General features: G+C 38.1%; 8 protein-coding genes across 15 annotated transcripts; 5 read left to right on the forward strand and 3 right to left on the reverse strand.

Moving 5' to 3' along the window:
• The first annotated feature begins 7,456 nt into the window (after positions 1 to 7,456).
• On the forward strand, positions 7,457 to 48,605 carry LOC105387236 (ABC transporter G family member 20). Of its 3 annotated transcripts, XM_048630588.1 has the most exons (18): positions 24,395 to 24,479; positions 28,303 to 28,486; positions 28,940 to 29,099; positions 31,502 to 31,671; positions 32,017 to 32,109; positions 39,845 to 39,935; positions 40,819 to 40,957; positions 42,056 to 42,159; positions 42,458 to 42,561; positions 42,974 to 43,010; positions 43,426 to 43,510; positions 44,372 to 44,496; positions 45,011 to 45,185; positions 45,595 to 45,698; positions 46,622 to 46,704; positions 47,185 to 47,338; positions 47,771 to 47,969; positions 48,361 to 48,605. In XM_048630588.1, exons 1-18 carry the CDS (start codon positions 24,449 to 24,451, stop codon positions 48,573 to 48,575), a joined length of 2,253 nt encoding a protein of 750 aa, XP_048486545.1. In that variant the 5' UTR covers positions 24,395 to 24,448; the 3' UTR covers positions 48,576 to 48,605. The 3 variants fall into 3 exon arrangements, with proteins under 3 accessions (XP_048486546.1, XP_048486545.1, XP_048486543.1); XM_048630589.1 differs by lacking the exons at positions 24,395 to 24,479; positions 43,426 to 43,510 and adding an exon at positions 7,457 to 7,687 and having other exon boundaries at positions 42,974 to 43,095; XM_048630586.1 differs by lacking the exon at positions 43,426 to 43,510 and having other exon boundaries at positions 24,434 to 24,479; positions 42,974 to 43,095.
• A 5,639-nt stretch (positions 48,606 to 54,244) lies between these two features.
• On the reverse strand, positions 54,245 to 97,880 carry LOC105387238 (protein phosphatase PP2A 55 kDa regulatory subunit). Of its 4 annotated transcripts, XM_048630648.1 has the most exons (12): positions 97,656 to 97,880; positions 74,344 to 74,501; positions 68,973 to 69,127; positions 61,425 to 61,625; positions 60,796 to 60,932; positions 58,788 to 58,962; positions 58,507 to 58,570; positions 57,943 to 58,090; positions 57,264 to 57,342; positions 56,038 to 56,165; positions 55,373 to 55,502; positions 54,245 to 54,448 (listed from the first exon to the last, which is right to left on the reverse strand). In XM_048630648.1, the coding sequence occupies exons 2-12, from the start codon at positions 74,477 to 74,479 to the stop codon at positions 54,323 to 54,325; spliced, it is 1,479 nt and encodes a 492-aa protein (XP_048486605.1). In that variant the 5' UTR covers positions 74,480 to 74,501; positions 97,656 to 97,880; the 3' UTR covers positions 54,245 to 54,322. The 4 variants fall into 4 exon arrangements, with proteins under 4 accessions (XP_048486605.1, XP_048486607.1, XP_048486608.1 ...); XM_048630650.1 differs by lacking the exons at positions 74,344 to 74,501; positions 97,656 to 97,880 and adding an exon at positions 71,640 to 71,936; XM_048630651.1 differs by lacking the exons at positions 74,344 to 74,501; positions 97,656 to 97,880 and adding an exon at positions 71,737 to 71,935.
• On the forward strand, positions 73,891 to 75,181 carry LOC105387237 (cytochrome b-c1 complex subunit 6, mitochondrial). Its single transcript, XM_048630652.1, has 3 exons — positions 73,891 to 74,243; positions 74,751 to 74,796; positions 75,008 to 75,181. Exons 1-3 carry the CDS (start codon positions 74,214 to 74,216, stop codon positions 75,166 to 75,168), a joined length of 237 nt encoding a protein of 78 aa, XP_048486609.1. The 5' UTR covers positions 73,891 to 74,213; the 3' UTR covers positions 75,169 to 75,181.
• Positions 97,881 to 98,212: 332 nt separating the features above from the next.
• LOC105387252 (transcriptional regulator ATRX homolog) lies at positions 98,213 to 103,555 on the reverse strand. The gene is made up of 6 exons (XM_048630484.1): positions 103,396 to 103,555; positions 102,827 to 103,020; positions 101,745 to 102,083; positions 101,080 to 101,499; positions 99,814 to 100,995; positions 98,213 to 99,471 (listed from the first exon to the last, which is right to left on the reverse strand). Exons 2-6 carry the CDS (start codon positions 103,007 to 103,009, stop codon positions 99,238 to 99,240), a joined length of 2,358 nt encoding a protein of 785 aa, XP_048486441.1. The 5' UTR covers positions 103,010 to 103,020; positions 103,396 to 103,555; the 3' UTR covers positions 98,213 to 99,237.
• A 336-nt stretch (positions 103,556 to 103,891) lies between these two features.
• LOC105387785 (disintegrin and metalloproteinase domain-containing protein 19) lies at positions 103,892 to 169,591 on the forward strand. The gene is made up of 18 exons (XM_048630510.1): positions 103,892 to 104,182; positions 146,122 to 146,216; positions 146,661 to 146,816; positions 147,517 to 147,646; positions 147,994 to 148,154; positions 148,478 to 148,648; positions 149,086 to 149,255; positions 149,671 to 149,837; positions 150,366 to 150,501; positions 151,024 to 151,213; positions 151,905 to 152,045; positions 160,113 to 160,231; positions 160,536 to 160,702; positions 161,702 to 161,799; positions 162,379 to 162,493; positions 163,043 to 163,138; positions 163,766 to 163,895; positions 165,154 to 169,591. The coding sequence occupies exons 1-18, from the start codon at positions 104,053 to 104,055 to the stop codon at positions 167,534 to 167,536; spliced, it is 4,755 nt and encodes a 1,584-aa protein (XP_048486467.1). The 5' UTR covers positions 103,892 to 104,052; the 3' UTR covers positions 167,537 to 169,591.
• Positions 169,592 to 174,797: 5,206 nt separating this feature from the next.
• On the forward strand, positions 174,798 to 175,699 carry LOC105387773 (probable small nuclear ribonucleoprotein Sm D2). Its single transcript, XM_011558556.3, has 3 exons — positions 174,798 to 174,954; positions 175,037 to 175,289; positions 175,491 to 175,699. Coding segments are annotated over exons 1-3 (360 nt in total). The 5' UTR covers positions 174,798 to 174,952; the 3' UTR covers positions 175,596 to 175,699.
• A 1,260-nt stretch (positions 175,700 to 176,959) lies between these two features.
• Positions 176,960 to 226,181, reverse strand: LOC105387254 (glycerol-3-phosphate acyltransferase 1, mitochondrial). Its single transcript, XM_048630712.1, has 16 exons — positions 225,402 to 226,181; positions 206,250 to 206,397; positions 201,735 to 201,848; positions 189,959 to 190,126; positions 186,989 to 187,170; positions 186,306 to 186,542; positions 184,645 to 184,737; positions 184,254 to 184,348; positions 183,294 to 183,529; positions 182,698 to 182,908; positions 182,129 to 182,313; positions 181,021 to 181,156; positions 180,441 to 180,643; positions 179,806 to 179,942; positions 179,285 to 179,430; positions 176,960 to 178,662 (listed from the first exon to the last, which is right to left on the reverse strand). Exons 1-16 carry the CDS (start codon positions 225,509 to 225,511, stop codon positions 178,463 to 178,465), a joined length of 2,601 nt encoding a protein of 866 aa, XP_048486669.1. The 5' UTR covers positions 225,512 to 226,181; the 3' UTR covers positions 176,960 to 178,462.
• On the forward strand, positions 208,842 to 215,531 carry LOC105387014. Of its 3 annotated transcripts, XM_048630710.1 has the most exons (3): positions 208,844 to 210,196; positions 210,504 to 211,188; positions 211,742 to 215,531. In XM_048630710.1, exons 2-3 carry the CDS (start codon positions 211,112 to 211,114, stop codon positions 215,445 to 215,447), a joined length of 3,783 nt encoding a protein of 1,260 aa, XP_048486667.1. In that variant the 5' UTR covers positions 208,844 to 210,196; positions 210,504 to 211,111; the 3' UTR covers positions 215,448 to 215,531. The 3 variants fall into 3 exon arrangements, with proteins under 3 accessions (XP_048486666.1, XP_048486668.1, XP_048486667.1); XM_048630709.1 differs by having other exon boundaries at positions 208,842 to 211,188; XM_048630711.1 differs by having other exon boundaries at positions 208,843 to 211,192.
• Positions 226,182 to 233,462: the final 7,281 nt, after the last annotated feature.

Raw genomic sequence — 233,462 nt, forward strand, 5'->3', positions numbered from 1 at the left:
AAGTACCTACTGAGTTTTTGCTTTTTAGCAATTTCTCATTGAAAATTGTTTATGTAAACAACGAGTTGTAAGTGTTACAAAAACTTTTTGTAACACTTACAACTCGGTAGAGTAAACAAAATCAAAATTCTATAAAATATTATTTTAACTGACTTTGATTTGCAGAACCAGCAACGGAAGAGATTTCATAATAGGTACATCCAGTCGATCAGTAAATCTATTTAGCGTTGCGGTGACAAATAATAGAGTTGAACTAGGGTTTGTCACTGTGGTGAAATTATTAGCCAGTCCGAACAGCTATCAGTCGCTGGCTGTCCAGTGGCGCTAGACTTATACATAGTATTAAAAAAGGGTACGACCACTTTTGCAACACTCTTGCCATGTAGCACGGGGCGCTTTTAAGACGTGACATAACATCTCACTCTTGAGGTCGCGCGATGTGAATGAGCGCGATGCAAAACTCTTGTCACGTCTTAAATGCGCCCCGTACTAGCCCTTGTGTATACGATAAAGCAGATTTATACTTACGTCACTCGGCGAGTACATGAATGTGAACGCAGCATATGAAGAGTTTTTGGGTGCGTACTCAGATTCTTCAATAGCTACTTAAGTCCTCGTTCTACTCCTCAAGCACTTAGGATTTGATTGCTTCTCCTCAATGAGCCCTTTGCACCAAAAGTTATGATGTTTAATTTATACTGAAGTTCCACCAAGAAGGGGTCTTTATTGACACCATTTTAAATGATAATAGAAATCTGTATTATCGTACTTTTAAAAACTGTTAATTAATAACCCATTTGTGTTCCTTGCATGTTCCTTCAGGTTCCTTGCTTGTATTTTTTTATATACAGCATTCAGAATCACAGAACCAAGTTTTTTTTTTTCAAACGGAAACGCAGTGCGTAATTGTTACACAGACCATAATCGTTAAATCTTTACGACAAATTAACCCCTTTACGGCAAATTAACAAAGGTTGTTTTCTTGCAAAATAAATGAGGGTCCAGCCATAACTCCTAATTAGGTCACTGCAAAGAGGTCTTAAGCTTAAGGATATTCCATCTCATTCGCGGAGCTTCTGACCGTCCAAAGAGGTGCTTTAAAAAGTGGATATTTTGTTGAAAAAGCTTTTCGTCAGATTTCACAAGCGAAACACGCGCCTGGTCTCCCTCTTTCGTTCAATTAATTTGTAAAAGGAACGACATCATGTTTTCCTCTCAATTTGTTGGAAGTAATGTTACGTGCCTGTTTTTCCGATGTGATCTAGCCTTTGTCGAAAAAATGATACTAGAAAGTGGTTCAGAGTAAAAGTGTGCCACGAGTTTCAGCTTGTAAACTAATTTTCGTGAAAAGTTTCCATCGAATATTTGTTGTCAGTATCGACCGAACCATCGTAAGAGAGCTAGCTATATTACATGGAAATATTGGAAATGTCTAGGAAAACTCTTCACGTGATTGATATATCACCCTTTCACTGTCACAGTACATTACATAATAATGATATGACAATAACAGTTTCATTTTAGTAAACAGCCCGATTTTATTGTGACCCAGTGAAACATTTTATAAATCAGAAATTCTCAGCTGATTTAGAACAGATACTTCGCATAAAATACTTGGAAATGATAATTCAGCTATCTATCTGTAGTCTTTCATTGTATACATTCATTGTTTCATTGTGTATTATATACCTTTAGGTACCCAGTTGCCGATTTGAGTATTTGATATAATGTATAGTATCATGGTATTTCTGGTGACTTCTGATAGCTACGTAAAGGTTTATTTATTAATTTAAATAATGAACCCCAGCAGTTAACATAACAGACATAACAGTAAATTTTACATTATAAGTAGGAAGACACCTTTATCAATACCATTTAGCTTATCACAATCACTGCATCATCATCACCGCTGGGGCACGGGTCTCCTTCCAATGAAGGAAGGGGTTAGGCCTAGTCCACCATGCTGGCCTAGTGCGGGTGGGTGGACAATCACTGCAACTACTAGCTACTACTAGATTTTCAATTATAGAGGGACCCTCCAGGGCGTTGTCTTGTGTAAACAGGGCCACTGCGGCAGCAGCTCTGCGGCTTATGAAGCGTGTGAGGAAATTCATTGCAAAGTTATCACTTTTAGTGGTAGGAAATCCTCAACCACCCACCTTAAAAGACTTCTGTCATAACTCCATATATATTGCTATAATTTTTTTTGGTACTTGACGTACTTCTATAAAAGCTCGTATAAGCGCTGTTTTCTGTTGATACTGACACGACACCAACCACCGGTTCGAGCTTGTTACACCTACCGAGTAGAGTGGCGAGACAGCATCCTCGGCTGATTATCGACCAATGAACGGCTAGCAATTCACTGAGTGCTCAGCCGAAGACATGTACTGTCTCGGCCACTCTACTCGTAGGTGTAATCAGGGTAATACCGTAATATACGCCAAAAAATGCAGTTGCGTTTACGCGCGTCAGGTTTTCTGAAACCACTCTTCAAAGTGCGGCTTGAGAATGAAAAACCTGGGCAACACTACAACAAACGAATACATAAAAAAAGTAAATACATTTTCAAACCCACATTCTTACATACAATCGCTGCACGAGAATGGCTAATGAAATACTATGAATATCTCAGTAGTAGTTAGTAGTTTCGTATTCGTGAAGTCAGAATGGTTCAAATGTAAACATTTTGTGAATATACTGTAGAATTGCGGGAAGCCGACTTACAGCGAATGTTATCTTGAATCTAGGGTTGCCTTTAGATTCAACGTTGGTTATTGTATCGCTGCTATTCTGGCAAATTCATAAGTACATGATTTTATTAATTAATATTCATACTCATAATAATATTCAATGTAAGTAAAAAAAATGGAAATATTAAAAATCTGTTTTTTTCAGATACTTAAGTAGTATTTATAAATTAGATTTAAAGTAAGATCTAGTCTAGTCACTTAAATTTAAGCATAATTTTGTTATTACTTTTGTAAATACCAAAGCTAATTTAATACGAAATAAAATATTGTTTAGACAATGCTGGCTGTTAATGTGATAAATGAATTAAGTATATTCAATAAATTATGAGAGTAAACAGTGTTTTGTGTTTCTTTGCGATACTTAGATATTTATAACAGATGCTAGAAAAATCTTGGATCTTTGGGGTTGCAAAAGTCGTATGTTAAGCTGAAAGGGCTTGATTAAGGGGGTCATTCTGAACAACTTTTCGCACCAGTTTTTCAGCTCACTAGCAAGCTGAAAAGGTCATTATATAAAACATAAATAAATTATTAAAGTACCAAGGTACACTAAATATTTCACGCTTCGACATCATTTCAATAAATCCTAAAATAAATACAATAAGTGTACCTAAATTATAAATGATATAATATCCGACGGTCTAAATAATTACCTATGTACTATGTATCTAAATGCAGTCGTCTCGCAAATAGGCATCCACTAAATATTCTAATCGTTAAAATCGAATGACAGTTTCAAAATTCAACTCTATCGCAAACGATTATGTTGCAAAATCTGCTGAAAACTATTTAACGAAATCTGGCTAAAGCTAATTTAGTTAGAGCACTTTCAGCTATCCAATTTAATTATCAATTTAGTTCATTAATGCAAATATCCACTCGAAATAATAAATAGGAACGATGTGGTGAAATCCTTACTGGGCCCATATCGGTAAAGGTAATTGAAGTAAGTATTTGATGAAACTAAGTAAGAGCATAGCACTCATTTAAAAACGGCACTACGACTCGTAACATATCAAGAGAGTACAAATTGACCCCCTTATTCATAGAAAAGTTACAAGACGTTTCAACTAATAAACTGTTTTGTCCCTCTCTGTCAAAGAACAAACTGTTCTTTGTCGGAGAGGGACAAAACAGTTTATTACTTAAAACGTTCTGTAACTTCTCTATGAATAAGGGGGTGAATGTATAGTGAAGGCTCACTTGCGAATCACTTCCGACTGCCCCTTCAAGGATTACAGTCCAGTATATGTAGAATAGAATAGAATAGAATACTCTTTATTTTGCACCATTAGAAAACATTACAATTTCACAACTTATATAAAATAGTATAAACCCGTGCCCTAGCAGTGGGGACGTGATGGGTCGTGATGATGTAAACTGGCGTTCCTCTCGGAAAGGTGCAAAAGCGGTATTAAGAACACCTAATATTTTATAAATTTAGCAGTATGGGTGTACACTGGATATACAAAATCTCTTTACTATACATCCAAGACTTCAAGGCCCTAGAAAAATCAATCATATGATTAGATTTTTAAAAAAAATGCATCCATAAGGAGTACTCGTTTGGATATTTTATGAAATTGAAAAAACTGCCACCTGTTGGAAATTGCTAGAACTAAATGTACAAAGTGGCTTTGAAAAAGCGTCTAAAGGAGGCTTAAATAGACAAAAAGAAGCTTTGTGGCGAACGTAGCGATGTAATAGAGTGTGAAATTATCTACAGATGGCACTGTAGGTCAGAACTATTCATAACTGAATTCTGAAAAACAGTTCAACATAAAGAGGTACGGTCTGCTTCAGCTATAGTTCCGCTGGTCTTCAACTCTTCAGACCTTGTCAAATTCTCACACTATTCATTGATCAAACATTCAAATACTTACAATTTGTAAAGAAGGTTAGTTTGACAAGGTACAGGTAGTAAAAAGCATTAGTAGCTAGGAAGTTAGCTATTCCAGAAAAACTAGACATTATCATGAACACCTTGTACCTTTAAATCTGGTTTGATATTTTGAGAACCCATTAAACCTGGTTTGATAAATTATTGTTCTACTTGTTTTGTCACTGTCTCACTGTCGATGTGTCGTAACAGGCGAAAAGTTTTCCTGTAAAAAAAATACCTACCATTTTCAAAACCGCAAAAAAAAAGTTAAATTGCTGGGTTAACCCCGTACCGACGTTAATGCTTAGTTGAATGCTCCCTCAGTAATTTCGATCCCTTTTTCTTACGTCAAGAACCCAAACAGGTTACCTACATGACGTATTTATTTGGTTTTCCCCACGAGGATCAAAGGACTCAAAATGCCTCAGTCATTGGCTTCTCTGTTTCCTTGAAATAACCCACTAGCTATCAGTTTCATTAACTCTACCTACACTTTCATACGATTTTGACAGGTTGTAACTTAATAATTAGCCGAGTCCGCGTTGTTCTATGTTTTAATGTGACAAAATAGTATGAAATTAGTACTACTCATCGGTAGGTAGAGTTATTGAAACTGGCAGTACTTTATTAAGTGCTTAGGTACTTATCATTGAACCATTAAACATTTACAATTCATTTATTTTATGCTAATAATCGTAAATTGAACCCAACGATTAAAACAAATTATATATAACTAGCTGATCTCGCGCGCTTCGCTTCGCCTTAAAAAGTTTTCCCGTGGGAATTCCGGGATAAAAAGTAGCCTATGTTCTTTCCCAGGGTCTAGACCGTATGTATACCAAATTTCATCCAAATCCGTTCAGTAGTTTTGGCGTGAAAGAGTAACAGACAGACAGACAGACAGACAGACACAGTTACTTTCGCATTTATAATATTAGTTAGGATATCGTTATCAGCAACGCATCTTTTATTGCTCTACAGCTTTAAAATCAAAATAAAAAATGTAGTGTTTATTGTTACAAACTTTGTACTAAACTTAATGGTCTACTATCAATACTCTTGCTATAAAGCTTACAGAGATCAAAACACTCTATTACAATTACAATACTCTTTATTTTCACGAAAATTTAAAAATGAAAATTTGCTGAAGTATATCTCAGACAATCCAGAAATATTTGTATGAAAGAGTAAAAAAATAGGATTTCAGGTATAGCTGTGGTGTTAGAGAAGTATAATACACTACATTAACGAAATAAATAAATAAAGCAATAAAATAAATTATTATACCTACAGTAAAATTCTTATTAATAATTATATGTAAATTGATAATCTATTTTAAAGCATTTGTGCTTAAATAACAGTACCTATTTTATCGATACAATAGGGAATATGCAGTTGATTCAAATAAATGTATATCAATAATAATTTTTAATAAACTTTGTTATTTCAAAATTATGCCTCCATCAATATGTTTGATTATAATTTATTTTTGAGCAAGTAAATAATTGTAATAAGAATATAAAAAAATACATGCGTATTCCCTATTGGTAATCCATTTCCGTTTTCATGACGTATATAATTATGTAGATAGATGCATCTACAGATGCGTTTTCTATGTGTTGGATTGTACGTGTAATTAATTTTTCTTGTATGACCGCTTATGATTTTTTTGAGTGCTTCATTATTATTTTTAATGTAATTTGTCTAGTTTTTCCTGTTTCTGAAAACATCACGATCTTATCTTATAGGTGAAAAACGTCACTAGGACCAATAGCTGCCCTAACTTGTTATGTAAAGTAATTATGACTGACGTAATTATGTATGTGGGTAGGACCCTAAATCATAATAATGGGCAATTTAAGTATATTTTTTTCCTTTTCATTTGTTTATTAAATTTGTCTGTAGGTACTAAATACAATAAGGAATTTATTAAGAAGGTACAGTAAATAAAATGTGTACGTCAAATAGTATACGTCTCTCTGAAATGCATTGATGTGCGTAATGACGCCATCATCACTAGGCCAGGAGTCTGCTAACTTTTATAGATATCAATAACATGGCAATTGCAGTAATAGCTCAGTCGGGTAAGCAAGCGCCCGCTTCTCACGCCAGAGATGCGAGTTCGAATCCCGGCGCTGAAATGTACCAATGAGTATACCATCGCTCTTACGGTGAAAGAAAACATCGTTGCTGTCACTGTCTAATACAAACACTCAGACGCGACATCATCAGAATTATTCCCCAGATAACTTTTATCTGACTATTGAAAAATCAGCCCTTATTATTATTATTATTATCATCATAAATAAGTTAATAACATAGATCCATTGCTGAAATAGGTCATAAAATTATGGATCAAACACAAAACTTAAGTTTTTATTTCTTTCGATTGTTTGCGAAATGCTTTGACGTCTGTGTAAAAGAGATATCAATGTGCTAGAGTGTGCTAAAATTTTATAACTTCAATTAACAAAGGAGCATTATAATTATTATGTATGTGATCTCTTCCTCAATTAAATTTCATTTTCCATACTGGAATTGTTTAAATAAATATAATTTTATTTTTCCACTCTATTGTATTAATGGATTTTGATTATAAAAATGTACGTAACCGACGTATTTCGGTTACACCTACATTCATTTAATTACTAATTACACATCAGCAGTGCAACTTCCTGGCCTGATCTATTAACGTCAGCACTTTGCATAGACAAGATCCAACTCATTATTTTCATGAGATACATTTAATAACAATCTGCGATATCGCGTGCCGCCTCTCAAGGTTCGTAGCTCTTCACTGATGCCGAGAGAGAGCGATCCGCGGCGCGACCCAACAGTTTCGAATCAAACGTCAGCGCGACGACTCTGGAACTCGGACATCGTTCCATATTTGAAATTTGACGTCTCGTCTCCCGCGCGCGTTCCAACTTCAAAATCCGATCGATAACTTTTTAAAGTTTTCTTTTCTGTGATTAAGTTAATGTAAACTTTTTACGGTGTGCCAGTGAACTTTGGTGCGAAAGTAAAAGGAGGTGAAACGTCTTTTTTACTGGTGAGTGCTATGATATTTTTGTTCGTTTTTTATTTTACCGTGATTTTTAACTATTGAGGTCGAGATGTTATTCAATTTATTATTTACTAATGTCACGTACCTAGTGAAAGACGGCCACATTTGGCCAGTGAACCGGTAACATCAACTAGCTCATTAAAAGCAAATCAATGGTGTCATAGACCATAGATTAAAAATAAACCATTCGAGTAACTAATTCCTCATTTCCCGTTACTAAAAGACCACAGTAACTAAAGTAGGTAGCAGACAGCTGATACATTATTGAGCAACACAAAAAGTAAAGATTATATCATTCATAAAAAACACGCTCATACCACTCCATTGACCTACTGCGGAGAAAAGAATAAAATCAGCATAATTACATTACTACTGACTAGACAAACTGTAGCCATTATGTAAAACTTATGTACTTGCCTAATTAAATTAGGTTTAGGAATAATTATCCTAAAGACCTGACCTTACCGTAATGAAAAGCAAAGTAAAATGAGGTAACTTTATGATTATAGGTAGGTTCCCTTTAAAAGCCCGAGCTTGACTTTTCTCTCCACCGTATTCAAATTTTCTTTTTAAAACATTTCCAGTAGGAATTACAGGATAAAAGGATATAAGTAATATTTATAACATCTATTGTGCCAAAAAAATTCAAGTTTTATCACAAATAAACTTACGGAAAGTGCATGGCATACATACCTACCTAATTTCGTACGTGAAATCGATTTAACAAAGTAGGAAGATAATAAGTGTGTAAAATACTAGTAATATTGTAGAGCGGCTGTAGCAGTGATAGCAATAAGCCAATGATTTAACTATTTGATTCATTGTCATTGATGTTAAGAAAACAATAGGTAGATCGTTCTTTCCCGTCATTTAAGTCTGTTAAAGTCACGCAAATAGTGCATAGAACCATAACATAAGTCCTCTGCTTATTGAAACACGTATGTTTTAAAGCAAAAATTGATTGAAAAATTGACGGGTATATCCGTTAAATCTCTAAAGGCCTCTACACAACAAAGCCGCTGACCCGGCGGCATAGCCCGGCGGCCTAGTGCCGGCGGGTTAACATAGTACAAAATGAGGCCGGCGGCTTTGGTGTGTAGAGGCCTTAATGTGGTTCAGCCGTTTTAGATCTACGCTAGCACAGATACATGCACAATTACACAGTCACTTATTATACCCCTTGTTTTTCATGGGGGGTTAATAAAAATTATTAACGATTTTTGTAAAAAAAAAAAGTTTGACCTGCCTTATCGCGGTCAATGGAATTTCTGTTACTCATGCCTGTATAAGGAAAAACATTGTGAAAGAAAAGAGAGGCGAACTTGAAACACTTCCGAACAAAACTTTGACTAAGAACGTTCAAGGTGTAAGTGAATATTTATAACAGCGATTTTTAGCATTTAGAATAATTATTGTATTAATATTATTTTCATTCTTAAGTACTTAATATTGTTTTTTTTTTTTAATTTTATGCTACACTTAATTCTATATACACTTATAATTTTATAAAATTTTATACAATAAAATTAAATAAAGGTGCTTTAATCGCTGATAACAACGATAACTTTCTATTAATAGGTACCATCGATATCTTCATTAAACATCGTTTTATGTCTGAATCCCAAAATAATACTTACTCATCTTGAAACTCAAGTGTCACTGTTCCTTTCACAAAAACACACACAAAAGATTCAAGTACTTAAGTACTTCACAATAAAACCCCATTTATCATGAGAACATTTGCCTCATCGGCATATTCTGAAACATAAGCAGAGTAACTGAACGTGCTAATATAATGACTGAACAAAACAAAAGACTGCATTGAACAAAACACTGTCGGCCTTAAACAAGAACCTAAGGTTAGTGCCGGTTGAATTTTGACCACGAGGGGCTATCTTGTGGGGAAATCTGCGCAGGAGTAGATTGTATCCTTGATGTACACTCACGGGTAATGAAAAAGTTCAAGTGAGAAAAGCACCTAGTTAATTACAAGTTAACGAAAAAAAGTAACTTAATGGCTCCTTCTGTAATATTTTTGTACATTTAACGGTGCATCAGAATATTACCAACTAAAAACATAAATGTATTGTTCAAATTTCCTATTAGTGTATAAAATAGGGGTCATTTGGTGTCTGCATTTTGTAAGTGGAACTGTTTCTTTGCACGTGGGTGTAGTTTCTGTGCCTGCACAAATACAGACTGCACGGAGCACTCTCTATTTCATTAGTTATTGGTTCTATTGGTAAATAAAATTAGACACAGCTGGATAACTGGATATAGTTCAGTAGGACTTTTATCCTGTTTCAGTGGCAATCATCGCTGAATCAGCATAATTTAAATCTGTCTTACGCCCACTTATAATTGTGTTTGGAGGCTTAGGAATATTATTTTGTGACAGAATTTCGTTCCAGGTCAATAAGATAAGCTTATAATTAGCCGTACCTAACTTACTAATTATTTATTCGAAAAATAGCTACATCTATATACCAAAGAGTTTTGGTACCAAGCTATGTGTGACAATAATTACACGCCTCAAAGCCAAGCGTTGCAAAACTGGCATCTATGTTAAAGAGTTTAATAGCCAGCTGTATCTTCACTTCCAGCTTATAAAGTGCTGGTTAACGGTTGCGTACCACTTGTCAAGGCCACCACGGGCTGCTGTTTCAGTGACATGAGACGTGACGCGCATCCAAGGTTAATTTCACTTGGGACACGGCTAGCATCGTAAGTAAAAGATGGTTCAATGTTATAGGTGCATGCAATCATATACAATGTATTGTATGATAGTGGATACAGTCCGTTCTATCGATGGTTGTTTCTATAAATTCTATTATTTGATTCTATTGCAATGCAATGAAAAATGAGCACATTCTTTCAATATTGTATTTAATTTGTATAAGATATTGTATGGTTATCAAACTATGACTGAGTGATGTATCAACTCTGTAGGTTCTTTATAATTATCCATGTGGCGCACCGTGGCGTGGGCAGTCCATGACTGATCCTAATGTGACACACTATTCTTTTCACCACTGTGATAAACCCGTGGACCAGCTATATGGTGCTTACATAGAGAATCGGGTTACCTGTATCTACCTGTACCGGTAACCCAAATATGCGAAAGCGCTCATGACATTTAAAAATCCGGGAAATGCTCCGTGAGTGAGCGCTTTCGCATAATCAGGTTACCGGTACAGGTAGATACCGGTAACCCGATTCTCTATGTAAGCACCCATAGCGTTTGTCACCGACACGCTGAAGAAGAACTGTGATATTTAGTTCTATAAATTATACATATCTAATTATATACGTAAAATTCTTCAAGTTATGTCCCTCCATCACAAGATGAAAGAGAAGCTAAATACTAAATGTACCAAAGGCGTTACCGAAGTTAAGTAACACATTTCCGTTTCCAAAATAAATACCAAAGCCACTTGTGGCCAAACCTGTTTCATTTATGCAACTGCACGTTGAGACTCTTGAGACAGTATTAAATAATGGTGACCGTTCCGTTCGCAATCTTTTTAACTCAACACTTCTTCGGTATGTTATTATATAGCACTTCAATGTATAGTTTTTCTATGAAATATGTCATTTAATAGTGTTTAAATCCAAATGACAAGCTTTTCTTCTTCTTCTTCAATCCCGCTACTCCTCCGAGTCTGGGGCTGACACCAGCCGCTTCCATCCTTCTCTGTCGTGGGCCAGCAGGTTGAGCTCTGGCCACGACTTCCCTTTCTCATGCTATTGACATCTATACAATTTTGCAGACTTGCAAAATTGTATTTCAGAAAAATACCTCAAGTGCAATATCGGTCACCTTCAAAATTCATCAACCAAATGAGTAAAGCCTACTTGGCAATCCCCCATTACACGCACAATACCTTTTACCGATCCTTATGTAGAACTTTTCGCAATGTTGTATCTATTGTTTGCCAAACACAGTCGACTATTGAACCCTCCATTGATAGACGATGAGTCCAGAACATTCTCTGGGGACTAGTCAGAGGTCTGCATCGTGATTAAGAATAATTTTAATCATTGTGGAGATTAGACCATAGGAATATGTTTTAAGTACATATAATAATATATAACTCAGCAAGGTGATTTTGGAAGAAATTCATCGTACATCTGCTCTGCTCATCACTGAATCATATAAATTTAATATTAAAATGATGATATTTGTTTTAACACAGATATTTGTATGGCAATACTCCCGCCCCTTATTACATTGGGACTAACATAACATTGGCGAAAAGTGGGTACAGCAATGCACCTCTGCCTACCCCGCAAGGGAGTACATTAGTACAAGGTGTGTGTTAGTTTTTTTTTATCCTACCCATGTTTGAACATTCCCATTCATCGATGAGCCTGCGATAGTTTTTAATAAATCCCAAAGTGACAAATTAGGAATACAATTTATTTCATGACCAAAACAAAACTGTATCCATTATCCATATTTTTAAGGACTTGTATTACAATTTTAGACAGTCATTCTGCTACATAAACCGGGCTCTATATGGTAGTCATTAGAGGTAGCGATGGCGTGGCAGAGCTCCTATAACTAATGTAAGGCCCGAGTGACCCCGAGTCAATAGAACATCGTGAGCAAATAATGAGACAGCTAAAGATATTAGTGAAAATGAGCCAAAAGTACAACTTATTTGTAACTTCTTTGTGTTTTTTGTCTTTTGACGTGGATCTTTTGACACGGAACGAGGACACATTGTATGTAATTTATCTACTTTTGTCTTGTTTTTTATTTCAATTGAAACCTGTGCTATTTATACAGCGGACCGCTTTGCTCAGCTAACAAAGGCATTACGCTAGTTTATTTTTCCAAGGAACAGGACAGTGATTACATTATGTGATCCTCAAGTGACTGTATCGCATGCAAATAAGAAGTCAATATTTGCTGTAACAAGTTGTTTTCAACGTGAGACCAAGTGTCTCACAAAAAGTGGTTTGCTAATGTGGAAAATTTCTCGGGATATACACTGCGAGCAATGAAAAAGTTCCAGTGACAATAGCACCATATTACTCCTAAACGGAAAAAAACTAGCTTAACGACGATGTCTGCAATATTTAAGTACATTTACCAAAATATTACCAACACAAAATTTAAATATTATGATCAAATCCTAACTAATATTATAAATGCGAAAGTAACTGTGTCTGTCTGTCTGTCTGTCTGTTACTCTTTCACGCCAAAACTACTGAACGAATTTGAATGAAATTTGGTATACATATGGTATAGACCCTGGGAAAGAACATAGGCTACTTTTTATCCCGGAATTCCCACGGGAAAACTTTTTAAAGCGAAGCGAAGCTCGCGGGAACAGCTAGTTCTAATATAAATGTTTAAACATTTTCCATTGCTCGTGAGTGTAATAGGTTGGGTGATGGGATACGATTTTTTTACCGGGAATTATGCCGGCGCGGCGTTTTGTGGCAGTGGCGTGTGGCCCGTGTGTGAGGACCCTAAAAGGCCCACCCTGTACAAGTGTACACTGTACAGGGTGTTGCAATAGTGGTATATAAGCTGAGTCACCCCCTTTGGTCTTAATGGACGACCGAATGGCGTAGTGGTTAGTGACCCTGACTACTGAGCCGAAGGTCCCGGGTTCGATTCCCGGCTGGGGCAGATATTTGTTTATACACAGATATTTGTTCTCGGGTCTTGGGTGCTGATATTTATATTTAGTATCTATCTATCTATGTATTTGTGTAGATATATCAGCTGTCCGACACCCATAACACAGGTTCTGCCTAGCTTGGGGTCGGATGGCCGTGTGTGAGATGTCCCCACATATTATTATTATTATAATATACCACTTTTGCAACACTTAGCATTTATCGAAATATCCGGAGAAAAAGCTCAACTTTTAATAGTTCAAGTTCAACTAAACATTCCGATAATACAAAGTAAAACTACTAAGCTATTCTATCCACACATGTTGGCTTCCTCCAATGTTCCTGTGTATCATGGATATTACATACATGTGCTATTCATATATTATGCATTGCGTGGCGGTGACTAAGTGTAAGTACATAAACTAGTGCAAATAAATGCCTTCGATACTTTAACAACACCGGAGATTTGTCATATACTCATTAGGTATAAATAACCTACTTGAGAACAATTAAAATTTTATGATGAAATAGTAAATAATACTGTCTCAATATATTACTTTTATTTTAGTTTTATTGCATTCCAAACACGTGTCGATTGCGTTTGTTTTAAAAAGAATGTAAGTATATGAAATAAAATTAATGTATGACATTAATTAACTATTACCTATGTGGTAAAATTTATATGGCTAATTACTTCCTATCTCTAATAGTTATCTTGTGGAATTGCCACTGGACTAATTAACCATACTGGCACCATATTTGCATTTTTATTTTATTTTCTTGTTAGTATAAATCATGTTATGCGTTATACAGGGTGTTGCAAATAAGTATACTAAGTCGAAAGGGGGTGACTCAGGACGTCAATATTAACATTATTAACTTTTGTACCCCTACCGACTTACAACACTTATTTTCTGAAAACATTTGTAGTACGTAACACGGCCACTTGAGAAAAAGATCTGTAGAGTTTTCCATTAAGCATTATACCCTTTGTTTATGGAGAGGTATTCTAGATCTGACATAGCTAGTAGGTAATCTAACTAATAGTTATAGGTAACTGCGAGAGAATAATTATTTTAAACCATAATTATTACATTACCCTACCCTAAGCTATGACCAAAATTACCATTTTGCTTTCCGTAGACTTCCCAGGCATCCAAGAATATCCTTACTACTCGAAATGATATCAACATTTATATTATTCATATTTAATTACGCAAAGGGTCACTACCGAAACGGGCCTTCGAGAGATCGCTTTTAGCGATATGACACGACGCATCGAAACTGACTTTGTAAACTATAATGAGTATCCTGAATCAAAATTATCTTTTAACTTTATAAACTTAAATAATACCACAGAATCACTAACTAGTTCTCACGATTAACGAACAGATAGTACCTACATAAGTACTAAGGATGAAATGACCAAGGAAGCGACAGATTTCCATCGAACAGGAAACAAACACTCGATCCGACATTACGTGGTGTGATTGTAGCTACCTTAGATTAAGAATATACGAACTAAATGTCGTGACAAATAACACCCCACTTCTACCACTCAGCTCTTATTTTGAATTAGTTCGGTTGGAAGATTTGTGACTTTATTCATTGGTACAATGGGTTGTCATTAGGTTTAACTGACGGGAAACAAAATGCGGGAAGTTTTTTGCTTTATTTTTGTATCTGACACACCATCTAGTTCGTATATCGTTAATCAAAGGCTGCCACAGAACAAATAACGGTGTGCACTGGGCAGACCCGGCGTATCCATGGTTCAATAGACCACAAACATGCCATAATGCTGTTTGTGCTATGTAATGTCAACAATACCTATTGGTATTGCGTGGTGTGTATATTGTACTCCACTCCACCCTACAAAATGGGCTGAAAAATATTGAATCCATAATACATATCTAGGAGTTGATACAGTATCAGCTGATTCATTTTGCTAACTGGTGTAATAATATATTTTGCAGTGATTACAAGGTTTTCGAACCTCCGTTTACGTTGCGTATCGTCAACTGTCACTGCCAAAATGTAGGGCTGTTCTTCTGTTCTTTTTCCATATGATTGTGTAGTATCGAAAATAGTATAGTATTGCCAAGTTAGCTCGTGAAGGGCCCTTTGATAAGTGATAACTATAACAATCAATACTGATACTGCTTTGAAGAGATATAAAAAGGCTCTCACGTAGGTCTACTACTCTATTGGTCATAATTAAAAATCATGACCTCATTTAGAATATTTTTAGTCCAAATGCCTTAATCACACCGTTTGTCTAATGATATTTGAAATGATACATTTATATACCTACCTATGTATGTAGGTACCATCTGATAGCCGCAGTTAGGCATGCTAGGTAGGACCTAGGTTCCAATTGTTCGATTGTAGATCGAAGTTGATAGAAGTAGTAAAACAGTCGTGTGATTGTATCATCCATGCCATTGTGCTAAACACAATAGAAAAAATATGCGTTTACTCAACATCCACTGCATACAATTATTGTAAACATTTAATTAAGAACTCATGTAATTTATGAATCTATTTTTTCTCGTTGTTATGAAAATAATAAACTTGATCGTTGAATAATTTTCCACGTAACAGGAAGTCGTATCAAAAGATGAACTTTAATGTAGTTTACATGTAAGTACTGCCGAATGGCGTAGTGGTTAGTGACCTGACTACTGAGCCGATGGTCCCGGGTTCGATTCCCGGCTGGGGCAGATATTTGTTTAAACACAGATATTTGTTCTCGGGTCTTGGATGTGCCCGTAAAATGGCAATATGCCCGCCCCCTATTACATTGGGACTGACATAACACTCTGGCGAAAAGTGGGTGCAGCAATGCACCTCTGCCTACCCCGCAATGGAGTACATTAGTACAAGGCGTGAGTGCGTGTGTGTATGTAAGTACTACCAACTTTACTTTTTCAGCAAAACAATACGACAAAAGGTCAAGAACCCGCTATTCGACGTGATGCATACAACATTGAGGCTGGATCTGTTTCTGTATTCTGTCACAGTTCACACTAACCTATGTATTTGAGGATCTCACTAATCTTTTAACACTTAAATAAATTACAAAAGGTTTGTTTATGCATGGTTCCTGGCGTTCCTGCTACTTCATTCTTAGCGGTAGTGTACCTATCAAGCCTTATTAAAGCAAAACGTGGGGTTTAGGCTCTTCGCAAACCGACCAACGACCACAGGCTCTGTAGCCAGACCACGACTTCTCATGTGCGGCCTTTGTATGAAAAACATAACCTAACCAACATTAAAAATCCCCGACGTTCAATACAAAGTCGCATAAGTTAGGAACGGTTAAGCCGATTTTGATAAAATATGGCTATGAACACGCGCGGTAACAGTAACAGTACACAAAAAAATCAAAAATCAGCCAACAGTTCGAGAGCTACGCTACACAGACAGATACACACACACACAGATATATACAATAAAATCCTCTTTATTTGCACCAAAAAACGGAAACAATACAAAATAAGAACAGTACAAAAAGGCGGCCTTATTGGTTATAGCAATCTCTACCAGACAACCTTTGCATATGTCGCAGGCATCTGGTTTAATCTCCTGTTTGATTGAACCGCTAGCCCGTTCATTGGATGACGCTACTCAGTTGAATGACTAAAGAACAACTCGTCAAGTGGTTGACTGTAACGTCCAACGTCTTGACTGAACGTTATTCAGCGAAGTCGTTAAATGGGATTTAGTATAGCAACTTTGTAATGTCTGGTTAGGATGAACATGACCAGACAAGAGTCAACAAAAAGACTATGTTACAAAGCTCTCATCTTACAAATTAACTAAACAATAACAATAAACGTACCTTGATATTGTTGTTCATAATTATCCAGTTTCAGGACATTTTTTTCTTTGAAACTATCCGCCGGCGGTGTAATAATAGGTACATCCATGTTGTCACACTATTTTAACATAAATAACGCACTTTAAAGCTAATTTATTTGCAAAAAATAACAATACAAGTGCTTTTTGTGTCAGCTGTTCGCTGTTAGACGCCATATTTGTTTTATTCACCACCTGACTGATTTTAAGTCCGCTAACTAGTTGGACGTTTTGTGACGCTTGTACAATCAACGTTCGGCCTAGTCATACAACTGAATAGCGTCATCCAATGAACGGGCTAGCGGTTCAATCAAACTGGAGATTAAACCAGATGCCTGCGACACATATATGCAGGCAAGTTGAACTTATAAAACCCCTCTTTTTTGTCGGGTCACCAGCGGCTGTCGTCGGTGTATCGTTGGAGCTGAGCCTTGGTATTTTCGCAATGAATCCGTCATGCACGCCAATCACAAACATTTATAAGATTATGTTGCACTTTCTCTCACACACAGATAGATTATTATTGGCAATCAGTTGTAGGTGCAGCGGTGTTGAGATGATATTAGGTATGATTTATACAAAGACAGAGCTACTACTACCACTCATACCACAGACAACTTTTGGATGGACGATATAATATGAATATATTTTTACTTTAATTATTGGAGTAACTTCTTTCTGATTCACCTGCCAGCGGCGGGACCGAAAAACATATATTATTATACTGATCAGGGGTCATGACCGGAGATGCTCCTCACACCTCGTGCAGTCTGTCCCTTAGTTTACAGACAATCTTCCTCATGAGGGTCATCGCCTCCCCGCCCGCTGCACCCGGCGTCAAACCCCACGAAAGTGCCTATATACCTTACGCAAGACTCTAAATTGTTCCTGTTTTTCAGCACTGTAGGATTACCACCACCGAACATTAGCACTTGTCAAATCTTACGTAACTTGAGTGGATCTCGGGATGTGTGACAGGCGAGCGACGCTGTTTATGGGTTGTTATACCTTTTTTCACGAGGAAAGACATCTGACAGGACCCTTATTACATTCGAATAAGGTTAGTTATTGTTTGTATCAGATGTCTTTCCCCGTGAAACAAGGTATAATTGCGAATGAGTCAGTGGTGGTACGGTAGCAGCCTGCACATTTGATGCCCTTTTTGCGAACTTGTTTTGACAAACATTCAATAAAATTGCTTTATCCTATGAAAATTTTGAAATAAGAATGAATTCGATAAGAACTAACTTCCTTTAACGACGAGTAAAAAAACAATCTTAGTACTTATTTTAAGACAGAAAAAACTTTTCTGGTAATAAAGTTACATAACATGAAGGATTTATTGTCTATCTTGTACGGGTAATTAAATTAATTATAAACTATTCACAGTAATCTTCAACTTCTTGTAAATTCTTCAAAAACATCATTTAACTAATTACGTTATGGTATAGCTCAATGTAAAAATCACGAAAAAAAAACTAATAAATGAACAGAATTTACAACAAATTTATCTGTTTTCAAAGAATATTGCTAAAATATTTGTGTGTAAATTTACAGTATACAGTATAAGTTTAACCTGTCTACCAATCCATAACTATGTTTGTTTCGTTGACAAATTGCAGAGGTTTACATAGTACGGTAACCAGTAAACTTATCAAACGTTTAAAGACAATCTGTTTTCTTCTAGTTGATGAGGGGATCTGACTTTCTTCTACCCGTCTCTACATCTAGATAGATAGATAGACAGATAGAATATTCTTTATTTGTACACACACATAAAATTAACTTACATAACTTAAATACTAACACATATGTACAAAAATGGCGGTCTTATCGCTTAAAGCGATTTTTTCAAGAAAACCTTAGGGTGGAAGGATATTATGATCAAAGAGTTCTTTAGTACACTTGACTCATGTGTACTAAAGAATTCTAAAGGAATAATCTGGGGGCACGGCAGTGCCCCCACCAAGTCGAGCAAAAAAGCGGCACGGCCGTACCATCCTTTTCTCGAAGCAATTCAGGCCATTTTCGACCCCCTGTAACTTCGTTGTGGATAAAACTAGAAGACTGAATTTTCAGTAACCATGCAGGCATTGTAATGACACGGTATATTTCAAATTTCATTCAATTTGAACCAGTAGTTTAAGAATTATAACGCGTCAAAGTTTCTTAATTTTGTCACTGACTCACTCACTCACTCACCGATCATAAAAAATCTAAGGCACTTCTAGCAGACCTAGAAGCTTCAAATTTGGAATAAAAGTAGTGTTTGGTGTATGAATCAAGGAAAAACAAAAATATTTGGGGGCACGGTAGTGCACCAGCCAAATCGAGTAAAATTTTTCAATTTTGGTCCAGTTTTCTAGGTAGGTACATAAATGCTTATATAATTTCATATTCACATATCAGTAAATATAGGCGCACGATAGTGCCCCTGCAAAATCGAGCAAAAAATTCCCGTCATGCAAATTAAATCCGCAAAGGATGGATTACCTACCTACGGACAAAGCACATCAGGCTACCAGTGTACCACTTATAGTCAAATTTTCTTAATGTACAATGAACTTTGTGTATTGGAAACTAAGGTTGAAATTTAATTAGGGAAATTTGATGCAGTACGAAGTATCAACATTACTTTTATTCATTATGTACATTACGTAGCCAAAAATAAAGTTTCTTGAATCTTACCTCAAGTTTGCGATTTATGTAGGTAGGTACCTACCAAACTAAGTTAACGGACCTACGTACCTAGAAGGTACCGAAAAGAAAAAAAAGTAGAACTGTCTACAAAGTATAAAAGAAATGAGATCCCATCAAAAACAATACTTGTCAAAACTCAACTCAACTCTCAATCTTAAAAATCTTTAATGTTTTTTATAAATATATTGACTTGGTCATCGCACTAAATAATTTAATTAACACGTGTTTTCATGCGATGGCCGAGTCAATATATTTATATAAAACATTAAAGATTTTTAAGATTGAGATGCGTGCGTGGATAAGACTTGGTAATACATGGATCTCACAACTTTTTACCGTAGAACAACTGAGTTACGTACGAGACTTGGTTTTTTTGACAAGTATTGTTTTTGATGGGATTCTACTATTCATCTCACAAACACGTGTTTCTTAATTTATCGGACGTGTATTTTTTCTGCGGTAAATATGCAATGTGTTGTGGCGCTCCTTGGGAGAGGCCTATGTCCAGCAGTGGATGATTATTGGCTGATGATGATGATGATGAAATATGCAATATCACACCACGGAAAAAAATCTTCAACAATCTTCAAAGCTCGCAGGTAAAATAATGAGTAAAATTATCACTATTCCATATTATTATTTCGACAAGCAATAAATTGAAAAACATATCAATATCATTCATTTTGTCTATAAATATTTAAGATGCAAATAATTATACCTACTCAAAATACCACACATGTTTTACGGCTCCTTTTCGGTTGCATTTCGTAAATATAATCCATCATAATTCGTCGTGCCGTGGCTCAGTCAGGCGACGGAACATTGACCTCAATATGACGGTAACTGTACCGGCGAGCACGCAGGGTGCCTACCAAATGACAAATTAAGCAAGTGCACACTCGGTGTGATCCCTAAGGTTGCCTGTAAGAGATCGCTCTCAGCGATAAGGCCGCTATTTTGCATTGTTTCTAGTCTATAAGTATATTTTTGTATGTCTGGTTTATGTGTTGTTCAATAAAGTACTTAATAATATTCTATTCTATGCCTTACGGTGTAGGCAGAGGTGCATTGTTGCACAAACTTCTCGGTGGTGTAATTTTGGTCAGGATTTGAACTTGAGACCGGCGAAATGCAACGTTTCTAACTTCGCCTTCTTTTTTATGAATTAAGGTGATCGTCCTCCGAAAACGGGCCCACGCTCAACGAAATCATGTAGGTATGTAGGTTCCTTTGTTTTTCCTAAATAAGTGCTGAATCACGTTTTGTAAATTCAGTAATGGCATTTTAAGAAGTATATTTATAAAACAAACAATACAGTGGATATTGCCCATAAATTACAATTGTATTTAAATCCTAACTAATATTTTAAATGCGAAAGTAACTGTGTCTGTCTGTCTGTCTGTTACTCTTTCGCGTTCACGCCATAACTACTGAAAGGATCTCAATGAAATTTGGTATACATATGGTCTAGACCCTGAGAAAGAACATAGGCTACTTTTTATCTCGGAATTCCCATGGGAAAACTTTTTAAGGTGAAGCGAACTTCGCGGGAACAGCTAGTACTATATATATATGTATATGTATATATTATACCAATTTTATATAGGGGTAAGTTTCGACGAGGTTATACCTAATATATAACATGCCAATTAGATCGTTTTATCAAGGTTGCTTTATGTTATTTTGTCTTTTTAGCAAAGCACTCTAGGTGCGCCAAAGTATTTAGGTCCCTAATCTTAGAATGGCTAAATACCTAGCGGCTAAATACACAGTTGGTCAGATATTTTAAATGTTCTTAAAACAAGTCCGAGGACATCGGGTTATTAACGCATTTTGTATCAAAAATAGCTGAATTTATTCTCAGACGTGCATTCAAAAACCTTGAATAAATTTAATGTGCACGTGTAGAAAATATTTTAATTCAGTTTTTTTAGAAAATTAAAAACTTAAATTTATAAATTTAGATTTCAAATGTCGCTTTTAAGTAATGGGATAGGTATTTTGGTATTTGCACGCTTTTAAAAATAAAATAAACAGGTTGGTACAATACGGTCCAAAAATTTCGTAGTATCTGAAATTGGCTGCGATTACACTTGGTGCTTTGTCAAACTAACCAACTGGCAATCTTTGAAAGAATGAATAGGTGATTTGTTAGTTTTGCAAGGTACAAAAGTGCTTTCGCTGCCAACTTCTTAACTACCAAGTTATTTGAACCGAACTGTACCTACTTAAGTACCAAATTAAAATTTAATTATATTCTTGGATACTTATATTAATTCCAACTCACTTCGCAGAGTAGACGAAAATTCCTGTCAAGGTGAGCCTGATGCATGCAGGTACCTATTTAAATAGTACATAAGCATACTGCAAGTTTAAAAAAAAAACTTCAGCTGAGTGTGTCTGTATTGCTTTGCTTTAGATGGAATTAAAACATGTAATTGTTTGAAATATCTAAAATACTATATTATATGTGTATTATTATTTAAATTTTAAATAATAATTTGTGCAGGTTTTAAATTTTAAAACCTGCACAAATTGCCAAAGTAATGGTTTCTCTAGACACAGGTGTTGATACCATTTAATTGCAATCGTAAGTTTTTCATGGGAGTGTACCTAGTACCTACCGGAAAAATTCAAACTATTACATTCAGCCACTAGCCTATGTTCAAAACTAAAATCGACTTAACACACGTTCGCACGGGACATTATTATTTTCAAATCTGGCAGTCATGGATTTTCCTTGAAGTACAACCTACTAAAGGCAAAAGTTTGTGAATATGTGTGTGTTTGTTACTTCTTCACGTCAAAACGGCTCAACCGATTTTAATGAAATTTGCCATGGAGTTAGCTGACACCCTGCATTAACACATAAACTACTTTTTATCGCTGAATTCCCACGGGAAAACTTCTCAAGGCAAAGCGAAGCTCGCGGGAACCGCTAGTATACTATACATCCCACTCAGAGGTAACCGCAATCTTGCGGTCTATGTATAGGCTCCAGAGCCAAACCGATTAGCAGATATTATGCATAACTATTGTTGATTTATCTAACGATTGATATGTTTGACCTGCCTCGTATGGTATGGTGGTTATGTCAAACCTTTGGCCTATAGGTTTATGGCCAATAGTCGAGTCTTATGAGCTGTGCGTGAGGGGCTACCCACTTACAACCAGTTCAAAAACCTCCCTTCCATGTCACGATAGGCAGAAGGCCTGAAGGCCTAGCACGGGGCACAAGATGCTTACATCAAGACGTGACAAAAGTCTCCCGTCGCACTCGCTCTGGAAGCCGCGCGATGTGACCCAAAACTTTTATCACGTCTTGGCGTGCGCGCCTTGCGTCCCGTGCAAGGCGTTCTGTAAGACTTATGAGCATCAATCGACAATCCACGCACCTTCCAAACTCCAAAACGATTACGGCAAGATTCCTTTTGTCCACCGCCGCCGTCCGGTAACCCGATCTGACGTAACAGCGAAGGTTGCCGCGCTCCGGTCATCTCATAGTGTAACGTAACACATTGCGTCAACAATTGAGAGGAGGCCTGTGCGCGCTGGTGTCGACATATTGATTGAGAGTCAAGTGCGGAAGCGGAAAAATGCGAAGATGTAACGCAAGATTGGAGTGATCTGTGCATCAGCCAAGGCGGAAGAATCGGTTTACATACAGTTTTAAGTATTCTAGCATCTAGAAGCCGTTAAAATTATGCATAGCGTTTAACACTAGATGCGATATGCTAATGCATTTTGATTATGAAAAAATATGATTTAAATACATAATTAGAGTTTATAAAAAATACAAAGCTATTAAATTAATGCAAGAAGGTAATAAAACCAGATTTTCCTTCTGCTCGAAGTGCAAACCAATTGATTGCCGGAAGGTTATTGCCGCGGATTACCATTGCAGCAACCATTCATAAGCCCCTCTCCTCTCAACCTTTCGACGATCGACTCGCAAAAATGACGGCATCATCGGTGGCGGTGGTCCGACACCATCGCACGCACACACGCGCAGGAAACCTCGTGTGTGTACACGGTAGCTGTGTATGTGTGCGTAGTTCACTGGGCCACACGACTGGGCCACCGCTAACTGGTTGCTCACTCACACAGGTGCATTGACCCCCATTTGGGTTTTTGGGCGGTTTTGCACGAAATTCTTGTAGCAAATGGGTTGGTGTAAAGTGTAAAGTTGGATTGATATGAAATGCTAAGAAATAGACCTTAGAAAGGAAAAACAAGTGTCCGTTTATAAAAGTAGTTCAACATCAACATTCCATCAACCTGAATCATTTTAATATTATGTTTCTATGTGTTCGTTTTTTATATTAAAAGGAATTATACTAAGATGTTCTTAAATGTCTGAATTTTCTTATATTCAGTTATCAATCAAAATTAATTCAGGAAACCTCAGAATATAATTATGTACGAGTAATAACTTTTCGCTTAAATCTAATAGAAAATGAGGGTAAGTAGGAAAATACCTGCATCGGGAATTAGGGACTGTCATCTGTATATGTATTTATTAACCAGTCGTAGTTTTAACCGCTAGGAACAATGTTGTCTGTGTGTTTTGTGGAAAAAAAGGGTAAGTAAATAATCTAAGCATGTATTTTTACAACAATATAGCTATCATCGATTTCACTCCGAAACAGAGTTAAGTGTATATTTGTTTCGGATAAAGTTTATTATTATTATCTTTTACCGTTTTTTTATATTTATTTGCCAAATTCTAATTTTTTTCTCAGCATCTGTTTTTTTTGTTACATATATATGTACTTATTAGATATGTGAATATAGGCAGGTATAACACAATAGAACTTGATTAAATTATAATTATTAATGCCTAACTAAAACCAACTAATATAAAATTAAAATGATTAGATATTGATTTAAAGATGTTAAATATTCTTTTGCAAATTCTTAGGTACTATAAAAGTTGCACACCCGTTAACTTTCTCTCAATCCGTTAATCTAAATCTAAACGTCATCTAGTTAGGGTCTAGCCACACTAAGCCGTATTCATAACGATATTGTCGTATCTTGACCCCATTAGATTGGTATCGTTCATATTTGTAGTTTTACTGATCGATCATACGTGTATGCTATAGTAACTGTTATGACTATGATAGTGCTAGTGTCTTTAATCACCGAAACGAATGAGGCACTTTTTTTTCATTTTTATCTTATTATGACCTAATAATGGTTTGTACAATAAACGAATCCTAAGTTTCATACGTTTTTTCATACGCATCAGAAGTTTCATAACAAAATTATTTATTTTGATAATTATGGCCAAACGAACGTACCTGTAAGTGAAGTCAGCTTTATTTGAAGAGATTATTTAATCAACGGTGACCCAGAAAAGGGAAGTGTCCTAATATCTATTCGGTGCATGTATGTGTGTAGTCCTCACAAACTGTTTATCCGCAAGTACCGTAGTACCATAGAACTTGAAGCATAACCGGTTTTGCCCTTTCTATTAACTAACTGACTAGTTTACGGTTTACCAGACACGAACTCAGGGAATGTTCCAAAATATCACCTGACCTGCTGATTACCTATATATGCCTATTTATTCCTATATGGCATGAAAATCGTGTATCTATAGTTATCAAAATATATTATATTATATATTATATTGTTAATTTCTTCCGGTTGTCGTATAATATGTATATTATAAAGGCCTTGGCACAACAGTAAGTCTGACGGTTGTGCCAAGAGTCTCTGCTTCGATACCTGGGGCATCGATGGGGAGAGCATCATGAGATATGTTGGTAATGATAGGAGTCAAATGTGTGTGAAATAAATAATACGTTTACAAACACACAGCAAAACGGTGTTTATTAGCAATGCTCCCTGTGCCACCCACACCTCAGGCATGTAATATGAGGGACAGTATGCTGAAATTCGGTTCGAAGTGGGATAGATTTGTATAAACCAAAATACGAAGTGTTATACCTAATAATATGTTTAACGTTTAAATAAAATAAAAATAAATACTTTTTGTTAATACCTCAGTCCGGCCCTGTCTTAACCATGATCTACCCTACGAGCTCGTCTCTAGTCTGTGGTGCAGCCAGCCGCATCAGAAACAATATCATTATGTGATCACAGATGATCAAAAAGATCCTCCACCGTTTTAGAGGTCATCAGTAGGTATACTTGGTTTACTGAGGAAGTTTAGGTACGGTGTAAAATGTTATAAAGGATAAATAACTAAGTTGATTGAATAGATAAATTTGATGTCGCTGTATCGAGATGCCAACCAAAGGATTTGTAAAATATACAAAATTTCCGCACGAAGGCGGATTTATTACCAAATATCAATTTCTTCCAGTCAACCATTTGTATGTGGAATGTGGTTATCTGAAAGTGGTTTTCGAAGATTCTAAATTGGATGCATCGTTTTTCGCACTTACGTAGGTAATCCATTTTAACGACGTATCTTAATAATTACAGCTAAGACAATAATGTAATTTAATCGTTTTCAATGTTGAATAATTAAGACGAAATGTAAACACAATTCTTAATTACCGATATCACGGTTTCATTTCCGTATTATAAACATTTAGTAATTTATTTTCGAGTCTTACGCACAATATGGTAACAGCCATTTAAAAATCATATTGATGATTTCAAAGTTTATTACCAAAATTAATACTTACCTGAATCATTTACATTTCTTGTGTCAGCATTATTATTTACATCTTTATAAAATTAGACGGTTTTATTATAAAAATAAGGATGGAAGAATTCTGTAAAAAAAATTAAAATGTTTTTAAATTGTAACGTTGTTAGAAAACAAACAACAACATTGGTTAGAAAAATTATAATTATCATCAGACAGACACTCTCTTACGCTAAATAAAGGAGTCTACACACCAAACCCGCCGACACAGCCCGGCGGCTTGGTGTCGGCGACCCAAACCCGCCAACCCGCCAACATGTGTCATGGGGCTGTGTCGGTGAGTGTCGGCGGCAAGAAATCAGTACAACTTTTTTAGTACTTGCACGCGCGGGTACGAGTCGCCGACATGATTCTTGAAACAAAGTCGCCGACACCAAGCCGCCGGGCTGTGTCGGCGGGTCGGCGGGTTTGGTGTGTAGAGTCCTTAAGGCTGACAAGCCGACAACGTTTTCCGGTGGTCTCACACCTAGTTATTATCCGCGGTGCAGCTGCTAATTGAAATGTCATAGTTTTGCTAAATCATGGGCCATGATTGATTGGTAAGCTAGCTGTGCTCTAGCCAATAGTGACTATCACTTATTTAAGGTAAGCGTCCATCAATCGATATCGTACGCAACGGACGCATCGCATTCCGTATTCTTTGTATAGAAATTCACACAAGTTGCATGGCATTGCCGACGCCGTTTCTCCATACATTCATGACAATCGTTTGGTCCGATACGTACTTATATTACTAAACTTACGGCTATTTATCGAAAGAAGGTTGTTATAAGTTTGAGGTTTTTTCGTGTGTGTCAAGCCACCGAAATGAAGTGGCATAAAGTCTAAAGTCTACATTATAAGGAGATGTTTTGAGTTTTGTAAACATTACATTTTCATATTCGCAAATAACTTGTGGTTGGACGAACTGTGCAAACATTGATATTCGAGATGGGTCATGGAACTGAAAGCAAATACTTAACATTAATATTGAAAAAACTATGTAATGATATCACTAATGCCGATTACATGACATGGCATAAAATTCTGTTTTTCATAAAAAATATTTTTTATGCGCGTCAATTATTTTGGTATTTTATCGATGAAGGTACCTACTTGTGTATTAAGTAATATTAAATAGTTTTATTGCAGGCAAAACTAAACTTAAATGTTTTCGCACCATACGTTTATGGCGCATAGTCATAAATTTACACAAAGGACCAAATCATCTTTAAGCAGTTTAGTGCCTCGTAAACTACAGATTTCACGGTTTTCGTTTTACCTTCATCTTCATATTTTATTTGATTTTTGCCGGGAGGCTTCACATACGAGTACATAGCACTACTTATACAGATAAATAATTTTTAGTTGTGCACCTAAGCCGAGAAATAAGGATATTTTCAGTTTATGTAGTCCATCTCTGGCCATATATTTAGTTCGTTTCGTAGTTCGGAAACTCATATTTATTTAATGACCACTTGACTACGTTTGGCTGACCATAATCTCTTTTCGAAAGCTCATCTTCCACTTCCACCAATCATCAGAAAACCCAAAAAACATAACCTATGTCACTCAGTTCTATGGCATAGATATATCAATCCAACTATCATCGTCATCATAACCCATCGCATCCCCAGAGCTGGGGCACGGGTCTCATTCCAATGAAGCCTTCCTGTTTCAGGCCTAAATCAACCATCAGAAACCCCACCCCAAAAGCTAACCATTCCTGACTTGTCCACAGAACCACGTGACCATGTCAAGATAACCTCAACCCCGCATTTGCGAGCGCAAACACCCAAGATGGAGGAGCGCCGGCCCGCAGCCGTGTTGGTGGAACGAGCGTACAAATACTATGGACGCCTCAACAAGCCCGACTACAAGTCTGTCCTGTGCCATCTCGACATGACTGTGGACAGAGGAAGCATGTAAGCCATCATCTGATAATAAAATCTCTGTATACATCCATAGCAACAATCGATAAGAAGAAAATACAAATACTTAAGTTTATATTAGCTGATTGCCATTTCCCAGCCAGATTTTGAAGCCACGATGTCATTAGATTTCTTCCATGGATCTGCATCTAGACCACACTTCTTCTATGAAGCCCCTCAAGCGACCACTACCGATTGGTGGTAGCTCCAATTTCAGTACTCATTTGCAAATTTAGTGATCTGACCTAGACTTATCTTCCTCGATATGATCCCTCAAGTCTACTTTAGGTCTACTGGCTTTCTGGCGTGAGATTGTGTGGCTTAATAGCTAGATACCCCATAGGTATTTCACGCATAATGACCCTCCTTAGAGGCTAAATGCGGAAAATTTGCTCGCCACAATACATAAATGATCCCACAGATCCTCATTCCTTCTTCCATCCCCAGTTACGGCCTCCTCGGCGCGTCAGGGTGCGGTAAGACGACCCTGCTGTCCTGCATCGTGGGGCGCCGGAAACTGGACAGCGGAGACATCTGGGTCCTCGGCGGGAGACCAGGGGAGAAGGGCAGTGGCGTCCCTGGACCCAATATTGGGTATATGCCTCAGGTATTTTTATATCATTTATTGAACTCTTTATTGCACAAATATTATAAAATTAAAGAACAAGGGGAGCATATGTATTATAACCTATAATATAAGGAGATAAGAAAGGAGAATCCTCGAAGTAAGTATCAATTGCTACCGTACCACCACTACACATTAGAAATTAACAATCCTGCAGCATTAGTTATCTGTATAAACTTGCGTAATTTGTTTTCTTCAGTTCTCTGAAAGATGTTTGGTTAAGTAAGCGTTGCTCTTGAAGGTCGGTGGTGGTAAGACAGCTGTACTTAGTTTCAAAGTTTGTCACCGACACCCTAAAAAGATAAAATATAATTAACTATAAGTGGTTTTCACTCTAATGTTCATTCTATTCTTGGACCATTCAATTAAAACTATGAAATAGAATCCTTTGACTTATTTATGCACCAACATAATCGTTATTATTTTTACAAACGTCAGAGGCAATTTTTTTTATTATTAGACATTGCTATTAGTAGGTATTGTATTAATTAATTATATATTCTTAACTCTAATTACGTAGTAAATTATGAGTTCATTGTTTATGCATGACGCATGCATTTTTAATAAGACGATCTCTTTAAGGCATTACATTTTATTAACATGGAAATATACACTTCTCAGGCTCTATAGGTGTCATATACATATTATATTGTTAATTTTTTACCCGACTGCCGAAGGAGGAGGATAATGTTTTTCGATTATATGTTTGTATGTATGTATGTATGTCTGTTTCTTTATTCCCTCCTGTAGCCTAGACGGCTTGATAGATTTTTATGTATGAGGTATCGTTAGAAGCGTATTGATTGCGCGATGGTTATAGACTATGTGACGTTATATTAAAATGTATAAAACGCCCTCTAGAGGACATAAAGTGATGATCGAATAAATATAAATTTTCCAACTATGCCGTGTGGGGTATCAAATGAAAGGGCTTGATTAGCACATTACAAAGATATACATAGCCAACTTGACCGCCACACAAGGTACACCTATCTAAGTCACATTCAGCTAAATGGTGAACCCTCTGCTGGTCCCCGCCTGCGATACTTTCCATTAACATTGGGGCTTGTTTTCATCTTTTTAGCGTGCAGTCGGGTTTTTTGTTTGTTTATAATTATATTTTTTTATTCTTCAATATTATAATTTAACATAATGATCAGATATTGGGTAAGAATAAACCCAAAGGCGAACCATAGACAAACCGCAAGGGTATTCAAGCGCAAAACCCCCCTTTTTGCTGCCCCGTAGTCTCGTTAAAACTAGTAGCAAATGATCACGTTGCAATACAAACTAGCCTACTTGTTGCACCGCACTGATGCAATGCTAAAGCGGAGATCAAACCCATAATACTACTTAATAACGGAGTTTTTTTTATCGTCCATTGTTACTGGCACGCAAGGAGTATGTTACCAGCGGAGTTATCCCGCCTCTTTGCATGATTGCTTGTGGAAAACAACTGTGACTTCAGTGTTCGATTTATGAAAATGTTCTTTAAAAAAAGTAAAATGTTGTACTAGGCTAGGCACAGATTAGAGAGCCTATGTACTATGTACTACTAGTACTTACGGTACTTAAGCACCCGGTTGCAGCGCAAATGTAGAAGACACTTATAAATCTTATAAATTATCATTTTTCAATCGAAAGTTTTGTACAAATTGTCTATACCTAGTTTTATTTTCGAAATAACTTTTAGATTTTTGTCGCAACTCGAATTTAAACGATAGTCAAATATGAAATTTAAATTAATACATTATTTTTCTGTCTAGGATCGAATGTTAAAGTATATGATATATTCGTGATTAACTACTTAACTACAGATGTTTACGGTGGTTGGGTGTTCTTTTCATCGGGTCAAGATTACAATTTAAAATTGACGGCACTTAAATCGTCATCAGTGAAAATATGTTGGTCAACAACTTAAATATGATAGGGAATTGAATGGTACCTGCAGAAAAATGTGAACTTGAAAATTGTTCCACAGATTTATTAAATAATACAAGTTTGAAATGATGCCACATTAAGAAAGGCATTTGAAAGCTGATGTTGTGTAGGTATTACAATACGTTTATATTAAGATAAGAGGAGAGATACAGAATAAGATACGCAGACTTGAAAATTACAAAACATGTGACCGATCCCACAACCCAACCTAAAACCCTTGGGTTGGCTGTATCTACGCTTCGGTATGAAGGCCAGTAAGACTCATTGAAAATTTTTGAACTTTACATTACTTTACAAACTACTGAACCATACAAACTACTGAAATACAAATTATTGAACCTTACAAAATCTAACTTAACTAACCTAAAACCCCACAAATTAACCTAAAAACCCCATAAACTAACCTAAAAACCCCACGAACTAACCTAAACCTCCCTCCGCAGGAAATAGCGCTTGTAGGCGAGTTCACAGTCCGCGACGCCATCTTCTACTTCGGTCGCATCTACGGCATGAAGGCCGCCAAGATGCAGGAGCGGTTCGACTTCCTCACCTCCCTGCTGGAGCTCAGCGATGGCGGGAAGCTGGTCAAGCACCTGAGTGGGGGGCAGCAGAGGTCAGTCATAGAAATATATCAGCGCTTTGTGTTGTTATTTTTTCTCTTGGTATATTCTTAAGGCGAATAAAATATTTCCTACTTCGTTACTGTTACAGACAATATATAACAGTATGTTATTATAAAGTACCTTATAATTTAAAAAAAAAACACCTTTTTCAAATTCTGTAAAATTTCATTTCAAACTTAGTTCTTTTTTGTACTAACTATAGGAGATACCTAGCTAAATATATTTTCATCAAAAACAACCACAAAGGTACCTAAAGCTCCACGAACTTACCTAAAACCCCACGAACTTACCTAAAACCCCATGAACTTACCTAACCCCATCACTAACGTCCACAGGCGGGTGTCGCTGGCGGCGGCGCTGGTGCACGAGCCCGAGCTGCTGATCCTGGACGAGCCCTGCGTCGGGCTGGACCCCGTGCTGCGGGAACGGTATGACAGTTGACACTCTATCTATTTATGATCATGATGAGAGTAATGAGGGGTCAAGTGCAGATACGATCGTGCGGTTTTTTTACGCACGCACACGCGTAGTGGCGTTTTGTGGATCAATTTCAAATTCATTTCATTTATTCACACTATGTCACAACATACACGTATGAAATTTTACAAAACATTGATTTGTACTGGACTAAACTACCTACATAACATAAACACAGTTAATAAATTGTAACATTATTAAAATAATAATACATAGATTTTTTTTTTCACAATTGTGTGGGTAGATGCATAATAAATTTCTGAATTACAGTTACAGGCGGTTCATACTACTAGAGCTACTATGAACCGCCTGTAACTGTAAAGCTGCTGTTAGTGTGAATTGGCCGGGCGATTCATTGAACTCATTTCGCTTTCGGAGCTATGTGCTTCGGCAGGGTTACATTACATATACAATGGCTCATGCTTTTTACACGATAAAAAATAATAACTACTTAGGTATATTGAAATATTTATTAAAGTCAAGACTCTTAATTAAAGTTCTCTCCCACAAGTCACTAAGTACTTGTAACTACAATATTCAAAGTGGTAAATTTAGCGAGAACACTGTTTTTTTTTCTTTACAAAACATGTAAAATAATGATTTAATTGCTCGAATGTCCACTTACTATGTAAGTAATGACATAAATTACCCAACTGAGTAAATAAGAAACGTGTTGACTCAAGTAAGCCGCTTTTTTAATTAAACAAAAAACTTTATACAAATATTGCATAAAATCCAGGCTTTTTTACCTTGACATCAAACCAAAGTCACCTTAAATCAATATAAGCTCAGTTCATTATTTTTTTGAACTTGAAAAATTTAAAAATTAAATAAGTAATAAAAATGTTTACAAAGTACTTATACTCAAAACTTTGCCAATTCTATTGACCAAGGTTAAATTCAGAAGCAACAATATTTGCCCAGCTATTCAATCTTAAATATTAATAAAATTATCATCAATTTGTACTTGCAATCAAAGGCACACTTAACATTTTAGCACTAACTAAGTATTAATGATGTGATGAATTTATCACACAAACAATGTGCAATGATGACATTATTTCATTTATTACCATCAATAAAAATAATACTTTAAACATTATTAAAGTAAATAAATAGCATGGTCAAATAAGCGTCACTCATCAAAAAATTGTACGTCTATATGGAATCTAGATACTTTTTATGTAGGTACTCATACTTACCCATCTCTCTGCAGTCTCAGGCATACTAGACGAAATCTAGATTTGATTCTGTTTAGATTCAGTTTATTATACATATGCTATTAATAAAAAACACTTGACGATCATGTCAGATGGTATCTAACTAAAAACAGTCATTTCATAATTTTATTAAAGTACTGTGACAAGCGCTAGTCCAGCAGTGTTTGTCATCGACATGCTAATAAAAATAAGATCTTTGCGAATATAATAACTAATAGCTATAAATTTTACACCTATTAATTCATTAACCAATACCTAGTACGCTCACAAATGAAAGACATTCATTTCTTAAATCCAATGATTCTGCTTGATAACGCAAGATAAACATGCGATGGTTGCTGGAGCGAGGAATGTTTTAACAGCCGGTTAAGAAATATGTATACTGAGCTATTGCGGTATCTTAACTCTAGTGGCGTGATACTTAATCAGTGACACACTTACATACGGGGTTGAAATAAATAACTCCCTAAAAATTTAAACAATTAACGGAATATTATAATTCAACCATTTTCCTCAAGAATCATACTGTAGGTTTTTTTTTAAACTTTTTTCATATCTCCCATGCAAGCATGTTACTATGCCTAAAACCCTTCCTTAATTATATTGGAAGGAGACTCGTGCCTTAGTAATATGGAAGTGATTGGTCGTGAATGCTCAACATAAGTCAAAGTCAAAGTCAAAGTCAAAATTTTTTATTCATCGTACAAATATAAAATTTTCTGATGAACGTCAATTTTTACAAATTACTCTCCGTTCGGATAAGGGGGGGCTCTTTCTGTCTAAGGAGAAGAACGGAGGCAAGAAACTCCTGAGCCATCTTTTCAAAAAAAGACTTAAAACTAGTTGGTATACAATACATATAAGCTTAATTATTACTATTATTATAATATGAGCAGAGCTAACTACTTATCACAGCCATGCATTAACGTCCTCTAAGTAATCATCAATTCTATAATAAGCTTTTTTACTGAGTTTCTCTTTAATGTAACACTTAAACTTATTCTCTGGCATTTGAGCAACTTCTGCTGGAAGCTTATTATAAAATCTAATACAGTACCCTAAAAACGATTTATTAACTTTCGCCAGACGCATCGCTGGAAAAGCCAGCTTATGCTTGTTCCTAGTATTAATGTCATGATTACTGCCAATTGTATCAAAAGTTGAAATATTCTTTCGTACATACATTAAATTGGAAAAAATGAACTGACATGGAACTGTAAGAATGTTAATTTCTTTAAATAGTTCTCTCAATGAATCCCTGGAACCAAGTTTGTATATAGAGCGGATGGCTCTTTTCTGCAATACAAATATAGTCTCAATATCAGCGGCTCTACCCCAAAGCAAAATTCCATACGACAATAAGCTGTGGAAATAACTAAAGTAAACTAATCTGGCGGTTTCAACGTCGGTCAGTTGTCTAATTTTCCGTACAGCAAAAGCTGCCGAGCTCAACCTTCCAGCCAATTTGGCAATGTGAGGTCCCCATTGTAACTTTGAATCTATAGTCATACCAAGAAAGACAGTATCATTAACTAGGTCCAATTTATTCCCATCTAGAATAATGTTAGTATCGCATTGTCTAACATTCGGCAGTGTAAATTTAATACATTTCGTTTTCTTAGAATTCAATAAAAGATTATTTACGGTAAACCAATCGTGTATGTCAGATAGAATAGAATTAATTTCATAAAAAATATTTTCACTTCTTTTAACTTTAAAAAGCAAAGAAGTATCGTCAGCAAATAAAACTATATTAGTCAATTTTTCAACCATAAAAGGCAAGTCATTAATATAAATGAGGAATAAAAATGGTCCTAGAATAGATCCTTGAGGGACGCCTATCTTTACATGAGCCCCCTGTGATTTAGTATTATTAATATCGACCCTTTGTTGCCTCTTGTCTAAATATGAAGCTATCAAATCTAAAGCCTTTCCTCCTATTCCATAGTATCTCAGTTTCGAAATTAAAGTCTGATGGTCCACACAATCAAACGCCTTCGACAGATCACAGAAGACTCCAATAGCATCGTGATGGTCTTCCCAGGCGTCAAATATGTGCTTAATTAACGCAGTACCGGCATCGGTTGTTGATTTGCCTTTTGTAAAACCATACTGCTGGCTATGAAACAGTCGAGCTTCATTGAAATGCAAAAGCATCTGACTGAGTATGATCCTCTCAAATATTTTACTCAAAACTGGAAGAACCGAGACAGGCCTGAAATTTGCAGGGTCCTCCATATCCCCACTCTTGAACAGAGGTATAATTTTACTCAATTTCATAAGATCTGGGAACACACCTTCAGCGATACATTTATTAAAAATGTTAGCCAAAATTGGGGCGATTTTATTAATAATAGAAAGAACAAATTTAACTGTCATTCCCCACAAGTCTTCAGTTTTCTTCATATTTAAGGACTTAAATGTTTTTATAATAGTTAATGTATTTATATATCTGAATTTAAATTCCTTATCGGTTGAAGGTGCGTTCTCTTTCATCAGGGTTTCAGCTAATGTAGCTGAAGAATCTAGGTTGCAAGTAGTCTCTAAAGGAATGTTCGTAAAAAACTCTTCAAAAACTCTCGCCACCTCGTCATTTGATGTTATTATGTCATTGCCTACCTTTAAAGATAAATTAGTCTCGCGTGTTCGATTCTTCCCCGTTTCGTTATTAATAATATTCCAAATGGCCTTAGATTTGTTAGCCGAGTCTTTAATCTTGTTATTAATAAAAATTGTCTTCGCACAGTGACAGACACATTTGTACATTTTGCTATATTTCTTCACATAAGATTGAAAGTCAGGGCGGAGTATGAATGTTTTCATCTCATACAGATCATATAATGTCGCCCTGCTTTTGCGAATACCATCTGTAGCCCAGTCACAAAATTTAATTTTATTGTCTATCAAAACTTCCTTCGTTTCAAAATTACTCTCAAACTCATCAGCTATTATCTTAAATAAGTTAGTATACATCTCATTAGAATTGCAATCTACTTTAACCCTCGGAAGTTTTTCGTCTAGTTTCTTCAAGTAATTGTCAATTTTCTTTGTAGTAATCGGTCTGCATCTAACCTTAGTTTTATTTGTCTTGTCAGTGTTTACTAAGGTAATGGTCTGCCCACTGTGGTCTGACCTCAGACAATTTATCACACTACTGTCTTTAAACTCACAGTTACAGAATATGTTATCTAGACAAGTGGCCGACGTGGATGTAATCCTAGTTGGTTCCAGAAAGACATTAAAAAGATTAAATGATTTAAAAAGTAACAGTAATTTCGACATATTAGGAGAGTCACCTAATAGGTCAACATTAAAGTCACCACACACTATTACTTCCTTTTTACTATTGGAAGCCAACCTTAGAACATCCTCCATGACAGTCTCAAAGGTAATGAAATCACCAGTAGGTGGCCTGTAGGTACATACTATTATATACTTGTTTAGCTCTGCACATGAAATTTCTATATGGTGTTTAACAGAAAGAGATACTATGTCCTTTCGTTCTTTACATTTACAATTTTCTTTAAGAAATATAAGTGACCCGCCATGCTCGTTGCACTTTCTGTTAAAACAGCTTATAAGTTTGTAATTTTTCAATTGGAACATCATTTTATTCTCGTCTAACCAATGTTCTGTGATACATAAACAATCAATGTTAAATTTTTCCGAAAATAGTTCTATTTCTAACAATTTAGAAGAAAGACTCTGAATATTCTGATGTACCACTTTAAATTCATTCTTAAATGTCTTGTCCTTTAATAGTTTTGAGCCGAGAGAGCAGTGAACTGAATCAATCTTTATATCAACGCTATGATGCTCTCCCGTTGTCTGAGAATCTAATTTAAATCTACTGTACTATTACTACATATTATCAGTATTACTACTGACGATGTCAATAGGGACACAAGTTTTCTTCGTTATAATGCTTATAACTGAGTTAATAAGATGAGCTACTTCTGTAGCTAGACGTCGTTTCTGATTTGAGGACAAAAATAAACTGTCCCAAGTCAACTTAAAATTATCTACGTATAAATTGGTATCAAAGAAATTGATACAATCAGATTTACAACATGCATTGTACATTGTTTTATTTAGGCTACATGTCATATAATTGCATTTGTCAGGCAGTGTGCATGAGTAAGGAAATGCACAAACAAATACATGTTTTGTAGGAAGGCCTTCTAATATAGCAAAACTTCTATGTATGTCAGACTTTGACACCCCTAAACTATTTCCCACCATAATAAATATAGTTGTTTTGTCAGTGTGTGACCTCTCTGAAATTAATTCAACTATTTGTCCGAATGTAAGTTCTGGGTAACAATAATTAACAACTTTTCCATTTACATGATTACCCAACATGTGCCCGAAATCCTTGCCAAGCCTATCGGAATATACAACTGTGCTGTAATCCTCGCTTGAATTGCTACTACTTGTAGTAAGCCTTGTCAAGGTAGTGGGTGACATCTTAGGTAACTGCTTATTACCTACTATTCTACTAGCTGCCTGAGAATAGGTGGGTTTCCTATGTAATTTCTTAGTGGAGGCCTGAAAAACATCTGCTGCCGCCGATCCGCTCTGGATGACCTCTGAGGATGGCGCGGCCGTCGGGAGGCTGGTGGTGGCCGCCAGGAGTCTGGTGGTGGCCCTCGGGAGAATGGTGGTGGTCCCCGAGAGTCCGGTGGTGGTCCCCGAGAGACCAGTGGTGAGTCCAGTGGTGGCCAACGGGATGCTGGTGGTGGCCGCCAGGAGTCTGGTGGTGGCCCTCGGGAGACCAGTGGTGAGTTCAGTGGTGGCCAACGGGATGCTATTTGTGGCCTCCGAGGTGGTGGTGGTGGCCTCCGGAGATGCGGTGGAGGCTTCAGCAGGTGAAGACTTCTCCGGCAGCATCTCAACCCGAACTAAGCCCACACTTCTCAGCACCAGCAGCTGGTTTTCATACTCCACAGTTCTCTGGTCTAGGGCAGACTTCAATGTGGCCAGCCTAGACTGTAGCATAGCCATGTTGAACTCGCACTCTTGGTTGTTGTCTGCGAGTTTCTGGTTGTAGTCCGACATCTCTTCTTCATATTTATTTACCAGTAGTTGTAGTCTCCCTCTATCCTTTTTCAATGGAAGGTACGTCTTATGCTTTTTCAATGCTCGCTCAGACTTCCTAATATATTTATTTATTTTAATATATTTTTTAAGCCTGTTTGCACCTTTGATATTGATTGATTTGCTTGGAGTGGTGAGGTCTATTGTTGGCATAGGGGTGTGATGTAGGGTAACTAATTCATCGTACAGTGCCATTGTCTTATTTGTTTCTTCGCTTGCATGTGCTTCATTTATTTGCTGGATTTCTGTGTGTGCTTCAGCCAGTTGATGCTCCAGGCTGCAGATCTTTGTCAAGGCAGCTTCATATAAATCCTGACACTCTGTGTTTGATCTCAGTACAATCTCCAGCTCATCACATTTGCCTTGTAAGTCTTGGTATTGGATGTCCATTTCAGCGATGACATTCTTTAGGTCGGTGTTCTTTTTCAAAAGGGAATCAAATTCCTTTTCGTTGTCCTCCCGCTCTGCCATCAGTTGGCTTGAGAGGTCACGAGACGCCTTGAGATCCTCCAAAGCTGTCCTCAGCTGGATCTCCAGGTCACGGCTCTGCACCTTCCGGGTCATCATCCTCGACATCTCTGAAAACCAACCGGGGTTACCCGTTAGTATCTTGATAGGTAGAACCGAGAAGATGATTATCCAAGACACAAAATAACCCTCTTTAGGTATAACTTGATCAAACCAGATACCAATAGGTTATAATAATTATTAAGTAATATATTGTAAGTCTATGTAAAAATGATCAAAAGGTAACTTATTTGTTAGTTATCATAAACAATGTAGTCATGAACACAAACTATAGGTGGGGAGGGAGTAATATGCATAATATGTTACTTAAATGAATAGGTACTCAGTGGTATTATTGACTTAGAATTATGTAAACTTTAAGCCAAAAAACAATCACTTGATCATTATTCAATGAAGTACTAATACTAATAGCAATTAAGTAGGTGGAGACTATGATATAGTAAGAATAGGGAATAAGGGATACAAAAGCTAATAGAAAGTTTGAAAATTAGAAATGAAAACAACAAAGTTTGAAAATGACAAAGTCTAAAAGTGGGTTAAGGAAGTGTGAAAAACATTTCACGTATGCAGCAAACTAATGAATAATGATTAAATAATTTAGTGTTTATGATTTTAAATGAGTAATACTAGTAAAAATATGTAATTTTAACAATACTCCCCTGATAGATATCCGTTGGCAAATTCGAACTTTGACAGGTGCCGTTGCTTCAAATATCCGAGTCCCGTAAGTGTTTTATTTCAGCGTTTGAAGGCTTGTCTTCATTTGCACAGCTGTATAACACTATATTCTTTAAGTTAACACTAAAACACATTTATAAAACATAAAACATTATATTTTCAGGATCTGGGAGTTCCTAGCCGGCCTGGCGAGGGGTGGCACTACCGTCATCATCACCACACACTACATAGACGAAACGAAACAAGCACACAAGGTATAACCATAGATTATTACTATACGTTACGTTACAATATCTTAGAAAAATATTTAGTGTTAATATTTAGGAAAGACGTGGGTTGACTGCCAGAAAATGTTTTTAGCATTAAATAATTAAATAAAGAAATAAAAAGAAAGATAAGTGGTAGCTTTTCCTTAACTAGGAGCTTTTAGACTTTATCAGATTAGAGAAGTACTGTGTTCCTTGGTCACAGATAATGGTATAACATCGAATCGTGATCAAGTTTCCTTATCCATAAATTCGTCGTAACGAAAATTATCTGAACTTTTTTTGAAGGAAGCAGTTTTAAATATTTGAAACTGTTTTATACAATTTGCATACCCGTGCCTAACAAGTTTGCGTCACGCAATTTTGATTTAATCAAAAAAGTACCAGTTTTGTTCTATAAAACAAAAAAAAGCGAGAACATAATTTAAAAAATGTTGACCTACGCGTATGTACAACGTAATTTATTATCTCATAAAATTTATGGTTTACATTTTACATAATGTGGAATATCCGGTTTTTAACATAACAGGTACAGGTATTACTACTGAGAGGTTACTAACTACTCCATATCCTGACCTCATCAACCCTAGTCTAGTTTGTCACCATCATGATAAGAAGAATGTCTATGGCATTTTATTCTTTCTTCGTCCGTTTCCCGGCTGGGGCAGATATTTGCACTTGGCTCTTGGGTGTTGATATTTATACATAATATTATGTATCTATCTATGTATTTGTGTAGATATATCAGCTGTCCGATACACATTACAGGCTCTGCCTAGTTTGGGGTCGGGTGGTCGTGCGTGAGTTGACCTTACATATTATATTATACTCGTAGCACCATAACCTTCCTATTACACCCTCCCCTCCTCAGATCGGCCTCCTCCGCGACGGGCAGCTCTTAGCCGAGCAGTCTCCGGAACAGCTGCTGCGGCAGTTCAGTTGTGATACGCTGGAAGACGCCTTTCTGAAGCTGGCGTTGAGGCAACACGAGTATGCGCCTAAGAGGAATAGTAAGTAGCCTAGCCTAGTTACTAATCATAACGCGAAAGTTTGTGAGCATGGAGGTTTTGTTACGGGCTACTTTTTATCGTGGATTTTGAACGGGAAAGTTTTTTAAATCTAGTTATAAGCTGCTGCAGCATTTCAGTTGTGATACTCTGGAACACGCCTTCCTCAAGCTGGCTTTGAGGCATCACGAGTATGCGCCTAAGAGGAATAGTGAGTATTATACTACAATTGCAGTTGCTGCGAGCCGCTGGACTTAGCTGGAGCGAGGCCAAAATACAGTCGAAAATAGGCGGAAGTACCGGACGTTAGTAGAAACCCTCTGCACCTCTGGGGTGCCATAGGACTGCAACAACAATACTACAATTCGGCGATAGAAAGGAACCAAATTATGCGGCGTTAGGCAATGCATAATATACTTATATAGTGCACCATCGATCACAAAAGTCTTCGTCCGTCTTCCCTTCTAGCATGAAGGCTTAGTAGAGGCCGGTATCTACCAACGCCGTAGGTCACGTCTATCCCGACATGATCCTGACCGAATGACCATAATAATGCTTCGTAAGGGTTTAAAAACTTAACAACTTTTTAGCATAATTATAGCCTTGATGGGGACACGTGAGTCACGTGTGCACATAAAAAAAATAAAAGTCAACAACCTTCCTACATCAATGTAAAGAACATTGCCAAAACCTGTTTTAAGATATTTTTCTTTTAAAATATTTTTTTGTAAATAATTAAGTAATTATTATTTACTATTTTTCGTAATCATTATTCATAAAACATGCTTATGGGTAGTCAAGTTTTTCCTTTAAAATATAAACTGGTTTTTTTAATGGCTTACTATGTTAAATATTTTACCCCCCGTCACCACCGTCGCTTTTTTATTATAGCTGGGCCTCGTCCCCCCCCCCCCGTCTTTCACCCCGCAAAGAGGGTCGCGCACAAAGTTGTCGAGCTATATTGAATTTTTGTATTTGAATATATTATTATTTATGTTATGAATATGAAAAAAATCTCATTTTCGAATGTTACGGCTTACCACTTTTGCATCACTCTGTATGTGTATAACTCAATGTATTTCATTATTGTCTCCTCCACAGCGTTGAAGGGTTCCCCTGACGTGATCCCGGAGACCAGCGTGTCCCGGCAGGAGTCCAGATTCCCCTCGCGAGAGGACTTCAGTGGAGTCACCAGCAGTACTGACGTGAGTAAAATATATTATAATATGTGGGGACATCTAACACACGGTCATCCGATCCCAAACTGTGTAATATGAGTATCGGACAGCTGATACATCTACCAGATGCATAGGTAGATAGATACATATTTATACCCAAGACCTGACTACAAATACCTGTCTTTAAACAATTCATATCTGCCCCGGCCGGGGATAGAACCCGGCACCTTCGGAATTGCAGTCAGAGTCACTAATCCCTACACATTTTTTCGACAAATAATGTATTTTTAAAATATTGTCATTTATATATTATGTTTTTGTCTAGGTACTGACAAAACAAGAAAAACCAAAGAAAATTAAAGGAAAGACGAGAGCGCGGTACAAGGCTGTATTTATTAAAAATATACAACAGTTTGGCAGAAATCCTGCGTAAGTATACGTTGCTCATGATATATTTTATGATTTTTTTATTAAGATTATGTTTTGAATATCTAACGATGCTGATTTTTATACAAAGTATTTTTATCACAATACATAGCTTAAAGTTGCGATTGGAAGTTGACTACATGAATTTGCAGCAGGCGATGCGACGTTGGTTGAAAAGTCCCTTTGATTTAAACAGGATTTATCAGCTAGTGATACTCGATGACAAGTTAGCGCCGTCGTTTACTGCAACCTTATTCATCGATGTACCTGTGAATACATTTACCATGCTCAACGCTCTCGCTACTCAATACTCAGTACTCAGTACTCAGTACTCAGTACTCAGTACTCAGTACTCAGTACTCAGTACTCAGTACTCAGTACTCAATACTCAAAACTCAATACTCAATCATTCCAGGGGTCTCCTATTCGCGGTGCTGTTCCCCATCGTGCAGGCGGTGGCGTTCTTCCTGGCGGTGGGGCACGACCCGCGCGACCTGCACGTCGCCGTCGTCAACCATGAGGCCGGCTTCTCGCCCTGTGAGTGTAGTCCATAACATAATATGCGGTTATAATAGGCTATATACGAGTTAGTAAAAGCCGAAAGAAACTAATTTTGCTCTACAAACGAACGTTCTAGAATCTTCGTGCACGCTAAGCGACTAGCTAGGCGCCAAGCGCGCAATGCGGCCGTTCACGAAGATTCTAGAACGTTCGTTTGACTGAGCTACTCGCTTGGTAACTCACTCGGCGCTAAGCAAACCTCCTGCCTTTGCGGACGTAGCCTAAGGATTGTTACTTGCAAATGTGTCGTGGTACGGTAAGTCCACTGGCGTAGGATTGCCACTGGCGGTGTTTCCCATCGTGCAGGCGGTGGCGTTCTTCCTGGCGGTGGGGCACGACCCGCGCGACCTGCACGTCGCCGTCGTCAACCACGAGGCCGGCTTCTCGCCTTGTAAGTGTAGTCTATAACGTTATTTAGGTATAAAAGCTGTTAAAATAGGCTATACAGGATTTTGTAAAAGCCGAAAGCAACAAATTTTGCTCTACAAACGAACGTTCTAGAATCTTCGTGAACGGCCGCATTGATACACGCTAAGCGACTAGCTAGGCGCCAAGCGCGTAATGCGGCCGTCTACGAAGATTCTAGATCTGAGCTACTCGTTTGTTGACTCGCTAGGTGCTAAGCAAACCTCCTGCCTGTGCGGACGTAGCCTAAGGATTGTTAGTTGCTAATATGTCGTGGTACGGTAAGTCCACTGGCGTAGGGTTGTGTCTGTGGTGGTAAGTCCACTGGCGTAGGGTTGCCACTGGCGGTGCTGTTCCCCATCGTGCAGGCGGTGGCGTTCTTCCTGGCGGTGGGGCACGACCCGCGCGACCTGCACGTCGCCGTCGTCAACCACGAGGCCGGCTTCTCGCCCTGTGAGTGTAGCTTTTATACAGCGGGTGGCCTAAAAGAATACCTATAGTAAGTCCTCACGTCAATAATCAGGATTGGCCAACGGGTTACTGGACTCATCTGTATATTTTTGTTTATATTTGGTGCGGAATTCTAAGGAAAAAGTTCTTTGCCGTTCCTTGGGAGATCTACACTAGACAAAATTTAGAGCTGGTCTGGCTTGTCATCGCGGATATTCGATTTTGATTGAATTCGGTTGAAAAATATTATTAGAACTTTCTTTTTGAGCACGCGTTGATGTCTTTTATATGAAAAGAAACTATATCTTGTCGAAAGAGATATTTTTGTTTTCTAAAGTTGTGTTTTTGTTCGGATTTTTTTCTTTCTAACTCATTTTATGTTTTATTTTCTTTTCAGGGGGCCTAGCAGCATGTAAAAATAGTAGTTTACAACAAATAACGAAGACAGAAAACGACAATTGTGAGCTTAGTATGTTAAGTTGCTGGTTTGTGGAGGAAATGGAGAAACACGATATTTATCAAGTAAGTTACGAGATAAAGAAAAATATAATCCTTAATACCTATATACTTTTGTTTAATAAATGTGCTCATATCTCACTACTGTCGAAAGATTTGGTTTACATCTTGTATTTTATGGAATATTCGAGTGACATCACCATAGTCATCAATTCTATAAGACGAATTTCTTAATCAATCTTATACCCGACATATAAGCTGTTTTATTATATACAAACCAGCCGACGATCAGTACACTGATACAATTCCATCCTGTTTACTATGTTAACATTAACTGCAGCACTATAATTGCTTATACTCGTGTGTAAAGAAAGAGATCCACTTACAAAATGCCTACTACAAAAGACCCTTTATTTACGTTTTAAGTTGGTAATATTCTGATGCGCCGTTAAATGTAGGTACTTCTATATTGCAGACGGCGTCATAAAGCTAGTCTTTTTCGTTTAGGAGTAATTTGGCCCTATTCTCACTGTAACTTTTTCATTGTTCGTATAAAAATAAAACGATAATTTATCTCCAGATAGCGTACGACTCGCCGGAAGCGGCCCGTGCGTCCGTGCACGCGGGCCGGCTGTACGGCGCGCTGGTGCTGCCGCACAACTTCAGCTCGGCGCTGGCGGTGCGGGTGCGGGAGGGAGATGTTGATGACGATACGGTCCGCGACAGCACGATTAGTGTTTGGATCGATCAGACTAGTAAGTATTATCGCGTATTTTGAATATGTAATTTGAGTAAATTATAGTTTTCAAAGTTATGTAGTAGAAGTCTCATTAGCTCAACTCCCGCTGCTATAGATAAATGTCACTATATCCCAAGTCCCGATAAATACGGCATTATACGATATCTAATTTGATAAAGAAGCCGTGCAACACGGTGAGGTTTTAACCTTTTTCCCGCATATTACATCTAAAAGCTAGCAAGTTGGGAATTTTATATCCAAAAAATATCTTGCATATCTACGAGCGAATTGGACCTATTCTTATTTAGTTATTGCAACTGTGTATTTAGGTGTGTATACATAAGTTTATGGTACCTGGGTAGTGGGTATCAAGACTAACAGGGTGGACTCAAAGCATTCCTAACAACGCTAATGTCTGTCCTCAGATCACCAAATATCCCACTTCATGAAGCGGAAGCTGCACAAGACGTGGGAGACCTTCACGGCGCGGGCCATGCGCGCCTGCGGGCGCCCCGAGAACATGGTCCGAGTGAGTACAACGTGGATAGGGAGTTGTATAGGGTGGAGTTTTATCAGTGGACTTGTTGTTGAGCAGTCGGTTCTTTCTTGAGTGACTGCAGTTAAGAGTGGAGTTGGTTTATGAAAGTTGCTTAGTAGATCGGGTACATTGAGCTGCCGACGGCAAGTTGACCCTGAGTATGCGGTTTGACCTTAACTGATCTGAAACATTTGGAGAAACCATTTCATATATTATTGCACTTTATCAGCTTATGTTATGACATGACTCATATTTATTTACAATATCTACTTATGTATTCAATTATATTTTAATGCTTTATTATTATAATTATTATATTTTCAGATGCTCATGGCTGCCATCTAATACTCATACCTACACATACAAGACTTCTGTGACTTTGTTATTTATATTATTTGTATGAATAAAATATTTATCTTTCAGATACCTCTGCTTTCAAATCGTTAGGTATTATCACCTTCACGTAACACAAGGTTTGATTAGATGTGTAATTATTTATTTATTCCAAATTTATCGAAGTACCTACCTATTTACTAACCAATTACTTATGCTTTGTTATTCATATCATTCTTTTGCAAATCTTACTTATAATTACCATGACAAATACCTACTTACCTACTTCAAATTACCTCAAGACTAAACTTTGTTGAACGCAATATTGACTAGACCACTGACTATAAGTTTATAAACAAACCAATGCAGTTAGTTATAAACACATTTATGTATACTTATGTATAAGGTGTAGTGTACTCAATAAGAACTCATGTAACCGGAAGTCAAAGCCGTAGAGCAAAAATCTCTCTGAAACATAACCTGCACCGGCCGGGAATCGAACCCAAAACCTCCGGCACAATAATCGCTAACCGCAATACCTTCCAATCTTCTAACATTGCAATTCCGTTACGTTTCGCCAGATCCCAGTGAACTTCGCTGACCCCGTGTATGGCAGTATGGACGCACAGTTTGTGGACTTCATGGCTCCTGGCATCATGATCACGTGAGTACCTACTGAGCCTATGCAATCACCATCACACACAGGTCTCTTCCAAAGAGTGCCACAAAACTGGGCCTTCTTTGTCCAGTCGTCACGGTAATACCTGTTTTGGTAGCAGTCGTAGTGCCTAGTCAGAGGCCTTGGGGAGCTTGAAAACATCTGACCACTTACCCGATAACTCTCTCAGAACGTGCTGCTTACTAGTCTTGGGGTCCACCAATCCACACTAGGCCCGCGAGGTGGACTAGGCTAGGCCTAAACCCTTCCTTCATTGGAAGGATAACCGTGCCCCAGCAGTGGGGACGTGATGGGTTGTGACGATGATGATGATGATGATGATGATGAAGGAATATATCTTCCATGCAGTGGACAAAACCTAGTCTTCGAACTTACTTATCCAAGCATAGCTTTTCTTATACAGACACTTTTGATCCCTTCCGTTTTTATCATACAATTCTTACATCGTATTCTTACCACCCGCAGCATAATCTTCTTCATGTCTGCCCTGGTGACGTCCACGATCATGATCTCGGACCGCTCGGAGGGCGTCTGGGAGCGCAGCGCGGTCGCCGGCGTGCGCCCGCAGGAGATGCTTAACGTGCATATCGTGTTGCAGGCCAGCGTTATATTTATACAGGTTAGTTTTGATAAGTAAGGTGGGGACTTGCGAAAGGTTGGATTGCATCCAGTGGCGTGCTTTGGGAGAGGCCTACGTCCAGCATTGGACTGCTATAGGCTAATGATTATGATGATGATGAATGATGAATTTAATAGAACATGAAAATGTGCTATTGATGGATGGCTTTTGTTCTGAGACCGCTACACGGGTTCGTGATCGACGTCGATAAACTCGTTTAATGCGCGTTTTACCAATCGCAGCGCCGTATTTATGACCAATAGCGATATAGTGACGATTATCTACGTAGATAACGAACACGTGCAGCGGCAGCTCGTATTTCAAGTTATGATGGTTTGGCGAAAGTTATTGATATTCAGTGAGTCGTTACATCGTATGACGTATCGCTAGTTGCAAAAGTCTTTATTTTGTTACTTAAACCTCTCTCCGCAGACGTTGGAGCTGATAATCCTGGGCTTCTTCGGCTACGACCTGCCGGCGAAGGGGTCTCTCTTCAACGCGGGAACCCTGCTCTTCCTGCAGGGCATCAGTGGCATGTGCTACGGGTTCCTGCTGTCTATCTGCTGTACGAGTTTTACGCTTGCGTTCTTCATTGTGACTGGCAGCTTCTATCCGATGATCTTGCTTTGTGGTGAGTTGGTTTTTGTTTCAATGACTAGGTACTGTTATTTTACGTCAGAGGGCTGATTTAGCCTGAAATTTTATTAGGACTTAGGCGAGTTAGGGTATGTTTATTGGGGATATTTGTCCAGTATGACATAGAAAAGCGTTTGTTTTCCTCATTAAAATAAAAATGTTATGTACATACCTTCTTTCGATGAAGACATACAAAGTTAACAAAAGAAGAAATATGGGTAGGTACTTACATACAAAAAGAACTGGAAGACTTAGGTTCCTATTACACATCGTAATTTTAACAGCATTAACGTATTTCTAATAACCTTTTTGAACACTAGTTATTTTTTAGAAAAATAAAATGTTTTTTTTTTACTTAAACGTTACTAAACTTTATTTCCCCCCAGGTATCCTCTGGCCCGTGGAAGGCATGTACCAAGGCGTCAGGGCACTCGCCCTCACCCTCCCCTTCACAATCCCCATCAAGTCGCTCCGAGACATCATGGAGAAGGGAGCCACCATGGCGGACCCGATCGTCTACCAGGGCTACCTGGTCACCCTGGCCTGGATATCCTTCACACTGGCCATTTGTTACTTGAGACTGCGGTATCAGAAACTCTAGCTAGAGGGACGGATGGTTGCTTGATGGACGGAATACCTAGGTACGAAGTTCCGAAACGTTGACAGACAATATGTTAAGGGCCTCTTTCACAAAGTCTGGATAATGTATTGTATTGTAAAATAAAGACATGCTGTCACTAGTTTTCTGTAATTATGTTTTCTAAATGTCTAAATTATCTAGACATTGTGAAACAGGCCCTAAATGCTTGATTCAACGAGATAGAGCCGTGGTTAGCGTAGCGCTCCGAAACTTTGTTATTTCGTAATGCTAGTGACCCTCCTGAACAGGTAATGATTGGAAAAGAAGCTGAATTTTGCGGTAACTATTAATAATGATGATTAGGTTAAATAGAAGACTCGAGATTCAGCTATCGTCATCGTATAGCTAACAAAGAGAAATTAATCTATTGGATTTATCCATCAGAAATAAAAAAAATAAAAGGGCCGATATAAGGTTCAGCGTTCAACAAAATGCCTGTCTGTTGCCAGAATTTTAGTAGGTAGGTATAGTGAAATTTTAATGAAATTATGGAAAAGAATATAGGTATTTGTGGTTGCGATGCATGGTGTAAATATTCCGATATTAATTTAACGGGTATACATATACGGGGACATAATCATCTTCTGCCTGTAAATAGGCTATCTACTTTCAAAACAAATAAAATAGTTTTTAATAAATTGGATGCCTTCTACTACTAAGGTAAGGCCTCCTTGCTAACGGTATGTATAAGTGTATAACGATTAACGATATTCATGTCTTGTGTAATCAGGTTGTTGCAAAAGGGGTATACTAAGACACTAATTCAAATATTACAAAACATTCATGAATTCTTGAAACAAGAACTTATTTATATACCTATTTTACGTCCTAGAGACCTTCTAGACTGGCAGTGAGTATATTCTAAAAGCTCAATGTTGGTCAAGTACCTATGTAAAACTACTTTTAAGTCTGTAAATAACATTGTTTTACATTTTATGATAGGTAATTTTACCTCAACTTAGCTGTCAGTTAACTTTGAGATATAATGCACCCAGTGATCAAATGAAAGAACAGCCTATGTAGGTATCCAAGTATTTTTTTATAACTTGTGCCTAAAGTAAATTATATGGACATTTTATGTTAAATTATAAATGTAGGAACATTTCTTTGGAGTGTTCGGGTGACTCTATCTCAAGTTCAACTAACATTTTGAGTTCGGTAGGTATTACGTTTCTGGGTTAGTGCTATATTTATGTTATAAAATATACAATACTGTATACAAAACGTGGAAAATATGATATTTTTTATGCATTTTATCTAAAATACTGGTAGATCGATGTAGCCAAACAAAGTATAAAATTGATATTGGTGACGATTTTTTATATGTTAGTAGGTATAGGTAGGTAAGGTAAGTGTAATAAAATAATGAAATATCTCTCTATATTTTTATGAACGAGTATTTTTATATTAAAGTAAATGATCACATGACCAAACAAGAAATTTAAGATATGCCGTAGTTTGTAAGGGTTCTTTGTGATACATAAACTTTAAAAAAGTGATTTGTGGGTATTTATGAATTAAATCTTAAAATAACTCCGTTATTTTACTCCTCCGCCCTACCTATTCGCTCTAATCAGACCATATTAAAAAATAAATGAAACCACAGTGTGTTCAGATATAAAAATTTATATTATAGGAAATATTTTGGATATCAACAACACTCCTCCGGTGCAAAATCGCCTAAGTCTCTTGCCTTACTCAATTACATGGCACAATACCTAAATTAGATAACAAAATTGTACAATAATCGCCATTTGTTAAGCTGATATACTTCCGCACTTAAATTTGGGAGAAAATCTAGTTCTCTATGGTAACAAGATCCCGTGCCAATGGCGATCACTGCACAATGCACTCTTAATATTATGATACAATTTTCCGTACACATCACATAAGTTTCCATCGAACTTCAGTAACTACAAATGCCATTTTCGCCAAAAGAATATTGTATACAAAATTGGAACATACATTGAGCCCTAGGCGTCGAAGCCTAACTGTGTCACAACAATAGCAGCCTGCCTCCCAAAATCTTATCGTGCTTATCAAACGAGGTACATTAAAAAACAAATTTACACGCACTTAGTCAATATTGTTGGGCTAGTGTTAATTTTACAACATAAGCGATATATCGCGAGTGGTGGAAAAGACTTAGGCCGCATCCACACCGGCAGCAATTAAAAGTTCGTTGTACACTAACAATGCCGCTCGAGGTAACCGCCGCTTATTAAAAAAAGACTCGCCCTATCCCACCTTCGCGCCTTCAAACTCCTGGACTTATTGCAACTATCACATTTTCAAGCATGTTGATCCCTCGATGCAGAAAAGAAAACTGTATTTTTTTTACTTTTTTTTTCATTTATCTGTCTGCGCGTTCACAGTTTTTGCCTAACTATAAACTAAACTTAAATTAGTCAGACACGCTATCCCTTGCTCGCTCGCACACATGCTGTCACGCTCGCACTCCGTACACACACACGTCTTTGCTTTTATTCTACAAGAGTTCACGTATTATACACTGATATCTCGATTGGGGACAGTCAATTCCTTTTTAACGTATTGCTTCATTTAAAAGCGATATTTTAATGATAGCGAAGGCATTTAATATGATTATCACAAACTTTAGTTTACGTTTCTTTAACCGATCTAAGTGAGTTATGGCGATGCGACATAACAGTGGACATATAAATTACACATACGGAATTGACTCGATCCCTTACGCAAAAATAAATGAAATTATGAAAATGCTTTATACAAAATCGCTTAACATCAAAAAATGTTACAGGTAATGACATATCAACACACAGGCACGTTAGTGCCTGCATGCGCATCCAACTAGAATACAACCCTTGTTTCATTAAAACTGTTGTTCAACTATTGTATAACCAGCTTACGGCATAAAACAACCGAACCGTCGGCCGATTCTAATAAAAAAGAGAGAAGTAATTAACAAACAAAAGAAATTTCAAAACAAATTCATTTTCAAAACATTGTGAAACATAATTTTCAATACTTTACTACACAATCTAAGTACAAATATATATAAATCTGTACATCAATGTTGTGACAAAATATTTTATACTTTCAATGTTCAGGCCCCCTTTCAATCGTTATATATTTACATTTTCATTAACACTGGTTTAATTTAAGCTTTTCTTATACACAAACTCTCAACTAAAATCACAATTAAATGGAATTTAAAAACATAAGTAACTGTTCTATGCCCAATTCATCCCGTTCTTTAGGATATCTCACAATATAAGGTAAACAATTATTGGGTCGATCAGCTTTGTCGGGCCTAGGTCAAGATCACAATTTAACATACAACGAGAAACCAAGGAGACTACGTTCACAGCTAACATTTCAACACATGAATCCATCTTAAAACAATCACAATGATAAAAATACATAATAAATAAAGAATGATAACAAATGAAAAAAAACTACGCGTATACCTAAGGCACATGCCTGAACTGAAACTCTGGCCAATCGTTTCCTTAAAAATAACAAATTGAATTGATTTTCCATTTATGTACGTATTTTTTTACATTCACGGTGGAAACTTGATTGGGCTGTCAGTATTTACTTGGGACACGTGTTCAAATAAATGACATATATATTATTATGAACTCCGAAAGAGATTTCGGGAGTGTTACGGTTTTTTTAGTGATTATGTAGCAGGTAACCTCTTTACATAAATACAGTTTGCCCGTACATTCCTACATTTCCTAGTAATTTATCATAACCATCATGAATTCAAAGGTCTGTGTTTATACTTGCACAAACAAATTACAAAGTTGATACTTTAAGAATTAAATTGAGATCAAAAGTTTTTAGCTATTTCACGTGTTTCCAAATAAAAATACGACACCACTAGCTAATAAATGTTTATGCTATATTTCACCTCCACACCAACAAAAGGAAATGGAATAAGTTAAAGCATTTGTGAAGTAGGCACCAAGACTCGAGAGTTTAGAATGCCAAGTAATAAAGTGCGTATCTAAGCATAAACTTTCAAAGAACAAATTAACATCTGATAGCAAATCAGTATCTGCTATTTCAGATGCTCAGATGTTTAGGCAGTTTTGTTTTGTTTGTAAATGAGACCTGAGTTAGGTTATCTGTGTGTTCCATTCTTTTTGTTGGTATCGAGTATTTTAGTAACATTTCAGTACACCTAACTAATCTCATTTTCATACGTCAAGGTCAAGCGGAACCTTAAAGGTTTTTTTTTATTAAAACAATAAATACTTAATTATCGCTTAGAACCTTAGTATGAAAAGCGTATAAATTATATTCCGAGTACAAATTACAACATTGAAAGGTCGAACTGTGTGATCATAGCTTAACGGAAAATTTCATGGAAGCTAAGTTATACATATTTACTGTTACACAATTATGCTGTATCTGATTCGAGGTTTTTTTTTTACGGAAGCAGTGACTTCATGACCAAATTGTGTTTTACTTGTGATGTGAAATGTCAGACTTTTACTTACAAGCTATTTTCGACCTCGGTAATGGTCCGGAATCGTTTTGAATGCTTGCTACATCTTCAATTAGTGGAACAGCCTCCCAGCTTAGCTAGATTGAGGCTTCAAATAATACATACTAAGTATACCTACAAATACTCAAGTTTAGGAAACACTGCACGCGTCAATAATTAAGATATGTAATTACAAATACAATCACACAGTTTGATACATTCGTTAAGTTTTAACAATACTGTGATGGTAGCTGTCATTAGTACGGCAGCATTTTATCGCTACATTAATAACATACATTCATTTTCGCAAACGATACAGTCTTATTTTGTTAATCTACCTCCCCAGCCAATTGATGGTACAAGACAAGACCAAAGTCAGGGTAACACCGAAGTTAGAAAATTGCATTGTCACGGTGTCAAGTCCACATGCCCAGTCTAGTGACAGCTACCATACACCACACCTAAACTCGCTTTAAGTTGGCCGTGATTCTGTTATCTATTCGATTATAACTCAGTATACAATGCAACGCTAAACGTATGTAGGCCTAGTACGGGTTTAAATAGTTTGCAAAAACTATGTAAGTTTACGTTTTCGCGAATACATCGTAGCGCCCCTAGCGGATAATGTATGTACTTAACTTTGGACAGAAAGTGTATGCAGATGACAATAGTGAACGTAAACCTATTTCGTTTTTGTAAACTACAAAACCTGTATTAGGGTACTGTTAATCAGGTGACTTGTGAGTCTTGTGACTAAGGATACACCACATGTTATAGCGACTCAAGTTAGACAGAAATGAAATCTAAACCGGATCGCTACAACACATGGCGGTTAGGGCATATATCTTTAAACGATCCAAGCCATATCTGTCATGAGAAAATTAAACTTACAACAATGGTAGGCCTTGACAAGCGGCTTGGAGAAACAAGCTGTTAGCACAACCATGGGCGCGTCACTAACACAATCTCACAGTTTAACCATCTTTACAGCTGCCTTATGAACACAGTTTTATTTTAATCGAGCGCAAACGATTCGCCACAGGACACATGGCCTGTCAGCTACCGAAAGCTTGATATCTTACTAACCAAAAACGATTTTTAACTGCATCAAATATCACGGTAATCAACATTATCCATTCACCAACTTCATCAATTAAACTGTGTGACAATGCGTGTAGCGCCAGGGCTGTCCAACGGCCACTTACAGCGAGGGGCGGCGCGGCGGGGCGGGCTAGAACTTGTCCTGCAGTATGAACAGGTTGTTGGTGGCCGCCACCGCGATGATGCTCTCGTGCGGGTGCCACGCCGTGTGCAGGATCTTCTTGTTGAAGTCGAGGCAGTCCACGCTTATCTCGTCCTGGAAATAGAGGAGGGGCTGAGTCAGAAGTGGGGCAAAATGGAAAGACGTCGCGAGATAAGTTTGTACATTTTACTATACTATAGAGCGGTTTAGAGCGGTGGTAGCTCAGTCGGGTAAGCGCCCGCTTCTCACGCCAGAGATGCGGGTTCGAATCCCGGCGCTGACATGTACCAATGAGTTCTTTTCTGAATTTAAGTACAATGTATACCAACGCTCTTACGGTGAAGGAAAACATCGTGAGGAAACCTGCATATCTAGATTTAGCACATCTAGATATGTGAACCCACCAACCCGCAGTGGACCAGCGTGGTGGGAAATGGTCCAAGCTTAGGAAGGCAGTTTAGACCTTGGGGATATGCACAACGGTTCCATTCGAGAGAGCCAGGTGCAGGTACTTACACCCCCACAGAGAATAGAATAGAATAGAATACTATACTATACCATAAAATAATCATCAGATGTGGCTTGGCTCCCGTTCAGTTGATCCATTCTCGGCTGTAGATTTGCACTCAAGTGATAGGTCGCAATTAGATATTTTACGCACTTACATACTCATGTAGTATCAAGATGTGTAGTATTTGTCACGTTACGTAAGTGACCACGTAACTAAAATAGCAGCCATGTATGTGCATGTAGAATTTTTAAAAGAATGATTAGAGAGGATTCGAAGCGTGTCCTTGACAGCATATATAAAGTTTTGACACATTCCATCCTCTCTTCATCCCGATCCCGTCCAAGAAGACCTATGAACCGTCTTCTTGAGTACATATTGACGAAAAACGAACTAACGGGAGCTGTTTCACTTTTAATACAACGAGATCGAATCGCGGCTCGTGTAGCTTCCCTCCGATACTTAAGTTCTTCGTCATACAGAGTGACCCCGGTGCATGAATGCTACTACAGTGTAGTATAACAACATACCTTCTTCCTCTTGGCGGTGGTGGCGACGCGGCGCGCGCGCAGCGGCTGGCGGGGCCGCGCGGCCGCCTCGCGCGACGCCTCCAGCGTCAGCTCCGAGCGCCGCCCGCCGCCCGACGCGCGCTCGAATAGTCTGCGGGTAGAGACAAATTATAAATTAAAATAACAAGAGGAGACAGATGAGCTACGAATGCCGCATCACAGGGGTTGAATGTCGTTTTCAACTGGCGGTCGCTAATGAAAAGGCGTTCGCGTCGACTTTCTATTCAAATATGGCATCATCTATCTAAGCGTAGGGAAGGCATATGCACAAGAATTTAAGGCAAATAGAAGTGTTAGAATCTATGTAAAAAGGAGCACAGCTTTCGGGGCTGTCGTATGTGTCGTTTTCTGTTTATCAGAGCTACGATCGTAGCCTGTTTCTTGTGTTGTAAATATTAGGTTAGCCAGCTGTTGACCCCCTTTCATCTCTTATCTGAATGCCATATAGGTTCCCTAAGAACGGTTTCAGAATAGTGTATTTATGGTTTGCCTATGCTCTTTTTCACCGTATACGGCCCACAAAATAGGTTGACTACTCCCAAATATCATTCATCGTTTCCTCACAAGTTTTAATCTAAATGCCACAAGGGTTAGTGTTTCCGTAGACATCGGTAGTTAGTGCTCACCTAAAGAAGCCGTTGTAGGAGCCGGTCATGAGGCGCTGGTCGTCGCCGCTCCAGCAGCACTCGAACTTGTCGAAGATGCAGTCGTTCTCGTACAGCGAGCACAGCTTCGAGCGCAGGTACTCGTGCACCTGAAGGATTTAAACAGTATAATTAATACACTTTACACTAATTATTAATTTAAGGCTAATCGGCTATTGCAGTGGCCAACTGGGCAGCAATCATGTAAATTGGTCCCATCAAAGAAGATGACTATCTGCTACAAATATCGCGCGCATGGAATGCGGTAAATGCATTTGAGGGCTGGCTGATATAATTTTACCCTAAACTACTACTAATGGGGTGCCGCGGATAATATTCGATGGGCTTTTCAGCAATGAATATCAAGTAAATGCTGGGTGGAAAAGCTTACGTCATCAGTATTCTTGAACACAGTTGATTAGAATTATTATCAGTAATCTACCGCGACCTCAAAGACCTGAATATCGTTATCCTGACAGCAACGAGACAGATAAATCTTTAGAAAGGTACCGTAAAGGCTCGTTTACGCCGACGCAACAACGTGCAACAGTGCCGCATGCTACATATTGTGGCATGCGGCACCTTGTGGCATGCTACAAATAGAAAGCATTTGCGGCATATGTGGCATACGGCAGCCTATTTTACGCCGAGGCAACATCGTGCCTGGATAATTTCCAAAGCATCGTGCTGTTTTAAGGAGTGACTGGTCTTCTAGTTCGATCGAGGGGATATATACACCATAGAATATGGCTGATCAAGTAACTTTAGCAGTAGCTTATTTAGCACTGCTAAGCCATGTAGCTATACAACGGAAGAAAAAATGTTGGTGGAAAAGAAGATGACTTCAGAATGTCTCAGTCTCAGTCTTCAGACGATGGTGCCTTATTTAAAATTTTTACTATCCAATACTAATTTTAACTGAAAACTGTTTTGACGCACGAAAAATGTCGCATGGAATCCATTGTGCCCGGATACAAGTTACGACAGTCTGCCACATGACGCAAGGTGTTGTCGTGCCGCTCGGTTCTTGCCACAATGTGCGACATTTTTTACTTTGTAGCATGCAGCCTTGTGGCATGCCTCAATGCCGCACAGTGTTGCCCCGGTGTAATATAGCCTTAACGACAGTGATTGTCAGGCCGCGGTATAATAATTAGGTCTGACTATGATACATATCGATAAGAAATCACATAAAAATTTATACTTACTGGATATGTCTCTACTGGTTTCGTTTCCATTCTTAGATCCCATACTTTTAATCCTAAATAATCCCGGGACATCATATATCTGAAATAGAGAACAAAAAAAGAGAGTTAGATAAATGGATTTATCAAATTAGACAGACTTTGCAAAAACATGTTTACGTAGTTACTTGACTGTGATATTATTTAGGTAGACACAATAAAACTCCTTATTTAAAGCAGTAAAGGTACCAATGGATTAGGGATAGGGGATCCTAGGGGATTAACTGCACCTCTGTTGGATTGGGCCCTAGAATGGAGTAGTAAGTCATGGTCGCTCAGGCAGGGCAAACTTGTGTCTGGTTGTTTTTTATCTACAATTCAACACCCTACTTATTTGTGAATGTATATCAGCTCACTCCGCCTGTTCTTCTCCGAATACAAAAGGCCCTTTCTGAACGGAGAGTAGATTATAAAATATAGAATTTCATCAACAAAAAAAAATATTTGTATGATGACTGATGAAAAAAACTTTAAAATTTGAATCTAATCAAGCCAACAACACTCCATAGTCTCCATACCCTCCCGCTCGCTGTGAAGATATCCGATGCCAATATAACGGGCTCTGCATAGTTTGGGATCGGATGGCTGTGCGTGAGATGTCTTCACGTATTACATTATTATTATTATAAGAAGTGCCACGTACCGTCCCGAGTTGCTCAGCTTCACGTCGCTGATGGAGCTGATGATCTCGGAGAAGAAGGACCGTGCGTGCGGGTCCTCCGGCTCCTCGAACAGCTTCGCGTGCCGGTCGCACAGCGCCGCCGCGCGCATGTCGCATAGCCTTATTGTACCTGGGGATAGGGGGTGGAAATTTTAATGACATGTTAAGGTGGTTTGTGCGGTCCCAGGGTGGCTTGCACGAAACATTTAAACGTATTTAAATCTATTGCTTTGACAGTATACTGACTGAGCAGGACATCAATAGATTTAAATGCGTTTAAATGTTTCGTGCAAGTCACCCAAGAACTTAACCTTATTGTACCTGGGAAAAGGGGGAGAATTGAATAACTAGTTGATTCATGGTACGTAGATGGATTCCAAAGTGTGATGACACGGTGAAAAAAAGTGTGGAAAACTCTCCAAACGGCTGGGCATAAGACATTGTGCCAGTAGCTCAAACTGGTTGGACAAGGAAGATCAAACAGGCGGAAGAGTGTAAGTAAGTACAGCAAAATTTTAAAATCAAACTGAATTGTTGTTTACTTACCCTTACTACTAGAATATACAAAGAGATTGCATTCAGTCGGGTGGAACTCTGCCGCGGTTATAACCTGAAAATTAATAAAAACACAACTGTTAATAATTTATTCTGTATGATAATTAATAGACCTATAACAAGCTTCTAAGTGATCGCATAGGATGATAATACGATATAGCCACAGGATAACGTTATGTCGTGAATTGAGAGATGATTTCGAGTGAGCGAAAATTGCCCCCCAATCGCCACTATTATCACCTCTAACCCAATACACATAAGCACCAAGTTACCTCGGTGAGTTCCTCCATGTTAGCGGGCTTGATGTCCACGATGTTGAAGCTCTGGTCGGTGATCTCGAGGTGCCACAGGTTGATGCGCAGATCGTCCGCCGACAGATACGTCTCCTGGTCCGAGTTTAGCGAGATCGAGTTTATGTGGTACGTGTGCGCGTTGGCGAATATCCGTCTGGGGAAGAGGAGGACGTTGAGAATTAATTATTGGTTGTATAAATCTTTAGCAGGTTTCATTTTGATTATAACAAATGTTAAGTCGCTTATGGCTCTTTCACAAGGGGACAGGGAATTGAGGCAGAGCAGAGGGCAGGACAGTAGTGGCTTCTGTTTGACAGCACACACTATTCTATTCTATTCTCTGTGGGGGTGTAAGTACCTGCACCTGGCTCTCACGAATGGAACCTTTGTGCATATCCCCTTGGTCTAAACTGCGTTCCTAAGCTTGGACCATTTCCCACCACGCTGGTCCAATGCGGATTGGTGGGTTCACATATCTAGATTGATGTGCTAAATCTAGATATGCAGGTTTCCTCACGATGTTTTCCTTCACCGTAAGAGCGATGGTATACATTGTCCATAAATTCAAAGAACTCATTGGTACATGTCAGTGCCGGGATTCGAACCCGCATCTCTGGCGTGAGAAGCGGGCGCTCACCCGACTGAGCTACCACCGCTCTCAGCACACACTATGACAGAACAACATTGCCAACAGTAACCAAGGTCTACATTTCGAGGCCAACAGTTAGGCCTGCTTCAAATACTCTTTGCTCGTACGAAGGGGCCATAAGTGCACCTCCTGTGGGTTGGCTGGTAGAAAATGCTCTTAGCATTAAGCCCACGTTTTGTACATGTATTTTTTATATTTTTGTGCAATAAAGAAATAGGAATTAAATAGTATAGAGTCCGCACAATAACTGCAACTGACAACTGAATAAAATTTCCTTTGCCAATACAATGTCGTCAGACGGGACAGGCAGAGTTACATTGCACCAACTTTACCTCAGTGGCGTAATCAAATACAAAAACATTACCACATTTCATTAAAATTCTCAAAAAGCATACTTATCAATCATCATCGTTGTCATCATGCAACATTATTATCAACATCAATAAATATTAATGAAATCTGAGACCTATTTATCAAAAGTAAACAAGCCTCACTTGTTTATTAATAAAAGCCGGCAGTGGAGGCGTGAACTCACCTATCTGTGTGTTGATAATGAAACAAATAGATAACAGAATGCAATATTGAAATTAAATAAACTCCATATCAAAATATTTGGATGTGGACAGTTTGTTTTGAATAGTTTTGATAGAGAAAGCTTTGTAAAACTATGCTGAATAGTTTTTCTCTCTCTAGAAGCCTCAAGACTCGTCAAAATAATCATAATTTACATTGTTAAACTATTGTCTTCTTATCTACAAATAGGTGGTGAAAGGAATAGCCATCAGATTAGCGTCTGAATGCCTAGGGTGCGCCAGACGTTCATACATTAAACATCTAGACCACTATTGTATCATTTTTCCATATCAAAACTCCGTATCGCTTATCATGATCGCTAGTTTGACGTAATATTTCACAGAATATTTGCAGATAGTACGCGCCGAAGCTACGATATGGGGAAATGAGCTGCTTACGATCTGCTGTTTTGGATACACTGATAATGTGAGTCTAATAAATCAGTTCAGCAGGTCTCACAGAGCATAGATAACTCAAATGCTCTAACAACAAAGCATCAATTACAATGAAGATGCCATCTGTTCCATCACTAACAAAGCATAACCCATCAATAAAGCCTAATTTACCTGGGAGAAGCCTCCACCATCAGCTCGGCAGGCCTGACAGTGAGCACCCTCAGCTGCGTCACTCGCGACGGTGAAGGACCCGTCACGAGTGACTCAATCTATGAGTGAGTGTTACCTACCCCCTTCTGCCCTCTCCCGTGTAGTTAGTAACAAAGCATAACCCTCCCAACCACTCTTAACAAAAAAACATCATTTTTACCTGGGAGAAGCCTCCACCATCAGCTCAGCGGGCCTGACGGTAGGCACCCTCAGCTGCGTGACTCGCGCCGGGTCCCTCAGTCTGCCGCCTTCTTCGCGCGTGTTGTAGCCGCACACTCGCTTGTCACGCTCCGACACCTGGAATGGGGGGGTTTGTGGGTTATTCTCGTGTTTCCTTTGATATATCTTTAAATAAATGAGATACAGTTTTAAAGGTACCTGAAAAGGGTCTTCTACGCATTAATCAGGACTATAATGGGTAAATAGTTATACTGTATCGATACTGATGCTTTTAATAAGCTCTGATACATCGTGATTAGTCCTACAGTAATCATCCACTGCTGGACAAATGCCTCTATCAAGGAGCACCATAACACTGCTTTCTTACCGGCTACTTATCTAAGGTCGTCGGTCCAGCGGGCGGAAAGTTTTATGTTTTCTAGCATACTAAGTGGCGCCTTTAGCGGAAAATATCATGGAAACTATTGGCAGATAGGTTAATATTTTCAGGTTACAGAAGAAAACATTAACTTTTTTCGTTCTCTGACTCCCTTCGGGGATTACAGTCGTGGGTATAATTATGCATGTGTATGTAAAACCTATATTAGCGACACAAAGGTCCCAACATACCTTCCAAAGTTTGATAGTCTTGTCATTGGTCGACAGCAGAAAGTGCGACTGGTTCTTCCGCTTCAGCCACCGTATCTTGTTGATCTTCTCCTCAATCTCGAGCGACTTGAGGTAGTCGAACTCGGGCTCGTGCGACTGGAACGTCGAGTACACGTTGTACTCGCCCTTCTTCGGCACGCACTGCTTGGAGGCTGGGTCCCTCTGGTGGCGAAAGTTTGGAACTTATTAGTATGGGTTATAAATCGGGAACGGTGATAAGTTTATAAGGAAGCTTTTGTCCAGCGGTGGGACACTACATAAAAAAGTAAACTTAGGCACGCATTTGGCGCAGGAGGCGGCTCAAGATAGGGAAGCGTGGCGAAGAATGTCTGTAGCCCTAAGCTCCACAGGGGAGTAACAGGACTATAAGTAAGTAGGCACGCATTTGCAATTCAAATTGACAAATTGTTGCTAATAATATAATTATGGACTAATAGGTATTAAATAATTAATAAGTTGGTATTATATTATATTGCTTCTACGTCGGGTACCTCTGATGGTAGAAATGGGAAACTTGTTATTATAGGATAAATAGTGGCAGTAGTAGTAGCAGTAATTGAACTTTGCGCGTCTAAAGGGTGATGGAAAACTTGATAATATATAATGTGTTAAATTTCTTGGGCACGCATTGGTTAGAAGACGAATCTTTCTAACGGGGAAAGTGGGCAAACTTATTACTTTGGGTTAGATAGCGGGAAAGGAGGAGTAGTAACTAAACTTTAGGCGCCTTTGGTGTGCACGAAAGGGAATCCTGGTAGTGGTAATTTTGGCGTCTTTGTGTGAAAAGGTAATTTCTCTGAGGTCGATATTATTTATTCGTTCAAACACACCGTCGCATTTAGTTTAACAGTAGTCACTACTGCTTATGGACTATTTATAACATTTATCTGAACAAATCTTCCTCATTTTGTTATTCAAAGAATGGGCTACGCTGGGTTACGTCATGTTGCGAACAAAATGTCTTATCTTTTCACATGTATATTTGTATTAGATAGATAGTTATGATTCTATACTATATATGATAGTGATGATTCTGACGAGTGTTCATTTAACAGAAGACTATTTTTTATGCTACCTAATATGTAATTTAACTTATTATTAACAACCCTTATCATGATACAACATCATACATGGTATATGTAGGACAAAATTGCAGAATTGTGTATGCCTGTCCTACATTAAATTTATCTAGTAACGTTAGGTCCAATGAATTGAAGAAAATAATATTTATTTCATACACAAGCTCTGTTAAGGTGTTGTCTCTTTCTCTGACACGAACTGTGTAAGCTCTCTAATTTTAATTAAAAAGTGCTATAAAATGTCGCTCAAAACACTCGAAACACTAATTCGCGAGCTCCAAAAGTCAGTGGTCACTCTCACAAATAAAGTGTGCGTAATCGAATCCAAAATAGACGAGAAATTAACATCTAAAGTTACGCCTAAAGTAGTGGATTTATCAAAGGCTACACCAACTACCCTCAACGTGCAGGCGGCTCCGACAGCGGACGCAGCGGCTGCAGCGCGCCCCGTACGGCAGGCGCGAGCGAAAGCATACAGCGCTATCACCGCTGGTAATACCCGGCCTCAAACGGTCAAAAAATCCAGTGACGCAGCGAAGACACCCGAGGTGAGCCGACCGACGCCGACGGTACCCGACACCTTCATACCCAGTGTATCTAAGGTTGCGGCCCCAAAAGCGGCGACAACACCGAGTCTTCAATCTACTCCAACGACATCCAAGATCGAAAATGATGATTATGATAATTCTTGGAAAAAGGTCATTCACAAGCGTAAGAAGAACCCTCGCATGTCAGTTATGGTTGGAACCGGAATGCTGGATGCTGGACTACTAAATAACTGCTAAATAACTGCTGAACCGTGGAAAAAATCAGACACATGCAAGCCTGGTCCTTTAAACCAGAGACGACTGAGGAAGCCCTCATGACCTACCTCAAGAAAATCGAAAAATGTGAAGAGTATACTGTAGAAAAAAGAAATATACTAACAAAGAAACACGCTTGCTTCGTAATTGGAATGCCCGACAGCATTTATGGCAAATTTCAATCGCCATCTGTGTGGCCCCAGCACGTACGATTCACGGATTGGTTTCCCGCCCCACCCCGCGGCGATCGCCGTCGGGGACAAGACGACAACACCCGAAGCAGCGAGCGATCCCCACTCGGCGCCGCCGCCGGCCGCAGCCGCAGTAGTGGCCCGCCAGGCCCGGCCGCGCGCGCAGCCGCCGCCGCCGTCTCCTAGTATGCTCAACAACTATTGCGTAAGCTCGAATGTTTTAACCATAAGTAACCAAAATGTGCGATCTTTAGATAAAAAGACTCAGAGACTCGAGGTTTTGCTGCAGTGTGAACTAAAATGTGATGTCCTAGCGTTAACGGAACACTGGTTAACCAAGGACAAACTGCACTGTATCGGAACATCGTTTAATAACTATAATTTAATGTCAAGTTACTGTCGACCTTACGACGATTCCCATGGAGGATCTTGTTTGTTTGTAAACAATAGCACTAAGGCCGTAGAGAATAAGAATCTTACCGAATTGTCTGTAGAAAGATACTGTGAGATTTCTGCAATAGATTTAATTGACTTTAGTGTAACTATAATTTGTGTGTATAGAACCGGTTTAGTCGACGCTCATACATTTTTAACGCACTTGGAACGCTTGTTAGACAAAACAAATGAGTTGGGGTTGAGCTGCGTCATTGTAGGTGACTTCAATGTTGACGTGATAGGTCCTCCTTGTAGTGAACAGAAAAGGTTGATGGACATCCTCTCCATCCATAGCTACAGGAATGAGGTAAGCTTTCCAACCAGGGTCACAGCGACAACATCGACATGCCTCGACCACCTGTACTGCAACCTGCCGGCCGGCGCGGTGCGCGCGGAGCCCGTGGCCACTCTGCTGAGCGACCACCTCGCCGTGCGCGCCGCCCTGTGTCTGCCGCCGCCCGCCCGCCCGAGCCCACGCCTGCTTCGACAAATGACTCAAAACAACCGAGCCAGCTTCGTTGCATCGATCGCTTCTGTAGACTGGTCTGCAATATGGACCAAGAACTTGGCGAGCCCTGATGACCTAGCCACGTCAGTAATGTCAGTAATACGAAATAAAATTGAAGCATGCTTCCCGCTAAAACAATTTGTTTCACGGAAAGAGCAAAGTTGGATCACACAAGAAGTGTTAGATCTAAAGACGCTCATTTTTGATCTTACCGAGCTGGAGAGCACTTCAACCCACTCTCTCCAACATTTAATTTCAGATCTCAATGACAAATACACTAAAGTACTGCTGAGACAGAAGTCAGCCTACTACTCAAACATTTTACATAGTAGTAGCAACACCTGTAAGGCAGTATGGAAAGTAGTAAATAGAGAGAGGGGGAAGAGTACATTCGCTAGAGTAGACTTTACTGACGTGGTCAAAAGCTCGAATGGAGAGGTATTTAAATCCTCGAAGGAAGCGGTCGATGCGGTGAACACACGCTTTGTGTCGGCGGCCGCGTCGTGCGGAGCGCCCAGCGCCGACCAGCCGGCCGCGCGCCTCGCGCTCGCCGCCGCGCGCGCCCCGCCCGACCGCTCGCTGCGATTCCGCCGCTTCACCGCTGCCGAGGTCTATCGAATTATCATCACTCGTATCCCGAAGAAACCTACCAAAGATGTATACGATATATCGATGGACCTTCTGCACACAGCGGCGGGAGCCCTCGCTGGCGTGCTGGCCGAACTGTACAATGAGTGTCTGAAGCATGGTATTTATCCCACTACTTTTAAAATGAGCAAAATAGCTCCTATTTTCAAGGGTAAGGGCGGCAAAGAAAATATTGACGGGTACCGTCCAGTGTCCGTTATACCGGCAGCGGCGAAGGTATTCGAGAATGGTTTGAGCTCCCGCCTGGTGGAGTTCCTGGAGTCCACGGCGGCGCTGTCCGAGCGGCAGTACGCGTACCGCGCGGGCCGCTCCACCACCGCCATGGCGCGCGAGCTGCTGCGCCGAGTCGTGGGAGCGAGGGAGAACAAGTTGCAGGTTGCTGTCGTATTCTGCGACCTGTCCAAGGCCTTCGACGTAGCCAACCACGACGTACTCGCTACCAAAATGAATTACTATGGCATTAGTGGACCTTCTCTCGCCCTACTGACTAATTCCATGCGCCAGAGGTCGCAAGTCGTAGTGGGCGAAGGAGGTTCTATTAGGTCTGATCCGCTGACTACAACGATGGGGGTAGCCCAAGGTTCCTCGCTGTCGAATATTATGTTTTCGCTCCTCCTGAACGACCTGCCCCAAAGCATCGATACTGCGCACATGCTAATGTACGCGGACGATGTGGCGGGAGTAGTCGTCGCTCCCAACATCGAGCAACTGGAGCAGCGTTTAAACGAGACGGCTACAAAACTCGCTCAGTGGTTTGGAATGAACGGAATGGTTTTGAACATCAGCAAGACCCAGTTCATACATTTCAACCTTGCTGGCCAACCACCGAGAGCCATCTCGGTACGAGCGGGTGATGCAGTCGTCGAACAAACCAAAGCCGCCACCTTCTTGGGTTTTATACTCGACAGAGGGTTGACCTGGGATGCTCACATCGATAAAGTTTGCGGAAAGTTGGGCAGCGCATGTTTCGCGCTGAACCGCCTGGCGCGCACCGTGCCCGCCGAGGTGGTCCGCACCTGCTACTTCGCCACCGTGCACTCGCTGCTGCAGTACGGCGCCGAGCTCTGGGGGCGCGCCGCCGACTGGGAGCGCGCCTTTAGAATGCAGAAGCGGGCCGTCAGAGCCATCGCACGCGTGTCGCAGGACACCTCCGCGAGGCCGTACTTTAAGTCGCTAGGCATCATGACGCTGCCCTCCATAGTGATTTACCAGGTAGCGATGTACGTCCGAGACAACTACGACTCCTACCAAACCCACGGCGACGTGCACCATCGCAATACGCGCCGGGCCAACAAACTGATGGCCCTGGGCCGCGGGCTGGCCAAGTCTGGGAAGCTCACCCATGTCATGGGACCCGCGGTGTATAATAAGCTGCCTATTGCCATCACGGAAGCACCTAGCCATGATCGGTTCAAGTCCGCACTAAAACGCTGGCTTGTCAAGCAAGCGTTCTATAGATTTGACGAATTTATCAATTGAATGTTCGACCTAGTTAATCTTTTATTCAATTTAAATTAATTTTATTAACTTATTTATACATTGTGTAATAATGATTATTTTTATAATCTTATAATTATATTGTGACATTATATCTACTAAAGGTAATTAATTATTGGTAATTGTAAATTATTATTATATTATTATTATTATATTATTATGTATTTAAATTTTGACATGTAATCGTAATATTATGAATAAATGACTTATGACTTATGACTTATGTTACATGAGTGCTTTTCTAATCATTTATGTAGTCTCTTTTTCTGACTGTATCAATCAAATGGTGCTTTAAATTGACCAAATGGTTTATTGAAACTAGAACTTTAAATTTTAAAAATTCATTATTCTATTCATTGAAATAATAACTCATTATTTTACGTAGTTGTAGGCGTTTTAAAAAATACTCCATATTTCTGATAAGATATAATAGACCCGATTTAAACATTAGCACTTGAACTATATTTTGCCAAGTCATTGTTGATGAAAAGGTTCAGTTGGATAATAAATATCATCACAACACTCTGTGTATTGGAACAGTTCAGTATTCTGAAAATCTTCAGCACTTGTGTAGTCCCATCTTAGTTACATTGGTATCATTAATAACAATTACGAATAAATTAACAATAAATTAACGAATAAACCATGAATTAGAATTGCTGCCTTCAGAATCGACATCAATGTACCTACACTACAATTAATACTTTACAGAACATCACATGTTTTAGATATTAAGGTATGTGTATAATTGGTATGTTTTTGGTAATAAACTAAGCTTATTTATTAATAATGTCGTCGGCCATCACGTCAGTAACATACTACAACTACATGAATGGAAAACATTAGCTACACATGAAGGACAATTTTGTCTATTGCAAGATGTCTGGAAGCGATTAGTTACATAGTTATAGATATAGAAGCAACATAATGTCTACAAACATTTCCACAGTAATCTATTGTTGTTGGCATTTGCTGTATTTATCGGGAAGAAGTTACTGTCAGCCTCATAAAATTTGTTTATTTACATTGCATGTTTAATTTACATACAAAAATACCACATTCACAGCTTTCAATTAGGTCTCCTAGGTTAGGTATCCTATTTTGCCTTGTGTTTCCATTTGTGTTTAACCCTTAATTCACTTCGTGAAATTTACTAACGTAATTCACTTGTATGAGTCCCTGGGACTCATATATTTTGTAAGCGTGGGTTACTCAAATAAAACATATTTTTTTCAAAAAATATGTAATAATTTTATTCAGTACTTATTAATGCACTAGAAAAAAGCAACGAAACTGGACAGACTTCTGAGATCCTCTCCAAAATTAAAGAAACTAATTTTATGAGTCAAAAAAACAGAGGTATTTTAAAACTTCTACAAAAATATCAAATATTCGTAACAAACATGTTTTTACGTTTTTTTGACTCTTAAAGACATACTAACCAAAAATAAAAAAAACAAAAATGTATGCTCTAATACAAAAATAAAAAACGTGCAATGGGTTTTGCCACTGCTTACAGGCAACGTCAGCATACCTTTTTTGAGCAGGCCAAACATATGGGTTTTATACATTTGGTACATAGAAATGCAGTTTATGTTCTCTTTTTGTAATGGAACAGACAGCAGTACTTTTTTTCATTACATGTCTTCAGTTTCAGGGTGGCTCGCATCTTCAGGAATGTCTTTTTTCATGATAGATGAAATCGAGCAGCAAACTTTGTGTGGCAGACGAGTTCTGTGCAGGCGTGTCCTTAGATTCATTAATATTAACTTGTTTTCGATTCATTTTGCCAATCCATAAAAATATATCTTATAAGCATATAAAAATATATGACTTATATCAATAATAACGACAAATAAGCAACATTCGAAAATTAAATTTAAGAAAATAAATGTAGCATAATTCACTTTTATGAGTCCGTGGGACTCACTCGACGCAATAACTCACTAAATACGCATCGCCGGCGCACGTCCTCTCGCCACCGCGGAGCCCGTGACCCTTCAGGAAGGTACTGAGACGGGGGGGAAACTAGCCGCTCAAATGTTACAATTATTGAAATTTGAAATTTTGATGTGAGTCCCAGGGACTCAGGAAATGAATTAAGGGTTAAATAGGTAAAGCACTTATCAGCCGACATTCGTTGCAGCTGTGGGTACCAATCCATAGCCACTACCGACTACCTCTATCATATCGTCAGTCTAGCAAGCTGGAGGACGTCCCACTTCACAACACTCGAAAACTCGTCTACCCCAACGGTTATCTCGTCTTTAGCATATAAAGGCATATTTGAAATGAGTAAACTCAAAAACTACTGTTGCCAATGTATTGTATTGTATTTTATAACCAACCTGAAATATAACAACTCGGCCACCCTTGTCCCCGGTAGCGAGCAGCTCCCCGTCATGGTTGAACTCCACACAGGAGATCAGGTCCGCCTCGGTCACATCATCCTCGAGAGTGCCCTTCACTTGGCTGAGACACCACGTCGTCTCACCACCATTGCCTGGAATGTTCAAGTTTAGTTTAACATTTGGTGTGGTGCAAAAGGGTGTTGAATATTGTGGTTGGTTCTGGGCCAATGGAATCATCTAACATTAATAAGTATTTTGGCATTTTGCACTCAGTAGTAATACTGAGTGCAAATAGGTAGTACAGTAGTAGTGAATCAGGGATCTTATTATGTAAATTTAATGAAGTTTCTGTAAAAAAATATTTTAACAAATTCCTATATTTCTTGCTCAAATATTACACTTGTTATGTTATTGTATTAGTCAAATAAGTTTAAAACTGTAGAAGCCTGTTAGTCAAATGGCTTGAAATTCATTCCATCAATTAGTCTCAATGAACTCAGTGAAAATGATTGCTCATATTGCGCAAATAAGTGTTGTTGACTATTGAAATGTTATACAGTACATCTTAAAATAATGTAAGTACCTACCTACCCAAAATTGGTTTAGAAGAAAATATTCAAGAAGCTTAAAACTGAGATAATATTTGGGATGCAATAAAGGAATCTATACTACAAATATCTTCATGATTAGTGAAATCAAAGTATCCATGCAAGTATCCTACAACTACAGATAGGCTAGGCGAGTATTGCTGGTAGAAAATTGATTGAAAAAAATATATATATAGAAAGATAATGTGGATAATTTATACATAACGGCATGTACATACAATCACATAGCGAGTTCCAATGTACTCTACAGGAGTGATGTCTCCAATGGGCAAAGTTATTCTGTATCCGAATGTGATGGTTTGTGTACCATGGCGACTCTTTCTTCTTTAGCATCGCAAAACTTTAATAGCACATCAGATTTATAGCAACTTTCTTCTTATAACACTGCACCCACATGGCTTAGTTATAGCAAAAAAGACAACATATTTGTGCCACACGTAAACACCAAATGCTGTACCAGAGTAGCGTAAAACCTGTTTCCAATGGAGAAGTGTAACAAGATACACTTGTATAGAAATGGAGGTTTACGTCAAGAGTAATTTAACTCCTTTTATCCCTTCGTGAAGAACAAAAGGTGGTTTTAAACAAACAGTGTAGAAGTATTTGTCACTGTGTATTGTCTGTTAGTGAAATAGATATGTTGTAGGACCTACACAGTGCATGGTTTGACCACCAGTGTGTCTTCAACTTTGGCAAACCTTTTCATAAGAATCATAGGGCATGTTGAGGTTTCATTGGCCACTGAAACTTTAAGAATAAAAACATTTACAAGTCTTATGTGGTGTTTAGAACAAAAATTCTATTAATATTGCTTTTTATGAGACAAAATATGTATATGGATTGAGTGAGAGTGAGACTGTCCAATTTGAAAAAAAAACACCACTGCAATAAATTGTTGAGGATCACAGAAAAGTAGACCTTGCCTTGATACTCATTGTTGGCTATTGTATAAAGCCTGGGAGACTCAATTATTGAGGCAGAAGTGAAATCAGAGGCATAGAACACACACATCGGCTAAGTTTGAATAAAAACCTCTATAAAAGGGTGATGTTCTGAGTTATTTGTGTGTCTCTTTAATGCCAAAGAAGTATGACCCAAAATGTGTTTTCCAATCAACAAGCTTATTTCGTAACATTTTGGGCATTGACTTGTAAACATTGCTTATGATCCTTAAATACTAAGATGTAACTGGTACAGCAAATACTAACTATAACCATGTAAATGTAAATGATCTATTTAGTACATATAAAATAAACAGGAAAGTAGGTACAGACAGTCGATGTAATGCTATGCTTAATTTGGACTAAATCCAACTCGACACATTTTAAGCATACTAATGATTGGAAGTCCTTGTTTACAACATCAGTCATAGTCATATGAGATTAATTTGTACGGACTTATTTGAGATTCAACCATATGGGTATATTTATTCAGAATGCCTATTGTAACACAATGCTATGATTAGTAAATAGTAATATGTAGCAGCTACATATTAGAATTTATCAGGGTGCATTTTATTTTCAGTGCATTTTAATATGGGTGAGCTCACAATGGACTAACACTTTGTTGATTTGTGTGATAAATACTATTTGAAACTTAAATAATAATAAAAAACATTTAGCATAATCATCACTGTAAATAACCTCAAAGTATTTGTATTATTTGGTAGTCGTTGTGTTTAGGTTTAATGTTTAATAATAAGAGAAACCGTTTCATCTAAAGCCGAGATACGAGTAGAATTTATCACCCTGACCTTCAAAATTAACAATTTGTAATCATCTGATCCTGGACAAACATTATGTAGCTTGTCAACTAATTCTAGCAAGGCCGCCAGGTTTCTACGCAAATAACTTGGCTACAGATCGTTGCGGGCACATTCTTTGTAGTCAGTGTAAGTTATTCTCAGTGTAAAAGACAAAATAGTGAGCAGAAGGTTAAAAGAACGATCGGCAGGGAAGGTGAAAGAATAACGAAACACTCCAAAACCAAACTACCGGCACAATAATGTAAACATTAGAATAGAAAACCACACAAATCACAAGAACATTGCATTTACCGTCGGAGTTCGACCGATAAAACATCTTCTAGTTTATTGCGATTCCCAATCCGAAGATTTCGCCCTTGACTAGCGGGCGCTAAAAGTCACCACTTACCGGCCATGACAAAGCCCAGCACTAAAACTTTAAAAAGTTCAATAGTTTAATTACACAAACACCTGATAGTTTTGCTAAAACATCACACAGATTTGCTGATTAAAACGGATTTTAAAATCATTTCCACATATAATCGGAAAAAAAGCAATGGCGGCCAGAAACAACAACTACTGCATAGTGCAGTGTTGCCAGCTAAATACACACAAAAACTACCATCAATCAATATTATTTTACTAGTAAATAAACAAGCATTTATTTTTTAATGATATTGATGATATTTAACATTTAACAATGACTGATATTTATTTAAATTAATTTGTGTAATTTTACTATAGGCAATTTTGTTATTTAAAAGCTAATGCGATTTGCAATAAATTTTACTAGGTAAAGTATTAAGTAACTTTATTTTTAATGATGACGCCGATGATGGAAATGCCTTGTCAGAGTATTATAATAATATAATTTTATGCAGGGTTATTGGTAAGTAGACCGGATCCTTACGAGGTGATAGTAGAGCATTAGTAGAGGTGGGTTAGGGTTTCGTTTTTCCCGACCTTTTTCTGTTCCCGGGAAACGGGAATTTTTTTCAAGTTTTCCCGGGAATTCCCGGGAAACGGGAATTTATTTTTTATGCTTGGTTTTGCTATTTTCGGGTATTAAAAGTCTATAAAAACACTTACAATTAAATCAAATATACTTTTATCACTTGTATAGGTAGAAAAAAGCAACAGTCCAATAAATAAAATTAACAAAATTATAATGATTTGATTTACATGCCAAATCATTTGTTTTTCTTAATTGTAAATGGGAACTAGGTTTTTGTCATGAACTTGTATCAGAAAATTAATGGATCGACCGCAACAAAATATTTTTATCCTCAAATAAATAAAAAGTGTTCTCTGGTATGAATTAGCAAATAATATCAATACAAAAATCTAAAATAATGGATATATTGCAGGCGTGCAGAAAAAAAATGTGACAGACGTCACACTAGCGTTAGCTTTTACATACTCTTTGGTCACATATGTAAAAGCCGATCACTGTTTGGTTTTAGGTTGGCGGTAGGGCCAACAGATAAATAAAGATGAAAATATTGAATCAGGAAGAGGTGAAAAAGGTGATCTTATTTATTTATTAGCACAACAGAAAAATCTTAAATATATTTAACATTTTGACACGAATCCTATAAGGTTTATCTACATCACTCATCATTTATCTTTGCAATGCAGCTGCGCGAAAACAATAACACGTATGATTTTCCAATAATTTACAACAAAACCGAGTTTCTGATCGTAGACGACAAGCCTGCCGATATTATTTTTTTGTTTAAGGTAGGAGAAACAGATAAATAAAGATGAAAATATAGCGTAGAATCGATTAAAAATCCAACCCGGGAATTCGCGGGAATGCTATTTTTTTCCCGATTTCGGGAAGGATAAATTTCCCGGGTATTCCCGGGAACGGGAATTCACGGGTACACGGGAACAAAACCCTAAGGTGGGTACACACTATTTTTACCATGAAGTACCCTAGTCTAAAGTTGACCCGTTTCGAAATACGTTTACAGTTTTTTTCAAAAAATTCATTTTCATATCAAATAATAAAAAAATTAAAGAGCTATTAGAGGATTATTACCTACTTAATAACTTTTAACGGACAATATCATTTCAAAAACTGAAGTGTGAATGCGAAGGATATATAAATTAAGGAATAACTTTCTATAATATTTTTTTGATTGGGATTTATGTTTTGTTTTTGGTTAATTTGTCACTAAGTTGATTTTAACTATCACCGGTTTCCAAGTACTTACCAAAAAGTTACAGAATACAGGGGCCGGTCTTGTTCTTATGATCCATGCTGGTATGCAGAGTAAACTTGAAAGATCCCACGACTTACTTGTAATTTTCACACAGTCATCGGGTCGAACAAGGAGTGCATGAGCAATAAGAAAAAGCAGCGTTAGTTTTCTACCATAGTAGTATTTTTTACCTATTAATGGCAACATTCAGAAATTAAACGTCAAACAGGCCAAATAAAAGCGCGAATTTCATTGGACGTTAGTGCTGCCATCTAGTAAATTATAGCATAACCACATGAATAACACCCGGTTTTTAAAGTTTAAAAACTAAAGTCAGTTTGTGACTGACAATAAAGACGGGCCTCGCTTTTTGGGGTTACTTATAACTTTTGCTTATTATTATTAAATATGTTTCTCTCGAACTGGAAGTGTGGGTGCTGAGGTTTACTATTATAAACTATATATCGCGTTGATCTATGAAATTTCCAACTAGTATTTCCTATCGACGCGACGCTGATCTTCAGAATGACCACAATATTATTATTCTGAGTTTAAAATAAATGTTATCATCCATGCTTTGTTGGTTCTGTTTGTTCACAAACAAAGTGTTTCTTTTTCACAATCCATCACAAGTTTCATGACTTTCATTCAGGTTCACTGATTTTTAATTTATTCAAAAATGGCCGAAGATAAAGTGATGTTTGATCCGGTAGGTTTCAGTATGTTACCCGAAATTTCAGTAGAACTCATGTCGTAGTCTTTTTTTAAATCGAATTTTATTATTTACCTACCTACTAGTGGTTACCTACCCTTATTCCCATGGTCGAAAATGATGCTCAACTTCTGAAGACTGTTCTGCCTGGCCTCCGCAAACAGCTTCCTCTTATTCTTGGGCGACGACTGTGTAGCCAGAGGCGAGACTACCATGGTAGTGGTGGTAGCCATGTTACCTCACCATAGCAGGGATCTGGGGACAAAGATATACTGAAAATAAACTTAATGTTTCTTCGGTAACTCTTACTCGGAGTTGCTGAAGAACCGATCTTCTTCTTCTTTAATTGTCATCGTGGTGAAAGGATTAGCATAATGTCACTGTCTACCCAGGGTGCGTTGCGTTGGACGTGTAGGTATATGTGCCTAGAGTTGATATGTCACTCAGGAAGGCACCTTTAGTTAGAATTCGAATATTTTCGTTATATTATATTTTCTTCGTCAGGATTCAGAGGATCAATTGGAAAAGGAGCGAGCAGTGTGCCTTGAAAGTAAGTAGGTAACTAGTTAGGTACTACACCTACGTACCTAATTATCCTATAAGCAGTTATTGTAAACTATTTTCCTCGAAATTATGATTAATATTCACGCGATACCGCGCATGTCTTGCCGATTCAAATACCTTTCTTCCCCTCCCCTTCATTTATACCCTTTTACCCATACCCTTCGGACCTTCCCTTATAAACCCCTATTTTCCCCTAGAGGACTGCCACGTCCACAAGTTCTTCCTGAAGCTGCAGGAGTGTGAGAAGCGAGTGAAGAGCAGGACGAATACCGCGGAGACCTGCGCCGAGGAGACCTCCGATCTCATGGAAGCTGTCGACCACTGCGTCGGCGCCACCGCTTTCAAGCAATTACAATAGTTCCTCAAGTGAATGCCTGAGTTTTTACTTACATAGCTTTAGCACAAGAAGTATCTATACCTAGTTACTCTTCCTTGATGAATTTTACTAAGTACGTTTAATGCGGCAAGTAAGAGTAGAGCGGTTAGTGCAGCAGACAAGCGCTGCCGCTGCTTCGGCGGCGCTGTTTTCAATTACAATAAATTGTCAAGTGAATGCCTGAGTTTTCCTCTGACGAAATAGAAGGTACGTTTAATGCAACTAGGTAGATAGAGTCGTGGTAAGTGCAGCTCAGTACAAACAATATCAGTCTATAGCAGCAGCACTTCTACTGAAGACCTAAGCGCTAAAATAGACTGAAACGAATTTTAACACCTAATAGGTTCCTTTCTTATCATGCGGTCTGTGCACTTGGTAACTAACATTAATTCAACAGATTCGTAGTTAGCGCTTCCAAAAATAATTTTCTTGAAGCTAGAGTAGTGATCTCCAGACCTCCAGGGCCTCCTGGCGATTGGAATTATACTATAGTAATCTAGTAATGTAATAGTCTATAGAGATCGTATAATCTACATTCTACAGGATAAGATGAGCCTGCATGAGTTTTCTTTATCTTTTCACTATGAACTCGTTAACTAAATCCTAGCGATTGGCTGGAGCGGGCGTATTTGAATCTGAATTTAAACAATAATAGGTAGGTGTAAAACTACCTTTATATAAAACGCAAGTTTAAAAACTAAAAACCAGACATAGTTACTTAGGTACTTTTACAAACAGTGAGTGGCCGCGAAGTCGCTCACGGTATAGGTACTATAAACTTCTACTGATAATGTCTCTGACTTCACAAACTGCACCTATCTACTTTTCGTTAAAGACCTTGTTTATTAGGTACCTTACGTTCTGAATAGGGACGGGGTCCACATGTTGGTGTCTTATTCAAGGGAACTCAGAGATTCAGAAGCGATTTTAGGGCAAAGCTCTGCGGGAAAACTCGTCATCGAGCTTTCATATGTACTTAGATCCTACTAGTTACTCCCATTTTCATACATACATCTATTCATTATGCTCACGACTACGTCAATTTAATTGAATAGGTTTAAAACGCTGAGTAGTTCTGAATACGGTGCCAACTGCAAGAGAACGTCCGGTAAATAGCAGGTATAGGTAGAACCTACACAATAAAGTTTATCGAGCACATAAACTTGCAACTTTGTTAACAGTGGACAGCGAGCTTTCTACACAATTTGTTAATTAAATGCGGACATACTCTACTTATTAGTTAGTAAGTAAGTACACTGAATTTACAATCAAATTACCTTATGTCGTTATTAATAAATAAGGAAAAACGGTATTAGAAATACTTTAGGAGACCGTGCAAAAAAAAACATAAAACCGGGTGTGAAGCAATTTTTTACGTGGAATAACCTGAAATAAATCACTTCTGTAATTACTTAAGTATAAATTAAGTATAATATTCTGTAGGTACACACTGCTTTAAGATCTTCAGCTTAAAATTATTATACAAATCTACAAGAACTTCTGATAAGAAATCTCGCTTAATGACTATGAAGCTCTGCCCATCATCACATAAATCGCCAGGATCCAGGCTTTCCTCAAAATCAATAGCATCACAATGTCTAGTGGAAAGGTAGCATAAGGGCGATCCAGCGGACTGGATGGCGTCCCACGATACGTTTGCGGCTTCACCGTCTCGTCTACTACCAACTGTATTGAAGTTGGTCGAGACTTACACGAATGACAAAACATATCATAATAATACAAAATGAAATTGGACAGATACTTAGAATCGTGACGCGTGTAACGAGACGAGGTCACAAACTGGCGGACCTTGACGCATCTGGCTCAGATCTTGATAAATCCACACGATCTCATAAGTTCACATGACGCTTGAGTGTCTCTTATGCGTCGACTTTTAAAAACCATATAAGTAGGTATTATTAATTATTATACCATGAAAAAAACGTTCCCACTCGTACGTGGGTCGGCGTCGTCGCGTCGTAACTTTGACGTCAATCGATGACATCGATGTACGTCTTTGTCTTCAACCTTTCATCTTTCTTTCATCCAATCATCAGGGGTGGGTGAGTAGTTAGTCAGGACGATACTTTTGGCTCTAGCTCGGCGGTGCCAAACATTAGTTATGGCCTAGAGTTAAAAAAAAAAATTAAAAAATTAAAAAGTCTTTATTGACACCATACTTAAAATAAATCAAAAATGTAAGCTGAGAAACTTGAAAACATAAAATTTAAACATCTAAAACATAAAACAAAAATATTAAAACTTTTAAGAACTTAAAATTTGTACTTAACTTAAAAATCGTCGCAGTCGTAGAACAGTGACGGATCTGATTTTTTTCGATTTTCGGATTATTGCAGATTCTTCTTTAAAATTTCATTATTTACCTATACAACAAAAGTTTTTTTAAAAATCTTTTATAATAAGCGAAATACAGAGTCGAACACTGACGGTTTTGATTTTTTCGCGTAGAACATGTGCGCTTGTGCCGTCCCGTCGATGTTCCGCGGTGACCCTCGCCCCCCGCGACCCGCTCCCGCGCGACGGTTTGTTTGTTCTGTCAGTGTTCTATGTAGGAGCACATGGAACACGTAATGAGTACTTAAAATGTTTTTTGCTATAATTATTATTTAAAAAGTTCTGTTTTCCAAGTAAATATTTTTTTAATACCTCTCCCATAGAACAAAGACGGTCTCTTAAATCCGTCGTTATACTTGGAACTTTGTTTTAAAAAAATAAAAGCCCTAGTTTTCGCTAAAATCATTGAGAAGTTAGTTATAATTAGGTACGGTGTATTAAAAAAACAATATTGTTTGTTTGTTAAATTTAGTGACGGTATTTCAAATGCGACTATGTTCTTTGTCCTAACTATTGGTGTTTTGTATATACCGTCATTGTTCTATGGATAAGTGGTAGACGTGTGTAGATAACCGTCGTTATTCTTTGGAATTATTTTAGGATACGTCGTTGTTCTTTCATAATATTACGTATTTTCAATGGAAAATAAATAAATTTATGATTTTTCAGTATATTTTTGCTAATTTATTATGTTTTTAAAACTATGTGCTAAAAAACAATGTAAAATTATGTACTTAAGTACTTTTTTTGTTCATTAACTCTACTGCCAGAGGCAGGTGACGATGGGAGCACGGTACCATGCGGGTAGGTTTGGAATTATGTTTTTCCAGCCATTTGCATGAGTTACCAAACATACAAACCAAGTCAGCCGCAGAATCCACATCAAACATTAAATTTCTGTATTAACAACTACCGTTACATCAACTGCAAAGGGAAAGTCCCAGCATCAACCGAACACTGGCGACTGTCAAACAGCTGAGGACAATGACCATCGCGAAGCAGCCCGAGAGGATCCCCACACGGCCACGGACAAGATGACAGCAATTTCCTTCATTGACTGACCACAATCAGTAAATTCTCTAGTTCTAGGGGTGAATAGCATCGCGGGGGAGTCAACGTGATCGGACAGCAGCGTGAATTTACTGTTTGTGGGCAGTAAATAATTAAGGAAACTGGTATCATCCCATCCGCAGCCATGCAAGGATCATCCCGAACTGCTTGGGGACGATAACCCTCCGCAGCCGTTCCACAACCACCAGCACTCGATTGATACTGGGGCTTTTCCTCTTAAAAATAGGTGAGCCCACTTTATTCACGTATTAATTTCAGGAAAAATTCCCCTTAAATTCTGTAATTCTCACATTATACTTACTTCTCCATAAAAAGGGTGAGAAATCCGACCTCGGAAACTATAGACCCGTTAGCTTGACATCACACATGTATAAATAATTCACAATCGCATCCGTTCTCTGCTGAACTAACATCAACCACCAGAACAAGCCAGTTTCTGACCTAGTTATTCTACCACGAACCCTCTATACACGTTCAATCAGATTGAAAAGTTCATAAAGCTTAACACACCACTTTACCATGTATTTATTGACTATAGATACAAAAGGTTTCGACAGTATCTACCATCAAGCAATACTTTCCGCCCTTAACACCACAAAATTCATCCAACCTACATCGAACTCGTTGGTACTATCTACATAAACAGCTCAGCCAACGTGAAATTGGAAAACCTGGTACTGGTCCAACGTTTCCGATTGAAAAGGGTGTCATACAAGGCGACCCTTGCTGTACACGCTTTACTATTTTCCTCAAAGAGGTCTTCAAGAAGTTGACACAGTCCTGGGAGGACAAGGACATCAATTTCGCAAGTAAAAAATAGTCAAACCTCAGTTTTGCGAACGATATTGCCCTATTCTCCCACTCAACGCCCGAGCTCCAACAAATGTTGCGAGAGCTATCCACGGCAAGCCTTGAAGTTGGACTAAAGGTGAACCGTTCGAAGACAACAGACATGACCAACAGCACGAAACGTAGGGTTGAGGTAGATAGGCAGAAAATACAATATGTCAATGAGTAATTTATTTGGGCGAGATAGCGTCCTTCGTCCTGGGTGCTAAGACCGCCAAACTGAAGTGAGACTGGGCGGCGCACGTCTGTCGTATGCAGCCGGATAGGTAGGGTAAAAATGCTACCAAATGGGTAGCCGATAACGGCCGCCGGCACAGGGGCAGACCCAGAAGAAGATAACCGGATGACCTAGACGTGTTTAGTAGGAACTGGAATGAGGAGGCCATGAACAGGGATAGCTGGAAGACCCAGGAAGAGACATTTGCCCAGCAAAGGGTCACAAATGTCACAATTGAGTTGGGAAACTCCGTCACATATTCTCTTCGGCCATCCCTGATCAGAGAAGAAGACTTTTATCATTAGAGCCTGAAGAAAAAAGTCTTCTTCAACCAGTTCATCTTGCTAGTGATGACGTATGGGGCAGATAGGTGGGCACTGATGTTAGTACTGGTCCACCGATTTAAAGTCGCTCAGCGTGCTATGCTTGGGGTCTCTCTGATGGATCGTATCAGAAATGAGGGTATCCGTCAGAGGACTAAGGTTACCGACATAGCTGTCAAAATGTGCAAGCTGAAGTGGCAGTGGGCTGGCTATATCTGCCGAAGAACCGATAACCGTTGGGGTCGACGAATTCTCGAGTCACAAATAAGGACAACCGTAGGCTGGTAGCCAGTAGTGGCTGGATGAGGAAGCCCGAGGACCGAGTGTTGTGGAGCTCCTTGGGAGAGGCCTATGTGTAGCATTGGATGATTATTGACTGATGCTTGGACACAATGGGGTCTTCAAAAAACATTTTATAAAATAATTGTATTTTGTAAAAAAAATTAGACCTAAACAAAAAATAATATAGCGCAATCAACACTCTCCTATAGTGCCACAATCTTATCTGTTCCGGTGGTCAAAATGTGTACTAACGAGACGTCATTGTCAAACTTCATTTCATACTCTGTGCGTTATTTGAGTTGTCAATTTCTGCGAAGAGGCTGACGCTATGTTATTTAATTTGTTTTGTGATTTTCTGGGTGAAATAATGCCAAAAGCGCTGAAAAGTGATGCAAGAAAAGTAATACTAGATATATTGGCTTTTATGCAGGAAGAATAACGTATTCAGGCGCCTTTAATTCCGTTTGAAAAATTGGAAGAACGAGTTGCAGCGGCTACAGGTTAGTGTTGCCAAATATGACGAATAATTTTACCCATATACTGACATGTAATTTTATTAATATTTTCCCGAGAGACCCGTAAAGTATATAATCTTTATTTTTCTTTGATTACAGGTGTGAATGAAGCTGCGTACCTATACCTTAGGCAGTATACCAAGAAGAATTTCTCGCACCTGCAGCGATTTTAGACGAAATAATGATGATTAATGACATCTTCTTCTTCCCCTACGAGTATCAAGGGTTGGCTGGAAGAAATGGATTTTTAGCAATTAGCCTCTGTACATTGTCTGAATTTCTTTTAATTTTATGCTCTTGTTTCTTGTTACTTTAGAAAATAAAGTAGGTACCTAAATAAATAAATAATAATTAAGTACTTAATAGTTTTTTTTAAGTGTATCTATCTCGTTATTCCCACGACCCACAGATATTACCTATATCATTGTAAAATCTAGATTTAAATGTCTTATATCAGAACATAATCAGAACTAATTTTGTTTCTGTTCGCAGTGGACAATTTTTTTATACAACGAATGTCGTTTGATATATTATATCCTCTTTCATTTACTATTGACCCTATATTTTGATTTATCTATACTTCTGAATGTACCTAATTATAGCAGGAATGCATTGTCGTTTAAACCACGGCAAAATTTAATCGATGGCATCACTGGATTCGATCACAGCGATCCGTCACCGGAACAGATAAGATTGTGGCACTATAAATAGGTTATTTAAAGATCCGTCTTTGAATTTTTCCATATATTCCCTAAAATAACGACGAAAAGTATAATACGCCATTAGATACGCAATAAAAGTCCGTAAAAAAACGACGTATCATATAATGCGACATAGTAGGATACATAGAACAATGACCTATCTGATTTTTCAGGAAACCTAGACTTATTACAGACTAATTATACAGGCTATATTGGAAAAGTCCATTCGTATAATAATGTGACCAAATTTCAAATGAATTGCTTCAGCCGTTTTCATTTTATCGAACAAAACGTTGTTTAAAAACTTTAACTGGCTCTCCTGTAAAGTTGCTGTTTTGCAGATCCGTCATTGTTCTACGACTGCGACGAAATTAAATAGTATTTAAAAAAATATATCAAAAAACTTAAGAATTTTGAGTAATTCACAAATAGTAGTAATAGAAATAATTGAAATAATAATATTGGTGATGTTTTTCCTATGAATGTGTCAGTGACCCTCACACTAGGCTAGGCCTGTATCGTGAGTAGTCTGATAAGTAGTTTATTTCTAAAGTATTTACCAATGCTTGACAGGTGGCTCATTAATTAAAAATAATTATACGGGTATGATATATACATTAAGTAAAATGAATATACTACTATTGATATATAAAAGTAAAATAAATATGATAAAGATAGTGAAAAAATATAATAACGTAATAAAAAATAAATATAAACTTGTTAGCATTGTTTTTTTGTTAATGCGAGAGTTTATTTAATAATGCACAATATAGCTTCTGTATCATTAGATTATTAGTTAGTTGCGGTGAAAGGATCATCCAGTCGGAATAGAATATAATAGAATAGAATATTGCTTTATTGAACACCAGATAAATCAGACATACAAAAAACATACTTACTTATACATAGACTAGAACTAATGTACAATAGGCGGCTTACAGGCAACCTTATACAGGGTGTCCCAAAAGTCAACGTCATCCCTTAAAGGGCTGATAGGTCAGCTCATGAGAGGCCAGAATATCACAATATGACCTTAGTAAAAACTCGATAATTTTCGAGATATTGACACTTTTATAAATTTGCTGAAAATCGACACCTTGGATCAGTTTTTTGCGTGCCGCCGGTACAAAAATCCATATTGTTAGAATTTGTTTGGTGTTGTATCACCCTGTATAGCCCTGCTATTGATCGCAGTCAAAAAAAATATCGAGTAATGCTGTATGTTTAAAAAAAACACGGTTTTCAAAGTCATAAAAGGTAATCGTATTTTTTTATAAACAACTTTGACTCTACATACTGTAAAAAAAATATACCACGCAAACCTGGCACCTTATTTGAAAAGATTGCTCATTTAATGCAGTTTCCAAAATGGTATGAAACGTTGCTACTGTTTCAATTAACAAAAAAGTTATTGCTATTTTAGTACAAAACGTCCTCGATGTAAAAATGTTTGAAGGAAATTTATATGACTGAATTTATTAAGGGTAAGTCATGTTGGAATGAGTAAAAGTAAAATAGGTGATGGGGTCAGCCGTGGCAACATAGATGGCGCAAAAATAGCTAAGAAAATACTTACCGAACTCTTATAAAACATATTTTGCGTTTTTTACACCTTATTTAAAATAAAACAAACATTTATTGACTTTTATTTTTATTTCTCAAAATTATATCACCACATTCTTATATTAAGTACATAATCAGCAAAAAATAATACTCATTAATGATCATAATCATAATTTTGAGAGTTTGGTTTTGTTTAACAATAACTTCAAAATAAATAACAAGTAATTAGGGGTAATGTTAATGACAAACTGATCTGTCCCTTTTTTGGATACTGTGGGTGTACAATGTACATGTGTAAGCGTTTTACTTGTACAATATCACACATTAGCACTACTCAGGAATATACGTTACCATGCGCTACATTTATGGGGAATGTGGAGTTGCTATAGTCCACTTTTTTCGAGAAAGATACTCAAAATGCGTTTTTTTTATAAACTGTGACAACGTTGTCTCTTTTCCCACTCCCAGCCACACCACCTATTTTACTTTTACTCATTCCAACATGACTTACCCTTAATAAATTCAGTCAGATAAATTTCCTTCTAAACAATTTTACATCGAGGTCGTTTTGTACTAAAATAGCAATAACTTTTTTGTTAATTGAAACAATAGCAACGTTTCATACCATTTTGGAAACTGCATTAAATGAGCAATCTTTTCAAATAAGGTGCCAGGTTTGCGTGGTATATTTTTTTTACAGTATGTAGAGTCAAAGTAATAAGGAAAACGTAAACGGGGCCGCCCAAAAACAACCTGGCGACGTTATTATTATTATTAAATTCTTTATTGCACAAAGTAAATTGGTACAAAGGCGAACTTAATGCTAGCAGCATTTTCTACCAGTTAACCTTTGGTGATGTTGAAAAAGTGATTGGTAGTGCTTAATGCTTTGAGGAAAGAAGATGGTTTATATTGAGTAATTAACCGAAATATTAATATCTTAATATATACCTATCTATACAATATAAATATACACATGATACCTAAATAAATACATTACATACATACATAAATACATACATAAAATTACTATCATCATCATCATCACACAGATAGGGATCAGTTAGGCAGAATGTTCTGCTCTTGGAGGTAGTGGAGACGAACTTTAGATTTAAAAAGATCTATAGACTTAGTTTGTCTTATATCCAGTGGTAACTTGTTCCACAAGCGAACCGCTGTCACAGTGAAAGAATCAGAATACCCTGCCGCATTATGCTCTGGGGTACGAAAGAGAAGATTGCGACTTGACCGTTGAGGACGGTCAGAAAAGTCGAAGAACGTGAAGCGTTCTGTTAGGTAGGATGGGGCACAAGCATTGTAGACTATACTATGAACAAGAGATAGAATATGAGCATTCCTTCGGTGACGGATATTGAGCCACTTGAGTTTGTTACGAAAATCAGAGACATGATCATACTTACGCAGGCCAAAAATATAGCGAATGCATAAGTTGAGCAGACGGTCGAGTTTATCAAGTAGCTCTTCGGTGAGATCGGGATAGCACACATCTGCATAATCAATAATTGGGAGCAACAATGAGTTGACTAGCGTAACTTTGGTCGAGTACGGCAGGAAGTTCTGAAGGCGTTTAAGTCCATGCATGGATGCATAGATCTTACGGCTGACCTCAGAAACCTGCAGCTCCCAAGACAAATTGCTCTGTATGTGGAGACCAAGATTTTTTACATTGTCACAGTATGACAAGCTAATTCCATCGAACACAACGGGTGGTAACGGTCCAAGTCTGGCCAGGTGAAACCTGCTGCCCACAAACATAACTTGCGTCTTTGAGGGATTAACAAGAAGACCATAATGAGCTGTCCAAGTTTTGACTGCTTCAAGATCGGCACTCATCTTGTTAATTGCCTCTAGGACGTCATCGGGACCACATGGAACATACAACTGAAGGTCATCAGCGTACAGGTGGTAAGAGCTATACTTAAGGACGGATACAAGGGTGTTGATGAATACGGAAAATAGGATAGGGGAAAGGACACCACCCTGCGGAACGCCGGCTGTAACATCACACCAATCCGATTCAACGTTATCCGTACGGATGCGTTGTCGGCGACCACACAGATATGAAGTGAACCACTCGGCTACTAAACCAGATATATTGAGAGACCGGAGTATGGACAAGAGGATGTCATGATCCACGCAGTTGAACGCGTTGCTAAAATCAAGCAGTGTCAGGAGAGTTAATTGGCGATCGTCCACGGCCTTACGAAGGTCATCTGTTATTTTTATTAGGGCAGAGCAGGTACTGTGGGATGGACGAAATCCCGACTGATAAGGATTTAGGAGATTATTACATGAGAGGAAATTTGAGAACTGTCGCATCACCACACGTTCAAGGACCTTAGAAAGAAATGGTAGAATGGATATAGGCCGGTAATGCTTGAACTCAACAGGATCTGAAATTTTGGGAACGGGAACCATGAAGGCATATTTCCAAAGGAGAGGAAACGTGCCTGAGGATAAGGAAAAGTTAATGATATAGGTAATAGGAGATAGGATGGATTGGAGAATGGGGAGCAGCATATCACGACCAATGCTGTCATTACCTACCGCCTTGCTTGGGATGGAGAGAATAATCTTTTTTATATCTGATTCAGTAGCCGGTGAGAAGTAGAATGCACTTGATGCTGCTACAGGGAGAGCTTGAATGCGATTTATCGTCAGAGCTTTGGTGCAAGGATCAAGGGTATGGGGAGGGGATGAGAAATGACGATTAAGGCCTTCCTTGTCGACAGACAGTGGTACGTCACTCCTGCACTTACCGAAACCCAAAGAATGGAGAAATTGCCAAAGGTTTTTTGACGAACAATTTTCGACACACGAGTGTATATGGCGACGCTTTGCATTGCGTATCATCGTATTGCATCGGTTACGTGCACGTTTGAAGTGGTTCCAGTTAGTCTCCGATGGATCTTTTTTATGTTTGCGTCGCAGTGCATCTCGATGTGCCATCTGTCTGCGTATCTCAGCTGTCAGCCAAGGGGCTGGGGGCCGCTTCATGCGGACTGGATGGAGAGGCGCATGACGATCGAGTAGGTCGGTGACGAGGCTATTAAAGCACTTGACCATATCATCGATACTATCCATGCCCTCTATTTGTGACCAGTCCGTGTTAGCTGCGTCTTTAGCCAATTTTTCCTGGTCCATTCTCGCAAAGCTACGCTGAAATATAATTTTAGGTTTGGGTTTGGGGACTTTAAGTTTATATGAAGCAAAGATCAGGTCATGGTGAGAAAATCCAGAAGCAGTAAACTGACCGTGGGATGCAATCCGTTCCTTGTTTGATGTGATTATGTGATCTATGAGGGTATGGGAGTCATTGACATGGTGAGTGGGATCTAATTTAGGGATGTGGAGATTGAGAGAAGTAGTCAATGAGAGGAGCTTACGGGAACGGACATTATGTTGCAGAAGGCAGGTGTTAAAATCACCCATCAGCACTGCATGTTCGTATTCTGGCAGATGTGTGTCCAGCAATTGTTCAAGCGCGTCAAAGTAGTCGGAGTTGGGAGGAGCATACACAACACCCAACATAAACTTCACCGTATTGAAGTCAAGTTCAAGAAGAATAAACTCCATGCCTTTGTTGTACTTAGGGGGAGAGGTGGCTAATATTCGGTACTTAATATCGGCACGAAGATATATGGCGACCCCACCACAACCCTTCTCAAGTCGGTCGTTTCTTATAAGAATGTACCCAGGCAAAGAGAAAGAGGTTGTTGGTAGTGAGGGCTTGAGGAACGATTCGGACACTAGACACGCGTGAATGCAATTGCTGGTAAATGTTGAAAGAAGTTCAGAATAATGTGAAGGAATGCTTTGAGCGTTAATGTGACAGAGATTCAGATTCTTGGGGAATGGTGAGAAGGCGTTGTGAAGCAGATCACTTAGATGAACACAATCATCACTAGATACATCTGAGAGCGAGTCTAACGAGTAAAACAAGTCAGAATTTATCGACAGATCCATAAATTACAACACCTATCTAAATCAATTGACGGTATGATGATAATAGTATAGATAATAAATAAAATAAATATTCAATATAATATATAACTAATAAGAAAATAGATATGAACCAATAATACAATCTAATGGTTAAATACACTAATTTCGTTCTCTATTAATCAATTAAAATTCCAATCAATTCATCCACATCCACTGCCGGCCCACTGTAAAAAATAAATAAATAGAAAAGTAAATTTAAAAAATGGTTACACAGCTGATTATACCAATAGTTATCACTCAGAACATAAATTACAGAGAACGGAACGTTACATGACCAGAGCAATATTAATATTTTGTGTAATGGCAACATTATAACAATATGTCAAAGTCACAATTTCTGTCAGCTGTCAAGCGGAAATCGATTTCAATTCAACAGATAATTTCAAATGTGGGTAAGGTGAGCCTAATGTCGGAAAAAAGTAAAGTATTACACAAATCTAATTAGCCAAACGAAAATGAAGTGATAGGCGATAGAAAACATTAGATTTAACAATGTGAATAGGAACTAGAGTGCTGTGGCAAAGATTTACAATGAAATCACTGATGAGTGATACTTGTTTGCTACTGTACTTATTACTACAAAAGTTGTAATGAATTGGGCCAATGATTCTGCACTGTTGACGTTCTGTGGAGAATGAGGCAAAAGTTGTGGGAATGAAGTGGGAGGATCTCGCAGCCGCTGCCCAAGATCGAGACAGATGGAGAAATCTACTCAAGGCCCTTTGTCCCTGCTGAGGGACGTCAGGATGGATGTATGTATGTATGTAGAGTCAAAGTTGTTTATAAAAAAATACGATTACCTTTTATGACTTTGAAAACCGTGTTTTTTTTAAACATACAGCATTACTCGATATTTTTTTTGACTGCGATCAATAGCAGGGCTATACAGGGTGATACAACACCAAACAAATTCTAACAATATGGATTTTTGTACCGGCGGCACGCAAAAAACTGATCCAAGGTGTCGATTTTCAGCAAATTTATAAAAGTGTCAATATCTCGAAAATTACCGTGTTTTTACTAAGGTCATATTGTGATATTCTGGCCTCTCATGAGCTGACCTATCAGCCCTTTAAGGGATGACGTTGACTTTTGGGACACCCTGTATGTTGCGGAAACAAAGTGACAAATTAGAGGGCGGTGTACCAATAATAACAAAATAATAATAATATAACTAACTATATACCTACTTATAATAGCCTAATATAAACTTATAATACTGTAATACAAATACATACGAATAACGTCAGTCGCAGACTGGTCAGGGTTTGTTCTCGGGTCTTGAACGTTAAAATGTCTGGGTTTTGCCACATCTTCATACCTTCGGCCCAGTATGCCGAGGAAGCTCCAACCTTGGAGGATGTCCTAAAGTGGTTTTTTTACAGGCTGTGTTTAAATAGTACCTATTTTAATTAGGTAGTTTACATTAGGTACAACTGTACAAGACAAGGTGAGGAAACTTTACACGAGACATGTTGATAAACGACATAGTTACTGATAAACTTTGTTGACGATTGCTACGTTTTCCTGACTAGTCGTTCAAGGTTTTAATATAACCGGGTGCCCACATTATAAAACCCCGATAATTTATGAGATTACTTCATTAGTATAGGTAAACCTACATACATTCAAATATTCTACAAAGGGTGTTGCAAAATGTTAGACGGTATACATATATACTTACCTACCTAGTTAGCCAACCTAAAATTAAAGAAATTTTGAAACGTTAAATTTTTCAGGAGCATGTCCTATTTTTCAATCAGTCTACTTAGGTATACATAAGACTCGTGAGATCCCTTATTTGAGGAAGTTCCATGTACTAAATAATGCAAGTCCATTCCCATTAATTCTAATAAATAGGGTCAATTTAAAATGTATCATGTCAGTCTATTAAGATCAATTTTATTAATAGCAGCATTAATTTGTTTGTAATGTGTCTCGTTAACTCGTTATACTGTAGGTAAGTACATACTGTATATACCTACCTAGTGCCTTCCCAACATGGTAAAAAATCCAGACATGTTTTAAATTATTAGCTTTTCCATAGTAAAAAGTGACGTGTCACGTGACCATCAAAGTTTGTACGAAGAACCTTTTTTTTTCGATTTTTCAAAAGTCCTATACTTACAACAAAAGTGGTTCATCATGACATCCAGAGTCAGCTTCTTTCGGCTTAGTATCTAAGTAGGTAAGTTATAACTACCACTTTTACAACAACCTGTATAGTTTACTTTAAATATGGACACCCGGTCTGATACAAACCGACATGGGTAGCAAGAAGGTAGCGAGGAAGTAAAAACAGCAATATACAAACACAGCTAAGATTCACAATATACCTAATTATAAAAATAAATAAAAAACTTTAATATCTAACTACCTACCTACATTTATAAACTCAAGAAAAACATAGGAAAGACTTTATTTTCTAGGTCATATCACAGCTGTGGATACAGATACAGGATTGTACTATACCATATCACGGTCATGGCATGGCCTCACATGACATGGCACCGCTAAGTGCTAGGTATACTACTAAAATTAGTTCCTATAGTTAAATAATAACGTACGGTCATCTGAATGGTCACTCTATATTGACGAAAAACGAACGAACGAGAGCTATCGTGCAAAATTTAATACAACGAGATAGAGTCGTGGCTCGCGCAGCAGTCCTCCGAAACGTAGTTTTTCGTCTATATAGAGTGACCCCTCCTGGCGTCTGTGTTCTACTCTGTATACTCGAATCGCTCGTGTCTTTTAAGTTGAGGCAATTATGAATCATCCTGTACTTAGCAGTTGACGTCAAGGGTCACGCTAAGGTGCACGTTTTTGAGATGACCATTCATTATAATCAGAGTCACTAACAATCAGGTTTTCAGACCGATGGGGCAGAGAAATTCTCCAGTAAAGACAAGCAAATGGAGTGAATTGAATCGACTAATTAGGTATTATATTCTTTGTAGGTGTGTTAGTGGCTGGCTTTTCCGAATAAGAAATCTGTGCGTTAACGTGTAAACTGGCTTCTTAGCTTTGATTTATGCTTCTAAAGAATGTATGACTATTATTAAATAGCTATCGTTTGATGAGGGTGTAGTGGCTCCCCTCGTCTTTTATTGGCTAATCAAGGTTTGGAGTTGCTAGAATTCCGTGGAACACAAGAGGAGGCTGAGGAAGCATTCTAATGAGAGTGACATTTTGTTATCTTCAACTACAGTGCTTAGGTACCTACTGCGAGTAGACCTAGATATATGAAATGTATCTACCAAACGAATATTAAAGTTAGTACTAAGTAAGTACCTACATTGCCTACTGCCACCGTCATTTCCTATAAGTCTACTCTGATTTATTCCACGAATAAGGAAGTTGACTAATAGCCAAGAAAATGACCACCGTTGAAGGCAAGATGCAACAAATTACAAACATAGTAATAAATATAAGTTATATTTACTTCATCGTCAGCCAATAATCTTTCACTGCTGCTGCTGGCTGACCTAATCATAACCTTAATGGCTTAATCATAGCCTTCTTCAGGCAGAGCCACCACAAAGGTACTTACTTTAAACTTGCGGGTGGTAGGTAGACTAGACAGATGGATATGTATACAGCGTACAGCCCTTTACTGAGAAGCTACCTAGTCCTTTTGGCCATAACTCGACAGACACTATACCTACATAGCTTCAGTAAGCAGACTACAGTCTGACATCAGGTAGTTATGTACGGTAGCTCAGTCGGGTAAGCGCCCGCTTCTCACGCCAGAGATGCGGGTTCGAATCCCGGCGGCGCTGTCATGTACCAATGAGTTCTTTTAACTTAAGTATAATGTATACCATCGCTCTTATGGTGAAGGAAAACATCGTGAGGAAACTTGCATATAGATCTAGCATATCTAGATAATGTGAACCCACCAACCCGCAGTGGAACAGCGTGGTGGGAAATGGTCCAAGCTTAGGAAGGCAGTTTAGACCTAGGGGATATCCACAAAGGTTCCACTTGAGGGAGCCAGGTGCAGGTACTTACACCCCCACAGAGAATAGAATGGAGCAGTTATGTACAGTCAAAAACTGATAAGTATAGTTAATATTATACATATCCATTAAATGCCTCAAAATGCATGTTTTTTAGGCAGATGGGTATATAGGTACAGGCTGTATCAAAGTAAGTATAAAACCTATTTCGCCATTAATCTAAAAGACTCAAAGTCGGCGAGCTCCGTTTAAACAATTATACGTGGTTAACAACAATTTATTTTAGACAATGGCCGCTGGATACCGGATCAAAACAGATCGATCTGAATGTCAACTGGTGGTCATTAACCAATTGTCTCTCAATCAGGCGCGGATCCAGACCTCAAAATAGGTGATGGGCAAGTCAAAAAAACTGATTTTGCCTCGCCTTGAGGTACTGATAGCTGTTTTTGTCTTTGTTGTTGTTGTAGTGATGATAATTATGATGGTGTCACACAGTGCATTTTTTTTAAATAATTAAAAACTGTAAAACAAGTGCTTACTTACAGTTTTTGAATTTTTTTACAGACAAAACTCTGTGTTCAAGGAAAAATTACAATACAACGTAAACAACTAGCCTAAATTCGCATTTAAATGTGGTTGACTTTATTGGCAAAATAGTTTTTTAAGATACTTACCTACAGCTATTTCAAAGAAACGCATTTTTTTGATAAAACCTACCGATTTCCACAGTTTTGACCCAAATACCTACAGAAGGCAAAAGTTTATAAATAAGTTTGGATGTATGTTTGTAAACCGATGTAGATAACTGACATCCCGAACTTAACCCCTTACTGCATGGATTTTTGTTTTGGTTAAAAAAAATATATTTTATAATCTATACTATCCAAAAAGCCTACAAAAAATAGCAAAAAAATCCAGGTCATGTAATTATGAAAAAATTTACTGAAAACTAAAAATGACAAATATGGCATTGTATGCAGTTTTGGGTTCATTCCAAATATGTCATTGTATGCATTCGAATACGAAATTATGTAGGTACCTAACTACTTATATATTGTGGAATAATTAAATAGAGTGGTAATTAAAAATGCCTCACACCCTTATTTTATAATATTAGGATCATGATTACATAATTTAGGAATGTACAATAGTTTTTTTCTGTATCATAATTAATTTCATACCTGAACATTCTAAAGATTCTACATCTTATATGCCGTCATGAGTGTTTAAAATATGCATTTAATTATTTTTCACATTATTATTCATACATTATAAGAAAAAAGCAAGATTATTGTTACCAAGCAAAAAATAAAATATTGTACACACATTCCAAAGAAATATTCAAAAAGTTCTACCAATGCATGCAATGCCATTTTTGACTTGGAAATATTTATCCCCTTTCTGCATACAATCCCATATTTGCCGATTTTTTTTTTGGCTAAACTGCATTCTATCCCATATTTGGCCACTACATTCGATAGCTAAAATATTTGAAATCTTTCATTCCAATTCAATTTTATTTAGCTTGATGTCTTCTCAATAGATGAATCTTGTATGTGAAATAGGTAACATGTCAATTTATGAAAGAACACCATACAAAAATCCTCTGTAAACTGAAGCAACTTTCTTCTTCTCAACCCCTATGAAAAAAACTGACATAACTTTTTGTTTTTTGGCGCTGGACCTGTTTTTTTTATAAACGTCAAACCACGTTATCTGAGATTTATTTAAGTCACGCCACAGATTAAAATATTCTATAAAATTTAAATGAGGGGCCATAAACTTTCAATGCCAAATATGGCATCGTATACAGTAAGGGGATAAATTCAGGCTACTTTTTATTGCGGAATTTCCAAGAGAAAACTTTTTTAGACCCACTTAGCTACGGAACCCTTTCACGTGCGTGTCCGACACGCTTTTAGCCGGTTTTTAGGGTTCCGTAGCCAAAATGGCAAAAACGGAACCCTTATAGTTTCGTCATGTCCGTCTGTCCGTCTGTCCGTCTGTCCGTCTGTCACAGCCGATTTACTCGGAAACTATAAGTACTACAGTGATGAAATTTGATGGGAATATGTGTTGTATGAACCGCTACAAAAATATGACACTAAATAGTAAAAAAAAGAATTGGGGGTGGGGCCCCCCATACATGTAACTGAGGGATGAAATTTTTTTTTTCGATGTACATACCCGTGTGGGGTATCAATGGAAAGGTCTTTTAAAATGATATAAAGTTTTCTAAAAAACATTTTTCTTAAAGTGAACGGTTTTTGAGATATCAGCTCTCAAAGTCGTAAAAAGTATGTCCCCCCCCCTCTATTTTTATAACTACGGGGTATAAAATTCTAAAAAAAATAGAGGTGATGCATGCTAATTAACTCTTTCAACGATTTTTGGTTTGATCAAAGTATCTCTTATAGTTTTTGAGATAGGTTGATTTAACTGTAATATTATATTTGCTGCTACGGAACCCTTTGTGCGCGAGCCCGACTCGCACTTGGCCGGTTTTTAAAATACTTATATTGTTCACCTTCACATAGTGTACAATATGTACATAATCTAGGTTTTTTTGACTAAAAAACAGCAAAAATTTACATTTACTTGAATTACTTTGAAAATAGCCCCATTTTGATAGTATTTTTATATTTATTAAAAAGTATTTGAAATAAGCTAAACAATGATACCAATACAATTGCTGTTTTTTTTGTCAAAAAAACTTGCTTGTAACTTATTTTATGTAACTTTTTAGCAGTTGTGCATATTTTTATTGGATAGAGATGACTTTTTGCGGATAAAATCATTTTATTTCATGTCCGTTTAAATCTCGAGATATGATTTTTTATGAAAACTAAGTATCTAAAACTTTAAAATGGCCACCATTTCTAGAATATTGAAATTTGACCGCACATATGGGGGTGTTTTCTCGATGAAATCACTCGTAGAATACACCCTTAAAGTTTGTCGGGTTCGAAAAACAACACATTGTATACAACTATTTATTTATTTTTTAAACTCTGGTTGTTCCGCCATAACCCAAGGCGCCATCATTTAAAAAAGTGCCGCAATTTTTTTTAATTATAATTATGTGAAGGATTCTTTTTTATCCTAACCTTTAACTAAATTGTTAATAAATTAACACAACTCGTATAATTTTGTTATTATTTTTTCCACAAACCCACTCCAGGGCTCAAAATTGGGGAAATATTAAAAAAAAACGGAAATTCCGGTCGTTTTTTCAAAAAAAGGGTGTCTTTTAAATAACGAAACTACCTATTGACTAATCGAGATGAAACTAGTCTCGTTGTGCCCATACGTAAATAGTGACTTTGGCCGTAAGCCGTAACATAGACTCTTGAAGACATGACTCAAAATGTTATGGCTTTCCAGGAAATCATCTCATCATAACTATAAAAAAAGCCATTTGATAAAATAACTAAATTATAAAATCCCGTGGTTTGATATGGCAAAGTCATTTAGGTGATGGGCATGCCCACCTTGCCTATATGGGTGGATCCGCGCCTGCTCTCAATCATTCGTTGTGGCTCATGGTACACGACAATGTTGGCCACACGCATGCAGTCTTTATTGCAAATATACCTAAACGTAAATGAAGATACCATGTGGGAAATTGGAGGCTCTACAATAAGAAGTAAAAGATCCTCCCCTAGTGCCTTACTGTCAACTGTATTTACCTCACCTCTCTGCCACACCCCAGGGGTGCCACTCTACCTACGAGTATATAGTATATACTCGTAGGTAGAGTGGCACCCTTGTAAACTTAGTATTAGGTATATACTATATACCTAATACTAAGTTTCGGAGCCCGAACCACGACTCTACAGGGTGTTGCAAAATTGGTATACTAAGCCGGAACCTACATGTGCAGCATGGTATATCTAAGCCCAAAACTGAAATCAGAATTTGGAAATTCGCGAAAAAAAAATTAATTTTCTATAGTAAAAAGTTACGTGACCAACAAAGTTTCTATGGAAAGAGAAATATTTTTTTCGCGAATTTTCAAATTCTGATTTTCAGTTTTGGGCTTAGATATACCATGCTGCACATGTAGGTTTCGGCTTAGTATACCCTTTTTGCAACACCCTGTATATAGTTGTGGTTCGTGGTGCCGATTGCACGACAGCTCTCGTTCGTTCGTTTTTCGTCTTATACATAGAGTAACCCTCTAGGTCAGTCAGCTACTGAAACTTTTCTGACTGGGTTGGTAATACTTTCACCAGGGTGACAAATGCTGTACTTATGTAAAAGTGTTCAGCTCTACATAGTGTTTTACGACATATCACACGGAAGGCCTTTTAATACGAAGCGAAGCTCGAGGGGAAATCATAGCTCGATTTTTTAAAGTAAAGACACACACAAACCCAGAATAGCAAGGTACAGCTAGTAGGTATTTCGAAAGTAACTAATATACTTAATTGAAAATATATGATAGCATTATTGAGGCTTCAGCAAGCACTGTATCTAGGTATATCCTACCTAACAACCTAACTGAATTACGGTATAATACGGTTCATTAACCATGAAACAATGATGTGCATTGTTTTGTTCGTGTTCAACAGCGGAACGCTAATAATATAAGTAGGTACCAAATGTACCGATCTTGGAGACTAACTAAACTGAATACCTATGTACACCTTAGGTGTTTTATTCTCCTTGGTGGATCCTCTGATCAGCTAACAACATGGTGTTGCAAATTGGTTGGGCAAGCCGAAGAGGGGTAAGTAACTCAGCTTTTGGTCTCATTTTAAACAACTTTAGTCCTACTGGTACAGCTTTTGACAATTCTATGGTTGGTTATATTCAGTAGTGGGACAGAAACAAAATGTAGGAAAAACACGAAGCGATTACCTAGGCTTACATAATCAAACCCTATATTCGGTAAGTATAAGCAAACGGAGCATAAACCTTCAACAAACTACCTCTTTAGAGCACGCAACTTATGTTTCCCAGTGTGTGGTCCCAGATTCGATACCCGATAGGTACCAGACTTGCTGACCTTATAACCACCCTACGGGGGTCTACCTAGCGAGACATTTATTGGAAGAGTAGGTACCATAATTACGCGTAACATCTACATTATTTGACCCTAGCGTCCCTAGCTTTGACTTCAATATTGTTACGGGCACCAAACATTTTTTTAGGTAAACCGACCTTACCGTGGTCCACTTATGGACCTCGTATCGTGAGTATAGTAAGTTAAGTTATATCAATAGGTAGGTAAGTACAGTATATGTAAGTAAGTCGTACTTCCACTGACAATGACACGTTTACCTCAAGGCAGTTATCACATGTGTTCGTACGGTTTGTCCGTATGTAGTATGTACAACATTATTATACCTATAGTCTACATAATATATTGCCTCCTAACGACAAGGAAAGTCGTATAAAAAACCGGAAACTGACGATTTCCTTTGACAAATAATAAAATTCCCAAAAAGATACACAATGTAATCCATCTAATAAAGGGTTTAGACTTTAGACGACCGGGTGGCACAGGAAGTGGGTAAGTAGTTGTGCTGAAAGTCCCGGGTTCGATTCCCGGCCGGTGCAGATATTTTTGTTCTCAGTCTTGGTTGTGCCAGATTGGGTCTAAATTCGACACTGGCGGTTAGAGAAAAAGAGCTTTTAAAACTTGTAGGTACAGATGGGAGATGGGTAGAAGATGGTTCATTATCTGGCTACCCATAGGGTATCCTAGTTTGGGAGCCAGGAACCCATTTCTAAACCAAATAGGCAAATAAATGTCTTCATTTCATTTCATTAAAATTAAGAATGTACATACGTGTTTTTTTCTGCAAATTTTGAAGATCTCTCCCTACTCTACTCTACATCTCGATGGCTGTGTACTTAACACATAGAATGCCGACTACGCAATATTGCTTAGCGTAGGTACGAGTGATACGAGGTACCATCGGCACTCAAAGAGGGTTTTAAGAGTTTCTTAAAACTCAGTGATATTTTTCAGATTGTAATTTGAAGTGTTCATCAACATTGCATGTCTAACAGAATCCGTGGCATCCAAAACACGCAACCGCTAGCCAGTAACTAGCTACCACACTTATACAATATTATTCAAACTCATATATAATAACAGGAAATATGGCATACATTTTTGAAGTCTAGGTGCCTATTTCTTAGAGCATGACCGAACTGGAATGTGAATACCTAGGTACCTACTCTAAAAAAGCAAGCCACCATTTTTCACGCCAAATATGGTGTGAAAAATTGCGAATTATTCTTCTTAGAAGTTACCTAGTTAAAGTGTACAATATAAAAATACATCAATAGGGTTCATTATACCCAATAACTAACATACAAAGGGTGACGTTTTATTAGTGAACTTCCAGAAGGCATCAGATGAATGTCCGTTATGTCCGGAAGTGGCGGAAACCGGATGCTATTCCTGGATCGGGTACGTTCGTAACACGTCATTTGCAAAAACGCATGATAGGAAAGTTAGATAGATAGATGTTTGCACGTACTTAATTAATGATTTATAAAACGGGCTCCTTGTGAAAAATATTTATAAAAGACTCCAATATAATGCACGCATACTTATGTAGGGGGGAAATCAATAAGCTACTCACCTGCAGAATTTTAACAGACACGGTCTTCTAAATGATTTCAAAGTCCAGTTCACACAAAATTCACCAAATTCTTTTACAACTCTTACATACCTTAAAATAAGAATGCAGTATTTTTTTGGCACTATCACGTTTACATATTAATATTTTTTACCGGAGTTTGAACATTGCCACGACCAATCGCCGCAAGAAATAAAAACACAGTAACGTATAAACTTCATTATAGGATATGTTTGTTTGTTTACATCGCTTCGCTTGTAGAGTGGCCTTTATAGAATTTCATCCCTTACTGGCACATAGTAAAGAGCGAGAAAAATAGACTGCGTAATCAGTTTTATACGTTTCATTGAGACGAACTTGAGGAAGGATTAATGGATTTATTATTACATTTCGGAGGTCATCGATAAAATGCATGGAAACGCCATCTATGTTGCATGTTATGAACTAATAGTGAGAGAGACTGATAGTGAGATGGAACAGATAAGATAGTTGACGGTTAAGTTTACCCGTAAGCACTGATGAAATTCAACACTAGGTATGTACAACAATAAAAATACTAGTTACAAAACGTATACAAAGTTTATTACTATTGGAATGCTTATTATAATATTATATTCTAATACAAACTCCTATCAATGTTAAGGCACCATCAACAGTCTTTATTAACGCACTTAAAACAGAGATTTGGTAACAGTAACAAAGTACATTCTACTTACATACTTGGTAAACAAAACAGCATAATAATAACTAATATAACGGTTCATTCACACAGCCTCCACTCTAACTCTTTTTTCGGAATAACACTTATAATAGTAGGTAGGTATACTTCGTATACAGTGAGTCGGAGTGTGTGACCGAAATGTTATGTAAGTAATTCTAAATTATCGATTAATATAGTTTGATTTATAACTTTCAGATACAATGGCTTGACGATTAATACTTAGATAAAACCATCATAAAAAGAAACTTGTAAAAATTTTCGTGAATATCTAGGAGGTCAAAATATAGTTGCGATACTTACGATGACTAAAGTTTGGCACATTAGAAAAAATATTTGATTACTAATCATAAGTTTTTTTATAAACACATTAACTTCATGAAATAAACACAAAATTGAAAACTTATAAGGACTTATTTAAAGGCACAGTTTTCTAGTACACTTTGGCACAGTGCCTAATATTACCTCTTTTTGGACTTTTTGTTACCGTTCGATCACTGAAAAGTAAAATAATTTGTATGGCGCTGATGTAGTACAACGTATATACCGATAGGTGGCGCCACACAAACTCTTCTTGCTTTTCACTGTTCGAACGGTTGGCCTTACTAGAGCTAGAAAAACAGTTCTAAAGTCTGTTTTTTAATCTCAGATTCTAAATTGACAGCAGGGCTACAACGAAAATCGAACGAACGAATGAACAAGAATTTTCACGCAATCGGCACAACAAATATGCAGCGATAACCACGACTCTATCTCGTTATATTAGGCTTACCGATTGCATGACAGCGTTCGTTCGTTCGATTTTCGTAGTAGCCCTGCTGTCAATTTAGTATCTGAGATTAAAAAACAGACTTTACGAATTGAGTTCTAGAACTGTTTAAAATGTGCGCCTACCATGAGCCGCATCAGAAACTCGTATTCAGCCGTCTGTCTCTGCTCAGCCGCCCTCTGCTTCCTGATGGCAGGCATGTGTTGTTCCCACGCGTACTCACATGACTCCCGGTTGCTCTTGTGTGGGTAGCTCTTCAAGTGCTCTTGTAAGTCATCCCAGCCGGCCTCGGTCTCGTTGCAGAAGCCGCAGTGGTAGATCTCGTCTCTTACCTGGGAATTAAAGTGAGGTTTGGATAAAAGATTCGAATAAGTTATGATCTTTCTTCTTTCACTTATGGTTGGAATTAGGAAGGCTGGGGTAAGGAGTGTCATTTGGGGATGCATATGTCCAGCAGCAAAATACTTAATGACTTGTGATGATAATGGTAATAATGGGTCTCATTGTTTTTTTTTTTTTCAAATCATGCGAAGAGGATCCTATAATGGGTATCTGACTGCCTTATCCTTTCAACATAATGACAAAAATGATACAGTTATAGTTTTTGTCGCGCTAAGAAGTTACCTATTGCTAACGCAAAACGCGAAAAGCTTCAAAATTTACAGTCTACATACCTCCCGGATAAACTCCGAATCTATAGTATAGAGGACCGGAGTTTCCTGCATAACTTTCTGATGCATCTTGGTCTTGTGGTGCTCTTCAGCGTCATTCACGGTTTCATCGCACGCCAGGCACTCGATCACCCCGTCCATCTGAGTCAGAAACATGAAACTGCTCACGTTCACACAAATATCATCATTGATCACCGCATCATGTCTAAACATGTTCTCTACAATCGTGCAAGTTTCAACAAAATATTTCATAGGCTTTGTCCTGTATAGGGGAGACTCCGGTCTCTCAACTTCGGGCTTTTTCTGCAAGGTTTGGTGGCCCGTGCCATTGACATGTTGTTTCATGCTCTTCAGTGATAGTGGCACTTTCAGCTGGCATGGCGTGCAGAAGGCCATGTTGCTAGACTGGATCAATCTCAGTTGGTTATCTTCAGCGAATTTCTCAGTTTCTTCATCAATCATGACCTCAGTCTTAACAGCACTTTTAGCTGGAGCCGTCTTTTTGCAGTCACTTTTGTTGAATGCAGGGTATTTTTCACCAGTTGAAGCAGCCACTTTGTTCTTATGATCAGCTATATGCTTCTCGATATCTTCGAATATGAACTTGACAGTTTGGGAGCAATCACTGCAGTAAGCTTTGTCATTGATCAAGTCTATCTGGACATTTTTCTTTTGGAATTCTGCTGCAGAGGCACTGATTTTGGTCCTGTTCTTTTCTGCTTCCCTATTAGCCGGTGATATTGTGTTCTTGTCCTCAGATCTGCTGTACTTGGCTCTCATCTTTTGAGCTCGTTCATTCTGCAATGTCAACAGCCTCTTATGGTGCAGGCTGTTGACGTGGAAAGATTCCTGACACGAGGCCACATCAAGATCACAGAGCAGACAGTGAACCTGAAAATCATTGGTTACTTGCATGTAGTTGGAGATCCCTAGTATGTCACAAATATCAGACACATACTCTTTTTTTATTTTTCTCTTGCCTTTTTGGGGGACTTTTTTCGAACTTGCATCTTCTGATTTAGTTTCTGCAACTTCTTTTGTTTTTTTCTTTTCTTCTTCCTTTTTCCTTTCCGCTTCCTTTTTCTTTTCTTCTTCCTTTTTCATTTCTTCCTCCCTTTTCCTTGCTTGTTCTTTTTTCAATTCTTCTTCCTTTTTCTTTGCCTCCTCCCTTTTTCTTTCTGCTTCCTTTTTCTTTTCTTCTTCTTTTTTCTTTTCTTCTTCCTTTTTCTTTTCTTCTTCCTTTCTTTCCTCCTCCCTTTTCCTTTCTGCTTCAGTTTTCTTTTCTGCCTCCTTTTTCATTTCCTCCTGCCTTTTCCTTTCTAATTCCTTTTTATTCTCGTCCTGCCTTTTCTTTTCTTCTTCCTTGTTCTTTTCCTCCTCCTTTTTATTTTCGTCTTCCTTTTTCTGTTCGTCAGCCCTTTTCTTTTCTTCTTCCTCTTTTTTATCTTGTGCTTTTTTTTCACCTTGATCAATTTGGATATTAGATTCTTTATAAGTTTTACTTGATGTTTCAAGTTTAGGACTCTCCATTTGGTTGGCGACGATAACGTTCTTATTGAAGAAGGCTCGCTTCGCCTTACGACACTCGAGATAAATTTTAGAATGCTCTGGTTTATCAAAGTGAGTCATCATTTCACTTGTTGGGATGACTGTGTTACATGTTAAGCATTGGTATGTTGAATCATCTACCTGGAAAATTAAAAAAAACAATAGTTATTAAGTATACTATAGTTATAAGTACCTATTGTGTACAATAAAGCATAGTTCTTCTAGTGTTTTTCCATACATAATAATTAGATACTACTTATTAATTTAATTTACTAATTATGTAGATACTTAATTCATTGTAGGTACCAAACCTAACTTACTAAATAAAACTAACCGTCTCTTTGGTTTTCGTCATAAATGTTAAAAATACATGCTACAAAACTTACTTTGCGTGATATGTTGTCAGCACCAATTTGCACTTTAGCCTGAATCAATTTGAGGATATGCTCGGTTTCATTCTTATGAATATCGGCATCGTCAAATTCCACGTCACAAATCATACAAGTGTTATCAATAAATCCATTCCACGTAAATTCATCTATGAGGACATCATCAAAGGCTATAACTGCATTTTTAACCCACTTGAGGAAAGCTGATCTTTTGATGTCACCGTCTGAGTCATCCATTTTGTTAAACAAATGCTTCTCATCTTTAATGTGCAAATTAATTTTGGCCATTGTAGACACAAGCATGTTGCAGAATTGGCAGTAGTATCCTTTTTTGACCTGAAAGCAAAGTAGTGTTAAATTATATTACACCCCCATAAATAAAGTAACAGTTAGTTAGTGTTACATTATGTGGGAGTAGAGGACCTAAAATTTTAGAGCATAAACGGAACCCTAAACATGGTACCTAAGTACCTGTAAAGTTTAGACTAAATTGTTAGTGCCCAGCAGTAATCTCAGTATATCTGCTTTTTTATCAAATTCCTAAGTGCAATTTTTATCAATAGATATGCATACCCGTAAAGACTTCTTGGCTCTTATATGAAAAGCTGAATATGGAAAATTTATAAGTGTTTACTGAAACACTGAAAGTAAATGCCAATCAATTGTTAAATCTATTCTATTCTCTGTGGGGGTGTAAGTACCTGCACCTGGCTCTCTCGAGTGGAACCTTTGTGCATATCCCCAAGGTCTAAACTGCCTTACTAAGCTTGGACCATTTCCCACCACGCTGGTCCACTGCGGGTTGGTGGGTTCACATATCTAGATGTGCTAGATCTAGATATATGCAGGTTTCCTCACGATGTTTTCCTTCACCGTAAGAGCGATGGTATACATTGTACTTAAGTTAAAAGAACTAATTGGTACATGTCAGCCCCGGGATTCGAACCCGCATCTCTTGATTGAGAAGCAGACGCTCACCCGACTGAGCAACCACCGCTCGGTTACATCTATCTATACTGCATTTCACTCAGAGGTTCACAACCCAGCCATCCCTCAATCATCATTCAACATAAGCTTACCTTCCTAATGTGATCGCTGCTACAGCTCTCAACATACAAGGTCTTCTCCAGGTTACTCCTGTGCACCGGCTTGGTGATGTGAGCTTCCACCTCGTGGTCGTGCTTCAGCAACTCCTCGCAGACCAGGCAGAAGTAGTCGATGCAGCCATGCATCACTGCATTCTTGTGTATCTCCGGTAACATGGTGCTGGGTTCTGTGTGATTGGAGAAAAGGGAGTTGTATAATCTGTTTTTTTGGTGTTCATGCAGAATTAATTAGCAAATTGATAATAATTATGATTCACGTAAGTATAGATAATGATTTGTATTCCTTTGTGTGGCCAATACATAGATAGGTAACTATCGTATCACTACGTATACGTAGACATTTTATTTTGTTATCAAACCAGACGAACTGAGACAACTGTTACAGCTCAGTGCAACTAAATTCTCATTATTTTCAAAACAAAAACTCGAGTTTACAAATTACTTAGAAAATCCTGACTTGTAAATAGATAATTATATTTCTGTGCTTATAGTTGAAAAACAAGAAAGTATTGAACAGGGATACCACAAAAGTTAGATTATACCTATACTTAAGCCAGCGTAACCACCCGGTTCCAAATTATCACTTTACAAAATAATTAAAACTGCAGTTTCCAAGTTTTTCAATATTCGTAAACTTTAACTTGAATGAAATTGAAATGACAGTTATGACAGGTACACTCAAATGAAGTATGGTATGAATGAGGGGGAATTCCCTCCCCTTCTCCTCCCTTCCCTTTCCCTCCCCTCTTCCGACCAGAGATTACTTAGACCAACCATAAACAAAAAACGGTTTTTGGTTTCGGAGAGGTCACTATTATTTGAGTGATTTCGATTATTTTAGAAATACGGGTATTATACTATGAGAAGTAAAGCCAACTTTCAGTTTCAGCTGCTCAAGCAACAGAAGGGCTAGTGCAAGGAACATTACTTCTCTGACGAGAAGGTGTGAGTGTAGAAGAGTCATTAAAACACGCAACACGCGACCACAGAGTAGCGATTGGCGTGGTTGGCTGTCAAAACTGCTCCCCCCCCCCTCATTTAGTTATTCTGTGTCTGTGTCACAAACCAACAGCCGTCGAAGTGGTTGCGTGCAGTGTTTTTGTTTATTTATAATTTTCAAACTTTATCGTCATTAGTTTACTTAAACACAAGATGTAGATTTTCCTCGTTCTTTATTAAGTGTTACGGTGTATAATAATATGTCTCAAATAGCTGTAATGCGTGCTAAAATGCCGTATATTCGTGCAAGTGTTTGGTGTGTGCCTTGTGTGGTGTACTTTATCATTTTCGTTGCCCTGACAAAGGACAGCGTTGCAGCGCATCAATTAAGTAAGTTTTGCTTTTATTTATGAATGTTGTTATTATTTATACTAGAAAACCTCATCAAATCGCACCATAGTTTCTTATATTTTTGGACTTAATTTAAATTTAATTTAATTTTCTACCTTGTACATAGTTCCTTATTATTTATTGCATTAACTTATTTGGTAGGTACGTATCTTATTGAATTCATATTTTTTATGCTTAGTATACCTGAAACAAAAAGTATGTTTATATTGGTTTGTTATATTATGTGACAGTCTTTCAGGGTAGTCCAACATCAAATTGGTTTGTGGGTCAATCAACAATCACCATCCAAAATACTTAAAGTCATATGTTCAGATGAATCCATGAGAAATAATGAGTTTTATAAAATATCTTTGGTACCTTCTACTGCACCCTCTGAAAGTGAAAAATGAAAAATATTTATTTGCCATAAGTAGGTTTACATTTTGGTTCCTGGCTCCCAAACTAGGATACCCTGTGCTATGGGTAGCCAGGCATCTTTCGTGTCATCATCTCTCTTCAACATCCTGATGTAGGTATTATAAATATTAAATATGTACCTATGTATATTTATTACTTTAAATGCACCAGTTTATATTATTCTACACATAATATGGCCTTGCCATTGTACTTTTAACATTAATAAGAATGAAAGGAGTTGTGTTGTTGTTGAGATACAGAAATTTCTATTTATTTAAATATTATGATCCATCTACACTACAGGCTGCAGACAGATTAAATAAGTTTCTTATTAGATGCTATCAAGTAAGTCAAGAGTAGGAGGCTTAAGGGCTCCCCACATCCGGGACATAGGAAATCCCTTACTAAATCAAATCATTATCATTTATTGCTACACACACAAAAAATATACAGAAATATAGGCATAAAGTAACTTATCTAATGGTATTCTATTATTCTATGCACTTGTATGGCTAAATGAGCTACTACAATTGCCTACTTATGATCACTCTTTGAGAACTCATTTACCGCACCAGCCATCAGTTCTACAGCTTATATGGCCCGCCTACTGCCTCTGCAGCTTGCAGAATGTAAGAGCTATGTAGGTTATATTTTATTAGCTGAGTAAAATGATCTGTTTGTAGTTTACATGCTCATTTATCAAATTCTATGTAACATTTAAGTGTTTATCTGTAACTATAAATTGGTCACTTAGCACAGCTATTCAATATTCAAAATGCTGAAAGCATTACGTAACGTAAAATATATAGAGCAAAAAATCGCCTGTTGTAGACATACTTTTGCTGTAAAATTTAATAGAATGCCATGTACAATAAATTCAGGCAGCCTAGTATCCCACCATTACTGAAGCATAATAGTTATCATGATGTAGTCCATGGCTATAAGTCTATAGTCCTGAAAACAACACATCATTAGTCATCATGAAATTGGTGATAATTTCGCGCATCCCATCCTACCCAGCGATGCACATTTTTTTAATTACGCTCGACGTTTTGGCAGTAAAAGCGCTCTATCGGCGGATATCCGGCGTCCGTTGGCGGCGCGAATGACCTCCATAGAGGCTGGACATGTTACTGTGACTGGCCAGTTAGAAATTATACATTTAAAACTATTTGTTTCTTTCGAATTTCGAACGCAAGACAAGGGAAACTCTCGAACTATCTATACCCATACTATATCTTTATTATTTCAGGTGTAAAAAGCCCATATCATATCATAATTACACTTACATTTATAAAATTAAAATTAAAAGATACAAAGGTTAAATTAATATATATCTATGACCCAAAGATTTTCTAAATTTTATTTAGGGGTACATACATAATTACACGGGTCAGATACCAGACAAGACAACAATGCACGACACAAAGGTTGCCGAACCCGCGAACCCAGGTCGTAACTTCGCAAGTACTCATCATCCTATTTAGGCCAAGGAAATGGTTTGCATACAACGTGTCTTTGCCACCTAGCGGTACAGGATACGCGTGATGATCTAACTGACACTGACAAACTATATTAACCATTTGAGGTTGAGGACTCGGATAGTTACTTACTAGTTACCAAATTACTATTAGTACTTAGCATTTGTACAGAAACGGCTTTTACTATGGCCGTATTACAAGAGGATCCTAACAAAAACGTTCAATAAAAAAAACACGACGTTCATGATATTTTATACTTTTATAGCGTACGCTGTTACAGGGTTTGGTGTGCGTAGGTACCTATCGTGTAAACCGCGCTTTAATTTAACGGATACCAATTCGTTACTCGTGATTTGAATTTAAATTTGGGTATGCGAGGAGTTTATTTAAATTTTGCAAGTCCCATAAATAAGTTATGAACTTTACTTACTACGTTATTAAAAGTGCCGAAACCTGTATAGTATCATACGGCTAAAAATATAGATCCTTAGCAATTTTGGGTAGTTCTATTATTAAAGTCGTTCATCGCATAAAATATGGATGAGACTTATTGCAAAGTGAGTTATGGTCTGCTCACAAAAGTGCTATAATACTGCCTACTGTACACTGTGGGTTATCTATTTCTATACTGACGAAAAAAGTTTTAATACAACGCGATAGAGTCGGAGCCCGCGCAGCAGAGCGGTCCGAAGTTTTTCGTCATAAAGAGTGACCCTACTGCATTCCAACGAAGGAAATGGAAATCATTAATAGTTTTGCATACAATAAAATGTTTCCTTAGTGAATCATGTTGGCTTCCGACCGCGCTTACCCGTGCGTTCGTAGCTCGTTCACATGTTACGTTTACTGTTTGCGTATTGATGATTCGAGTAGCTGGAGGGGGGTTACTCTATACTGATGAAAAATCTACAAATGAGGGATGTCGTGCAATCGGCGCGATTAATAAAACGAGATAGAGTCGTGGCTCACGCAACAGCGCTCCAAAACTTAGTTTTTCGTCTTAGAGAGTGAACCCCTGATGTTGTTAATTGAATTGTGCTTCCTATGCAGATATGTAAATCATTTATGCACGCATCATCATGAGCAAAGTCAAAGTCAGCAGAGGAGGATTGTTGACTGATGATGACCTGCCTACAGTTAACACTTAGATATTAAATCCTTTTGTGGAGTAGTGTTAGCATTGAAACTTCTTCGCTCAGTGCGTCCTACTAAAACATTGGGATGGAGAACTATAATCTAAAGTATTCTAAAGGTATGTCTAGCTAGAGTTTGTCTTATTCCTCCTAAGTGCCATACATATACTATACACATACCGTGCGTTGCTACCGCGTTCTGCCGCGCATTATCTGGACACACCATAAATGCGACCACTTAACAGTGACTGTGAACCAAATTGGGACTTGACCTATACATGTACATACTAAATACGTAATATGTTATTTCTTAGCATTACAGGGGCTAAAGCCTGTCGAGCTAAGCTGGCTTAATCCATAGATGATCCTAATGTTATTAGATTATGTGCTTCCGCTCTCTGGTTATATATACCGTATACGCGAGAAATAATATTCACAAGTTAACCTTGCTTGAAGAACTGCTGGCCATTGTAGAGCAGAGAGCAGTTCATTATCAGCCTGTAATTATCAATTTCTGAATATTAGCATCATCCAACCAGTGCCACAAGTCGGTCCTAGGCATTTCTCATTCAGCCAATACCGGCTGCCTGTCTAAGGTCCTCGGTCCAGCTGGGTGCATGGCATCAAACCACGTTTGACTGATGGTGGAACGTTTAGTACGGCAAATGTTAGTTCGGGTCACAGATAAATAATACTTTCGAGTTAACCTGTAACAAGCCTGAAATACATTAAACCGTGCCATGCACCATGCTTACCATTTAGGGATTACTGGTACTGTTTGAAATCCCAATAGCGCGGTGATTTAATACAAAACCCTGCATGCATAAAATATGCGTGTATGTTGATGGTTTTATTTGTTTGTTCTGTATGAAGTATTCTCTTTATTTTGTTGTTGTTTCTTTTTCTTTTTTTGTCTTATTATTCTGTCTCAGTGTGTCAAATAAATGTATCTTTCTTTCTTTTTTTCTTTCTTTCTTATTCATAGTTTGTTCACACATAAACCTAAGAAAACTGAGCAGTGTAATCAACGTAACACTAATAAACGCGTGCGTTTGTTATGACAGGATTTGTTTAAACAATAAAAAATCCGTTCCATATTTGACACGCACGTGCAACGGCAACGTTACAATACGAGTCTCATCAATTCCTTCCAAATTCAAATTTGAAATTAGAAGCATAGCTCACATCCGTTTGGGGTGCGCCGAAGTCGACTCATATGCGCGTGAGAGCATAAAAATGCGTTCGTCGTTACTTTTTATGCGTTTTTTTGTGGTGTGTATTAGCTGACATAAACTTTTATGAGTAGACTTCGGTGACTGATGCATTACTCCACCATACGTTTGTAATAACACAGTTCACATTGTATTTGGACATTAATTAATGTCCAAGAGGACTCTTTTTTTAAGCCTTACGTTTCTAATCATAACATTAAGATTATGAAATTTAATAATTGACATCAACATCATTTATTCAGTCTATTTAAAATGTTGATCTTCGTCTGATTTGCAGACACTCGAAGTAGAATTTACATTGTATTGGTACATACTTATATTTTACATGCTAATTAAAACTCTCCCTTCGCATCCCAATGCTTGAATTCTTCTTGGGAAGAAAAGACAAAAAGTAAAGTTCGCCAACAGCTGTTTATGGCTTAGCACAGACCATTTTGGAATGGTCTGTCTGTATGTATCGATTATGGAGTATTCGTTACCGGACAATCTGAACATATTTTGAATTACCTGGCCCAAAAAAATAAAAATATGCATTGATTAATATAATTATTTTAACACAATAGTCATCACTAACGAACCAATGGAGCTATATGGCTATGGCCATTTCGGAGCTATGCGACCACAGACCGATACACACATTTCCAACTTATAGACCGTCTTTAAACTTTCCACTCGGGTATAATATCCTGAATATAAGCAACATAGAGTCACTAGAAACGGTCTACAATGAGTGGTGGTGTTATTTCTGGTTGTGACTCCGGTATGGGAGTGACTTCCCACAAACTCAAGTGTGGCGTTTCCTCTCACTACGTCGCCACGTTCGATTTGTAATAATAATTAAATTTACTTTCGTGATCTTGGTTTTTGAAGAGCTGTGTTAGCTCAATTTTGGAGCATGCGGAAAGCTCAAGTTTGATGCCACATATTGTACTTATAATACATAGTGTATTTTATAAAGATAGTAATGAGTCGACTTCAATGTATGCCTACGATGAAAGAGCATCGGGACCCAACAGTCACGTAAGTATAGAATTCACATTTCACTCACTTTATTTACCCAAACATATCACAATAAGTTCCTCGATCAGTACAATAATACGTTAACCGAGTTCAATAAATTATTACAATATTTAATTGAACATGAATGAGTGTATTGTTTTTATTGCGAGCGGCGGGGCTAGTCTTCGATGAGTGCCAATTTAGTCGCGTTCAATAAAGTGGGTTGTTTCATTTGCGTTATTATGATGTGTGTTCGATCTATGACTTTGGCTGAAACAAAAATGAAACTGTTTTAACGCAAAGAAGCTGTCGCCTGATTTTTTTTGTGGTTTTTCTGATTTGAGAAATAAATAAATTACACACTTTGTAGCCAAATAGGACAATATACTAACTGACTATTGAAAATTATAGGTTCGTTAAGAATTTGAGTACTTATGTTAATATTAGAGAATTTGATTATACCCTGTGTTCAGTTTTCAGTTTCTCACCATGCTGACAACTGACATTGGCTATACGTCACATTCCAAATTTTATTGTCACTTACGTCCTAATTCCATGCATTATTACGTCACTCTCGGTTAGACCAATGATGAAGCATAGAAGCGGCGGCGGCGGCAACCTTCTAGCTCTGTACATAAATATGTCATTACATATATTCTATCTATCTATCTATAGGACATTATCATTAATAGGACATTGCATATTAAATATGCACTTAAATTGATATCTTCTTAAATTCATCCATTCCCCTGATAAGCCTTCTATGATACCATGCTCTGAGTGCTATGCTATGTACCTCCTTGTCTACCGGATCGTTAGGTTATCATAGTTTTATTAGCGTATGTCAAACTCATGGTCATTCGATTAGAACCTTCAATGACCCCGTGGTTGCCTTGTTTACATTTTATGTAGATTCCTAGTCGAACACAATTCATGGGCACTCTTAAATATATTATTGAATACCAAATTTTTCTCTTAGGTTTTATAAAGATTTATTTTTACTGTGTATGCAGCCAAATGAGCTCATTTCCTTGGGGGAACGTACCTACATTTTGGGAATACTATGTTATGGAAAACTTACGTAGGTATTAACTGAACTGGTGCCCAAACCCTTCCGAAAGGGTTTGGGCTGTCAAGTAATACTGTGTTAAAAATCCGTTTTATAGTAAAATCTTCGTAAAGTCGTGTTATTTTTGCACTTGGATTGCTGCTAAGTTATCGTCATAATTATGCTAAAATTACAAAATGAAACACGCGAAGTAGAGCGCAGGAAAACACCTTTTTCTTCAATAATGAATGCAGGTTATATTCGATAGGATAGATAGGTTACACTTTGTTTAATTACACGTTTAATATTTAAGCATTTATTCAATCCAATATTTATTAGCACTTAAGTCTAAGCAGCTTCATGAAATGAAAATATTTTATAGTTTTTTTATTCCTTCTGTCTAGACCGGTATTGGACACGCAAGCCTACTTGAAATGCTAATTATGTACCTAAAACACTGAAACCTAGGGTGTGTGAATAGCCCCCCAGCCCTCCATTAGCTGATTGATACTAAATAACTCTAAATACGAAATAAAATCTATTAGCTCAATTACCATTACTCACCAAAAATATATAGGTTTGTAGGACTACCTTTGATTGATTGCGTGAAGTGAAACATTATCGAAACGCACAGTAATTCCGGTGAACCGCCTATAAAAAATTACCTATCGACAAAATGACAAATATTTTCGCGATTCCTCCAAATCCATCATATACACTCACGAGCAATGAAAAAGTTCCAGTTAGAAAATAGCCAAATTACTTCTAAACGGAAAAGGCTAGCTTAATTATGCCATCTGAAATATTGAAGTACCAAATACCAATGTTAAGATGATCCAAAATGTGTTCCAATTTTAAATAAATGTATTTAAAAATTGTGGCCATTTAGAGTCGGCATTTTGTAAGTGAAACTTTTTCATTGCTCGCGTATTTCATTGTATTTATGTATCTAGCCGTGAAAAAAATAACCTTGTCACTTGCAAGTATCAGTATCAGCATTTAACATCTAAACTAGTTGCTTCCTAATAAAAGTATTATTAACAGTACAGAATGTGCATCCATGCCGTAGTGATCTGGTTTGTGCCCTTGATTAGTCTGATAAAGTAATTCCTGACCAATTTATCTTTGCATCAGTTTTCTCTTTAGAAAGTCCTACCCGTTGTATTTCCCCACTTTAGTCATCCGGTCTATACCTATTAATATAAGGGGAATTATAAAACGAGCGAACAAAAAAAAACTTTGCGACTGATGATGACATACAGTTTTAATAACTTGAGCGGTATGAGTAAGCGAAAAATTAACTAAACTAACGACTAATATTGATTTATAATAAAATCCAGTACGAGCTTACAAAAAGTAGACTGTGATAAATCCATTTCATATATAAAAAAATTATCCGAGCGACTTAATTACTAAGTGAGCGACTGGAAATACAGAGAGGGCAACTTCAATATTAAGATATATTCGATTTTTCTAAGTGAGGTTATACTTAGCGAACTACTAAAAAGTTCACTTTGAGCAAAGTTTTGTATGCTGCTTTATTAATGATTATTGGGTACTGATATTCTATTTGAGGGCTTATGTTTTTTATTTTGATACGCTTTTTAATGAAAACTACAGATTTTTAAATGCACTGGCAAAAAGGATCGTGCGACTGTCCCGAATTTTTCAATAGATATGTATGCAATCACGTTTTGGGGCTAGCAATTCGGCTCAAACTAACAACACCACCACTGGAAGCAAAAATGATACCCATTGGACAAAAAAGAAAACGAGGCCGGCCAAATAAGTCCAAGCCCGCACTTATTTACCAGTGTCGATGAGTAGTAGGGCTCCTCATACCTATCAATGTTTCTTAGTATTTATAAGAAGTTTTTTTTTTTAAGTTGACTGAAGCGTCTTATTTTAATTTTTGTTCATTTTATTGAAATAAATGCATGCATATTACTTTATTTTTATGGAGTACATTGTTTTATTTAATGGCTTGTATTTAAACCTCCACCAGAAATTATGTGATACTGTCGCCAATAAATTCGTAATCTCCGCCAAAACGGATAAATCATCACCAAATCATGCTGCCTATAATATTTTTGAAATGAACCAAATTATTTTTTAGTGCATACTGTAAAACTATATTAACGCCATTAAAATTTATTTCAAACCAAATAAAGTATATCATCGCTAAATAGATGTAACCAATATATTATTTTATCAGTATCATTTTAATAATCCTTTCTAAGCAAAAAAAGTAAAAGTAAATCTTAAAAAATAAGTTTATACCAATTAATAAATAGCTTACCCCAAAACAAAGTCACTTGTTAAATTGCTTTATGAATTAATTAAATCATTAGCATGTACCTAGTAAAATCTATCCTTACGCCATCTCGACTCCCATTCGTGTAGCCGAGGGTTTGAATTCTGCCATGTACCCATAAATTCTATAGAAATAAGGAATTTAAATACAATTGGTGCTTGGGGTTTCTCTGATGGATCGTATCAGAAATGAGGTTATCCGTCAGAGGACTAAGGTTACCGACATAACTGTCAAAATATGCAAGCTGAAGTGGCAGTGGGCTGGTCATATCTGCCGAAGAACCGATAACCGTCGGGGTAGACGAGTTCTCGAGTGGAGACCACGAACAGGAAAACGCAGCGTGGGCGTGGCGTGACGACCTTAGGCTGGTAGCCGGTAGTGGTTGGATGAGGAAGGCCGAGGACCGAGTGTTGTGGCGCTCCTTCGGAGATGCCTATGTCCAGCAGTGGATGATTATTGGCTGATGATGATGATGATGATGATAGGTAAGTGTCACGGACTTTTACGGTGACAGAAAACATCGTGAGGAAACCTGCATATCTAGAATCTAGATGTACCCTATGTGTGTAAGTGCATTGAACTCGTTAAAAACTACGATAAGGTGCGACCTATCACGTAAATACATATATATACATACATGTACAGCGAAAAGCGAGTGGTCGTATGCATACATGTAGAATCTATCTATCTACCTACCTATCTGTCTATCTGTGTGTGTTTTAAGGTAGGATAATTTGGTGATATTAAAAAAAAATTAACACTTAGTTTTGATGTCAATGTTTTTATTTTAGTATAGCATAATTTGGTGATGATTCATCCGTTTTGGCGACGAAAAAGATTTTCTATTGTAAACTTACAATTATTTTGGGGCGTGTTTATTTATTTTGGAACGTAAACGTTATTGTTTGGGTATCTCGGTTTTGGTTTAAGTTTAATTAATATGGTCCTAATCAATTTTATTGGTGCTAAACCTTAGCGTACAAAAAGTTTTTTTGGTGACGATTAAAATTGTACCCTTATTTAATTACCCTTATATTTCAATAATAAAATTTCTCAACTAATAGAATAGTGTTTCTTCAAATAGTTATTTCATATTATTTTTATTTTTTAAATGTGAGCTCATTATACTCTGCTCATTAGTGTATTTTTCAAAGTGGTTTTTGTATTCGAAACACTTCATTTAAGATAAAATGCCGCTCAGTATAAAAAATACATTTGCCAAATATTGAAAAAAATGCAGGACGTAACGTTGACACTCATACAAATATTAGGTCGCTCAAATATTATGAAGCTGCTCATTTTGTATTTTAAGTAACTCAAATTAATGTTTGTAAGTTGCTGTTCTGTTGATTTCTCGTCACTCGCAGTCAGACGCTCACTTAGTAATTCTATAACCCAAATTAATTAATTTTGACACTTAGAACTGTAATTTACAGTCACTCGTTTTATTGCTACCCTTAATATAATAATCATCTTAATGCAATTGGATTCCGAGATCCGTGTGTATCATCATCAGCCAATAATCATCCACCATGACATAGGCCTCTTCCAAGGAGCGCCACAACACTCGGTCCTCGGCCTTCCTCATCCAACCACTACCGGCTACCCGCCTAAGGTCGTCAGTCCAGCGGGCAGGAGGGCGTTCGTGTGCATATGAACTGCATTTTATCAATCATAGCTTAATTTTTCCGTGCTAGCTTCCCAATCTTCCCATCGCTTTTAAAGAGTTTCCCGTGGGGATCCCGGGGATATAAATAGCCTATATCGGTCAGGAATAATATAGCATCATCATGGAGGAAGAATTTTTGAAATCTGTTCAGTATTTTGCAAAACGAAACAACGTAACATACAAATATTTCCTCTACATCAATTTAGTATCACTGGCAATTTCCAGCATTGGACAACTACGGGCTGATGTTGGGTTGTTGTTCTTGTTATTTTCTTGTTTATTATGTGACTTAATTAATTTTGCTCCTAAGCGAAGGCTACGCACAGGCAGTACAGCCATTTGATGGCTCATAAAAGTAACAAAGATTTTGAAATTAAAAAAAAACTCAAGTCAGACATTGTAAAGCTCGAGCTAAGCGATCGTGCTGCCTGACGAGTACGCCATGTCTCGATCAATGAACTGCACATTTATTTTCGGTAAACAATGTTTTAGGTTATGTTTACTCGTAGCAACATTGGCAGTTAGCCAGCTGGTACTGGCCATATTCGGGGCAACTCGGCATTTCCAACGCGATGGTGAGTTCGTAGTGCATTGCTGCGCGGCCAACTGGTTTCTTCTGGCAACTCGACGCCTCCCCTTCGATGTACCGTGCTTTGCTATCGATTTACCCTGAATCGGGTTTTGCATGCTCCCGGGGGCTAGACACAGTATAATGCACAAACCAGGGAATGGATGTGAAAGATAAACTATTTGATAGAGACCATTAGTGGGTGATGTCTGTTTCGGTCTTTTAATATTTTTTTTCTGACTATATCAAGTCTCCGCTTTTTTTCTGGTAAACATACTTATATGTCTCAATTAAAGGGGCAACTTATCCCAGTTATAGGTACTTATACATTGTATATAGGTTTGTTGGTCACACAGAGGTAATACAGCTCTAATTTTTCGGGACTGAAGCATAATTTCAGCTATAAATGGAGGGAGGTGTCTCACTTATCCGAGCCCCGATTATCTAGGTTTCACTATGCAAGCTCACTATGTATATCCGCATACTCAGGTACATTAACGATGTAGTAACCTACTGCAGGCGTGTAAAAGGCCTGTCGACATTTATACTATTACGTTTTATTGTTGTGCTGAGCTCAAGCAAAATGTCGTTCAATAAAATAAATGTCGCATAAACTCTTCCGGGGTGAGACTAAACACTATTGATGTCGATTCTGAAGGAATAAATTAAAAATATGTGCTGTCAAACTATAAATATTTTCAGCGAAAAAATATATTTTTGTTAATACTCATATAGTGGAATCCTAATCCTAACTAATATTATAAATGCGAAAGTAACTGTGTCTGTCTGTCTGTCTGTTACTCTTTCATGCCAAAACTACTGAACGGATTTGAATGAAATTTGGTATACATATGGTCTAGACCCTGAGAAAGAACATGGGCTACTTTTTATCCCGGAACTCTCACAGGAAAACTTTTAAGGCGAAGCGAAGCTCGCGGGTACAGCTAGTTTTAAATAAATAATTTAAGGTTGAAGATTTTAATTTAAGAAGGGAATGGCTGTATGCTGTGTATGAATATCGGAAATCCATCTGCTTTATTAGTTAGTTATTTATTTTACTATATTACGCTGTGCTGTCCAAGGTGTACTTACTTATATTTGAGTGATAGTAGGTATATAAAATATGTTTGTAAGTAAAATCACACCACACAACACGTCCCAAGTAGCAAAAATATGTGCAATAAAGGTAACGGCCACGTTCCTGTTTTGCTATCATGTGCTGTAAAGGTCCCGTAATTAGTCGAATTATGGTCGCGGCAGCGCTGTCTCGACGCGAAAAGGGCACAAATTATACAGCAATTCAGTGCTAAGACAGTCGAGTAATTGTGACCAAGAAGCTTAAATAGTAGGTTAAAAGTCGAGTAAAAGTAAACTGCACCCAATTTAGGGCTGTCATAGCAATTTTGTTGCAGCTTCTACACTAAGGGTGCAGTTACAACGATGTGGTGCTCATTAATCGACAAATAAATAGAATTATAGCTGCCGAGTTGCTACAACTCTTCATTTTTGTGCGATAAATGCAACAAAATTACTTTCTCCCTACTATTTAGCTATATTTTAGCCACGCTGTTGCAGAAAAATATAAGGAACTAAAACTGTGGATTGTGTCTTCTCTATCATTTGAAAGAGATAGATATAACCGATTCCAAAAGCATATTATCTTTATTATTTACTAAATGAGTTATTTCGAGTGCAATTTCTTTGGTTGCATTTTACACATTCGTATACGAAAAATCTTAAGGGTCGGCAATAGGCAATCGAGGGTTGGCATTGTCATAGAATTATGTAGTAAATGATGCTCTACAGCCTTGAAAAAAATCACACCGGTAGTCGAAGAGTCTAGCTAGGTGCTGAATCATTCGAATTTAAGTAAAAGCTTATGGATAACTGTAAATTAAATTCAGAATATGACGAAAAACCAGTAAATGACACTCCCGTATTGTAACAACTGTGTCGTAATCATCAAGAATTTTCATATGATTTTTATCATATTATAAAGTTAAAGGCTTGGACTAGGCGCTAAATACCTTGTTTTTTAATAAACACACACACTTATTTTGTGTAAATTAATCCCAAACTTGAGCAATTTTTTTCCCTCAAATCTTCATACAAATATCTATGGCGGTTTTCTGTGTTATAAAATCATAAACACAAGTGACGTTTGACTCAGTTGGCCGCTGGCCTCCAAAGAAGGGTCACGTCGGTTTAGGCAGCACTGACAGCTCGCGATCTTATCGTGTACAGATACAAAATCACTGCACATTGGTTGTCATTGCACTTTTTCAACTTTTATGACACCAACATAATTTGATTTGAAATTGAGGAAGCATAATTCTTCCAGTATATTCAATACATTAAATTAAATTAGATAGTGTGCAATATTCTCGTGACATTACAGTCTCGTAAAGGTCTGATGAGGAGCAGGAATATAGCGAATGGATCTAAGTGATGACAATACGCACGAACATTAGGTTAGGGATCAAAAATACAGTCTCTTGGTGCTGGTTGAGGTATGGTCTCGTGAGGATCTGATGAGGGCAGTAACACGGTGGTGGCTCAATTTATTTCAAAGATGTTAATAGCTAAAAGCATCGAGTTTGGGCTATTAAGTATGTTTTTCAGAGAGAGAGAAAGAGATTTTATTTTTCCTCTGGATGTGTTAGGTTTACTGGGTTTACTATGTTCATTCTGTTTATGGCATCAAGTTGTTATGTGTTCATAAGTAATAATTATTTATTAACAAAATGCTGTTGGTTTTCCACGAAAATGTAAAAATAAAAATAAAATAAATAAAAATAAGTTCGTAACGTAAAATTGTCAATGACGGAATTTCTTCTATAGACAGTAGCCACAACTCGAAAAAACAAACGATAGATGGCGTGATTTGAAGATAAAGATACATTTATTCGACACATATACAGCAACAACAAAAAAAATACAGATTTAAAGAAAAGAAACACATACTTATACAAAACAACAAAGAAAAAAAAGGATACACATCAAAATAACTGGAAAAATATAAGCCCCAATTTACTTGTGTGGGACAGGGAGTACGATAATATTTTTTTTGGGGTACTCCCCATCTATTCGAAATATCAGCTTGATATCTTTACCCGTTTCTGAGAAAAGGGGCGGTGACAGACAGTCAGTCAGACAGACGGACAACAAAGAGATCCTATAACGGTTGCTTTTTTTCTTTTGACGTTCGAAACCCTAAAATTAAGTAAAAATATTATGCTGCTACCAAAAAATGTACTTACAGGTATTGAAAAAGCGGTATATAGTACTAAACAAATTATAAACAAACAAAAAACCCGACTGCACGCTAAAAATATGAAAACAAGTCCCAATGTTAATGGAAAGTATCGTAGGCGGGGACCAGCAGAGGGTTCACCATTTAGCTGAATGTTACTTAGAAAACGGCCTTGAGTGGCGGTCAAGTTGGTCCCCGCCTGCGATACTTTCCATTAACATTGGGACTTGTTTTCATGTTTTTAGCGTACAGTCGGGTTTTTCGTTTGTTTATAATTGTATTTTATTTATTTGTAACTTTTTAGTTGTTTTTATTTTATGAAATTTTACGTCAGTAGTTCATGATCATTTTTTATTTCAATAATTTTGGTGTTGTTATTTAAATACCTTCAATATGCATATTTTTATAATGTGAAAATCAAGCCCTTTCATTTGATACCTTACACGGCAAAGTTGAATAATTATTTTTTCGATCATCACGTTATGTCCTCTAGAGGGCGCTATGTTCATTTTAATGGAACGTCACATAGCCTATAACCATCGCGTCATCAATACGCTTCTAAAAATACCTCATACATCAAAATCTATCAAGCCGTTTAGGCTACAGGAGGGAACAAAGAAACAGACAAACATACATACATACAATCAAAAAACATTACCCTTCTCTTTCGGCAGTCCGGTAAAAAGGAGTAAGACAGGGGGTCATTCTGAACTTTTGCTCTACGAGTTTTGGAAATTAACTTTGTTGGACATGTGACTTTTTACCATGGAAAACGAATATTTTTTTTCGCGAATTTGCAAATCTCGTAGAACAAAAGTTGTTCAGAATGACCCCTTGAGTCATCCCCTTTTGGCTTAGTATAGCCCTTTTGCGACACTATGTATTTACTTTGCTTTGTCGTCGGGGTTCAGTTGGCTGGAGAATGCCCGAAACTTATTATCTACACTTTAATACTTGTAGTTACCTTTCTACAAGTAAATACCACATTTGTTTGAGAAAGCTAATCGGGTTCCGAGTATAGAGTAAAGTGGCACCCCTATTAATTTATTTATTTATTTTATTTTTTACAGCTAATTTATTTTACATAAGATTTTTAAAATAGTTACAGATAGCCAATTACAAGTTTTCACTTATATGTTACAGACAAGTAAAAAGATAATTGCTCCAGTTAATCAGTGGTCTCAAATTAATTAATAATGTTAATCATTACTTATATATAACAGAAGAGCTGAAATGCTCCGTTATACTATAATTAATTGATCTTACATGACTACAAAATAGATCCAAATCAAAAGTATCGGCTAACTTATTGAATCCGCTTGATGCTCTCAGGAGAAATGAATTTTGCCTATAGTTCGTGCCAGCAAATGGTACATATAATAAGGCTGAGTTACGCAAGTTCCTGCGGGGTATTGCCAGATGCAGCATTTGAAGTAGCTCCGGGCAGTCAATTTTGCCCTGAGCTATCTTTAATAAGAAAGTTAAATCAGCGGCTTTTCGTCTAATACTTAGAGGAAGCAAATGTAATTTATTACAGTTAAACTCATAGCTATTTTTAGGTAATTTAAATTTGAAATTAAGATATCGGACGAATTTACGTTGCACTGATTCAATTTTGGAAATATACACGTCGTATCTTGGATTCCAAACTTGAGAGGCATACTCAAGTATACTTCTGACTAAAGAGCAGTACAATACCTTAATCGGTTTCATTGACTTGAACTGCTTACAAGATCTAATTAGGAATCCAAGTGACTTATAAGATTTTTTGACTATGTTGTCTACGTGTTTATCAAATATTAATTTAGAGTCCATGATTACTCCTAAATCGCGAATCTCATTGATGTTAGAAATAGGGTGATTTTTTAGTTTATAAATAGACGCATGCAGATATCTTTTACGACCAAATGAGATGGAAAAACATTTAGAAACATTTAGATCTAGTTTATTTGATGAGCAATACTTATCGAGTCTTGCGAGATCTTCCTGAAGGAGGGATTCATCAAACTCATTATTAACCACTCTAAAAACTTTTAAATCATCAGCAAAAAGAAGAAAATTTGTATTTTTGAAACACGAATTAATATCATTAATAAATAAAATAAATAACAGAGGTCCCAGCAACGATCCCTGGGGAACTCCGGAAGGTACATTTGTCCAAGACGACATATACCCATTCAGTACAACGGCCTGAGTTCTATTTTTTATATATGATGTGAACCACCGGAATAGATCACCTCTAATACCAGCAGATAATAACTTTCCCAGTAACAAATTATTATCAATACGGTCGAAGGCTTTACTGTAATCAGTAAATACTGCATCCACCTGATTATTATTATCCATTTGATCACTAATGAATTCATTAAAAATAACCAGGTTAGAGACGGTGGACCTTTGTTTCAAAAAACCATGTTGTTGCGTATTAAAAGTCGACTTGAGTGCACCATAGACCTGATCATACACAATACGTTCAAGTACTTTGGCTATTAGGCACAATTTAGATATTGGCCTGTAGTTGTCTACGTAATTTTTAGGGCCTTTTTTATGAATGGGGCTAATGAATGCTGACTTCCATACTGAGGGCATCACACCTTCAGACAGGGATCTTTTGAATAAAATAGACAGTGGAATTGATAAATTTGTTGAGCATTTTATTAAAAATATAGCAGGAAGTTCGTCCGGACCTGCAGATTTAAATGGATCTAAGGAGCCAAGAAGAGAGCCAATCCTTTGCGAAGATATTTCAATAGAACCAATGTCCACAGCAGAACACGGTATATTATCTCTAACAATATCCTCTACATTGGGATCTGATAAGGGCTGCAAAAACGTGGAATGAAAATACGCTGAGAAAAGGTTGCTGATTACCTCACCAGATGACGAGGTAATGTTATCATAGCTCATGGAAGCTGGGAAAGATCCTCCTTTCTTTTTATTTTTTATAAAAGACCAGAATGCTCGCGGGTTTTTAGTAACCGAGTCTTCAATTTGGGAAATGTAATTGTCGTAACAAGTTTTTTCTAAGCACTTAATTCGCTCCCTCTGATATTCGAAAGAAATTTTATCATGTAGGTTACCGTACTTTTTGTATTTTTTGTGGAATTTATGTTTTTCCTTTATTGCTTTAATAATAGACACGTTGAACCATGGCGGGTACTTAGAATTGGTTAGAATTTTTTTGGGAACATACTTATCACGAATGTTGTGAATAACAGTATAGAATGAAGTTACTGCCTCATCAACAGACCCATAATTAAGTACTCTGTGCCATTCAATATCGAAGATGTCATTGTTTATTTTGTCATAATCCGCGGCGTTGTAGCAATATTTGATGCGAGGAGGAGGAGTTAATTTCTACTCTTTCCTGGTGCCTACCAGTGTAAGTAAAAATTATACTTACTTACCCTAAAATCACCCAAAATGTACTTGAACATAATTGTCAATAAAGTTGGCGAGTAAAAGTTTATCGACCCACTGTGCAAACTTACATGTGTGCGTGTCACTGCGTGTGCTGTGTGAAGAGCATTGAAAACCCAAAATTGGCGCGGCACGTCACCCTGTATGGGCCCTTAAACGCATTTAACTTTATCGATAAAGTAATATGAATTCCTTAACATATGTTTAAGGGCTATGTTAAATCTTTCTGAAAAAATAGTAAATTTGATCAAAATTTATTAAATAATTTATAAAAATAAAATCATAGCCATCTTTGTTCGTATATTGCTATTACAGCACTGTTAATAGATTTTTGATAGAATAATAGTTACAATGTTGCACTTATAGCATAGCAAGCAGCCATCATTAAATAAATTTAGGGTTCCTCAATGTAAAACCCTTAACTTGACTAACCCGAGTTGGGATTAATCTCATTCGATGTCTATTATTAAATGTAATTTAATTACCGTTTGGTTCATATTTGCTTCATATAATACTTAATGATAATGAAATGAACTACTAATGTTCCCATAAGTCGGTTATATATCGCAAAGTTCCGTTCCCGTGGTAATATCGGAAAAAAATCTTGATCTTGAAAAATCTTGAGGATCTTGAGCCCTTAAAAAAGACACGGCTTAAGTCACGTGACCCTCCTGCCAAAAGCTTCCATACATACAACCCTTCGTGGAAAGCTGGCGATGCGTGGAGTAGCGAATGGAGCGAAAACCCACCATCTCGCAAACTATTTGAACCAAGCACAACCCAACGCCCAGCTGGCTTCTGTGAACCGCGGAGTGTCTGGTGCCGACTTAACCGCCTGCGAACAGGAGTAGGCAACTGTGCATACCTCTGGCATAAGTGGGGGTGGAGCGAGTCAGCAGCTTGCGAATGCGGACACCCACAGCAGACCATAGACCACATCGTCTTCGATTGTCCCATCACAAAATATGCCGGACCTGCCGATGACTTCACCAACCTCACCAGCAGCGCTACTGCATATTTAAATAATTGTAGTTTTTAGTGACATGTATAAATCCTTATTTCAATACTATTTTATGTAACCAGTGAAGCCATACGATAAATAAATAATCGGAAAAAAAGTATCCTATGTGATATGTCCCAGATAAAAATATCGGGGTAGATCATCTTCATCGAACGCGAGCGCAACTACCTAAATGACACTGTATATAGTTTCGAAACTCGAATCAACCTAAAAGCCATGCCGCACAATGTTATCGTGCTGGCTTATTACACCTTCCTAAATCAGTCGTCTTTCTTATTTGCCTTTAAAAATAAAAATATGTCGCAGCGTTGGCAGACAAACGCCGCATCGATGTTGATTTGAGCGTGTAAACGCGTCGTAATCGAATCAGAAACGTCAAGGGATTTTCCTTGGGTAAGGTCGATACAGGCATGGCAACATTTTAAAAAGTAAGAGGGCACGTGACGTTTAAAAAGTAAAGGGGCCATGCCGCCATTCTGGATTCTGGATTCTGAGCTTGGACGAGTTGGACGTGACACGGGAAACAGTGTGCTGTATCGAACTTGCCGCGTTTCTAAAAGTAATCCGTCTGCATCATCGCGATCTTGCATTGTTACATTAAGTGTTGATTGTAATCTGAATAATCAAGATACGAACTACACGAAGAGCCTATTATTTCCGCCCGCACGTTGAATCCACCGCCAGACGAGATGCCCGGCGGAGACCCCCTCCCCGTCATCAGATGTGGGATCAGAAGACGCCACCCCACGTGCTTCACACCACGACACGAACTACGAGAAATGGCAGTAGCTTCTAGAACAACAGAATCGGAATTTCCTGGCGCTTGTTCGAGCTATGAAAACGCCGTCGTCGTCGTCCGAGCTGAGGTTACCTGATTACGATCTCAGTAAATCCGATGTCGACGCACGTTCTTGGATGTCGACTGCGGACCTGTGCATCAACGACGAGAATTTGCTAGGCGCACGGCTTATGGTGGCCTTGAGCCGCGCTCTGAAAGGTCATGCGTCCACGTGGCTGTCAACTGTATCTTTCCCTTGGATGACATGGAGTGACTTCACGGAGCTTTTCATACAAAGGTACGAGTGCCCAGAAATACAGCTTCATTCCTAATTAATTTGAGTGACAGTAAACCGAAAGAAAATGGGTGCCTTGCTACTTATGCTGCCTCGCTGATGACTGCAATCATGTCACGCTGGAAGAACATGAATATCGAACAGCTTGCTTTGGCTACAGTGTTGGCACATGTTTCCCGATTTGACCGAAGTGTCCAACGACTGGCTTTCACTACAGAAGTGACTACGCGCAACCAGCTTCAGCAAAAGCTCAAGGCTGTTTCGTTTCTAAAACGGAAAGTAGCTAATAGCGAGGACTACCCCGATAGCAAGAAAATTCGCAGCTTCAGTGCTTCTGTTTCCATAAAGTGCAACTACTGTGAGAAATTAAGGCACAAGTCCACGTTCTGCTTACAAAGAAGATGTGGTTGGAGGAGACCAGAAGAGCGTTCCCCATCCCAACCAAGTGACAATTTCAAGAGGATACCGCCTCCATCTACAGCGAAGACTGCGGTCACTGGCTTCCACTGCCAGGGCCAGGGACACTTCGCATCCAGCTGCCCAAAGTGTCGTAGACAGGACCAGGATGCTGCCAGTGGAGGAGCGAGTGGATCCGGTGCAGCCAAGGAGAAGAGGGTCGATCTATGCGTAGTGAGCGCGCCTGCTGGGATGTTGCATTAATCTGGTGAGCTGTTTTCGTTTAAACTATGACTGTAGCTTCAAAGTTTAGAGGCTAGATGTTTCATTACGTGGATGAGGTTAGTGTGACCGGTACTGTGGAATTATTTTCGAGGTTCGAGTCCTGGAACTGTTAATCTGTCGGGTTGCCAGACCTGTTGACTTTAAAAAAAAAGGTTATGACATTGAGGTTGATCAAATTCTGAGGTCCTGTTAAGCTAAGGTCATTAGGGTTATGAACATGCGTCCATGACCTCATTAGGTAAATGTTCGAAAGTTGATTCCCTATTTTTTTATAACGATCTTTTTTATGCTAAGTAATGATGAAGCAATCGATTGAATTGTGTGTTTCTGTGGTGTGTCTTGCTCAATTGTTTAATGGCACTGGAATGACACCGGATAGAGGTGTGCATTCGTGATGAGTACTTAGGCAACTGGATGGAGGTTGCCGGACAAGTGAGCAAGGACCATTAGTAATCAGATACTGATCCGTGTTTTTGTTTAGTACAGAGTTAAAGATAGTGGATTAACTTTCGAGTAGGTATTGATTTGTTTTGTCTGATACCACTAGATGGAAGTGGTAGTAGACTGACACCGGATAGAGGTTGTCTTGAGTCACTATCAGACGCCAGAGAGAGGTTGTTTTGGATGAGAGTATGATTAATTTAAGCTGTGTATACATTCTTCGATTATTTTTAACGTTATTGCTGTTCCATCAATGGGTTTAACCTGTTTTGAAATTTTCCTTTTTGAAACGTGTAACTAATTGAAATTTGATATCCAATTTTGAGATTTAATTACTTTTTGTCTGATACTGTTCAAGTTAAAGCTTCATTGTTCATCAGTGTGATGAATGCAGAGTTCATGAGCCCACTGCTTTCTTCCCTGACTAGGTCAGGACTGGCCGAGTAAAATTCAGTTACTGCGGTTGTTTTTCTTTCTTTCCAGATAACTCACACGAGGACGTGTGAGATGTCATGATGGCCGTGTCGCAGCGTTGGCAGACAAACGCCGCATCGATGTTGATTTGAGCGTGTAAACGCGTCGTAATCGAATCAGAAACGTCAAGGGATTTTCCTTGGGTAAGGTCGATACAGGCATGGCAACATTTTAAAAAGTAAGAGGGCACGTGACGTTTAAAAAGTAAAGGGGCCATGCCGCCATTCTGGATTCTGGATTCTGAGCTTGGACGAGTTGGACGTGACACGGGAAACAGTGTGCTGTATCGAACTTGCCGCGTTTCTAAAAGTAATCCGTCTGCATCATCGCGATCTTGCATTGTTACATTAAGTGTTGATTGTAATCTGAATAATCAAGATACGAACTACACGAAGAGCCTATTATTTCCGCCCGCACGTTGAATCCACCGCCAGACGAGATGCCCGGCGGAGACCCCCTCCCCGTCAAATATATTACGATAAAAAACTTTATTTTCTTTACACGATAAAAAAATATTATATTGATTTTCAGAATAGAATATTATAGCAAACATAGGTCATTAAAATGGTGAATTTATTTAACAATTAAGAGTGATTTATTGATTGCAAAGCAAGCATGCATACTAATTAAATAAAGCAGAATAAAATTGTGCAGACATTCGATTTCTTCAGTTGTTTTCTGTGGAGCAACGGAAGTCGGAACCACTTGACGTTTCGGCCATCGCACTTGACGAATTTTGAGACAAATACTTTGTTTGACCTTTAGTTTTCATTTCTTCTATAAACGTAACCAAAATGCTATTACTGAATTATTTATCGAATTAATGTGCCACAATAGCATTTCAAATAGAATATTGAGCTATTACAGTTATTTGAGAGCTTTTATTCGAAATGTCGATTAATGAAGCTATAAGAGTTACAATGATGCAGTATAGTGAAATAAAATCTTTTATTCAGCTAATTAGATCCAAATAATACAATGATGAGTAATAGTTCTATAATAGCAACCTGAACAATCAATAAGCGAATTAATAACTCCTATAGCTCTTTTTCAGCACTAATGTGTGCGTTAATAAAAATAAAATAGCTTTTATAGAAATGTCGAATAAACGGGCTATATAGGTCGAATATTGGTCGAGTAGATGCGTATTCCACATTGTTACTGCGCAATTTAGATAAAAATGCTTATTAATAGCTGGACCACTTTTATAGCACAATCTAGTAAAATTTCAGCCATTAATCGATATTTATTCGATTTTAAGTTCTATAAATGGGCCCTTATTCGACCATTTTGCTTGTTGGGGTTACTTATAAATAATTATAATAATAAGTATGTATGTTTGCACGGTCAGTTAATTTACGTCCTTCTTGCGAAAGTGAATGTACCTTGTATATACTTGCAAATGACCTTAGCATGTCGAAAATCATATTAAAGCAAAAGAACTAAACAGAATTATACCAGCAGCTCAGCATGCACAAGTGATAATGCATATCATATTGCCTCTATGTGTGAGCTAAAAATTAACTATCGCTGTATAATTGAAGCCATTTAATTTTGAAACCACGCTTATATAGCGACTGCGAAATAGTATCAGTAGGGTAGACTAGTCCAGCTAAAAAATATGAGATAGAACCTTATTTTGTGCGCACTAAGACATGAATCAACTGCAGTCTTGAAAAAATGTCTTCGTCTACATTTGCAGGACTTCTTGGTTGTTAAATGCTAAGTATATCAAATAATAAAGGATTGCAATACCTATTTGGACGCTAATCTGAGTGACGAACTACCACCATGACAAACCCTAGTCTAACGCGAAACACTAGTTTGTTACCGAGACACGGAGAAGATTATACTTTTTATGTATCTCTACACTTATCAGATCGGTTAATTTTAGCCATTTGGGCATTCGTGTGGGAGTAGCTTTGCTTTTTAGTATCTCTAAATGAAGACATATGTTTTGACAATTAGATCAAGGACGTATAAAGGAAATGAATAAGTAACCTTTAAAAAATATAGATAAAAAACAAATATTTTTTTTTCGATTTTTTTTACGTAATTAAAGAAATTTATAACGTACTAGCTGTTCCTGCAAGCTTCGCTTCGCGTTAAAAAGTTATCCCGTGAGAATTCCGGGATAAAAGTACCCTATGTTCTTTCTCAGGGTCTAAACCATATGTAGACCAAATTTCATTCAAATCCGTTCAGTAGTTTTGGCGTGAAAGAGTAACAGACAGATAGACAGACACAGTTACTTTCGCATTTATAATACTAGTTAGGATTCAGTCAGCCACGCAGATATTTCAACACTACCCAATTGAATTTAACACCATCACCATACACTATATCTTAAATGGATGAATTTCCATTTACAAATTAAACCAACTTCATATAAATAATTAGAATTTGGTGGAAATAACAGATGGTAAATCTTCATCAGACGGCTGATGAGGGAAATGTAGGTCAAACAGTGCAGCAGTACTGAAGTGAGTCCCGTTAACTTAATTTAACATTCCGTGCACAAAAAATGAGCCAATGACCTTCGAGATTCTTGCTTTTTTGCAGCGCGTGAATCTGTGCCTCAAAAAACTATGTTATTTTATTTAGTTTCACCTGTATGTGTTACCGTACGGTATTTAACCTACCTTAAACTATCAATTTGTAAGTTACATATTATTGGTCGTTATACTAGGCTATATTTTTATACGTTTGTTCATAAATCCTCATAAATTTCATAGATGAAAAGAGGATATTTAATAATTATTATGTCTCCCCCTCTAAGACCTGGTTTCTCATGATTCTGTTAGTTACAGTCTCAATAACGAATTTGCTGACGACGCGTTTAAGGATTATTACCCTTGTTAATTGGATGAGTCCCATGACGAAAATCTAATAGACCATTCATAAATCAAGCATTATGTGAATCATTCACTCACACTTCATTCAATATTCTGTCATATTCATTGAAATTGGTGTCTATGTCTCTATAATGTCAAACAACCTCAAACAACCAAACTTTTTGGTTTTGAGGTTGCCATGGTTACTATTTCTATCGAGGTTGTTTTTTGACATCCGTCATTGAAAATAATATCATTACGCCATGCCCTTTGAAAAACAATACAACGAACTAGATGGAGTGTCAGTGCAAAAGAAAGGACTCAACAAATAACACCTCAATTTCTAAGTAAGGTCTTGTTTTAAAATATTTTGTTAGATGATTTTTCACTTAATTCAATAGTTCTCATTAAGTCATTAGGTTTAACTTCTTATATCTACTTCTGTGGTCTAGTGGTAGAAGCTCAGCTTCATCACCCAGGGATCCTGGGTTCGATTTCCAGGTAGGGCCATCAATTTGTGTTTCTATATTGCGGTTCCAAGTTAGGTTAGGACATTAAATTAAATCTTTTATCTCGGTTTGACATTATATAAAACCCAGACAGTATTTCGCTTAATTTTTTATGTCACACAACATCTAGTTCGTATATTGTTTATCAAAGACTCTGTTCATTTTTCCATCTTGAATCTTGACAGAATGAGTCACAAGTAAACAACCCGTTGCCTGGTTACCGGTCTTAACCAAGTCTTAGCGGAACCCCACAGCAGCAATCAAGTTTATCACCCGATCAAGGGAGTTAACCCCGTGATTTAGCATGGTGGGACACTCACTAACTTTAACGGTCCAAAATGTAACCAAACCGAGGTATTTTTAACCTAACCGAATGGTGTGAAATTAGGCCTAAGTCCAATACATATAATAATACGACAAAATCGTCAAACAAATGACAAATAAGTTTTAAATGAAAATTATAGTTGATTCTACACTAGCGACTTACGAGTGTAGGTCTTAAGCTTAAAGGGTTAGATACTTGGCGAGTGCACTGATAAGGCTTCCTATTCCTAGCCACATTCATACCTAAGTCTTTTAACGTAACAAGATTTCAAGATCAAGTTCGCACAGCGAGAACTTAACGACATAATCTTTCTAAGTTATTGGTAATCACATGAAATGATTAAGCATAGATTTACGTACCTACGTAAATTGGAATTTCCCAAACAAGTGTTACTGCACTAAGGTGTACACACTTTTTATGCCACAAGACTCTTTTATGAACCCAAGTTGTATTCCTCCTAGAGCTGCAAACTGTGCTTTGACGCTTCTGGCCATGTAGCACGAGGCGCTATTAAGAGGTGACAAAAGTTCTCCGTCGCGCTCGCTCTTGAGGCTGAGCGATGTGAGTGAGCGCGATGCAAAAAATGCTTGTCACGTCTTAAATTCGCCCCGTGCTAGCCCTTCTGCTCGCTGTAGTCTTTCTTGCACTAACTTTTCTCATATGCTCATGCAATATCCTCAAATAGTAGTTTCGAACCGACGTCCAGAGCGGGAGTCATGCTGAAAAATACACATTTAAATCGTTGATATACTTCATATACTTACTATTGTTGTTTACTTTTAGGTTAAGAGTAAACATGGATTCTCAAATGCAAAGTTTTTTTAAAATATGTATCTACATAAATATAGATACCAGAAATAGTACGACTATGCAATACAGCACAGTAGGTATTATCTATATTTATGCTGATATTTATCTTTTTGACCTTGTCTGTCTGTCTGGTACTGGAAAATAAGCTAAATGGGAACAAACGCATTCACTTCAATAAAATATGTGTTCGTTTATTAAAAACACTAGAACAATTTCTGCATAGAAGAATGAAAAAAACTATTCCTATTTGATGAATCTACAGTCAATTAGTCTTTGTATACTTTGTAAAGATTTTTCTATAGCAATTTAGTTGACGCTACATTCCCGTCCTTTCTTTCTGTGTACACAGAATTTGTCTGGAAAATTACTTAAGTTGTGCAAGCATTGTAAAAGAACTATTAAAGACCATCATTTAGAAAAGCGCCACAGAAAGTAATTATTCAAACTTATTTCTAAATGGTTTACTTTGTCAAAGAAACTGTCACACGTTGATGAAATCTTTACTCTAACAAAAAGCTTACAAAAATAAAAATAAATATTCAGAACATGATTACAACCATGTCTAACTTCCCTAACGCATTTGGGTCATCGAAACGCAAAGATCCCAAGCCAATATTCTATTTTTAAAAGCATCAAGCTGTCAGAGGCAGAGACAAGAAAGAGCGTTCTAAATTTAAAATTGTCTGCATCGTCTGCGCACGCGGCGCGGCTTACCAGCGATGCAAAAACTGAACCCTGGACTGGACCTGGCTAGATCTAGACAGACTAGATGTATAAAAGTCCATTGATCACAAATAAGTACTCATCATATATCATGACAAATAAAACTGATACTATGATGGTGATTATAAAAGCATAAATATAAATACACAAACGACTAAATAAATTATAAATTATTGGTAGATAATAAGCGAAACCGCATCACTTTCGTTGAGTAAATACAAAAGTACTCAAATACCATACACACTTGGGTCACACTTCTCAGCTGCGGGTAAAAAAAACCTCTTAAAAGGGAAAAAAGGGCAGATGCATCGTTTCGTTTTAGATTACACGCGTCTTCAAGGGCCATTAGGGGATTTAGAAATGCGCATTTTGGCACTCGGATTTATTAAAAGTAATAACTCTATTCATTCGTCTCGATACCAAACTTTTGTTACTTGTGTACCTGCATACAGAATTATTATAAGTGTATGGGGAAGTTGCAAGCTTCTCTAAATTTTACCTATTGGTTTCAAACAAATTTAGCTACAATGGTAAACATAAATTCCGAAGTCACAAAATGTGAATGCACTATCAAAACTGGAATTTGGAATAATAATATGGATATGAGATTTCTGCGCCAGTCATAAAGTCAAACACCGTCAGTTACCCATGAGTGATGAATGAAAAAGCAAAATTTTTATTTACTTGGTACACCTACTACTATTAATTTCTTAAAATAAGAAGAAGGGAAAAAATCTCTGCCACCGGTAGCTGTGAAAGTATAAATCGTATAAAAGTGTAATTTACTTATTGAAGTATTAAAAAAAACTCCCCCCTTTGTTTGTTCTAATAGTTCAGTCATGTGCGCTCTTTGACCTAGAACAGCTATTCCTTCGCGGATGGGTGAACCAAGCGAAAGCATAATAATGCGTTAAACGACCGATAACATGTCGGTTATACAATTATAATCATTTCCTAATTTTAATTGCTGTGTAAAAACCTGACGTCAGAATGCAGACTGTTGCGGTATTTATGACTCACTATAGTTTACTTTAATTTAACTTAAATGATTATGTTTTTACTACTCTTACAATGTAGTACTGTTTTGAAATATAGTAAGTTTCGTATCATATTTTTTGGGTAAAGTTGTGTCAGAGTTCTATAAAGCCGCATACAAGTTTTATCACAAATAATATTATATAGAAACGAAAATGTAGCGCTCTAGCAGATGGTCCTACAGACTGTCGTTGCTGTACGGACGCAGGTATAATAAATGAGTCTTGTTTAAAAGTTTAAACCAACTATGTACTTCTTAATTAATACTGTGAATAGGGACTGACGGTAGAAAAAGTACCAATTGGCCCCAGACGACATGGGGTTGCAGCAGCCGACCCGACGAGTCACAATGTTAGTAGTGGTTTCTATGTACATATTTGTATGTTGTGGTCACTAGCTTCCAAACAAACCCCTTACTTATATAGAAAACAGTGACGTTGCGACTTGTCGCGGTGTCTGCTGCCAGTCCATGTCGTCCACCACCAATTTGCACCTTTAGATAGTGCAACTGCCAATAATGCGGAACCGTTGACACGATGGCCCTCTCAATTCTCTCAACCATCGCCAGACGATTTGATTGAACTTCGCAACGGGATCGCATTGCTATAAACAAGCGTCAATAAACTGTCTTCATTCAAAAACCAGCGTTATCCACACAGGTATAGGCTACAGTTTCAATTGCCCAGCTAAAGAACTTAAAGTTAGTAGGCCAACGTTCGACCATTGAGGCAAAGAGTGCGGGTTGAAGGAAAAGAGCCGTACACAAGGGTATAGGAAGTTCTATTATCGTGTTAAGCTAAATTGAGACTTCCCTTGCCTTGTATTTTGGACACATGGAGTAGACGAAGTGGTTATGTGTATTCGTAGAGTTTTCAGATGTTCATTTGTTTCAAGAAGAATTAACCATTTAAATTACAAAATTTTCATCGTCATCAATGGTCGATCTTTCGCATAGTGTTCCACCTCTCGCTATGTTTATTCATATTGATGTGCATTACTTCTGCACCAAGTGCGAAAGTATTTTAAAAAAAAGTTCATCATAATGCCTACCATACGGTTTTCAGTTTCCACCTTTTGTTGCTAGTGAACAAAACCAGTTCCATTAAACTTGATATTTAAAAGGTTTTATGCTTTGTTTATAGCAATTCCTGTTTCTGTATCTAGACTTTCTAATTTGTGAAAAGTGTGACCTATATAATCAAGTTTTATATTTATTTAACCCGATGTTTTTATTTAAAACGTATGTGTAATGTATATTGTACACTGTACAATGTACAGCCTTAGTACGATCTCGCATGGTTATTTCATTGATCACATTATCACATACATATTTGCAAAATTTTGCTTACCTGAGGGTCTTTACATAAGATGACCATGTAAGTCATGAAATTAAACGAGCATTGCAGAAGACCTCACATGAAAAGGGGGAAAGTTGCATGTGCCTTTGTATGGAGTTTTGGCATAAAGACTCTTGTATGTAATTATTGTTATCAGAAAGCGTATCTTGTTTTAATATTATTTTCGACAGTTGCGAAAAATTATTGCTTGATCTCTTTATTTTTGTGTGGTATTGCATAAAAGTGCACAAATAACTTTTGTCAAGAAAACATTTATTTTATTTTTTCTGAAAAGTTAGGGCATCGAAGCTATTGCGGGTTGTTTCCGAACCCTTCATGGTCTGGCCCGACACGCACTTGACCGATTTGAACCCTTATGTAAATTAAAATAGCTACTGTGAATCTGTTTACACTGTATATGTAATTATGTAATTAAATACATATCTTACTAGGTATTACTTCATATAAAAGTTCGCACGCTCCACTCCACTTTTCGAGACAGGTTCTGATGTGATTTGGCCTTTACAGTCACATAACATGTCTGCGTTATTTATTTTAAGATCAAGTGGTAATTTAAAATCAATATCTGTAAAAAAGGACCGTTTGTATCTATGATCTTGGCTATTGATTTCCTCACAAAGGGTTCATTTCTCGAACTGGCTTTGCTTGAGCGAATTTCTCAACACCGCATAGCATGAATCACCAAAATATTTCGAAAGCCCTATTGGTCATGGTGCATGTGTTATGCTTGGAATGCATTTTTATGTTCCGGTCACTTCACAGATTACTCATGTATATTAAACTTAACGAAGGATTAAAAACCGGCCAAGTGCGAGTCGGGCTCGCGCACAAAGGGTTCCGTAGCAGCAAAATTACAGTTAAATCAACCTATCTCAAAAACTATAAGAGATACTTTGATCAAACCAAAAATCGTTGAAAGAGTTAATTAGCATGCATCACCTCTATTTTTTTTAGAATTTTATACCCCGTAGTTATAAAAATAGAGGGGGGGGGACATACTTTTTACGACTTTGAGAGCTGATATCTCAAAAACCGTTCACTTTAAGAAAAATGTTTTTTAGAAAACTTTATATCATTTTAAAAGACCTTTCCATTGATACCCCACACGGGTATGTACATCGAAAAAAAAATTTCATCCCTCAGTCACATGTATGGGGGGCCCCACCCCCAATTCTTTTTTTTACTATTTAGTGTCATATTTTTGTAGCGGTTCATACAACACATATTCCCATCAAATTTCATCACTGTAGTACTTATAGTTTCCGAGTAAATCGGCTGTGACAGACGGACAGACGGACAGACGGACAGACGGACATGACGAAACTATAAGGGTTCCGTTTTTGCCATTTTGGCTACGGAACCCTAAAAAATAACAAGTATGTTTTAACTTTCATTTTCTTACACGTGCAGTACACTGCTAATCTGTAATCTAACGTGACTATCAGTTCCGATTGCAATAATTATTTCTTGGTTTTTCTTCTGTTATCATAAGACTAGAAAGGCAAACCTAGCTAGGATATGACTTGGTCCGCTACCACTGTAGCAACAACCTATGTCATGGTATAGGATGTCTATAAACCCAAGTTATAAACAATAGAGCTAGACAGGGTTTTTCTCTGCGATTTATCTCGTATATGCATCTGTGATAGCTATTCGATTATCACACCCCTCTACAGTCTAAATATTGCTGGAGACAGCTGATTGCAAGTATGTGAAGTCCCATTCACTAACAAGACAGGTCAAGACATCAGCACCGTCTAGCCCCACTCATTGAACGCTGACTCAGCCTCTCCTTCCACAAGCAACAGCCCACAAGCATCAACTGTACGGCACAAAATATAACGTATACCGTTCCCTTAGACGCGTGTTTTCCATAAACCTTCTGGCCAAGTTGTTGACATGGAAGTGGGAGTCTTCCAATTGGTTTTTGTACTATCTACTTCATCTGATGCAGCGCTGCAAAAATGTGTGATGTGCTAATTAGATGAATTATGGTAAATTTGTCCCGCCCGGCTTTAATTAAGTGAAATTAATATCCTTGTCACGTCTTCTTTAGTGGTCGGTTTGTGAGTGCTTCCTGTTATTCTAAAACGTTTGTCGGAAGACTTCGTTAGAGCAATTTGTAACAGGTTTATCTATTGAGTAACATCGAGATGTGTAGACACGAGAATTGTTTCGTACCGTTTTAGATACATAAAAGGGTTATTAGTGTAAAAGATAATATATGATATTAATACGGAAACAACCACAGCAGCATAACTTAAACGGCTGGTTTGTGCGTAAATAAATGACCATTGCGTGGAATTTCTCCTATAAATAATGGTGGTAATAGGTTTGGTATGAGTGAAAGTTGCTCTGCCACAGTTACAGATGTAGTAGTTTAAAATAGTAATCAAATCTTGCTCTACTTTCCTCATACATATTGAACAGTAGGATAGGAGGGTTTGAATGTCGTATGTAGTACAAGTTGGTAAGTTAGATAATAATTCATAATTCATTTATTTTCTGTTAAATTTACATTGTCAACTTAATAATAAGGTATAATTAATTAATATAAATTAATAATTGTATATTAAACAATTTGATAGTAAAGTAGTTAAAGCCCAAGCTCTTTCAACTGAGGGAAGTAGTCCATATTTTGACATACTAGCGGGGATATTGTTGGAAAATTGGGCCAGCGCCGATTTCTACGATCCCAATATTGAACCTGAAATTATTTTAACTGTCATAACAATAATAAGTCGTCCTTATTTTAGTCTGTAACTAATGTGATAACTAAAACATATATTTGAGTTTGGTCCATGTAGCAATCAACGCTTTCAGCATTCGTAGTCTTGCACTTTTACGAGTCTGCACTATATGTGCATATACAATATACATAATGTACATAAAATGCGTCAGTAGGTCTGTCTGAGAGCGGTGGCAGCTGGCTGGGTGTTCAGCAGATGGCCATCGATTCAGCCGCTGATTCATACAATAAGGGCATTCGATTGTTATACTATGACTTGTTAATGTTGATTCGCCACCTGTCCGCCTGAGGTTAGTTTATAGCTTCCGAATTTCCGACTGTTTTAATTTTGCCTCAGGGTTCAGTCAAGTGAGAGCCATCCATTCGAAGTACGTTTACACTCACGAAAAGTGTGTAAGTTAAGTGAGAAAAGCACCGAACTACTAAAAAACTAATCTTCTGCAATATTTAAGTAAATTTATTGCACAAATATGAGATATAAGTGTACAAAAGGTGGAATTACTGCTAAAAGCATTTTCTACCAGCCAACCTACAGGAGGTACAAGTAAAAAGGCATTTAATGACGCATCAGAATATTATGAACTAAAAACATAAATATTTTGTTAAAATTATCATGTTAAAAAATGATGTCTGCATTTTGTAAGTGAAACTGTTTCTTTGCTCGCGAGCGTAGTATGTAAAATTTTACAACCAGCTTTATTAGTTCGTAGAGCCTCAACATGCCGGATAACCTCAATGATAAAAAGAAAAGTAAATCATACTAGGTATACTGAGTAATGTTACTATCTTATGAGTAAGTGCACCGCCACCTTTGTTTACTCTTGCATATACCTAAGTTTGCACTGCACACAAGTTTGCTTGTGTGTCATTTGGAACGGTGGAATCAACTAATATTTAATGTAAATATTCGCCGATTGCGAACACTACTTTTATCTTATTGCAGTTACAATATCATTGGAAATCACTCTCGATTTAAGAAACTTAAAAGTTACTTAGAAGTTTCCATTGCAATACTCTTGAGTCGTGAATACGTTTCCCCAGCATTCCTGTTGCAGAATGAATCAATCCACGTTTCTGAGAGACTGAAGCGTGTTATCAATACACCTATTACATCCCCACACAACTCACATAGCCAGCCAGTTTCCGAGCTGTAAATCTGTATTAATCTGAGATTAATTAATATAACAATAATACATAATAATTTATAAGATTACGGATAAAAGGAAAAATTAAGCTACAGTTAAAAAAAGGTACGAAACATTTTTTTTTTATTAAATGTCCATTACAAATTTAATTAATATGGATGAATCAAGAGGTATTTAATCATTAATCGATAGTTGATTTCGAATGGTGTCTCAGAAATCAATAGTGACTCAATAACACCACGATCAAAGATTTTCACGTAACTGCGAGAACCTAAGAAAAACATAACAAATTGTGGGAAAACATGATTCATAGAAGCGACACTACAATGACTCACGTCTCAGACTCCGAATGTTGTAAACAATTGGACAGATTTGTGAGTATTGCGATATTTCTAGCACAAAATATCCTAGTAACATAGATAGATACATATCTGTTAGAGTCAATGTCGTTTGTCGTTTCACAGCTTCGACCAGTATACCTACATAGTTTAGTATTGTGTGAATTCCAGTGAATATTGAGACTTCGCGTTTACCGCCGGCAATGTTGATACGCCCACATTTGAAAACATCGGGATGGCCCGTAGAACCGACAATGTTAGGCCTAGGCTAGAAGGTAAATACGCGGAAGGCCCAGGACGGAGTGTTGCGGCCCCCTTTAGGAGAGGAAGAGACAGATACCTGTGTCCCGTAGAATGGTGTTAACTGATGATCATGGCAAAAATATATCGAAATAGCTGCGTTGATTTTTATGTTGCACTGTTATGGTTACGAACCATACGTGGAAGGTGAACATTTATTATGACGTTGCACACCAGTTTTATTATGCGCGCATAAATGGCCTTAATTGTGTTACTTACATAAACCTACGCACAATGGGAGGTCATTGAACTTTTCAGTTCCTATTTACTACAACGAACATAAGTTTCCTTTTGACCCCTAAGAAAGGAGTAAAAACTTTTTTCTTTTCAAAGAACGGAAGGGAGGTGCCCTCGATTTGTATTCCACGTTCGAAAACCAAACTCGTGTTCGTGATCGTTTGGAAACGCGGCCCGTCCGCTGCGCTCACGTCACGACCCCAACCAAAGAGAATAATATCCCGACTCGCCGACCTCAAGTACTGACAGTTATCATCATCAGTGTTGATTCCAACGCAAGATAACGGTGCATTGAAGAGCTCTGGCGTTGTATCAACACTATCAACTCTCTTCTCTTGATCCAACGGTCTTGGCTTCGATTCCTCGAAGAGGCACAATAGTTAGTATTACTATTAGATATTATGTCCGTCTCAATTTGTCTGGTAATGGTAAGCGTGATGCTACATATTGATTTGTATAACGTGATGGGTAGAAGTAAAACAACCTCAGATTTCCTGGGAAATACTGATCGTTTGTCACGTTTTAATAAGTTTACTCGCTGCACTCATAATTTGCATAGCGAATCCATTAAATGAATGCGGTTGCGTTTGCGCTTAATCCCGAACGTAGTCACCTCCATTGCGTTCAGTTCAGAAACGAGGTTGCGTTATCTGAGAAAGTAGGCTGCATGCCGACTATAGACGACCGAATGGCGTAGTGGTTAGTGACCCTGACTACTGAGCCGATGGTCCCGGGTTCGATTCCCGGCTGGGGCAGATATTTGTTTAAACACAGATATTTGTTCTCGGGTCTTGGATGTGCCCGTAAAATGGCAATAGGCCCGCCCCCTATTACATTGGGACTAACATAACACTCTGGCGAAAAGTGGGTGCAGTAATGCACCTCTGCCTACCCCGCAAGGGAGTACATTAGTACAAGGCGTGAGTGTGTGTGTGTGTGTAGGCTGCATGCGACTCGCAAATAGTCGGATTAACTCCGATGTATGTATTGTTTTGAAGGAGTTTCATATCATTATTTTCTGGAGTAGATTATGTCCAAAGTGGGGCATTATTGCACCTACTTAAAGCGATTGGATTGGTCGTGATTGGTGAGACTAGTGTTCAGCTAGAATTACTTTCGTATATATTTTTTATAAAGAAAACATACGCTCAGAATCCTCACATACATTTTTCAAGAAAAAGTAACAAACATAACGATTTACTCAATATATACTTTCTCTATAGTTACTCGATTTTCTTTTCATTGATGAGTTCACGCAATTAAAAGTAATTTAACATGCACTTACCAGGTTATGCAGTTGATGTATTATGCAGTTACTGATCAAGTGGTCGTGTCAATATGGGCATGAGAGAAAGTAACCGATTTTTAAACTGGTTACCGGGCGACCTTGTAAATTTACAGTTTTTATATATTATTATGTAAGTAATGGTTAGTGCTCTAGTGTATCTGTATTTTTTACAGAATATGAATAATATTTAGATTATACACAGATTGGCGGTTGATTGCAGATGTTGTAACATTTACTTGCTTCAAATAGATTGGTTAGACTACTATTTAACTGCTTGCTGTCTATTATGTACAGCGGCCTGCACAGAAACTTAACCACTCTTAGAGTAGCATTGCTTCTGAGAGGTGGTCAGGTTTATTTTGGCCCACTGTACATGTACATGTTTATAATTTACCCGTGTAGTGATCGGTCAGTAGGTTTTTCCCTCGTTATGAGACAATAGAATTGCATAGTAATTTTGTCATACACATTGTCTTTATCTTGATGTAGTAGCTTCTTTATACCGCATCTTACTATGAATGACTCTTATTCATACTACTAGTAGTTCTTAAGATTTAAAGTATAATAATTTTATATACTATTAACTTATTCGTTAACTTATTATGCGTTTATGCATAACGATCGTATTATCATAGACAAAGGTCAGTTCTAATATTATACGTGCTTTTACTAGATTGCCTTTCTTTCTTCATCGTAATTGAAAATTACTTGTCTAAGTCTTATATAATCATAATTCAAAAACCGATCCAGTTACACAGTCCAATAAGAATATTATATTTATCGATTGTGCATGAACTTAGTAAAACGTCCTACACAGTTTTAAGTCCCTTCGCTGCGCTACTTGCACTCTCTATATTTAGCCGCTGAACTTGATTCAAAGATACAAATTCTCACAATGGAAGGAAGTCCACAGACCGAGCGTCATCAGGAGCATACCATAAAAAACACCACTTTTTATATTTATTCCCTCTCATAACTTTACGTCTCTAGCTTTTACACCCTTGGCCATAACTGCTGTTTTTGAATGTAAAAGCTTTTAAGATAATGTTTGTTTTGTAGCGAGGAAAGTGTGACTTGAGAAAAAATATCACGTCCGCTTTATGAATATGAAATTAAGGATTCTTTGAACCCTGAATGTAACACGGTTTGGGGTAGGTCTTTAAGAATACGAGAGAAACAGTGTAAATAGACTGCCTTTGGAGTAACTTGTAACAATCGCACCTATTGTACGAGTATTGTAGATTGTAGGTTATACAAAAATAATCTTCATAGGTAATAAGGTAGTCAATCAAAGTCTGAAATACTTTTGGTCTGCAACTTATTTTGAATTCAACCGAATAGTGTTTTGTTTAGTGACCCTAAATGCTGTGCTAAAGGTCCCGGCATTGTATCTGTATAGATATATCAGCAGTTCAATACCCATGCATGTTACAGGCTCTGCCTAGCTTATGGTCCGATTGCCGTGTGTGAGATGTCCCCACATATTAATATATTTCTCAGTAAAAATATAGTTATGACTTATTTTCAGATCCTAAGTCCGACCTTCTTTTATTCAGAATGGTGGACAATAAAATTATAGGACAATTCATTTGCGTTTAGTTAGATTATCAAACTGCACCCATGCATTTCAATGCATTGACCCTGATGCCTCTGACCTTATACACCCTTAGCACAATAGGCATACAGCTTACAATGGCTTGACTTGATTAGAGTTTATTGTTATCCTTGACTTGGGTCAATTTCATACTCTAATCTACTTTGATACAACATCGAGAGTCCTTTGGCGTGTTGGGTGCATACAGTTACATTCGTGGTTCTAGAATTGTAACCTCTATACGTTTGTGGGTTAGGTGCAGGGTCGTGTGGGAGTCTATGCACCCTATTTAGGGTTCGGTGCATGTCAAATGTGGACAATGGATGTTTTGCCGGCACCATGGAAACTCATTAGTGAGGATTTGAGGAAGGTTCTGCTGGCTGCTTCGTGTGTCCTTCATTGTTGACATTGTGCTGAGTTCACACTTTTTGCGTGATGGATGTTGGTATTAAGTAAAATAATTTGTTATTGTATAACAAAATAATTATGCAATGTGACAGAAATAGATTTAAGGTCGTCATTACTTCGTATTGAAATAAATTTTATGAATAAATACTGAATATGCCACTCGTCCCCTTAAAAGTATGAGACAACCTGAAAACATAAGTTAAAACAAGAAGTTATTCTATTTTCGTAGTGTTTTTTAAGTGTATATGCAAATTACTTATAAAAAATCTTGGTAAGTACATGTAACATGTATAAGTATGTGTATGTTTCGGCATTTTGTAAATCTCTTGTCCGTGCGGAGAGGTGCTAAGTGCTGGACGTTGCTAATTTCGATTTCAAACATTTTCCATGTGTGGTTACTCTCCCAAACAATAATACTGCCACGTTTATTCACCGTGTTGCTAAATAGGATGATACAGACAAAGTATTTAAACTGAGCTTACAACGCCTTAGCATAAAGCAAATAAATAACACTGTTTTAACATCATCAGAAATCAGAATTTATTTAATACATTTACAACACCAATTACAGTGGTCTCCACACTAGGCTAAATGCCTGTATAGTGGTGATCATGAATTATGACGGAATAATGTAGCGTCTTTGAGCTTAGTCCATAAGCATAGTTAAAAGAAAACATAAATAGATTTAAGAGCAACCTAAGTTTAAGGGTGCTTTCCACCAGATATGTGCTATGCTACGTTGCTATGGATGCGTTTGATATCCACAAATCATATTCGATTCAATGGTCTACATAGCATAACATTGGTGGGAAGTCATTTATTTCACACCATCGCAGCATGGCTGCAAAGCACATCTCTGGTGGAAAGGCAGCCAGCTCATTTATACAACTCAGCGTTATCGTTAGTGTTACAGATACATAATGCGAACACTACGATACAAATAAATAATAAAACTAGTTATTTCTTTATTTGTAATAACTGTTAAATGCTAAATTTGTCGCACATCTGGCGATCGGCCTTGGCTAGGCTAAGGCAGTTGCGTAAATTACTGTATCTGGAGTGGAACAATAGTTTCTTTGTTGAGGTTTCAAAATATTTATAAAGGTGATTTTGTTTGATTGAAGATATTACATTAATAAAAGTTTTTATGAGTTTTATCAGATGGTATTTATAAAAAAATCCTTAACTGTAGGACGTAATAATAAAAAAAATGTCTTGAGTATCCTACAGCTTATTATTATGCTTGTGTGTATTGTGTTGTAAATCCTCTAAGAATTTATTATCTTATCTGTAAGTAAGGCATAGATTAGAGGAGGATCCTTTATTATTCTGGATATGAAGAACACTTTAAGGGTGATTTTTACGTACTATTTCATGTTTTCACCAGGGAACTTGAACACCAATGCATTTTTGACTTTCATGTTTTACATTCATGAGCAATGAAAAAGTTTCACCTGGCATTGACGTCCCATATGTTACTGGCATGGCATTGACTTCCCATATGTTACTGTAACTTTTTCATTGCTCTTGAGTGTATTAGAATCCGTGCCTCTGATCAAGCTACTGACTAATTTGCTATTATGGCCTAATTGCCTATACCTACATAGAAACTTAGAAACCTAAAGCACAATACAGATTCGATTACTTCCTTATTTCTTACCAGTACCTATCTAAAACTTGGCGAAACAGTTGTTAAACCTATTTATGAATGATCGGCACGTGCCTCAACAGTAAGCTCGATAGTTCAGCATTAGTCATAGTCATGGCGTCTTGACGGTTGATAACTAATTTCGGTAGTCTTTGCGGGTGGCACTCGGCCGGACGATGTTATAATTTGGGATTCATGCTAAAACACGCGCCTTGTGCTTTTGGGACGAAAATAAATATTACATTAAGTACTTACCTACATATTTAAACACGTTTTTTGCCATTTGGTTAGATATTTTATGAATAGGGCTGCAATTCGGTAGTGCATTAGTTAGGGCTTTTGTGCAAGCCTCAAATTCTTATTAGACCTATTTTTTAAAAAAAAATTCGCCGTATCTATCGAGCCGTGAGAATGTTTACAAACAAACAAACAGACAACCTGACTGGCTCGTAACTAGTTAAGTACACATATAACTTTATTTATCAAGTTCCTAAAATGCATTTGAATAATCCATAATTTTCTTTGCAAATTGACCTTTGCTTCCAAGCTTTGCATCAATAAATGGTTATAATTTTTAAAACTTTAGCGATGACACAGAAGCGGTAACTTGAACCTACCACGAGCTTCTTTGTTGTTTTATAAAATTTAAAACCATAATCTACAGCCCACTTGTACCATACACACGCTTAAACCAGAGTTTATAGCATTATAAATGCCGGATCTTCGACCTAAACCTGAGTTATATGATATTTAATACGGTGCAAGTGGGCCTGGGATATGATAAAGGCATTATATGGCATTATGCAACACACAATGGTCTTTTATCCGGCGATCGACAGCGTACGGAGATTACGCGGAAGTGGCCGACCGTGTTGACAAGTGGGTTACTTGCAAATGTACAGTTTACAAAAGAGATACGTATTCACACTATCCACCCCAGCGCAAACCATTTTATATTATGATCTACTGACGAGTGATACAGTTTATTATAGAGTTTGTGTCTATGTATTTTTTTGTTGTACTTTTGTACTGGTGTATACTTATAAATGGCTTTTGATGATTGTACTTATTCGGGCACGTTGCACAGAGTACATGTTATTTATATATTGCATAATACCTAATCGATAATAGAAAGAAAGAAAGAAACAGAAAATGATACAAAACAACCACCATCAAATTATAGAACACGCAGGTACAACCTTTTTAAAAATGACCTAACAAAAGTCTAGACTTCATAGATCTACTGTAAGCAGAGCACGTGTGACTGCGTGATCGTTGTTAATTATAATTAAGTACCTTAATTGGCACAAATTCTTAGCCTCCTAGGGATCGCAGAAGTTCTTTGATGTTGGTTGAATGTCGTTTGTAATGTATCCTACCTATTTTTGTTATTTCTGGTATAGATAGGTATAGTCAATAGCTTGCGAGAGTTGCGAGTCACTTCTGAGCCCTTAGCATACATTTTCATCTTGAACGTGAAGTAAAATTCATCGAGTAATTTTGTATGAAAATATGAATAGCGCCCCTAGCGGTTGTGGTAGCAGAACTAAATTTTTCCTACAAAATTCATCGAGTAATTTTACTTCACCTTCCACCATCACCATCCTTTCGGGGATTACAGTCGTGAGTATAATGTATGTATAGCCAATAGAGCTGGTAAGGACATGGTAAACTTGATGAAAGAAGCAGACATCTACGCTTTCTGTACGACTACAAATAGTATATGAGTAATGAGTACATGTTACATTGTTTGCATATACATGTTAGTTTGTACATTACAAACCGTTTTAGAATCGGCAGTACACAATCGGCTTTTAAAACTTAATTTAATGTTATTTAACTTGACCTTATCTACAACTTCGTATACTGTATGCTTACCAAATTATTTTGATGACAAACATTTCTTGAAATTGTCACGAGTCGCCGAGCTAAACCTTACCGAGCTACGAATCGAGCTAGGTCTTTCACACCGATGACTCAGTCTAGTCTAGATCCAGACCAACGCCCCAACAAACATCTGTTGTGTATTTACACGTAATTGATTTATCTTACGAGCACGAGAGAAGCAAGCTATATTTACGAATGCGACTGACATAGTTGTAGTAAAATTATTTGTCGTAAACATTGCTAATTAAAAAGGTTTAGCTCAGGAATTGATAGGATAATTAATAATTTTACCCGACTGCCGAAGGAGGAGGGTAATGTTTTTGTATTGTATGTATGTATGTATGTTTGTCTGTTTCTTTGTTCCCTCCTGTAGCCTAAACGGCTTGATAGATTTTGATGTATGAGGTATCGTTAGAAGCGTATTGATTGCCCGATGGGCTTATAGGCTATGTAACGTTATATTAAAATGTATAAAGCGCCCTCTAGAGGACATAAAGTGATAATATTTTTCCAACTATGCCGTGTGGGGTATCAAATGAAAGGGCTTGATTAGCACATTACAAAAATATGCATATTGTAGGTATTTAAATCACAACACCAAAATTATTGAAATAAAAAATGTTAATAAACTAAAACTCGACTATACTAACATACAATTTCATAAAATAAAAACAACTAAAATCACCCTTTGTACTTTTATTTGTAATATTTGTATATGAAATAAATAAATAAAAAATAACAAATAAAAAAATATAATTATAAACAAACAAAAAACCCGACTGCACGCTAAAAAGATGAAAACAAGCCCCAATGTTAATGGAAAGTATCGCAGGCGGGGACCAACTTGACCACCACACAAGGTACACCTATCTAAGTCACATTCAGCTAAATGGTGAACCCTCTGCTGGTCCCGCCTACGATATTTTCCATTTACATTGGGGCTTGTTTTCATCTTTTTAGCGTGCGGTCGGGTTTTTGTTTGTTTATAATTATTGCTACTTGGGTATAAATTAGGTATTAGGGGGGTTATTCTACAATAATAACCGTTGCGTCAAATCACAACATCATTGTAGGTACCTACGAATTTGGAGCTTGTTAATGCGAAATACTGAACAACAACGCTTAAAATTTAATTTCCGCCGAAAAATTCGATTCGACGAATAGCAATAAAAAATGATTAGTAAAAATAAATTAATGAACCACAATAAGGAAGCTCATGAGTTGTTATCTGAAATAAGTTCAGTCACCCGCCGCCGCCCTGTGCATAGTTATCATAATTTCATATATTTTTATTATCCATGATGTCCTCGTAATATAATATTCAATGCAGTGCTTACATTAAAGTTGCATTCCCAGTCGGAAAACTGTTTCCCGCCGACTGAGTAAGCGGCTGGCATATTGGTTATCCGATCAAGTAAAACCTTCTACTCGTTACATACTGTACATAGGTGTACAGTATGTACTTATGTTCCTTGAGTAAACTGTGCAAAGATTTTAAAAACTAACATAATTTCTCCTTCTTTTCAGAACATCCGTCTTTGGATTTTAGAAAACACTTAGTGGCGATACCGACGATACACCACGCCAGAACGAAAAGAGAATTATCTTCGACGAGAGACACTGTGAGTTATCAACATCACTTTTATACTTATTTACTGCCAGTTTCTATATCTCTATCTATCCTTAAGTGGTAGTTACTTTCATACGATTTTGACATAATCAAAAGTAACAATCTGTCAAAAACGTTTGAAAGTAACTACCAGTTATAGATAGATAGAGTTATAGAAACTGGCAGTTAGTAAAGTCTCGCGAAAGAGCAAAGGTTTCCTACGAGATCACAGTTCAATAATAATCGTCCGTAGCCCCTTTCCAAGGAGCGCCGTCACACCTCATCCTGGGCCTTCCCCCATTATATAAAGTGTTGCAAAAAGGGTAATACGGTTTCGGCTTAGTATACGCTTTTTACAACACCATGTATGTGTCTAGTTATTCCCATTTATTAATACAAATTATTCTATGTAATTCGCATCGTCTTTTGTTTCACCTTGCCCTAACCTTCCTTCCAGGCGGGTCTCCACCACCCGGAGCTGACCCTGACCCTGGATGTGGAGGGTGAGCAGTACACCCTGGACTTGCGGCTGAACCGTGCGCTGGTGCCGCCCGGGCACGTGCTGAGGTACCGCCGCGGGGGCCGGCATGTGCACACTCACCCTACTGATGAGGTAAGCAGGGAGATGATAGATAGATAGATAATTATTTATTGCACACACAAACAGAAATTACACAAGGAAATGTACAACATAGACGGTACAAATGGCGGCCTTATTACTAAGAGTAATTTCTTCCAGACTACCTCGGAGGATCGTCATTTTGATGAGCTACCTAGTGACATTTCGGGTAGATTTTCTTCGTAAGGCTAATCGCTCATGAAGCCACAAAGTATTCATTTACTTGAAAAACAGGTTAATATAATGTATAGTTTTAGTCACCTGTATAAACTCCCCATCCTTGTAGGATATCTCGTTAAGAGTTCAAGTACTAATTAATGCGCTTTGTAGCTCCAGATATATCAGAAGACGCCAATTTCAGCATGAAAGAAAAAACTTACTTACATAAATGATTACTTTTTTTTTAATGTAGCCTGGTTAGTGTCCCACTGCTGGGCAAAGGCCTCCTTATAAATTGACCACCGGTCCCGATCCTGTGCCTCCTTCGGCCATTGAGGTAAAAACCTGTCGAGGTCGTCCCGCCATCTCCGTCTGGGTCTTCCGCGACGCCGACGTCCATCACTGGGCACCCACTCGGTGACAATTCTGGCCCACCGGTCCATGCGGCAGACGTGGCTTGCCCAGGCCCACTTCAGCTTCGCAGTCTGTGCGCCCACATGAATTACATTATACTTTAAATTTTATATGTCTTCAGGAGCTAGACATCTGCCAGTACCAGGGCAGCATACGTGGCGTGGAGCACTCCTGGGCGGCCGTCTCTACCTGCCACGGCGTCAGCGGGGTGTTATACGATGGACGCACCATGAGATACATCGAGCCGGCCGGTGAGCATGTTACTAGGACTACAGAAGGTGACAGAAGGGGGGAAGATATCATGTAGCTGATGATGTTATTAATGCTGGTTATTGTGTCTTCACCAGACTACTACGGTCTTAATGGCCTCTTGTTACTTTTTAATCTGTAATCCATGAAGGGGTACTCATAGTTATTAGCTTGAATTTCTTCATCTTCTTAGTGTGTCGGTGACTAACATTAGAGCTAGACTAGGATTTGTCCCTGCTTTTAAAAGATTGGACTATCTGATCAGCCCTGACCACCCAGGGAGCGCCGAACATTCTTCTTCTATAAACCCTAAAAAATACCCTTAATAATTTATTGTTTATTATTCCAGGTCCAACCCTAGACTCGCACCACTACATCTACGACCACGCGGACCTACAGTCTGAGAAGACATGCGGATACAAGGGAGGCCACACAAAGAATAAAACTGAACATTTAGATAGAAGAAAACGCTCAGGAGAGACAGTGACGCAGCATAGCCGGCCTAGCAGGGTGAGTGAGATGGGTGTAGTTCTTGTAGTATGTTAGTTTGTAAAAAGCAAAGGTTGTAGAATCAGTCACTTTTTAGTAAGCGATGAAATCAGCCAGCTTTAATTTGGTGGATGCAATCTTTTTTGTTCTCTATAATTGAACCTCGTTGACTGAGGTCACATTATTAAAAAAAACTTAGAGATTATATGTAGGCGAGGCTTCCTGTCTATATTTTATAAGTTTGATTATAGTTTGTGTCTGTTTATCACTGTTTTGTATTAAATCAAGAGCATTTTTACTAGTGTGAATGTAAAAAATCTTAACCAAACTCTTTTAACTTCCAGTACAAGCGTGCGGCAGAAGAGACTCAAGTGCGGGGCCCCTACTCCGAGAACAAGTTGTCTCGGTACCTGGAGTTAGTTCTGGTGTCGGACCACGACGAGTACCTCGCCAACGGCGCTAGCGTCGCCGCCGTGCACCACAAGCTGAAGGATGTGGCTAATATTATTAATTCTGTACGTATATTCTTTGATTAATATAATTTGTAACTGTAAAAAATAATTCTGGGGAGTTGTAGTTTCGAAACTATTAAACCAATTTTAATGTGTTACCGGGCGGGCGGCTAGTTATGCGCTTCTGCTCAAAGCTCATTAATGTATTCGAAATGCTCGGAATGATTTAATTTTAGTTATCACTGTTATATAAGCACTGAATAACACTATTATCATAACAAAGCATAGTTAATAAAATAGACTAAGCCTCAAATTCATAGACCGTATTTATGTTTAGACGAGGTTTACAAATGACTTCGAAACACAAGAGTTTAGGCTATTTGTGTCGGTCAAAAAGTGAATATTTGTATATCACAATGTAATTTGTTATCCAAGCTCTATGAATTCGGGGGTAAATCTATAGGGTTGTTTATCTAATTTTGGTTTTGTTTTCTTTCTAGATGTACGCGCCACTAAACATCTTCATAGCGCTAGTCGGCGTAGTGGTCTGGTCCGAAGTGGACGAGATCCAGCTCCTGACTGACGGAGACGAGACGCTGACCAACTTCTTACACTACCGGCGGCGCGAGCTCGTGTCAAGGATACCGAATGACAACGCACAATTACTTACGTAAGTGGGAGGATTTGGTGCCGTAGGTAACTGTTTTCAGCCGATCGCAAGCTATAGGCATACACGGACCCCATGATACCAAATAACAGCGAACAGTTGCTCACGTAAGTGTGATGATTTGGTGCTCTATGTAACTGTTATCAGGCGATTGCAGACCATAGAGGTATATGTGTCTACGGTACATCTGCATCTATCTGAACTGATATTTTAAAACATATTCATAGATTTTATAGCTACTGACGGATGGAGACGTGATGGACCTCAGAAATCCTTTATATTGATGAGCTTTCGTTTCGCAGATCTTCGTCCTACCTAGATAAATCTACATATATATTTTATGTATACCGCAAACAAACTCAATACTCAATCTTTTATTGCATCCACAAGTTTTAATAAACTTTTTTTTTTCCTCCAGCCGGCTGAAGTTCAAAGACGGCGTGGTGGGCAAGGCTCTCAAAGGCCCCATCTGTACCTACGAGCTGTCGGGCGGAGTGGCCACCAATCACTCGGAGGTCATCGGCCTGGTCGCCGCCACTATAGCTCATGAGATGGGGCACAACTTCGGCATGGAGCATGATACTGGTGGGTTTTAGTAGTATTTGATGTAAATAATAGCGATATTTATTAATATTGTAAAAGATAAAGCTGAGCAATAGTTTTACATATTTAATGAAAAAATAGGAAGAAGGAGGCATATTAATTTATAAGAGAGCGTAATGTTGATGCGATAGATCAAAGCCAATGGCATCGCGCGACCTGGACACGACTTAAAAAGTATTTATTGTGCAATGCAATGGTCAAGTTACTTGATTTCTTGTACCTTTGGGACGTTTTACGAAAGTAATGTATTCTGCGTATGGCGATACTGTAATTGTTTGATTCGAAAAAGTTTACAATAATTATTATTTTATTATTTATTTATTCTTTTATTGCTCAATATACTTACAAAAGTAATTTTATACGCGACAAATAAAAAAAAATAAAAAAAAATCTTGCTATCTTAAATAAATAGGTAACATAAATTGTGAAAATTACAATAACACAGGTTACCATCTCATCATAAATCAGTAACACAATCATAGATAACAAATTAAACTCCATCCCCAACAGAGGAGGACTGCAAATGCCCGGACGACAAGTGCATCATGAGTCCTTCCTCCACGTCGGTGATGCCGCTGCACTGGTCCTCGTGCAGCCTCAAGAGCTTGGCTCTGGCCTTCGAGAAGGGCATGGACTATTGTTTGAGGTATGTGTAGTTTTGTGGGTGTATGTAAATTGTTTGGAACAATTATTGATCACAGTCAAAAAGTATTTTAAAAGATCCACCTTCTCGTATCTTACGAACTACCAATCTGTTTTTTCTTTCTCTTATAAAATTATAATTCATTATTACTATAATGATTAAAACAAACACAGATGTTACAATACTTACAATGTAACAATAAAAAAAAAATAAACAATATCATTCTTATCGCTAAAAGCGATATCGATTATCGTAACAAATTATTTGAAAACTAACAACTTTATTCAACAGGCTTAAGCATCTTCAAAGTTCCGAAGCCCCAGTTTCATCATACTCGGTTAGATCATAACAAAGGATTAGTTCATGAGTTATATACGTCATCTTCATATTAAATTCTTGACAGATGTGTCAAAAGTCAACAGCTAATCCCTGGTTATGATCTAACCGAGTATGATGAAACTGGGGCTTAGACTTATGCCATATTTTACTAAAGACTTTACAAATAACAATGTTTCATCTCCCCAGAAACAAGCCGACCAAACTCTTCGAATCCCCAACTTGCGGCAACGGGTTCGTGGAACCAGGCGAGCAGTGTGACTGCGGGCTAATCATGGAGCCAGGTGCAAGGAATAAGTGTACTGCGTGCTGCCATCCCGATACTTGTATGCTGCGGAGTAATGCTACGTGCGCGACGGGCATGTGCTGCGATCTGGAGGTGAGTTTTTAGACTTAAGAGCCCTTTGCTATGTGGCTTTTTGTAGTTACACAGTCGAGACGCAGTCGCCAGCTATCCTACTTTCTTTGGATCGGGATTGCTTCTGAAGAATGATTAGTAGCGATTCTGGTACGTATAGAACTGGGGAACAGTGTGACTGCGGGCTGATGATGGAGCCGGGCGCCAGGAACAAGTGTACTGCGTGCTGCCACCCTGATACTTGTATGTTACGTAGTAACGCTACTTGTGCGACGGGCATGTGTTGCAATCTTGAGGTGGGTGTTATGTTGCCATTTATTATTTATTTAAATTGTTGTATATAACTAGTCTAGTCTGTGGCGACTTTTTGTAGCTCTACAGTCGCAAAGTGCAATGCCAGCTGCCGGCCATTCAGTCGGGATTCTCCATCCATCCCCGATGTAGTACGACTCTATCGCGCGTTTCATTCGATACTGTTGTGATGCTGTAGCGCATTAGTAACGCATTGCCATCGCTTCTGTAGCGCGTTGCAAATATTTAACGGGACTTTGCATACCTATGTTTATATTTTCACCAGAATTCAGAATTTCAATTTAGACAACATTTTACACCAGAATCGCCACGGGCCAACTCTTTAAAGCCTATAACTTGGCTCCTAACCTAAAAATGACCTAAATATTCGTTCCTAACCTAGTCCCCTATTCTCCTCCAGACATGCCGCCCCAAGTCCGCCGGCACTGTCTGCCGAGCAGCAGAGCGGGAGTGCGACCTGCCCGAGCACTGCAGCGGCCACTCGGAGCATTGTCCTGAAGACGTGTTCAAGATGGACGCCACGCCGTGTGATAACCATCAGGCGAGTTACAAACTAACACACAAATGACACACATTTATAAGCACCAGGGTGGTCTAAGACGAAAAAGTTGTTTCGGATCGTTGTTGCACTCTCATTGTAAAAAACGTGCTGACAGCTCTCGTTCGTTCGTTTTTCGAAAGTATAGAGTAACTCTGCAGGCAAAAGAGCCGTGTTCGTTCGTTCGTTGATATAGAGAGTTACTCCCTGGTTCTTTTAACTCTTGTTGTCAAGCTGCAAAACTATTTACAAACAATTATTTAAGAGTGCGACCTCCCTGAGTACTGTAGTGGCCACTCGGAACATTGTCCTGAAGACGTGTTCAAGATGGACGCCACGCCCTGCGACAACCATCAGGCGAGTTTTTAACTAACGAACTAATTTTAAAGCAGGAGGAAGGTCACTCTCTGAGACGAAAAAGAAGTTTCGGATCGTTGTTGCACTGTCATTGTATTAAACGTGCAGAAGATTGCACGACAGCTGGTTTCGCTCGTTCGTTTGCCGTCAGTATAGAGTAACCCCCTTATTCATAAAAAGTTACTGGACGGATTAGCTATTGAACTGTTTTGTCACTCTCTGTCAAAGAACAAATTGTTCTTGTTGGATATGAGTAATACGCAAGGCGGCTCAGTTCACACTGGTTTATTAAGTACCTTATGTCGGTGTCGCAGCACACGACTAGTGACACATACATATACACATACGCATCATCCCTCCACCAATAGCTTACAACTAATACAATTAACATATCCTAGAAATACCTCTTATAATCAACCTTCGGTATATTTCTTAACCCTAAAGTAAGACGCGTGGAGACGGGTTCCGTGTCTGGCGGCGGCGCGTCATCATCGTCATCATCATCAGCGCGGTGGCTGGTAGGGCCGGCGGCCGGCGGCGGCGCGGCGCCCGCGGGCGAGCCGTCAGGACGGACATCAACATGGCTTCCGTTCTCCAGACTACTTCCCTCCCCACTAGTAACACTTGTGTCTAGATCGAAGTTATAGTGTTCATCTAACTGACCTTTAAACAAAATTATTTGGTTTTTATGTCTCTTGTGCACTATACCATTACTAATGTCCTTTATCATAAACAAAATCGATCCCTCTTTCTTTAAAATAATTCCCTTAGTCCAATGGAATCTATTTTTATTAATATATTGTTTGAACAACACAACATCTCCCGGTAGAAAGTCTTTCCGTATGATTCCGCCGTGATTATCATTCTGTAAGGACTGTTTATGTTGCACTTTGTAGCTAACGGCGAGGGTGAGGGAGGCGCGGGGGGAAGCAGCAGGTCCAGCCTGGTGCGCGGCTGCCAGCCAAACACCAGACTGGCAGGACTTTCTCCTGTCGTTGAGTGGACGGAGCTACGATAGTCGAATAGATATTTGAGTAACCATTATTCACATCATTCACCGAGCCGCCCGCTGAAAGTGCGCTCTTTATACCCTTTTTTACAATTCTTACGCAACTTTCTGCCTGGCCGTTGCTAGCCGGGTGGTACGCCGGTGTGGTCACGTGACTGATTCCGTTCAGTTTGCAGAACTGATTGAATTGTTCGGAGGTAAACGAAGTTCCGTTATCACTTACCAAAGTTCGCATAATACCAAATCTCGACATGTACTCAAATAATTTGTTAATTAAATTGGTCGACGTGATATTGTTTTTCATATTTACGCATTCTACCCATTTAGTATATGCGTCAACAATCACTAAAAACATTTCATTGTTAATCGGTCCTAAAAAATCTATGTGTACTCGTTCAAAAGGTTCGCTCGGATAAGGCCATGAAACAATAGGCGATCGCGGTGGCGTCGCGCGGAGACTTAAACAAACACTACAGTTATTTATCATATTCTCTATTGTTGTATCAATTTTTGGAAACCAAAACTTAGAACGTGCAACCGCTTTAGTTTTTACAATTCCTAGATGAGAATTATGTAATTCCGACAACACTTTTTGCCGTAATTTTTCTGGTATTACTACCTTGTGGCCTCTCATTAAACATCCCCTTTCATACGATAACTCTAATTTGCATAAAAAGTATGGTTTAATGAGCGGATCCTGAATTTTTCGTGGCCACCCGTCGCATACGTATCTAATCACCTGCTGAAGGATGACGTCATCGTGGGTCTCTCGGCTCAGCTGTTCGCTCGTAACGGGAAGCGCCCCCTCCACTACGAAGTTCACGTAGGCGCTCGAGCTGACGTCGCCCGCGCGCCCCGCGCCCGGCCCCTCCGACTCCTGAGCAACCGGTTCCGGTAGACTGGCGCGAGATAAATAGTCTGCACTGTTTTCAGCACTTTTTACGTATTCTATAACGTAGTTATACGAAGATAAAAACAGTGCATATCTTTGGAGTCTGTTTGCCGAAACTTCTGGCACTCCACGCTGACTACCGAATATAGCCAGGAGCGGTTTGTGGTCTGTGCGTAGAACGAACGGCTCGGACCTTGCATATAGGTATTGATGATACCGGCGGACGCCGAATATTATGGCCGTCGCTTCTTTTTGGATCTGCGAATATTTGCGTTCCGCGGCATTTAAAGTGCGAGACGCGTATGATATCGGGCGTTCGACCCCATCGCCCCCTACCTGCGACAGGATAGCCCCGAGGCCTCTCGGCCCTGCGTCCACGGTCAATATCAATTTTGCATCTGGATTAAAGTGCGCGAGTACCTTATCAGAGCCTAGTAACTTTTTAATACTATTAAACGCGTCGTTTTGTTCGTTCGACCATAACCAACTTACTCCTTTCTTTAAAAGATCGTACAAAGGGGCCAATACCGATGATGCATTTGGAACGAAACTTCTATAATAATTCACTAATCCTAAGAAGGACTGAAGCTCGCTGAGGTTCGTTGGTGCAGGTGCTTCTAAAATGGCTTTAACTTTATCTTGTGATTTTTTTATGCCGTTTTTATTAATTACATAACCGAGGTAAGTGATCTCGTCCTGAAAAAAATCACACTTATCTTTTCTCAAAGTTAAACCGGCCTCCTTAAGGGCCCGTACAGTGTGACGTGCCGCGCCAATTTTGGGTTTTCAATGCTCTTCACACAGCACACGCAGTGACACGCACACATGTAAGTTTGCACAGTGGGTCGATAAACTTTTACTCGCCAACTTTATTGACAATTATGTTCAAGTACATTTTGGGTGATTTTAGGGTAAGTAAGTATAATTCTTACTTACACTGGTAGGCACCAGGAAAGAGTAGAAATTAATAGGGGTGCCACTTTACTCTATACTCGGAACCCGATTAGCTTTCTCAAACAAATGTGGTATTTACTTGTAGAAAGGTAACTACAAGTATTAAAGTGTAGATCATAAGTTTCGGGCATCCTCCAGCCAACTGAACCCCGACGACAAAGCAAAGTAAATACATAGTGTCGCAAAAGGGCTATACTAAGCCAAAAGGGGATGACTCAAGGGGTCATTCTGAACAACTTTTGTTCTACGAGATTTGCAAATTCGCGAAAAAAAATATTCGTTTTCCATGGTAAAAAGTCACATGTCCAACAAAGTTTCTATGAAAAAGGTTTTTTTTTGTTAATTTCCAAAACTCGTAGAGCAAAAGTTCAGAATGACCCCCTGTCTTACTCCTTTTTACCCTACTGCCGAAGGAGGAGGGTAATGTTTTTTGATTGTATGTATGTATATATATGTATGTTTGTCTGTTTCTTTGTTCCCTCCTGTAGCCTAAACGGCTTGATAGATTTTGATGTATGAGGTATTGTTAGAAGCGTATTGATGGCGCGATGGCTATAGGCTATGTGACGTTCCATTAAAATGTACATAGCGCCCTCTTGAGGACATAACGTGATGATCGAAAAAATAATAATTCAACTTTGCCGTGTAAGGTATCAAATGAAAGGACTTGATTTTCACATTACAAAAATATGCATATTGAAGGTATTTAAATAACAACACCAAAATTATTGAAATAAAAAATGATCATGAACTACCTACCGACGTAAAATTTCATAAAATAAAAACAACTAAAAAGTTACAAATAAAAAAATACAATTATAAAAAACTAAAAACCTGACTGTACGCTAAAAACATGAAAACGAGTCCCAATGTTAATGGAAAGTATCGCAGGCGGGGACCAACTTGACCGCCACTCAAGGCCGTTTTCTAAGTAACATTCAGCTAAATGGTGAACCCTCTGCTGGTATAATTTGTTTATATACCATTTTTTGGCAGCATAATATTTTTACTTAATTTTAGGGTTTCGAACGTCAAAAGAAAAAAAGCAACCGTTATAGGATCTCTTTGTTGTCCGTCTGTCTGACTGACTGTCTGTCACCGCCCTTTTTCTCAGAAACGGGTAAAGATATCAAGCTTATATTTCGCATAGATGGGGAGTACCCCAAAAAAAATATTATGGTACTCCCTGTCCCACACAAGTAAATTGGGGCTTATAGTTTTTCCAGTTATTTTGATGTGTATCCTTTTTTTTTCTTTGTTGTTTTGTATAAGTATGTGTTTCTTTTCTTTAAATCTGTATTTTTTTTGTTGTTGCTGTCTATGTGTCGAAAAAATGTATCTTTATCTTCAAATCACGCCATCTATCGTTTGTTTTTTTTGTGGCTACTGTCTATAGAAGAAATTCCGTCATTGACAATTTTACGTTACGAATTTATTTTTATTTATTTTATTTTTATTTTTACATTTTCGTGGAGAATCAACAGCATTTTGTTAATAAATAATTATTACTTATGAACACATAACAACTTGATGCCATTAACAGAATGAACTTAGTAAACCCAGTAAACCTAACACATCCAGAGGAAAAACAAAATCTCTTTCTCTCTCTCTGAAAAACATACTTAATAGCCCAAACTCGATGCTTTTAGCTATTAACATCTTTGAAATAAAATTGAGCCACCACCGTGTTACTGCCCTCATCAGATCCTCACGAGACCATACCTCAACCAGCACCAAGAGACTGTATTTTTGATCCCTAACCTAATGTTCGTGCGTATTGTCATCACTTAGATCCATTCGCTATATTCCTGCTCCTCATCAGACCTTTACGAGACTGTAATATCACGAGAATATTGCACACTATCTAATTTAATTTAATGTATTGAATATACTGGAAGAATTATGCTTCCTCAATTTCAAATCAAATTATGTTGGTGTCATAAAAGTTGAAAAAGTGCAATGACAACCAATGTGCAGTGATTTTGTATCTGTACACGATAAGATCGCGAGCTGTCAGTGCTGCCTAAACCGACGTGACCCTTCTTTGGAGGCCAGCGGCCAACTGAGTCAAACGTCACTTGTGTTTATGATTTTATAACACAGAAAGCCGCCATAGATATTTGTATGAAGATTTGAGGGAAAAAAATTGCTCAAGTTTGGGATTAATTTACACAAAATAAGTGTGTGTTTATTAAAAAACAAGGTATTTAGCGCCTAGTCCAAGCCTTTAACTTTATAATATGATAAAAATCATATGAAAATTCTTTATAATTACGACACAGTTGTTACAATACGGGAGTGTGATTGACTGGTTTTTCTTGATATTCTGAAATTAATTTACAGTTATCCATAATCATTTACTTAAATTCGAATGATTCAGCACCTAGCTAGACTCTTCAACTACCTGTGTGATTTTTTTCAAGGCTGTAGAGCATCATTTACTACATAATTCTATGACAATGCCAACCCTCGATTCCCTATTGCAGACCCTTAAATCGTTCTAGGACTAATTTTAACCTACCTAGGTGCTCTTCTTTGTCTTTTCCTGTTATACACACATCATCTAAGAATACTAGTACGCCGTCTATACCTAATATGCTTTCCATAGCTCGCTGAAATATTGCAGGAGCCGAGGACAGTCCAAAGATTAGTCGTTTGTACCTATACAGACCCTTGTGCGTATTAATGCAGGTAATGCTATCGTCGTCTACGATGGGGAACTGTGCGTACGCGGAGGACATGTCGAGCTTGGTGAACTGCTGGCCGCCGTGCAGCCTGGCGAACAGCTCGTGCGCGGTGGGCAGCGGGTAGCGCTCCACGTGCAGCTGCTTGTTGATGGTCTGCGAGTAGTCTGCGCACAGCCGCACCGTGCCGTCCGCCTTCAGCACCGGCACCACCGGCGACGCGTACTCCGCGTGGTCCACGCGCTCGATCACGTCGGCATCTAACAGCCTATTTATTTCTGTTTCAATTTTTTCTCTAAGCGCAAAAGCTACTGGCCTCGCTTTAAAGAATATTGGGGTAGCGTTATCCTTTAACTTTAATTTAATTTTAAATTTATTAAAGCATCCTAACCGGTTTTCGAAAACGTCTGAGTATTTTGCTAATATTGCGGATAATGAATTATCCTCTGCACTGGTAGGTTGATCACAATACTTAATAGGTGATAACTCTAATCCAAATTTTGATATAAAGTCACGACCTAGAATTGGCGGACCACCCCCTACGATAACATACACGTCGAGTACGAAGGTTTTACCCGAGTATGTTACTGGTAATTGTGCGGTACCTAGACACTTTATTTTTCCACCGGTATAACTTATTAGATTTTTCCTACTCTGACCTAATGATACTTGTGAAAAATGTGAATAATAGGTCTTGTCAGATATAGCTGTAACTGTAGAACCGCTATCTACCTCAAATTTTAATTGAATATTGTTAATTAACACTGTTTCGATCATCGGCGCCCCGCCCGTGCAACGAATTACAAATAACTCACCATCGTCACCCTCGCTGTTAGCTTCAGCCTCCAAATATTTGACCGTCTTACACATCCTTCTCAGATGTCCTCTCTGGTTGCACTTGGTATATTTAAATTTTGCGAATCGACACACATTGGCTTTATGGCTCTTTCGACCACACACACTACACTTTTCCTCCGAAGGAACACTGGACCTATCAGGGTCTCGACCCTTGTCGATTTTAAACACTGCATCGGAAGCTGCGGCGGCTGGCGGCGCGGCGGCGGCGGCGGCGGCGGCGCGTGCCGTGCGCACGCTGCTCGCCAGCTCCACCGCCTTCGCCAGCGTCAGCTCCTCGATGTCCATCGAGAATAGCTTCTCCCGCTCGGCTCCCGGCGCCATCCCCATCACGAACTTGTCCAGGAGGGCCTCCTCCAGGTTCTTGAACTTGCAGTGCGCAGCGAGGCCCCGGAGCCGCGCGGCCCACTGCGCGTGCGACTCGCCCGGCTGCTGCACTGCCACGTAGAAGTGACGTCTCTCGGCGAAGCCACAGCGCTTCTGTGTGAAGTGCTGGTCCAACGCCTTCACGATGTCGTCGTAGTCCACGACGTCCAAGGTCTTTGGTAGCACGAGGTTACTCGCCAGTTGGTAAGATTCGTCGCTGAGTGCGCTGAGCAAGATGGCGCGACGCTTCACGCCCGCCTTGTCCGACTCTTTATCCAGTTCATTTGCAATGAACCATTGCTGCAGCCTGCTCCGGAATGTCACCCAATCTTGGTTGTGGTGATCAAAGGTGGATATTGCACCGAAAAACGGTGTAACGCTTGCAGACATTATTGCCGATGAACAATTTTCACACGCGGGTAATTTTAAATTCGCGCTCGTCGCCACTGTTGGATATGAGTAATACGCAAGGCGGCTCAGTTCACACTGGTTTATTAAGTACCTTATGTCGGTGTCGCAGCACACGACTAGTGACACATACATATACACATACGCATCAGTTCTCTGTCAGAGAGGGACAGAACAGTTCAATAGTTAATCCGTTCAGTAACTTTTTTATGAATAAGGGGGTAACTCTCCAGGCAAAAGTGCCGTGTTCGTTCGGTCGTTGATTTAGAGAGTGACCGCCTGGTTCTTTTAACTCTTGTTGTCAAGCTGCAAAACCAAAAGTGCGCCCTCCCTGAGTATTGTAGCGGCCACTCGGAGCAATGTCCCGAAGACGTGTTTATGGACTCGGGTCTTGGGTGTTGATATTTATATTTAATATGTATTTATCTATGTATTTGTGTAGATATATCAGCTGTCCGATACCCATAACACAGGCTCTGCCTAGTTTGGGGTCGGATGGCCGTGTGTGAGATGTCCCCTCATATTCATATTCATGTTGACTACAGGCGTACTGCGTGAAGGGGTCGTGTCGCTCGCACTCGGCGCAGTGCCGGCTGCTGTGGGGGCCCACGGGCGGCAAGTCGCACGACGCCTGCTACACCAAGATCAATAATAAGACTGACAAGTGAGTGCCTTTTTGTTTTATTACTATTATTGTAGACTAGCTTTAGCCCTGAGATTCGCTTCGCCTCAACTAAGTTTTCCCCTGGAAATTCCGGGATACATGATATGCTCACGACTGTAATCAACGAAGGGGTAGTCAGAGGTCAACCGCTTTTCGCTGTACATTTGTACTCCCGTGATAGGTTTGTTTTTTCATAGACCTGAGATAGACTGTCAGCTATCGATAGATAGAGTTATTGAAACTGGTATCTAACGTTTCCATTGTAAAATACGACAAATAATTTAAAAACCCACCTTTCCACCAGACACGGCAACTGCGGCTACGACCGCCTCCAGCAGCGGTACGTCCGCTGCGAGCGCCCCGACGACCTTCACTGCGGCCTCCTGCACTGTCAGCACCTCAACGAGCAGCTGGCGTTCGGCATCGAGACCGGGGGCACGCTGCAGACGCACACCTTCATCAATATCAACGGTACAGTAGCTATATCAACTGTGACGTGGCTATATCAACTGTGACGAGCAGCTGGCGTTCGGCATCGAGACCGGGGGCACGCTGCAGTCGCACACCTTCATCAATATCAACGGTACAGTAGCTATATCAACTGTGACGTAGCTATATCAACTGTGACGTAGCTATATCAACTGTGACGTAGCTATATCAACTGTGACGAGCAGCTGGCGTTCGGCATCGAGACCGGCGGCACGCTGCAGACGCACACCTTCATCAATATCAACGGTACAGTAGTTATATCAACTGTGACGTAGCTATATCAACTGTGACGTAGCTATATCAACTGTGACTTCTTCTTAGCATGGCTCGGTGAGAAATATGGCTCGATGACAAATACCTACTAGCGCTGGCCTAGGGTTTGTCACCGAAGATTTATCAAATATTTAAATGAAAGTGAGTACCAATTTTCAATTCGAAGATTATGATATAAATGTATAAGGTTTATCAGCCAAGGTTACAGGTCCAGAAACTTAAGATTATGATAAAAAATGAATGAAGTTTATCAGGCAAGGTAAATTTACAGTCCCAGAAATTTAAACACTGAAGCCTTACCACAAAAACTTAGATAGTAACCCCCTTATTAATAGAGAAATTACAGAACGTTTTAACTAATAAACTGTTTTGTCCCTCTCCGACAAAGTACAACTTGTTCTTTGACAGAGAGGGATAAAACAGTTTATTAGTTAAAACGTATTGTAACTTTTCTATGAATAAGGGGGTAAGTATTGATCAGATGTTTACCGCTGTCAAACGCTTACAAAATCTGTGAAATTTCGCTTTAAACGCTTGTTAAACAGTGTTTAAAGTTTATTTTCGTAGTAGAGTTAAGCTTTTTGTTCTTGAATGTACCTCCTGTACCGCACCTGTACACTTTGATCCGTGTTGGTTGAAAAATAAATAAATTATTATTATTATTATACTTTATTATTATACTTAACCATGTTCCTACATTGTTCTCAGGTAAGATAGAGCCGTGTCGCACGGTGCTCGTGGACCTGGGCCTCGGGCAGGTGGACCCGGGGATGGTGCCCGACGGGGCTAGGTGCGGGGATGAGAAGGTAATCATTATAAAGTACTATGTACAGTCAGCTTCATTAGTAGCTGTACAGTTTTGTACCTTTTCAAACCATCAATGTTTGAATGAATAGTTAAGGACATTTTAAAATCGAAAGTCTGAGGGCCTACGTAACGTACGAAAATAAAATGCTAAATGTATGGCATGGAAGGGCCGCCAGCCACGGCTGCCACCTAGCGGTACAAATGGGGCACTACACCTGGACACCACAGCGCCACGCAAATTCACGTTTAGTTTTCACTCCTCGAACGGTGAGAATAACTTTTGCAACACAAATGTGTAACCGTCCGCAGACAAGCGTATTAGAATTTTAGAAAAAGGAATCTAGAATGACCTCATCATCATCATCATCAGCCAATAATCATCCACTGCTGGACATAAGGAGCGCAACAACACTCGGTCCTCGGCCTTCCTCATCCAACCACTACCGGCTACCCACCTAAGGTGGTCAGTCCAGCGAATGACTGGACGAGGACGCAGAATGACCTAGATCTTAATATTACCGCAAGGAATATATAACAATGCTACAACAAACCAGACTAACTCAGCGTACAATCCACAGATGTGCATGAGTCAGAAGTGCGTGACCGTGTCGTCGGTGCTGGCGGCCGTGTCGTCGCTGCCCACGGCTGTATGTCCCTCCAACTGCTCCGGACACGGCGTCTGCAACTCTAACGGTAACGTTGTTTTAAAGTTATGTCGATTCTGAAGACACAAATTATAATGTTAATGCTGTCAAAACATTAAATTCTTTGTTTAAAATTCGACTCTATGACTGTTCCCGTAGATCTCATTTTTCACTGGCAAAATTTATAGTTTGACAGCTCAAAAATTTTAATTTCTGCCTTCAGAATCGACATCAATGATTATATACCCCATAAGCCCTTTTCATGCCATAAGTTGCAATTCAGGAGATGTTTTCACATTTTTTCACGATGATTTAATTTTGCTATTACTTGTGAGTTTTTTTACTTGTTACATTTACCCTTTATACTTTATAGACGTGAGTGGTAATATAAAGGAATAAAAAACACTCACAAGTATACTTAATAGCAAAATTGCAATAGTTAAAGTAAAAAAAAAAAGTTATAAGTAAATTCCAGTTCGGCAGGACTCGGGAAGACTTTTTTCGTCGCAGTCCAGTTAGTGGTAGACCCTAATTGCATTACCTTTTGTTTGAAAGACTAAAGTAAAATATGTTATGCAAGTCTATCGTCTTATTGCAGGTCACTGTCACTGCGAGCCTGGTTTCTCCCCTCCACTATGTGAGCTGCCTGGCCCCGGCGGCTCTTACGACTCCGGACCAGCCACTGACCCCAGCGGTGAGTTGTCTTCATCATCATCAACTTGACGTGACGTGTCAAGGCATTGACTCATCGTCATGAGGCTTAGTCGACAAGACAAATACAACTATGCCGTTATTCACACTTTTCAACTGCTCTGAATTCATCTTTGTTTCTCTATACACCTTGTTACGGCGTCTGCCACTCTAAGGCCGGGGTCTCCCATTCTAGTCGTAGGTCGCGTCAAATGTCACCGCCGTAGGCCGCGTCACGATGCTCACTATGTCTACGCGCCAACGTCGGCGTGTGAGGGAGACCACATCAGTACATTTCTATAGTGAGCATCGTGACGCGGCCTACGGCGTGACGCTGGACGCGATCTACGGCGTGTAATAGGAGACCCGGGCCTAACGGTCAGTCAGTGGTAATCCAGCTATATAGATATCATTAATATGGTGTGACTGAATTGATCCTAAATGAAAGAGGAGGTCTCCACTGGAAAATAATACTGTCCAAATAGTTACCGGTTCATTATCGGCACATATGGCTTTGCCAGAGTATCATTTTGTATCCTTAGCAATCTGATGATTCCTCAGAGGTGAGGAAATCACCATATACGAACCCGAGACAAAGCCATCAGTTTTAACCCGAAAATTCCTGTTCCAGTTCAAAGAAACTTCATGGTGGCGATGTACGTGATATTCCTGGGCATCATCCCGACGATCCTACTGCTCATGTTCCTGTTCTACTACTGCAAACAAAACGGAATCCACGCGTGGGGGCGCTCCAAGAAATCGTACGTACACACTCTGCTCTGCGGGAACACTGGGAATAGCGGAATCGGGCACTCTTGTAACTTCACTAACAGACTTCAATTGTTTAGCTTACGCAGGTTTTGGCAAAGAAATAGTAGCAAAAATATAGAAAGTAAACATGCTGCAGTGAGTCAGGAATTGACAAGATCGGATAGTCCGATTTACGAAACTATACCGGAAGTGTCGTTTGCTGAGGTGCAAAAGGCTGCGAAAGCTTCCGGTGTGGTCAAAAAGCAACTGTTGAGCAAAAAGTTTGGTGCCGCCAAGATATCTAAAGACGATATACAAATTCAACTTGGTGGGGTCACCAATTTCAATGATAGTAAAAATGTAGTAATGCCGCCAGTAAATGGAAGCAAAAGTAAGCCTAAAGTGGAGATAATAAAAACTGGTTTGGCGTCGACTACTAATGAGATGATAGCTAATCCTCAGCATCGGAAAAGAGCCTATAGCATAAGGAATAGTGGGTTGTATTTGTCTGGACAGAATGTAAAGGTGCATGGGTTTAAAAAGTAGTTAAGTTTGGGTTAGTGTGTTGGGTTGCCTTGGGTTTTGTGATTGTTTCGCATGTGATACTGTTGGTGTTCAGTTTAAGTAACTTTGTATACAGTATGTCTAGTACAGGTTTTGGAGTTTAGAAAATAACGAATAAACGTTTTCTCTGTCAAAAGTTTCATGATTGTTTCATATTTTCAAAAGTTTCAGATTGCGCAAGCGGACTTTGTATGCAAGAAGCGAATGATAAAAACTTGTACTAGACCTACAGTAATTTGCTACTATGTAGTTTTTAGCACGTAATATTAGTTAGTACTTAGTTATTAACTGTGGTGTTCGTCAAAATAAAATATTTTTCCTTATATTTTCTTCCTTTATAATTATTATTCTTCTTCTGCTTTTCTGTAGTACTTATCAACTTATTTCTTCTGTGATGTGGTGAGTGGGAATCTTATTGAAACATTCATAGAGCATGTTCTAACTGATCCTATCTTTGCATGCATTTCACACATTAACACATCAGTACCAATCTATCTATCTGCTTAATTTATTCTTGCCTTTATTTCTTTCTAATCTTAATCAATTTGGCATTGAAATTTTTGCACTTATTTTCGCTGTATACCAAAAACTACTAACCATATAAGCAACTAACAAAGACATTTCACATGGCATGCATTAAATAACCAAAATAACCATACAAGCCCAAAAACAACACCCTCCTGAACAAAACCTTTTCTTCCACAGAATGCAATCACCGAAGAAGAATTCTCTTCAGCGTCGCATATCACGCAGCGCGAGCAAGTTCGCGGCCAACTTCCACAGTCAGTCGCACCCGCCAGCCCCTCCAGTCAATGTACACACGTTGTCGTCACCCGATGACATGTCCTCAAGCCTCCTCAGAAACGACTCCGATAGAAGCCCGACAGGAAACATAAACCCTACGGTAAACTTCTTTGGCAATTTCAAAGGGTTTTCGTTAACCCCTGTCGAGAAAACCCAACCGAGAGTAGAAAGTCCGGTTGTCGTTGACAAAGATGCCGGCAAAAGCGCTAAGATTACGCCGGTTCATAGGAGCGGGAGTAACAGTCAGAGTGTTTTGAACCAGGGAGTAGCGAAGCCAGTTCTGAGATCGGCCCCGCCGTTGCCGGTAGTGCCGGTGGCAGCCAAACAAAACAGTCCCAAAGCCAGTCCGTCTGTCAAACGAAACAACAGCGCCGTCCAAAACAAAATCAAAGCTTTAATAGGTACAGACAGAATAGAAGAACCACATCCCGTTATGAATAACCCTCCTCCAAGACCGGTGATTTCCAGTCCGATTCTAGAAGCTTCTACTTGCACGGCTAAGGAGTTGATTTCTCCGCTGCAAGGTTCCAAGACTATGGGTCCGGTTAGGAGCGCCCCGGGCGTGCCGGGGGCTTCCCCCGATCTACCAAAGAGACCTCTCAGCATGCACTCAGCAGGCAATGTGCTGCTCAAGCCTCTGCCAGAAGAACCCAAGAAGGTGAAAGAGGGAATATCGCTCAACAGAATAGCGTCGTTTCTGAAACACGAGAAGCCTAAAGAGAAAGAGAGGAGCCCGGTGGAACGAAGTCACTCGCTCCCTAAAAACCCGAACCATTTAGTGCGGGTGCCGAAAACTGTCGACAAAGTCGCCTTGAGGAATCTGCAGATATCCAACCCCATTCTGCAGAAGGAGATTGACGTGCCGGCGAATTCTATATCGGTGGTCTCCGATTCTGAAGACGGAGACGATCCGAAATCCTTCGCGAATCGCACCCAAAGTATGCGCGGGCCCCCAGTGACGCAGAAGCCGGTTATACAAAGCTTTGGTTCGATGAGACAGCCCCCCGGCGCTCCCAGACCAGTGTCTGGAGTGGGGAGACCCACCGCGCCCCCGCCCCCGCTGCCTAACCACGAAACTAAACCCGCCCCGTCAATATACCAAACGCCGAAACCGACAGAAATCAAATCGACCGATTACGTCGACTGTATCGATGAGATACAAGCCCCTCTAGCACACATAGACGAAGAAGGCGACAATATCTACGCCATTATAGAGGAGAGTCCAGAGAAACATGCTAAGCTTTTACCAGGAGTGCCGCCGCCGATTAAAACGATCCCACAACCGCCGCCCGTCGGTTACAACACTCCCAAACCTATAACGTCTAACTCTGGAAGCACGGAGAGCATGGGGCTACTCGGGGAAATAGTCAACGAGATACAAAACCGCAACTTCGACTCCATATACTCGACTTCCACACTCGCGAGGAAAAAGAAAGAGAGGGAGAAACAGAACGCTCAGAACAGAGATAGCACCTACATGAACACAGAGTACAAAACGCCTGAGAGTGTTTACAGCAACTCTGGCGCCAAGTCGACAGTCTCTACTACTAGTAGTGGGTATCTGAACCCGGCGGCTGTAAATGTCCCCACGTTTCAAAAAATCGATACTAAAGAGGCAGACGAAGCTGAAAAACCTCCTCCGTCACCTACTATGAAAATTAATTCTAAAATACCCACGTTCTCAAGACAAGTGACGCCGCCCGGTCTGAAAACCACATCGACATTTCGCAGCGTGCCACAATCACCGAAAGGTACACCCAGAAATGTAACTCAAAAACCTATTACAGTGAACAGTCCAGATGTAGTTTCTAGCTGCGCCGGCGCAGACACTAAAAACGCAAAACCACCAGATGTTATTAACAATAACAAACTAGCCAACGAAGGACCAAAAGTAGCTGTAAAACCTAACTTAGCGCCAAAAACTAACGATAACGCTAGACCACCTCTAAAACCTACACCTATTAGTGATAAGAAACCAACACTTAAAACTACTCCGTCGCTCAAATCAACGAACTCTTCAACAAGTTTGAAATCAGACAAAAATCCACCACTAAACAGAGCTAATTCAAAAGTGGACTCTAGTGTGAAAGCCATGGCGGATAATTTAAATAAAAACAAACCTAAAGTAGTACCTAAACCCGCCTCTATAGCCGTGCAAAAGGCGGATTCGAATGTAAAGCCGAACGCGACTAAACTATCTTCGAAGCCGTCAAACGTCGCGAGCTTGCAACAGAAATTTGAAAATCGAAAATCCGTAGGCCGCGACATGGCTGTAAAAAAATAAGTGTCAACTGATTAATAAATAAAACTATAATTTGAAATATAGTTAGCTGTAGGTTGTATAAAGTTGTGCTTTGAGCAGATGAGCTAGAACTTTATTTGCTGTAAAGTTTTACTTTTCGTTAAAAGTATTCCAATGACTATAAAACGGTTCACAATAGTTTTCTAGTCGATTTGAGTAGTTTAAAGCTAATAATAAAAACAGATCAAAGTTAAATGTGACTGGAGTTGAATTTCACATTGTATTTTTGTCTGGTTTTGGTGAAATAATGAGATTAAAAAGTTGTGTATATTTTCGTAGCCTTACATTTTGAATAGAATGTGTTTGAATATAATACTGTAAATATAAGTTTAGTTAGAGATTATATTTGTAACGATGTGAGAGTTCATAAGTTCACAATGACTAGACAAGAGATCTCTGTATATATTTTTCGTGAATTCCTTAGTGTTTGTGATTCGTAATATTAAAACTGCAAGTGTCTTAAAATTCTACTTTAACAGAAGTAGTTTTATTGATGAAAAATATTACTGATAATTATATATTCCGTTTGTATTTTTATAAACAATATTTATATAATTAAGTATAATGCTGTGTGTTTTGATTATGTTATAGTTATAACTAATGAATCTTATTTACAACAAATCCGACAAATATTCAGATTAAATTCATATAGTACCTACCTACAGATAATAATATAGTTTATATCTATACATCATCAGCCGTATGTATGGTGCTAAGATACAACAAATAAAATTAATAGGAAATCAATAGAAATAAATTCGCCAAAACAATCGTCCATGATTATATTATATTACATGTAAATTGAATTATAATACTTACAAATCACAATAATGTACCTCTACTACCTAATGTATTAATGTACACTGCCATGCAAATGTTAATAATTATAATCATTATATAATGGTGCTTGAATGTCGCAATATAAATATCACTACTTGGTAAGGTGATTAAAAATCACTTATACCTAAAGTTTGACATAAATGTACAGTTTGGGCCAAAGAAACCAGACCTCTCCCAGTATGGCAATGACAATGCTACTGCTACCTGAGAGAGGTTAGTGGGCCTAGCGTAGGTTTTTTTTACCGATCGGCAGTGAAAATCGACTTATATTTGTATGGCGCGCAACTAGTTCAGCCCGAGTGCCGCTAGGTGGCGACTCTCCCGCACCATACAAATTCGCGTTTACTCGCCACTACTCGAACGGTGTAAAAACTTGCTCTCCGCATGCTGGTTTCTTTGTCCAAGACTAAACTGTACCTATTTGTCGCTGTTATATTATTGTCAGCAGTTAAAGCTTGAGTATTTTGATTTCACTCTCACTTGCTATAAAAAATATATAACTATAACCGTACCTACAAAGAGTTGTACAGTCATGTGCATTAAAACTTTTGACTTTGCTAATATAAAGTATCCTAATTACAAGTCATAGACAGTTTCTGTATTTATACTTTCACAAGGTACCTACAAAAGTGCAACACTGTTAATAGATGAATGTGCGTCCCATTTAAACTTGCAATATTTTAACATGTATGGAATATGATCATCATTCATTACAATAATATAAACTCAATGCTTTCTTTAACAGTTAATTGGGCTTTGTTAAAGGACACTAATTCCAGAAATATTCAAAATTAAGACTGATTTTAGTTTTATTTGTTTGTATACCATTCCTTTTCTTATATGAATGTCAAATTAACGTGCGATGTAATAAAAATAACAAGTTTTTTTACCTAAGTACGTTTTGAATACATCTCATTTCAAGTTTACTGGACTTATCTATACTTAATTTAAATGTATATAGAACCAAAGAGTTTTTAAGTGTGTTATGTTATGTGCAAAACAGCAAGTGAATTCTAGGTATTTAGTTTTTTTTTTAATATAAGTGAAGAGAGGTCACTTTAGTTTGGTAGCTTGACTTGAAAAATACAAATTGTACTGTACAAATTGATCTGATTTAGACATTACTTATGCATAGCAAATATTACGATTCTTTGACGAGCATAATAATTATTTAATTAAAAACAAAACAATTAAGAACTGTGTCGTTTTATTTTATACTAGCTGTTCCCGCGCGCTTCGCGATAAATTAGGATAAGGCAAGGAAGAAGAAGGTAGGTAATAAGAATCCGTCACATGAGCAACTTCCATGGAAGTATAATAGACGCATTTTTCCTGAAATAAAAATGACATATTATGTATCTAGCCTATCTGAAACCTAGTTAAACATTGTGAGATATGGCGTTTCGACTTTCTCCGTGTTCGGCATCATAAGGGTCACAGTGACAGTTAAATAAAGTCCATTTTTCTCTCCACCTTTAATTTGCAAGGTGCGGGTGCCTATATAAATAGAGTGAGTCGCCCGCGCGCCTCAGTTGTAATATCACCATGCAGAAATGACTAGGTTTCAGATAGGCTAGATACATAATATGTCATTTTTATTTCAGGAAAAATGCGTCTATTATGTAGTCTGAGCCTATCTGAAACCTAGTTAAACATTGTGAGATGTGTTTATTGTCGCATGGTGGAGAGAAAACCAACTGTGACCCATAAGCTACTGATGAGTATATCAGTAGATATATATTTGAATCTATAAATTTATAATGCATAGATTTCTAGGTAATAGATATACTAAAAAGAAAGGTATAAGTATACATAAGACTTAAGTACTTCCTTATTATTCCTGACTTGTCAGAAAGTTATGGAAGGTATGTAACTATGTACCTATATACATATAGGTAGGTATTTATACATATGGATACACACAGTGCCTCTTCGAAAGCAATACTTATAATTAATTATTGATCAAAATCTTGTTATTGTCAAGACAATATTTTTAACATACACTAGCCGAATGGATGGAACCAGTGAAATACTTTGCAACAATATTTAAAAGCTGTAAAATGTAGAATATCGATCCAGGCCGCTGGGGCTCAGGTCAGCACATGCTGACTAGGGTATGTAATTCTGGACTGACCTCAGAAATGCAGCAGCCGACCCTGGAGCCTCGTGGACCTGCTCAGTCAGCCCCGAACGACGACACGGCCTGCAACACCTGGCGCGGCATCTAGTCCTTGGAACGAGGAGTGGTGCTTGAAGGGAAGATAATTTTACTAAATATCTCAGCCTCATCAGCTACTGGAAAAGATTAGATGAAGGCTGTGACACTGGCGGATAACTAAGTATTCAGTTTTTCAAAACATGATGCAGGTCACTATATTCATATTCTAGATTGACAAGTAACACACAGTCTAATTTTGTATTCTAACTAACTCGGCGGTTAACGAGTTCCTGTGCAGTCCTACTAGGAAGGAAAGTTATTTTATAAGCCTTGCACCGATTTTGTGGGCTACTATCATTCTGTATCATCATGTGTGAATATTATGAGCTCTGGCAGCATTCCTTGGTAGATGACATCAATTAATAAAGATTGATTAACACAACAATAACAATTGTAATAGTTGATAAATGAAACCCGGCTAACATGTCTTAGCTGGGTAAGTAAATGATCAGTCATGCCACCAGGATAAGTAAAATGTTCAGTACTTCATATGAAAAACATTAACAAGGTCACCTTTAGGTATGTTCGTCAACACTAAGGGCAGGTCTCGGCCAAAACCTTAAGGCTTCGCCTTGTTGCAACTTCAAAGGTACGTAGGTAGGTACCTACTTACATTGTTGTAGGTTCGATTTTGAAACCATTAAGTCAACCTAGATAAAACAAAATAAAATAGCTCGATTAAATAAAGATGGTACGTAAAGATGTTAGTTGTACCTGATCAGACCTGATGCAACGACAGCCAACATAGACTCTCTAATCTGTGGAAGTAACAATCATGATGGCGGGAACATGGACAGTTGGATGAGCCACCTCGAGCCTGACTTATCAATCAGAACTGACAGTTCGCCAACAGCAGATAGCTTGCGGCTATCTATAGGTAAACTTAGGTAGTTAGCTATACCCAAGAAAAAGTCCTTGGACATCGATATGACAGTGGAACGGCGAATAACTGTGACACTCTTTAAAACAAAAAGGCTTGTTGTTGTCCAGCTAAGCAAGGTTATCTACTTCAGCGACCTGGTATTGCATTCTGAAAGAACTGCGAAGAGTTAATATTATGACTAATAATTATTACTTATTTAGAAATTTTTCAGCAAACTCTAATAAATCAAGCAGCTACCATGTCACCGCTGCCCGGTTATAACTCTGTACTAGCTTAGTAGATATATATACCAGTTTTAGCCTTCAGCTAGAGGCCAGAGAGCTCCTAAATGAGATGCGAGTACGAGCATGACACAAGTAATTTTTTACTTGGTAACTAGTTACGTAACTAACTGAAAGATCCATAAAACAGTTGAGGATTACTCAAAATGGAATTGTGAAAACGGCACGTCTGCATCTTAACCAGTCAGTCTAAGTAGTTTCAGCAGATACAGTGTTGAAAAATAGTTATGAAACGTTTGCGCCAGAATCGAATTAAAAATACATTTTCATTAGAGAAGCCGTTTAGGCATGAATAGGTACTTCCACCCTTTGGATTGTGCTCCAAATGATGACCTTCGAAATTCATAGAAATTTAATGACGACTGCCATTGTTTATTATCTAGCCCCGTACATTGAGTAGGGCTGCGGCTACACGTGATGTGATACACAGTACACAGTAGGTATATGCATGTTCCCAGAATAGTGGAAGTTATAATTTTACCAAAAGGTAGTCGTCTCGTGCAAGAGCACCGTTACTCGATTTATTCGATACACAACTAGTAGACAGCTGCTGCGTAGGAGGTTCACGCATTTTTCAACAAAGAGCCCGGATACACACTCACAATCCACTGGGACATAAGGAAGACAGCTAATATGGTGCCACTCAGAAACCGCGACGACACTCCGATCATGATCACCCGACAGTAGGATCATAATAAATTCGGTAACTTGTGAAGCGGTATGGTATAGCAACAGCGACTTTCACGAAATCAGGAATTAGCTCAGTGCTTTTAGGTTGAACACTCGCCGGTGGGATTCACTTTGCTCACAGCCGAGAAAAGAAAAGACTCAAAGCTGGAATCTGCCGATGTGTCATGACACTTAAGATAGTGTCTGGGGGGTCACATTATATGACGAAAAACGAACTTTCAGTGCACTGCGGCGCGAACTATCTGTTTGTATGTATTAAACGTGCCGATTGCACGACAGCTCTCGTTCGTTCGTTTCTCATCAGTATAGAGTAACGCTCCTGTACTTACCGTGCGTCACCATTCCCATGAGCAGTCCAATGATCTTAAGGCAGTTTAGAACAAAAGCTGCATTAGACAGTTTATTCAGCAGAGACATCGAAATAAAAAAATTGATTGCACAACTATCCCCAGGAGCAGTCTACAGGTCACTTTGGGCAGTTCAGAAGAAAGCTGCTTTAATAGAATACCCTACCTCAGCGGAGGCATCAAATCGAAGTGCTATAACACTTTTAGAAGCGGTGCACGTTACCCGATTTGTCGTCATCCATGCCGATGCGGCTACGGCGACTGCAGGTGGTTACTCAGGCTTCCTTGGTGTGCCCTTGTATGGCTAACATGACCAACCTTGGCAGTAAACGTTCGTCTGCATATGCCAAAATCACTGATGAATAGCGCACGTTACTCGATACCTTCTAAATAAGTCACTCATAATGATGGCTGATGATGATGATGACCGTGCTAGCAATAGTGCAGGCGGTTCCGCTGAGCATAAAATCTCTTCCCAGACAGGGGGCGTTTGGATCTGGAAACCAGAACAGGAGTGCCAGGTGTGCGCAGCGATGCAGGTGGGACAACACCAGGGCAGGAGTGCATGGCTGGGTCTATGCAGCGATGCAGGTAGCACAAACCGGTGGCCAGGGCCAGGACCGGGTGTACGCTGCGATGCAGGTGGCACGAGACGGCGGCCAGCGCAGGAGCACAGGGCCGGGTGTATGCTGCGATGCAGGTGGCACGAACCGGTGGCCAGGGCAGGAGCGCAGGGCCGGGTGTACGCTGCGATGCAGGTGCCACAAGACGGCGGCCAGCGCGGGAGCACAGGGCCGGGTGCAGGTTACACGAAACTTCAATTTCACCGAATCGGCCTGCCTACCCTCAGCGGGTAGGTACCGGCGGATCACATTACTCGCCGCACATGCCACAATGTCCCAACATACTGAAACTTCTACTTCCTGTAAAAAATCCTATGACGGTCCTGGAAAGCTCCTGTTTGTAAAGCCTTACATAAGCTATAATCAAGTGCATTATTGTAATAGCAAAGTTTTTATCAACTGTTTTCTAAAAATATTAGAAATTGAGGGTAGAAAAATATATTTTTATTATTTTTTCCTGTATAAAATTAACATATGCTTTACTTAAAGCGGTCATTAATGTAAGTATCTAGCTCAAGCGCCACTAGTAGGACCGGAATATGTGATCAATCATCACCACGACTATTGAATCGGACCCTACTGCGTAGGATAAAAACCCCAAGCGCCGGAGCATTATGACCAGTGGCTGAGCTTTTAAAAGCAGTAAATAATAGCATTTTACTCACGGCTTATCAACTCAAACCTTCGTTGCGAAATCCTCAGCAATGGCTGCGTGCGCAGCAGCCAGCAGGCCCCGCGCCGCCTGGTCCGCATCACGCTACAGCTCCCGGCAGCGAGGACTCCGCAAATTCAATATTATATTTTTTTCCCCGTCGGAGCGAAGCCGACGAGAACCGTGGCTACATTGAGCCATTTTGCCGAAGTGTTCACTTCAAAAATCAAAAACCAACTGAGGCGCGCGGGCGACTCACTCTATTTATATAGGCACCCGCACCTTGCAAATTAAAGGTGGAGAGAAAAATGGACTTTATTTAACTGTCACTGTGACCCTTATGATGCCGAACACGGAGAAAGTCGAAACGCCATATCTCACAATGTTTAACTAGGTTTCAGATAGGCTCAGACTACATAATAGGTACTTTTGTTTATGGTTAGGTACTTAAGTTTAGAATAAGTTATTTAGATTGTATTGAGTGCATAGATATTTATTAGTTTCATTAAACGATAGCAATAGGTATGTACTTGTATGTAAGTACTTATTACTTCCATGGCAACATCCTCATGACTATTTCATATTTATTTCTAGGGATACCATAAGGAACAGAAAGGCCGTTATTATTCTGAGATTACATACGTTACGTTTCTTGCACTGAATGAAATATAAGAAAAGTCGTTCATTCAGTTCACTTGTACTCAAACGTTTCGTACCGGTTTACAACACTATAATATAAATGTCAAAAATTTCCATAGACAAAACAAAAGTAAAATACTAAAATAGCGTCTCGCGCCACGGCTTTGTTGATAATTTCGCGAAAAATAGCTTTATTTCAGCAATTTTATCCAAATTAACCGTAAAATGTAAGTAAATTGCTCCCACTAAAGTTTTTAAGTGCAAAATGTAAATTAAATACTTTAACAATTGGTTTATTTTCCCTTTCAGGGCGGCTCCAGCTAAACCACGCTCTGATATGACTCTGGAGGAGTTGGCAAAGATCGAGGAGGAGGAATTCAGCACAGGACCTCTCTCCGTGCTCACCCAGTCCGTAAAGAACAACACCCAAGTGCTCATAAACTGCCGAAACAACAAGAAGTTGTTGGGTCGTGTCAAGGCTTTCGACCGGCATTGCAACATGGTGCTGGAAAATGTTAAAGAAATGTGGACAGAAGTGCCGAGGACGGGCAAAGGAAAGAAGGTAAAAGCGCCTTTTAGGAGCAGCAGCACAATGCAACAATTTATTACCATATTTTCATAAGTTTCATAACAAATAATTTTGAGGTTATCTTTATTATTTATGCATTTGCCAACAGTTTCAACATGTTCCAGTCCACATTTACTTTTTACCAACGCTTTCTATACATAATATGTGTATAATGAAACTGTTGTATATTTTCAGGGAAAGGCTGTAAATAAAGACCGGTTCATCTCCAAAATGTTTCTCCGAGGAGATTCAGTGATCTTAGTCCTAAGGAACCCGCTTGCCACAGCTGCCGGCAAGTGAATACATTTAGAACAATAAACACAAGGTTTTAGCATAAGTATCATAAGTTTACTTCTTTAACAACATTTAGGAAACTATTAAAAGCATTTGAGTCATTCCTAAAATTTGTTTCTTTCAATGTATTGTAAGTGTAAGGTTATTAGGTGGAGTAAGTATAATGAGACCTTTGCCCAGCAGTAGGATAAAAGGGGTTATGAAGTGTTATGAAAGGTTATTGTAGACTTCTTATTATTTAATGCTGACTAATGATAGGTTTACACAGTGTGAGCTAGGGGCCAGTCAGCCTTAGTCAGGAGTAGCTGCACTGCAGTAACTTATCCTGTTTGGATATAATTCATACATGCAAGTTGTTCTGAAGCTTGCATTCAAGTTACATTTTTGTTCACTCGCCTCCTTACCTGGCAGTAACTTACATTATGTATAGCGTTTGGCATTAACTCTTATAGATCTGTCTTCTGGCCAGGCAGTAGCTGGCACTGTAAGGCCATTTCCGCAAAGACAGGAGGTTTGCTTAGCGCCTAGCAAGTCAAGTGAATAGCTCGGTAAAATGAAGATTCTAGGACATTTGTTGTATTGTTTCAATGGACAACATTTCAAAAAACTAAAGCTGCTATAAATCGAAAACCATTTCGAGATTTAGCTCTAAAGGCCACAAAAAAATTGTTTTTGTATTTTTTGGATGTATCATTTTCGAGAAATTCATAAAATAGTAAAAAAGTGCTGATGACGTCATGCATCAGGTGCGATGCATTTTGATGATCAAAGCCTATAGATTTAAAAACAAAGTAACTGTCACTTTCATTTTTGATTGACATGGACGTTTTATCGTTCGTATCGGACGTTAATGTATATACAAAATAAAAAAATACGGGACCTCTAATTTTTAATAAACTTTTCGAATAGCTAATAAAAATATAGGGTCAAGAAAATGAAATGTTGTCCATTGTATTAAAAAAACGGCTAGTCCTATTTTTTCCTCACCTGAGTCCATAGCCGGCTGGGCTGCTAGCTGGCTCCACTTATATCAACATATTGTATAGGGAATAGATATTTCATATTGTTTCCTTATTCGGCAACTATATGAAAATGGTGGCCGTTTCAATATGGAGTATGAAAGAGCCCTATAGCCGCGTACCCACCTTGCACCCATGGGCGGAGCCGTGCTCGGTCGAGCAAACTCGCCCCCGAGGCAGGCCGAGCCGAGGCACGTCCACACCAGGCGAGCGTTTCGTTTGGCTCACAAGCATGTGCGCTAGGTGGGCACGCGGCTTATGATTAGAACGACATAGCACGAGTCCATTCGCCATGTCCACATTGTTTCTACTGTGAGCGTAATTTGTAAAATGGAAAATAAAACACGCAAGTTGTACAAAATATGTAGGTATATTTATTTACTGACATGTTCCTTTGTCTTAACACTTTTGTCTTGTATAACGCACATGTTTATAACAGTAACACTGAATATTATTCAGCTGCCTAGAACCACTCATAGCTACACTTACTTATACTTAACCCACATCTACTATCTGCTCTGTTAAAGGAGTGTATGTATTAACTTGAACCTTTAACAGAAAAGAGCTGTTTCTATTACACTTATAAATATATTCGCGATCCAATATTGAGTCATCGCGGCACCAACACAGACTCGCTTGAGAGTATAGATAGGGAATAGTCATTTATTTGATTAACATCAGTTTTAAACTTAAAATCTATTCTAAGGAGATATGCTGTTTGTGTATGAAACACCGCAGGTCTACAAAAAAAGTGCTAACTGATAGGACAGCGACATGTACTTCGGTCCATAGAAATACAGAGAAACCAGTAGACGTTAGGACAGATCATCATGTTACCTCATGTCGCCAGATACCAATTTGCACCTTTACGAAGTCATACACAAACTGCCTATCTATCAGTCATCAGCATAGGCCAGCCACACACACAAATCTAAGGCACAGGAAAAAATATCAGATACATTGTTCCAATCTTGAGATCACATCATATTTTTACATAATATAATATGAAACAAAACAAACAATACTTATATTTAATAACTTTGCCATCGTGTTCCGTAATATACAAAATATAGATAGCGCCGTTTTAAAACTTACTATTGGTTGCAAATTTTGGACCTTAATATTGTGCTAATAGTACACACAGATTTATAAACTACTTCATTGGAAAATATAAGTGAATATTAAACAACATTACGTAAATAGTGTTGTAAGATCGAAGTAGTGAAATATAAGTAATGTAAATAAATACTATACGTAATTAAAATATATATTATTCAAAGTTTTTGGCTCCAATCTTTGAGCAATATCTGCGAATAACAAACGCATTCACACAACTAAACATTAAATTATTATAGTCCCACTAAATATTCCACTTTTTGGCAGATATTATTGTTTCCTATTATAAAATCTTAGCCGTTACATGCGGTTTGTACGTAAAGGCTTGTGGTAAATTATGTGTTTACTTGAATATCGTTAAAAGGATCTTAAAAACTGAAGATTACAACATTCTTATAACAATGCAACCGTTGGTAGGTATAGTAACTTAAAACTTTGTCCAAAATATCATAAAATAAATCTAGAGTAACCTCGTACGATCACGCTGTCCCCTAAGACCAGCACACACACAAACACACTCACAAAACAAAAAAAAATGGAACGGTATTTATAAAACCTGCCTCTTTTAGTGCACGAATTGTACTCGGAGCAAATATTGTGTGAACAACACCACCCTTACACTAAATCACATTTTTATAACGATTCCTTTTAGTCTATATCACTGGGATACTTGTCACGTAGCGCGTTTAATCCACAGCCATACTTATGATTCCTCAGTTCCACTGTCTCGTGGTCACCCTACGCGGTCTCGGCGAGCAGTGGGGTGTCCATGTTGAACTTGTATACGTTCTGGCAGACCGCCTGCAGACTGGGCGGGTCGTCGTAGGGAGCACATATCCGGATGAGGCGGTTGCGTCCCTCGGAGTACACGTCGATGACGTTCCACTGCTTCAGCACGCGCATGCAGTTGCGGATCGCGTCTGTGGATACTGCTTCGCCTGTGAATAGCACAAAAATATTAATGCTATGGTATTATTTACTGGACTGCGCTGCAGTCGCGTGTTAATAATTTATATGGAATTTAGACAGCAGAGCGGCCGCAGCGCTGCAGCCGCGCTGCTTCCGCGCGACAATTAGCGACTAATTTGAAGGCGCCCTAATACCATAGTTTAATCAATTTAGTTCGCCTATTACGGACGAAATTAACCTTAATATCATTATCTTTCATCTAACCTTTTCACCCTAATAGATCGCCACTCACCATAAACCATCCTGTTATGCGAGTACTCGTCAGTGAGGTAGTCCAGCGTGGTCTTGACGACCTCCTTCTGCACGCCGGACGCGAGGCAGCGGCACGTGGCCGAGTAGGCTTCCAGGAGCGGCCGGATCGTCAGGATTAGACGCCTAACACCAAAGTCTAATAAAGTTAAGTTCGCCTATTTAAATATTACATTTTGTACATAGGCGACCTTAACTTTAATAGCTTTCTCTTTCAGCTAACATTTTGCTATGGATCCTAATATTACAGGCTCTACATAGTTTGAGGTCGGATGGCCGTATGTGAGATATCCCCACTTATTTATTTATGAACATAGTAATTTATAATAGCGCCAAACTCACCGTAAACCATCCTATTATGCGAGTACTCGTCAGTGAGATAGTCCAGTGTGTTCTTGACGACCTCCTTCTGCACGCCGGACGCGAGGCAGCGGCACGTGGCGGAGTAGGCTTCGAGGAGCGGCCGGATCGTCAGGATTAGGCGGCGTCTGCGGGTGGGTAGTGTTGGAGGTTAATTGTACATTTTACAAAGTATACAAGATCATAACATTAAAAGAAAATACAGGCAGTGTACAAAGGCGGGCTTATTGCCAATAAGCAACTTCTTGCAGCCAACGCTTTTAATCAATTATTTAATTCAGATACCAGTGGTCCACAATGATGCTACTAAGAATGATTATCTTATCCCGTGTAAGACGGTTTTAGGCTTATGTTTCTTCAATGCTGTTGCATCATTGTAAAATTTGATTGGCAGTCCAGACAACAGACACAAATACACTCACGTGCAATGAATCCACTTGCCATTGACGTCACTCGAAGTTTTTCTTTGGTCGTAAGTAATAATCGATCCCATAACTCCTCACCTCTCAGCAATAGCCTCCGGCGTGTGGTTGACCCTATACTTGATGGTGTCTGTGCGGTCACGCTCCTCTTCCTCGTCGAAGTCCAGCGTCTGCGCGAGCCGCCGCGACCACTGCTGCTCCTGTAGCCCTGCTGCCGGCTGCGAATAGAGGTGTGATGTGAGTTTAGTGGGGTGGATCTTAAAATGTAATGGTTATCATCACGATCCATGTCATCCCTACTGCTGGGGCTCGGGTGTGTTCCAATGAAGGAAGGGTTTAAGGAGTATTCCGCCACGTGGGTCCAGTGCGGATTGGTGGACCCCACCACAAGCTAGCTTGTGCTGAGAATTGTCGGGTAAGTGGTCAAACTGACTGTCACATGTTTTCAAGCCGCCCGAACGGAAGCGTCCAGAAAGGTACCAATTGAAATCTGTCACCCATCCAATGGCTGACCGTGCCATGCGTTGCTTAATATCAGTGATCAGCTAAGACTACTAAAGCTAGCTCCACTACGGGCGCTTCTATGTCCAGTAGCAGATGATTAATTCATGGTTGATGATCATGATCTCACTGATAACGTTTCCAATAAAGAAATGTTCTACAAATATCAGTTGTAGTAATATGCTTTTTGCAAAAAATCATTTCATAAAACTTACCTCAATAGAGCTGATAGTCTCGTCGGCAATCATAGCTCCTATGGTGTCAGTAATAAGCTCCTCAGTCCTCTGGCAGGGCGCTGTCAGTATGAACTCTTGGCTCAGAATGACGCATAGCTCTAACGACGCTTGCATTAGGGTCGAATGTCGCACGACGTCCGGGTCCGCTCCCGGCTGCCTGATGATGCTTTCTAGAGCTGTCGCTGTAATTGAAATAAATTCGTTAGATTCTTTGCTGTTATCTAGTTGTGGTTGTATGAGGAATGGCGAGGACAGAGTGCAGTGGCGCTTCTTGGGAGACGCCTATTTTAAGTTACAAAAGACATTTATGTAATTTTTCACGTCCAATCGTAGGTGCGAGTTGAGACGTAATGCATATGTGACCGTGTGACGCCATAGGTATGCATTTTCAAATCCTATTGGGGGCGCAGGCAAAATGAAACTCATTAAATCATAACAGAATGATGCCATTGGCAACGCTGCTCTTTTGTTGATCCTTATGATGCGCAGACGCAGCCATTGTGAACCATTCTGTCAATACTGTCTGTAATACTGTCAAGTCTCATTGAGTGTGACGTACCGACGATGGCTGGCGGCGCGTAGTGCGCGACCACGGTGTTGCAGTAGTACGCGAGCTCGAGCGCGGCGGGGATGGAGGCGCGGGGGGCGGCGCCGCGTGACGTCACGAGGACGAGGCTCGTGCCCAGCATGTCCAGCTGGAAGGGAGAAGGGGGTTGGTTAGGTCAAAGATATATTGGGGAGATTGTATAATAGAGATACAAGGGATGTCACTTCAGCCTACAAACTTAGGTACGGCATGTTTAGCTGTAGCCCAAGTCGAGGCGGAGCGGTTAGTGCGCACTATGCTGCAAGGTGTCATTGCTATTAAACTATTGCGTACAAAATTAATTCGAATGCTGTTCAATGTGAATCATTCGTCCATGATTACAACATTGAATCCGTTCATTCAACACAGATGGCGGCCATTTTGTGTTTCTTTTACGACACCATATTAAATTTGATGTACAGGTAGATTAATTAAAATGCCGTCCTACCGAGTATGAATTTATGAACGAATAATAAGTTCGGACGGCATAGACCGCAACTATTGCGTCGCTCGTTTTCCAACCTCAGTTACTATAGCTACACAACTCACGGCGTGTCTGACGACGTGGCCGGGCTCGCCGCTGTAGCCGAGGTCGCGGCCGGCGGCGCACAGCCGGGCGGCGCGTGACGTCACGCGCTGCGCCAGCGCTTGTAGCGAGCAGCGGCGTGACGTCACAGCGACGGGTAGAGAGAGCGCTCATTGGTGCGTGCTTGTGACGCGGGCACGGTATTGGTTGCGCTCTTGATGCTGTCTTATGATTCATTCATTCAACATAGATAACCGTCATTTTGTGCTTCTTGTACGATACGCTCTAAATGCTGTGTTATAATTCGTTCACGAATGAACCATTCTACTTTCATTGATTGAACATAGATAGCCGCCATTTAGTGCTTCTTTTACGATACGCTCTAAATGCTGTCTTATCATACGTTCATGAATACACCATGTAACACACATTTTGTCCGTCTTTTATGATACAACAGGGAAAAATGCGTATATTGACCAAAAATGGCGTCTAACGCGTTCTTTCGCAACAATAGCACTGCGCAATTTCCACCATATTACTATAACTACAACTCACGGCGTGTCTGACGACGTGGCCGGGCTCGCCGCTGTAGCCGAGGTCGCGGCCGGCGGCGCACAGCCGGGCGGCGCGTGACGTCACGCGCTGCGCCAGCGCTTGTAGGGAGCAGCCGCGACGGAACTCGGTGAGTAGGACGTATGATACGACGTTTGTGCTCATTAGGGCTGTCGCTTTTGCTGCGTCTGTTGGGGAGATGGGAGGGTTGTTAATAAGTGTATTCATCACATATGTCCAGCAGTGGATGAGTAGGTATTGGACTATTGGCTGATTAGGTAGGTATTCATCACATCACGATCGCAAAAAAAATTACACTAGGTATAAGTAGATTGTATTCGAATCCAACAAACGTTAATTAATGAGAGAGCGAAGTATACTGTATCTTGAACATTTATAAATTCTATTATCTTGACCAAAATGGCGGTCATCTTGAGTGGCCATGTTGTATCAGTAAACGACAAAGAGTCAATAACGTCGAGCTGTTTTGACGCAATCCACAGGCGTTTCATAGAATATTGTCATTTTTCGACACACAATTCCTGCTACCATTCTATCTTCCCTTAACTCACCATAGACAAGATGCCTCGCAATAGCCTCCACCATCATCTTGTGCTCCGTGCTCACATCTGCCCCGTACAGACTGGAGTGGCTGTGGTTGAACAGGATCTGGCGGTCCAGGTGGGTCGCGAGCGACGCGTTGTTGTTAGCGGGAGAGAGAGAGAGGGGAGGTGAGATGGGGGATTTGAGGTGGTTGTACTTCTGGAAGGAGGTCACTAGTTCCTGGAAAGAGATGGTGTGGTTGGATTAATAAATTATGCAATCAAGAGATAATTTAATGGATGTTTGACTGAAGTGTAGTGTAGTGATTGTAGTGACTAAATAGTGGAAGGGTTTTGCTCCGATATGTCGTGGTCAGGTCTTATAGGTATGTGCCAGAAAAATTTGCTTCTTGTACATACACTTTTGCTTACTTCGTAAAGGAGTAGGTAGATTATTGCAAGGCACATAGATGTCACACTCTAGAGTTTAAAGCAAATTATGAAGTCGTATGGGGCGTTTAGACACCTTAGTACTTTAATCCTTGAGATTTTAAATCTACTGTGGCGCCTCTAATTTAAGCTTCAAAGACAAAGACGAAGAACAAAGACACTTTGTAATTTCGTACCTTCAACGAGCTAGGCTGGCAGAAGTCCACCCTTATACTCCCATGGTCAGTATGCAGCGTCCTCCATATCCCTCTCAGAGCTGACCAGAACGTCTCCATCTGTTTGGCTCTGCCCAGCTGTTCCCTGGCGAAGTTGCCGTCGACTAGCTTGTCGTAGTTCAGAGTGACAGGGACTAGGAGCGCGTCGTCGATTGTGCCGTCGAGGTAGGCGTCCATTATGACTGAGAGGATGCCCGCTGAAAGGTAGGGAGGGTAGGGTTAGGGTGGGTAGGATGACAACTTATAGAGGGTGTTGCAAAAAGGGTAGACTAAGCCGAAAGCTACGTGTGCAGCATGTTATTATATCTAAGCCCAGTATATACCCTTTTTGCAGCATCCTGTATAATATGATGTAGAGATTGAAAAATCTAAGAGCAATGCCATAGGAGTGTTGTATATGCAACCCAGTCCCAGGTCCCAGTCCCGGTCCCAGAGGGTGACGCAACGCTCGTGTGGCATCGGACGAAATTATACAAGATTTTGTTGAAAACATTACATTAAATATGTACATAATACATATACCTACAGGCTACAGGTAAGAACCTACAGGCTACAGGTAAGACGCTAACTAAATCTCGAATAGGAACAAATTTAAGAGTACTAGTTTATAATTATGACTTATATGATGTTACATAGATACTGTACATAAGTAAGGGAGATAGGAAAGTAAAATACTTATAATTAAGAACTATCTATGAAAACATACCCAATAAAATATCTTCAATATCCCAGTGAGCGTAACGGAACAAATAATAAATATTATTGAATTAAAAATACTTTTTTAATGGAATTATATTTCTGAATTTGATGAAGGATATAACTAAACTGTTGCCGGTTTCAATTTGTTTGAAATAATTTTTTTACGTACATACTTAAGTACTTAAAAAAATGTTTTAGGTGGACATTCTTTAGTATAATTACCTTTAGGAGGCTGAGGTTTTCCCGTCCTGGTGCGACCGCCTTCGATGAAGAACTCCAGATTGTTCTTAGCCGACAGACTGTTCAGAATGTATGCCCTGAAAAATATAAACAAAAGCATGTTATTTACACACTATACACAAGACACCATGAGACAAATAAATTGTAAGTGGGAGATATTAAGTAATTTATTCGTTAAACATTACGATACAAATACGTAGGTATACTTGATTCTAAGATCACTAATGATTGATACTATTATGTTGGTACTGGCGACGGTTGACATGAGGTTATAGCCTACAGAAGAATACGTGTGTATATAATTATTGGGTGGGTCAGAGCTGGCTACTCTACAATGTAGGGGCTACGCATTGTGTATGAAAGAGATAGTTACCTGAGTGCGGACTTGTAGACGGGGTCTCCATGGTACTCGGATCCGTCGATCCTTCGTCGGATGTAGAACGCACCGCACCCTCGAAGGAACCAACTGAAACAATATTTCAGGTGATTATTAGATATTATTACAGCGTTTAAATAAGGGTATTGTAAGCACAACCGAAGTGACTCAATTCGTACACTAGAAGTTTTTCAGAATTATCCTCTTTCGGCTTACTATTAAATTAAATTCATTTATTTACTATGCCACTTTTGTAACAACCTAGAATATACACACAGGGCGCAGTTACAGAACTTACAAGAATAATTTACCTATCCAAAATGGGCTCAGTAAGTTTAATTTAGGTACTTTATTTACTTATTTTATATTTATAAAATATTGCATATAGATGTTTGCTATTGTTCTAGAGTCAGTAAATTATTTATTACATACACAATGGTACGGATCAATAGCGGATATAATTATTTATTGCTACGTATACGTATACATATATTATGTATAGCATTAGTATTATTTTCATCAACAAATAACACGGAACACACTGCGTACAGCATTGTTTATTTGTTTTAAACTCCCGACGTAAAAATAGGGGTGTTGTCTATAAATAATTATCAATACACTACTTCTTTCAGGGTGAAAGAAAAAAACAAATCTTTCCCCGTTATGCTATCATAGCCCAAATACCCACCAATATTATGTAGGTGTAAACTCGTTTAAGCCAATTACACGATAGGTACCTAATATGCGTCCAACTGAGCTACAAACATTAGTTTTAATTGTTTCCTAATGCGCCATCACAGCAGAGGTGCTAACCGATGCCCTGTGCAGTGATAATGTACTAAATACATAATAGATTACGCTCGGAACAGATAGCGCTGAGGCGGAATAGTTATGTAATAGTTTTCGCTATTAAGTTTGTGTTACATGTCGACGCTATTTATCATGACTCGGAAACTTGAACAAAAAGTTGGGTTATAAACGTTTTCAGTGATGGAAAAAACAACGGACGCATACAGATTGAAACACTGTAATAGAGGGTTTTTTTAGAACTTAAATAAGCTAATTACCTACTCTTATTATTTTGCATGAGTCGACGCTTTGACGATATTTTTATAAGCTGAAAGTGACTATACTGTTGTCAACATAGCTCTAATACCTAAGGTGGCACTAGATATATAGTGCTGAAAACCTGAGGATTTTTCAGACGTCATCCATGGTCTATTTACATCAACTAGGGTCCAAACTACCGATCGAGATAGTTCATTTACACTTCATTCACTCTCTCAGCTTTCATTCACTCACCCAAAGAACGGTATCCTCATGTTATCAGATACAACGTGAAAGTCACGAGTATGTAGTCAAAATGGCTCCGGTGCAGTGGTACAAAGATGAGGGGTAGTCCGGCCGCTTTGGCTCGGCGCAGACGCTCTATACAGGCTTTCATTCATTAATTCACTCACCCAAAGAACGGTATCCTCATATTATCCCCCGCAGCGACCAACGGCGGCCTCAGGCCCGTCAGATACAGCGTGAACGTCACTAGTATGTAATCAAAATGGCTCCGGTGGTACGAAGATGAGGGGTAGTCCGGCCGCCTTGGCGCGGCACAGACAGATGATGCAACTCGTATATAACAAAACTTTCATTCATTCACTCACCCAAAGAACGGAATCCTCATGTTATCGCCCGCAGCGACCAGCGGCGGCCTCAGACCCGTCAGATACAGCGTGAACGTGACCAGTATATAGTCAAAATGGCTCCGATGCAGTGGTACGAAGATGAGGGGTAGTCCGGCCGCCTTGGCGCGGCGCAGACGCTCGATGGACGCGGCTCGAGTGCCGCAGCCGCCGCCCGCCACGCGCCGGATCGCCTTGTGGCACGCCCACGCTACGAATCTGGAAGGAGAGTGTGGGGGTTAATGAGGAGGATGGAAAATGTGGCTATTGTGATTCTGTTGGTACAGTGATCCCTACACAGTGATCACTGTACCAACTACAGTGAGTTACTACAGTGGAAGGCAAACTAAATAGAAGAACCATTTTCAAAGTCAATAAATAGCATTCTATACTTAAGTTTTAATGGATTGGGGTTTGTTGTTTGTAACCTGGAGGACAGAGTATTGTGAACAGCATGACCAGAAGTATCTGATGAATACTTATAATTTAGAAATCATATACCAATGTGCAAGTTACTTTTTGGTCCTTTATGCGAGGTGGGGCGCAGGTGGAATGAGTAAACTTCCAAATGGTCTTTTCAAATGCAATATGTTCGTTTATAAATGCAACATTATTGGTCAAGACATAGTTTTTAGTGTTCCACTTATGCCCGCACAATATCATACCTGAGCACATTATTCGACATAGCCGAGCTAATATCGGCCAGTATCCTCATGGCGCTAGCTTCCACGCGCCGCCGCACGCTGACATATGCCGCCGTCTTGCCCGCCTTGGGGGCGCCACCGTCGCGCAGCTCCTGCTGAGTGGTCTCCTCTATGGCCTGCTGGAACCTGTCGTCTTTCACCACCTGGGAAAAAGGGGTGGAATTGAATGTCGGTTTATCGTGGGATAGTTTACAGCGGTGGTGAAAGGTTAACCTATGTGTGTAGGGGACGCCAGTGCGTGTTATAAAATGTATCTAACTATCATGAAATATCTAAGCATGCACTTAGAGAAGAAAATATCCCTGAATGAATTTATGGGAATCGTGCTATAAGGATCCTTCGCCAGAGTATAGGTAGACACTGTTCACAATAGGCTGCCTTATCGCAAAGGACTGCAAAACTATTTTATTGTTTGAGTTTCAGTTCCAGTACGGCATTCTTTTAATCTCATGAATAGCGCAAGATCTTTCTTTATTTGCAAGAAGCATGGCATGGAGAATTTATATTTTTATCCGACACCATCTGTTCCATTCTGATTGTTTAGATCTCATCGCCCGTGAATCGTGCGAGTGTTGACAACGTGTTATTAAATATTATTACAAAAATGACTAATTACATTTAATATTCTTACAACATAATCTATGACCTCTCGAGACCAAAATTGCTATAAAAACAAAAACCTAAGTAAACTAAAAAAAAATCTAGAAACACGCGATTATGGCAACAAAAAAAAAACAATCTTAGGAGGTCCTCGAGTAGAGTGATACAAGATATGCGTGCATTAAAATCTGTAAGCCAAAGTGGAAATGGACCGATCATATCTACAGAATAACCAGGGTGTCCACTCAAAATGCTCCAAAAAATTCCCTGACTTTTCCCTGACTTTCCCTGACCGTTTCAGAAAATTTCCCTGACTAAAGATCAAAATATAAACGTAATTTAGGTAATTTGAAGACGAAATCTTGATTCAATAGTTTTGCGTTCATTTGTTTGACACTTATTAAAACTTGATTGCGTAAAATATGTATACAGGGTCGGCAAAAAGGTAATGGTATATTAAGAAGGAAGTATCACTTAAAACACACTAACGTTGTTCTACTTCTAAATATTATCCAATCTCCATGATCTTTTAGGATATTAACGACACAATAAATTACTACGTTTATAGCTTTTTATTTTCTCTAAATTTGCTATAGATTCAAACTTATAGGCACCTCAAGCAACGCAATTTTTGTGATCAAAACTGCGTTGAATCACGCCGTTGTTAAACAAAAACAATGTTTTTTTTAAACGAAACCAACAGCTCTATTTAGAATTTATATTCATTATGCTGAAGCGATTGACATCAAAATCAAAAAGATTTGTTGATATTTACTTGGTGAATAACGACTTCTCCCGAAATTTTATCAAGGAAAGTACTTATGTCAGTCACGAGCTGCATTTATCTCTATAGCACCCGAGCTCCGGGCCATGAGTGCACAAACGATAGCAAATGTTTTCCTAAATACCTATTTCTCGAGGTTCCCTCTTAAGCCTTAGGAGGTCCATCTAAACAACATTTGTTGTGCGAGTATTGAAAATTTCCGCAAAAAAATGCATCAGCCTTGCAGCTTCCTTATTCCAAGTTGCTATACTGCATAGTTTAATAGTCTGACCAAAATTAGACTGATTACCATCGAAGTAGAAATTGAAACCGAAATAGAAATTGAAACAGTATCATTTTTTGTATGGCGCACTCCTGCCTGGCTAAGTTGTTAGTTGTGTACTTAAGTTTTTTTAATGAAATTCAAATTTTTAAACATGCAGTACAAAATAGAATAAAGTTTGTTTTGCTCTGATAAATCAGTAAAAAAATATATTATTCATTAATAGATGCGTCCGTAGTCGAGCGGGCTTCAGTGAGGTTAAGCAACAACTGGCACGGTCAGTCATTGGATAGGTCACCGATTTCAAGTGGTTCTTTTCTGGACGCTTCCGTGCTTCGGACGGCACGGTAAGCCGAGGGTCCCGGTTGCTACTTCGGCAGCAGTCGTTAAGCCTAGTCAGAGGCCTTCGGGCGGCTTGAAAACATCTGACAGTCGGGTCGTTACCACTTACCCGACAACTCCCTCAGCACAAGCTTGCTTGCGTTGGGGTCCACCAACCCGCACTTGGCCAGCGTGGTGGACTAGGCCTAAAACCCTTCATTCACTGGAAGGAGACCTGTGCCCCAGCAGTGGGGACGTAATACGTAGTACTAGGCAGCGTATGCGGTCTCGCTGATGTATAAAATATTAGCGAATTGATAACCTCCTTCTTTTTTCAAAGTCAGTTAATGAGGGCGGCTGGAGCGCGTCTGCACCAACAAAATCACGTTATTTTGTTGTGTGTAGTCTTTAAACTAAATTTGTTTTAATTGGTGAGATGAGTCACCCTCTTTTGCATCAACATGTATATACGGCATATAATTTTACCAGCTGGGTCTGGGATCTAGCTAATCTTTTAGAATTCCTAAAAAAAAAAATCCATCTGTCATATTTTATTAAATCACGTAGATTCATTCAAAAACATTATCATATAATTTTAAGTTTCAGTCAAAAATATTTCAACACTAAACGAGATTTTATTTTATGACTTATGTATTTTACGTTAAAAAGAAGCATTACTAGTAAAGAAAAGTACTAAAAATTATGCTAGAAAAAGGTCATTTTTCCCTGACTTTCCAGTGGGCCCATCAATTTCACTGACTTTCCCTGACCACCTAGAGCTTCCCTGACTTTTCCCTGACTTTCCCTGACTTTCCAGATAGTGGACACCCTGATAACCAATAACCGATCATACGTCTGGCGTGCCCTGTCCAACTAATCTGACTGGCTAATCCTTTCACCATGGTTACAAAACCTAGTCCAGCACTACCATTAATAAGAAGTGTGAATGAATATACAAACATACCTCCGGCACCATATCCTTATAGTCATACTTGGTGAGGTTGACACACTGGGCCACGTCGCACAGGCAGCGCGACACGACGCCTCCGTTGGCATACGTCTGCCGCCCGATGTCCAGGATGTTGATGACGGCACCGCTGTCTGACGCACCTTGCGGGTCGCGCCATGACTCCTGGGGACGAGGGGAGTGGAGGTTAGCACTGGAGTTTACAATGAATTAACATAGTAAGGAAGTTGTTGGTAACCGATAGGACCTATGGAAGTACCTATGGACGGCCAACTGGTGCAGTGGTTAGTGACCCTGACTGCTATGCCAAAGGTCCCGGGTTCGATTCCCGGCTGGGGCAGATATTTGTATTCGGGTCTTGGGTGTTGATATGTATATTTAATATGAACCTATCTATGTATTTGTGTAGATATATCAGCTATCCGATATCCATAATACAGGCTCCGCCTAGCTTGGGGTCGGATGGCCATGTGTGAGATGTCCCCAAATATTATTATTATTAAGTGTACATTCTCAAAACCTATCGACCTATTAGGAGGCTCAGTAGTTGAACTCAATTATGTGTATGTGTATGGTTGTTACTCTATCACGGGAAAAACGGATTGACATTCAGGCTAATTTTATCCCGGATTAATTCCCACGGGATTTACTTTTAAGGCGAAGCGGAGCTTTAGGGCTACTCGAAGGGAAATGATGATGCTTCAGAGAATCGTATCATATCTGACTGTATATTGCAAGACTGGTCTGTTTTTTTGGCAAACCGGTATAGTGGGTGTAGGTGCAGATTTAAAAAACCTGACGTCACTGTTTTTTATTTATTAAAAATGCCTTGCTTATTATATCTGTTGATGGGTATTTTTTTTCGTGTACTTGATTGTCGTAATAGACATAACCTATGTTATGGCCGGCCAAAGGTTGTTGTTTTTTGTACAATGCTATACTTAAAACATGTTTTGTAAGTACTCTACTAACTAAAGTGACAAATTATTGTGTTGAATGGCATTCCTTGAATAATTTAGAATAAATTGCCAAATTAGCATCCATTTCTTATGATATATCGGCAATGCCCAAAAATTAATAATGTTTTATATTTTTTACCAATGAGCTACAAGATAACAAAGGTTATAAGATCCCAATCTTAACATAGCAAAGTCAAATAATCATTTAGTAGTCAAAACATGTGCTGTCATTGTAAGAATGTTGCATAGAATAATAATCGAACACAACTAAGCTAAGGTCTAACGTCTGTGCGAAATAATTCGATAAGGAATTCGCAATAAATGGCACAGAAAGGAAAGTTACTTACCGATCGTTTAAAAATTTACTATCGTTGTTAACTGAGTCTTACAGAGATTGGATGGAATGAATAATTGTTTATGATCGTCAATTGTTTATTTAAAAAACTAGGGTTCCGCTCATCTCGCATAATCTTTATTGACCAAAACTCATTTCGCATAACTCGTATGGTCTAAACTTTTTTGGCCGAACCATCTCTTTGCCAAGACTTATGTGGCATAAGGCTCGTTTCGTCTAAAACTCTTTAGGCACAATCTTTAAACACCTAAGTTTCGTTTGCTCAAATTTATGTTCGTCTATACCTATGTATAATCTTGTTTCTCGTAATGTTATCTTAATAAATAATATATTAAGTATGTAGTAAATGTACAAATTGTGGTATTTTTCTCCTACATCCCGAAAATCACGATATTGTATGATCAAAAAATCGAAAGTTAACGACCAATATAATTATTACAAACCCCATGAGATCGAAAACTAAAAATAGGTGCGACGACGAGCAAAGCGAGGAGGAGCGTGTTAGGTGCACTTGTTCACCAAAACCAAAGCGGAGCGCAGCGAAGCGGAGCGGAGCGTTTTCCAAACAGCGGAAACAATACAAGGCACCAGTTTGCGCTATGTAGGGAGACGCTCCGTCAAAGTTAAAGCCAAACGAATATTATTACTTTGTATAAACCTATGCCATAGCATTATTAGGCTATTCAAGATTTGGCCATACCATTATTAGGCTAAACAATGTTATGCGAAATAACTTTTTACTAAACGAGATTTATGCCATACGATTTTCGGCGTAACGAGACTTTGACCAAACGTTACTATGCAATACGAGATTAGGCAAATAAATCTTATGCCAAAAAAGGTAGAACCAAAAAACTAAATCAAGAACATTTATTTAAGATACAGACTATAATAAACACACCATATATCAATTGTCCATGTTTAGGTACATCCTGACTGGAGTTCCTACGTTCACTACGTTGCAATTTCCTTTACAAAACAACGCAACCATGGCTATGGCATGGCATGGCTAAACATGCACTGATGGTTGGATTGCTCTATTCCTATAAAATGGATGGGTGAAGTGAAACACAATTTTTCAGCGGAGACGGTGAACAGACAAAGGTAGGGTGAGAGTAACACCAAGACGCTGGGTCCACAACCATCAAATAATGGTGACATGGAGTAATACCGAGGAGCACGAGACACAATCATGCAGTAGAAGTGCAGGCTGATGTTAATGATATGGCAAAAATATATCGATTAATTTAGGTCACAAGGCCATTACCGAAGAGTTTCAAACGTAACTTTGCAACAAATTTTCTAGTAGATTTGAATGGCGCCCAAACAGTCAAGCCCGCGGTTTTCGTTGGTAGGACGGCTGCCAAACATTCTTATCTCGCACGTGAGATACAGTTTATATTATTATTAATGCGTTGTCATTGGTATCACGTTTTTCAGGACTTTGTCTTTAAACGAACCAATATTGTCTTCAAGTGGTATAATTTGATAATTATGCTTTGGTTTCTTCTTTTGTACATCGCTTAGTTGCGGTCAGGCTAATCCTTACATTGTATTAATTTATATTTTGAGTACGTCTCCAGGGGATATACAGAATACTGATATATAACTAACTACATAATGAGTGTTACATAACGCTTGAAATTTGTCACTTGAGTTAACGCAATGATTATGTGTTCAATCCCTAGGGCTCCCTAGTACGTTTATTTATAAATAGATAACGCTAGCGTTTATTACATAATGGCACTCACGTTTGCCGCGTGTTATATTTGTATGGAAAATTTTGGGCTCGCATGCATGGCGGATTATCATTTGAAACTTGACCGTGACTTGGGCTCGAATATCATTGGTTTATTTAACTTTAATTGCATTGGATAATAGGAATCCTCTCTTTAGATAATTTATAATAAAATAAAATTATATGATTGTATCGTGACTCTTGTGACCTAGACATAAGTTTGTTTTTATACCTACTTATCCTTCAAAGAATTATCAGTCTTGACCAGATCATCACAGATATCGGTCAGATCGCTCAACGAGGCATGGCCATGTAGTTCATTAAGAATGTTCTATGGTAGTTACCATGATGAAAATTCATTTATCAGTGATCGACCCGAAGGACTCAAATTGTACTCAACACTCGGTTAAAAAAATCGGCCATCCTTGCCGGCTACGAAAATATGCGACCTGAGGATTCTGTATATTCCATCCCATTTGACCCGCGTCTTCACTATCTTCAACATTAATGCTGATATTGCTATCAGCGAATCAAATGTCCAAAAGTCGCACATAAACAAACACACATTCGATAATACATAATACCTATATCTACGCAGCGGGGTCGACGCTCTGTCGGCGCGGGCGCAGGCGGTTGGCTGTCCACATCACGCCACTTCGTGTTTAAAATAGGAACGTATAACGCGACCGCTGGCAGAAGTCTTAGACGGTGGAAGGGGCAGCACTGGCGATGGCTAATGACGTTTGGTCGGGTTGCTTTGTTGTTGTAATGCAGGGGAGTGCATTGTTAGTGCGAAAGCACTTGGGGAAGTTTCCTCGAGTGGTTTTATTGGCTGGTTTGAGGAGGGTTACGCGATGACAGCGAATAAGGGTCAAGGGTCTTGGGTCTTGGAGCATCAACGTTGATGGTTGGAAAATTACAGAATACTTAACAAATATTTTGACCAGAGATTGGATTAATTGGAAACTGAAGTACCTATCAGTTTGAGTTAAGTTAACGTACCTATATCGCAAATGATAATGGCACAATTAAGTCAGTTACATAATGATTATTTTATTGATCAGCATAACCATTGCCAGGAATATAAGCTAATTATTTATTTTAGATAAACGAAGTAAAAATATATCTTCGTCGTCAAAGTAAGTGCCAGCCGAGGCGTAACTCGATTATGTGAGTTTTAATAAGTAGGTAATCTCCTTTAATACTGGGTTACTTTCTTTTAATGTTCACGTTGGTAAACGTTGTTGGCAGTAACGCGTGAACATTACTACTACTACTACTAACGAATACCGGATGGTATATAGCGGCCGAGCGCTGGCTTTCGTGTAGAAGTACTGGGTTCGACTCCCAGCTAACGGAAAACTGGCCCATGTACAAATATAGTTTCAATTAAAGTAAATAAAAATACGCAAAAGAATGTTAACCCTGACATTCATAAAAAAACTTGTTTCGATCCGGAACGGTCTTCGTTATTTTATAGCTATTCGATACGAGCTTTATGCACATAAATCAATGAACCTCGTGTTTAATGAGGAGGAGATGGTGCAAGTTAATATCTCATTTCATTTTGAGCAATGTGGTAAAAAGAATGATTATTATAATTATGTATTTTGCCTATGGTTATGTTATGTATTATGTACAAAACATAAATATAACTAACTCCCTGTGAAACAAATAGATTGTTTATCATAACAATTAACAATAATCTATCTGTCAATACATCCGGAGTCTCAATTATAACTTTATATCAACAACAACAAAAAATATCATATAAAATCTTAAAATTATCGCAAACACAGCAGCACATGAGCAACCCATCCAAGTGACGGCCGCAAGAAGTGTTACTGCACTTCACGATTGACTTGTGCATCTATTCTATTCTCTGTGAGGGTGTAAGTACCTGCACCTGGCTCTCTCGAGTGGAACCTTTGAGCATTTGCCTAAGGTCTAAACTGCCTTCCTAAGCTTGGACCATTTCCCACCACGCTGGTCCACTGCGCGTTGGTAGGTTCACATACCTAGATGTGCTAAATCTAGATATGCAGCTTTCCTCACGATGTTTTCCTACACCGATTTTAGAGCGATGGTATACATTGTACTTAAATAAATTCAAAGAACTCATTGGTACATGACAGCGCCGGGATTCGAACCCGCATCTCTGGCGTTAGAAGCGGGCGCTTACCCGACTGAGCTACCACCGCTCTTGTGCATATATAAAATATAAATATATAATATATAATGCTCTCTGATGCTCCAGATAGTCTAGATCGCCCGTGACCCGTCCTTGCCCCGTCATTGGAATGACAAAGATAAGAAAGCATTACTGATACTCAATTAATAGATGGAAATGCAGCTTATCTTCAAATTACATTATTAATTACATGTACCCACGTATTATCTGGTTGTTGCTAATTACTGTAAAGTTGTTTATAAATAAATTATGTTTAAGTAGGCAACTAGGTAGGCAGTAGAAAACGACGACCGAATGGCGTAGTGGTTAGTGACCCTGACTACTGAGCCGATGGTCCCGGGTTCGATTCCCGGCTGGGGCAGATATTTGTTTAAATACAGATATTTGTTCTCAGGTCTTGGATGTGCCCGTAAAATGGCAATAGGCCCGCCCCCTATTACATTGGGACTAACAGAACACTCTGGCGAAAAGTGGGTGCAGCAATGCACCTCTGCCTACCCCGCAAGGGAGTACATTAGTACAAGGCGTGAGTGCGTGTTTTTTTTTTTTTTTTTTTTTTTTAGAAAAGGCGATACACTTTTTTTTAAACTATGTAGGTTACTTACTGACTTAAATATCACATATATCTACTTACGAAAATATTTTTTCAGATTGAGATTGTCTATGTCGTATACTTTCATGACCACTCCTGTTTTTGACATTCTGTATACCACCTTAACGGTGATATCATGATTCATGCTACTGACTTCGATATTTTGAATCATAACAAGAACACTGACTCTGCTTACTCATCGATCCGACGACTAAACATGGGCCTAAGGCTCTTATTTGAGAAAATACGAATAAAGGTTGTGGAAAAAAATGCAAGTAAAAAAAAATCCCATATTGACGTGCGTCGAGATAAAAACAAAAGAAAAATGGCACCCCGCGTACCACCTAATTTTAAGCTATTAATGTATACCCCCTAGGTTTAGTACTTTCTGTAAGCTCCATAGTAACAGATACCACAATATAAAAATACTCAAATCAATCAATATCAATTAATGCCAAGCTTAGCTGATTGTAAGACCACACGAATAGTAAAGGCTTTGCTAAATCCTGGACTTAGATAATTATAATAATCCAGGACCACTGAATACAAAATTTACTAGCCGTCTCTCATAGGCAATGCCATGAAAATCATCATCATCAGGCCGCCATCATGCACTGCTGGAAATAAGCCTTTCCCAAGGCGCATCAAACCACTCTTTCCTCGGTTTTCCAACTCCAACCAGCTGTATAAGGTCTTCGGAATGGACGACATCCCACGTTGTTACTCGCTTCGATACTTCGCCGATAAAGTAAAGTTGCACGAAGACGAAGTGCCTCTCCACATACTCGTATTCGCCTAACTTCGGTCAACTTCGCGAGAAGTGAAGCGAAGGCATTACGTTCACGCTATGTCATAGACACCGGAACTAAATTAATTACCATAAAACTATAAATAACACACAACTAAAAGACGTCACCAGCTTCCGTCTGTGTGAACTCAGGATTGAACCCAAATCGCATTAGCCGAACCGCGAGGTTTATTGGACTAATTTTTGGAACCAGTTACGACAAGGTTCTTCCTAAAAACTACCATATATTTCTCAGAGTCAAGTGCATATCAAGTGTTGATAAATAAATATCGTAACGTAATATGACCATTTTCCGTGGAATAAATAAAAGTTGTAAATAAGTTTGACACGTGTAGCTGAGGGTTTCTCTGCTCAGGGTGCTAAGAAATGGTTGTTAAGTTGGGTGTAAGTAAATGAGTAAATCTTTCAGATAGAAACAATACAGGTTTTTTTTTAAATTATTACTTTAACACAGGACCTATATCTTGTGATACAAATTCCATTATTTAGGGTTCCTTGGATAAGGAATAAGGGCCAGGGTCAGATATTAGTCATTTATAAAACAAAACATCGTCGTATCTATGACCGTCTTATCACTATAGTTTTTAACGATGATCGATTATCCCATTGAAAAGATAGCAAAACGGATCTGACGATAAGGAATATTATCTAAAATTTACGATTTTAATTAAGGATGTTATTAATTATTGAGCCAGTTGTAAATTAAATTGATTAATTAATACGATACTTAATTCGATCCAAGTAGTTTCTCCATTCTTAAGGTGCTTACATAGAGAAAAGGGTTCCCTGTAGGTATCTATATACCTGTACCGGTAACCTGATTATGTAAAAGCGCTCACTCACGGAGCATTTCCCAGATTTTTTAATGTCATGTACACGGTACAGCTATGTACCGGTAACCTGATTATCTATGTAAGCACCCTAACTGTGTATAGGTACATGCTTACGTGCTCACGTAAGGAAATTTAAGTAGGTAAACAAAGGAACACCACTTGTTGTAACTTCGGGTAACGGCTTCGATTTTCGACATAAAAACAACCAGCAGCATCATTCAAACTACTTTATTACGATGTTGTAACCGATTGTTAACATTCATTAAATCTCGAATATAACAATTCAATACATAATATTATAAATTATTGTTAGTCATATTTTTATCCTGTTTATTTCATATTTTCCAGAGCGTCCGACAGTTGTAAATGCACCTGTATCTCCCAGCAAGTCAGTACAAAAACCTCTTAGAAATTATTGTCCAGAGTAATGAAAATGTCAATGGGTTCTGATGGATTTTCTGTAAAAAATATCTTACAGTGCATGCAATATGCATCCACTTCTGGACATAGTCATTTCCCAAGTAGCGGCACAAAATTCTGTCCTCATCCTTCCTCATATTCTCTTTTGCTTATCGTCATTCATATCACACTGTTAATTTCATTAGTCTATGCCACAATGGCGTAACCTTCGGAAGGTCAACGAACGAAATAGCCAACGTCTTCGACTGCCAGACTGGTCTCATTATCAATGCTTGAAACGGTACTCTTTCTAGCTTTACAGCAATCAGAAATATTGACTGAATACTCTATGATTTAAGCATATCAATATCTAAGTTTCGTATTTTTGAACAATTTGAATCGGAGATTGGGAATAAGGCGAAGCGAACACTTTGAATAACCTCTTAATACAATAGAAATTTTCATATAAATAATAATGTCTTGTACCCTTGTATTTGTAATCATACCGTTGCGGGTAAGTTAAGTGACACATCAGAAAACGGTTACTTCTTTAAAACCAGCCCACTCAGTAGTCTTGTATAACTTAATAAAAGCTACACTAGCCAACTGAATCTACTGATATGATATACATAGAATCCGTGTAAAAAATAATAAATAAATAAGAAGCTATGTACTAATACAAAGTTTCTCTAAGTAATATGAAGTTAATATCACAGACATTAGCTACTGCAAGGCATAGGCATTATAGGTCTGGAGTCAGGTTTTATTTAGAAAGCAGATTTAACAGTCGAGTAAATACAGCTGACAGTTGGAGTAAATACATAAATTACTTGTCGACCATTTCATTTTTACCCGACAGTGTCGAAGCAACAAGGAGGGTTAAATATTTGACTACCATGCCATGTAACAACAAAGAAAAAAAATTGGTTGCTGCAAAATGAATTCCATAAAAATGATAGTGACGTTGCGACACATCATCTGATCTGCTGCAACTTCATAAGCCCGTAATCTTCCACGGCTGGTCATATGCCTCTCCCAAAGAGAGCCACAACACAGTCCTCGGGCTTCGGCGGGTCGGAGGGCGTCTTACGCCTCATGACCAACTTACACCTTTAGTGACCGCATCTTTATATTACAAGGTCTCTAGAATGGTCGAGATTGTCCCGTGAACATCGACACTGAGATACACATTGAGATGCGTTGCGAGCGACCCAGCGACCTCACTCACGGCCTGCGGTCGTGGACACTGACTCATGTCGAGTATCATATCATGTGCCGTAAGCAGGTACGAGTGACCAGTTGATTTTTAATTAAATCCAATGACCAATGGATGTTGTTGAATAGCTTGTTCGGTGGATAGGACGATAGGAATCTGCGAAACCAACTAACTAACGAAAAAGCCTTAAATGGATAAGAAAGGACGGAAGCGGATGTACGAAATATCCGTTTTTTATAGGTGTAGTCAGATATCAGCCGTCTAGTATATCAGTGGTCTAGTTTTAGAAGCTGCGCGTCATCATACATCATAATACTCGATCCCCAGATGATAGTAAGGACTCTAAAGACATAGAAGAAAGGAGGACGTTTTAATATCATAGATAAGACAAAAGTTATAAAATTGCCAATATTTTCAGTTATATCATTAATTTGCAACAACTATTAGAACCTGCCGTTAACAAAAATTCATACACAGACGACTTTGATGAGGCAATCCTTATAGACTATTCGTCGTTTATGGTTCAAATTATAATATCCGCTAAGAATCAATTTATTCTTTTTATTATAAACCGGATTTAAAACCTGAATGGATGCCTAATTTTATATCTGGAATGCATACAAAAGACTATCTTAAAATTATAGTTAATTAATTAATTTCTAACGAATACATAAAGGAGCTACACAGACAAGAGCGAAGCTTTATAGATTATGAAGAACAAAGAGTGTCTTTTCAGCTAATCATACGATATTAAATGACATACATTTCCGACTGTTCTTTGTTTAAAAGATAAAGTACGAGTAGCAAGGCCGTAGTCCAGTCAATAAATGACTCAAAATGAGGTGTAGAGTGCGTGAGCAGGTAACTAAGCGATTCCTTCAGAAACTTGTTCAGGGGGCTTAGGTTGTTAACATACCAAAAGTCCTGACTCCTAGGTGATGAGCGGGGGGAAGGAGGGGGGGATAAAGGTACGAATTTTTGGTTTTTGGCTTATATCTCGAAAACGGTGCATCGGAGAGAAATATTTTCAACTAATAAAATAGAGCTCTTAACATTATCTAAAACTTTTATATCATATGTTTTTTTCTAATTCCTAACCGTTTTCGAGCTATACCCTCGGAAAAAGTTGAAATTTACAAGAAAAATTTATTCATGTCAATACATTAATAAACATTGCTTCATATTGTCTAAACCTATTCATAAATGAAAAAAATGAATAGGAAAGAAGTTGTAGATTTTTAAATTCCCTTTTAGAATATATATAGATATGCTGCTTAATGTCCAACCCACTTAAAGTAACAGCTATTTTACTTACACTTAAGCTTACTAACTCGGTGAGTTATGTCAGTGAATTTAGCAAAATGCAAGTTTAAAATAGCTGTAACTTTAGGCGGGTTGGACATTGACCAGCATATACATATATATTCTAAAAGGGAATTAAAAAATCTACAACTTCTTTCTTCTTCATTTCATTCGTTTATGAATAGGTTTAGACAATATGATGCAATGGTTATGAATGTTTTGACATGAATGAATTTTTCTTGCAAATTTAATCTTTTTCCGAGGGTAATAGCTCGAAAACGGTTAGGAATTAGAAAAAAACATATGATATAAAAGTTTTAGATAATTTTAAGAGCTCTATTTCATTAGTTGAAAATATTTCTCTCCGATGCACCGTTTTAGAGATATAAGCTAAAAACCAAAAATTCGTACCTTTATCCCCCCCTCCTTCCCCCCGCTCATCACCTAGGAGTCAGGACTTTTGGTATGTTAACAACCTAAGCCCCCTGAACAAGTTTCTGAAGGAATCGCTTAGTTACCTGCTCACGCACTCTACACCTCATTCCTTGACTGGACTACCGTACACTAATAGTGCTAAAAGAATCGATTGACACTATGAGATCGAAAGACATAACAGTAAAAATATATGATGACACGACCCGAAGATTCTATGGGCTTTCTCCGACATTTTAATTGAAATCTAGGCACACGGTGGCGAGACAAAACAATTTAAAATATGGTTGACAAAATGTAATTTATGACAATACATTTGAAGGCAGTCAAAGCATGGAGACTGCTTATTATAATAGTTAGTTACAGTGAAGACGTCCGTTGTATAGACAACGTAAACATACTTTGTCAATTTGCAAGTCTTTTTTGTAAAATGTTATCGATGAATATTTATCGCTAAACCTTTTATTGCAACAAAACAACAATGGATGACAAAAGCATAAGCCTGATTGTTAATCCTTATGAATAGAAATGATCTTTTGATCTCTAGTGCCTTTGTTGTCGGATATTGCGCATTTTGTTTTTCAGTTTTCAGCAACATCAACAAAGAAGCCTCGTGATGATGACTATTGATGACTCAAGAGTTCAATAATGTATAAACTGCGTTATTGACAAGTAGTTACAAAAAAAATATGACCTTCAAAATTTTGATGGTAAAAAATATTCCTGAAACTTGCTGACCGAGGTTTAAATCGTTATACTGCTTTGTGAAAAAGGGACATAACGGGTATATAACTTTCGAATGAGAGAACTAAATGTGCGCATTATAACATCAAACTATCAGGACATGATAAAAAGTAAGGAGCCATAGTTCCAACGTGCTCAATCAGCTTTTATTACTGAAAGTCCAAAAGTACCAGGAGCCAATAACCACTAAGGAGCACAACTCACCCTAGACAGCGGGGCGCAGCGGGCGCAGGCGAGGCCGGCCGTGGCGCGCTGCGGCGGCTGCGGCGGAGGCACCACCGGGCCATCCTTCACCCGGTACAGCGATGTGCTTCTAGCCTGCAGGGGGAAAGAGAGGTTAGCGGCGGAGCTGGGAAATGTATTGCTGTCTCTGTCTGGCGTGGCCCGACGAAGGCGTTTAGAGGACTACCTAAATAGCGCTGTAAATTGTAAAATTAATCATATAACTTCTGTTTAAAAGCGTTTTTATTATAGTCTATAAAAGTTAAAGTATAAATTTGCTTAAATAAGAAAACAATTATCATTATACAAGGAAAACTCAGCATTGGGTGGGAGAATAAAAAGCCTACGTATAAAAACGAGGAAAATTATTATGTAATATGATAAATCTGTCTTGAGAGCCATAATTAGATTGACACTACAATACAACCGAGCATTAATTTAATTGCTTGCTTTTAGTAAAACCGCACTAAACTAAACGATACAAAATGTTTTTTTTGATATTTTTGAAGATTGATGAATGAAAAAAATATGAATGCGTATACATACATGAATACTAATTTTTGAAAATTAACTAAATAAGGTAATTGTCAGTTTGTTAAGCAAAATCGTGTAACAAAATATATTCTTAAGTACAATTGCACCTAAAGTAAGATTTTTATCAGTACAAATTCAGTATGGACGTACTTATTTACTGTTTGGGATTAAAACCTCAAAATTGTGTCAGATAAGAACAAATTACAGCACATTATGTGGGTATTATGACTATTATGGAACTAATAGCTGCAGAACGTTATTGTAATAAATAATGAATGCGTATAATACCAACAATAGAAAACCATAATACAGAGACCATTCCATGTATCAGATAAATATAAAAATAGAATATGAACCTACTTATATCAAAATCAATTCTAACGTCGCTTTAATTTGTCTTAAAAGGCAGAAATGTTTATACCCCAGTGCAGTAATGGGTTAGTTATAGTAGATTTTCATTTAATTACCATGGAATCTCGATTAAAATCCAACTTAAGAAAGTAGATACATACTTGGTGTATCAGGCCTAGGTTAATAATATGTTAGAAAGGGGACATTTTACCAAACAGTATGTATGCAAATTGCAATTGATGCTCACTTCATTACGTTACGCTAATAAATAATTATTACCTATTCTACGTTGACAACAACCGCAAAGGTTTAGTATTTCCCTAGGTTTACCTATTTAATTTTATTCATCAAAGGTCAGATTTCAACAGCGAAGGATAAAAAATAAATGTCTAGGGAAAACCTCAACAGTAGACTAATAGCATATAATAGTAAAACTTACATAACTATAGTAAAATACCTCCTTCAATAGTGTGTTGACATTAACAGGCATATAATATGGGTAACAACAACAGTCGTAAACAGAATACTCAGAAGTCATACTAAAAACTATTTGAGCTAAACCTGTTTTCTATAAGTTGGCTAAGGTCTTCGTTTGGAACAGGTAAATTGGCTAGAATATCCTTAAAGGGCTTAAGAAATTTCGATTTACAATTTACATTTGAGAACAGATTAATCAATGTAGGTACCTGAGTGTAATTACTGTAGTTTTAGGAAATTCGCGGAATTAAATGCAAAACATCGTGTTGGCTATAGATATTATCTGGAGTTTTCGTTAAATAAACACTACTATGGTATGTAATAGTTATCTTTTACTGCCGTGTGAAGGTCGAATTTCTATATGTTTTTATATCAACACTACCTAAATTACGTTAGACTATACCACAGAAGGATAACTAGTAAGTAGTAGTTATATAGCAGTCATACTTCGCCAAATATACACAGCACCAGTTTCAAGTAAAATTTACAACACCTCTTTTATTGGTCAGGGCCTTAGAACAACGAATCTAGTCTGGATAATAAATATACAGAGGCTTGCGTGTAACATGCAGTTTAACTGTAGGTTATCTAGTATCTGTGTTGTTTAATCTGTTTATCTCATCCCGTTATTGTTGCACTGTATCCTGGATATGACACTGTTCCATCACAACACACCAGCCACTAATATGTTACCTTGATGTTAATGTGGTATTTTGTTTCAAACAGCGTACCACAAGAATCTCTTCTAGGGCCGAGTTTATTCATCTTCGATTTACCGAAATTTACACTACACCTTATTACAGTTTGCATTAAAATTGCGGATTTTTAACATTTAGCACATCACAGTACAAGCGCCGTTCGACGCTTAAAGAAACTGACAATATTGAATCATGAAATTCATCAGCAAGGAAATAGAATCATAAGAATGGACGAGTCGGCATCAATTGGCCACTGAATTGAATAAGAATAGAGTGCTTGACACAGGTCATGATTCTTGCAGCACAATGTCAATTACTTATAGCATATTGGTGTACTTTATAATAAATAAATAAATGACGGTATAACATTACATTCTTAACTGAAAAGAATTACATTGATTTATAATAAGCCACATCTTCAGTAAAACTTGCCAGGGTGTCCACTCAAAATGCTCCAAAAAATTCCCTGACTTTTCCGTTTTTCCCTGACCATTTCAGAAAATTTCCCTGACCAAATATCAACATATAAACCTAATTTAAGTAATTTGAAGACAAAATCTTGATTTCGAAGTACTAAAATTACACTTATTATAACTTGACTGCGTAAAATATGTATACAGGATCGGAAAAAATGGTATATTAATAGGGAAGTAAAGCACTTAACACACACAATTACGTTGTTCTACTTCTAAATATTATCCAATCTCCATGTTTTTTTAGGATATTAACGACATAATAAATTATATAGTTATTTCTGTTCTCTGAATTTGCTATAGATTCAAACTTATAGGCACCTCAAGCAACGCAATTTTTAATAACTGCGCCGAATCATGCCGTTGTTAAACAAAAACAATGTATTTTTTAAAGGCGAAACCTACCGTCTAGAATATATTATGCTGAAACGATTGACATCAAAATAAAAAAAAAAGTTGATATTTACTTGGTGAATAACGATTTCCCCTGAAATTTTATCAAGGAAAATACCCATGTTTGTCACGAGCTACATTCATCTCTATAGCACCCGAGCCCCGGGGCTTGAGTGCACAAACGATAGCAAATGTTTTCCTAAATACCTATTTCTCGAGGTTCCCTCTTAAGCCTTAGGAGGTCATTCTAAACAACTTTTGTCGTGTGAGTATTGAAAATTTTCGAAAAAAAACATCATCCGCATTCGCCTAGTTTAATAGTCTGACCAAAATAAGACTGATTACCATAAAAGTAAAAATTGAAACCGAAATAGAAATTGAAACAGAACCATTTTTTATGGCTCTCTCCTGCCTGACAAAGTTGTTACTTAGTTGTGTTTTATGAACTTTGATAACATGTAGTACAAAATAGAATAAAGTTTTGCTCTGCTAGATTAGTAAAAAAATAGATTATTTATTAATAGAGGCCGCGCGGAGGCAGCGTATGCGATTTCGCTGACGTATAAAATAATTAGCGAATTGAGAACCTCCTCCTTTTTTCCAAGTCAGTTAATGAGCGCGGCTGCAGCGCGTCTGCACCAACAAAATGACGTTTTTATCACAAACTTCTAAAATTCTTTAAACTAAATTTGTTTTGAATGGTGAAATGAGTCACCCTCTTTTGCATCAACCTGTATTATACGAGCTGAGTCTGGGATCTAGCTAATCTTTTATAATTCCTACTATTTTTTCCAACTGACAAATTTTATCACGTAGATTTAAAAAACTTAATTGTATAAGTAATTATTATAGTATAATAGTAAGGATCAGTCAAAAATATTCCAAAACTAAACGAGATTTTATTTTATGACTTATGTATTTCACGTAAAAAAGAAGTATTACTAGTAAAGGAAATGAATGGAAACAATTTTGCTAGAAAAAGGTCATTTTTCCCTGACTTTCCAGGTGGCCCATCAAATTCACTGACTTTCCCTGACCACCTAGAGCTTCCCTGACTTTTCCCTGACTTTCCCTGACTTTCCAGATAGTGGACACCCTGCTTGCCTTTATTGCTATGAAAAATCTCAGCTGTCGCTCAGTTTATCGATATGCTTACGATGTGTTATAGACCGCGTCACTTCCGTTATACAGTCAGCAAAATATATATGTATGCCACCCCAGTGCAAACAGTCTGATCCCTCATGGGTGAAAGATAGACAAATCTAATAATATTTTATCGATATATTTAAGGTTTCTTCACGCTACACCGTGTTTCGATCGGGCCGTGCCCCACGTAGCGTGAAGCATACTTTATAGTCGTTAATATATAATAATAATTTCGTTTATTTCAGATAATTCAAATCCATAAATTTGTTAGCAACAGTCTTAGCCTAATATAATGCCCGTCAATGGATTATCAAATTATATTTTTTTGCGCTGGGTTGGCCTATGTAGCTCTTTTGCTGACCCGTACTTAGTTTGCGCTAGAGCGAGTGGCACACACATATCCTGTACCTCAGCGTCAACCTCACCTGTTTCTCAGCGTCCAGCCTGGCGTAAACGTCGGCCTGGTGCTGGCGCTTCTTGGCGCGCACGGCCTGGCGCAGCGACGAGCTGGGGTCGCGGCCGCACCACCCGCCCACCCGCTCGCCCACCACCTCCAGCATGTCTGCCACGCGGCTGCAGACAAGAGACACGGGATTAATGACCATAATCAGGTCTTGGGATCCCTAATGAGGGATGGGACAGGGCTCAAAGGGTAGTTTCTACTCTGAACGGTCCTGTCTCGGGGGTAAATAATAAAAAACCGACAAAGAGATACCTGATTTCAATAAAAGTAAAATTCACAGAGTCTATGTTAGAGATTATGTATTACTTGTCATAATCTTTAGGCACACAGGTGGTTATTTATTAGATACTGCTTAGTTCTACTTGTATTAAACACTGTCCATAAATCCATTCTAAAACCTTATTGTCATTTATTAAAATATCTTAAAAGACTTATTTAATTTACAACTAGCATATTATTATACCTATCAATCCGATAATATTGAATATCAGATAACTAAAGACAGGGTCATTGTACGTATCGAATTTAGGTATGGACAATTATCAGATAATATTATTTATTTTAAGGACATTGACAATTCACAGAGGTAGAGAAAACAATAGTAAAATTTAGAATGCCCTAAGTACTCATTTATTGAAATTCCAACGATACTGACTCATAATTGTAATTAACCAACGGATGTTTCGAGAGAGCTAGATGCCACCAAAATAATAGAAAACCCCGTAACGAAACCCAAATGGACATACGCTCTGACGGACTCGGGTGTACATTCAATGCTCTGACCTATCACAATAATAGTTGGACTCACAGCAAACACGATAGGAAAACACAATGGAAACAGCGCAGTAAGGCCAACGTTCCTTTATCGGACTCCATGGAGGTCGAACACAAGTACCTTGAGAAGGATGCGTGAATACGCGCCACGGCTACTGTGGATGCACTGGTCGTGATTAATCCTAGCACGCACGTCTGTGGGTTTACCACCACCGAGCAGCAGATTAGACTTGAGGATAGTACGGATAAAAATAAAGAATTATAAGAAATTTCTAAAATCTTCTCCTGAGGTGGAGCTAAATAATCATTGTTCGATTGATGTAGCTTGAGTTTACTTTCATCCTATTTTTTAGGGTTCCGTAGCCAAAATGGCAAAAACGGAACCCTTATAGTTTCGTCATGTCCGTCTGTCCGTCTGTCCGTCTGTCACAGCCGATTTACTCGGAAACTATAAGTACTACAGTGATGAAATTTGATGGGAATATGTGTTGTATGAACCGCTACAAAAATATGACACTAAATAGTAAAAAAAAGAATTGGGGGTGGGGCCCCCCATACATGTAACTGAGGGATGAAATTTTTTTTTTCGATGTACATACCCGTGTGGGGTATCAATGGAAAGGTCTTTTAAAATGATATAAAGTTTTCTAAAAAACATTTTTCTTAAAGTGAACGGTTTTTGAGATATCAGCTCTCAAAGTCGTAAAAAGTATGTCCCCCCCCCTCTATTTTTATAACTACGGGGTATAAAATTCTAAAAAAAATAGAGGTGATGCATGCTAATTAACTCTTTCAACGATTTTTGGTTTGATCAAAGTATCTCTTATAGTTTTTGAGATAGGTTGATTTAACTGTAATTTTGGTTAATATTTGCTGCTACGGAACCCTTTGTGCGCGAGCCCGACTCGCACTTGGCCGGTTTTTTACTGTTGTACTTAATTATAAGTAATTGTATCTATAAAAAATATTTAAAAATGTATGTGGAAAATTAATTCAAACACGTGTCTAGAGCTTCGACCTTGTTGAAAGTTCATGAGATAATCTGCATCGCATGAGGAAGACAATTAGTAAATAAATGAACAGAAATATCTCTGCTTTTACGACTTTTTGTTCTATTTAATCAAATATAGAATAAACATAAAGTTCTAACAATATAAGCATACGTATTATTTTGATAATTTTTTATTACCTACACTGAACATTTATAAACCAGTAAAGCAGTAAATTGATTAGACTCTGTTTTTGAAAGATGGTACATATTTACAGCTAAAAATCTGTTTCTAGTTTTGTGGCTATTAGGGCCGAACATATCTATTACACACAGAAAAAGGGGAAACGGCACACAAATACTTTAATTTATTAGGCAGCTTCTACTGATAATTAAAAAGATATAACTTATAAATATGCCGAAGGCAAATAACCCAAAAAAACTAATCTATCTCACTGAGCTAATAATAGACTGAGTATTATAGTTATACGATGTGAACATCGTAAAATTAGACAAAAATAAAAATGCGTCAAGTGCGAATCATACCTGTATTTATATATGAATTTCTGTGGTAGATAGGTACACTTATAATATATTTATGTATCTTATATATCATTTAATATAGGCAAACGTAGTGTGGTGTGGGACGCCCTCCGGCTAGATAGGTTGATGACTTGAGTAGTAGGGATTCACGGGTTCTGGCTCATTTCCCCGCCTGCTCCACCTGCCCGCCCCTGCCCCCTCCGAGGCGCTGTCTTTAGCGATCCTGCAAAAAGCTCGCCGCGAATAAACTTTATTAAGGCAATTAGCGCCCCGCGGTTTTATTCGCGATCCGCGACTTTTTCTAATTGGAATGAATCCTATTGCGACACGCTTTCCTATTGGGTCCGACTCTTTCCTGTAGTAGTAGGGATTCACGGGTTCTGGCTCATTTCCCCGCCTGCTCCACCTGCCCGCCCCTGCCCCCTCCGAGGCGCTGTCTTTAGCGATCCTGCAAAAAGCTCGCCGCGAATAAACTTTATTAAGGCAATTAGCGCCCCGCGGTTTTATTCGCGATCCGCGACTTTTTCTAATTGGAATGAATCCTATTGCGACACGCTTTCCTATTGGGTCCGACTCTTTCCTGTAGTAGTAGGGATTCACGGGTTCTGGCTCATTTCCCCGCCTGCTCCACCTGCCCGCCCCTGCCCCCTCCGAGGCGCTGTCTTTGGCGATCCTGCAAAAAGCTCGCCGCGAATAAACTTTGTATACAAGTAAGTACCTATTGTGTAGGTAGAATATTATCGGTTGATTTTAAGCATATCTACTAACCACTCCTCCTCGCGTTGCTCGTCGTCGCACCTACCTACAGGCTTTCATTAAGTATGAGTGTGTGACTGTTATTTGAAATAACATGGTATCCAATGGATAATATTTATCAGCCTTACTTCATTCAATGCATTACTAGCGACTGTAATAATTAAAAGACATTATTACTGGTGAATTAAACATCCATCTCCGTGTCTTTACTAAATAACATAAAGCGTAAACACTTGTACGCAGTGGCTGATAGCGTTATAAACCGAGTTCTAAAAACATAGTTATGTAAAGTGAAATCAATAATTATACGTACCTACATGCAAACATTACGTTTTTTTTCACCCACCAACGGTTCGATGCCAAGCATTTGTCCTTAAGTAGGTAATATTTTTTTGGTAAGCATCCCAAAACAATAAATAACTCCAGATATGTCGCGCTTTGGGTGTTCGATGCTAACCCTAATCAATCACTCAATATAAGTGCAAAGGTAATATAAAAAATACTGTGGGCTGGCGTCTGAAATAAAAAAAACACTAGCTTGTACATACGTGTCTGCGCGAAGTGTTATGGGAATATCAATTTTATTTGTATGCCGATAAAGGAATCAATGTGGGATTTTAAAAAATGAACAAGTCTCGACCAGTTTTCACCTAACACAGATGTGTTTGGTTTAATCTCGATAAAGATTGGGATCGTGTACAAAAAATACCCCCGAAAACCGCATTCCGCGTATATAAAACGCGCTGCATGTCAGATCTCAAACATATCAGCCTGGCTCTCTACTGAGTGAGTTTATAATTATTGTGTATTGTGCTACATAGATACCTGCAGCGTCCAGACATATGAATGTAAGTTATGTTTTGTATCTAATCACTTTCCGTTGAATATGTATAATAGTCCATTACTTTGTGTACATTGCATGTGAGTCAAAAGCACCTCAGTGTTTTAACTTACTTTTATTCTTACCCGTATTTTTTTGTGCAAGTAACACTATAGTTAGTTCTCATGGCATAGTAGGTAATTCGTTGACCCATTTCATCAGTATTAAACCGTAACTTTACGCATATCTCTGCTTTCCACCCCCCCCCCAACATAAGATAATGTGCATCATCTATTTTTTACCGTAGTAAAACCAAGTAAATTTATTTGTTTTAGCCATCAACAATAATTGACGACTGCGACTACACCATGAAAAATTACTATTATCCGAGCCCTAGTGATGATGAAATACTATCACCATCACTTCTCCTGAAAAAACCGACTAAACGGATTCACGAAAATATTGATTCATATTTTGAAACTCCCTCGAAGAAATCTAAGAGCAAAACATTATCTTCGACTGTCGGACGTGCTGCCTGCGGCGGTATTTCATATATATCCACCAATGAAGACGACGGATCTAAAGCGTCACACCTCATAAAAATTGAAATGTACGATATGAAAAAATTGAAAGATTTACCACCCAGCGAACATTGGAAAAAAGCTGATATGCGAATCAAGCTGTATTGCACCTCTGATCATATTCTTTTCCATGATACTAATCAACTCATGTTTTCTATAACAAAACAAATAGCTACAAAGACAGATTGCAAAAAATATTTTCTCGAGACATCGAAGTAAAAATAATAATGTACCACGACCCCCGGCGCACAGACCACACACAACTGCTACACTACCGAGACGCCCCTCTATTTCCTTCGTACTATATAAACACGCGACATTGAACTGTGACTACACTTCCCTTCTCAAACTCAGCTGCAAACATGGATCTCTCTCTCGATTCGTCAAGCTACGATGCAGAGCTACTGAAGGCTTTAGCTGACTACGAAAATCAGGAAACGTACGTAAGTGAACAGTTATTTTATTTTACTATTTCTATGTATACTTATATGTAATTTGATGAAAATAGTGATGGTGTGTGAATATTAGTGGGGAGGGGGTGGATACACGCAGTATAAATGTTTTATTCTTAAATTTGTACTCTCACAACTGTGTTTGCGTTCAATTGTTTAACAATGATGAATTTTACTTATGAAGATTTATTACTTTTAAACAAAACTTTATTGTTGGATAAATTTAATAAATACATTCGATTATGGTATATAAATGGGGTCTTACCATCTTCACTTAAAAATGATTCAAACGTGATTCCTTTTTACACCCCTTGTAAAGGACATCCTATCAACTCTTCTTTATTAAATAATACCGATGAGATAGATGGAGTACATATCATGCAAGCATATTGTAACACTTGTACAAGATCGGAGACTAGCACATAAATTTCATTAGGTAGCTACTAATAGTTAAATATCTGGATAGGACAATGCAAATATTCTGTATAAATTATGCTTTTAATGTCTATGTATTTCAACTAAGTTGTTTTTTATTCATAGATTAACTGGAAATGGAAGAAAAAGAAAATGGGGTGATGTCATCACCCCTTCAACGTCGGCCGCTGCAACGAACAACGACCCCTCCCAGGCAGCCCTCCAGGCAACACCTCTAGAAGAAGATACCCCTCCAGGCAACAAAATTAAATGTGATGCGTGTCAAGTTCACATTGGGAAGAGGTACTTTTCACGTCATTTAAATAGCAAATTACATAGGGAAAAGGTTTTAAGAAACCATGAAACATTAGAAAATGTGAAAATAATTGAAAGCGCATTTGGACAACGAGTGAAATCCTATCGTATTCAGCTCGACTCATCTAATTTAAATAGTTCTGTATCAACAGATTGTGTAATAACACCCGAGGTATACTTCGAAAAAATTAAAAATAAAATATTTAAACTACTAAGGGATAACATAGATTGCCATTCATTCATCAAAGTAAATTTTGTTTTACACGCAGAATTCATTCAAATCACTAAAGACTTAGTTAATTCTTTCGATTTCCAGGGGTATAATTATAGTTTTTGCAAGGGGGATGATATTGAGTTAGATTTTGAACAAGTTGTTGTTGAGTTTTCCAACAAATTAGGCGAATTCGAAAAAAAGGACAGTGGATGGAGTCTAAAAAAAATCTTATATGTTGATATGAACGTAAATAAATTTAATCCATTGCGGGGCTCATCATATATTGATTTACCAATTGATATCAAACATAAAAAAGCAGTACTAAACATAAAAAACTCAGATTATGAATGTTTTTCGTGGGCAGTGTTAGCGGGGTTATACCCCGTAAATAAAAATGCAGAGAGAGTGGCAGCATATTTACCCAACAAAAACAAATTAAATTTTGGTGACATAAATTTTCCAGTAAAACTACGAGATGTGAAAAAATTTGAAAATTTAAATAATATGAGCATTAATGTTTTTGGATTAGAATACAATAATGAAACAAAGAAAAATGAAATCATAGGCCCCTTACATTTTACGAAACATCGAATGCCTACTCATCTAAATTTATTATATTTAACAAATGGCTCGAATGGTCATTATTGCCTCATAAAAAACATGTCTCGATTACTTAGCAAGCAGATAACCACATCAAATGAAGCAATTCATATTTGTGATGGGTGTCTTTTACATTTCTCAAACAAAGAGCATCTCAATCTGCATCAAAAAAATGATTGCGTTAATATACGAACTGAATTACCTAGTGCACGAAACACAAAACCCAACTGGTTTGGAGAGCACACGAGTAGTGATAAGTTAAAATTCGATAAATATGACAGACAGATGAGAGTGCCCTTTGTGGTGTATGCAGACTTTGAAGCGTTTGTTACGCCAATACCATCATGTGATAATGATCCCGAGAAGTCGCATACAAATAACATTCAAAAACATAATGTTTACAGTTTCGGTTACTATCTAAAATGTGCGTATGATGATAAACTTTCCAAGTACCAAACTTATATGGGTGAAGATTGCCCTAACGTATTTCTAAAATATTTAAAAAAAGATTTAGAGCTCATAACTAAAAAAAATTCTTTTGTTAAATCACCTTTGCCATTGACGGATGAAGATAAACTTAATATATCTCAAAGTCAACAGTGCTATATTTGCAGTAAAGATTTAAATCATGATGCCACCATTGATCATAATTGGCACACTGGAGCTTATAGTGGAGTTGCGCACAGCATGTGTAGTTCAAAATACAATCCACCTAGATTTTTACCTGTATTTCTACATAACTTAAGCAATTATGATGCACATTTTATCGTACATGCATTAAACTTTGATTCAGGAAAAATCGATATTATACCCCAAAACAAAGAAAAATATATTTCTTTTTCTAAACAAATTAAAGTGAATAACCATAATGTTAGCTTGAGGTTTCTCGATTCGTTTAAATTTATGGCTAGCAGTCTAGATAAGTTGGCTCAAAATTTGAGGTCTGATCAATTTAATGAGCTCAAAAGAGTATTTCCAAAGGAGGACGATTTCAAACGATTAATAAAAAAAGGTATATATCCCTATGAATACACCACGTCTTTTGATAGTTTAAAATGTACATCTTTGCCTGATAAAGAAGATTTTTATAACTCATTAACTAACACAAATGTTTCTGATGAAAATTATAAACATGCCCAGGACATATGGACACATTTTAACTGTCATGATATGAGTGATTATTCGAATTTATATTTAAAAACCGATGTGTTGTTGTTAGCCGACATCTTTGAAAATTATAGGAATGTTTGTTCTAAGACGTATGGATTAGACCCAGCACATTATTTTACTGCACCGGGATTAAGTTGGGACGCTATGTTAAAGTATACACAAATTGAATTGCAGCTTTTGACTGATTTTGATAAAATATCTTTTATCAAAAAAGGTATACGGGGTGGTATTTCCCTATGTAGCAATAGATATGCGAAAGCGAATAATATTTTCATGAATGACTATGACAGTCGAGTACCACCTTCGTTTTTGATTTATCTTGACGCTAACAATTTGTATGGGTGGGCTATGTCACAATATCTTCCGACAGGTGAATTCGAATGGGTAGAAGAAAGTGTCAATTATAATATACCTGATAATTCAGAATATGGTTATATATTAGAAGTTGACTTGATATATCCTCATCATTTACACGATTCTCACTCCGATTTGCCTTTCTGTCCTGAAACAATTTGCACGCCAAACAGTAACGAAAAAAAATTAGTACCAAATTTAAAAAACAAAATAAAATATATCATTCACTATAGAAATCTTAAACAATGTATTGAAAACGGTTTAGAACTAACTAAAATTCACAGAGCTTTAAAATTCAAACAAAGTGACTGGTTAAAAAAATATATTGATTTGAATACTTCAATGAGAACTTCAGCCGTAACTGATTTTGAAAAAGACTTTTTCAAATTAATGAATAATGCCATATTTGGTAAAACAATGGAAAACATAGAAAAACGTGTGAATGTTCACTTAGTTACGCAATGGGAAAATAATGGGAAAATTCAAGGTGCACAAAGTTTAATTGCCCGACCAGAATTTCACAGTGCATCATGTTTTTCTGAAAATTTGATTGCAGTTCAATTAAATAAAACAAAACTTTTATATGATAAACCAATTTATCTCGGCTTTTGCATTCTGGATATTTCCAAAACACTGATGTACAAGTTTCACTACTCATATATGAAAAACAAATTTAACGATAGGTTAAAATTGATGTACACTGATACTGATAGTTTAATATATCACATTCAAACCGAAAATTTATATAGCGACATAAAGTCAAATTTAAAAGACTATTTCGATACATCTGATTATTCAATCGATAATCGTCATAATTTTCCACTTGTTAACAAAAAAAAGATAGGATTTTTTAAAGATGAAAATAATGGAAATATTTTCAGAGAATTTGTAGGTTTACGTTCAAAAATGTATGCAATCGAGGTAGAGAATGATTTTATTGCTAAGGCGAAGGGCATAAATAAATCTGTAACTAAGACGTTTCAGCTAAATGACTATAAAAGATGTCTATTTAATCAAACCCGAAAAATCGATTGTATGTTAAGATTTAAATCAATAAAACATGTCATATTTACACAAAAATGCTCCAAAATTTCACTGTCTCATAATGATACGAAGCGAAAATTATTGGAAAACTCAACCGATACTGTTGCCTGGGGGCATTATAAGATGTCTGAATAATTTTTTAGTTTTTGTAGTTTTAAAAATAGTTTAAGATTTTTAACATTGTTGTGTGTGTCTGTGTCTGTGCTATGCTTCTGCATATATGTTTTTTTTGTATTGTGTGTACTAATTATTCTATTTAGTTTTAAATAACCAATAAGCGTGTTTAGTTTGTATGTAGGTTTTATTTTTAGTGTGTAGCTTAAGATTAAATCATAAAATAAATTTATATTTTTATAAACACAATCTCATTTTTCATTTATTCATTCAACGCAAATCAGCAGTACTTAGTAGACGTTACTCAAAAATAACAAATAATGCATCATTTTATTCATCCGTTCACAGCTATTATTGGTGGACCTAGTGGCTGTGGCAAAACTAACTTTGTCACAAATTTTATAAAGTATGTTAAAAAAATCTGCAACACAAATTTTTCACAAATAACTTGGTGTTATGATGAAATGCAACCATCATATAATTTATTAGAAGTTAACTACCACCAAGGATTGCCGGAACTTACCATGTTTGATGGTAAAACTCCTCATTTAGTAATAATAGATGATTTAATGAGAGAATCCGACGGAAGAATCGTAGATTTGTTTACAAAGGGCAGTCATCATAGAAACCTCAGCATATTTTATATAACACAAAATTTATTTCACCAAGGGAAAGGACAGCGTGATATTTCTTTAAATTCGAGTTATATCATATTTTTTAAGAACCCTAGAGATAAGACTCAAATACGTTATCTAGCTCGTCAAGTTTTCCCTGAGAATCCAAAATTTGTTGAAGAAGCTTATAAAGACGCCACAAAGGAAGCTCACGGATACTTAATGGTTGATCTTAAACAAAATACTTCCGACATTTATCGCCTTAAAACAAATATATTTGAACAGCAGCATTGCATAGTTTATGTACCCAAAAAAGGATTTAAATACGATGTGCAAAAACAAATACCTATCATTTCCAAATAATGCCTGGAAGAGTAACGACTCATAAACATTTCCTCACTGCATTACAAACACTCAAACCGAAGTTTCGTAAAGCACTGTTAAAAGTTTGTAGTGAAGAAGAAATTAACTGTATTTGTGAGTGTATTCACAACGTTTTAAAAGGAAACATTCCTCTTCAAAACAAAGATTCAATTAAATTAAGAAAACATAAAAGTACTTTGAGAAAATTGGTTTCTAAAGGGAAACACCAGTTCAGAAAACATATAATTATCCAGAAAGGTGGTGCATTTTTACCTATTATATTGGGTTCTGTTTTAACCGGATTAATTAATAGTATATTACGGTGAAAACTATAATGGATAATACCAAAAAATTGTTACTTGTGGAACCTGAATTTTTAGAAAAAATTAAGCAATCTGATAAACCTGAAACGACCCTTACTCGGTTAGATGATGAAATGAATAAAATTTTAAATAGTAAGGTAGATGACCGAGAAAAATGGACTTTATACTTACAAACTCTGCAAAGATACTTACATTTTACTGAAGAAGAGCGACAACCGCTGATTACTGTGAAGAACAATCTTACCGAGAACTCAGAAGAAAATATAGCGACGACAGTTACCAAATCTGAACCATTAAAACAGGACGTCAGCAATATTAATTATCCATTATCTGCATACACCCCATCACATTTACTAAAATTAATACCAAAAACTTATTTAAAAAAGGGTGAGTTGCTGCTGGAAAACATCCTGAAAAATAAAGATAGAGTTAATTGGAATGATCGCGGGGAAGTCACCATAAACAATCAACCTATACTGCATAGCAACATTGTGGATTTAATAAATGATGTGTTAAGACCGCTTAAGCGCGCGAAGCCCAGAGGTTGGGAAGTATTTAGTTCACTGCTGCATGATATAAAAGTTCCTCTATATTGCATAGGCAATCCAGCTAACTTAAATTATATAAATTCACTAAATTCAAACGAAATAAACTCCCAATCAAACACTAAAAAGGAAGAGATTAAACAAGCATCTCCTGAAACTGAAATTCAGGAAAACTATACACCGAAGTTAAAAAATATTGGAAAAATTAGTAAGAAAATAGATTGGGAACGATGGACCCCGTACTAGAGATCAACGATATATATTATAATGTATCCCACCCAGCTGGTTACAGCAGTGTCGATAAATTAGCTAAATCTATGAAGGGAAAAATGAAAAAAGAGGATGTGAAAACTTGGTTAGAGGCACAGGAAACTTATACTTTACACAAACCACTTATCAGAAGGTTTCCTAGAAATAAATATGTGTTATCAAATTTTAATGAACTTTGGCAGGCTGACTTAAGTGATATGCAGTCTTACAGTGAATATAATGATGGTTTTAAATATTTGATGTGTGTAATCGATGTTTTCAGTAAATACGCATTTGTTCGTCCAATGAAGAATAAAAATGCTGAAACCTCAAAACAGTGTTTTGAAAGTATATTTCATGCAGCTAAAGCCACTCCTCGTCACATACAATCTGATAAGGGTTCTGAATTTATTGCTAATAGTGTGAGATTATACTTTAAAAGTAAAAATATTAATTATTATACCACTAACAACCCCGATATTAAAGCTAGCATTGTGGAAAGATTTCAGCGAACACTAAAAATGAAGATGTGGCGTTACTTCACACATAAAAATACATATAGATATATTGATATCTTACCAGATTTATTGCAATCATATAATCATAGTTTTCATAGAAGTATTAAAATGGCTCCTTCTGATGTTACATCTGAAAATATTATGACTGTATGGCGCAACTTATACCATACAAAAAGTGCTGATAAAACTCAAAATAAACCTAAATACCGCATTGGAGACTACGTTAGAATAACTAAATACAAACATATATTTCAAAAGGGTTATGAAACTAACTGGAGTGATGAGGTATTTCAGATATTGACTATAATACCTAGATCACCATGGGCAGTTTACACTTTAAAAGATTTACAGGGAGAGGCAATTACCGGTACGTTTTATGAACGCGAGTTACAAAGAGTGATTTATGACCCCACTCGTCAATATAAAGTAGATAAAATAATTCGTTCACGGTATTCTGGTGTCAGAAAGGAAGTGTTAGTGAAGTGGAAAGGTTATCCAAATAAATTCAACTCTTGGATAAAAGCATCCAATTTAGAAAAAATATGATGGAAGAAAGTTTCTATCTCACATTGTTGAGTAATAGCTCAATGTCTTATTTTCCGCAAAACACCACAGCTAATTTTTCAACTATGTTACCCAAAAGTATCAAGTTAGAAGGGGAATGGGTAGTGGGGTTAGTTGAATTTCATTATCCTTGTACTATGTTCAATGTGCAAGAATATGAAAACGTACTTTATATAAAGAAAAATGTAATGATTCCCGATGAAGAAATAATGACGTCAGTAGAGTATAAGTCTCATATTCCAGCTACTAACTACGAAAGTATTGATCAAATGATAAATGCATTAAATGAAAATTCTTTGATAAAAAATAACGTTACATTTTCATACGATAAATCATCGAAAATTGTACATCTTACTGATCACAAAAATGAAACTAAATCAATAAAGTTGACTCCCAAACTTGGCTTACAACTTGGATTTGAACCGTATACAAACATGATTTTAAACTCATATGGAAAATATCCCTACAACTTGTATTTAGGGTTACCATCTCAACTTTTTGTATATTGCGATATAATTGATCCGCAAATGGTCGGTGATGTTATGACGTCTCTGCTAAGAATAATTCCGTTAGATCCTATTAAATATATATACGGTGCACATAGGATGCATACATTTTCACCCGCTCATTACTTACCCATTATGCGTAGGGAATTTGATACAGTAGAAATTGATATAAGAACGAGCACAGGTGGAAAGATACCATTCCAGTTTGGAACTTCGTGTGTTAAATTACACTTTAAACGAATAAAATGAGTCCACAACATCCTTGTCCATATGAAAAATATTACTCACATCAAGCTGGAACAGGAATAGGCATTGTTTACAAAGGTGTACCCCACCAACGAGGACATGGGATAGGTAGCTTTTTAGGGGGGCTATTTCGATCAGTTCTACCTTTATTGTCAAGTGGTGCAAAAGCAGTAGGAAAAGAGGCCTTACATACCGGTGTGGGAATTTTATCAGATATGATAAAATCACAACCATTGGAAGAATCTGTTAAACAACGTCTGAAAATGGCTAGTGCTAACTTGAAAAGGAAGGCTGACTCTAAAGTTGATTCGCTTATGTCTGGCTCGGGGTATAAATTAAAAAGGCTTACACAACGACCAATCATTGCTTCAAAGACATCACAACGAAGAGGTACAAAAAATAAAATCAACAAACGCAAAGTTAATGATATTTTTTCATAATAATAATAATAATAATAATAATGTCGTTTTTACACAATAATTCCTGTGAGTGCACAAAATCTGAGTTAGACTTATTTGCTCTTCCATCGACACAAACAAGCATTGAAAGTGGGTTATGGGTTCACTATAAACCAATATCATCCCTGTCGGACGATGGACCCATTGAATTTCAAGTACCCGGAAACGGAGAAGACTATGTGGATTTGAGTCATACGCTACTACACATCAAAGCAAAAGTATTAAACCAGGACTCATCTGTTGTTACTGAGTCAACGAACGTGGCACCAGTAAATAATTGGCTTCATTCCTTGTTTAGTCAGTTGGATGTTTACTTAAATCAGAAACTCGTATCACCACCCAACAATACTTACGCATATCGAGCGTATATAGAAAATTTATTGAACTATGGTCCAGCTGCTAAAGAGTCCCATCTTACGTGCGGTTTGTGGTATGGAGATACCTCAGGTAAAATGGATTCAACTGATGAAGGAAATAAAGGTTTTATTAAACGCAAAGAGTTGGCCAAACAAAGCCGGGAAGTGGAAATGCTTGGTCACGTGCATGCAGATATATTTAACCAAGAAAAATTTTTAATCAACGGTGTTGAAATGCGCGTCAAATTAGTGAGGACAAAGGAAACTTTCAACCTTATGAGTACAACATTAGATGCTAAATTCAAAGTTCAAATCACCGATGCAACTCTCATTATTCGTAGGACACGTATAAATCCATCTGTACTGCTGGCCCATCAGAAAGCTTTGGCCACAACTACAGCTAAATATCCGATAACACGAGCTGAAGTTAAAGTTTTAACAATACCTGCAGGAGTTCAAGGAAAAACGCTGGATAATATATTTTTAGGGCAAATACCCAAAAGATGTATAGTGGGTTTTGTAAACAATATTGCTTTCAATGGTAGTCTGAACACAAATCCTTTTAATTTTCAAAATTATAACATTAACTCTTTTAGTTTGTACGTTGACGGACAACAAATTCCTTCTAAAACACTTCAGCCCTCATTTGAAAATAAAGTATTTACCAATGCTTACCATACTTTGTTCTCTGGCACAGGTATTCACTTTTTGAATGAAGGTAACTCTATATCTAGGGAAGATTTTGCTGACGGTTATTGTTTGATGGCATTCGATTTAACACCCGATTTATCGGCTAATAATAACTCACACTGGAATCTTATAAGGCATGGTAGTCTTAGATTAGAAGTGCGTTTTGATACCGCTCTTACATCTACCGTTAATTGCATAGTGTACGCTGAATTTGATAATGTTCTTGAAATAAATAAAAACCGCGATATAACTGTAGATTATAATAGTTAAATTGAAGTAAGTTTACCATGTATAAAAGATAGAAACTTAATATCCTACTCTTCATTCATAACCATCTGTTCACAATGGATACTCAGCAGATTAAAAACTATTTAGTGGAAATAAGCCCATATTTGATGCATAATGTTTTTGCAGCAAACAGAATTCCACTAAATGTGAGCAGACCCTTTTTTGCAGTAGTTAACTTAGATCCTGACTCAAAACCAGGCTCTCATTGGGTAGCTATTAGTATCGATAGCAATGGTTTGGGGGAATATTTTGACTCATATGGACGTAATGCGTCTAGCTATCATAAATCATTTTTAGCACGTAATTGTCACAATTGGTATTACAACTCTAAAATACTACAAAATTATTTTACAACTGTTTGTGGTGAATATTGTTTAGTCTATCTTTATTTTAAATTTAAAGGATTGTCAATGAAAACTTTTCTTAACTTGTTTACTGAAGAAACTATGTTTAACGATTTACTGGTAAGAGAAATGTTCAATAGTATTTTTTAAAATAAATGATAGTTATTTCAGACCTACTGATTTTTATTTTCCATAATTATACCTACTAACTACCTAACTATATCCCTATTCTATTTTAGTATATGGGTTAGTAAAAGAAAAAAGTTTTACTAATTTACATCAATTTAATGAAATAATTAAAAAAGGGTTGGACTATAACTAAAATTAACATCTAAAGTAAACGGAGACATTTCTTCTGATTCTTCACTCCAAACAATTCTCAAAGGGTTGAATCGCAGAGGCAGCATGGGTGGACTCAGCATAGGTGAGTACGAGGATTGCTCTTGTCGACGTTCATAATCCAAGAGGGCTTCTATTAATGCGGCATCGAACACGGAAGAGTGTAGTGTATAATCCATGGTTGGCGGCAACAGAATACAGGGGCGTCTCGGTAGTGTAGCAGTTGTGTGTGGTCTGTGCGCCGGGGGTCGTGGTACATTATTATTTTTACTTCGATGTCTCGAGAAAATATTTTTTGCAATCTGTCTTTGTAGCTATTTGTTTTGTTATAGAAACCATGAGTTGATTAGTATCATGGAAAAGAATATGATCAGAGGTGCAATACAGCTTGATTCGCATATCAGCTTTTTTCCAATGTTCGCTGGGTGGTAAATCTTTCAATTTTTTCATATCGTACATTTCAATTTTTATGAGGTGTGACGCTTTAGATCCGTCGTCTTCATTGGTGGATATATATGAAATACCCCCGCAGGCAGCACGCCCGACCGTCGAAGATAATGTTTTGCTCTTAGATTTCTTCGAGGGAGTTTCAAAATATGAATCAATATTTTCGTGAATCCGTTTAGTCGGTTTTTTCAGGAGAAGTGATGGTGATAGTATTTCATCATCACTAGGGCTCGGATAATAGTAATTTTTCATGGTGTAGTCGCAGTCGTCAATTATTGTTGATGGCTAAAACAAATAAATTTACTTGGTTTTACTACGGTAAAAAATAGATGATGCACATTATCTTATGTTGGGGGGTGGAAAGCAGAGATATGCGTAAAGTTACGGTTTAATACTGATGAAATGGGTGAACGAATTACCTACTATGCCATGAGAACTAACTATAGTGTTACTTGCACAAAAAAATACGGGTAAGAATAAAAGTAAGTTAAAACACTGAGGTGCTTTTGACTCACATGCAATGTACACAAAGTAATACATATTCAACGGAAAGTGATTAGATACAAAACATAACTTACATTCATATGTCTGGACGCTGCAGGTATCTATGTAGCACAATACACAATAATTATAAACTCACTCAGTAGAGAGCCAGGCTGATATGTTTGAGATCTGACATGCAGCGCGTTTTATATACGCGGAATGCGGTTTTCGGGGGTATTTTTTGTACACGACCCCAATCTTTATCGAGATTAAACCAAACACACTTGTGTTAGGTGAAAACTGGTCGAGACTTGTTCATTTTTTAAAATCCCACATTGATTCCTTTATCGGCATACAAATAAAATTGATATTCCCATAACACTTCGCGCAGACACGTATGTACAAGCTAGTGTTTTTTTATTTCAGACGCCAGCCCACAGTATTTTTTATATTACCTTTGCACTTATATTGAGTGATTGATTAGGGTTAGCATCGAACACCCAAAGCGCGACATATCTGGAGTTATTTATTGTTTTGGGATGCTTACCAAAAAAATATTACCTACTTAGGGACAAATGCTTGGCATCGAACCGTTGGTGGGTGAAAAAAAACGTAATGTTTGCATGTAGGTACTTACGTATAATTATTGATTTCACTTTACATAACTATGTTTTTAGAACTCGGTTTATAACGCTATCAGCCACTGCGTACAAGTGTTTACGCTTTATGTTATTTAGTAAAGACACGGAGATGGATGTTTAATTCACCAGTAATAATGTCTTTTAATTATTACAGTCGCTAGTAATGCATTGAATGAAGTAAGGCTGATAAATATTATCCATTGGATACCATGTTATTTCAAATAACAGTCACACACTCATACTTAATGAAAGCCTGTAGGTAGGTGCGACGACGAGCAACGCGAGGAGGAGTGGTTAGTAGATATGCTTAAAATCAACCGATAATATTCTACCTACACAATAGGTACTTACTTGTATACAAAGTTTATTCGCGGCGAGCTTTTTGCAGGATCGCCAAAGACAGCGCCTCGGAGGGGGGCAGGGGCGGGCAGGTGGAGCAGGCGGGGAAGTGAGCTAGAACCCGTGAATCCCTACTACTACAGGAAAGAGTCGGACCCAATAGGAAAGCGTGTCGCAATAGGATTCATTCCAATTAGAAAAAGTCGCGGATCGCGAATAAAACCGCGGGGCGCTAATTGCCTTAATAAAGTTTATTCGCGGCGAGCTTTTTGCAGGATCGCTAAAGACAGCGCCTCGGAGGGGGCAGGGGCGGGCAGGTGGAGCAGGCGGGGAAATGAGCCAGAACCCGTGAATCCCTACTACTACAGGAAAGAGTCGGACCCAATAGGAAAGCGTGTCGCAATAGGATTCATTCCAATTAGAAAAAGTCGCGGATCGCGAATAAAACCGCGGGGCGCTAATTGCCTTAATAAAGTTTATTCGCGGCGAGCTTTTTGCAGGATCGCTAAAGACAGACGATTGGACTGCTAGAGGCCGAAGATGATGATAATATATGTAATCTTATTTTTTTATTGTTATTACGCTTCTGAAAAGTTTATTTTGTAGGTCGGGCACTTTTATTTATCCTTAGGTACCTACATGAATTTGATGTTCTCAGTAGAAAACTGTAAAATGTAAAAGGTGGATTCAACGTTCGAAGTCTGATAGTGATATCCCGATAGACCGCCTAAAGAGGTACAGTAAATATCTTAGAATACATTCTTCCTAAAATTGAATCAGTTTTTAGAGGTATAAGTATTTTAGAGTTATTATTCTGTGGTATAATGGACAAAGATGATCGGACGACAAACCAGAAAGATTTTGCGCAAGGAACCTTAATAACCAAAGCTATGAACTAATACAGGTACGGAATTTAAATAAAGGTTTTAATATAATTCTTATTTGTCTAACCGTGACCAAATAATTAGATCCGTAAAAGACAAAAATCAGTGGAAAATTTATACAATAAAGGTCAATCAGCACATCTAATTTATTAAACAAAGTAAATTACAAGTATAAAGTGTGCACTAATTAGATTCAGACAAGTTAATGTCTTAATCGTATATGTATGACCATCTCCCTCATTCTCATTATGCCTATAGGGAAACAGAGAGGGCCAATCAAAATTAATTCTGCTCAAAATGGAAATGAATGCATGTCCAGTAAGTAGGTATAATTATGAGCGTCTATGCAGCAGAAAAAGTGTAAGATGGCACGTTACACCAATAAATACCGGGATGGCACTATCCCGGTTTCATGCAACACCACATTTTTGTATTTGAATAATTCATAATATTGGAGGGAGAGCAAACGGCTCCAATTCTAGACCTCACGATTTTCGAAGTGTGTGCCAAATTTCAGCACACTGACAGGTACTTCAAGGGCTGTCGTTGAGCATTCATCATCACGACCCATCTCGTCCTGAGGCTACCGGCCACCTTCCAATGAAGGAAGGGTTTTAGGCCTAGTCCACTTTATTGGCCTCGTGTAGGTTGGTGGTCGTTGAGCATTGGCTACCAAGAATAGCTACCGAAATGTTTCCGCCTTCAAACATGAACTCATTGAGAATTGGCTACCAATATCAAAGGAAGTTGGTTCGGCTTTAAACTGAACTGAACTGACCTGGAAGTGAAGAACCAGTAGAGGATGGCGGTGAAGATGGCCAGCTCGGCGGCGCCACTCGCCACACGCGCGTGTTCGACCACCGACCACACGTTCAGCATCGTATCCATCTCCAGGGAACAGTCCGCACTCACATCACCGTCCAACACACTACAGTTCCTCAGCACACTTGCACGCGAAATCTTGATGCAGTTTTAAAATATGATTGACGAAATATCATGGAATGGTCTCTGAAATTCGGACGAATTTTATTGGTCTATTGAATCAAGTAGTGGAGATTCCCCGCCAGATTTCAATTCGACATCCCCGCGCACGACCGCTCGCGACGACAGTTGATAAGCAACTGAACCACACAGCGGCTATCGTTATTCTCGCAGTAAACACAGGCGACCTGAACCGACACCCTTTGCTCCCGTGCACATGCTGTCGCAGCCGGCTGTAACGTGACGGACCGCAGATAAATTCTCCCCAGCCAAAGGTCCCCAATAAGGTCGATAATGCCGCAATAATTTGCGCGAAAGCAGCAGAGCTCTGGATGGACGCCTGACAGATAAACACAGGACGGCAGCGTGCGATAGCGCTGTGAAAACAAACACTTAGAAAATGACCCAAATGGCGATTGATAATTCAGAGTCAAAGCTCAGTTTACTCGATAAGTGGAATATTTGGCGAAACGGGAACAATGCGACAATAATTATGGTTGACCCAATCTAGGTAGCTCATTAAATGCGATAACAAAGATACATTAGCGATTCATCCGTTCCGTTGTTATCGTCCGCTTTGTTTTATAAACACGTGCATGGTGGTGTAACATATCACACCTGTACAGATTGTACACAGGGAACGTACAGGCATTGGTACACCCACATGATAAGTTTTTGACATAGTGGTATACTTTTGATGAAAATAAAGCAAGTGTTTCGTTCAGAGATTGGCAGTGTGACTCACACTGCCAATCTCACACTGTGTGAGTGCTTCAAGATTTGGCACATTTCCCTGTAGGCCGGAAGACTGGTACGTTGGGTCACAACCTCAAGTTTATTGACACAAAAGCATTTGTTGCTCTAATGACACACATTGAACGTCTTATTTAAATAGTAAGATGTGTAGAAAGTACAAACAAAATGAAAGGGAAACCAAGATTTTGTTATAGTTGTAAAAAATCAAGATATCGTAAAAAAAAAACTAAGCTCAAAATTTAGAAGCAAGACTTGTAATCAGTATACAGTTCCATCAAACAAAATAAATATGCAGCCCCGCTCACATTGCTGATGAAATAACACAATAGTAAGATACAGAAAAGAAAAACGCGAAACGGCAATTAAACATTAATTGTCCGATAAAGTAAAGGTCACTACTGAACACCGGCTCATCACGCGGGAGCTGATCCGCGAATCGCATAATTCTATAATTATATTTATTTAAACGTAAACATATTATAACATAATAATAATTATTCTATAATTTGTATTATGAGCACAAGAGATAAGGCTAACAAGGAACTTTGGTCAAACTATCAAACACATTATTGTTACAACGCATAAGTAAAATATACGCAATACAATTAATTACATATTTAGAAGATAAATAAGTAGAGCGGGTTGGAGATATCTGACAACAACAATCGTTGGCACACAGATAATTCCATGATTTGAGGCCACAGTCTAGCGAGAGCAGCGTGGAACATCCTACATACTATCCCCGGTCAGCTGATAACAGAAATAAAGAAGACAAAAGAATACCTAGTTTCCAGGTGTGAATCATGAGGTCAAAAGCCACGCACATGCACAATGACAATCGAACTATAGAATCCACTGCAGTTCAATTATCAATAAATGGCTTATCTTGCACGTTCCTTGTGAACTGTAGAAACAAAAATGTTGACCGATGCAGTTCAAACAAGAATTATAAAAGCAACTAGGGAGCGATATCGCAACGTGTTCATATATTTCGTAATGGCAGCAAATGAATCAACGCACTCATTGTAAGCTAATCAGCTTAATCTAAATATTAATGAAACATCGGCTGGTTTAACTATTTATTTAACTAAAACAGTTTCGCTTAAATTAGAAAATGCGGACCTTTATTATTTAATCCTTGCAATCCTGCAATTCATACCTTGATGGAATATGTATTTTTGTAATGGTCAATACATTATTTGACGCATTATGATATATTTTCCAAAATACTATATTCTTTGGGAAAATAACCCTTTTTAATTCATGGTGTAGGTATTACACTTGGCCCAGATAGATCAATGTACTATAAGAAAACATTTAAATAGTAACAATGACTAAGTGAATCAAAGTACTACCCGTGTCCTAAATCAAATGGTTTTGTTTAGAATCAGTAAGTACTGATATCGGCCAATCAACCGTATAATTATTGTTCAAGCTTTGTTCGATCTGAACCTTTGTCTTTTTGGCTTGTGATTTTCAAGTGATAGAAATTATCTTGGTTATACAAAATACTTATAAAAAGGTCATTGTTAAATATAACCAAAATCTCGTTTTAACTTTAAGCCCCTGTTCCACAATGTCTGGTTAGTGGCTACCTGTGAGGTAAAATACATGCTGTCACTTTCTGTTATTATTTTTTTGACAGTGACAGCATGTATTTTATCTCACAGGTAGCCACTACCCAGACATTGTGGAACAAGCCCTAAGACTGTTAAAAATTTGTGAGTGGAAGTAGTTGGAACAAAGATATCGATGTTACAAACAAATTAAAAGGAAACAAAGAATCGAACAATACCACTATAATGTGTTATAAAACGGAAGTAAGTCCATAAATGGTAATCGACACGAAACTCCTATATAATAATTAATTCTAATAAAGTTTTAGTGTATCTCATGATTGGTACATGATTTTTGGTAGCTAACAGATAAAATTATCCCTAAGTGATTAGGTACTCTAAGAGGTTACTGTTTACTTTTTGACCCGAAAGTCCTACGGAAATCGATGTAATTGTGAAGTTTGACTAAACTAAAAATAAAACAGAATTATAAATAAAAGAAATATAAATTAAGTTGGGAAAGACAAGAGTTAATGTCTAACTACTGTAAAGCAACAAGAGGAAAGTGTTTGCACAGATGATTCACTTTAATGAACTTGGTAGGTTATAGGATTACAACATTTTGTACAAAATTTTATTCAAATTATTTAGTAGTAAGTTAGATAAATATGTCAACTAAACCGAAATTGAATTTGACTGGGACATTTTTATATATTTTTTTACAATATGAAGAGATTCTAAGAAGCTGATTACGGAATATGATAAAACTTTACTGATTATGAATATAAAAAAGTTAGTAGACGAGGTCCTCCAGAGTGTATGGATGGACATTTTATGACATGTACTGACGACCGAATGGCGTAGTGGTTAGTGACCCTGACTACTGAGCCGATGGTCCCGGGTTCGATTCCCGGCTGGGGCAGATATTTGTTTAAATACAGATATTTGTTCTCAGGTCTTGGATGTGCCCGTAAAATGGCAATAGGCCCGCCCCCTATTACATTGGGACTAACATAACACTCTGGCGAAAAGTGGGTGCAGCAATGCACCTCTGCCTACCCCGCAAGGGAGTACAGTAGTACAAGGCGTGAGTGCGTGTTTTTTTTTTTTTTTTTTACTGAATATGGATCAAGTTATCTGAAATAAATGAATTTAATTAATTAATAAGGTTAAAATGACCTTCAGAAATTTAATCTACAAAGCTCCCGGAGAATACATAAATGAAAAATTCATCGTGGTACGCTCTTTAAGTAATATAACAGGTATTATAAAAACCCAATAGTTGTTCTTGTTAATTTCAACTACAACGTGCATCGAGTTAGCAATCAGACCGCGGCGTGGCCAGCTATTTCTGATACATTTTGCAGCCTAAACATTCTTGTCTTACAATTTTACATAATCTTAACCGTTATTAATAATTAAGATAATGATTCATCACAATCAAGATGTTCTTAAATTGCTTATCGTTACAAGATAAGTTGTTGTTTCTTGTTCGGCTTTAGTTAATTACAGTTATTCTTATTATCTTTTGTAATTCTTTTTACACAGCGTGTTCTCCAAAACTTTAAATGTCTGTAGAATCAACACCTCCAGCCGGTTTGTCTGTCACGTCACGGTCAACCTTATTATCATCTGCAGCTATGCTCTTGACCATGGCGTATAAATAACTTTCTATACTGTTGTATAATCCACTTCGATCGTTTACCAAACACAAACGTTTGGCACGGTAATTGGAAATAAACATTCCGTTGCAAAATTAAAATGTTAGTTCATTCAGGCTTGGAAAGCAAATTTCCTTGACAATGAAAGCCAGCTCATACGAAATGAAATAAATAGGCGTGAATGCGAAAAGAGCGGCCGCAGCGGAGACATCTGATTGCAAGTGACGTTGCACCGAGACCCTTGCAATGAAAGTGAAATCGACGGGGAAGTGATCAAAAACACTTTACTAGACAACGTTATCGGTATACAAACCAATTGTGCGTTGTGCAAGTTAATTTTTAATTCAACACACACTGGTTACCTTATTGATTTAGACCACACGCTTAAGAAATCGGGTTCGTCAAGTCCATCGGGGAATGTTGAGGGTTAAAATGCACAGAAGGCTTGGATAGCGCGGGTAAAAATTAACTTGTTTATTTTTTAAACCATGTAAAGAATTCGAAAAGTTTGAAATAACGGTCGGCGCGCGCGCACGTCAGTCCGCGGACACGGCTAAAGCGAAACTGGCTGGCGGTTGCGTGTCGCGCACACTCACTACACCGGTATTCGGCTTCACTACTACCGAACATCACGACTAAACACCACCGCCAAACACACTCTCCATCGCTGCTCTTACTCTCGATACAGCTGTAGCTAACGAAGCAGAACCAGCAATGAATGACGATGAGGTAGGGCCTGTAGATCGTATGAATGAATAAAAAATAAGACACGAACACGCATCGATGATATTTGTAGACATTAGTCTGTATTCAGGCCTAATATATTTTCATAATGCATTTAAAGTAAAAATAATTGTTGTTGAAAAAAAAAATACAAATTTTTACGAAAATGATTTTGAAGACGATAAATAAATGAGTAGGATACATACTATTTATTACATAGATGATACTTAAAGCGGAAGAATCTATTTTCAATGTCAACGAATCATTTGTGTTACATAATCCATCCAATCCAGTCATAATCAGAACCTATCGTAATGAAAGAAACACCAAAAGCCTCGGTTGGCAAAGGTATAAAAATACTTACGTTTTAAGTTATATTCGTCTCACCATAAGCGGAAAAGCAACATTTAACAGTTGATACCTTAGAAAAAACTAGTTTTAGATCAGGCCACCTAGCCAAAACCAGACCTAATTCTAATAATGTCGAATGACGCATTTTAAATAATAATTTTATAGATTTTTTATACATGCAAATCCAACAGATTCCTCAAGGACACCGAAATTAATATTGTTACTGGGTATTTCCCTGCCCTGTTAGAACTCCTGTGAAAAGATAAGCTTGGACAGAAATATACAAGTATACAAAATACATGATGATAAATAAATGATATTAAAAACAAAGATTATTCTCATCAAAATAGAAGAAAACTAATATTTATTGACTGGCGCAACCAGCCATGCCTAAAAATAAACGTAATTATACATAAACACATCGATTGCTGTATCAAAATAAGCCAAATAGCGACCAAACCAGCAGCTTGCAAGAAAATTACCCCAGAATAATACAGTACGAAATGCCATTGTGGTTTCCAGGATACACCCAAGTGGACTTCAATGGATTGCAATTGTGATCAACTAACTGCTCAATATACCTTATTCGGCAAAGCAAAATGACCTTTATCCCTGAAGGTTTTAGTGACCACGATCAGCCATGTTGATGTAACTGAAGTGTCAATTGCTTCATACATCATACAGGCGTGAAGCCCTAGAATGGTCTGTGGTATCTTTGAGTGCGGTTGATGTGGTTGTTAGATATTGCGCCAATCAAAAGTTAGAAACGGAATACCGGAATACTAGACTTTCAAGCAAAGAAACAGAATTTTCTAAGCTTTTGATGAGTTTTTTTTACGATAGCAACGAAAGCTTACACAGCAAAACTAGTTTCTACGAGTAATATAAAGGCAATAAACTTTTTACCGGACTCTGGAGAGCGCAAACCTATCAATTTTACCCAACAGCTAATGACGCGTAAGTGGCACTCAGGCGCATAACCTAAACAAGAAATTGAAATGAAAAAATATAAACAAGTAAACCGGAATATTAATAAAGAAACACGCAGATATTTTACTTCTAAATAATGTGTATTCTAAGGTTAAACAGCTCTAATTTGGAGAGCATATAAAATTTCCGGGTTCTTTCAAGATCATTGCGTGCGATAGATGAAATCAAACTCCTTGTTTATTTAAATAGTAATTAAAATAGGTGATTTGGTACGTCTTAAAAATAAAATCATGAAGATGAAAATATAATACAGGCAATATTTAAGAACATTGACAATAAATATAACTATTGTATCCATATATACAATCTTTAAATAACATTATTAACAATTATTAGCCACAGACAAAGTCAACTAAATTTTCACACGTATCATGCGCCACAATTGAAACATAAGTATGGGTTACGAAGCTTCTACTCATCACGATAGGTCAATTTGTCAGGTGGCTATTCTAGACGTTACATGACCACTACATCCTGACCTTTGTGTTCCTGAATAGACACCAGGCCGCTGCATGATCATCCATCAGCTCAGTAAATTATCGGTTTGGATGGCACCTGCTCATGATGGTTGAGTGAAAAGGATGCATTAAACAATAAATACACACACAACCGGTAAACAATCCACATGAGATATAACACAACCTAAACATTTTAAGCTGAGAATCGATCCCGGGACCGTTCGCATGTTGGCAGAACCAGAATTACTAACCAATGCGTCGGAAAAAGTGACATTGGATGTGCGAAATTCTTAAAGGGCCAATGGCATGGCCAATAGTATTCTTTTAGATAGTGACAACCTTCGTTTCAGGTATTCCGTACTGTCTGAATGGAAAATTTCCCTTAAGGAACCTTCAGCAGGTTCCTTGAACTTTGGAATAATTCCATTGAAGTGAACGTAGCCGGTACCCGACTCATTTTACTACTTTTTTTTAAAACTATTTTTACGTTTTTGTTTAATCCAAAAATGTTAACAATACAAGTTTAATACCTACGTTTCGCAGTGTCTTTCTATCGACTTATAGTTTATTGACGGTAATGCAAGTAAAAACATTTAATTATTGTTCTAGCCTTGAACTTCAACTTTGTGTCTATTGTTCGCAAATTCGCCGAGAGTTCAATGTATTCGGTAAATAAAACCGTTATTGTCTTGTGGGTTGCAACTGAAAATATTCACGCACTGAGCTCTTTCCAAAGTATACATTATAATAGTAGGTATAAAAACGTTATCACCAATCCGAGATTCTCCTAATTAATTATTGAATCATCATCACAGCCCATGACGTCTCCACTGCTGGGTTACGGGTCTTCATCCAATAAAGGAAGGGTTTTTAGAAATATGAAGTATATCATCATTTGCGCGTAATAGTTTACTGAACAAAGGCTTTTCCCAAGGAGCACCACAACACTCTGTCCTCGCCTTGCTCATCCAGCCACTACCAGAAGGGTTTCTCTATACTGACGAAGAACTAACGAACGAGAGCTGTCTTGCAATAATAGAGTTTGTGGCTCGCGCAACAGCGCTCCAAAACTTGGTTTTTAGCATTTTAAGGTGGACGCGGGAAGTGTTGTGTGAAACGGGCCGGAGGGCGCCCGCCCTAAGCAGCCTAAGCGACAACATTCGTGGTCATCACTCATCACTCGTCTTTGGCAGATAGATTGCATAAATCCGAGCACACTTTCTATCTAGCATGTAGAAAACCAACTAGGAATTCATGCGTTTCTTTGTTATTGTAATAATCTCCATCCTTGGCAGGTGTGTTGGGGGTTAATCATGATTAACAATAAATTGTTTCAGTGTTGTCGCGGTCTTTCGTAATCGCG

This window comes from Plutella xylostella, chromosome 26, assembly GCF_932276165.1.
Source record: "Plutella xylostella chromosome 26, ilPluXylo3.1, whole genome shotgun sequence".
Taxonomy (NCBI): Eukaryota; Metazoa; Arthropoda; class Insecta; order Lepidoptera; family Plutellidae; genus Plutella; species Plutella xylostella.

Coding starts and splice junctions, on each gene's coding strand:
- LOC105387236 (XM_048630588.1), top strand. CDS start 24,449: ATGTTGTCTGTGTGTTTTGTGGAAAAAAAGG. Junction 42,562..42,973: donor CAGTTTGGCAGAAATCCTGC/GTAAGTATACGT, acceptor CAATCATTCCAG/GGGTCTCCTATTCGCGGTGC. Junction 47,970..48,360: donor TCCGATGATCTTGCTTTGTG/GTGAGTTGGTTT, acceptor ATTTCCCCCCAG/GTATCCTCTGGCCCGTGGAA.
- LOC105387237 (XM_048630652.1), top strand. CDS start 74,214: ATGGCCGAAGATAAAGTGATGTTTGATCCG. Junction 74,244..74,750: donor ATAAAGTGATGTTTGATCCG/GTAGGTTTCAGT, acceptor TTTCTTCGTCAG/GATTCAGAGGATCAATTGGA. Junction 74,797..75,007: donor GCGAGCAGTGTGCCTTGAAA/GTAAGTAGGTAA, acceptor ATTTTCCCCTAG/AGGACTGCCACGTCCACAAG.
- LOC105387238 (XM_048630648.1), bottom strand. CDS start 74,479: ATGGCTACCACCACTACCATGGTAGTCTCGCCTCTGGCTACACAGTCG. Junction 60,933..61,424: donor AGACTATCAAACTTTGGAAG/GTATGTTGGGAC, acceptor CCCCCATTCCAG/GTGTCGGAGCGTGACAAGCG. Junction 56,166..57,263: donor AACCAGTAGAGACATATCCA/GTAAGTATAAAT, acceptor TAAATCCTTCAG/GTGCACGAGTACCTGCGCTC.
- LOC105387252 (XM_048630484.1), bottom strand. CDS start 103,009: ATGTTACCGGAGATACACAAGAATGCAGTGATGCATGGCTGCATCGAC. Junction 102,084..102,826: donor GCAGCGATCACATTAGGAAG/GTAAGCTTATGT, acceptor CTTTGCTTTCAG/GTCAAAAAAGGATACTACTG. Junction 99,472..99,813: donor ATTCGGAGTTTATCCGGGAG/GTATGTAGACTG, acceptor TTTAATTCCCAG/GTAAGAGACGAGATCTACCA.
- LOC105387785 (XM_048630510.1), top strand. CDS start 104,053: ATGTCTCAAATAGCTGTAATGCGTGCTAAAATGCCGTATATTCGTGCA. Junction 104,183..146,121: donor CGTTGCAGCGCATCAATTAA/GTAAGTTTTGCT, acceptor CCTTCTTTTCAG/AACATCCGTCTTTGGATTTT. Junction 148,155..148,477: donor AGCATAGCCGGCCTAGCAGG/GTGAGTGAGATG, acceptor TTTAACTTCCAG/TACAAGCGTGCGGCAGAAGA.
- LOC105387773 (XM_011558556.3), top strand. Junction 175,290..175,490: donor GGACGGGCAAAGGAAAGAAG/GTAAAAGCGCCT, acceptor GTATATTTTCAG/GGAAAGGCTGTAAATAAAGA.
- LOC105387014 (XM_048630709.1), top strand. CDS start 211,112: ATGGATCTCTCTCTCGATTCGTCAAGCTACGATGCAGAGCTACTGAAG. Junction 211,189..211,741: donor GACTACGAAAATCAGGAAAC/GTACGTAAGTGA, acceptor TTTTATTCATAG/ATTAACTGGAAATGGAAGAA.
- LOC105387254 (XM_048630712.1), bottom strand. CDS start 225,511: ATGGATACGATGCTGAACGTGTGGTCGGTGGTCGAACACGCGCGTGTG. Junction 190,127..201,734: donor GCTGCGCCCCGCTGTCTAGG/GTGAGTTGTGCT, acceptor CCTCGTCCCCAG/GAGTCATGGCGCGACCCGCA. Junction 187,171..189,958: donor ATAAGGATATGGTGCCGGAG/GTATGTTTGTAT, acceptor CCTTTTTCCCAG/GTGGTGAAAGACGACAGGTT.